General features: G+C 34.1%; 20 protein-coding genes and 1 pseudogene across 32 annotated transcripts; 12 read left to right on the top strand and 9 right to left on the bottom strand.

Moving 5' to 3' along the window:
- Nucleotides 1-11,923: 11,923 nt before the first annotated feature.
- Nucleotides 11,924-31,988, top strand: LOC130629479 (RNA cytidine acetyltransferase-like). Its single transcript, XM_057442695.1, has 28 exons — nt 11,924-13,776; nt 14,864-14,955; nt 16,363-16,534; nt 17,106-17,228; nt 17,678-17,739; nt 18,737-18,851; nt 19,582-19,689; nt 19,811-19,944; nt 20,551-20,644; nt 20,935-21,033; nt 21,567-21,703; nt 22,025-22,288; nt 22,821-22,917; nt 23,091-23,207; nt 23,601-23,777; nt 24,269-24,522; nt 24,617-24,665; nt 26,226-26,313; nt 26,491-26,601; nt 26,829-26,942; nt 27,430-27,485; nt 27,820-27,870; nt 28,219-28,287; nt 28,427-28,528; nt 29,869-29,942; nt 30,462-30,542; nt 30,941-30,974; nt 31,882-31,988. The coding sequence occupies exons 1-28, from the start codon at nt 13,669-13,671 to the stop codon at nt 31,948-31,950; spliced, it is 3,051 nt and encodes a 1,016-aa protein (XP_057298678.1). The 5' UTR covers nt 11,924-13,668; the 3' UTR covers nt 31,951-31,988.
- Nucleotides 31,989-33,440: 1,452 nt separating this feature from the next.
- Nucleotides 33,441-40,928, bottom strand: LOC130629480 (zinc finger protein 883-like). Its single transcript, XM_057442696.1, has 3 exons — nt 39,656-40,928; nt 35,426-36,498; nt 33,441-33,991 (listed from the first exon to the last, which is right to left on the bottom strand). The coding sequence occupies exons 1-3, from the start codon at nt 40,190-40,192 to the stop codon at nt 33,709-33,711; spliced, it is 1,893 nt and encodes a 630-aa protein (XP_057298679.1). The 5' UTR covers nt 40,193-40,928; the 3' UTR covers nt 33,441-33,708.
- A 195-nt stretch (nt 40,929-41,123) lies between these two features.
- On the bottom strand, nt 41,124-48,837 carry LOC130629482 (nucleolar protein 12-like). Of its 4 annotated transcripts, none has more exons than XM_057442699.1 (6): nt 48,733-48,837; nt 44,927-45,018; nt 44,444-44,567; nt 43,681-43,729; nt 43,201-43,328; nt 41,124-41,557 (listed from the first exon to the last, which is right to left on the bottom strand). In XM_057442699.1, the coding sequence occupies exons 2-6, from the start codon at nt 44,998-45,000 to the stop codon at nt 41,417-41,419; spliced, it is 516 nt and encodes a 171-aa protein (XP_057298682.1). In that variant the 5' UTR covers nt 45,001-45,018; nt 48,733-48,837; the 3' UTR covers nt 41,124-41,416. The 4 variants fall into 4 exon arrangements, with proteins under 4 accessions (XP_057298682.1, XP_057298684.1, XP_057298681.1 ...); XM_057442701.1 differs by having other exon boundaries at nt 44,444-44,549; nt 48,733-48,830; XM_057442698.1 differs by having other exon boundaries at nt 48,661-48,788.
- Nucleotides 48,838-49,857: 1,020 nt separating this feature from the next.
- LOC130629481 (ATP-dependent DNA helicase Q1-like) lies at nt 49,858-53,631 on the bottom strand (annotated as a pseudogene).
- Nucleotides 53,632-69,019: 15,388 nt separating this feature from the next.
- LOC130629474 (putative ankyrin repeat protein RF_0381) lies at nt 69,020-72,336 on the top strand. Its single transcript, XM_057442690.1, has one exon. It carries the CDS (start codon nt 69,663-69,665, stop codon nt 72,273-72,275), a length of 2,613 nt encoding a protein of 870 aa, XP_057298673.1. The 5' UTR covers nt 69,020-69,662; the 3' UTR covers nt 72,276-72,336.
- Nucleotides 72,337-72,920: 584 nt separating this feature from the next.
- On the bottom strand, nt 72,921-91,008 carry LOC130629473 (AP-3 complex subunit delta-1-like). 2 transcript variants are annotated; one of them, XM_057442688.1, is made up of 43 exons: nt 90,876-91,008; nt 90,696-90,791; nt 89,967-90,047; nt 89,806-89,886; nt 89,378-89,551; nt 88,562-88,625; nt 87,984-88,123; nt 87,681-87,754; nt 87,071-87,235; nt 86,836-86,885; nt 86,395-86,423; nt 85,717-85,765; nt 85,564-85,633; nt 84,927-85,151; nt 83,579-83,809; nt 83,364-83,502; nt 83,025-83,120; nt 82,885-82,936; nt 82,099-82,192; nt 81,501-81,605; nt 81,379-81,433; nt 81,185-81,250; nt 80,981-81,053; nt 80,828-80,875; nt 80,508-80,599; nt 80,068-80,126; nt 79,674-79,752; nt 79,083-79,130; nt 78,269-78,371; nt 78,073-78,152; nt 77,600-77,659; nt 77,377-77,439; nt 76,971-77,114; nt 76,696-76,743; nt 76,556-76,617; nt 76,399-76,474; nt 75,896-75,947; nt 75,562-75,650; nt 75,190-75,275; nt 75,048-75,105; nt 74,562-74,631; nt 73,928-74,010; nt 72,921-73,515 (listed from the first exon to the last, which is right to left on the bottom strand). In XM_057442688.1, exons 1-43 carry the CDS (start codon nt 90,933-90,935, stop codon nt 73,420-73,422), a joined length of 3,765 nt encoding a protein of 1,254 aa, XP_057298671.1. In that variant the 5' UTR covers nt 90,936-91,008; the 3' UTR covers nt 72,921-73,419. The 2 variants fall into 2 exon arrangements, with proteins under 2 accessions (XP_057298671.1, XP_057298672.1); XM_057442689.1 differs by lacking the exon at nt 87,071-87,235 and having other exon boundaries at nt 72,924-73,515.
- Nucleotides 91,009-91,318: 310 nt separating this feature from the next.
- Nucleotides 91,319-98,408, bottom strand: LOC130629477 (serine palmitoyltransferase 1-like). Its single transcript, XM_057442694.1, has 15 exons — nt 98,282-98,408; nt 97,760-97,870; nt 97,296-97,393; nt 96,969-97,062; nt 96,670-96,742; nt 95,860-95,992; nt 94,253-94,382; nt 94,016-94,105; nt 93,833-93,940; nt 93,659-93,754; nt 93,435-93,531; nt 93,293-93,347; nt 93,074-93,197; nt 92,684-92,757; nt 91,319-91,747 (listed from the first exon to the last, which is right to left on the bottom strand). Exons 1-15 carry the CDS (start codon nt 98,366-98,368, stop codon nt 91,657-91,659), a joined length of 1,461 nt encoding a protein of 486 aa, XP_057298677.1. The 5' UTR covers nt 98,369-98,408; the 3' UTR covers nt 91,319-91,656.
- A 4,939-nt stretch (nt 98,409-103,347) lies between these two features.
- Nucleotides 103,348-109,612, top strand: LOC130629475 (uncharacterized). Of its 2 annotated transcripts, XM_057442691.1 has the most exons (3): nt 103,348-103,499; nt 106,213-106,334; nt 107,165-109,612. In XM_057442691.1, exons 2-3 carry the CDS (start codon nt 106,286-106,288, stop codon nt 109,066-109,068), a joined length of 1,953 nt encoding a protein of 650 aa, XP_057298674.1. In that variant the 5' UTR covers nt 103,348-103,499; nt 106,213-106,285; the 3' UTR covers nt 109,069-109,612. The 2 variants fall into 2 exon arrangements, with proteins under 2 accessions (XP_057298674.1, XP_057298675.1); XM_057442692.1 differs by lacking the exon at nt 103,348-103,499 and having other exon boundaries at nt 106,211-106,334; nt 107,178-109,612.
- Nucleotides 109,613-109,738: 126 nt separating this feature from the next.
- LOC130629476 (5'-AMP-activated protein kinase catalytic subunit alpha-2-like) lies at nt 109,739-118,858 on the top strand. The gene is made up of 17 exons (XM_057442693.1): nt 109,739-109,867; nt 110,399-110,540; nt 110,714-110,807; nt 113,655-113,737; nt 113,970-114,031; nt 114,112-114,199; nt 114,297-114,366; nt 114,571-114,619; nt 114,872-114,977; nt 115,252-115,354; nt 115,785-115,899; nt 116,341-116,393; nt 116,518-116,536; nt 116,956-117,018; nt 117,216-117,286; nt 117,925-117,990; nt 118,070-118,858. Exons 1-17 carry the CDS (start codon nt 109,786-109,788, stop codon nt 118,292-118,294), a joined length of 1,491 nt encoding a protein of 496 aa, XP_057298676.1. The 5' UTR covers nt 109,739-109,785; the 3' UTR covers nt 118,295-118,858.
- Nucleotides 118,859-125,281: 6,423 nt separating this feature from the next.
- On the top strand, nt 125,282-130,124 carry LOC130629472 (uncharacterized). 2 transcript variants are annotated; one of them, XM_057442687.1, is made up of 3 exons: nt 125,478-125,516; nt 128,411-128,472; nt 129,441-130,124. In XM_057442687.1, the coding sequence occupies exon 3, from the start codon at nt 129,475-129,477 to the stop codon at nt 129,862-129,864; it is 390 nt and encodes a 129-aa protein (XP_057298670.1). In that variant the 5' UTR covers nt 125,478-125,516; nt 128,411-128,472; nt 129,441-129,474; the 3' UTR covers nt 129,865-130,124. The 2 variants fall into 2 exon arrangements, with proteins under 2 accessions (XP_057298669.1, XP_057298670.1); XM_057442686.1 differs by lacking the exon at nt 128,411-128,472 and having other exon boundaries at nt 125,282-125,516.
- A 1,323-nt stretch (nt 130,125-131,447) lies between these two features.
- On the bottom strand, nt 131,448-140,261 carry LOC130629471 (uncharacterized). Its single transcript, XM_057442685.1, has 4 exons — nt 140,040-140,261; nt 135,357-135,461; nt 134,269-134,388; nt 131,448-131,691 (listed from the first exon to the last, which is right to left on the bottom strand). The coding sequence occupies exons 1-4, from the start codon at nt 140,188-140,190 to the stop codon at nt 131,507-131,509; spliced, it is 561 nt and encodes a 186-aa protein (XP_057298668.1). The 5' UTR covers nt 140,191-140,261; the 3' UTR covers nt 131,448-131,506.
- Nucleotides 140,262-144,983: 4,722 nt separating this feature from the next.
- On the top strand, nt 144,984-148,045 carry LOC130629468 (ribosome biogenesis protein SPATA5-like). Its single transcript, XM_057442681.1, has one exon. The coding sequence runs from the start codon at nt 145,117-145,119 to the stop codon at nt 147,649-147,651; it is 2,535 nt and encodes an 844-aa protein (XP_057298664.1). The 5' UTR covers nt 144,984-145,116; the 3' UTR covers nt 147,652-148,045.
- Nucleotides 148,046-151,617: 3,572 nt separating this feature from the next.
- Nucleotides 151,618-176,682, bottom strand: LOC130629467 (uncharacterized). Of its 2 annotated transcripts, XM_057442679.1 has the most exons (14): nt 176,383-176,682; nt 176,109-176,193; nt 174,435-174,471; nt 164,106-164,411; nt 163,761-164,039; nt 163,328-163,354; nt 163,064-163,085; nt 162,718-162,974; nt 159,750-162,282; nt 159,102-159,368; nt 158,829-158,845; nt 152,566-153,047; nt 151,896-151,963; nt 151,618-151,767 (listed from the first exon to the last, which is right to left on the bottom strand). In XM_057442679.1, the coding sequence occupies exons 3-13, from the start codon at nt 174,442-174,444 to the stop codon at nt 151,949-151,951; spliced, it is 4,215 nt and encodes a 1,404-aa protein (XP_057298662.1). In that variant the 5' UTR covers nt 174,445-174,471; nt 176,109-176,193; nt 176,383-176,682; the 3' UTR covers nt 151,618-151,767; nt 151,896-151,948. The 2 variants fall into 2 exon arrangements, with proteins under 2 accessions (XP_057298662.1, XP_057298663.1); XM_057442680.1 differs by lacking the exons at nt 151,618-151,767; nt 151,896-151,963; nt 158,829-158,845 and having other exon boundaries at nt 152,907-153,047; nt 176,109-176,669.
- Nucleotides 176,683-187,142: 10,460 nt separating this feature from the next.
- On the bottom strand, nt 187,143-188,165 carry LOC130629775 (uncharacterized). Its single transcript, XM_057443113.1, has one exon. The coding sequence runs from the start codon at nt 188,163-188,165 to the stop codon at nt 187,143-187,145; it is 1,023 nt and encodes a 340-aa protein (XP_057299096.1).
- Nucleotides 188,166-209,960: 21,795 nt separating this feature from the next.
- Nucleotides 209,961-218,596, top strand: LOC130629469 (HMG box-containing protein 4-like). Of its 2 annotated transcripts, none has more exons than XM_057442683.1 (9): nt 209,961-210,121; nt 211,375-211,629; nt 212,013-212,246; nt 212,887-214,217; nt 215,038-215,104; nt 215,426-215,490; nt 215,634-215,879; nt 217,624-217,746; nt 218,197-218,596. In XM_057442683.1, exons 1-9 carry the CDS (start codon nt 210,001-210,003, stop codon nt 218,239-218,241), a joined length of 2,487 nt encoding a protein of 828 aa, XP_057298666.1. In that variant the 5' UTR covers nt 209,961-210,000; the 3' UTR covers nt 218,242-218,596. The 2 variants fall into 2 exon arrangements, with proteins under 2 accessions (XP_057298666.1, XP_057298665.1); XM_057442682.1 differs by having other exon boundaries at nt 212,010-212,246.
- A 140-nt stretch (nt 218,597-218,736) lies between these two features.
- Nucleotides 218,737-223,627, top strand: LOC130629470 (putative histone-lysine N-methyltransferase 1). The gene is made up of 4 exons (XM_057442684.1): nt 218,737-221,346; nt 221,530-221,643; nt 222,358-222,562; nt 223,098-223,627. The coding sequence occupies exons 1-4, from the start codon at nt 220,206-220,208 to the stop codon at nt 223,594-223,596; spliced, it is 1,959 nt and encodes a 652-aa protein (XP_057298667.1). The 5' UTR covers nt 218,737-220,205; the 3' UTR covers nt 223,597-223,627.
- Nucleotides 223,628-225,967: 2,340 nt separating this feature from the next.
- LOC130629466 (uncharacterized) lies at nt 225,968-230,412 on the top strand. Its single transcript, XM_057442678.1, has 3 exons — nt 225,968-226,789; nt 227,358-229,053; nt 229,651-230,412. Exons 1-2 carry the CDS (start codon nt 226,155-226,157, stop codon nt 227,650-227,652), a joined length of 930 nt encoding a protein of 309 aa, XP_057298661.1. The 5' UTR covers nt 225,968-226,154; the 3' UTR covers nt 227,653-229,053; nt 229,651-230,412.
- Nucleotides 230,413-231,641: 1,229 nt separating this feature from the next.
- LOC130629465 (angio-associated migratory cell protein-like) lies at nt 231,642-235,952 on the bottom strand. The gene is made up of 2 exons (XM_057442677.1): nt 235,756-235,952; nt 231,642-233,007 (listed from the first exon to the last, which is right to left on the bottom strand). The coding sequence occupies exons 1-2, from the start codon at nt 235,895-235,897 to the stop codon at nt 231,896-231,898; spliced, it is 1,254 nt and encodes a 417-aa protein (XP_057298660.1). The 5' UTR covers nt 235,898-235,952; the 3' UTR covers nt 231,642-231,895.
- Nucleotides 235,953-236,210: 258 nt separating this feature from the next.
- Nucleotides 236,211-265,055, top strand: LOC130629459 (5'-3' exonuclease PLD3-like). Of its 2 annotated transcripts, XM_057442669.1 has the most exons (8): nt 236,211-236,233; nt 260,226-260,345; nt 261,210-261,745; nt 261,932-262,143; nt 262,987-263,134; nt 263,540-263,735; nt 263,848-264,016; nt 264,415-265,055. In XM_057442669.1, the coding sequence occupies exons 2-8, from the start codon at nt 260,323-260,325 to the stop codon at nt 264,691-264,693; spliced, it is 1,563 nt and encodes a 520-aa protein (XP_057298652.1). In that variant the 5' UTR covers nt 236,211-236,233; nt 260,226-260,322; the 3' UTR covers nt 264,694-265,055. The 2 variants fall into 2 exon arrangements, with proteins under 2 accessions (XP_057298652.1, XP_057298653.1); XM_057442670.1 differs by lacking the exons at nt 236,211-236,233; nt 260,226-260,345 and adding an exon at nt 260,486-260,613.
- LOC130629464 (endoplasmic reticulum-Golgi intermediate compartment protein 1-like) lies at nt 240,652-248,062 on the top strand. 2 transcript variants are annotated; one of them, XM_057442674.1, is made up of 2 exons: nt 240,652-240,801; nt 246,554-248,061. In XM_057442674.1, the coding sequence occupies exon 2, from the start codon at nt 246,560-246,562 to the stop codon at nt 247,415-247,417; it is 858 nt and encodes a 285-aa protein (XP_057298657.1). In that variant the 5' UTR covers nt 240,652-240,801; nt 246,554-246,559; the 3' UTR covers nt 247,418-248,061. The 2 variants fall into 2 exon arrangements, with proteins under 2 accessions (XP_057298657.1, XP_057298658.1); XM_057442675.1 differs by having other exon boundaries at nt 240,655-240,774; nt 246,554-248,062.
- Nucleotides 265,056-269,342: 4,287 nt separating the features above from the next.
- LOC130629457 (uncharacterized) lies at nt 269,343-283,783 on the top strand. 3 transcript variants are annotated; one of them, XM_057442666.1, is made up of 23 exons: nt 269,343-269,907; nt 272,874-273,006; nt 273,623-273,824; nt 274,168-274,324; nt 274,445-274,626; nt 274,806-274,940; nt 275,104-275,251; nt 275,576-275,881; nt 276,002-276,283; nt 276,373-276,684; nt 276,779-276,807; nt 276,892-277,038; nt 277,115-277,209; nt 277,409-277,577; nt 277,870-278,088; nt 278,598-278,750; nt 279,067-279,194; nt 279,466-279,728; nt 279,877-279,943; nt 280,255-280,735; nt 280,932-281,146; nt 281,655-282,418; nt 282,674-283,783. In XM_057442666.1, the coding sequence occupies exons 1-23, from the start codon at nt 269,847-269,849 to the stop codon at nt 282,961-282,963; spliced, it is 4,938 nt and encodes a 1,645-aa protein (XP_057298649.1). In that variant the 5' UTR covers nt 269,343-269,846; the 3' UTR covers nt 282,964-283,783. The 3 variants fall into 3 exon arrangements, with proteins under 3 accessions (XP_057298649.1, XP_057298648.1, XP_057298650.1); XM_057442665.1 differs by having other exon boundaries at nt 269,344-269,907; nt 273,620-273,824; XM_057442667.1 differs by lacking the exon at nt 269,343-269,907 and adding an exon at nt 272,325-272,465 and having other exon boundaries at nt 273,620-273,824.
- Nucleotides 283,784-285,625: the final 1,842 nt, after the last annotated feature.

The following is a 285,625-nucleotide window of genomic DNA, read 5'->3' as shown; positions in this document are numbered from 1 at the left end:
ATTTATGCGTTTTTAACCAATTCGTCTCCAGGACTTTTACAATTAGTTAAATACTTTGCACTTTAGGCTTATGGTTGCTAAAGTATCACATTTTGAACTAGCACGAAATATGGTATTTGTGGTATTTTGCAGAATAAAATATATATAAAAAAGCAAGTTTATGTGCTTCCCACCTGTTCCTTTTTTTAAAGTCATTCTATGAAAAAATTACTTCTACCAAAGAGTTGTAGCCTGCTATTAGTACTAATTTTTGCGCCAAATAATATACGAGCCTACTGTTTTGCTCAGAACATTTTATGCTTTGCCACCTTAAGGTGGGAAATAAATGCGGAATTATTGTTTGCGGTATGTTTTGTATTTTTTGACAATAACTACGCCGTAAAACTACCCTGTACAGTTACCCAAATAAACAACCCCGTACAACTTTTTCTGTACTTTCCTTTTGTGGGGTACACGTAATTCACCCAATCAAACTCGTCCCCAGTGCCTTTTGCCTCTTTTTTTTTTTACTGAACGTCGCGCCGTTCAGTAAAAAAAAAAGAGACAAAAGACACTGGGGACGAGTTTGTCACTCAATCAAAAGACTTAATCACTTGTTGACGATTAAACATTTTTCTCTTTAAAAAAATAAGGTGGGAAATTCAAAAAAAAAAACAGTCTGCTGAAAAAAGCAAAAAATAGTAGTCTCTTGTTTCTAATTTAGTCACTTTTTACAAAAACGTTTTATCAACACAGTCACTTTTGTCGCCTTGATAGAGAATGTGTAGAAAACACAAGGGCGTTTTTTCCTGTGATGCAAAATAATATTGGGAAACGAAATGTCTTCATACGCTGGAAAGAGCATACCGTAGTAATAATGAGAAATCACAACCCAACACAGATCCTGTATTTGAATATAGTAATATGCACTGTCACTTAATGACATGAAAACAACAACTAAATGTAATAATACTGGAAGATCAGATGTTGTTCTCAGTAGTGACTCGGCATGCTACTATGCTCCATTTCAAATACAACAACAAAAAGATTGAAGGCTTTTCACATAGCATAATCTAATCTGTCGCTTAACGACCAGAAGGATAATAAAAAGTTTAAATTTATTTAGGTGCTAGTCCACAGCCCGTGTAATAATCCCACTTTATCCCCGTGATTTAACTCACACCAACCTTCATAGAACGTGTGCTGCAACACATCATACCCACAAAAATGTCATAATCGCAAATCAAACTTACCTTAGTAACCAACTATGTGTCCAGAAGGCGTTGCCACATTAGATGCGGATGGCTGAGATTTGACAGGAATCGCCGCATATAAGAAAATTTTAGGACTACAGTAAGACATTTACACGAAAACAAACTGCATAGTCAAAAGGTGAATTTTTTCGTGTCTCACATATTTTTAAGAGGGAGGGTGGCATTAACTTTCCCTTTGTTTGGAACAAGTATACACTTGATACGGAAATTTGATACTACATAAAATAGCTATAATTAGAACAAAATATTACATCATCAATCAAAATGGTAGCATAAAATGTAAACAAAAGCGGTCGCAACTGCTAGCTGGCTGGAACAAAACAACAACAATGAAGAATGAATGTTACACAAAGTATTTTAAGCTAGAGGTTGGATTTAGTCCTTCAGGAATCTCTATAGGCCTACGTTTCATGGATACCACAAAATACCACATATTCTTGTTTGCAATATCTGTAAATGCTAAAAACCTTGTAATTAAACTTCCCCCCACCCACCACGTAAACTCTTTTTTCTTGCCTATTATGTTTTACTGATAAATCAATTTTTAGTCTGGCAGTCCAATTAACATATTTAGCTCGTCCTAGACCCTTAAACAAAATGGCGGTTAAAAAGGAGAAACACAAAGCTAGCTAGTTTTTCTAAATTGTAGCATTAGTCAGGGAGCTAATGGTAGAAAACAGGACAGCATTGCATTTCTTGGAACCTTTCGAAAACTTTTGTTAACTGATATTTATTACCGTAAAGATTGTTGGCAAAGAGTTCCAAGTGAAATCTTCATAATTATTAAAGATAGAGATCATGTGTTTGCACGGCAACACCGTTCTCTTCCATTCAGCACATCCACAATTTGGAAAGCAGTCATCAGATCCAAAAATGACTTTATTGAATTTCCGCGCCCGAAGGCGTAGGAAATTCTTTAAAACCGTCGTTTTTTTCTTTCGGAGCATTTTTTGAGAAAAAATTGACCCTGGGATTTCACGTTGGTCCGTCACAGATGTTAACTTCGTACCCAAGCTCCTTAACTACTGGGAAGTCTAGTATTGACGCTTCAGGCCAAAATTGGTATTTGTTTTCGACAAAATTTGGCACAGTTAACAAAAAAAGTATGCTGAACATAATGGTGACATAATAATTTTGAGTTTTGTCACCTAAATGTTATTTTAGGCCAAAATTGGTCCAAAAATTAGAACTACTTTATTTTCAACAAAATTTGGAACAGTTAACAAATAAAGTATGCTGAACATGATGGTGACATCAAAATTTTGATTTCTTCTTACCTAAATTTCATTTCAGGCCAAAATTGGTGCAAAAATTAAAACTACTTTATTTTTAACAAAATTTGGCACAGTAAACAAATAAAGTATGCTGAACATGATGGTGACATCAAAATTTTGATTTCTTGTTACCTAAATGTCATTTTAGGCCAAAATTGGTCCAAAAGTTAAAACTACTTTATTTTTGACAAATTTTGGCACAATTAACAAAAAAAGTATGGTGAACATGATGGTGACATCAAAATTTTGATTTTTGTCACCTAAATACCATTTTAGACCAAAATTGATTCAAAAATTAAAGCCACTTCATTTTCGGCTAAATCTGGCACGGTTAACAAATAAAGTATGCTGAAAATGATGATGGTAAAAAAGTTTGATTTTTTGTCACCTAAATGTCATTTCAGGCCAAAATTTATCCAAAAATTAAAACTGCTTTATTTTCAACAAAAATTGACACAGTTAATAAAAAAGTATGCTGAAAATGATGGTTATATCAAAATTTTGATTTTTTGTCAACTAATGCCGTTAAGACCATAAACGTCTCAATCGCAAGACTTTCAAAAATGAATGATAGGCTGTATTTTTTGTTAGCAATTTCTTTTAAAATGTGAGTTTATTATGACACGTTTCGTTTTGTTTGCGTTTGTTGTAAGATATAATGTCACTGATGGGCTTTATCTTCAGAGGTTCATGCACCAAAACCCTTCGAATGTTTGGCACAATAACACAACGAATTAGCAGGTTTTCATCAAATATTTTGGTAGCGCGCGGAAATTCTTAGAGCCCCCAGGGCTTCTTGTATTTATTTTCGTTTGACGATGAAATACGAGCCAGTATTGTCCTCCACGAAAGAGACATTTTCGATTGATTTCTTTCAAAAGATCGATCTTTTCAATGCAGTGCTTTGTGAAAGCGGTGTGATTGTACTTTCTATACTCGGAACTTTGCCGACTATTTGCTTCAACATACCTAAAAAAATGAACAAAATGTATGTTATAGACGTAATATAAATGCAATGTTTAAGTGAAACATGGTAGAAAATCTGTAAGCAAAACACTTACTCTGCCACTAATAGACGTGTCTTTGTACTGGGACAGGAACTCATACTTTAAATCTTTGAATTAAATTTTTTCTCTCGGCGTCATTATTTGTCTTGACGGATATCTCCATTAAGCCTTCTCGAAAGTATCTCTAATAGAATTTGAATATTTTTTAACAAATGTGTGGCTTTTCACAATTGAATTGTCAAGAAAATGCCCTTCCCTTATGGCAGGAAAGCCAGGTTTTAGAAAACCATTGTGTAAATCATTTAGAGCTGTCATTTTTACATATATCGCTACATTGTAAGTCTTCCGCAGATTTCTTATACTCTTCAAGCGAGTTAGCTATTCTTTGCAATGTTGGTAGAACCATATCTTTCATAAAGCGCATTCCCTTTGAGCCAGTACAGAGCCATCGCTTCCAAGCTTGTTGGCGATGAAAATCACATAAAAACACTAGGCAATCTGAAAAAAGGTTTTTAAAAAGGATTTATTACTTGATTTGTAACTTACAAAAAAAAACAATATAAACTTTCCCCGAAACTTTCTTTTCTCTTCACAATTTTCGACCATGCAGCGTATTGACTTCCACGTATCATTCCAAATTTTTAAAACTTCTAAAGCTTCCGTGATTGCATCAACTTTTCATCCTGCATTGCGAAAAAGCCAGCAATCTGATAATCGACATTCGTCTTCAGGGCAATGAAGTATAGAGGGATCGAATACTTTGTTGTTTTTATAGGTAGCATCGAGCAAGCATATGTGATTACCATAACGCTTTAATAAAAGCCTTTGTGTAGAAGTTTAATGAACAAACAAGTCTTTGTTCATTTTTTAGTTCTCTTACCTAATAAAACAAAACAAAATTGAAAATGCTCTATTGCGTTTTAGATAAGTAAAAAAAAGTATCAAATAAAATATACCTGTATAAATTCATCTTCCACTTCTTCGCCACTTTCCGGTTGTAAGTCATTGTTCAGCTTTTCAAACTCTGTTTCAGCATCTTTTACTGTTTTTTCGTAACTACAAAAGAAGTTATCGCTCGGGTACTCTTTTTTCCATTCCTGAATTTTGATATCCAAATTTGCTTGATCGAGCGAAACGAAGTTTTACAGCTGCCTTGTACATATAATTACCTGCGTCTTTTATTGTTGAATGGAAACGGCGACTTGAACATGGTGGCATGGCTGTGTCTCAAAACATTTCATTTTTGACATAAATTTTGTCTTGACATCTCTCTTGCATTTCTTATTCCTACCAATTGAAGCATTTTATTAATGATTCTATCGTCGATAGTTCGACGGGAACCAACACACTAAAAAAGATTTTACAGTATTGATTCTACTCTTTAAAAAACTTATATAAATAAATTGCAAAAATTGCAGCCGTACCTTGCCTAGCAAGTGTCCAATATGCGAGCTTTTTTCAGGAAATCCAATCAAGACGCATCTTTCTGTCTGCAAAGTGTCTTTCTCTGTATTTTATATGTTTTTAAGTTTCTTTACGACGGTCTGATTTTGGCGATCAGTATTTTTGCCTGACTATCTGTAAGAATATTTACTTAAATTAGAAAGTCATCTTAAGTCATCGGACATTATTATCAATAATAAAGGTGTCACCTACCTTAAGGGAAGAAATGATTTGCTAAAGAAATTTGTGCGAAACTTTTTTTTGCGGAATTATTTTTTGCGGATTTTGGCCAAATCCGCAAAAATTTATTCCGTAGAAGTGAAGAAATTTTGGTCATCCGCAAAAATAAATTCCTCAAAACTTTGGAAATTTTTCATCCGCAAATATAAATTATTGTTACAGCTACTCGACTTCTGCAAAATTTATTCCGCAATATCTCTTTTGAGGACGCTATCCGCAAAAAAATTATTCCGCAAAATATGCCATTTTAGGGTCACACATCCGCAAAAATTAATTCCGCAAATAATTTCTTCCCTCAAGGTACTCTAATTTTTTTTGAATCTCGAATTACGATTTTTTGTTCATCTTTTTAGTAGTCTGAAAACAAAATCTTGGTTTCCCTAAATGTTTAAAAATTGATATGTCACCCTAAATACAATTGTTTAGTCTATATATGACATGTACAACATAGGTCATGGTAACAACAAAAACAAACAAAACAACATAGTTTGATATTTGATGGTTCAAGATCCAATAAGTTGTAGCCTAGAAAAATATTAAGACACAAATTACCAGATGATCAGAACTCTTTGTCTTTTTGTAAACTACAAAAATGGTATGTGTATCAAAAGTTAAAAGTGCTTGATTGCTACTCCTGCTTCCGGAATGGACGCTCTGTATTTTTAAAGTGTAAGAAGAAGAAGAGTAGTTAAATACTAAATAAGAGCGCAAGTCTATAAAGTTTCAAAAGAAATAGAAAAATTAAAAAGAAGGAAAGTAATAAAGCAAGAAAAATGCAAAAAATTACTGCTCGATTCGAAGCTGGAATAATACTGATATGAAATTACTGCTCGATTCGAAGCTGGAATAATTCAAACAAACACATAAAAACAAAAAAAAATTATGAAAAAATACCTTCAATTTTCAGTCCTATCCTAAAAAATTGGTGTCGCCGAAATAAAAACAAAAAGTTAACTTTTACAACACTACCAAATTATTTTAAGCTCGTGACACCATGTGCTACCATGTGCTACGCTCCTCTAGCTAGTAACATTATGGCACCAGTAATCAAAATATGTTTTCTGTGTACTAAATGGGAAACATATATATGTCATCTGTCTTCTATGTATATATATATAGAGAGTCTTCCAAACCAGCCGGAGCTTACATCCAGCTCGTTGCAATTTTGAAATACCCTGCCATGTGACCCACATTGGCCAATTAAAAATTTCCACTACGTCATTTTTGTGTGGTCTCAGATTGACCGATAATTGCCCTCCAAGAGAGGATAACCTTTACCTTTGTTGACTCAAATTTCTGGGAACGTGTGTAGTGCCTTCCCAGCATGGCGGATGCTTTTCTCTAACGTAAAAGAAAATTTAAAAAATTACTGGCACGGAAGTTGCTACAAATGTGGTTTTGCAAAAATAATAATTTTTTTTCGCAAACAGAGAAAAGAACTTTTCGCTGACATTGAAATCGCAGAAGGCACAAGCTTTTTAAATCAACATAACCTCAAAGACCCAAAACATCAAGCTCACCCTCTTTTCCTTGTGAACTTGGTGTTAAATAGGAATATATATATAAGACTAACCTGTAGGTTATCTTCGCAATAAATCTTTCCTGTGTATAACGCAACGCTAAATTAGTGTGATTGATTCAACTCAACACTACGGAACACCACTTTTACTAAACACAACGAATTACCAATGATACTGGTTCAACACAATTAAAACCCCACCACCAAGTGATTCTTATTAGTAAACGCTTAGATAGAAGATCAACACTTGGTTCTTTGTTTTCTTACACATATTCTTATTTCTCTAGAGTTTTTGGATTTTCAGGAAGCCCATTGCGGGGGATTTTCACGAAGCGAATTGAACGGCGAATTCGACGGCGAATTGTATCTCAGCATGCGCAGTTTTGTTTGTTTTGATTTTGCATCGAAATATTCGCTACGCTGAAAAGTAGAAACAGTTCCTACTTTTTAGCGGCTAAAAGTTTCGCTGCTATTTTTTGACCAATCAGAACGCGGTTAACTAATGTAAACAATGAATTTAGCGCCTTATTTATTTTGTCGTGAAAATTAAAAAGCGAATTCGCCATCGACTTCGCCGTTCAATTCGCTTCGTGAAAATCCCCCTTTAAGTGTTGCTCTCTTTTCTCTTTCTGCTCCTCGACTTCGTAAAGCGAATGTTGTAGATATGTCTATAATTATTATGGCATCCAAAGAAATCATGCAATGGAAATATAGTTGCTGTAATCGTAAACTAAATTCCAAGGGTGAGAAAACAAGACACGGTAGCAGATACTCAGAAAGACAAACAAATATGGAAGCAACACAAGAAAACAAAGAAGCTGTTACATTGACACCGAATCATTCCAATCAGGTGATGTGAAAAATCAAGAACCTATAAATCAGCTATTTGCATTGGGAAATATCTCTGGTTATAAGTTCATCATAGCTGTAAATGAAGCTTATTATAAAAACGTGTTTTGGAGAAGCAATTTATTTCTTTTACCATCAGGTGGCGCAGGAAAAAGGTTTATTCGTGAAATAACCAAACTCATAAATCATTGGTTAGATAAATCACCTGTGAAAGACATACCTTATTGGTATAAAATTTGGCGCGTACTAATTTTGGCGCACCCTACTTTCATTGCGATTTCGCGCGTACTAAATTTGGCGCACATACCATTTGCGCGTAATAATGGTATAAATTTTGGCGCATAGCAAGAAAGTTAGAATTTTTGTTAGCACTATACCAACTCTTGATACTAAGAAATTCAACAAATATAAACAGCTGTGCCTACGATTTAGCTGCTGCAGGAAGATTGACTGCGTTAAAGTCTCTCTGGAGTATCATCGAAAAAAGAGGACCATCATTTTGTTATTTCCCACAAGCAACAAAAACATGGTTGATTGTGAAGCCAAAATTAAAAAAAAAGGCGAAGTCAATATTCTAACAAACAAACGTTAAAATCATCACCGAAGGAAAAAAACACCTTGGTGCAGTTATTAGGGTCGATGCTAAATCATATTCATTAAGAACGTAGGTGTATATGACAGCATTCCTGAACGAAGGAGTGCAGTATATTTCCATCTTACAGCCAAGGGAAAATTAAATGTAACTGATGAAAACAAACAACACATATTATATCATGCTCTTGCATTTTAAGATTAAAAATATATGTTGTTGATTTTTTACATACTTAATACTTATTTTACAAACGAATTTGCTTACTTTTGCTGCGTTTAACTTACCGTACTATGTACTTGGTGGAACACTGTATACACTGCATACATTTTTCCTAACACTGCTTGGTTTCTTAAAGAGAAGTAATGGTTAGGGGCGATGGTAAGTACCCTTGCATTAAAATGTTTTCTTTCAAAATGTGCATTTTGAAAAAGACCAAATTAACCAATCAAAGCTGAAAAGAAATCTATTCATTAGAAGAGTTACGTGATAGAAAACAAAGAAAAAATTAAAACAAGAACGCAATTGTGGATGGTACAGTTGAGATGGAGATTGATGAAAAATGTTCATTCTAACAAAATGAATGGAAATGATCTTGAAATAACAGGCGTGGTTCCAAAAACAAGACCAAATTATAGATTTAACCCTATTCGGTCCGGGTTTTTTCGAACATACTATGACCGTGGGGGGGGGGGGGGGGGCGGATTCCGCCCCCCCCTCAATAACTTTTCAACTTGGCACACTTATGGTACGTCATAAAAGGAACAAAATGGCGCCAAAAAAATTTGCTTGCGTCAGCACATTTTCTGTGACGTCATCAAAAGCTTGAAAATTGTTAAAAATACCACTATCTGCTTAAAATATAATTACTTTTGTTCTACAGCGAATTTTTACATTCTGTTTGAAGTTTCTGAAAGCTAAATAAAAGTTATTTAACATATCTTCCGGTTTTTACATGGATCGGATGAAAAATTGCCAAAAATTGCCCGAAAATCCGTTTTTTCCGATTTTCGGGTAAAATCCGACAAAATCAGGAAATCGGATTAGTCACGTGTTCAAATTATTCCAAATGATTCTTCTTGATGAAACAAAGTTGTGTTGCAAGTTTCAAGTTCTAAGGATAATCCTAACAGGAGTTATTATATTTTCCCCATTATAAGGATTTCATAGAGATTTTTAGGGGTAGTTTCGAGTAATGGCCATTATCAAAGCCTCTGAAAGGTATGGGACCTAAAAAATTAGCATGCAGGTGTCTAATAGATAAATGTTGAAACTCAGTAAGTATCATAGCCATATAACAAAGCAATCAGGAGTTATTAAAAAAAACCGTCAGGGGGGGCGGAATCCGCCCCCCCCCGGACCGAATAGGGTTAACTCCAAGTTGGATTAGAATATGACAGACTTGATACTGAAGGGGAAAATGTTAAACAACGCAGTAATTAACTATATGCCCTATTGAACCTGCACAAACAATTCTTCATGATAGAAGAGTAGGAAGATATAGAGAAATTTAGACGCGAAGACATTAAAATTAAATCATCTTCCAAACTGGTCATCTTACATGGGGATTGTCACTGGATGACAGTCCGAATAAAAAACGACGTCGTTGAGATATACGATTCCTTATACAGTGACACAAATAACGTTGCGGATGTAATTTGTAAGCAAATTTGTTCGCTCGTGGAAAGTCACTCATCAACACTTCAATTATGTTTTTAACCGTGTCAAAATCGAAGCACACACGCTTTACCATTTCTTCTGTGGATGCAGGCATTAGTACCACCTAGTGTTTAAATGAAACAGATTTTTAAATGGAAGTTTTGTCTTTCAGTTATTGTGTCGAGATATTGCCTGTTTCGCCCTGTTTTAGCTTTTCTTTCGTCCAAAAAATACCGCATCAGTTCTCTGGAAGACAAGTCAGCCTTGCGAAAATGCGCTTCACTCAATCCATAAACGCGACCCTTGAAAAACATACGCGGTCAAAAAGGTGCTTGAAACAAAGCATATTATTCAGTTATTTGGTTAGGCCTCGATCAGCAAAATGTCATATGTCAAAATGTCAACGGGTAACCATGGCAACCAACCAATGAAATTTTTGACTTAATTTTATCGTACTGTCGCATACTATGATATCCTCATCAAGTATCTTCAGAAACCAACCAACCAATGAAATTTTTGACTTAATTTTGTCGTACTGTCGCATACTATGATATCCTCATCAAGTATCTTCAGAAAAGACAATCCTCTGCGATATAGTTTTTTTCTAGGGGAACCACCTTAAGAAAGCATTAGAGATGAACGAAAAGGAGAAAAAACGGGCATATAACAACCGTGAATTGCAGCACGAACAAGGAAGTTTCACATCATTGGTTTTCAATGCGCACGAAGGAAAAGCAAGAGAATGTCAGCCATTTTATCGAACGACTTGGTGAAATGATTTCGGAGAAAAGAAATGTTCGGATGTCAATAGCAAGCAACTGGATAAACGAAAACTATCGTTTGGTCTATGTAAATGCATAATAATGTGTATGCGAGGTTCTAGATCGTTGTCATCAACTAAAATCGATGTCACTCGGATATGATGCGTCTGAAAAAATTACGAACAATATGTAAAAAAAACATATATATACATATATAACTTTAATTTATGATATAGTTAATTTAATAAGATTCTGCTTAATGGTATGTAAGAAATTTTATAACGACATATTATTTAAGATTATTTGTGGGTACAAGGCGCGCACGCTAAAAAAAAATCCCTGGGAACAAGGGGGGATTTGTGTTTGTGTGCGAACGGTGTCGTGTAAAATAACTCGAAATTTTACTTTAAAACATGGAAAACTCGTGGGTTGTATAAAATGGCTGTCTGTCTTCTGTTTTCTGCTGCAGTTATTGTTACAGTAATTAGTTGTGGTGTGTATATAGGGGATAACGACATTTTTATAAATTCTGTAGCTTTACCATCCTTACCTAAAGACTACAAATTTTAAAGTATTCCTCCACAAGTGCTAGCCTAGCCCTAAGCTAGCTTAGCTCTAAACAACAAAGAAGCTAGCTAAAGCTATGTTAGCTATTTATATTCTAACTTAAATTTATCAAAGTACATTTATTAAATTTACGGGCTTAATTATGGAAGTTAGTCAGTCAGGGAAATCCTCTTAATTAAGCTGTACAGCTTAATTAAGATGTCAGCCTAATTAGGATGTATGATACAGTCTAATTAGCTAGGCGTTTTACAGCTAGTTAGCTAAGATGTACAAAACTTTGATCATCTAAAACACACATTTAACTAAATTTTAGCATCTATCTAACTGAATAAATCCAATAACACGGCATTTAATTAACTTTTTAAAAAAAAATTAATTTAACCACAAGTGGTTATAAACTGTTTTTATTGATACAGTTGAAGCTGGCGATTCATAATAAATGATTTTTGGAATACAGTTTTTAATAGTTAAATGCTTAAAGCATAGCCTTAAGTGGCGACATTAACTACGCTGTAGAAAATCAACTTTTAAAATTCGTTCGTTAATTTTTTTTATTTTACGCGAGTAAAGATCATAACTAGCGTGTGCGATGAATCTCACACATGAATAGCTGTTGCGCGTGTGCGGGCGTGTGCGCGAGCGATCGCACGCGTCTAATGGAATTCCCTGTGTATATGTTGGTGTAAATCAGGGTTCTGTACTTAGTCCGTTTTTTAGTGTTTGATTTGGTTCTCATAGCGAAATTAGTTGAAAAGTTTGGAAATGGAAGAAAAGACTAGAAGAGAAAGGGTTAGGAGTAAATGCAGCAAAATCTAGAGTTATGAATAGTAGCATTGAAGCCAATTGTGATCTTGTAGTTAGGTGTCTTTGTGAAGTTTACAGGAAAGGGGTTGGGAGTAACTTAATTTTTGGTACCTATTGCCTCTATCTCGTAGAACTTCAAAAACTTTAAAATAATGTATAGGACTATGTATTAGAAAGGTGATTCACCAATAATGAGTTTATTTTTTATCAATATAGTTCGGAATTTTCTTCTTAAGTATTTTCTTCTTATAGAATTATGTGCTTTGAAAGTATACATTTGAAGAGGTATAAGGGTGTAAAGTTTTTTTGATGACGTCAACAACCTGTCTGTTCCGAAACAGGTGGCTGAACCCAGCTTTTGGTAATTGGACTTTGATACGATTAATCATAGCCTACTTATTGCGAAGCTTCATGCCTATGGTTTTGCTAAAAGTGCTTTGCATTTCATTTATTCTTATCTTAGCAACCGTTTTCAACGAACCAGAATAAACTCTGTTGTTAGTACTTGGCGTCCTCTTCTTGTTGGAGTTCCTCAAGGATCTATATTAGGTGTTCCATTTTTTTAATATCTCTATCAATGATTTATTTTGCTTCGTCTCACTTTTACAAATTTGTAATTTTGCTGACGGTAATACTTTATATGCTTGCGGCAATACCCTAGATAAAGTTAAACCAATTTTACTCACAGATTTATCTTTATTTTCGTAAATTTAAATAAATATCAATATATTACGATGGGAAGTATCGACAATTTTATTTCTTTTGAAGGTCAGACTATTAAGTGGAGTTCGACAATTACATTGCTCCGTATTACGATTGATACAAAACTAAAATTTGCCGCACACATTAGAAACATTTGTTGTAAATCCAGTAGGAAGCTTAACGTTCTTCAGAGAATTTCTTCGTATATTTCTCCAAGAGAGAGGAAACTTCTTTTTAATACCTTTATTCTCAGTTCTCCTATTGTCCTTTGGTATGGATGTTTTGTGGATGCGTAGCTAATAATTGTATCAATCGTATACATGAACGTTGTCTACGCATAATTAATAATGATAGCATATCTAGTTTTGAGGGTCTTCTTAGTTTATCAAATAGTAGTTCCATCCACGTTATTAATTTAAGAAGTCTTATGAAAGAATTATATAAATTTTTAAACGGAATATCGCCTTGTTATATGTTTGAAATTTTTTGAATTAGGGAAAATAATTATAACTTACGTAATCTTAATCTGTGCTCGACTTACCGCACACTATCGTATGGTTTAAATAGTCTTGCTAATCATACAGGAATTTTATGGTTATCTGTCCCATCTTCCATAAAAAACTCTCCTTCGCTTTACAGTTTACGTCATTCCATACGGTCTTGGAAGGGTACTGATTGCTCATGCAAAGTATGTAACCCAGTGCTAAGATTTTGTTGAGCATTATTATGCGATTTTTTTTATTTTTTTTTTATTTTTTTATTTTTTTTATTTATTTTTTTGTTTGTTTTGTTTTTTATTCGATTTAAATTAGTTTTTTACTTTAAATAAGGAAATAAATAAAAAATTATCCTCTAGATTTGTCCCTAAATATTCTGTAGGCCAATCGATTCCAAACCTTATATCTGAGTGGATATCTCTTGGTCTTGAAAATTCAGTTGATAATTAAAACACACATTAGTGAATTGTATAATGTATATCATTGTAGTAGAAACATTTAAAAATGGTGCTTAAAAAGATTGACAACAGAATTCGTGTTGTTATTGAAAATGGTGTTCAACAAAAACATCGTAGCTTGTTTTTCGTTGTTGGTGACAAGTCTAAAGATCAGGTAAGAGCTTTATTTACTGACTGTATATGTACAAAAAGAAAATGTATATGTATGAATGTGATATGTGGCCTTGTGTTTTATTTGAATTTATTTTCGTATGTATGATGAAGTTCTTTGAGTCCTCCCTGTCGCAGAAATAAGAAAATAAATAAGGTTATTTTGGATTGAGCACAGCGAATTAGAAAATAAGTAGGGTATATGTGATATAATGATTTCAACTCCTACTTGTCATTTGTTTTAGTTGCCTTGCAAAGTTTTAAGCAGGCGTTCTGAACATTCCAAAACCAGAGTAAAGTATTGCGAAAGATTATAAACAAAAGTTGATAAGCCTGTGGAAATTCCACTTAGGGAGAGGAACAATAAAAAAAGATCCGACATATAAATACTAAGCCATGAACAATAAACTTGCCTGTATTGTGTTGAGCTTGAAATATTGATCAAGAAAATGTACAGGACCATGTGACGAACAGTTGAAGATATATTGGAATTTCTTGTAATGATCTAATGTTTTGATATATAGCTGATTTGTACATTCCTTAGGAAGAAAATAAAAGCTCCTCTGGAAACTTAGCCTGTTAGTATAAGAGATGTTCAAAGTATAAGATGTTCAAACTTTGACGTTTTAAAAATTGAAATTTTGTAGAATAGATAAGGGAACTAAACTTCATCTTATCAGTTTTAAAAAAATTTTGTAAATATTTTTTAACCTAGCAATTTTACAAAGAAAAAAAAAGAATCCTTACCCTGGTTTAATTTTTTTTCTATTAGAAACAGAACATGGAGATTTTCAGTGTAGGAAATGCATTTTTGTAACTGTGAAAAAAATGAGGGATATGCCCTGTCATTGTTTCTTGAAAGGTCTCAAAGGTAGTTCTAGATTATTTTGGTACAAATGTTTATGTCTGTCAGCTACGATTTAAAAATTTATCTTGCATCTTAAACTTTTCAAACCAATACATTTGCTCATGTTAGAAGGGGTCTAAAATATACTTTCTAAGTATAGACACAATTTTAAAAATTTTTCGATGCATCTGGTGTTAACTTCCGTAAAAAGTTTGATGTCACTAAATGTAATTATATTTTTTAGGTTGTAATTCTTCATCACATGCTGTCAAAAGCACAAGTAAGAGCACGCCCATCTGTATTGTGGTGTTATAAAAAAGAGTTGGGCTTTAGCAGGTAAATATTTGACAGTATCATTTTTTTTTAAAAGAGGATTTCCTTTTATTGGTTTGCAAGGAAAGGGTTTTTAAATTTAACACCTTGTGATTCCAGTGATCAAGAACGTCATTATAAAAAGCTTGCCTAAATGTGTTAAATATTTGATTACCAATAAATTGTTAGTATGTGTACATAAGTTGAATGCAATCAATTACATAGTAAAATAAGTAGAATGATTAAGTTTAATTGGGAGAGTGTGATATGCTGAAGAGGAAGAGGAAGGGAAACAGACACACTCCCAATACAGTTTTGCTTTTTTCAATACATCTTTAACACTAGCTCCTATAATTCGTATCTAATGTACCCCAGAAAAAAACATCTATCACTATGGTACTCCTGTGACCAATGTTGTGATACCTCCTGTTTTTCTTCTGCCTAACGCACAAATCTTCACAGACCTGATACAGACTTGGATGTCCTTATTCTCAGGATGTGAAGATGCTTATTTTTTGTAGACAGACTAATTAAATGCTTAAAAACCACACACCTGGACACCATAATTTGAGACACATCTAGTCTCTTCTTTGTTGACAAAACTGCTCATAGTGCACTAACCTATGTTCTTTCTACACCTGTTCTGTACTAACCAAACACTCTGAGAGAAATATGCAAATATTAATGCGAATGCGAATTAGTACTATGGTAAATTGATTCTATCACTGGACTAGAACCCTGTTGATCTTCAACTAAACCAATTCAAACTGTAAAGCTGAAGTAATTAAATATCAGTGGACACTTATACAAGACATATAACCAATGATAAATAAACCAATGCCAGGAGTATCAAAGGTGTTGCAAGTATCGTAAAGGAAAGCAGAAGAGAATCAAGAGCATTATGATTTTGTTGACTCAAGGTTAATTTAGTTTAGGTGTCCATACCGTTATGTAGTAAAGCCTACCTTGAGCAAATCTTTTTATTTCTTTTTTTTTGAGATTTTTAATTAGAATTTTTCATAATTATGCTAATTAATGCATGTTTGTTATACTAATAATCATTTATGCTAGCAACTGTTTCTCAGCATCTAATCGATGATGATGTCATAATTCCACATAATGAGCTAAGTTTTCAGGACCTATATATCCAAAACCAATCAAGATTTTCCAAAGTATTATTTCATTGTTTTATTGTTTATGGTAAGTATTTTTTAAAGTACAGTGTCTACTCTCATTTAAAAAAAACGGTTTAAAACTGTGGTCTTTATTTTTTTAGTTTATAAATGCAAGTGAGTTTTTTTTAAGAAGAATAAAATGCACCGCAAATTGTGCTTCAAAAGCTATCACATGAAACAGATAATCAATTTTCTTTGGCCGAAGCATTCCAATAATATAAATATAAATATTTTATTTATTTATTTATTTATTTAGTCACAGAAAGAAGCGTATGAAACAACTTCAAAAGAAAGTAAAAAGTGGTTCATTGGATGTAAAAAAGGACGATCCTTTTGAACTGTTCATTGCAGCGACAACGATTAGATATTGTTATTATGGTGAAACTCACAAAATACTTGGAAGTACATATGGAATGGTAATTTTGCAGGTAACACCTAGTTCCAGTTGTTTAGGTTAGAGTATACAAAAAAGTTTTTGTGAGGTAACTTGCTGCCAGCATGAAATTACCAAAGAATGTTTAAATCTTATCGTTAACCCTGGGGTTCGAAATAAGCAGGTTGCAATTTGCAATATGCGAATTAAAACGACTTCTTTAGGAATCATTCTACAAAAAAAATGTGAAATCTGTGTATTGTACTTTTTCACCGTTCGGTTGTATCACCTATTTCTAAAATGGTTATTGCAACAAAATAACCATTAACAAGGGATCAATGGCAAGTTGTCTACAGTGCTCTCAGACCAAAGCTGCAAAGAGAATTTCTTCTCCACAGTCAGAAATTTCTGCAAACTGACCTTATATTACTAATTCTGACACTAAGGCCCTAATTGTTATACTTTGTTTGATAAAATCATTGATAAAGTAAGTAAATTATTAGAAAGTTAAACCCAACTTTGTTTCTTTTTAGTTCAAATATGCAATCTTTTTGCCATGCTGTTGATGATTCTATGGAATTTTTTAAACATATTTATCACCTTGTATTTTTTTGTTATTGACGTAGGACTTTGAAGCATTAACTCCAAATTTGTTGGCCCGAACAATTGAAACAGTAGAGGGAGGTGGCATTGTTTGTGTACTCCTGCAAAGTATGACATCATTGAAAAAGTTATATACAATGAGCATGGTGAGGACCAGTTTATAAGTTGATGGGAATAGCATGATGTTTTTCTTTTCCATTTGTAAATTCATTTTTAAGCTTCCTAGTAAGAACGAAAGTCAAATTTGTTTATTCGCAACTTAATTTTTTTTTTTACTTTAATGTTCTTGGTGACCTCACTATAAGCACTAACAATTGAGTCTCACAGTCATCCCAGAAAGCTCTTATATTATGATTTGTTTTGCGTTAAAAGACTTGGAAAAGATTCTTTTTTTTTAAATATGAATTGAATACAAAAAATAAACTTAGCTCTGTAAAGTTCAATTTTTGGGGTTGTGATAAAGTCATCTGAAAATAATGACATCACTACAACTTCTTCTTTCTCAAATTAACAAAAATATAAAATGTAATGAGTGAAATACTAACATGTATCAATATGATTTTTCTAATATATCAATCTAAACTTATACTTATAGGATGTTCACACAAGATATCGAACAGAGGCACATCAAGAAGTTGTTGCACGGTTTAATGAAAGGTATGCTTTTAATAAAATCATGAATACTGAAAAAATTTTCATGAATGTCTCAACATTTATTAGCATAAAATACAAGTACAAATGTAAACATATTTACACATTTTGAATCAAAATGTCAAAAGGTCACTGTAAATTGCAGTCAAGTCTATGGTAAAATTAGGGCTAAAATTAAATTGGTCTCAAAAATCAACAGACTTCATTACACAAGTACAAATTTTCGTCGAAATAGTTTATGTCTGAATCTCAGTGAATTACTTGTCTGTTGTTAAAATAATATAAAAAAATCGATTGCAAGTAAAAACAAAGCAAACAAGCCAAAGTAGCTGGTGGACTTGGGTGCTGCAAACCACCAAAGTAGGGTTGATTAGCATAGCAATCAAAATATCTTTACAAATATATGCCTAAAGAGACATTGAAATGCTTTAAAATAACATTGTGTTCTCTTTGGTAACTCTTGACATGGAATAATTGACTGGCTACAGGATTAAAGAGACAGAACATTGGTTGGTCATATATCGAATCGGTCATAACGAGTTTATTTTTCGTTGTTGGTTGCTAAAATATGACCTAAAAAAATTAACGTAATAAAATATGTTGGTTTATTATATTTGTGTTACTGCAAGGTCTCTGCATTGTTATAAATAATGTATATATATTTGGTGTCAAATGTACTCAAGCATTAGGTTTACTCAAGCACTAAGTTTACTCAAACACTGAATTTATTTTTTAGTACGGGCCAGTGTGGTAAGCAAAGCTTGGTTATTAAACATCTACCTAATATTTGTTATTTATCTCTTTGGGTTGACTATTAAATGAATATACAAAACTTTTTTATATTTTAATACCCTGATATGTCTGTCAGTCTGTCACGCAAAACGGTGAAACCCGTAGCAGGATACACGAAATGCTGTAAATAAAGAAAGGGCAAACCTGTGGATGTGGCCACAGGTTATCAAATAGTTGTACATAACTATTATTCGACTGTACCTTGTTTTAGGTTTATTTTATCACTATCATCATGTCAGACATGTTTAGTAATTGACGACCAACTTCGCGTACTTCCCATATCTTCCCAATCACTTAATGTAACTGCATTAACACCAAAAACAAAAGTAAGTAGATAACATTTAACTTTTTTTTTTGTTCAAATTTTCTTTGCATACTTTATGGGAAGAAACTTTTGTGGTATCAAAATCACTTCATTTAAATTTTGAGAAATTTTGACTTTTTATATTTTGCAGGAGAAAATTTCTGTGGTTTTCTGATAATAAAAATACTAAATTTTGTTACTAAATTATTAGACTATATTTTTACTAAAAGTTTACAATGTGTTGTGTTTTTGTTCAAGTGCGTTTTAACAATTATAGGAAGTTAATTAACGTTTTTCTGCAATGACTTATTTTTTACCTAGACTCTATAAATATGAAATAAAAAGTAGGCAAATAAAAAATGCACCTGGTTTTATCCTGATTCGTTATGTCAAATACAACACCTAAGTAACTTCCTATAATTGTTAAAACGCACTTCAAAGAGTCATTGTGAAATATCATGTCTGGGTTCAACCATGTTCCCACTAAAAAAATGTACCTCCAGTTATAAAGTTGAGATAGGTCTGACACCTTGATGTTGGGTACTGTTAAGTGAGTATTAAGAAGGATCTAGCAGAAACATTGAAGTTTTAAATTTTATGTTATGGTTACCAAGTTCTTTGCTCAAATTGGGTTGTCTAAAGAAAATTCTTATTTTGTTTACGTTACAGTTTGATCATTTTACAGTTTTAACGTATAAACAAAAAATAACGCACAATAGATAGATTGGAATTTTTATTTTATTGTCTTCTAGGAAGAATTATTGACAAAGGAAGAAATAGAACTTAAAGAGTTAAAAGATTCTCTACAAGATACACAACCAGTGGGGTCCATTATCAATCAATGTAAAACACTTGACCAGGTACCCTTCCATAAAGAATGCTTGTTGCAGATTTGTCATACCAAATGTCCTAAAGGAAATTGATGTTTTAATATTTTCCATTTAAATTTTCAGTAATGTTTCTTATGATTTAACATTCTAGGCAAAAGCGGTTTTAAAATTCATTGAAGTAATATCCGAGAAAACACTTAGAAGCACAGTAGCGTTAACTGCTGCTCGTGGTCGTGGAAAATCTGCTGCCATTGGTCTGGCACTTGCATCTGCTGTTGCCTTTGGGTAATTTTGTTAATTATAAAGATTGTTTTCTCATTAAAAATGATTTTGTAAATCTCAAAAAATAGAATAATAAAATTTATACTCTAGAAATAGTATGTGTCACAGAAAAGTTTCTGCATAAGTAAAAATTTATGGTAATTTATTACAACTGCGCTGAGTTTAATAATTAATATAAAGAGCATATGAAATCTCAATCATTCCAATTATTCTTTATTTCAAAGGAAGAAAAATACAATCACACAGATGATTATTGTATTAAATAAAAATGCTAAACAAAAAAAGCTTACTAAACAAGTCTTGCTTGCGTGTGTGAAAGAATACAACCATTAGTTGTCCTAACAAAATGTGCAATGTCAACATATGATTTTTATTAAACAATTACTTTAACGTCCTCACCCACATTACTTGCCAAAAAAAATTCATGCTCATTAAGCTCATTAAGCATATTGTTATGTAGACTAGTTGTATTAGACCTTGACTCGACTCAATGTATTTTGTATTTATTTTAATGTAGCTGGAATACTTATTACTTTACTGAAATATGTGTCACGTTATTGCTAATAATAAAATTTTTTGTCTAAATTTCAGTACAATTTTATCTTTTAGGTATTCCAACATTTTTGTTACATCTCCAAGTCCAGAGAACTTGCAAACATTATTTGAATTTGTATTTAAAGGATTTGATGCACTTGATTATCAAGTAGGTGGAAAATTTTTGTTGTGGTTTTTTTTATAAGACTAGTCAGTGGCCCAAAGAAACATCAACAGTTTCGTCTGTCTGCATTACATGCGTCTCGCTACTTGCTGTATCATTTTGCATGACAGACGTTTACAGGTATTATAATATGGATAGTAAAATTTTAAAAGCTCAGAATTTTACACACTGACTTACAAAATCACCTTATAGATATTTCACCAACTAGGTTTTTACTTAAGATATTGGTAATTATTATACCTCTTAAATTGACTTAATTATCCCCTTTATTTCAGGAGCATGTAGATTATGAAATCATTCAGTCTACAAATCCAGATTTTAACAAGGCTGTTGTAAGAGTGAACATTTTTAGAGAACACAGACAAACAATACAGGTATCAACAACTTGATGGATGGCGATCCTTTAAAATAAAACCTAGACTTTTAAAGGTTAATTCCTGAAGTCCTATTTTTAAGAATATCTCTTTTTATGATTTTATGAGAATAATTTTTACAAGAGGTACTATTTATTTTATCACACAGATTTTATTTTAGTGAGTGATAAAAATAAGAACATTTTTTTTGTATTCGTAAAAGTGAATGTGAAAAGGAACGAAAGGGATAAATAGAACAAATAATTTCCATTTTATATTATTGCGTACATTTTAATACCGATAGTAAATACACTTTGCACAATTCTCACAAAATAAAATAATCTGATTGGCTAACTAATTTTCTACCTGTCATTTTTTCACAGAAATTAAGGAAAAAGTTAAAATCAATTCTACTTTTGCAATTACATGGTGTAAACCTTTAAGTACGCATGCTCAGAAGCTCTTTTGACTCTGTCCGTTTCTTTTTGCAAAAAAAAAAAAAAATAACTTCTTGAAGTAGAAAATAACCTTAAAAATTTTTGTTATGATTTCAGTATGTCTCACCCACAGATCATCATAAACTTGGTCAAGCAGAATTATTAGCAATTGACGAAGCCGCTGCCATTCCATTGCCTTACGTCAAAGAACTGCTTGGTCCATACCTTGTATTTATGTCGTCCACGATAAATGGGTATATGTAACTTTAGGATGATATATGTAAATATGTAAATTTTGACAAAGTCATAGTATTTTGTTTGCATGATGTAAAAGAAAAACCAATTTTGTTAAACCCTATCCATTACATCTTTTTTTATTAAAATCTTGGGTATGCTTTTAAAACTAAGCCTTATTATTTGTATTTAAAAGTAGTCTTAATCTAAATAAGCTTCAATGTGATGCTTTTAAAAGCATGAAGTCTTAAAACAAGTAATAATTCATTGTACCATGTGAAGTCCTTGTGTAAAAGTTAACGTATTTCTCACTGTTTTACATATGTTTACGTTTCTTGTAGTTACGAAGGGACAGGTCGATCATTGTCACTAAAATTAATCGAGCAACTTCGATCTCAAAGTGTGCCCTCTGCAAATAAAGAAAACTCTACAGAATCTATAAATAAAACATCTAGTCGGATTTTAGTGGAGTTATCTTTAAACGAATCTATCCGTTATGCAAATGGTGACCCTGTGGAAAAATGGCTGAATAATTTGCTTTGCTTAGATGCATCTGTTGTTCCAAGAATAAGTTCTGGCTGTCCTTTACCAGAAAAGTGTGATCTGTATCTTTTCATTGATATTTTTCAAATATGTTTTGAAGTATTACAGTGGTGTTACTAAACGATACATATATCTTAAAATTCAATTTTACAATCCCTAACACTTTCAACTATTCCTTTGTTATTACCGTAATGATCCGATTAGGCGCCCAGCATTTTGTTAAGCGCCCCCTTCGAATAAGCGCTCAATAAGCGCCCAGCACTTATTAAGTGCTCCCCTCAATTAAGTGCCCACCTGATAAAACGGGGCGCTTAATCGAAAACTACCTTGAGAAGCTGGGTGCTTATTTGAAAATTTTACTTTCTTATATTCAGAATAAAAAAACACATATTTAAACTAAACTTCATTTTGTTACATCTTTTGTTCAGTTTTATTTTTCAGTAAAAACAAAGCAAAATTGAAAATTACCGTTGTCTTTAATTTGTACATATATATACAGGTATATTTGCTTTATTATGACTTCAAAATAGATTTTTGTCTTCTCCCCCCCCCCCCTGTATACAGAATTATTTTTCCTTAATAGCTTTTTATAAGATATTACATAAATCGTGATACATTATTTTCTTACCATAAAGCATCAGAAATGTTTTTACAAAGAATTATGTCGCTGTACGTTGCTTCACATTATAAGGTATGACACGAATGTTCTGAATGATACTTTTCATGTAGAATGTCTTTCTTTTGTTATTATCCAAGGGCTGATAAGTACTTTAAATTAGTCAATTTGTCTGTAATAAATAAACTTGGATTCATGGTAGGAACTTATGATAGAAAAGCTGCTTTACTTTTTTGTTATCTGTTCAGAATACACCAAATGATTTACAGTTGATGTCTGATGCACCAGCTCATCATTTGTTTTGTTTACTTGGACCTGTCGAACCAACACAAACAACATTACCTGAAGTACTATGTGTGGTGCAAGTAAGTTTTAGAATTCTGATGTCGACGACTTGTGAAGTTCTCCTTATAACAACATTAAATTTTCTTCTATTTTAAAGAATTGCTAGGGAGTAGTATTCAGTCAGAAATCTTGTTATGATTGTCTTCAATTTCCAGAAAAACTTCTCTCAATCATAAATAAAAAACTATAATTTACCGGATCAGTTTTTAATTTTTCAACTTTTTGTTGCAAATAAAACATACAAATTTTATCAAATTATTGGCTGATACTTTCTTTTCTTTCCATGACAGTATGGACTCTATACTTAAAATAAAATCCGATATGAGAAATATTTTGAAATATGGCTGATTTTTTTCTATGACTTGGAGAAGCCTTTGAAAAGAAAGATGGAAGATATTTATTTGTTTTTACAGGTGTGTCTGGAAGGGGAGATATCAAAGGATACTATATTGAATAGCTTGTCACGTGGTAAGCGTGCTTCGGGGGATATGATTCCATGGACAATCAGTCAACAATATAACGACAGTGAATTCGGAAGTTTATCTGGTGGACGGATAGTTAGAATTGCAACACACCCAGATTTTCAAAAGGTATGCAAAAGAGTTTGTTTAAGATGTAAATAAATTTTAGAAAAAATTTAAAACATTGCTTTCTCTCTCTCTTTTCTTTCTTATAAATATTTTTGCAATATTTAATTTGAAATTACTAAGTTCAATTTTTAGAAAAAAGTGGCACCACCAGATCGTAATGTTGTTTCAAACAAACATTTAAGCTTATTATTTTCGTAATCTTGCTTAAAATTTCCAACCACACAGTTATATGACCATGCAACCCTGCTTTTCAATGTGTATATTAATTATGTCGTATTACATAAAATTATCTCATCCTACCACCAATTTGTTTTACTACTGTTAAAAAAAGAAACGGGGAAAATACTTTTTGTACTCTTTAAATCCAACCAAGTTGGCTATTTGTGCTTAAGTTGTTACATATATGTGTACAAGAAGCTGTTTAAAACACGGTTGTTTTCTTATTCGTTCTGTTTTTTGTTTAGCAATTTATTTGTCTATTTTTCTTTTAGATGGGATATGGTAAAAGAGCTCTTCAGCAACTCATCGATTACTACAGTGGAAATATACCTAACTTGCATGAAGATAGTGTACACAATGGAAAAATTGATGAAATTACTGATAATGACATTAAAGAGAATCTCATGGAGGAAGTTATTAAACCAAGAAAAAACCTACCACCATTGTTGCTAAAGTTGAGCGAACGTGCAGCAGAAAATTTAGATTATCTTGGTGTTTCTTATGGCTTGACGTCGAATTTACTAAAGTATGTTCATTTTTTCTATGTAACCTTTGTGTGTGCTTCTCTCAATCTTTTTTTGGAGTAAAAAATTCAATTTGATATTGTTTTTTATTTTCAGGTTTTGGAAGCATGCAGAATTTATACCTGTTTATTTACGTCAATCAGCGGTTAGCATACTTTATTTCTTTTAAAGATATATAAGAGAGATTGTTGACTTTTTATCAGTTTTGGTGTATTCAGGTTGGCCTTCATCATACGTAAAGTGAAGCAAATTTACTAAAAATAGGTCATTTTCAAATTTTCTGCTGAAAAAGAGAAAAATCATTCTATTTCAAAACAGTATTTAATAATATGTACCTTTAAGATAGCCGGTAGTTGTATGGCTCATGAATATAATTACTTCAAGCTACTTAATTATAGCTAGAAGTAAAAGGGGTAAGATCAGAAATGTTTTTTAAGTAAGGTCTAAAAGTTCGTAAATATAAAAAATCTCTTCTTTTTTGTTAGTATAAGTACATCTACACATTGGCTGCAAAGGTGATGGTTCAAGTGGGACTTGAACCCACAAACTCTTACTTCCCGGGCCTAATATATATCGCATATGCACCACTTGGTTTAATACAGGCTGATGATGCACTTTTTTTTATTATTAATGGACTAGTTTTTTAAATCATATGGAAGCAGCAGTTAATGAAGCATGACTTGCATGATAACATCTTACAATAAGGCTTGTGGCTATTTCTTAAGGAAAAGCGACCCATCTTTTTGCCTGTCAGAGAAACACATAGGGATATTATAGTAAAGTGTGAGTATATAAGACTAGTTGTAAGCCCTGTTTTATTTCCACAAACCGTCAAGGAGATATTAACTTGTTGACTGAGTTGACCTAGCTTTGGATACTTGGCAATGCCAGGGCCTTTGATCCAGACGTCAGTTATTTTTAATGGCTATTGACGCTGTTCCGTTTTATTCTGTTATGTGAAAACCAAGTCTCAATTGCCTGTAGTTAGCTTATCGTTGTTTCAGTCTAGCTATATAGCTCGTGGGAAAATGTACTTCATCAGGGAGGCGAACTGTTATGAAGATATATCTTGATGACGTCATTAATGACGGTCATCCCATTTAACTAAAAAATGACAAATTATTTACCCATTTATTTTATGGAGCTCATGTTTTTTCAATGGGCGATTATCGCAATATTTCAGTTTGAAGGTTTTGATTACGTCATCCAAAATTGTTGCCTCCGGAAAGGTGGGTTGTCCATGACCTTAGGGTGATTGCTTAATTGTGGTCCTTAGTTACACATACAGGAGATAATGTCGGTATTTTCCATCTATTTCTAACATATTTGGCTTTTGAAATATACAGCACATTGCACCGAGTTTAATTATCTTATAATTTCTTGACGTCAGTTTAACACATTGATGTTGTGACGTAATGTCAAGAAAATCGACAAAGCTTGTGCGGCTAGTTCAAAAGACCAATAAACATATCCACTTTCTGCCACAGCCAAAGGAATGTATTATTTTACTGTGATTAGTCTATGCTACATTATAGAACGTTTTCTAATAGGTAACAATACTGTTGATAATTCCCTGTTTAGTCTGTAATTTTATACTATTTATATTAAACATTTTTATTTAACAATTTAATATTTGTTTAAATCTTGAACTGCTGACTGTGTTTTGTTTTCTAATCCATCTTTTCGAATCTTTTAAATTTTCTAGAATGAATTAACTGGCGAACATTCGTGTATCATGCTACGAATTTTGAATAGTGATGTTACAGATGGATGGTTAAAAGAATATTGGCTAGGTATACCTTAATATATCACTACTGAAATAAAACACCATGCTTAAATGATCTTTTTAGAATAGTGAATTCATTCTTTCCGTATTGGAAGTTCGTTTTGCTTCTTTCATTCTGTTATATGTTTTAAATTTTTGTTATTTCAACTCTTTGATGTTTGCTTTACAATCTTTTTTTTTTTAGATTTTCGCAAAAGATTTATCTCATTGTTATCTTATCAGTTCAAAAAATTTTCATCTTCTCTTGGATTGAGTATGCTGCAAACAAAATTGAAAAATCTGGATTCTGTTCTTTGTAAGGTTATTCTGCTTGAATTTTATCAAGAAAAGTAGTATTTTGATATATCGATATAAATTGAAGTTACTTTTGTAAAATTTTATTATATAGTGTTGCTTGGAGCTTATTCTCCATTTGTAATATGCTATGTAAGAAACGCACAAAACTAGTCCTAACAGAAAATAAATTCTACCAAAGCGAAGTCATTAGAGTTTTTTAATTTTTTTTATTGTTTCTCAATGTAGCACTCACAAAAGAAGAGTTGAATTTTCTGTTCACAAATTACGATTTGAAACGACTGGACTTGTATTCGAAAAACATGGTTGATTATCATCTTATCATGGATTTGCTTCCAGAAGGTACTCTATTTTTTATCGTTAGCACCTTAAGAACTAATTTTTGCACATTGTTCGAAAAGATAACATCAACTTCTGATATTTTAATGTTATATATTTTTACTTAAAAGTTTACGTTTTCTCCTCCGTGAGTAACCAGGGGACGCCTGGACTAAATTTAGTGAAATTCGCCAAACTGAATGCATGACCCTATACATAAGTTTGATCAGCAAGTTTCTTAGTAGAATTTCTTTATGTATATGCCCAGTAATTGCTGCTGTCATCAAAATTTTAATATCAAATATACCTTATCTTTTCCATAGGGCTTGCAACTAGTCTGTTGTAACTTTTGGGAACTTTAAAGCAGATTTACCCTTTGCTATATTGAAAATAATATATTTGTAAAATGTCTGTTATACTTCAATTAGTAATCCATTAGTATGTAACTAAAAAATCTATACTGCAAGCGTGCAGATAAACTTTATGCTATTATGTTTATTATTTTATGTAGTTGCAAGGCAATATTTCCTCAAAAAATTGGACATTTCCTTATCCGCTGTGCAAACGGTATGTAACTTTCTATAAAGGAGTCCTGCAGCATTTTTTGCATTTAAGCATTTGAATGTTTTATCTAGTCAACAGTTTGCATTGTTTCTTCTTCTTGTTTTATTTGAAAATCGCAACTTCTTCAGTTTTAACTAACATCTTTGCTTTCCATGAACGATTCTCATTTCTAAAAGATTTTCTTCCTGCATCTTTATCACTGCCCAGTTGAAATAATTGTACTGAAAAGATAAGTAGGTAAAAAAGTGAAATATATATTAGATTATGGGACATCTGTGTTTTCTTGCTATGTATTTCCCCTTCAACAATTTGTCAATTTTTATTTTCTCGATGTTAGGCAATTCTTCTTGGAATTGGTTTACAAAGAAAATCAGTAGATGATTTACAGGTAAGTTATTACCAAAAGGTTTCTAGTAGTCATCTACAGTTTGTTGATGTCAAGTCTATGCAGCAACATACAAATATAAATAGTGCAGCATTTGCTAATTTTGTCTAGGTGTAAGGCAGTGAGAATGTCTTACACACTTCAGACATGGACAAATGAATGCTGGATAAAAATAAGAGGAGCGCTACCACTTGATATGTAGTTTTGTTTAATACAACAAAATTGGAAAAAAATGCAAATTAATTTTTAATAGGAAGAAGTGATTTTTTTGCACTGACTATAAGCTTTCGTTTCTTGCAGTATATTGAATGTACGTATATGTCAGTTTAACTTATGTCAATTTCTTTTCAGAAAGAATTGGATTTACCAAGCAGTCAAATACTTGGATTGTTCAACAAGATCTTACGCAAGTCAACACAGGTAGGCTTCCAGTTGTCAATCTGTTCATCAGCTAGATATATCATATTAAGATTGGTTACTTTACAGCTTTAAAATATTTTGTGTTTATGTGGAAACAATTTCTGTTATCATAGTTGAGTCGTTTTAAGTTATATTTTAGTTCTTAAATGGTCTTGTTGAAGCAGAGATTGAAAAATCCATTTTACCGGAACGATCAGTTGTCCACATGGAACCAACTCGACAGTCACTCAAACAAGAACTAGTACGTTACTTTCTTGTAATCGTTTTTTAAACTTTTAGGTACGAGAATCCTAAACTCGCAAAGTTTATCTAACTGGATAGCCAGAAAACTTTTATAAATTTCCTGAAATTTTGTTTATCAAAAAAAAGTCGCCACATTAAAGAGATGAAGCACAAAATTTATCTATAACTATATGTACGTTGTATAACCTTCTAAATACAATTTCAAAAAAACATAAAATAGAAAATATTGAAACTTCTTAGCACTGTGATGCTACGTAGACTAAAAATGTACTTTGCTATTAAAACAGCTTCTTCTCAAAGTCGGGTATAAAAAAATCGCGATTTTTTTTTTCTACGATTTCTTTTTCTAATTAAACAGTAGCGTAACGGTTTTTATTATGCCGTGGTGTCTGCTGGACCTTGAAAACCTTGAGTATCTGTCATTCTGTAAAGAAACAACCTTCAAAACCATGATATATGAATATATATGTCCATTAATGTTATGTTATGTTTCTTAGTTGGCACTGCCATTTTTAGAAATATTTTTATTACCTAATTGTGTAATTTGCTGGTATTTGTGTACTTCGAAACTTTAAAATATCGCATAAATTATTGTATAACACTTTGAAAAACAACGTCAAAAATCTTGTAAACCTTACAGCTTACCTCCCACGAAGAAAAACAAGTTGGTTCATATTAAAGAGCTTGAAAAATTGTGTACGAATCTTTTAATTTTTTTAAAAAAAATTTTATAATTATGATAATTAATGCGTGACGTCAATTATTTGATATAAATGACACGTTGTTTTAAGGGTTTATCAAGGTGATCACATAGGTGATGGAAATGTTTTACCTATCCAGTTCGGTATTTTCAGCATATTTACATGAATAATAGTATTTTAGATATCCTGGTTATTATTTATACCAGCAATTGTTTCTCACCATCTGGCTTATGATGTCATAATTTCGCATAATCAGCTCAACTTTTAAAGTTTTTATGTCGGAAACCAAAGATACCTAGAACATTTTTAAAAATCTTTTATATGAAACCTACTTGCTTTTCGCAGGGAAAAGATTTAATTTATTTTAAAAAATAATTTGTTAATAATTAAAAATTATACTATAACAAATGTTCTTTTTAATATTATGCCAACATCGGGTACATTATAATTTCCTGTTCAGTGTTCCAAATTTTATTTCAATCCAAGCACTCGATCGTTTTCTCTCGCATTATTGTGTGTGAGAAATCTTTTACACATCTAAATTACGTAACAATTTGGCAGACACCTTGCATGCGACTTACGTAACAATGTGTTATCTTCACTTGTATTTTGTTGTGTTTCTACTTTTGATGTATAGGCTGAAGTAGAAAAAGATTTTCAAGGAAAGAAAAAGAAAGAAATGGAAAAGCTAAAAAATATAGATTTATCACAGTAAGTGTAAACACGTTTGTATTTTAGAAGCTTAGAAATGGCTTTGACAATGTATTCGTCACGTTATTAGAACGCTTGTTTTATTGTGACATAAATTCTTCCTTCGTTGCTTTTGAGCGTAAAAAGTCTATACCAATAATAATATTGTGTGCCATTTTATAGCCGTGCTACAGGCATCAAAATGCGATATATAAAGGACGACCAGTCCCTATATTTTTTACCCGTATTTTATTCAAAATGGTAGCGATGCCTTCGGTGCGTACGGTCGAAGTTCTGTTTAATTATTTTTAATCCGTTACTTTTTGTTGATTCTTTAAACAAAATTTACCTTATGGCAAAAAATAAAACTGCGCATAAAAGGATTGCAGAATTAAAGATTGCTAATCTGATATTGTGTCAGAAAATTCCGGATGAAAAGAATCTTAAATTCTGCAATCTTTTCTTCCGCAATGTTGTCTTTTCCTCACGGTAACAAATTCTCGGGATAGCAAAGGAATATTTTGTTCAATTTTTGTTTAGGTATGAAATCACAGGATCCAACGAAGAATGGAGCACCACGTTGGGAAAAACTAAGAGTTTGAGTAATGTTAGTATACAAAGGTAGGAGAGTTGTTTTTTTAGAACAAAGCACAACTCCTTTTTGCTTCGGTAATGTTCAAAGATATTTTCATTTTCCCTTAATCCTGGAAACTTCAATTCCAGTGAGAGCAATGTACGCAGGGTTTATCTCAATTCTGAAGGATTTTGCCGAAAGACTTAGCGGTTTTGCAAAACACTGCCAGATTTAAAGGTGTATGCCTTATGATTACCTTTTAAATTTTCTCTACATAATACATGACATTTTTTCCTCGTCGCCTGCGAATTAAAAGCAATTCGCGGGCCTTTTTCATTCGCGAAATTTAATTTCGCGGGCCTTTTTCATTCGCGAAATTTAATTTCATAGCAATTTGCGACAATAAATAGTAGAAAGTTGATAGCGTCACATTTATTCTTTTCAGCACGGAAGAAAAAAGAAGCAAACGAAAGTCCACCGTACGTAGCTTTGTTTGTGATTTCTTGAACGACAATTATTACTAATATTATGTGTGCAGCAAAATAAGACTATGTTAGACCTTTGCCTAAAATTGTTGGTTATATAAGTAGGAAAGTTTGATTGAACAAGTTGGTAAAAGGGAATACATTGTCTTTTATGAAAAAGATGTGAATATAGTCAGATTGAATTCTTAGCTATACAACTGAGCTATTAAATGAAATTCTCGTGAGAATTAAATTTCGCGATTTCGCGAATTTTTGGTCTTTTCGCGACACGAAATTTAATTGTCACCCTTTACTTTCTCTGATGAATCTAATTGGGACTTAACTGTGATGTTAATGAAGGAAAAAAGTCTCCAAAACAATTTGATGAATAATCGTAAACTTGTACTGAAAACATCAATCATGCAAACTATGTAATAATGTTTGGCCATTCGCGAAAATAAATCCTCGTGAAATTTATTAAAATTATCTAATCACGAAACTAAACCACCTATAGATTTATAGACTTACCTTATTCGTACAAATTATCGCGCGTATTTTGTCTTTTTGTTCACCAATGGCCGCAATGTGCGTTTTTCGCGCATATTAATTTTCGCGCATCGCGCGTATTAATTTTTGCGCAACAGCAATATGAACGTGTTTTGCGCAAGTTCAAAATTTGACACAAATAACAAGGAAAAATAATAAATTTTAGCGGGTTGGACAAAAATATGGATATATTTCTTTTTGTTCCTAACAAATTATATGCTTAAATCAGGAAGGTATAAAGTACCCGATTCTTAAATTACACATGAAATCCCTTTTCACCATCCTGATTTGAAGTAGAGGTCCCGCTCGAATGTACTTTGCAGTAATATGTACGAATTTAAAATCAATAACATTAATCGCATTAATACATGTTTAGATTGTAACTGACGAAACTGAAAAACTGAAAAAGAAAAAGAAGAAAATAAAGAAGAAACATTCATTGTAATATATTTTTACTTGAAAAGACGAATGTTCTTATTAACACGTGTTGATTTATTATGAAGTGATAATAATCTTTGCAAAATTTCGATTCGCAAAAATTAGGTAGGCTATTTCAGTTCAGTAGGTTCTTCATAGTTCCCTGGATTTTTTCATCAAACTTTGTGTTGAACATCTTGTTATTTATAGTAGAAACCTCTAGCCAAGCACTTCAAATTTCAATTAAGCTCAGCTAGGCATCCTGGCTAAAAATCAGCTAGGTAACTGGATTTTCTACCATATTTGGCCTACAGAGTACATTACACAAAATTAAATCTTGGTTTTGTCTGCTGATCAGAGAAAGTGGAGGAAAACTGAAAGAAGCGTATACGCTTATTACCCGTTCTCTATTTGGAGAATTGATTATGAGTTTATCTTGTGTCTTGCAGGGAAAATAAATTGTCGATGAATAAGAAATGTCTGTTAATTAGCTCGACAGGTAATTAACGAGTAAAATAAATATATGTCTGTTGTCAACATCGTGATTCTCAATACACCTCTAATGAGTCTGTTGTCACAATCGTGAATCTCAATACACCTCTAATGATTGTTCGCCTCTTACTCAAACTTTGAAATAAGCAATGCCCTCTAATTAGCGCTATATATTGTTTTGTCTCGCTAAACATATTTTAGAGGAGTTGAGAAGAAACATTAATGTAGGCTACTGTTACTGTCATAGTATGCAAAAGAATTGTGATTAAGTTCTGTTCAAAACATTTGTGCATGTGCAATTTACTTTCCAACCCAACCTCGTCAAAACTTCATCAAAAAGGCAAAATGCCCTGGCAGCGAGGTTGTGCCGAATCATGCAAAGGCTGTAAAAAAGATTTTTAGAAAATGTTTCGCTGCGAAACAGTTGTTTTTTTGTTGTAATGATACTGTTTGTGAACTGTATGTCGAACATGTGCAATTTCAAACCTTGCGTTCTCACAAACAATCTTAGCTTTCTCCAACCTCGACCCCCGCTCTTTGTCTATAAAAAATCTGGAAAAAAGAACTTGCGATATCAAAGAATTATGAATAAAAAATTCGTAATCTGTAAGTCCGCTACCACGTTACTTTCTTTTAAGGTATTTTTGTTCTCTCTTGGACCATAATTTCTAATTTTGAGGTTGAGTTAGCGCATATTGTACTGTACTTTAATGTTTGAAAATTTCTTGACAGAGTGGACAATGAATCAGAACTGCAATCAAGGATGCCGTTATTGTCCATTATCATTCTCTCTGTTACTGAAACTTCATTTTCTTTATACAAGGGGACGTTATTCTAACATTCGTTAAAGTGAAAACAAATACTTAGACCTTGTTCACACATTGCGTATATAGAACGTCATCACGTCATCTCGTCCACAGAGTTGATTCAAGGTTGTAAACACGGCTTTAGTGTGAACATCGTTTTAATGTGAAGTAAACAAATGAAATTGCTGAAAATGATGTGCATTGAATATTAAACAATAAGTGAGACTTGTAAATTTGTTTGGCAACTAATTTCAGAAGTAAAAGTGAATGACGAATACTCTTAGTATCAATTATTTACAAACGCCATTAAGAAATAATAGAGAAAATTTCCCGTTCTTTCCAGCATCCTTCACGCATGCGCAGAAACAATAGATCTCAGATTTGTTTATTAAAGTCATTCTTTAGCAGCCATGGTAGTTGTGATTATCACGCATGCGCAGCTCCGTCTCATCTCCATCATAACTTTGATCAATCAAGGCAGTCTAGAATTAGTGTATTTTCTTATGGCGATTCAAATCGTAGATGAGAAGGAACCTCTTTCCACACACGTTACAACCATGTGGTTTCACACCTGTGTGTATTTTCTCATGTTTCCTTAGGTTAGACTTGCGGTTAAACTTCTTACCGCATTCTTCACACTCGAACGGTTTCTCACTAGTATGTGTGAGTAAATGTTGTCTCATATGATTCTTGTTTTTTAACACTTTATCACAGATAGGACATGTGCGATTCTCCAACTCGGAACATATGACAACCTCTTCTTGGATATTTCTAAAACAAAACAAATGTTGATAATATGATCTTCAATTAAACGTAATCATTGGTACTAATCCTTATAAGAAAGACTGGAACAACAGAGGCAATCAATCATTTGCCTCGATTAGCCCTAACCCTTTAATTCTCAGTTGTATGTAGAACGAGTATGTTGTATCATTATCAAAGAGTCAATCTATCTAACAATTTATATTTTATGTAATCACTAATTTAAGAGATATTACCCCTTAACAGGTTCTGGAAGAGATTATAACGGCAGTTCTAGCATGTTTAAATCAAATTCCTGCCTAACCAGACAACGGCCGGTGGGATCGAACCTATGAACTTTCGGGCGTGAGTCGAACGCTCTACCGACTGAGCTACCGATGCACAGATCCTCCAACTCCTTACAATTTCTTAATTTGTGCTGTAACTTGCGCTACATAACCTTAGACCGTTTAAGGTTTCGCAGGGTTAGAAAAGATTTGATTTTGTTTTTAGATTGCCTGTCACTATCCAGTGGAGGTCTTGGAAAGTATTGTATGTAGAGAAAGGATGTTGTGTGGGTAAAGTGAAGACGTAAGAAACAAGAAGAGCTTGTTTCTAATACCACCATAACGAGGCGAAGCTACCCTGACCTGGTGTTGACGATCGGTCATTCTTTTCTTCAACATCCTTTTTTCACATACGATACTTTGAATCCTTTATGGGAGCGTAGATACAGTCAATGGAAATACATTATGAGCGAACAACAGTGATGTTTCGTATCGAAATTTTGGGATGGGTTAAGAAAAAAATCGATTATGTAATAAATATAAATTTTGGCGTAATGAAGTACTGGCGGACTATTCCTTACGAAATATAGTTAATAAAAAATTCGTGAAATTTTACCAGAAATGTAATTTATTTATACTAATAAAAAATTCTTTTCCTAGCCCTTTTGTAAAGAGAAGAAATTTGACGAATTGAAAACTTTGTAAAATTTCACGTGAAAAGAAAAAAATAAATAAAGTAATATATTGTGTTAATTCAACAAAAATATTTTTTGGAAAGCATGAGCCGAAATCTACTGTTTGAAGCAACTCTCATTAAATTGTGAGATATATTTTCAGCCAATCAAATGCTAAGCGTTTGCATTAATTTTCGGAAATTTAGAAGCTTTAATATTTTGCGAGAATAAATTTTTACAAAATTCAGGAATTTTATATCTTGCGAGGAAAATCGTTCTCGATATTTTGATTTCTTTTATATTCTGTTAAAATAAAATTTAATTAAATATTTTTGCTAGATACGAGATCACATCACAGTGAAATTTTTAAACGCCTATACATAGCTATTAATAAGGAAAAGTTTGACAAAAACATTTTAAACGACAATTTTTTGATAATTCGCAAATTTATAGTAGGCATATAAAGAATATTTTTTTCACAAAACAAATGTTTTACTACTTACTCCGATTCCTCCGCAACAACGACGCCATCTTCATTCATTATCGCTCGACAAGCCGCCACGTCTTCTGTCATGAGTTGCATAGCTGCCGTTTCACATGTGTTCACTTCTACGGATGCGCGTTCGACACGTGGTGTTATGATCTCCTCTTGAATGGCTTGAACGAGGTGGATGCGTTGATGTTTTTTTAAATTCGAACGTCGATTAAAAGTCTTGCCGCACAAATTACACGAAAACGGATCTTCTCCGCCGTGTACAAATATATGCGCCTTCATTGTACTGTGATGCATAAACCCTTCTCCGCAGAGGTGACACTTATAAATTTTTTCGTCGTTATGTATTCGTAAATGTTTTTTCAAGTTTGATTTCCTGTTGAAAGATTTTCCACATTCATCGCACGTGTAAGGCTGCACCTCGCTGTGAGAGAGCTTATGAGACTTTAAAGTGCTGTGATGTACAAAACTATCACCACACACATCACAAATGTAACTCCTCTCCCCCGTGTGTGTCCGAAAATGTTGTTTAAGACGGCTAATCGAAACAAATGTTTTATCGCAGAAGGAACAAAACAGAAGGTTTTCACCCGTGTGTCGTTTCATATGATTGGTTAACAAGAAGCTATGTCGGAACTCTTCTCCACAGGTGTCACACTTGTGAGGTTTTTTATCAGTGTGAATTAATGCATGGCGTTGCAAATCAGCGCCGCGGTAGAAACGCTTCTCACACACACTACAGGTGAACTGTCGCCCTTTGTGAATAATCGAATGTGCAACCAATCCTTTCTTGCGCGCGAACGTTTTGTCGCACTCGTCGCAGCGAAATATTTTTCTACTCGAATCCTCTTCTAATTTTGAATCAGGAGTTTCTTCTTTCGCATGAGTTTGCATGTGACGTTTCAAGTCGTGCTTTTTTATAAAAGCCTTGTTACACTCTTCACATTTATGCGGTTTTTCTCCAGTGTGAATCATGAGATGTGCTTTCAGATGATGACGTTGCTTAAAGCTCTTGTGGCAAATATCGCATTCGAATTGTCTTTTATCTCTCTCGTGTCCAGGCTCTTTTTCTTCAGACTGAGGCTAAAAATTTAAAATAAATAAACTAAAAATTTAAATTTTTAAATAAAAATGTCTGATAACGTAGTGAAAATAACAGCTGAGATGGAGAGTTTGTAACATCAGCCGCAAAGTGCAGCAGATAGCTGAAGGAAATTAATTTTAATGAAGTCCTAATACGTCATGAGAATTGAATATTGCGAAGAAAACTATTTGAAGACTTTTTTTTCTCTTATTTTAAGCTACAAGTTCACATGCCATTTTAGGTGCGTTAGATATGTCAAAATAATTCAGACATATATAGTACTAAGTACCTATAGCAGATAAACTTATGCGAACTATGTAGCAATGTAACATTTTGCAGGAGGATAGAAAGAATGGTACAGTTGACTCCCTCTAATTCGAATCTCTATAATTCGAATATTTCTATAATTCGAACGAGTGCGCAGTCACCGTCAATTTTCTTTAACAAACTCTTCTAAAAAACTTTCTACAACTCCAACAGTTTTTCAGTCCCTTCAGCACGCTCCCTAATTCAAATTTTAGAGTGTAAACAGGGCTTTGACAAATTCAAATGTTTTTCTAAAATTAAAAAATTGTCATTCGAACGTATTTTTCAAAACGTTTATCTTTCTACGAAGTTACTGGTGGTGTGGAAGTGGAAGATAGCGAAGAAAAAGATGGACATTCTGATAGCGAAGGCCTAACAGCGAAGTCGATCAAATTACTATCGTATAAGATTACAGCTTTTTTACATCGTTTGGTGTCGACCTGAGAAAAGTACTTGGTGATGCAACTCGTATTGTTGAAAGAGACCGCCTCTCCAATGTAAAGCAATCAAATATGAAACCGTATTTCAAATAGAGTTTCTTCTTGTGTAAAAATAAAGATTGAAATTTTTTTTTAGATTTTGAAATTAACGTAATTTCTCTCTCTAATTCGAATTTATCAATCTCTGAAGCTGAAAGTTTGAATTACAGAGACTTCAGGGTTTTCACCGAAAATATGGTATCAAATTTCCTGACTTTCCCTGACTTTTTGAGGTCAAATTCGCTGACTTTCCCTGACTTTTTCAAGAATTCTACAGCCAAAGAGAAAAACAAATTAACTAAAACCGTTTAAACCGTATTTGTCGCAACATAACTTACTGAGCTTTAATTCATATACTACATAAAATGGTCAAGAGTATGTTAGTTCCACTGAATGACTAACAGAGCCTGTCAGCAAAGTTCTATCAGTGTAAGTCAAGTTAAAAGACAAAAAATGCTGTGACTTTCCCCAAAAATGGGTCAGATAAAATTCCCTGACTTTCCCTGATTTCCCTGACTCGGTGGAAGCCCCCCGGACTTTCTATAATTCAAATCTCTCTATAATTCGAACAAAAAAAATTTTCCGTGGGAATTCGAATCACGGAGAGTCAACTGTATTATATTTCAAATTTACTTCATACGTTAATCCGACATTGTCAAGTTGCCGACATGCGCTATATATGTCAGCATATATACAGCCTGTGCGGCATATATACAGCCTGTACGGCATATAAACAGCCTGCACAACATATATACAGCTCACACAGCATATATACAGCCTGCACGGCATATACACAGCTCGCACGGCATATATACAGCCCGCACGGCATATATACAGCTCGCACGGCATATATACAGCCCGCACGGCATATATACAGTCCGCAAAGCTTTTTTACAGCCTTGACAGTATATATACAGTCCGCACAGCATATATACAGCCCACACAGCATGTATATACACATTGCATTAATATCCGCCTAGCCAAACTAGGAGAAGAATTTTCGCAAATTTACTTAAAATTTCTGCGTTAATTCATTTTTGCGAAAATGACAAAAACTTAAGAAATTTGCAAAAATTAATTTCCTTGTTAAAGTACAAGGGTGGAGCACCGTTAAAATAATTCATATGATGGACTACTTTAGTTTTCAATAACAACAACTACATGTTGGCTTCCTGTGGAAATAAACCTGACGCATGATCCGACAACAGCCTGAAAAAGACAAGCTCTCTCTCTCTCAGAGAAAAAAAATCATAATTTTAACAGACAAAACTAAGTTAAAATGTAGATGTCTACATATATATCATCAAATCGAAACACCAAAAGACTCTGAAAAATTGGGATATGAGAAAAGTGGAACCTGATACCCTATGTGATACCCGAGACCCAATACACTGGCACCGATACCTGAGACCAGATACCCTGAATTTTTATTCATAATATTTTTTCGGCGATGTTTTATTTTAATAAAAATCCTAATTTTTTCTCATTAATTTCTTGTTTTCTCAACATAAAATATCAGAGATGATATGTTGGTTTATTCGAAGCAAGGCGTACCTTCCGTTAAAGGATTTGGCGATACATATGATGTGAAAAATGCTAAAAATGAAGAACAACCATTCACAGTTGGAATGAACAAGAAGAGAACATTCTAATTTGGTTTCGGTTTAAAAGTTTCGAGATATACACGCATACTGTCGGCATTGCATGCAAGTTAAATTTGGTCAAACCTTTTTGAAGCATAGCGAAAAAAATATGAGAAACTTAGTAGACTTTTCTAAAGAGAAAAACGCAGGAAAAAAGAAAACAAAGCGACTTGTAGAAGAAAAGGGCCAGCTAACGTCAAAAAGGTTCCAATTACCAATTTAATACCGTTATCGCAGCCTACTATTGTTTTAACGGCTTCACCGACTACTTCATATTCAACGCAATAGTATCTGCGCCTTCAATACAAACATCTTCAACAGTAGCATCAAGGCAACATATTCCACCTTCAACAACAGTGAATAAACCAGCACCAGCTGCGAGAACAGATAATGGTTATGTCTTGTTCCTTCTCAACTACACCCACGAAAATGTATCAACTTGGTATGGTTATAGAGAAAAAATTCAGTCAAAATTTTTTTGATGCTAGTTTCATTGTAGTTTCTAGCGATATAAAACTATTGTTGAGCCAGCACCATATTCGCATATTACGTGCAACAAATATTTCCGTGTAACGAAGAAACATGCATATAAAATGTGTTTTATTATTGTTTATATTAAAAAAATATATATTAAAAGAAAATATCAGGGTATTGGGTCTCAGGTATTGATGTCAGGGTATTGGGTATCGGGTCTCACTTTTCTCACATGCCTGAAAAATTCTATATACCTCTGATTCTTCAACCACGAGAGAGCTGGGGCATAAAAGTTCTAAAGTTACAGCTTCTGATGATCCGTCTTCTTTTGATAGATTTACTTCCACTAACAACACAGTCGTATTGTCTCCATCTTCTTGCTCTGCAGAATTCATCTCTCCATCGGCTTGCTCTGCATTATTTATCTCTCCATCGTCTTGCTCTGCAGAATTCATCTCTCCATCGCCTTGCTCTGCATCATTCACCTCTCCATTGTTTTGCTCTGCATTATTTAACTCTCCGTCGTCTTGTTCTTTATTACCCATCTCTACATCGTTTTGCTCCGAATTTTCGATCTCTCTATCTTTTTGGTAGACGGTGTTTATTTGAACATTTTTCTCAGTGTTCTGTTGTCCGCCTTGGTCACACTCAACATCATCCAAGTGTTCTTCAACTTTAAATTGATCTTCAGCAATCTGACCACTTCTTTCTTTCAGATCTTCATACCTTAGTACATCAGCTTTGCTCTCGTCTTGTAACGCTCCTCCTTCTCCTCCTTCGTTTGTTTTCATCTTTATTTGATAAACATGTTGTTTTAAACTTTTTGGCTAAACAAGTAATGTATAGATATTATTAATGTTCTAGTCGCTTACCCGTGGAAAAATCAATGGGGCCACCCGTCAGCAAATTATTAACTCTGTGTGGAACCTGGAATGAAGCTACAAGCAGCCATTTTGAACACACAGAATATGGCTATTATTAAAGAGATAGTCCATCTCCGTAGCAGGCCTTCCAGGTGCTAAACACAATACTTCATTTTTTAAAACACAATTTCCGTTAACAATTTAAATCTCTACCAATAAAAATTTGATATATATCCGAACATAAAATGAAGACTTAAAATAAAAGTTTATATCACAGTCAACTATCAAAAGTCATTAAACAGTATATTGTTGATAACTAAAACCAAATTTTGATTCATTTTACCATAAACTTTTTACCATAAAAATCTATGTTTCTTATAAAGAAGACCCCTTTTTCTTCTCCTACAATAAATTTACCAAACTTAAAGGGGCAACGGAACGGCTGTTGGTTTTCGATTTTAGTGAATTCCACGAAAGTCGAACTGATGGCGGCGAAAAACAAACTGGCTATTTTTCAGGCATGTATGTATTTTACAGACTCGAATTTAGAATTTTTATCTTCTCCAGCGTTGGTCATGTTCTCATCCAGAATGAGACTCGCTGAAATATTTCTTTGTGATATACTTTTCAAAAAAAATTATTGAACCAGCGAGCAAAGTGCACTGGTCTGTTCATTGCGCAAAACGCGTTTGCCGTATATTTAATATGTGAGCGGGATATACGGAATGTGAGTATTTTAACCGGTTTGTAGCCCCTTTAAGTCCTTGCTGGTCAATAAGTTGAACAGATATTTCATAAAAAAAATATCAGACATGAAACATCATTATTATTTTTTAAGTGATAAAAAAAACACAAGATACCAGGTAGCTAGTATTTACATACGAAAACGTAAACAAATGAGAAAATTACTCAATGTCAACCAAGAAAATGGAAAAGATATAAACAACAATGTCCTTTAAAAACTTTCCAAATAAATATTCTGCACAGTTGCAGCAGAAATTGATCAAACATTTTTGATTTGTGTTCATGACTTCTCAGTGCAACATTTTCAACACCAACGTGTTTTTAATTCTTGCTTCACAATCAAGCTGTTGATATCTTTATTTATCAAGTCTGGGTTTAAATCTATGACCCAAGATTTAAATCTACAACTCATTTTTTCTTCCTTCTAACTTTTCCACCTTTATATTTGTTTATCTTTCTCACTGGTTTTTCTTTGTGCATCTTTTTCACTGGTTTTTCTTTTTTCTTGACTTCTTTTAGCTTAGAACTTGCTGGTGTAACTTCATCATTCTAAAGATAATCACAGAAACATCAATCAATAAATTCAATGTTAAAATAAAAATAAAACAAACAAAGAGGGTCAGGGAACTTATAGCTAGTTCTACAATGTGTATATAACACATCATTCAACATTTAGGTTATTCCAGGAGCAGTATAAACAACAACAAACTAATATTTTTAAAAAAACACTGCACAAACAAAAACAATGCCCATTTCAAATACTAAAAAACTGCCGCTATACATGCCAAATAACCAAGTGGTCAAAGTTTTTTAAATTCATAATATTCAGGGATTTTAGAAGAAGGTTCGGAGGTTCTTAGGTGAAATTTAAGGAGAAAGCACTAAAAAAGGTATAAAAACTGTTCCATATTTTAGAAAGTTTTAAAGGAGGAATGAAGTTACTAATAATTAAGGATAATTAACTCCTATATATACGGAGGTGTGGCACTCGAGGGCTAAGATATGCTGATATAAGCAGCAAAAATCTGAAAATCGTAAGGCAGAGCCACATTTTTTCAAAATTACCAAGGGTTCCTCGACGTTGTCCATCATATTGGCTAGCGGTAAAACTTGTGAACGAGAAGCGTTGGAAGCTAAGGAATCGTGGCTTAGATCATTGGATTTACATGAATATGACATGACATTAGAATAAGGACGAAAAGTTACTGTGGAACATGGGTTTTAAACCTTAAAACTTTCCAGCGAGAAATTTGAAAACTAATAAATAACAAAATCGCAAAAGTTTATCTTTAAATTTTTTAATTTTTGTTAATGTGAAAGTAATCCACATGAAAAAGTTTCTGATGTTTTTTATGAAGAAATCTTCCATATTACCCATATGGGGTAACTTGATGAACAATGAATTTCCCCAGGAGGTGTTCTCAAACATGTGTAATATAGTTTTAAAAACTGTGATGTAATTTTCCTCCTAAGTTTTGACTTTTAACCCAGCTAAAAAGCCCAGTCTTGTCCTTTCATACTTTAGTCAGCTAGCTATAGTGAAAAAGTTTAATATTCAAACTTGTCCTATTTTACTGAGTATTAAGTAATAAATGCTAGTTTAATCCTAAATCTAGCAATAGGGTAGCTAAGCTACCTGTAAGAACAACATCAAACAACGTCGAGGCTGTTCTCTTTTGTAAACAAACCCAGTGGTATTATTGTAACAAGTACCAAATTTTATGTGTGCATTTCTTGCGCTTATGAGTGTAACAAAAGTGCCCTGTACGTAAATCCTAAAAATTTATGTCATTGGCTCACTCTTTACTAATGACACCACGTAACAAGTAAATCGTGCTTTACTATTATATATCAGAATTAATTGTCTGAATTAAGTCTTTTCTTGTTTCAATATCAAAAAAAACATGAACCTCATTTTTTTGTAATAATAAAAAGTTACTATTCAAAAATAAAATAAAATAACGAATGATCATTTTAGAAGAAATCAACATTTTAAGGTCTAATTTTAGGTTATTTGGGAGATTCTAGGACGTGTTTAGCACTGTAGAGTATATATACCCAAAGGAGCTATGAACGTGTAATTGAGAAAAAAAATTAAATCAGTTTCTGTTTTACGTATGAAGCTGCTTAGTTAAAATTCAAAACAGCACAAATAAACAAACAAACATCTTGTAAAAAATCCTAAAGTTAACCTTAGATTGTGCCATAATCAACCCTGTTTCCGCGAAATCAATATCTGTTTTTATCGTGACCTCGTGTGTACCAAAATCAACTTTCTCACATTGCTCGGATGTTGTGTTCATATTGTCGTATGGCATGTCTAAACAAAAAAGTGGAATGTATATATTTTAAAGAAAATTAGATCGGATTACAAAAAACACATTTTCCAGAAAAAATAATTTTAAGATTCTTGCACTCATAGAACTTGTAAGGCTTAATTTGTGGTTGCGTGACACTACATAAACTCGCAACTTTACCAAAAAAAACACAATGTTGTTTGATTTGAAAACAAACAAAAGGGTGGCTTTAGACAGTGAGATAAGCTTTCTAATCACTTTTTAGACAATCAATTTCTTAACATTTTTTCTCTTCAAGCTAGGATTTTTGTAAAAAATCATTGCGTGAAAATTTGTTCAGGAAGCATCCCCAATAAATTATATTAAAAATCTTACGAATTCCTTGTAAAATATCATTAATTTTATCTTGATTTGCTTTTCGCTTCTAAATAAATAAATAAGAAATTCACACTAGAAATAACCATATGACTGCAGTATCATACTTTCTATTTCAGAGTACTTGTGCCTGAAAATTTTGAAAAATTTGTGAGAATCAGGCCATTCGCAAAATGTTTCAACAATATGATGATTTGTAACTGAGTATTATTAAAAACTTTACATTTTGGAAGATTTTATTTTAACTAGTCGTCAACCCATGAAAAAATCCACAGGGTATTACATTTCATGTTTCCTGTAACAGACAGACAAACAGGTAGATGATGGCTATTATTATAGAGATGAATCAAGTTCAAAACTTTTTTGTAGGAATTTAATTTTGTGAATTCGAAAACGTGAAAGTACCAGTAAGTAAATAGTTGAATATAAAAATATAAAAATTTAAAAAAAATCCAAAGCATCAGATTGTGAATTTCACATGAATAGGCTAAATATTTTTAATGCAAACATAATTTTAGACAGCTAAGAAATAACAAAATAATGTTTGCATCCTGTATTAAATTTTTAAACTCACTTCATAACAACAAGATCTCTAGTACGTTATGAATCTATTTGCTTTAAATTTGTTTTTGTTTTAAATCATGATTAAGGTGAATTTAAGCATTTATCATACACTGTGTAGGTTTAAACAGGATGAGAAAAACATACTTTAGATGCGCTATGAAACTCAGCATATACAAAGATGAAAATAGAATTTGCTTACTTTGGTTCTTTCTTGTCTGATTTTGTTTTTCAGTTTTTTCTCGATTTCAGTTTGAGCTTTTTCTTTTCTTTGTTGCCGCCTCTTTCGAAAACCAGTTAAATATTCTCTTAAATAAAATACAAGCCTGATCTCACTTAACAGCCTTTCTAATTGCCAAGTACTGATGCTTGAAGCTGTGTTTACAAAAATTTTGCCAGGTTTTATTTAATATAGATGCATCACATATGGTTAAAAAGTGTTACTCTTATTTTTTGTTAAAAGCTGCTGCCTGTGTGTATGCGGTTGCAAACAAAGCATAAAATTCCACACAAAAAAAGCTTTTAGACAAGACAAAGGTACAGGTGAAATAGATTAAATGAAAAAAGCTGGTTAGCAAAATTTAACTATAAAACTTTAAAATATACAAACTAGATTTACTAAACATAGGTGGTGAAACCTTTTAATAAAGGCAATCCACTTTTAGGATGATAAATCATAACTTACTTCCGTGCACTGTCATCAAACGAAAGGATCAGTTTGTTGCGTTTCTTATGTCCAGGAGTAGGAACTTTTCCCATTTTATGTTTAATTTTAAACTAAAGAAAAAAAACATAAAACTATTTAGCATATTTAAATTGTAAGAACATGCATGGTAAATAGGTGTCTTAATGGAGATTTAAACTTTACTTAAAGAGTGGCGGTATAAAGGAGGAGATACAAGTTAAAACTTGGTCCTCACCTGGTGCTAAAGAGCAATAACAAACACTAACAGGTTGTAGTTAGTAAGCAATAAGCAGCACTGAAAAATGAGCATCTGCTTAAATAATAATAATAATAAATATTTAAAGAAGCCCAGAAAATCACAAAACCTATAGTTAGTGGATTGTTTCAGCTCAATAAAAAAAAAATTAAAAAGTTAAAAAGTGATCTCCATTAGAATTTGCCAAATACATTAGAGATGAAAGTCTAAAACGAAAGCAGACTTTCATCACAGGTCACTTGGTCTGGAAGATTATTCCACACTTTTTCCTATCAAAGTGAAATTCAAAAACAAATTTATTCATAAAAGACTTTACAATCAACATTCCTTTTGTAAAATTAAAAAATAAGCATAAAAGAGGAGAGTGTTATGACAAACACAAAGTCTAAAATTTTGGCACGATTGTATTGAGGAAATGTCAATGTGAGAATTGGCTAGATACCCTGCTAATTAAATAGTTACCCTGTTTTAAAGTAAATCTTATATGTGAATTATCTTTTTATAGTTCTTGGAAAGAATGGAGGAGGATAATTGGGTAAGAAAGTGTAGAGACTTGATAGTTCCTGGGGCAAAGCCCAGAGGCAGAACGAGAAAGACTTGGCAGAAGGTTATAAGGACAAACTTGATACAGAGGAAGTTAAGTTTAGATCGAACACAGTCTAGATCAGATTGGAAGAGGGTCATTAATATACCCCGTCCAACCCATGCTAGCATGAAAAATGGACGTTAAGCCGAGAATGATGAATGAATGATGATGATAGTTGGCTGAAAATTGATATTAAAAACAAAAAATGCAAGTTAGGGTTACTGTAAAGTTTTTTTTAAAGGTTTTTTTGCAAAAAATTCATGACATATAGAAAAAATAATTTATATTCCATGAAAATATTTGAAGGTGCTCAAGGAAATATGTGCAAAATGAGTTGAGCATATTTTTTGTAAACACTATGCATAATATGAAACTCCCGTATTAAAATATACATAATAATATTTTTTAGATAGTTTATACTTTGTAATATATGTATGAATAGTTACACAGAACAATAACATTGTGATAGCTTTTGTTTTTTTTGCCTCGCTAATAAACAATGACCCCACGCGATCGATTGTTTAATCACAATAGGTTGCAAGATCAATTTTAGCAATCTATTTTGCGCGAACTCTTTTGAAATTTTTAATTGCAGTAATTAAATATATCTCCACGAAGGATCGTGTGTCCCACGATTATTTTCGCGAGCTCCACCATTTTTATAGCCAGTATAATTTAATTTTTTTTCTTTTCAAAAAAGTCTTTCATTAAAGTTAATTTGTTTGTTTCAGGTATTTTTATGAAATGTCATTTGTCTGAAAAAGTTAAATTTGTATGCGGCGATAGAAATGCTTTTTTAGATTGCATTATAAAAGTTTAAAAACGAAAAGCGGTGATAGATATGTTTTTTTAAATCGCATTCTAAAAGTTTAAAAACGAAAAGCGGTGATAGAAATGTTTTTTAAGATCACATTTTAAAAGTTTATAAACGAAAAGCGACATTTAATAGTTGTGAACAATGCTTTTCATATGTTTCTTAAAGTAAATGCGCTGGAATCTTTTTAAGTAATTAAATCAACAATACATTCCCGCGCAATGTATTATAAAACTTCGCGTATGATTTTTATTATTTAATTACTTTATGCTAATACTTAAGGGAATAGCTTATCAATACATTTACACAATGCATCTATAAATATAATTGCTCCGATACTTCTTCAGGAGCGCATTGTTTTTTAACACGCAAATATAAACTCGCTAAACCTTTAAGGGATTTAATTATAACAAAAAACAAACGACTGCAAAGGTGTGATATTAGCGTGTACACGGTAGATTACATTCAGACTGTATTGTATATATAAATGTTGTCGTATAAAAAATCATTAAAAAAAGAGCATGCATATGAGATCTGAGGTCACAAAAATTTGAAGCCAGCTAATGTAGGTAATTGTCCTAACAAAAACGTAATCATCTTTTTAAAAAATAACAAACAAAATTATCTAACAAGTCGAAGTGAAAATCTGTGCATTTATACGGCTATGTGCCATGCTATTGGAAATCTTAATATTAAATTGGAATCATGTCGAAATATAGTTATAAAAGTAATCCTTTCCGTTTTTCGAGAAAGAGTAAAAAAAGTAGCACTTATAATTTAACCTCGCCTACTAAAAGAAGGTTATGAAGTATAAGTAAAGGGCCATGGTTTGATGATGTCGATGAAAATACACCTTCGATGAAGTTATCAGCAAGTCGGAATAAAATCTTTAAATGGGGAGAAAATAATTGCAGTGATGAAAGTTATTTTTCTGATACAGACAATGACTTCGACGATGACGGAGATATAACGGAAAGTAGTTCTTGGATAGTAAACATAAAACTGTTATCGGAATATGTAAGTTGTTTGTAGACAATGCTTTTTTAAAAGTAGAGGTTGAGGAGAAATCTAATTTTAGGGCGGGATTAGCAACAAAGCCGAGCTTCAACTGCTCAAATGAAAGTTGCATCACCCACATCGACAATGGCGGATTTTACACAACAGAAAAATCGGAAAAGGATTTCAATATTAATAGAAAAAGTGTGCTTGCAAGCAGAATCATAGGAAAAGGATGGAAAGGATTAGAAAAATTTTGCAGTGTCCTTGGTCTATCACAACCTGTCAGTAGGCCTCCGTTTTCAGAACACACAAAGTATATAGAGGAGAAAGCATTCAGTTTGATGCAGAAAAATATGAGAGAAGCAGCAAAAAGTGCCAAAGCTATTATAAATAATGACACAGAAACTCAAACTGTGAGAACTTCATTCGATGGATTGTGGAGCAGCAGAGGATGGTTAGCCAAGATGGGAATTATATCAGCAATAGCGGAAAATACTTCGCAGGTGGTAGATATTATTTTTAAGAGCAGCTCTTGTAGACAGTGCAAAGTCATGGATGGGAAGAAAAAAAGAGGTGAAGTAGACACATTGGCATATATACAGTGGTACATACAGCACGAACTTGATTGTTATTTCAACCAAGCCCTCAGGTATTTATCACAATGTATCTTTGTTTCACAGTAAAAAGGTTACCAGTCATTTTCATTGCTTCTTTTTAAAAAAATGGAATCTGAAGGGATATTGATGATGTTCAAACGATCCATGCAATTGAATGAAGTGCGATATCGACCTTTTATTGGGGATGGAGACAGCTCATCATATTCCGTATGGACCACTCTGTTTCATTGAAAAGGCTGAGTGCACTAATCATGTGACGATAAGAATGGATTGGGGTTTATGATCCTTGATAAATGACAACAAAGGTAATTCTTATCAAAACTCCATGCTTTTAGCGTACTTTTACTGATTCCATCAGGTTTTCAATAAAAAGAATACCATGGAATCTAGGAAATGAAAATATTGTGATTGTGTAATATAAGAAAACATGATGAACATTATGATTTCATATTTTCAACTTACCCCAACAAACCCATTTCTTTAAAGCTACTGTCCGATTAAAAATCAACTAACATTTTGACAAAAAATTCTTACTTGTAACAAATTTACATAAAAGACATAAATAATTATTTGTTTTCTTTCTTAACACCAACTGAACAACATCTCATTCTTGTTTACAAAAAAAGCATGCAGTCTCTCGCTTCGATTGTTTATATGGATGGTGGATGATAGGCACTAAAGCGAGGCTGAAATAATATGTCGCGTGTGACATATTTACCTGGAGCGCGCCGAAGTGACCAAAATGACATGGGCCAGGCTGATATTTTATTATATTTTTAAAAATTTTGGTAATTTTACCCTCTAAATTGTGAAAGACCATTTTTTATGAATTATTCATTTGGAATTAAAAAATCAAAGCCGAGAGATGTGTCTAAATCTTAAGGTAAACACACACTGTGCTAATTCTGTATGAACCAAAGTAAGAAGCAATCGTTAATAAAACTTGAAGTTCAATATGACTTAGGGTTGCATAATTGTTTCCAGCTACTCAAAAGCCAACCAATCAATAATTAAAAATTAGTTTCCTCTTTACTAGATGTCCCGCCACAGAGACATTAGACTCAGATCGCACATTCAACAGTCTTTTTCAGGAATATTTGAGTAAGTGTGCGATGATTCGCACGTGTAAATCAAGTAACGCGTGCGATGTAAACTGCACGTGCAAAGAATGTTACGAATACGACACGGGGTTATTTTTTGTTGCGCATTCATTTTGCAGTAGAAAAGTGGGGGACGTTATAAATTGTGAACCCCAAACACGATGATCAAGCGTCTACTGGTATGGCGACTTTCTGCATGACTATACTGTCATTTTTATATTTATTGTTTACTTTTCAGGTCATCACAAGCAAATAGGCAAAAATATCCTTTGTTTTAAGTTAAAAAAAAAACTCTATCCACGTGGCTTAAAACTTCAAAAAAATTTACACCGTACGTGGGTTTCGTTTTTACAGGCATAAGAAAAAATCCATTAAATTCGGACCTGAAGATTATCTACAATTAAATCCATGATAAAATGTCTATTCCGCCTGTAAGTGCAGTTTTGCAGACTTGATTCATCCGTGCTCCGTCGGCGTTCACCTCCGCATTAGTTAAGAACCGCATGGCTAGATTTTTTGTGTAAGACCTGGTTACCAACGACCAATAATTTCTGAGACCTAAAAGTGTCCGACCATGACGGAAATCTATCGGACGTTTTTGTCTGACGAGTCTCCAAAAATTCTTTCGAGGGCTGCCATCGCACGCTACAAAATGGATTTTAAATGTTGATTTTGAAAACTCAATATTTATTTTTCAGGCGTGCGATTAATCACAAACGATTTAGTCGCGTGCCAAGGAGTGCGTGTGGTGCGCTGTTGTGAATTGCACTAACAACAGTCGAAAATACCAGGATAAATGTTTTTTTCGCTGCCCAAGGATCAAAAAAAAAATCTTCTCTATAAGGAAAAATCAGAAGTCAGCGAAATATCTGAACGGTGGAAAGAAAATGATGTTAAGGAGGTGAGTGGGGGCTGGTAACTAGGTGGTGGTTCGAAATCTCTCTGTCATGGAGTGTCACCAAAGATGTCCACAGCGTACTCTTCAATAAAACCACTGCTCAAAATATATACTGAGTGATGTTAGGCCGTTCTGTACTGTACAGAATTTTCAGTACTGGTACAATTGGTAATAATTGTAGATCATAGGCATAAGGCTTAATCACCATGATCGAAAGAACATATCCTTTTTTTTATTTATTTTAAATTCAGCCCCAGTTATGACTTTTCTGAAACTTTGAGTGTCTAAAACTTACTAGACCAGGGAATAATGGTACTAATATATTGAATTTATAATTGTTTATTTTCGGGTGCCATATTTAACAAATTTGGGTAATGACATGTACCCAACAACCACGCTCAACCAACTATTTTTTACTTTGTATAAAACCGCTAAACTTATTTACCACCTGTCCAGTATTGAAATACATATCTCCCTAACCTACGCAGCTTATGTAAATATATATACTGGCTACAACTAGGTTGTCAGTTACATAAGTTGTCAGTCAGGTCAACCCTTCTGGTTGATACTACTGTTTCTTTTTTGTCTTGCTCTTCTCGCTGCCCACAGTCACCAGAAGAGCTAGCATCTTGTAGCTATACCACCAATGTTAATTTTAATACTTATTTTGTTGAAACATGGTCGTCACACCCTAGACAAACATAAAATATTTAGAAGTAGAAAATAGCCATAGCTAGCTACATTCAGGAGGGATCTGAACTTTTTTGCATAAGTTTCGGCCAGATTTTCAATAATTTAGCTAATGTTATACGCCCACAATCTGATGGCGTAATGAAACGCGATTTTCAACATGCGAAAATAGGTGTAACTGAAATGCCTGCATATTTTCTTTTATGAATTTTTTAACAGATTCTTTTCCCCATTACACGCCATTTTATATTCATGCAACCTCGTCCCCAGGACTATTTGCTTCTCAACGGCGCTGCGCTTTCTGATAGTTCTAGCGAAATAGCCCTGGACCAGGCTGGTCACCGTATCGCATCTGATTGGCCCACGGCGTTACCCTAATTATGCAACGCTTTTAGCTGGCGTCAGCAAAAATCCTAAAAGTGATACATAAACAAATATGGCACCGGAAGATGTAGCGTCGTTGTTGGTGGTGGTTTTAAATCCTTAAAAAGCATTATTTTTCCTTTTTAATCTCATTTCCTCAACCTTTTTTTAAAGATGTCTTAGAGCTAAAGTAAGAATTTCTTTCAAATATACGATATTTTTTGTTAAAAAGTAGTCGGTGTTGTTGCTAGCCAGCTAGGTAATGCATTCATAAATATGGCTCGAGGGAGAAGTGAAGTGTTGCAGGTGCTCTTCTTGTTAATCTCTCGTTGCAGAAGATGTTGCCATCTACGCCTAAAAAAGGTTATAAAGGTGGCAAAGGAGTGTGTCGAATTTGTGCTGAAGAAACATCAGCACATCACTTGACCAGAATTTTTTCAAAAAGTAGAAAGGAAAAATCCTTACATCACAAAATATTCAGAACATGTGGATTAAACGTTTCCGAGTTTAAACTTTTGCCTACAACAATTTGTTCAAAGTGTGACAGGTTTATCAATAAAATGTTTGACTTCCAGAATAATGTACAACAACAACAAATCCATTTACAACAGCAAACAACAGTAAAAAGATGTGCAGCTTTTTCACCAAACCAGCAGTCAAAACCAGAAAAAATCAACATTAAAAATGAAAATTATCCTGTCCAAAAAAACTGTTTCCAGTCAAAAAAATCTCTACAATTTACGCCTTTACTAAACATAACAAATGAAACAGACATAAAGTCAAACACAAAAATACTTCCTAAAGAACTTGGCAAAACAAAACAACCTCAAAACGACTTCATTACTGAAGATCAAGAAAAGAAAAGCATGATCTACAGATAAAATTGTGTTTTATTTACTCAATTTTAATGCAGCACAGATGGCATGAATTGTCCTTAATGCAAAGAATAAATACAGTACTTGTTATTGAAGGTGGCTGCAGCAAACAGGTAAAAAATACATGTTTATTGATTAAATAACATAAGTCGTACAAATCTTAAAAATCAGTTAAAAAATGTGACAAACAATACAAAAATTATTCTTATTCTAGAGTTTTCACGTCTTATTTCTTCTAAAATAGTTGTTTTCATCAACTTTGTTTGTGGTGAGTGATACTGATTAAAAAGTCGAGAAGATGGATGTTTTTTATGATCAACATATTGATCCTCACCCAAAATTCTTTCAAACAATCTGTATGCATAGGCACAATATTTTAACTTTAAATAAATAATTGTCATAGGGCAGTTTTGTTTTTTGTGCTTTAACTCTGTTGCGATAGGTACTAATATATCCTCATATCCTTTGCAATTACTCATTCTTATTTCTTTTTTTAAAAAAATGCTTTTACGATTTGGATTTGCAGTAACCACTTTGCAATTTTCTATTTTCAAAGCTTTTTTTAAATTACGTAATTTCGTTGGTGAAGCAGTTGCAGTCAAAGCTAACATGATACTGTGAGGGAAGAATGCTTGTAAAACTGATAAGTTTTGAAATTCTGTACGAAATTCTTCACCCCTAGATATAACATACAGTAATTCATCAATTTTTTAGCTTAACTGTATTATGGTGATAAATTTATATTATTCGATTATTATAGCTATACATATACATATATTTTGTTTGTGAAACTTTTTCAAATGGATATATAATATATATCAGTTTGTTTATATATATTTAGTAGCTATATTTAAGGCATATTATTTTTATAATAGCTATGTATGTAGATTTTTGTTATGTTATGTTATACAAAGAAAACTAGCTAGCTAGCTATACTCACCATAATTCCACACAATGCGCCTCGTCTATCACACAAGCCACAACATTTTCCTCATAAATTTTTGATCATAATATCTTCCTTCCCTGATCTGATAACAGTGACTCTGGATGTGCAAATAAAATTTTACAATGTTTTTTGAAATTTTAAAAACAGAATTTGATGCATCATTCAAATCTTCTTCAAACAAGGGTTCGTATCTCTGGCTATTAGCTTGGTCTTCGAGTTGTAAGAAACCACATTCAATGCCTACTTTACTTAAATTTACTAACTGATCTTGAATAATTGATGTTAAAGGAGAGACAACAAGTACAATATTGCCTGCCTTTCGTTCTGGAACAAAGTCGGGTAAAAGTTGATAAATTAACGATTTACCAAACCCAGTAGGCAAAACAGCTATAACGTGGTGTCCTTCTCCTAAATACTCAAAACATTGAACTTGTTTTGGTTTTAAAATAAACGAGGGCAACTTTTCATACTTTTCGAAAACATTATTCAGCCGCTTGAAAACGCGTACCACATCTTCCCAGCCCATCGCCAAAATCGTAAATATCCAGAATTTGCATAAATTAAAAATGAACCAGAATCTGGTTCATTTGATGCCCACGTGACCAGCCTGTGCCAGCGCCTTTTCGACGCCACGGTAAAAGGTGCTGGGGTCGAGCTTGATAATCATGTTATCCCAGTGGTAATCCGCCAATCCGAAAAATGCTGTAAATGAATCCAGGGGTCGTTTTTCGGCGGTGCTATGTATCCTCAGAAGGGGTGGGGGGAGGGGGTCGGTGCCACATTCTGGCAATCATTTTGTCGGCGTGCGTTTTATCAGGGTTCGGCAGGCGTTTCGGGGGAAGTTTTGGCGGCCCGGCAATGGTTTGTTGGCGCTGGTACGTGACGTCAGCGGTCATTTTAGTCATTGTTTTAGAGATAGGAAAATGTTCGTTCTAGCGCAGTCGACGACGACGACAAGGGAAATCCCCGAAATCCCGAAATCCGAAATCCCAATTCCGACAAATGCGAAACCAAGTCCGATTCCGATAAAATCCCACGCATGCGCAATAGCGACTAACGGGAATAATGCTGACATCAATAAAAATAGAGATTGCGCAAGCGAGTAGGGGAGAGTTCCTTACTCAAAATACGACCGCGCTAGAAATTTATTGATTGACATCAAAAATCTATACAATAAAGATAAATACACATACTGTGAAACAGTTACACGCTATCGCGAAAACCTGTGGGCTTACGGGCTATTCCAAGCTACGCAAAGCCGACCTTGTTGCTTTATTACAGGCACACCAAAGACCTGTTCCTGCTCCAGAATCAAGGTCACAAGCATTTACACCAAACTCGTCCCCAGCGCCTTTTGTTTCTTTTTTTTTTACTGAACGGCGAGACGTTCAGTAAAAAAAAGAGACAAAATGCGCTGGGGACGAGTTTGGCATTTACACCAGAGGTCCTGGATATATTCGAACGTCAAGAAATGATAAAAACCCGTCCTTTTAAGAGCAAGATTGAACCTCGACTCCCCATACCTGAAGTCATCAATGTCTTTGAACGCCAAGAGATGGCGAGGACACGTCCAGTAGTCAAGAGTAAGCTGCGAGAGTGGTCTGACTGGCTTGTGAACTATTTACCAGAGGGTATTAGAAAGTCGGTGCAAGGTATATATGCATCAGTAAAAAATCGCATCCTTGCTCTTTATGATAGGGCAAGAAATACTCTGATGGGTGAAGTCGAAGAAGAGGCAAGGGAGGATCATGCTGAAGACGAGCAGCAGCCGAACCAAGACTTCACTCCTCAGGAACATAAGCATGCTCACCATAGAACCTTCCGAAGTTTCCGCATCCCTGGCATAGACGGTACGGATGTCGATGGGTACTTGGGAATGGTGCGATCACACGTAAAAACCCTGGTTGAGAAGCAGGTTAAAGACATGGGGTCTGCTAAGGTGCAGTGCTTCCTCTGGATTTTATGGAAGAAGCTAGTGGAGGGTACTAACGAGTTTATCGAAGTTGATAAGGTCTTCCATAGCAACATGACACCGGTCTTTCAAGGTACCGTCGTAGACGAGGTGCTAGATACGATGTTTGCCCAAGTCAAAACGCATGTGGAGAACCCAGCGCTGCCGAAAAGTGGCTTCACGATCGGTCGAATCATGCATCTCGACGTGGACTTCCATAAGCTACGACTAACAAGGGGTTCCTCATATATCGAAGCACCCAAGTGGATAGCCACCCAAAAAGGCCATCACTAACCCCGCGAACAAGGACCAGGAGTGTTTCAAGTCGAGCATGATAGCTGCTCTGCATCATGAGGATATAACTAGCGATCCACAGAAAATCAGCAAGCTGAGACCATATGCGGAGCGCTATAACTGGCAGGGCATCGAGTTTCCCACAAGCATCAAGGATATCACCAAATTCGAGAAGAACAACACAGACATCGCGGTGAACGTCTTGTACGTGACGGGGAAGACTTTTAATATCCTGCGTCGATCTACACACAACGGACGCGAGAAACAGCTTAATCTGCTACTCCTCACGGAGGATTAAAAGAGTCATTATATAACCATCAAAAATCTCTCACGGCTCCTGGGTAGCGAGACATCAAAGAATCATGCAAAGATGCACTTCTGTATGAACTGCTTGCAATCCTTTCCAACAATCGAATCGAGAGACAAGCACTATACCTACTGCAGGGATAACGAAGCGGTCAAGATCACGATGACAAGCGAAAAGGAAAAGTGGTTCTACTACAAGGATGGTCAGCAGCACTACCCTTCGCCATCTATGCGGATATCGAATCCCTGCTCGTTCCAATGACGGAAGATAAGAGGGAGACCAAGACGAAAAAGCTGAACAAGCACGTACCATGTGGTTGGTGTACATATAGTACCTTCGCCTATGGTGATATATCATATCCCTTGCAGAGATACCGTGGTAAGGACTGTGTGAAGATGTTCGTTCAACACCTGGAGGATGAGGTAAAGCGGCTCTACGCTACCTTCCCACAGCATGACATGCTGCCCCTAACGGAGGTGTTACAAAGAGAGCACGAAGCGGCAAAGACATGTCACATCTGGATGAAATCATTTAACGATGATTCAAAGAACCGCAAAGTTCGAGACCACTGTCACTACACAGGTCTATACAGAGGTGCCGCGCACAACACCTGCAATCTCAAGTGCAAGATACCCGGCCACGTACCCGTGATCTTCCACAATCTTTGAGGGTACGACGCCCACTTGTTCATTCGAGAACTGGGGAGAAGTATGATACCCAGGACATTAGTTTCATCGCTGAATACACCGAAAAATGTATCTCCTTCAACGTGAAAATCACCGTACCCATTGCAGGCATGGGGTACGGTGATGGCGAAACGCACAAGAAGATCGAGATCAGGTTCATAGACAGCTGTGGATTCATGGCATCAAGCTTGGAGAAATTGGCAAAATTGTGCAAAATTCTCCGTTGGTATTTCGTCAAGGATGACATCTTTAAACTCATGCGCAGAAGAGGTGTATACCCATGTATGATGCATGAGCCATCCATGTATGAGTACATGGATGGCTGGCGACGATTCAAAGAGACTGAGCTACCTCCCAAGGAGGCCTTTTAGTTGAACATGAAGGGGGTCAGCGACGAAGACTACGAACACGCTCAAAAAGTCCGGAATGTCATCAATCCAAAGGGTGCTGAGGTCAACATGGGTGACTACCATGATATTTATATCGTCGCAGACGTCCTGCTATTGACTGACATCTTCCAGAGCTTTCGAAGTGTATGCCAGGAGAACCACAACCTCGATCCTGCCCATTTCTACAGCACACCCGGCTTAGCATGGAAAGCAGCACTCAAGTACACAGAAATCAAGCTGGAGCTCCTTACGGATCCCGATATGCTTCTGATGTTTGAAAAAGGTATTCGAGGTGGTATAACTCAAGCCGTACACAGGTATGCCAAAGCCAACAACAGGTACATGGGGGATCAATACGATCCAGAGGTTGAGTCGTCATACTTGCAGTACCCCGATGCCAACAATTTATATGGCTGGGCCATGCGTTAAAATCTACCCACGCATGGATTCAAATGGCTGTCGAATGTTGAGACATTTACAGAGAAGAGGATCAAGAAGCTCGTCGCGGACAACAAGCATGGATACATCTTGGAAGTTGATATCGATTATCTAAAGATCCTACATGAAAAGCACAATGAGCTACCTTTCCTACCGGACCGCAAGGTGGTTCACAGGGTCGAGAAACTAATACCAAACCTCGAACACAAGCGGAAGTACGTGGTACATATCAGAGCCCTTCATCAAGCTTTAAAGCATGGGCTCGAGCTTAAGAAGGTGTATAGAGTCATCCAGTTTAACCAGAAACCATGGCTGAGGGGTTATATCGACCACAACACGGGGCTTAGAACGGCCGCCGAGTTCGAGAAGGACTTTTATAAGGAGAACTTGAGGAACCATCACAACATCCAGTTGGTTACAAACGAAAAGAAGTACACAAAGCTCATCATGAAGCCCAATTTCAAAGATGGTAACTACTTCAGCAGCCACCTCATGGGTGTGGAAATGTGTAAAACAGAGGTAAAGATGAACAAACCGGTGTATATTGGTCAAGCCATCTTGGACAACTCGAAAATCGTGATGTACAACTTCCACTATGAATATATGCAGCCCAAATACGGTAACAAGTTGCGGATACCGATTCCTTCGTCTATCACATAAGAACGGAGGATTTTTACCGTGATATTGCCGATGATGTAGACATGTTTTGACACGAGTGCCTACAGCAAAGATGACAACAGACGTCTCCTCATCGGCAAAAACAAGAAGGTCGTGGGTCTAATGAAAAACGAGCTAAGCGAAAGGTGTAAAGAAGTGCGTCACGAAGAAATCCATCAGCTTTGAGGACTATCGGCGCTGTCTGGAGGATGGTATTGACATCTACAAAACCTGGGTCTGTATCCAAAACAAGGGGGCATCAAATCTACACGCAGGAAGTGAACAAGCTGGAGCTCGATAAGGTAGATGACAAACGGATAGTGCAACCAGGCCAGATATCAACGCTCGCCAGGGGCCATTATCGCTTAGCGGCTAAGGAGAGCTTGTAGCATGTCCAAGTTTTGTATAGAGCTACTGTACAAAACAACGTAAAAAATGGATGTAAAGTGCTGTTCACACTGTAATCGCTCTTTTACAATAAACAACTTCAAGATCGACAAACGTAACGGCCAACAAACATAAAGATGCATAAGATGCATTGATGGTGATAAAGCGTCAAAGGAACGAAACAAATGCCATCATCAAAAACGATATTGCCGCATATGCGATTTCGCCAGGTGTAAGTACCATCTAATTTTAAACAGGATTCACCGTGCTCTAACCCGCGATACCGAGATAGATCTGGAAGAGGACCCTATCATCAGGGACAGCATGGCTGACTTGGGGATCCTTGTGTATTGAGCTTTTGGAAAGCTCCTAGCACCTCTGCCTATTGCTGCGCATACTGTAAACCACTGCCAACTCTCCATGTCCAAGGTAGATGAAGAACAAAATGATGAAGAGCAACAAAACAATGGGCAACAGTCTATCGAAGATACACATGGACAATCGTGAAATAGTTGATAGATGAAACAATAAGGTCCTGTGTAAATGCAGAGTACGAGCACGGTATGCGGATAGGTGCGCTGTTTACGGAGACTGTTACGCACGCGGTCTAGTGATTTTGACACCAGCGGCTGATCGATTTCCACCACAAGCATGTAGTTTAATGAGGGCTCCACATATGAATAGGATAAAATATACCGGCAGGGAAGGCTTGAAGGCTAGCTAGAGTGAAGTGATTTTTGTAACTCTCTCAAATTACAATAAATGAGCCTTATTCAAAAAGAAGAGAGAGTAGATACAGTACCAGTAAAGCACCCCGGGAGAGTCACACAGGGTCACAAGTTGGCGGCACTGATGAAGAAGAGGAAGGAAGATCTGAAGCAACAAGAGGGTACAGTAAAATCTACGGTCAAAACCTCTTCTGGGGTGAGTTCTGTACAGTCAGGCAGTGTATACATTAGTGGAGGCTTTGTTGCTATACTCGCCTGTGTAGGAGGGGCATATTATATTTTTCGTAAAAAGTCCGCAGCGTCTCCGCAGCCCGCCGAAACACTGGAGCCATCGCCTGGCGGATCCGGAGGGAAACGTGCGCCTCAGCAAAAACCCACAACCCAGCCCGATACCGACTTTTTTCACATGCGATAATCAATAATATAAACATGAGTTCTAATGTGACCTCCAAAGAGAAAAAAATCATTGACATGCTCTATGAAACTGTCGTCGACCTGGGCTTTACCTTTGCATATGCCATGGTTGGCAAGAGGTTCCTCGGGATAACGAGCCCCAGTACCTGGCTAGATACCAGCGACGTTATGAAGATGGTGGCCTACTTCACGACCGGGCGGGGAAGTCGTGAGATGGCTGTAAGCAAAGGGTGGATTCCTGCCTCCATCGTGCCAAAACAAGGTTTGTGTTTGCCACTCTGGCAAACACAAATAAATGACTCTAGATATTGTAAATGACCCGCATACCGCAATTTTCACAGGACCTACAAGCTGCGGGAAAACGCAGAGGTTCCTGAATCTCCTTGATAATGAATACAGGTACCATTTCAACAATATAGTTATACTCTGCCCCACTATTCGGTGGAATAAGACCTATCTCGATAGACCAAGTCTGTGGCAAGATGAATACGTGTTCCTTATAGAGCCGGGTGATCAAATCTTGTACTGAATCGAGCAACTATCAAAGCTCCTAGCGGGAGAAGAGACGCTCTTCATCATTGATGACTTGATAAGCAATGAAAGTCAAAAGAAGCAGTTGTTTATGTGGTATCCCCACGAGAAGTCAGATATAAAGCTGGTGGATGAGGAAACCAACATGATCTTGGATTGGGAGAGCATCAAGACTCAGCTCAGGAAGTCGAAACATGCGTGCTTGTATGTGAGATTGGAATACCCTCGGATCTGGAAAATTTTGGAGTGACGCGGACATCAGTTGTACTCGGCGGGTACAACTGAAGTTGGAGCATTTTTGCCTTGACTTTCAACTAAATAAATATGACTTGTATCGAAAATCACAAGAGGAGTTTGAGGGAGAGATCCGGAAATTAGAGGTAAAAACTGAAAACTTGGAAGCGAGACATGAGGAAATCAATCGGTCGCTGTATAAGATGTGGCAGAGTGATAAAGACAACGACCGGATCGCTCTAATCGCCTTTGTCTTATCGCTGGCTATTGGTATGATCCACTATATGATGCGATATTAATACCCAGGTGTTCTAGCGTTATATGACTAAGTCACATGTTTTTGTAGCTCTTCTCGAGCAACAAAAATCACGAGCACCGTCCTCGCAACATGATCCCCGGATCCAAAAGCATAAGATAAAATGTCTTGTCTTGCCTTATTTAACGCTGTACCTGCTGTACCTGAGACAGCTTATTCGACGAGCACTCACAGTGAGTGATTTTTAAACGCGCTGACATTGGAAGATTCTTAGGTATTGGGAGAATTGGAGAGCCGTTTCGCGGTATCCCGACCATTTTACGTCATGAAGTGGGTGGTTATAGTAAGATCACCCGGTCTGGTATGCTAGGAGGAGGGAAAAATCCTCATGATGCTTTCGTTACATTAGAGGGTGCTCTGGAGATTGCTGCCAAATCAAGAAAGTCCAAAGCTTATGAAGTGGTTGGCTGGAAAAGGCGTGGAAAAGTTGCAGGATGAGGTCAGGGAGCAGCGTAAGATAGTCGAAGAAAGAGATATGGCCCTAGCACTGCTTAACGATGACCTTGAGGACAGGGATAGACAGCTTGTAGTGTTGAATGATGATCTTGAGGACAGGAATAGGCAGCTTGCAGCGCAGTGCCAAGAAAATGCGAGACTCCGTGAAAGGTATGTGCCACATGCCCAAGATCCTGGTATAAACAATGTTATTATGATTTATCGTAAACATACGACACAGGACGATGATGAGTACCATCACCTCCCATATTACTGCGCTCGCATACAGGGATGCGCTATACGTTCCAAAAGAAAATGGTTCAAAGAGAAATTTCCAAATTCCGAAGACATAATCCCAATAGCGTACATGCCTTTAACAAATTTGCAGATGAAGGACATGTGGCGCGATATATATGCCACTTCCGGCTTATCGACCTTATTCAAGACGAGTTATACGACTTAGGTGTTCCAGCGTTATATGATTAACTCACATGTTCTTGTTGCTCTTCTTGAGCAACAAAAACACGCCTAATGATGCTGCTTGACCACTTCAGTTGTATGTTAAAAGGAGTCAAATGTCAAAGAAAAAGATGGAAGCCTATGTACAGAGCCAACAATTTAAGAACCTTTACGATATTCGAGTGCCCGTGCTGCGATGCTGCATAAAGACAAGGTCTACTACCGGTTATCGTTCACAGTGTTTGGAAAATTTTAGATTTAAAAATAGACCATACTACGAGGGGTTTGTATATCCAGACGACGACGAGCTTCTAGACAGAGTATCATCGTGTGAAAAGCTGTGGGCAACAATTCCATGTGAGGAGAAAGATGAGGGGCTCGGGGTTGATATTGAAGACCGGGGTCTGTATATTGTTTCCGCTGAGGTGAACAAGTGGGGCATGCTCTGTTACGAGATCATCAAGGATAGACCGTTTTATACTTTTGTAAAATCTAGAAAAATTTAGATTGTTGGAACTCATGCTGTTAATTGTAAAAATAAGATAAATTCGATAAAAATTATTGATTGAAAATTTTGAGTGCATGATGGGAATTAAAAAACATTTTGAGCGTAAATTTTCCGATCTTGCGACTAATAAAATATTTATTTTTTTAGGCTAGAAAGAAGTAAATACCTAACGAAAGAATTTGTTTCGATTAGAAAAACGGCAACCCATATATTCCGCAGGTAAGGTACTTCGTAATTTTATAGTCATAAGACTATGGTAATTTGTATATTTGTGAGAGTGGAATTTTTCTGCATTTTTTTGACGTAGGTGTTCTTAAACAAAAATAATTTTATTCAGAATTTGTTTGAGTAATGTGATCTTTTCTTTTTAGACCAGAAAAGAATTCGTTATCACATTTTAATATTTTTTATAATATAATTTATAATTTCTTATTTATATGTACATAATTTTATATATATGAAAATATTTGTATCAAAAAGTATTGTAAATTTAATATATAGAAAAACCATTTTTGTTTAATTATTTTCGTCCTGTTCGATTGTGACGTGTTCCGTTCCATTTTTATTCACAAAAAGATGCATGGTCAAAGTCACGTGGTTTTACTGCGTTCACTCTGTCTCGCTTCAAACTTTCTCAAATATTTTTTTGCTAAAGTTGTAAAAATTATATGTGCTAAGAATATTTTAGGCGCAATTGTAACAAGTATACCGTAAAATGAGGTAATCATACTTGATTATAAGCGCACCAAAGTCTTATCACCGCTGATTAGGGCTGCGCTTAATTACGACATTTTTCAATATTTCAGTCATAATGTTAGTATTTATTATTAAAAAAATTATATATTTGTTATTTAAAAAAAAGATGTATTTATTATTTAACTAGAAATTAAAAAAAAGGTTGCGAAGCATTTCGCAAGTTGCAAGCAAAATTAAACTATCCAATACTTTGTCCCTAGCGCTTCTTGTTTCTTTGACGCTAACATCTTCCGAAATACATCAAAATTGAATATCATATAGAAGAACCCTGGGACGAGGTATGAAAATGAACGCTCTGCAGCATAATTCATTGCGCAAAAACAGTTTTTTTTTTGCGAATAGACTGCGCGAGTATTTGATGTGCGTGGAATATTCTTTTTCAAAATGCGCGAGAAAATTTGATTACGCGAAACTAACAAAAACGACTAACGCGTGTTAAAATTTTGTACCGCCTTTTCCCACAGAATGATAAAAGTAAAGAGCGCAATACAAAATTACACTTTTAGCAGTATTCCGAAAGATATGTAGTACATCGAGTTGTACAACCCGCAGAAGTTGGTCCTACCCAGTAAACACGAGACGTCTTAAACACGTCTTTAAAACGTCTTTTAAAGACCAGATGAGACGTCTCTAAGACGTCTCTGACCCGTCTAAAAGCGTAACGCCTAAAGACGTCTTTAAGAAACGTAAAAAAGACGTCTTTTTGCGACGTGTTAAAGACGTTTTAAAGACGTTTAAGAGACGTTCCCGTAGGTATCAAAACGTCTTAAGGACGTCCATATTTAGTCTGTTTCAAACGTTATACTGCCAAGGCAGGCCTGCTTCAAATAATTTTAGCCTATGCGTATTAGGATTTTAGTAATTTTAATTCTGATGGACGTGTGACAAACCAAAACAAAAAAAGGGTTAAAAAAACGACGATGTAGTATTTAATAGAAAATTTATATATCTATCATTTATATAAATAAACAGTTTAATAAGAATAAAATAATATCACATACAAGCTTTTTTATAAGCAACAACAACGAGAACAAATTCATTATATACTTTCGGAAACTTTTCTTGTTCTAAAAGATGAATGTTCAATGAGCAACAGATAAGCAACAATCAAGCATTTAAAACAGAATAACCTAAGATTCATTAAGCTAAACTGCTGTTTTGCTTATAAAAAAGCGTGCATTCAAAAAAATATACAGCGTAGCTAATACTAGAAATATTTAAAATTGTTGACCATAAACAATAACAGTTAGTATCTTTGAAGGTTGTCTTGAACAACAGCGTCATTTTATTTCGCAAATCAGTAACACTTTGGCCTGAGCCCTGCTTGTAAAATATGTCTGTCATATTGTGCACGTTGGATGATGTGTTTATTCTTTGAAGTTATATCCAAACAACCCTTTAATAAAATGCATTTCAGTCATTACACCAATATATAAAGTAGCTACTGCTTTTTTTTCAAGAACAAACTTTATAGGTCTAAAGCTTTAGAACATGTGTGACGTGCACTTGAAGCGGAATGAATAGCTAAAACTAAGCATTTAAAGTATTATTTTCCCAAGTATTAATGAAAGCTCCCCTTGAAAGACCAAAAATCACAAATGTTCCTGACCGAGAAAGTACAAAAAAGAATATCTAAGATACTTACTTTTAATCACCAAAATATTTTCTTCATTGTCCATTCATATCTCGGGTAAAAACAGCCTTTTGCTTTACCATTTACTTGTTGTTTTATGGAGCACATTATTCCTTTAACTTCAAAAGTAAACGTCAAATGTAACATTTGTTGAAATGGAACGATGTTCTTTACAAGTTTATTCTATGCGGTCTTTCGAACGCTGTTTTCATTGTAAAATGTATCCTTTTTTAGACAAATTTAATTCGAATTTTTGGCTACCTCTGTATAAGAAATTCTGAAATATCAAAAACGTTTATTTCTACGCCAATTATTGCAAATGGGCAAAGAAATAACGTAGTTATTTGTTTCTTGTGAAATTATCCTAACGAAAAGAAATGATGACATTCATTTCAAATGAGATTATACTTGTCTTACAGAGACCAAATGAAGACGTCTTTGAGACGTTTCTTTCGAACGAGATTTTACTGGTCTTACAGAGACCAAATAAAGACGTCTTTGAGACGTTTCTTTAGAACGAGATGTAACTGGTCTAACGGAGACCAAATAAAGACGTCTTTAAGACGTTTCTTTTGAACGAGATTTGACTCGTCTTATAAAGACGTCTTTAAGACGTCTTTTTCTGGTCGAAAGACGTCCGAACGAGCTAGAGACGAGAAAAGACGTCTTTAAGACGTCTTTGTGTTTGCTGGGTAACGTTAACGATTTCGTAAATGACCTCACAACAAAAACAGTATTTTTTTCACGTAAAAATACCGGCACTATATGCCACAGAATCTGCTGGAACGAATTTCGAAAACTCACGGGAAACAATTAAAACAAAAACAAACAAATCAAAACAGTTTTTTTAACTTTATCAAGATTTATTAAATAGCCTAAATTTTGGGCAGAAAAACAATAACGGTTTCGCCTTCTTTTCACCACACGCATTGGAAGATTACATCACTCACTCCCATTGTACACAATCTAAAAGAAAAAGAAAACATTTTCATATAGTGAAGCTTCCAGTGCCCCTAAGGGATGGCCAAGTCAATGGAATTGAAAGCGCTGTTTTTCATCTCATAAATAATTAAGGCTAATTCAGAAAAGTATAAAAGAAAAAACTAAACAATTTGGCAACTAATACTAATTTTATATGCAAAGTTCCAACCATACCAACGGTTTCCAAATCTGACAAAATCATTTTAAAAGTGTTTATTTTTTCAGAATTTGATTGATGCAAGGCCAAGGGAAATTAAATAAGTTTATTGTCCTAGACCCATTCAAAAACACATGCTTTTCATCATTCAGGTTTTTTTTCAACCAACACTAATGTAATCACCCAGAGGAAATTATAATGTCTCTTGTCTGTGTTTTAGAAGCTGAATACACAAATACAAAAATATTACAAGTGCTAACATTGGCAATCATATTTTGCAATCAGACCCTTTTAAAAAATATGCTGAATCATGTCAATTATTAAATTCAGCACTAATAGAAAGGCACCTTGGATAGTATTCTTTGTTGGATGAATAAATGACTGACAAATGGTTTATCGTGAATGAAATAGTAATTTTTACACAAATAATTTAAAAATAATGAACTTTTTTATGTGGGCTGTTCTTAATCACACATTGGTGGCGGTGGACAAGAAACTGTGATGTAATTTCTCTTGATCTATTATTCCTGAGAATATTCTAAAATAAGAGGGTGTCAATAAGCTGCAAACGGCCCCAAATATAAGGGCGAGTTCGGGGAACTTTTCGAATTAAATTAATGGTTGTCTTCCAAAACCACCCGCACTTTCCCGAACTTGCCTAAAGCATTTCCAAAATTCAATTCCTTGTAACATACCTTGTGGACGATAGTTGGAAAAAGATGCTTTAAGAGAAAGGAGTTAATAAAGTTTAAAAGTTATTTATCAAGTAAATTTTATCAAAAATCATCAAAAACAGTTCTTTTAGGAACTTTGCTACCACATAGTTTATTTTATGGTCTATGCTGGTTTTTTCGGGTGAATACTTAAATTTTTTTCTAAACGCTAAACTTGCCCAAAAACGCCTGCACGTTTTACGGCGTAAGCAGCTTATCAGCACCCTTGTTCAAAAATTACAATCAGTTTCGAAGATGCCCACGCCGTTTAGAGGACGTGTGCGGCTTGGGCATCCTTGGAGTTCTGTTTAATGACAGTTTTAATTTTTTAATGTCGTTTTAAACCTTGTTTTCAGGGAGGGTGTACGGACAACTAATTCCTATTGACAATTACATTGCTGTTGGTTTGATAGCAAAAGTGGATACTTTTTTAATTACTGTAACAGGTTACTTATATAATAAATAAAAAACTGTGATAAAAAACGGTTGGTCGGCTAAGAGGGTGCCGATAAGCCGCAAACGCCGCATATATACGGGCGAGTTCGGGCGACTTTTCAAATAAAATTGGCGGTTGTCCCCCGAAACCGTCCGCACTTTCCCGAGCTCGCCCGGAACATTCCCAAAATGCAATTCCTTGTAACAAACCATGCAGACGATAGTTGGGAAGAAGGCGCTAGAAGAGAAAGGAGTAAATAAAGTTTATATATAAGTTATTTATAAAGTAAACTTTATCAAAAACCATCAAAAACAGTTCTTTTAAGAACTTCGGTAATTTTTATAGTTTTTATGAATCATATTAGTGTCTGTTTTTTTTTGTTTTTCGGGCATTGTTCGGGCCTATGCGGGTTTTTTCGGGCGAATACTTGAATTTTTTTCAAAACCCCGAACTCGCCCGAAAATGCCCGCACTTTTTACGGCGTATGCGGCTTATTGGCACCCTTGTGTGGTCGGGTCACTCTAGCATCCAGAGCTATTTGTTTTGTCTGCGCCCTTGCTACAGGTTTTCCTATAATTAATTGATAATATTGTATTCTTACATCTTCTTAGAAACAATAAAATAAAACACAGCTCGGCGCGTTATAATTGTACAAATTACTTATAATTGTACAAATTACAATATTTCTTTAGAAAAGAAAGGAGCTTTCCAATGCAACTCAAATCTCCAGAAAAAGCACAGCAACAAAAAAGCTTAAAATACACAAGTAAAGTCGATTAGAGACAGGACTAGCAATAAATTTTTTCAAAAGAAGAAAACCGTTTTAATACTATTATTTTTCATTAAAATACAATTATAATAGTACTAAAAGTAAAATTGCAAATTAATTAATTATTTATACAGTAATTAGCTATAATACAAAGAAATAAGGCATATTTTAGGTCTGTAAAATATACGTGTCCTAAATGCCGACTACCGTTTCTTGTTCACGGCATATTCCTCTTCGTGTGTTCTAGTTCGGCGGACGTATAATCTGGACCAAAAGACGGGGGGGGGTCAAAATCAGGGGGTGGGGGGGGACGAGCCGTACTTATTGCATTTTTTACTAGACTTATACTTTAACCCCTCGGTCCAAACTTATTTGTTTTATTAGAAAAAAAGAATACCCTAGCTGTATGTGCAAAAATATCAGTCCGATTTCTTTACACTGATTTTATATGATTTTTTTTCTATCGAAATTTTGAGAATCTCAATAATTCTCTTCTCGCAAAGCTCAATTGCTTCGCAAAAAGAATGGATGGAAGAATAAATTGAATTTTTTTGCGCATGCATTAACCTCGTCCCCAGGACTACTTAGGTTAGCTTAGAATTCATGGTAGTTAAGTTTTTATTTGAAAAATCATCAATTTGCTCTGCGCGAGGTAATCGTTAAATCCACGCGTACGAAGTAGTGTCATGTTGGTTTACTCTTTCGTAGCGGCAGCGGTCGTGGGGCCATTTTCAACACGCTGGATTCGAATAATTGCAATTGCTCTATTCACTGGGTTAAAATATCTCTATTATTTAGTCGCGAAAACAAAAAGCTGTTATTGTGCTGCTCTTCTAATGTAAACTTCCGGAAGAAGACCATATTTTTTAGCTGTTGTTATTGAAGCGTGAGCCTTAGTTAAGATGGAGAACGAAGTTGTTGTTGCATTAATGAGTTTTCAATTTTTCTCAAGCAAAGATGAAATGACGTGAAAATCCTTTTTAAAATTCACAATTCTAGGATGACTTAAAAGGAACTATGTTAAATTGTTTTTATGTTACAATTTAGAGAGTTTTTCACGGGAAACTTTTGTCTTATTCAGCAAAACAAACGAACATAAGTAACAAAACCAATTTTTATTATAATGCATATATAGCTATGTATTTAAGAATTGCAGCTACCTTAAAGGGAAGAAAAGTTTGCGCAAGTAAAGATTGCAGAATTAAAGATTGTGAACTTATAGTGAAAAAAATCGCAAATTCCGAAACTAATGCTTGATGTCGTCAATGCAGTTATTTTAAAATTTCCGAATTAGCGAATATATTTCGAATGTGAAATTGAGAAGATTGAAAACATTGGATAGTTGAATTTCTTTAAACAACTACGACAGTGATTACTGCATTGTAAATGGTGTTCTTCGTAGAAGCAATGAGTTCCATTTTATTTTTATATCGTGAAATTTTGGGAAAAATTTACCTCGTTCGATTTTTGAAATTTTTAAAATCCCCCTCGTTTCAAATAAGGAGATTTCTAAAACTTTAAAAATCGAACAAAGTGAAATTATCCCGTTTTCCCCTCCTAAACATGTGATTACTAGGACAAATCGCGGAATTAAAGATTGCGAATCTGAGATTTTATCAAAAAATTCCGAATTGAAGCAATGATCCATGATTTTTTTTGATGAAATGCATTTCAATCTCATTCAAATCAAAAAAGCCATGATGGATGTCTTTTGAAATAAACTTTTGAATAATTATTCCTGCCCGACTAAACGCCCATGGTAAAATGTCTGAGGGCGTTAAATCGGTTATTTACATCTCTACATGATACGCTCCTCCGGTTACCATTATTACAACTTGTGCAGTATACAAGACACTTCTCTTTGTGGTGGACTAAACAAGAGATGCTGGGAACGAAGAAGCCTCAGTGTTTTTTAATACCACAAGAAAAAAATATAGAAACATGTGTTTTTTATCTTACAGTCGTAATAATTTTGAGGTTGTTCTGATATATAATCTTGAATGAAGTAAAATTTAAAATTTATAAAGTCATAGAAAATTAATTGAAAAAATTTTTTTATAAAAAATTAACCAAGGATTTAAATATAGAACACCATGGCAAAAATTATTTTAAGTATTCACTGGAACAAAACAAAACAAAAAGGATGAATGAATTGAAAGAAGGATATCAAACAAGAATATAGTGGAAGAAGAAGCAGATCCAACAGAATGTCAAAATAAAAAAGTCACTGAACATGATGTGTTGTTGAGTAAATGTTATACAAGCACTGAGAACTTCCACACTGTGTTGTTGTAAAAGAGATTTGGAAAAGCGCGCAAAATCATTTTAATTTGGTATTCTAGTGACGTATCCCGGAGGAAGAAACAAAGTTAAGTAAAATTGGAAGTTGTTTTCGGTTGTACTTCGAGAAAATATGAAACAAAGCAAAAGAAGTAAAAGATACAGAAAACAAATTGATGTGAAAGAAGATGATTATGAAGAAAATCACTCTCAAAATAACGCTGACCATGTGATGACAAAACACAGAGTGATTAGCCACTACCACAACCCGTCATTCAACCACCACCAGAACGCCAGAAGTGAAAGCAAGGACAACATAAATGCAAAGCGGCATTATTCCACCCAACAACCGCGCAGTCACCGTCATCACCATCACCATCATCATCATCTCAGAAAAGCAAGTACCCAGCATGATCATGCACACCATCACCATCATCACCGGTACGATGTAAATAACAACAACAACAACAACGACAACAACAACAACGACAACAACAATAACAACAACGATAATAATAAAAACAACAACATTCTCACCTCCAAGGCAACTGTCGAAGAAGCAAAGCCGAGTAAGCACGCGAAAAAAGTTCAAAAAGAAACGTTTCACCGCTCTGTAAAACAACCAAAACGCGAACAACACACGGTAAATTCACACAGGAGTCAACATGCGTCGTCGCAAGATGAAACACGCGGGGAACACATATCGCACTCGCCTGAAGAGCTATGTCAACCTCATGTTCAAGTTATTAGTTCAAGTCTAAGCAATATTAAGGAAATAAACATAGACAATAAAACAGACGAAACGAATAATGAACCGCACACAGAGCGAGTCAAATTACGAAAGAAACACGAGAAACGAAATACGCCGAGAAATAGCGATGGTAAAATTCGTAAAAGATTACCACCCCTTGCCTTTCCTGAATATAATATTTCAAGTGCGGAAAAACGTTTGTCTCTCCAAGAACCTAAAAGCGCGCGAACTAAGAAAGTTCATAGAAGTACAACACTGTATTGGGAAGAACTACCAAAGGGGCACACAAGTGCCGACAATATCATTTATGCTGTCGGAAAAGAAGCGCAAATACAAAGTCGATACACTGAAACAATTATTCACAGTGCTTCAACGAATGGCCAGTTAGATATCGTGAAGTTTTATGTCGAGAAAAACAAATATTTGAATGAACAAAATGGCTACCTAAACACTGCTTTACACTGCGCTACGTTCCATAAACATTTGGATATTATTGATGTGTTGTTAGAGAGTGAAGCAGAGATGAATTTACAAAATGTTGAAGGAGATACAGTGCTTCACCTCGCCGTCGATAAAGAACTAACAGAAGTTGTGAGGAGATTTCTTGAACGAGGTTGCAACGTGAATTTGCAAAATGAGAACGGAGAAACACCATTACACATTGCCGTCCACCGTAAAAATGTCGACGTCGTTAAGCTGTTACTTCAAAATGGCGCAGATATGACAATAACAAATCACCATGGTAACACAGCGCTTCATAGTTCTGTACATTTTTTTGCGTTGATGGAAACTATTAATACACTTGTGGACGCACTTACGAAACAAGAAAAGGAAAAACATGGATGCACTCACGACGAAGAATATAGTAGTACGCAAAATAAAGAAATTGATTTTTTTGATGAAACAGACGGCTGTCGGAATGCAAACTTAAATTTTCAAGTAGAAGACACTAACATGATAGAAAGACCTGTTTTGACAATAGAAGATGACAAAGAAATAGTGCATAAGCACAGTGGAGAACAACAAATCAAAAACAAGAATGAAGAAGAGCTGAATATGATAAACCTGACAAATGCGAGTGGAGACACTGTACTACACAGAGCAGCTAAGTACTGCACAAGTGAAATAATTGAAAGCATTCTTCAATCAGAACAGATTGATTTGTTGCAAAAGAATAAAAAAGGCAACACCGCTCTTCATTGTGCAGCTACGCTCCCTAACGTGGAAACTGTGAAACTGCTTGTAAATAGAGACAAACGTTTGCTCGATGTTACAAACGGGTTGGGTAACACAGCTTTGCATTGCGCGATTGAAAGAGGTCATGTTGAAACAGTTCAATTTTTGTTGGGTTCAGCAGCAAGAAGTGATATCAAAAACTATGCTGGTAACACAGCAGTTCATGCCGCTATTCTCAACGAGCAACACACAATACTTAATGTCCTTTTTCAACACGATGCTAGATTGGATGCAGCAAATTGTGAAAATGAATTACCAATACATACTGCATTCAAGAAAAGAAATGTTGATATATTTAAATGCGTACTCGGTAAAAGCAAAAATTATATCAACGACTTCTACAATCAAGACGGCACTTTACTTCACATGACGTTTAAGAATACTTTTACTGCCGATAAAAATGACGTCTTTCTTGAAATGTTGATTCATAATTTCGCTGACGTTAACATCCAAGACAACGACGGCAACACACCACTGCATCTGGCGATAAAAAAACGTCGAAAAAAAGCGAGCGAACTTCTTGTTATGGTTGATGGGGTAAATTTAGAAGTAAGAAACAACGAGGGACATACCGCTCTCCATCTTCTTGCGCAATTTAATGAAATAGATTTATTCAGTAAAATGAGGATAACAAAAAAAGAATTGGACGTTACCAACAACAACGGAGAGACAGCTTTGAACATTGCTATCAGACACAACTATAGTGATTTATCTATCTTGCTTTTAAAGATAGCCTGGGACCTAGATTTTAGTCTGTAGAAAGACTGACATATGTGTAAAATAATTATATCATCAGCTTTTTTAAACAAGAAAGAACATTCTGTTTAAACTACTCTGGTTTTGACACATGTTTCTTACAAGGTTCTTTTGCAACTTCGTCTCCAGCGCTCATCTACACCTATGATATTCCGACGGGACAGAGTCTTCCAATTGGAATATTACAGGCGTAGAAGAGTCCTAGGGACGGGGTTCGTTTTCTGCTTAGTTTTTACCAGTATCAAGGAGTATATAGTTCTGTCGTTTAGTTACTTTTCCAACCTCGATCTTTTGGCCATTAGCATAATGGCCAAAATAAGGATAAAACGCGTACCAATCAGATCGCGTCTAAGGCTATCTTATGGCCATTATACAGAATCGCAACTTTAAATAATATTCGCGAAATTTGATGCGCGGGAAAATAATCTGCATAACATAAAATAAATTTCTAGAATTCTACAGTTTCAAAACTTTTTTAGTTGGTCAGTAAAACACAGACCATTCATTGTTTTGACAAAAATTAGCTATGATTTGAAGGAAAAGTTTTCCACGATACGAAACCCGTTTGGCTATACAAAAAAGTAAAATCTTTAGATAGTTTTTGTTGATTGATGGCTAACCTGGAAAAAAAGTGATCATAGTGTACTGCAACGGATGATATATCATCTATTCTGTAAAATATCAATGTTGCGGTATTCTAATAATGGCGACAAGAGTTGTATACAAATGTTTATTTTAAATCCAAAATATTCGTTTACATTAATTCCGTTTGAAACTCGAAAAAAAAAACATCATCAAAGTCGTCAAGTTAGCAAGCACACAGAAAATATTTGTAAGCACAAGAAAGAAATAATTTTCATTTCGACCACGTGTTTGTGTGTATCGAGATTTGAAAATTTATTTAAACTTAAATAAAAATCGTGTCAACATTCAGCATTTATAAGCATCCACTATAAAAAATGTAAATATTTTAAGATATTTTTTGTTGATTGATGGCCAACCTGGAGAAAAAGATATTAACCCGAAACTAAATTAAACCCCGTTTTTCCACAAAACATTCACAGAATTATAATTTAACAAAGTAGATACTAATTTAGCAAAATAAAATTTTCACATTAAAAATAAATTGTGATGACGTCATCACCTTTCACAACGATTCCACGATCTCCTTCAGTTCTTTCAACACTGAAGACAACAGTTGGAAGTCTGTACTTTTCGCATCTACTGTAATAGCTGGATCGTTCTAAAAGAACAAGAAATGATTAAAAATCAACAACCTTACTTTAGCTTGGTTTAGTAACTAAATGTTCATATCTGCCACAAAGATAATAAATTATAACCTTCCTAGAAACAATGTTAGGATACCTGTTCTGCCAAAAGCCACCCAGATGGAAACACACGCTTTACCTTCCCCTGACCCTATCCTTTCCTTCTATACTAGTTGCCATCTTTAAGTATCACATTGATATCTACCATTTTTATTATCACAGTGACACCTACCATCTTTATTATTTGCCTGTTCTGTCAAAAGCCACTCAGATGGAAACACACGCTTTACCTTCCCCTGACCCTCTCCTTTCCTCCCATACTAGCTATGCTACCATTTTTATTATCACAGTGATACCTAGAATTTTTATTACCACAATGGTGCCTACCATTTTTTTAACCAGCAAGCAAACAGGATGTTGCAAGATAGTCATACCATATAAGGAAGCGCCGTGATCTATATGTTCAACCACTAAAACAAATATACGAATGTTAGAAACAGGGAAGCCTGGTAACTAGGTGTCTGCGTTACTCTACACACGATGAAGTCATTTAAGTGAAAAACACGTAGTGTTAAAAAACACAGTTCTACCAGACTGATTTGGTATAAAGTTTACTGAAAAAACGCTAGGCTGACTAGAGCGCAAATATTTTCGCAAATACACATTTCCGCGAATAACCAGCCCATATTAACTTTTCACGAATACATATTCAAAATGCTAAAAATCATTGCGTTAAGATATTCCGTCTTGTAGGGGAAAGACTAAAACCAATGTTTTTTAAGGCTCTGTGTGAATTCAGTTGTTTAGCAACAAAACACTTCAATACATCTCAGCAACAGTTAGGTCATACCTTGAAAGTGCACGCACAACTTATTATCTAATCCTAAAACCCTGATATCTTTTATTCAGAACAAAAACATATAGAGAATATGACATAAGAAAGAAATACGCTTCTCGCAACCTCAATTTTCCACTTTCTATTTGAGCTTAGAAATTATCAACTATAACTTCTTTCACTCACCAACTAAACGTAGTTTTGTGCATATATTTTTCACAATGTCTTGCAATTCTCTCTCTTCTGATAGTGGGATCTAATAACATACAGAATAAACTGTGAAAATAGTTAGGGCCATGATTATTATATTCTTTCGCCTCAGTTGTTCAAACTCTTACGCACTAGTCTTGATTAACAACTAAAGCGTTTTTTACAAAATAGTCGTTACCCGTTGGAAAATCCACAGGGTCGTCCGTCTTTAAATTACACGCTATTTCGTGTGCCCGTAGCACTACACTTTTCTTGCAGACAGACAAACAGACAAAATACAGCTATTATTATAGAGACTAGTCGGTAGCCCGTGAATAAATACACGGGTTCGCCCGTCCTTAAAATATCGCATTTCGTGTTTCCGTAACACGACTTTTTTCTCGCGCACAAACAGACCGACGGAATACGGGTATTATTAAAGAGACTTCACAATGAGTCACGTGTAAACAAGTCACGTGTTACCTTTAATGATTGTTTTTGCGTCAAATCACCACCAGCTAGCAATGAAGTAAATTCTTGACTAAACAAATTAAAATTACACTGTCTCAACAGATACTAAAAATTAGACATTTTTTAACACACAAAAGACACGTCCAAAACTTACGTTGAGATTGGCTGCGGAAGGATATATGCATGTACAGGAAATAAAATTTTAAAATCCAATTTTTCACTGGTACTACCATCAGATTCCTATAAAGACGGATACGCAAGTAAACTTCATATTTGACAAACAAAGCTCCCATGGAAAGAAGTATTGGAAAACTAAGAGCAAAGACTCGTGCGTCAGTTCTGATCTATCTTTCGCACTATCATGATCATTCAATGAACTTCCAAGTAGTAAAATTTTTGGAACATTTCTAAGCAATCCAGAAGATTGGGTACGAGTCCTTCGATACTTAATACTATTAGTATAGCTATGCACAAGATGCTGTAGTGAAACAACTCGTTTCCATACCCCCTAGAAAAGTGAACTCACCTTGACGATATAAGTAAGAGTTCCACGTAAATGCTGCGACATAACACAGCTCTCCACCGTAAAAGCAAATTGCCCCTCATTTGTCATCTCTAAGATAAAAAAAGGAGTATAAAGGATGGCCTAGTTATAACTCGAGTCGCGAACACTAACGGTAACAAATTATCCATTCGTATAGTTACTCTTATACTCGATCTCGTAGCATTTTGTCACAATGGAATTAACTTGCTAACTTCATGACAAATTAATGAAGCTATTTCTTTTAAAATTGAGATTTATTAAATCGTTTATTTTTTGTTTCATCCGCCCGTAAAATAAAAATAATAATTTGTTATACCTGGCAATAATTGAAAGGGGACAAGCACAGGATCGTGCGATGATGCACCTATCTAAAAAAAACAATACATGGGATACTACAACTTACAAATTTAGATTTGAATGATTAGTAGTGATAGAAATACCCCAAACATATTCGCCACTATATCTTGTTCGTCGCTAGTGCTCGGAAATCAATACTTCACAAGCACGGCGGCGATATTACTGGCAGACATACGGCATATAGAGAATTCAAAGATTTTTGGGTGTTTAAGTCAACAATTGTTTTTGTAGCACAGAGGCTAATTTTTTTTTACGATTGTACAATTCAGTAAGTATATTCAAGTACAGAGCCTACCATGCAAGTATATTCCTGCATGTGATTGAAATAGTTCTTATGTTGATCACACCAATTTGAAGACAAACGATAAGAATAAGCCGTCACAACTTAACAATACACAACACTACACGACACGACACGAATCGACACGACACGACATGACACGATATAAACATCTTACTAACCTGTCGTACTAATTTCATGCTGAGAGAATCCAAAACGTTAAATTCCAATTTCTGTATGTGATGTGATGTTAAATTTCTAAAATAAAAACTGTTATGCTACAACTGCTTATGCGAGCGTGGGCTAACTTACTTAAATATTATACACAGACTCACTTACTTAAATATAATTGATGCAACGACTTGCTTGCTTTGCATAGGATCCGGTCGAATTTCGTATAACTAGACAAAAACAGTACAGATTATGTAAGGAGTGCACAGATTAATTGGTTTCACTTTCCACAGTTCATTAATACTTACCATTTTGAGGTTTTTATCTTCACAGAGAATATCATAGTGTGACCACGGCTGTAAGAAAAAACAATTGCTGACGTCAACTTTAATCAGACTGGACTTTTTACAATACAGAGGAATATGGAACCTAAACGCGCTATTAGTATAGAGACCTTTCTCAGCGCTTCTGTAGAAGTATGACTGTCGTGTAAAGGCATTGAAGAGATTTTACAATTAGTATGTTGGGGCCGAGGAGGTATAAGTAGAGCATCACGTCCCTAAGTTCGTAAAAAAATGCTTACATCAGCTTTTTGTACATCATCGATATCTAACATCATTGCATCCACAGGAGGAGTGTCTTCAACAGGTTGCACTTCTTCGGGTTGTTTTTTAGTTTTCTTCTTCTTTTCCTTCGTACCTTTTTCTTTGCTTTTCTTTTTTGTTTTCTATAAATTAATAAATAAATAAAAGCGTAGTAATAATAACGGTAAACAAAATGTTACCTTGGGCGAGAAGTGAAAAAAAAGTTGACAAATAAGAAAGTCGGAGCACTACTTGATGGGAAGAAAACATGAACAAATAAAATTAATAAATATGATGAAAGAATAACTAAAATGAATGAATAAATAAATACCACGAATACATAAACGGATGGAAGGACGAATGAACGTACGGACGCGCGGACATTTAAGAAAACGTTATGATTACCTTTTCATTCTCTGTTTTAATTGGTTCTTTCGCAGGTACTTCTTTAATATCAGCAGCAGCAGACTACAAACAAAAACAAACGTAAGATATTTGCTACATTCACCGCATCTTATGTTATATGTTCTTTCCAGCAATAACAATAAGCCCACTGTAAATCGTCTAAGAACGGAAACATAAAAATTTGTCTGTAAACAAACACAGTACTATGGGGGAGTTTATGTACCTCCTCCTCTGGTGTTTCCTCTGGTGATTTTGCAGGTGATAGCCAAAAGTCCATATCATCCTAAAATATAAGTAAATATATCATTTTTATTCTCCTCTCCTAGCTGAAATAAATCATAACATATTTCAGGCTAGGAGAGATGAGCATGACAGTTAGAACAGGTGTCAAACTGTACGGAACATTTCAACATCATTGTGTTATTCTTTTCAGGCATTATCAGACATCCCTTCAATTATTTCGTATAAATCGCTATGCTAAGAGGTTTAGAAAGTGGGATCTATTTAATGTCTATTCAAATTTCTATCCTTCACTCATTCATTAGTAGTACGGCATCGAAATACTAGAAATATCGATACCGTGGAAGTTTTGTTAATGAGGTCGATGAACCGAGGTGATTTATAACAAAAATCAGATTTTTGGAGGCATGGGTTTGCGTGTTTAGCAAAGAAATGATCACGTGTAGATAGGCTTACATCTTTTTTGACTTCTTTTGTATATTCCGATGCTTGTGCAAGCAATGTGGCTTTCTTCTCTGCTTCGGTTTGGTCCTTCTCTACAATAAAAACACAAAGAATACAAGAGATATAACATTCGATAGTGTATAATACTGTATACCTGCTAGACATCATATAAAGCCCGGTTCACACGAAGTACTTAATTCATACAAACCTTTATTTCTTTTCTTTGTTTTCTTGTGCGTTTTTTCTTTCTTTGTTGTCGTTGTTGGTTTCTCCACATTTTCTACAGATTCACCACGTGATTTCGAACGTTTCTATAAAAATAATAACGGTTAATGTACAGAAGCAGATGTTCAGCGCAGTCACCAATCCGACGTTACAATTACACTCACAACATAATTGAGTATTATTAACCCTTAAGAAATGACAAAGTAATTGACGGTGCTCTGTTTTTTTCATTATGGCTCAAGTAAATTTAGTTTCGCAAAATCAGTTAGATTTCTATTTCTCTATACACATGTGAGAAGAGAGAAGAAGTAGAAACACCTGCAAATTGTTCAGCCAGGATAATTTTTCTCCCCACCAGAAAGTCAGAATAGATAAGTTGGGGAAAATTACGATTACGCAAACGATTTTTCTTTGGTCAGAATACTGATCGCGCTTTTTGATCAATATTTCGATATCCTGTTTTGAGCGCGAATAGCCTCCCTCTTTCGATCAAATATAATTAATTTTGTATTATTTAAGAGGGTAACATGTGACAACGCCGTATTTGTGCTCATTAGTTGATTGTAATTCGGGGTTTGCTATGAGGTGGATTTTTAGGGATTTGCTCTGACATTTGTTTGCGTCTAAGCTTTCGTATCAGATCAACTCATTTTATTAACCTCGAAGAAAACTTAGTTAACTAGGCTAGTGTTAAATGTGTACATGTTGTATATATATATATATATATATATATATATATATATATATATATATATATATATATATATATATAATAATATTTCATGATGATCACATACCTTTTTAGTTGTTTCTTTCTCTTCTTTTCCCTTTTTACTCTTCTTTTTCTAAAACAAGAAAGAAAAAAAAAACATTGATATTTAAAGCAAATAAATCAACTCAAAATTTATTTTTTCAAATTTAATTTTCGCTAATACAATTCTAATTTGCAATATTTCACGATTCTTCGAACTCATTCGCGAAAACTTATTCCTGTGAGAAAACTCTGGTATTGCAAGATTCGCAACAATATATAGCATTTGCTAATTCATGCGTCCGTAACACGACAATTCTTTCGCTCACAAACTGGTGACGGGTGTAATTAACAACGACATCTGTTTTCTTTTTACGTCCTATCGTTCTTACTTTTACACCACGAATAAAAAAACATTGATGTTTCAAGTAAATCAATCACCACACCATTTGTTAGCATCAAGTTCTTTTCAACACTTATAAAGTTCACTAAACATTCGCGGGCATGAAATTTCGCGTTTTCGTTCATTCATGCCTTCGGAAATTATAAATCAAGTTTTTTCGCCGCAAAAAAATCAAAAACGTGGAAATCTCAAAACTAACGATGTTCAGTAAAAAAAATGTATTTGAATGTTTACCTTGGGTTTCTCACTTTTTGTTTTCTCTTGCACGACACGATGTTGCTGCACCGGAATCATCTCGTGATCACCAAGTGGACTACAAGGAAAAAAAATGATCAGAAACACACTTGTGATCACTTAAGAATTATCTGTTATAATTTATCTGATTTTTTTCAAGTAAAAAAAAAATTAAGTAGAGAATATCTACACGTAAGACATTGTTTATATTTATACGCCATGCAGAAAAACTATATCGATGCGCAAACAGCATAACGTCAAACGTAGTGAAGAAGTTGCTTTTTTGCAGTTTACACTGTGTCTACAGAGAATTCAATCCTACTTATTCTTGCACAGTTTGTTAACAGGGTGCAAAGCAGCGCTTAATTAATTCCAAGTGTAAAAAGGGACTTACGTATCGAGGTCAACATTAAGCAAAGAATGAGGATCACCATTGTCGTTTTGTTCAGTTACCTGTGAAACAAAATGGCGATGAAACAAAACGCTGATGAAATTAGACGTACAGTAGTTGAGAAAAAAAACCAAAAAAACTTAAGATGAGGTTGGTCGCTGATAGTAAACTTTAGGAAGTTTTACAAGAACTTGGTAGGATTGAGGGTCAAACCCATTTAATATTAAAGAAATTTTTTGACAAAATTTAAGGAGTAAATGGACTGAGCCTTTTCTAGAACAATAACTGAGCCTTTCCTAGTACACTTACTGGATATTTTTTTTTGGAATTATGATAAAACATAACTGAAAGAAACTGCACACTTTTAGTAGGAATCAAGATTTTCAGGGGTCCCGTATTTGATGGTTACTTAGGAAATTATAAGTAGTAAATGAAAAACATACTGTAACATCTCCTCCTAAATCAACAACAGGTGCAACTTCGTACGCAGGCCCTGGCTCATCCTCGCTTTCACTTTCTTTTCGTCCTTTCTTCCCTGCAAAATGTAAGCAAAATAAAACTAAATCTGATGCTCTGGTCTCGATAACGAATTTAAGTAAAATTTGAAAATAAGACTATATGTTTAATGCAGTCGTAAATAAAATCTTTGTCAGCGAGTCCAACTTTACTACTTGCTGCAAGAAGGTTGTCAAATAAATAAATAAGAGAGAGAGATGAAGAAGTAGAATATACGAATATAAATAAATAGGGCAAAGGATCATACCTTTTTTTCCTTTCTTTTTCCCCTTCTTCTTTGTTGTTGTTGATTCATCTGGTGAAAATTAATAAACAACAAATATTATAAGGGTATTAGTAAAACAAACAAACAAACAAACAAACAAAAACAAACAAGAAAACGAACATTGAAAAGCCTTACAATCAAGTTTCAACGAAATAGACGTGTCCAATTCTTTGACAGGAATGTCATCAACATCAATATTATCCTTTTTCTACACAAAAAAAACAGTGATTTAGTCAGTGCCAGTTGTTTGGTAAGTAGACAAAAAAATAACTCGATAGATAACTTTATCTAAATACTAAATGCGTGTAACAAAACAAAACTTCAAACATGGCAGCTTACCTTTGGAGTGTCCATCTTTAAATAATGCGGATTGCTTTCCTGGAACATTCTTCGTATTTCTCTTTGCTATGGAAAACACATTACAAACTTTAAATATCACTGTTATAATTCCTACTTGGTTTCCAAATAAACGGTCTTCCTTAAATTAATGAATTATTCGTGATACAGATAAGAATTTATGGTATGTATCTCACCTTTTCTAGTTCGTCAGCATCTAGTTCAACATGTTTCTCACTACTCTGTTGGTAACTAAAACGTAGATTGAAACTTAAAGTTTAGTTGTGTGAGGGGTCAACCTCCATCTCACAGCACATACCTAGATGAATTGTTTTTCTCATCGGTGAAGAAGGGTTTTTCGTCTTCTTCATCACTTTCCTCGCTCTCAGATGGAGGCTCGTTTATCCATTTATCCAGATCAAGCCTAAAGAACAAATAATAATAATAAACGAGTGGAAAGGTTTAAGATATTCAACAGTAGAGAAAATTTACAAGTTGGCCATGCTTTACTTTAAGGTTTCAGGTTCGCGTCCCCACTACGGCGCAGTTTTAATGCAGTGTTGTTAGCCCATTTGGTGCGATCTACTGACCGCTAACGTGCGTGTGGCAGGCAAGCAAGTTAGAGCAATGCTATACGTATCTCTGGCTGTAATGTAAAATAGTTACATTCGGAGGGGAGGAAGAGACAACCGTTAGGATGGAATCCCCACGGACGTTAAAACTTCCCGTTATTTACTTACTTACTTACTTACTTACTTACTTAAATGTTGGTTACTAGGTAACGGTTAATGGTTACTAGGTAGCGGATACTAGGTTACGAAAAAGGATGCAGAAAAATTCTGAAAAGTTCTTCGAATTTCTTTGGCAGTTTGAGATAACACAAGTTAACTGCTCTTGTTACAAGTAAAATATTTTACCCTTCTGGTACAGGCACCTTCTTCTGTGCTGTCGGTGCGACTGGAAGTAACTCTTCGGCGAACAAAGCGCTAACATCTTGTGCACATCTCACACCTGCAAATAATAATGGCGTTATTGACAACTAAGTAGTCATGACAACATAACACACCCGCATCTTATTATTTTTTGCTTGAACGGTAAGTTAAAAGCCAAAATATAAATAATGCAGCAGTGTATTACTGGCCCCGTCCAAACCGAAAATTTTTTTTTAGAAATTTGTATACCTGTTGCCTTCATCGTATAGATCTTGACACGCTGATCAAGGAAATGTATAGGATTATGTACTTTTGACAAACGGTTGCAAAGATATTAAGGTTTGAAGGTTTTTTGATGACTTCATATCAACCCGTCCATTCCGAAGCGGATTTGAGGGCCCAGGTTTAGGAAACTTACCCAAATTGGTCCTAGGTGGTCCCTAGTTACCCACGCGGTAAAAAATCATTGACGTCACCACCTCGTTTCCAAGTTATTTGGCCTCAAAGTTTTTGGTGCACTGTAATGGCTTCATTAATTTAATATAGGATATTGACGTTAAAGTAGTGTTATTGACGTCGCGCCGTAACGTCAGAAAACTTAACATATTGGACATGCATTTTTCAGCAACATCGAAGGAAAATGTCGATATCCACTTTGCCTGTTACAAACAGACACAGTCTCTGTATTATTATAAGAGATCTTTCATATCTTTACATAATACAATGAAAAAATACACAAAGCTATAAGGAATAAACAAACACAGTCCATACCTTCCTTTTTCATTTTCATGACGAGTTTAATAAGTTGTAGAACACAGCAAGACTACGAAAAAAGAAAGATGAACAATGACAACACAAATAATAATCTGTAACCCAGCACAGAAAATTTATATTTACAAAGGTTTACTCACTCTGTCTTGAACTTCAAGATCTGAACTTTGAGTAAACACAGTTAATGATGTAATCAGTTTTTCACTTAAGTTAGTAACCTCTTCTTCATCTTCTCCCTAATAAATGAATGAATAAATAAATGAATGAATAGATAAATGAATGAATGAATGAATGAATGAATGAATGTAAAACAATCATTATGGTGTTCCTTATCATGCAATGAAAAAAATGACTATTACCGAAAAAGACTCGACTACAAAAGCTATATATACCCAAGGTAATATAACGAATAGGCTATCTACCAAAAGCTCTGAATCTTAGACAGAAGAAAAACAAACTAAATTTTGAGAATCACATACCTCTGTTTCTGATTTTGTGAGCACTCGAGAGAACATCTTCGCAATCGCTTGTACGTACACGCACTGTATGTGAGCGGGTAGTGATGTCACACGTGGATGGACAAGACAGTCAATAACACCATGAATATCAGAAATATGCCTAAAATAGAATTGAAGAAATAGAAAAGCAGCCACACAGAGTAAAGACAATGATAGAAACAAGTTTTTATGCTTACTCAGCAAACTCTCCAGCTACCCAAGCCGCTGCAAATAAAACTTCACACGAAGTGTTTTTATCTCTATTTCCTGTCAACAAAGATGTCTTTCCTAGCAATGACGCAAAAACTGGAACAGCATATTTTCGAATTGCTTTGACACGTATTGCGATATCCAACATTTGATTGGCGATGAGTTTACCATGCTTTGTACCTTCCACATTGCTCAGTTGGAGCAACACATCTATATACCTGCAGGAGAGAATCGGATGTTGTTTGTTGACAAATAATGTAAATTAAACAAAACAACACTCCCCTCTTACAGCGATTTAGACAAAAACATTCGAAAGTTTGCTACAATAACTTTGCTTTTTATATGGAAAACTTGACTAGTTTGGACAATTTGCAGGGAAATGACGGATTAATTCGAGGTTATCGAGAGGAAAAACATTCGAAACAGTCGCAAACAGAATGGTGTAGGTAAAAGCAACGAAACAATTGTAAAAGTATGGTAGCTAGCTATTTTTTTAAAAAACTTTGTTTGCGCAATGGTTTTACTAGCTAACAGTTTCCCTGAACGTTGATACACAAAAAAGATCGTGCATTTGGCACGGCTAAATGTAAGGTAACTGTTTATTATTTTACTTTTTAGGTGGTATAGATACCATATTTACATATTCAGTTGTTGGGTCTTAGAAAAAACAACGCGCATTTTCCACAGTTAAAAATATCTTAAAGTTAAAGCATTTAGTGTGCTTAGCAAGTATTTTAAGCGAAAAATCAATATCAATTGTTGGAAGTAAGAAAATAAACATTGAATATCCAAAAAATTAGAACAAAATATTGGGGAAACCCTAAAATGTGATGAAAACACATGGAATTCTGCATTCGAATGTAAACCTACCCCCTGACACTACGTATTGCGCAAAATGGTAGCTCAGGATGTCATCGCATTCTCTGTCTTCGCAAAATTTGAAAAAATAATTCCTTGCGAAAATTGAGTTATTCTGGAATAATGTAAGGCAATGTGAAGGTTTTGTACAGTCTTGTAGTTTTTTTTGTCAAAATTGTGAACTGGCTAGATTTTCAATCTTTTTTTAGATACAGATAAAACTTTTTTACGAATTAGAACTGAATACACAGCTAGTATTTTTTTATACATTTTCAGGAAGAATCACATAAAAACATTATACAATAATGTTTTTGAAATTTTAAGGTAACATTCATATTTTTTAAGGAGAAATGAAAAGAAATCAGTTTCTGTTTTCATTTTATTGTAACAAATTTGTTCTAACGTTGTTTTTAGTTCTTACTTTGGTAGAACGTTAGGCTGAGTAATCATGAGTGGAAAGATTTAATCTGGACCTACCATTCAAAATTCGTGATGAACTGATAATTTGATTGACTGCACACTTGAATGATTTTTGAGACAAGTTCGTCTCGATACGTTGTACCTTCAGTTTTCTCGATGTGTTGCATCAGTTTTTTCACGATATCAACCAAAGATTTCTTTGTGATCATGCCAGCAATTAAATCAAGCGCTCGGAATCGAATGGATTCGTCTTTGTCATCCAAACATCGCAATATTAAATCTCTGTAAGAAAAGAAGAATAAGGCTTATAGCTCTTTAATGTTTTAATTTAATGTTTAAGTTCAGGAAAAACTTGCAGGAAAAAAGCATCTTGAGTTTCCAGAAGGAATATCTAATGAGTTCACAATAGATAAGGGACTAAGTACTAATTTTTAAATGTAGTCAAATAAAATTTTTTCACCTCAAATATTTTTCTGAGAGAATAAAAGTTATCGAGTTATAAATACTGAAACTTGGTGAATAGTTTCTTTCCCAATCTATGTATAATTTTCAAGACGATGCAAAGATGTTCATTAAGATTTAGCAAATTCTTTTGCATAACAAACAGCAAATTCTAGAAATTTCCTGCACCACAGTCACCAAGTGCAAAAACATTTCAAACGCAAAATGAAAACACCAAAACACCAAAACTTACTTTTGACCAAGCACCAATTTCGGTTGACACTTTAATATTTTATTCAGCAAAAGCAAACCGAGATATTTCACTAGAAGAAATAAATAAAATAAAAGAATATAAATGTTATTGGGGAGTACAGAATGTATTTATGGAAAGAAAAACAAATCTTACAATTTTGGTCAGGATCCTCAATCAATAGCCGGAGTTTGGATGCACATAACTAAATAAAGGTGAAGTAGGTTATTAAGCAAGTTGATGTAAGAGTGCAAGACAATAAATACTTTGATACTTGATATCATCTGCACAATATGAAAAAACAATATCTCTATAATAATAACTGTATTTTGTCTGTCTGTCCGCAAGAAAAGTGTTGTGTAACGGGCAAACGAAATAGTGTGTAATTTAAAAATAGACCGCCCCGTGGATTTTTCAATTAATAATAGCCGTATTTTGTCTGTCTGTCCGCGAAAGACGCGTTCTGTTACGGAATTACAAAATGCAATATATAAAAAATGGGCGACTCCGTGGATATTTCCACGGGTGACCGACTAGTCTCTATAATAATAACCGTATTTTGTCTGTCTGTCCGCAAGAAAAGTGTTGTGTAACAGGCACACGAAATAATGTGTAATTTAATGGTTAACGGCTAGGGCTATATAAATTCATGTTAGAGTTCCACGAAAACTCGCAGTCAAGAGAGTTTTTTGAAGGCCAAGCAGTTTTTTTTTCAATATAGACACTTATTCAATGGTGAGAAAGAGAGGGATCCCATAATGGCATCCGTTGCTGTGGAATGGACCTTTTTGTTAATTAAAAACATCAATATGTGTTTTTTGTAAACATTCTTACCTGAATTGACTGTGGATGATCAGGAAGACCTGCAACAAACAATAAACATAATTTACCCAGGAATTGCATTTTGTAACATTATGTGCATATTCAAAAATTAATTAAAAAAATATTAAAGATATTATAATACTTGGTCTAACCGAACTGAAATAAATAGCTAGTTGACATTCACAAAAATGTGAAATATATTTTGTAGAAAGTTTGTAGACAGCTGCTGTTTGCAATTATCTTCAAATCCGAGCAACAAGTAATATCTTCTCCTTTCTAAGGTAGACTTAAAATGAGATTTAACAGATTTTTCATACTGGCTTGTACAAACTGCACATATGCCATAATTTTTTACACATGCTCAAGAGGTCTTTTTCAAATGAGTTGTGTTTATACGAAGGTTTTGAAATAGGGCTGCCTAAGAATGCTACTCGAGAATATGCAATAACATACCTGCAATAACTGTATTGATGCATTCGTACAATAATGACATGGCCGACGTACTAAAGAGAGTAGGGTATATTGTCGTAAAACACGAACGCTAAATTTGGGTCATTCAGTTAATGTTATTGTTTGCGTGTGAGTACAATGTGAGGTATACGTAAGGATGTAATGTATCTAACTTTTCATCTGGTTAAAATTTGAAGTTAATGTTAGTAGGTATGAAATATGTATTGTCTCCAACTACCTTATTCCTGAGTGACTGAATTTTACACCATCACTTTCAGACCTAAATCTACGTGTAGGTTGTTCGATGTCACCGTTAACTGTTTTAATTTGTGTGTCTAGTACTTTTTTAGCAGCCATTACGAAGTCTCGTTCACGTCGACAAGTCTTGATGTCTGAGCAAGATCTGTAAAAAGATTGATGTCAATTGAAAAGTATGTGTTTCGTCACTTTGTCTGTTGTTTTTATTTAGGCACTGTCGTGACAACAAGAACAAAATCAACAATGAACGGAGACTTCCAATTGGCTAGTTTACACAACTAAAAGACAATGAAAAAAATTCAGTTCCAATGAGTGAAACAAAAATGTTTGTACATCTTCTATCTGGTAACTTAAATATTAATATGATTGGCAGTTTAGATACATTGCAATGTCTACAAGCATGGAACAACTTGTTTTACAAGCATAATTCCTGTCAAGGTATCCAACATCACAAAGATGAGAATGACCCATGAAACCTTGTTTAGACCGGACTTAACTTGAAGCTTATAAGGCAGCATTGAAGAATGAGTTAAAAAAATTATTCTTGTTCTATCTTTTCCATAGCTGCTTTCAAAGTAAGTACAACCTACCTGTGTATAAGACTAGTAAGTGGTTCGAGTAATTTCTTCCCAAGTCGAGGTTCAAGAGGACATAAAGCACCAAACTATAAAAACAAAACTGTCTTTGCTACTAGTAATTTTTCACATAGTAGATAATAATAAGTTTTTTCTAACATGAACATTTTTAAATTTAGAAGAATTACTTTTTCTTAGGTTGGGATAATGCCATTTTATCCTTTTTCTGCAGGTTAAAATTATAAGCAAGAAAAGGAAGTTTTCAAGTGCTAAGTTTTTTTTAACGTTTACAATTAATCACTGAATCACAATGCATACCAATTTAATAATCTTTATCAACATCCAGTTATTGGAAGATGTGGTCATCAATTTGAAAAACAAAGGAGCAAGCGCAAGATAATTTTTCGGATTCTTTCGTGCTAATTCACATATAACATTGACTGCCGCACATTGTACACCTGGAAGCAGAACAAAAACAGAAAAAATAGAACTTTTAACATTGTGAAAACAAAATTAACACAAAGTAGTATCTTGAAATTTCCAGGGAAGAAATTTTCAGAAGAAGAAATTTATTGATATTCGTCCTAATTTGCGGAAATAAATTTAAATTAAAAATGCTCATTTACGAAAATGAATTGAAATTTTCCAAAAGGAATTTTCTGAAACTTATTTTTGAAAACGAAAAGACCTAATATATAAAAAACGTCATCTTATTTTCACAAATGTCCACATTTGCTGTTTAGAAGATTTTCTAAAAGCTTGATTCACAAAAAATTATTTCCTTAAGATATGCCATTCATTTTTTGCCCCCCAAAATTTGCGGATCCTTGATTCGTGAAAAATTTTCCCCGGAGTTATTCTTAAGAAGCAATTTTATTCTTAAAGTAAATATGTACCTGTATCTGGATCCTCTAGTCTTTCTTTTAAACGAGGAAAAGCAGGTCTTAAAGACTCTGGAAACTAAAAATAAACACATTATTGAGAGTTCAAATTAAAGGTTTGAAAATCTCATCTTGACTAACTATTTAAAATTTTTTTTTTCAACTTCATTAAAATTTTTCAAGAAGATGTCAATCGCTGCACCTTTTATCATTTTAAAATTGTAAATGCTTTTCTGGCCTGAATTTGAACATTAACCCTATTGTTTTGAACATACTATGACCTCAGTTAAAGTACGTTGTGAAAGGAATAAAATGACAGTGATAGATTTTTGCAATCAGTTTGAAATTTGTCCAAAATACCACAATCTGCTTATAAAATATAAATAACTTAGTTCTAGAACTTATTTTTACATTCTGTTTGAAGTCTCTTGTAGCCAAACAAAAGTTATTTAACACATTCTCCAGTTTTTAACGGGAAATCGGGTTAATCATGTCTCCAAACTTTACAGAATGATTCCCCTTGATCAAATATAGTTATGTTGTGAGTTTCCTAACAAAAGTTATTAAATTTTCCCGATTATAAGGATTTCATAGAAAACTTAAGGTAAAGTTTCGAGTAATAGCCAATATTTAAGGCTCTGAAAGGTAAGGGGCCAAAAAAATGGGCATGCATGTGTCTAATATATATATACATATGCATATGCATATGTATATGCATATACATATACATATACATATACATATACATATATATATATATATAAATTCAGTAAGTAAGACGAAAAAAGGTAATCCTGTTTTATGTATAATTTTAAAAATAGAAAGGCTTACGTTTAGAAAAATTTTATACATCAGCAAAACTGCTCGTTTCCTGATATATGGCTTTGACGATACCATCATACTCATGATGTCATTGGCCAAATCCCTAGCAAGGTCTGGCGAAACAAAACATGATAAACCAACCATGGCTGATCCTGCATCATATTGGTTCTGACTGTTCATGTCCTAAAAAATTCATACAATTTTATTTTATTTAAAATGACAACAAATTATTGTTGGATTGACTAAGTTAATTAGTGCTGGACTATTATCCTAGGCAATATGAAAGGGCAATTCGCATTAGTATCGACCAAAAAACAAGAAAGTACTTGAAATCTCCCAAAAGCTATATATTTAATTTATATAGTTCTTCATTGTTTGCACATCATTCCACATACTTGTAAACAATAGTAAATCCCACACAGACTTGCTATTATTACCTTTTTTATCAAATTTGTGGCCAACATAAGTACATCAAGCTCAGAGTGGAAACTTTGTGATGCTGCCATGTATGCTATTCGCTACAAAAATAAGAAAAAAAATTAAATCAGTAAAGAACTAATTCACTATTATTTTCCTCAATTTAAGAAATTTGATTTACCTTATGTGTAAACTTCGGTGAACTCATCACTTCAATGATATTAAATGCAGCCCATGAAATGTCATAACCCAACATTTGAATCTAAAACACAAAATGTAACAATGATTTATCATTTAATACTTTCTTATACCAGCATCTCTAAACAGATTTTTTTAGTGATTTACATGTATGCACACATAAACTGTACAAATTTATAATATGACCAAAGACAAGATAACTAATAGTTTACAGGCTATTTCGTGAAATTGTAGTGAATCGCACACCTAAATAATTCTGTGTGTGCAGTGAGCGTGCAACCTTTCCGTAATTTCACAGACATTAGAAAACAAATCAAATCAATGCTTAAACAAATCTGCACGTGTTGGGAAATGGTCTGGATTTACCATATTGACATATTATACAAAAAAAAAACACTGACTAAAGGTTGTTTTCCAATAAAGTGCTAAAAACTGCAGCTCCCAGCAGTTCGGGAGTTGCTCAATAAGTTCAATCTCTATTACACTAAAAAAAGTGGCGCATTAAAATTTTTATTGGTTGTTACAAAGGCTTAATTTGTTGTCACTTAAAATTACAGATGTTGTGGCCGAAAAAAAATCTAGATACGAAAATACAGAATACATACAGCAGCCTTGTTTGCCACATAGATAGTGAGTGTACTACTAAGTTTTGTCCTTTCCTATTATTACTGTTTAAACAACACTATTAAATTTTTATTTATTTTAAACTTACATAGGATAATTTTAAAACAGCAATGGCTTTTAAAGCCATGTTCTCTTGCCGAAGCTCGTTTTTTATCTCATCCAAACATTCTGCAATAAATTGTGGCTAAAAGGTAAAAAAATGATGTTAAAATTAAAAAACATATTGCGAGAATATGGAGCTTTGTATGTAAATAAAATATCCAAATACCTCTCTGCTTTTATTGTTTCGCAAACCACGAACAAGGTCATTTAGATTCTTCTCAAACATCTTCAAACAAACCAGCCACGAAACCAGCCAGGATTATCTTATTTATTCTGGTCTAGCAAAACAATTAAAAAAAGTTTCTAAACTTGCCATTGCAACATCTCAAGACTACGCACAAATTGTTTTAAATCAATTGAAGCAAGAACTAATCCTAAGTAAAAAGCTCAAAAGATTCAATCACCTAATTTTGTACACACACAAAAAAATGATGTTGTTTATAAGCAGCCTTTCTTATTCACATTGGCGAATACTATCTATAAAAACACCAAGATTTTATTTAGACTTTTTTATTCATCTTTGGGTAAACTCAAATGCTATAACGTAAACTTTAAAATAATTTGGAGCAAAAAAACTAAAAATCTGAAGAAGAGACAAAACAAAATATCTTTAAGTTAGAGTTCTATTTCTATTATGCCAAATGGACTGGATATACAGTATATATACACAATGATAAAGAACGAAAATATCATTTCAACAATATTCTAAATAATAATGAATGAGAAATACTGTGTTTTAAGGAACATCAAAAAACACAAAGAATGAAAATATAAAATCAGCAGAAGTAAATATCTACGCAACAATAAAAATAAACAAGAAATACAATAATAGAAAAAAATATGTCTATACAAAAATATTGCCACAATCTCGTCTTGACCATGTCTCAAAATGACAGTGATTAAATCAAAACATTGTAGAAGTTGTTTGTTCATAGTCAACTTGTATGTTACAGTGTCGAATAAGCAATTTCTTTCATGATTTTCGTACTAAATTTTATGTCATCTAACGTGAGGTTACTATTGATTGATACACGTATACTAAAAAAATATCAAAACATTTGTTATAAATAATAATAATTAATTTGAATAAAATATACAATTTATATCAACAATATGCATCAGTAGTTTGATTCAAATTTCGAATTTATGCATGCATTCCATATTGTATTCCAATGTTAATAGTAAAAGAAGGAAAATTGCAAAAGCAAACAAGTAAATTTATTTGGCCAATAATTTATATTCAATGAAATATACAATGTTTGTTAATTCTACTTATATTTTTACATAATAATACAGCAATTGTGTGTGCTTGTCCATGACTGGCAAAGAGGATGTGCTTGTTTCCCTTTGAAGTAGCCAAAAAAGCATGTTTTGATGTTACGGCACAAGTCAAACATTAGAAATCAATAAAATTTTAAAATTAGCAAAGCTATTGCATTGCACTTGGAAGTGTGAGGCCAGATAACATAGACATGGGTGGAAATCACTGATGTCATCTGTTATGTGGGTAACAAGGGACTACCTTAGACCAAAATTATACCAACTTTCAGATCAGTATTTATAAGTTCTACACAATGCTAAACTAATTGTAGGGAAAAAAATTGTATATTGACCGGTCATTAATGACATCATGAAAATGTTTTAAAATTATCTTTTCTATTGATCTTTTGTTTAAGTGGATTTTTGTGAGAGGTAATCAGCTAGTAATTAGTTAATACCATAAATAGAAAAGATCTTTAAATCAATGAAAATTAGGACTGGGAAAGTAAGTCTATTATCTTGACTTGTTTATTGTCGACAAAGACTAAACACACTGTTGTTACATACACTGCAGCAATAACATTATGAAGAACAAACAAGTGTTTGAATCAGAGTTTATCGAGGCAGATCATTGAAAGTTGTGAAATTCATTAGCCTAAGTTACATAAAATAACAATTTAAAAGGTTTAACAAACAAAGTTTAGGTATACTTACCTAGCTTTTGGTAGAAATAGTTCCTGAGAATTAAGATACCTTGAGACTGTTAATGCTATGCCTTGGTCAATACACTAAAAATGAAACAAATTGAAAAAATAAAGGATAGGTCACAAGTAGTTCATTATGTTGCTGCTCTATTGTAACAAAATGATACTAATAATTTATTTTCTTCTATTATGGTTCCTTTCTTTAGCTCCTCTTCTCTCTATTAGGCATTCCTTTCTTATCCAAGTTATTATTAAGTTATTTCCTTTTTACCCCTTGCCCCCCCCCCCACCCCCCCCCCCGCCCCCCCCCCCCCCCAAAAAAAAAAAATAGGTAATATTCATAGAAACACAATATTTTCTAAAGCATGCTACTAAAATGCATCAAAAATATAAAACAAACCTGGTCTACATATGAATCTAATTTATCTTCTTCTTCTTTTCTTGATAAACTTGCATAATTTTCATTTAACCTCAAATGAATAATTGGTGCAAATTCAACTCCTTCGATTGTGAAACCTTTAATCCTAAAATGTGTTAAAAAAACATCAACATCTGTTATGGCACCATTAAACACGCTTAACACATGGACAGAAATTCTTGCAGAAATAAGATATTATACCCCTCTAACTCTTTTCGGAACAGTTTTGAATTTGTGCGAAGTTTGTTAAACATACCTGGTGAATAAAAAATAATAAAGAATATCAACAAGTAGGAAACAATAAAAGACAAGTGTACAAGCAGGTTCCAAAAGATCTACTTACTATTATCGTCTTCCATGAGTTTCAGACCAGTTTCAACAGCAACTGATAATAATGGTGGAAGTGAAGCAGAAAAACAATATCCCTGGCCAGACAAACGCTATAATAAAAAGAACTTAAAAATTCACTTTGACGATTTGATGAAGCTAGTCCAATAAATAATTCTTTTAACCGTAAAAATGTTTTACATACTAACAAATAGGAAAATAATAATTTAACTTTATTACCTGGTGATCAACAACAAATGAGGTTCCCGCACAAAATCCACCCACCGAACCCAAAGAACATTCCAGCGAAGCTGATATTAAATCTATCTCGCTTAACTAAAAAAAAATTAGCAATAGACCTTAAACATATCATACAGGTACAAAGTGAAAACACTAACTTCAAGAAACACTTACAGGAATATTAAAATGCTCTGTTACTCCTCTACCATGCTCTCCTAATGTACCAAATGATATTGTTTCGTCGATAAACACACGTACTTTGTACTTATTCTTTAACTCAATCTAAAGAAAACAGATGCCGCCAATTTAAAAGCAATGCAAGATCTCCTCAAAAAATCAAACAAATTTTACACCTACCAGCTTAGGCAATGGTACAATATCTCCGTAATTTGTATAAATTCCTTCCACTACAAGAAAGCGACGGGTTACTTTTGCTTTCTTAGGATTCTAAAAAGAAGAAAGCACACATCTGATATGCACCATGTTATCACATCAAGCAAATAAAAAATAGAATGAGAAAAAAAAAGTTGCTTTGTAGGTAAAAAACTAACTTTAATCTAACAAGTGAGAAAATGAACTTTGTTAAATTTAAACCTTGATATCCTTCTCTTGTTGTTCCTTCATTTTTTTTTCCAAGTCATCCATATCGTTATGCTTAAACCAATACACTTTGCTTCTTGACGCTACGATTCCCTTTTGTATTGCAAAACTTACGCCGTCATCACTATAAAAATGTAGTAAACTTATTTCTTTTTCTATTTTTATCAATTGACCTATAATACACCATAGTAATTTACTTTAGTGTATATTGACTGACAATAGAACTGGTAAATTACAAAATTTAGTGAATCAATTACATCTGGTTGGATTTAGTTCTTATCTCCATCTCACTTCTTTCTATTGATCTCACCCTGCCATAAAATTTATATTTTTTCTTTTGCTTCCCTGTTACCTTGATCATTTAAATTTTGGTATATGGTAGTTTGGATGCTGATCAGCAGGTTATGCTAAATATGGTAAACACAACTAGCCTTGAAGACTAAGAAAATCTTGCAGCTAGGGAAAAAGCTTTTGACTTTAATGAAAAAGAGCATAAAACACACATACCTGTTGGCTATTAAATTTATTTGGGCAAGATGAGATTTTTCATCTTGCCAGAAAATAAACTATTCTCTAAATAATTCTTTAAAGGAGAACTAATAATTAATACCAAGTTGTGCTTGTTCACTTGTGAATATAAACTTTTATTTTTTATATTTGTGAGTTTTGGGTCTTGAAATATTTAGGTTAAAGGTCGCGGCAATGAAGTGTTTCTGTTCAGTAAATCACAAAATTGTGTGACGTAAGTCCACGAGGATGTAAACGAATTCTTTTTCAGTGAAGGAATGATGGAATGCACTACAGATAAACTGTGCCTTTTGTGATTGCCTGCAATAATTTTTATCATGTTTTGAAATAAATATCTTCTGCAAAATAAAAAAACTGTTTCACTGTTATAAATTTTAGACACAAGTTATCACTTAAAAATAAGAATTAGGTGTATTCGAATTTATTATGATTTGTTCCTTGTGTTACTTTTGTATTAATACATCTTGAAAGGCGACATGCTCTTCATTTAAATGATTATGTGCCATGAAGTGTACTGAAAGTAATTTTGAGAAACCAAACCAAAGCATCCTCTTCATTGCTCAAACATCCCGATAAATTTAAATCAATCTGGGAAGACAAAAAAGTGAGTGTTTTGTTCCGTAATGGTGGCCATGATGTATTTTTGGTGCTTTTTGCAGGACCAAATTTAGACAACAATTTGAAATTCAAACAATTTAAAAAAATATGCTATGTTGTTTTCATGATATAAGAATGTTTTTATTACTAAAAAACATGGGTAAATTTTTTTCATTAGTTCTCCTTTAAGACCTCATTTTGAGTGAAAAAGAAAACTATTTTACTTGCATCTTTGACTATGCTAAACAACATTGCATGAGAGTTGCGACAAAGCAGTTTTGTAAAGTAGTCATTTTTATCATGGCAGGGATAGTTTCAAAAATGCCTATATTGTTTACAAGTTGAAAAATTTAAAAACATCTAATAACGTAATACATAAATTTTCTATTGCCACAAATCTCAAGTTCTACTTTAAAAAAACTGCTTTAAACAAGTCTATACTTGGCCTAGATTTTTAAAATATAAAAAAAAATCACCAGAATATGACATCAGTTCTCTTAGAATATGCTGGAATAGCACTGGAAATAGTGGCAAAACCATATGAATACAAAATAGCTTCCTCTGTCTTCAAATACTTTGCAATTTTTTCTTCAAGATGTAAATGTACGTCTAGCGTAGAAAAGAGATAATTTAAGAACAAACATACATATTTTTTTAACGACAAATCATTTGATAGCCAAACTATAATATTTATGAGAAAACTTAATCTATCATGTTGCAATTAATTGCATTATTTTTTTATAAAAAATCTATAAACACACGTTTACGATAAAATTCTATTTGAAACCTTGCACGTATTTATTCAAATAAACACCCATAGCACTTATTTTTTTTGATTTGAAGAAGGGCACTGATTTGAGGGAGGTCATTAAATATATGTTTAAGGAGTTTTTATCTAAAATTACTTGACATTTATGACTAGGCCTGCACTTAATATCCACAAGGTTAATGCATAAAACACCCAAACACACTGTCATGGATTTCTATTAATTGCTTTCCATCAATTTAGTTTGGATACTGTTTTTTTCTCCTATATTTCCTAATCATTTTTGTAGTTAGAAATAGTTGTGAATTGTAATTATTTGTTCTCTATTTGTAAAATCTTTTTTCTCCATTTGCCTAAAAAAAATCTTATAATAGACGAAATTTATTCTCGGATGAGCTTTGTCATAGTATCTGACAACTCTAAAGCAATAACGGATTAAAGTAAAGTAAGTAAAATTACAGGTGTATTGTGCTTTTTTTACTTTTTTATTCGCTTAAACGAGTAAAAAAGAACCACTTACCTATCGTTCCATAAAACCCTCTTGGACCACATGTACCAACACCATATTTCTTTAATGTAACCACCGCTGCATCCTACATAATGTAATAAACAATGCTAATTTTTGCATGTTCGTTGTTTTTAGTTTTAGTTTTTTGCGAGAATGAAATTTTATGAATCAATAAGAAACTGGAAATTGGAATAGATTGGTCTTAAAGTGTAAACGATCATGTCAAAGATTGCAAATATGAGATATCATAAATCCTTAAAATCATATAATGGATGAGTCACCTAAGACTTTGAATTTTAATGTTTTTATACCTCTATTTCTTTATTACCAACAAAGCCAAGGAAATTTGTGGTGCATAAATTCAAACAATCTTTTCCATCTATGTTTATCCGATATGATGGTTTTCTAATAAACAATTTTAAAAAACTTTAGTGTCACCATGACATTAACTTGCATCAACATTACACCCACTGATGTTGGAAAAAAAACATAAAAACGAGAAGTCTGGCATTGACACTCTGAATGTTATGCTATAGTTAAAGCGCAAGACAAATCCTAAAGCACTTGTATTTAATGATACATATGAAGCCCTGATATCTGAAAATCCACAACTTTAATTTTTCTATATACACACTCACCCCTGAATGAGTTTCGGCTTTTTTATATATGCTGGCACCTTCTCATCAGCAGGTATAAGTGGCTCTGGCTCCCATTCCGCAATCAATTTGTCTTCCTCCTGTGAAATAACAAAGTTCTTAACCATACCCACCTTCAAGTGTTTTTCTAATTTTTTTAAGGTTTTTACAATGGTTTTCAAAACCAGTTTCAAACAAGATATATTTCTCATTATTTTAAAACTTTTCAGTTTTAGAACATTGTCCTTGAATAAGAATGCAATAACATCCAACTTGCAACATTCCAATATGCTGTATGCAGTTGGATAATTTGCCTAGAAACACATATGCTCAAAAAGGTATGTGTAGATAATTTAGAAATTTTGATTTTCACTGGAAATGTTTTTGACAGTGTATATCTCATTTTGTTAACAGAGAAAAAGAAGTTTAATGTTAACTATACACATATTCTTTAAACAATAACAAACCTCCTTCGACAACTCAAGCTTCGATTCACGAGGATTATAGCTATGTTTTGTCAACAACATGATAATCCATAACACCAATGATACTTCAAGTACAACATGAAAAAATGGCACCTAAAATAACAGTGCAACAAAAACCAAATAAAACATGGCTACCACACAAATAAAACTATAACTAAATATAGCCTCTTTCTTGTGTTTTCTAAGTGCATTGCAAAAATGTGTTAGGAAACTTTAGGACTGTTAAATGTTTTTATACAGTGTGTCCACATGGTTAATTAAATTTTCAATAATTTACAGGGGTAAATGACCCGCCAGATTAAAAACGAAGCTTACTTTGGAAAGTATCCTAGATCGTAAAATAATCAAGGACAAAGTTTCCAAGCTCAAAGGACTGCATTTGTGACAAAATTGCTAATAAGTTTTCATATAAAATAAATTAAAATAAATTAGAACTATATTCTTTTTGGCAACATTGATTTAAAAAGTTGAGGATAACATACTAAAAACATCCATAAAAATTACCTTGAGCGTTGATTCAACATAATTTACAATTTCTACCATCCATAATGAAAGAGACAAAATTGATTCTGATGTATTGGCTTCAGCCATTTTAAATATATTCTAAAAATAATTAGTGGTCATTGTACATTTGCATAAATTCCCGCCCTTCTTTTATCAATTTTCCTGAAAATGGCTGTGACCAGTACATTATGAAGTCACTACAGGAAGTTGAACACTTTGTGTAATCTTATTTGTCACTGTTTTCACAAATAATTTAACCTGCATCTATAAGAGACATTAATTATACAGTGGTGATGAAGAGGATTTAAGACTTGCAGATGTTAAAGTTATCGTGCAAACAAGAACTAAAAGAGCGTGATAAAAATTAAACTACAAATTAAATATTGTATGTAAACAAAACGCAAATTACTCAAAAACAGGATCTATACATTAACCCTTTCTGTTTTTCTAATGGTAATCAATTCTTAATGGTGCCCAAACTTGTCAACCAGGTATTTAATGATTATATGTCAAGAGAACACCTCAGTCAGCGCATCATAACATAGTTTTCTATGCTATGTGCCACAGAGACTTGGTTAAGTAGTGCTAAGTCATTTTTGGTCCTGGAAACATATATGCAGAAAAAATTAGGTCAACCAACCGAACAATAGATTTTTGCAAGAACTTTATTATTCTTATTTTGGTTAGTGCACATAAAGGGCAGCTAATGAGACACAAAAAATCGTACACAATTTTCAGTGTGGTATGTTTTGGTTTAGTGTTGTCAATAACAATAGACATTTTGGCACACTGGATCTAGAGACCCATGACCCATATTTCAAAGTTGTTACAATAATCGGGAATCTACAATGGCATTCAGCAATTTTGGTGTACTCTAGATTAACAGCCGAAATAAATTGCAAGAGTAACAAGTTTTTACATCAAAGAGCTAGATAAAATGTTAATCTTTATCAATTATCGGATTCATTTATCCTCTTTGCTTTCAAACGTCGCAGGGAATTTCCGATCAACTGCTGTGTAAATCAGCCTTTGTTGCACTAATCTAGATACGCCATTCATTAGCGCATCCAGGCTTCGGATGGTTATCTCTGGTTGACTCCCCTCAGGCCATTTTAAAGATTCCGCCCTGACATATTTCATAAAGTTTTGACTGAAAATATGCGAGCAAGTTTCGTAACATTTGCTTCTGAAAAGTATAAGAAATTGTTATTAAAACCTTATTTATCAAGTGCAGCTCATTATAAATGATTGCATAAAATATTTTAATTTATCATAAGGCCGTTGTTCAGACAAAATTATAAGTTCATTTTTGCAACATTATTTCGGCTATCGGAGACAAAATGATAGAGTCGCTAGCTCAGACGCTGAGTTCTTGTGTTTGGGGTTCAAGAGTTTAAACATAAAAAATAATAACACAGGTAAAAGTAAAGCTTGCAGATGGCTTTAAATTCCTGGCTGAGAACTTTGATGAAACTTGCTCTACGTATGTTTTCCACGTCATAGGAATAGCCTCTGAGCATTAAACAGGGGTTAAAGGGAACATAAGGTGTAAAATGATGTTGGACTTTTATTATAGAGCTTAAAAAGGTGATTAACAACAAATCAATCTTCACGCTTTTCTAATTTAAGCAGATAATCGAAACAGCAACAGGAATGACAGATAAATGTGAATCATTAATAGACTTGGTTTTTACAAATGCCCGTTTAACATTACAAAGCATGACGTTTACAGGATCAGCTTTAGTGATCATAATTTAATTGGTTTTAATCGAAAATAAAACAGAGTAAAAACGTACCCAGAGACGGTTTGCGACAGAAATTACAAAAATTATGACAATGCTAATTCTTCAGGCGCTTAATCAAATCTTGACTGAAAGTTTTCATAAACATGCCCCTTATGCTACAAAAAGGGCGAATACCAACATATGCCCATGGCTCACACATGAAGTTAAAAACGCCAACGAAATAAAGTTAATGTTTTAATCAAAAAGGGAAACAAACGTATAACACAAACCTACTAAAAGAAAACATAAACAATTCAACATTATTTTGGATAACACTGAAAAAGATTTTCCCGACAAGTCAAAACCGAAGCAAACAAATACGTTATTTCAAGTCGACGATGAACAAATCCCGACAAAAGAGCTATAGCTGAAGGGTTTGGTCGTTTCTTCTCCAATGTCACTACAAAGCTACTCAAAACTCTCCATCCTATCAAGAACTTTGTATGGAACAAACCACCAAGAGTATCAATTTGAACTACTCAAAAATTTTCATTTCGCTCTGTTACACCATCTGAAATCTGCAAATACTTGAAAAAATTAAACCATAAAAAGGCATCGGGCATTGACGATCTTCCACCAAATCTTCTAAAAGATGCACCAGACAAAATTTCGAAACCTGTAGCTTTTATTATCAATACATCATTGTCAACTGGCATCGCTCCAACAGGCTGGAAAATTTCAAAAATTACTCCACTTCACAAATCGGAATCAACTACCAGCCAATTTCCGTATTGCCATGTCTGTCCAAAATACTTGAACACGTTGCACATCACCAACTCTCAAACTATACTGAAAACAACTATTTGCTGTCAGTTTGGTCAACAGTCAGTTTGGTTTCCGCCGGCACAGATCAACGGAATTAGCATGTAACATCTTGGTTGATAATATTCGTAAAAACATGGACAATGGCTACCTAACAGGGTGACTTACATTGATTTAAGTAAGGAATTTTGACACGGTTAGTCATTCGTTCCTTCTATCCAAATTACCATCTTACGGAATAACTGGAAAGGAATTGATTTGGTTTGAAAACTATCTCTTTAACCGTAAGCAGTGCATATTCTACGACGGTCACCACTCTGGGGACTATCCAATCTTCAGAGGAGTTCCACAAGGATCAATTCTTGGACCAACGTTATTTTTATTTCACTTCGACAATATCGACACCTGCCTATGTCATTGTAGTATCCTCAAATACGCTGACAATACCGTTTTATACGTTCATGGGAAAGATTCTTAATCTATTCAAAAAATGTTGAATATTACCATGCCTGAAATCTATAATTGGCTGAGAAACAACGACTTGTCTCTAAACCTCAAAAAAGGCAAAACAGAAACAATGATATTCGAAACCCCAGCTCGTATTAAAAAGACTGCAACACTAAACATAATAGTCAACAGATCCAGTCTAAAGTAAACAACATCTTACAAGTAATTGGGAGTCAATCTTGATTTAACAATAACCTTAAACAAAGATTTTAACTCGAAATACAAAAAACTTAGTTCCTGATTATGACTGCTGTCAAAAGTACGTCCGAACTTGACTGTAGAAGCAGCCAAAATGATTTACACAAGTATTGTTGTTCCAGTGTTTTCCTATTGTGGACTGTGAACCTTAATATGTTGAGGACGTCAATAGAAACACTTGATCAAATACACAATGGTGCTGTTATAGTAATCACTGGGAACAAAAGTCAACAAGAAATCATCACTCTGATCATGACATCAATCAAACGTCACGCATGTAAAATTGTCAGACGATCAATTACAATGAAACTTCCATCGCCTATGGACAATTACTTAGAACTGATGTCACACTCCAAAACAACGAGAAATAATAAACACTCAATAAAGTTACCAAAGGTGAAAACTAAGAAAGCACAAAGTGGTTTTTTCTATCAAGATGCACATATTTACAATAGTTTGTCAAGAGACATTCGTTACGAAAATAACGAGAGTATGTTTTTAAAGAAATTAGATAATTTCAGCTTTTAACTCTTTAATTTTTTATCTCTAACTTCAACTAGTTTCAAATATGGTTTGGAAAATATATGGTATTATACTAATTTCTATCGTGTATTTTCTAACCCAAGCAGTGAAATGTTTTTAAACGATATTGCATAAATTTTTCAATACTTTGCAATCCATTTTTGGTCAATTTTAAGTTTACCCACTACATCATTTCTAAGTTTGATTTTGCATTTAAAATTATTATTTAGAAACCTATCCTGTATAAATATTTTATAAATGTAGAGTTAAAAATGTTTTCTGGTCGTTCACTTTGACGCGTTTTGAACATTTTACATAAATTTTAATATTTAGTTACCATAATTATACTCAATGCTAACTCATGATGCCATAATTTCGCATAATTAGCGCAGCTTTTCAGACAAATATCTCGAGAACGGATAAAGATTTTTCAAAAAAATATATATATAAAAAGATTTCTAGAGAACTTTCAAAGATCTTTCGTATGAGCTCAACTTGGTTTTTCGCGGGAGAATTTTAAATTAAATTATGCTGCATATATTATGTCTAATGTATATTGCTTAGTTGGGGATTCCTTGAGTATTTAATGCTCATTTTCAGCTATACAGACCCAATTAGGTTCCGTGCTCTACCAGACTACTCCATGCAACATCCAACGGCCCACATAGTGTGACATCTCCTCAATTTTTCTCACAGACCTTGGGTTATGGATGGTGTAACATTCACTTCGCCCCATATAAGTGTTTTACATTGAGCACTTCATTGAGAACAGAATGTTGAAGTTGAAGAAAGTGATAAGGATGGGTGTAAAGGGGTTTATCATGAATAGAAAAGAATGTTTTGCACAAATTGTCATTTCTCGAATTAAAATTGGGGAAATAATGAGCCTTTTACGCTTTTTACGTGGGTGCTAAAACCCAAGACAAGAAATAAGATATATTTTCCTTGGTCTAACATTTTGCACTGCTTCAATATGTCAAAAATTGTCAATATCTCTGGTTGGTCAGGGAACACCACTGCTAGAGATAATATTGACATTTTTGCAATCAAAGAAGTCATCATGATGGCAGCTCTCTCTCTCTATCTAGCTAACTTTATACCATGTCTTCCTGATTGCTCCTTCTAAGGAGCGAACATTTATGCTAAAGCTAGACTATTACACTTTCACTTTCATATATATATATATATATATATAAAGGCTTTACAATATTTACAAGCGATATTTTCAAGATCAGAAAAATGTCATTCACTTGTTCAATTCTGGGTGGCTCTTGGGCCATTTTGGATCGAATCCCGTGATCTGTGTAAAATGCGCACGAATTTGCATTGGTTCTCCAGTCTTGCCTGACTGGCTCAAGAAAAAAGGAACAGCAAAAACACAACTGTCTGGCATAATTTTGAAGAACAGCTATACTTTGTTTTATGTGCATCCACAGTCATGCAGGGTGGGTTTTGTAATATTGTACTCTTTTCTTGAGATTGGTAGCCATAGCAAAGATCTATCATTATTTAAAAGGGTTGCTGCGCAGGGATCGTGTCTTCGCAAGTGAAAAAAAAAAGGTTTTTTTATAGGGGTTTATAGGGATGTATATATACGTTATAATAAAGTTATAATAAAAAATCGTTAAAACACATTCGTTTTTAGCAAGGGAACTCATTTTTCAGCATGTTATAGGTTGAAAAGAAAATTTATTTTTCAATGAAAGGATTTTTGCATATAGCTATATAGCTAGTTATATAATATAAGGTGCATATAATTAGATTCAGATAGATCCGTAGATTAGTGGTTATAGCTCTCGTACTCTGTGCGGGAGACCGGGGTTCGATTCCTCTTGACGGCGATTCAACATGGGCGAGTGAATGTTACCATAGCCCCGGGTTAACCCAAGCCATGTGAGGGAAATTGGGAAGATGGCACACTGTGTGGGCCGTTGGATGTTGCCGGGAGTTGTCTAGTAGAGCGCGGGCTCTAATTGGGTCTGCGTAGCTCAAAATGAGCATTAAATACTCTAGGACTTTCCATCTACACCATAGCCCCTCCTGGAAATAATAGACAGGGTATATCCCTCGATATTTGTGAGGCTAGCCATGTAAAATATGCACATCTATCTATCTATCTATTTAAGGATGCCATGTGATCAACAACAAAATGTGTAAAAAGAAGTTTATTTTGTTTTATCCTGAAAATGTATATATAGATGAGTTGTGAATGTTTACAAAGTTCCGTATATGCGAGCACATCTTAACAGGCAATAAAAGAAGGACTACGTAAAGAAAATTCACAATTTTCTTTAATTTATAGATTTAAGATCTGAAAGGAGCTTAAGTATATATCATTTTCTCTTTTTAAGATCAACTGATTTCTTCGATTGTGCAGTCTGTTCTTATATTTCTTGCCTATGTGTATGTGTGTGCATGTCCATTTTTTTACACAAGACACAAAATCAAAACAACTACGTCGCGCTGCACCTCATCTATAGAACAAACAGATAAATAAAAAATGTTAGCTATTTAAAACGTCAGGTGGTGTCAGCGTTAGGTTGCTCTTGAATGTGTACAACTCACATAAGTTGCATGGGACTTGACAGTCTTTCTGTGCCACACAGGTGATTGAATTTTACACCACTGGTTTAAAATATTTTTCTGGATGTATGAACTAACATGTAGAAGAGTATTATCTCTGATCAAAAATTTTAATCAGGAAAAGTTTAAATGTTTATTTTTCAAGCAAGTCTGCTAGTTATTTGGCTGCGTGGCTGCATGTCCTAGTATCCTAGTGTTATGTAGATTGGCGTTTCCTATTCCTTTGTGCTTTTGTGTATATGAAGTTTAAAGTAATATATTTAAGTAAATATTGTAGAATAAATAAGAATTAAAATAAAGTTGCAGGCTTGATCAATAAAGCCTGATTCAAACTTGCTTGCATATGCGTTGTGAAGTACGCATGCACACTAACAGCTGCTTTAAGAGCAACGCATGAGTAAAGCAAGAAAAACGCAAGTCGCTCACACTTTTACAAAAACTTGAGTAATATGGATTTGTGAAGAAGCACTGATTTTGTTTACGTTAATTGTTTAAGTACCACTTAACAATTTTGCTTCTTCTGCTTACTTCCTCCCAAGCAAGTTTTTTCTTGTTTTTATCTTTGTATAAAACTTTTGTCTTGTTTATCATATAACACGGTATTTTTTAACTGCTTCACTTAATTTTTGCACTTTTTCAGTATCCAAAATTTTGATTTTATTCACTTCTCTCAGTTGCTCACATAGCGTTTTTGTGTTCACATTATAAAAATATGCCGCAGGAGTAAAGCAAGAACAACTCAACGAGGCAATATATTAAATTTTTTTGATATTCTTGCGTAGTTGTGTTGATCTTGCATCACTTACTTCATTCATGTTCACACAGTGCGCAAGATTGACGCAGTGTGAATCAGACTTGAGCCATGCAATACAAGATATTGCTTCTGCCTAAACTAGTTGGTGCTCACAACTTGCAATTTACATAAAACACAGAGCTTAAACTTATCAAGTCAACATTGTTTAAAAACCACCAAAATGAGGCTGTAAATTTCTTAAAAATGTCAAAAAAGATGTTCCGTAGTTTAACATGATCATAAGACATCTTAGCAGTTAGTTTGAAAACTACTAAAACAGGATAGTAATAAGAACATTACTGTATAGGCTCCAGATACAGTCTCAAATACACTTGCTTATAGTTGTTTAAGAATGAAAAATAGAATTCCACTCCAAAAAGAGTAACATGGTGGTGTATATAAATGAAGTCTAATAATAGCAGCAAATCAACAAATTTTAATTGCTTTGCGAGAACATTTTCGTTCAGACGTTTTGAAATTTGTTTGAGATTTGTTTCACATCCACTTTTACTTTGTTTCATTTTAAACCTCAGAGGCAAATGTTGCAAAGATGAGATTATAGACAATAAAGTATTTCTTTCAACTTTAATGCTGTATATTCTGCAAATTGCACTACCTTACCAGTGAAGTAGGAGTTATGACAGGTCTTTGACTTACGACTCAGGATGCCATGTCACATTTTGTTGCTAGTAAACAGTAAGGAAAAGAAAAATAAGATATATAACAAAATCATAGGTCGGCATATCTTGCACTTCTGCATAAATTTTTTTAACTTTCTATAGCAATCAGATCTTGTGTGGTAAAAGGTCATCATGATAGAATAGACAGGACAGAAATGATCTCTTTTGAATTGTAATGGCTCAGAAAATTGTTGTGTCATTTTTTATGCTGTTGCAGATCTTTGGTAAGTACCTTTCTGATTTGTTTATTATATGCTTACATATTGTTTTAATAAACTTATTAGTGACCTTAGTAATATGTTATGCAAAAGCTTTAGCGACAGGAAAAGCCTGTTTTTTTTTATAAACAGCCAGCCTCAAATTAGCAACAATATATATACTGTACTTTTACATTTGATATTGGTATGACAAGGAATTGTCACATGATGGTATGCCATAGAAAAGCAGGCAAACAAATAAAAACAAAAATGTGGTTGAATCCGACTGGTGCTTAAACTTTTGTAAATGCTCAAGAGGTGCATATAGACTGATAACCAGGTGGAATATCATAGCGATAACTCAATGTCAGGCACTAGGAGTTCAAAGTTAAAAACAACCTAGAGAAACAATGTCTACAAAGAAAAGTTCATTTGAGCTTACTTAGGCATAGAAATATTTGCAAGCAGAAACTTTTGCGAGTTTTCGCCTTTAATACACATAATTTTATGCACAAGAAATTTTTATAATAAGCGGTTTATAAGTTTATCGAATAATGCCATCCTCTTTTTTGTATATAACATAAATTTAGGCAAAAATTCATACTTGATTTATTTGCAAATGTTTGAATGTCTACAGCAATATGAAGGTTTTACTTTAAGCAAAAGTAAAAATATGGGTACTTCAAGCACCATGAAATCCATAACAGATTTTTAATGCTGCAGACAGACAATAATAAATTTAAAAAAAAAATTCTCTGATCTTAAACAACTTAATGTTGTAGTTTTAGTTTAAAAATAATAATATTTTTTGATATGTTTGAATCTTCCCGAAAAATACAAAAATGACTCATATTTAGACGTTTGTTGCAGAAGCATCTGGGTATCCTTGCATGACAGTGAAGACTGGCTTTTTTGTGGCAGTGCAGCACATCCTTGTAAAACATTACAGTATGCTATCAGAACTATTGCTAATAGAAATGACACAATCTTAATTGAGGGAGGAATTGAGTATCCTTTTATTTACCATTGCAACAGTACTATCTATGTCACAAAAAACGTATACATCAAAAAGCATCCACAAAGCAAAATGAAACCCATCATTACAACAAATGATTTTACTTACTCTGTATTTACGTTCACAAAAGAAACAACACACCGCCTCACATTGCAAGAATTAAAATTTGACAGTGCAACTGTTTTCAATTTTACAACATCTGGTGATGTGTTTATTAGCCATTCAATTTTCAATTTTTCCATTGGTCTAACAAGCAATTCTCAACTTGCGAATATATCGGCAGAATTTCGTCACTGTGTTTTTGAGGGGTTTAGTAATGGAGCAATGAACATATATATATTTTCACGTGTGACTTTAAACATAGTTAACACAACATTTATTGGCATTCCATTATACTCAAATTTATTGATTTCTTCCAATAAAATGGAATCAAGACTAGTTGTCAGAATCGAAAAATCTAAATTTTTGTTTTGTTTTCTACGGGTCATGCTAACAACACACAATATATATAGTTCACTGCTGATAAGAGATTCTGTTTTTAGCAACACCTCATCATTGAAGGTTCAACATGTAAATAACGTAACTGTTGTTGGTACAAACTTTACTGGTTGTATATATGCATTTTATCTGATCAATGTTGCACATGGAAGTATTTACAACTGTAATTTGATCAACACTAATGGCTTATCAACATGTTATATAGTAATGTCAAAAATCCACATTGAACGTTGCTTATTTCAAAACAACAATGCATCTGTAGATGTGGATGGAGGTGCTATTGCAGCAAATAGAAGTATAGTTTCAGTTGTTGCTTCCAAATTTGTTAAAAACACTGCACCCATCAACGGAGGGGCAATAAGTTTGTGTGACAGTATGTTTAATGCAACGAACTGTTATTTTAAAAATAACTTTGCGCCTTTAAATGGTGGAACAATTTACAATATAGGAAAGTCTACCCTTTCTTTATATCATACACAAATCCATGGATCATCAAAGTTATCACTCACAGGTACAGTTCTATATAGTCTCAGTGACACAGTTCTGCACAATGTGACAATAATTGCACCAAATGCTAATTCTCTCAGTCCACTGATTTATCTATATTGCCTGGATTATACAATATGTATTAAGATCCAATTGAAGTATTTATTTCAATGTCCAGTCAATTATAAAGCTATGTCAAACCGTGAAGTTAGTCAACGAGTTAACCCCATGTACAGTTTTTTCTTAGCCTATTGTATTCAATGCCCTAAAGGTTTATTTAGTACCAAGAGTGGATATCAATATTTGCATGCCACAAAACTTATAGATGTTGGGTTTGTATGTCCCAAATGCCCGAGTGGTGCTCTTTGTGATGGTGGAATTAAAAGTTCAGATAATTACTGGGGTTTTGTCAACAAAAAAGGAGAATATGCGTTTTTGCCATGTCCATTTTCTTATTGTTGTTTTACAACTAATCGTAAATGCTCATCTTACCAGACCTGTGCTTGGAACCGATATGGCGTTTTGTGTAGTAAATGCGAACATGGGTACACAGAGAACTTTTTGTCATCAAATTGCATTCCAAGTGGCAACTGCAAACCAGTTATTTTTTGGATCATTTTTACAGCGATTTCGTTTTTGTATGTTGTTGTGATGATGTACATTAAAGATGTGTTTTTACTGCTTGGAAGTATAGTCTCACCTAAAAAGACACGCCTGTTACAACCATCCCGCTCTCTAAGGTTACAGGTTAAGATTTTTTAACAATAATTATCGGGAAATGTTTCAGATTTAAAGTTGTGTGAGTACCTGTGTAGGAGAGAGAGAAACTATAAGGGAGCACAAAATGCATAATTTTAAAGTCTTTTCTTTTTTCAAACCATCTGATTTTAACTATCGAATTAATTTAAAGCACGAGACTTGTACGTACTAGCTGATATTTTTAATTTTAAGCTTCAACTTTTTTTTACAGTTTGAATAAATTTAACTTTATTGCATTAACAACCTGTGAAACAAGGTGTGTAGGTGTGGTGTTGGTACGGCAAAAGAGGGTAGGTACTGTCCAGATGTAATCCGTTTTTTTTTGTGGATATAGCAATTGTTGTAAATGTATATATGTATATTAGGAGGGAGAACAGTTTTTAATTGCAGTGAGTAAATAGTTTTTTATTTATTTTTGTAATATTTTTTTCATTAAAAGACGTTTAGTATTTTTATATAAAAGTGTTTTTATTATTTGTACTGAAATGTAATTTTAGTTTTGCTACGACTATTATTCAAAACAAATTGGCAATCTTAAATTTTTTTAGCTGTCCGTTGTTGTTAATCTAATTAAAATTTTGGCACTTGCATTTGTGAAATTTTCGTGAATATAATTAATAAATAAATAATAAATGAAATTTCTTCCTACTTTCCTAAATTCCTAAACCTTCCTAAATTTTTTATGATAACATAGAATAATAATAATAATAATAATAAGACATGGAAAAGAAACCACATTTAAAGATTGGGCATTATGTTCTTGGGGAAAATTTGGGAGCCGGAACCTTTGGAAAAGTGAAAGGTAAGAAATTTATAAATCTCATTGGTCAATAAATACCAGATCTGCGTTTTGTGAAATATTGAGTTGCAGTAACTTTGGGCAATTAGTTTACTTTCGATTTTATGATGGTCGTTACCATATATTGAATTTGCTAATCACAAAAGTTCTATCATTTTTGTAATAAAGACATGCGCTTACATAATACTTAAGCAATTTCTTTTAATTAATAGATGACTGTGAAAAAATATTTTTTGTTTATTCTGTGTAACAAAAGTTTCATTGCTAAGAATCTTTGCAAGGTCTTTCAACATTGCGTTTGTTTTATGTAACATATTGCATTAATTTTTACATAAATCATATAATACATTTTAATGATACGATTGATTCCAATGAGAAATAATTTAAAACATTTTTATTCTCAAAATACCAAAGTCTGTAAGCTTGACTTAACTTCACTTTAGCGTCAAAACTTTTTGAATAATTTGAGTGATGTAAAATCGACAAGTAGCTGTTTAGTTTTCCTTTCTGCGAAATAAAATGATTCTTTCTTAGTTGGAAGACATCACATCACTGGACACAAGGTAGCAATCAAAATATTAAATCGTCAAAAAATCAAAACATTGGAAGTTGTAGGTAAAATCAGACGGGAGATACAATACCTGAAGCTTTTTCGACATCCTCACATCATTAAATTGTAAGAATTATTTTTTTAATTTAGTTATGAATGTTTGCCTTATGTTTCATTCAACTTTCACATATTGCATTAGTTTTTTGTAGCTTGTTACAAAATAAGTATCTACTTCTTTTATGTCTGAGCATGCAACAGCAAAATTAATGTGAAATATAGTGACAAAATTATTTTGACAGGTATCAAGTGATTAGTACTCCGTCAGATATTTTCATGGTTATGGAGTTTGTAAGTGGTGGAGAACTCTTTGATTATATCTTAAAACATGGAAAGGTATGATTTACTTTGTTGTCATTGTCAGTGTTGTTATTTTTGTTGTTGTTGTTGTTGTTGTTGTTGTTGTTGTTGTTGTTACCGCAAGGCACTTAGCGGGACACAGGTATGTATTTTGAACACATAGCGGGACGCAGGTATGTATTTTAAACACATAGTGGGACGCATGGTTTAGGGAGGTTTGACCGTGTCCCGCTATGTGCCGGATTTTGACTACAGCAGACTTTGGTAAAATTGACATTTACTGGGACACAAAATTTTTGGTCATTTGTTGACCTAATTATGCATTACCTGTCTCCAAACGATCGGTAATCTTGTAAATATTAATTATATTGCAATTAAAATCGATGTAACCAATGATAAAATTTTTAACAACAGGGTCTGATAAATACGGGACATCTAATGTTATTGTCTTTTTAAGACTTAGCGGGATGCAATTTTTTTAGCGTTTTGGCATAATATTAGCAGCCTGAATATGATAAAATTATTGTGAGTGTTTTGCATACATATCTAAGATCTTTTACTGTTAAAACCGCGAAGATCTCACTTACGTCCATAGAGTTTAAACAAAACAATAACGCTAAAGTTAAATTGTCCCACTTGCATTCGAATCATTAAAGCCCTAGACACATGTCACGAGGTTGGAGTTATTAAGGGTTATTGAGAGAAATACTAAGGGGGACACTGATAATTAATCGAACCTCCATAATTGCATTATGGCGGTTCGAGTAATAGAGAGCTCTTAATTAGAGTTTTAGGAGAGGTTCAGTTATAGAAAGTCGAGTTATGAAGAGTGTACATTGGCTTACTTATGGCTTACTTATGCTACACAGGATTGTGACATTAAAAGTGTACCATTGTTACACACAGTATGTATCGTCCAAACCGTTTAATAATCAGAAATCCTCTAAATTTTATGCACAAGTAAGCTTGTTTTTTATTATTTTGGCATGGAATTTTCATCATTTTTATAAGCAATACTATTTTGGGCCAATTTTGGTCAACTTCAAAAACATTAAATTTTATTTACCACACTATGGAAAGTTAGTGGAAATGCTTACCTTGTTGTTTCTTTTTTGCGTTTTCAGCAGTCTTTTTGGCAATACAGTGGACTCCCTATAACTCAAACCCCTATAACTCGAATCTCTTCTTAACTCGAACGATTTCGCTGGCACAGTTGGAATTTCCTAATAAACTCTCATAAAAAACTCTCTATTACTCAAACTCCTATAAATCAAATCTCTCCTTAACTCAAACGTTTTTTTTTTTTTGCCCTTCGGGTATTTCCTCTCTATAACTCGAACGTCGCATCATGTATCTAGAACTTTATATGATACAAGCAGTTTTTTGCATTGTTTTGGCTCTGTAAACGTAAATAGAGTCTTAACTGATTCGAATGTTTCATCAAACAAAACGTAAACACCATTTTTTGGTATTGAAGTTTTACAGTCATGAAGTCTGTTGCTGGGACAAAATGTAAAGCAAAAAACAAGTCCTGCAAAATGAAATACAAAGCTTCAAAGGAGTTGGAGAAAAAAACTGCTCCAAAAGATGTTGCTGCCCAATTCGATGTACATAGCAGTACATTGTCAACATCGTCATCAAAACAAGTCAAGCCACAAAAATATGAGCAAGTGAACAAAGCAAATGGTTGCTTATGTTACAAATATTGTTTAAAAGTATGGTTGGGGAATCGAAATCGGTAAGTGAAGAGATGACAGAGCCATGGATGGAGACAACATTATCAACGATTCTCTCACAACACGCATTGGAAAATGTATTCAATGCAGATAAATTTGGCCTATTTTACGAGTGTTTGCCTAACAAACCCTGTAAAAGGAGAAAAATGTTCTAGGGGAAAACACAGTAAAGTTTGACTCACTGGTTTGGCTGCCGGAAATGCCTTTGGAGAGAGATTACCCATGTTTGTGGTTGGAAAGGCCGTCAAACCTCAATGTTTTAAAGGAATTAAAACCTTGCCTTGCCGATCTGGCGCTCAGAACAAAAGTTGGATGGAGGAGAACTCTTTGAGGACTGGGTACGTGAGCTTGATCGGAAGTTTTTTGTTGAAGCAGATTCGCTGTCAATCTTTAGCCTGGCTTGGTTTGAAAAATTCCAAACATTAGAAACGGAATAGCTTTGTCAATAATCATTCATTTTAACAAGTCTTGATCTGTGATTGGCTGTGTTATAAAATAAATAAATAATTTATGTCCCACATGTGTTCATAACACATAACCAACTTTGCAACAGGCATGTTTAAATGCCACTTAGCGAAACACAAAAAAATAGTAAATTTACAATTAAGCTATATAGTGTAACAACGCGTTTAAAAAGTACATAGCTTGCGGCAGGAAATTATAAAGGTTAACAACAACCAAAAAATTTGAAACGGTTGGAAAAATAGTGGGACGCGATACAACAACAAAATATGTCAACCATTACGGTATTAAACAGTGTTGTTCGTGATAGTTAGACACTGACATGAATCTCATTTGTTTACGTCAACCAGAAGACGTGTCCCCCTAAGTGACTTTTGCCCACGCCAGGTTTCATGTCCCGCTAAGTGCCTTGGGGCTTGTATTGTTGTTGTTGCTGCTGCTGTTGTATTTTTTTATTGTCAAATTTCTTTTTCATGCTTTTTAGGCCTTTTTCATATTTCTTCATTTTATTTCAGAATTATGTATCATGTGACAATTGATTTTTTAACACTTATCAAATCGTTTAGCAGTTGTCTAAAATTTTGATTAAATTTGTGGTTAAGCAATTCGTAATACCGAATACAAATTTTAATTTTGCTGTTGATCTAGATTTGTTGTTTTTCTTTCTAGTTGTTTTTCTTTCTAGCTATCAGAAAAAGATGCCCGTAGGTTCTTTCAACAAATTATATCAGGTGTGGATTATTGTCATCGACATATGATTGTTCACAGGTAAGTTTGCCTTGGACGTATCTAAAACATTAAGTGTGCGTTTAAAAACAAACTAGTCATAAACCCATTAAAAAATTACCTGTCGTAGACATATTCTTTCTTGATAATTCGTTGTTCGCCTGTTATAATAATTTTTTTTCGCAGGGAGTCTGAAACATAACTTTAATAGAGCCATTTTGACCACACAGACAAATTACTTCTCGTTTTGGTCAATAAACATTTGTTCTTGTAGAGATTTGAAGCCAGAAAATTTGCTGCTGGATTCACACAACAATGTAAAGATAGCTGATTTTGGTAAGTTTTAAAGAAGATCTCTCCAATTTTGGCTGAATACCAAAAGAGATATATTTAGCCCAAATTCTGTTTTTTTTTAGGACTGTCAAACATGATGCATGATGGTGAGTTTCTCAAAACGTCATGTGGATCACCAAATTATGCTGCACCTGAAGTTATAAAAGGAAGGTTTGTCTTGCCTATCGCTTGTTTATTTTCTTGTCATTTGTTTGTTCGTTCGTTCATTTGTTTGTTTGAAACTCCTGTATATTTCTATTTACTTTAGTTTATACGCTGGTCCAGAGGTTGATATTTGGAGTAGTGGTGTGATTTTATATGCATTGCTTTGTGGGACTGTAAGTAAATTGCTTTGTGGGACTTGTTGTGATTGTGTAGGGCATGTTAAGCTTCGTTAAATTGTGTTGCTTATGTGGGGTTGGCTCTAAGGTGTTAATATAGACACTTAGTATGTTCATATCACAATCTTGTTTTCTTATAATCAGGTCACTTGCTTAAAAAAGATTTTAAAAAAACATAACTTATTTTTGAATGTTTTTCAGCTTCCTTTTGATGATGATCACATCCCAACTTTGTTTAAAAAAATTAGATGTAAGTAGTATATATTTAGTATATATAGTATAGTATATTTAGTATATAATTATTTCGTCATCAATATCGTATTTATTTGACTCTTTTGGTTGCTGTGTTAGTAAAAGACTTTTTATTATTTTGAAAGTTCTCTTGTCAAAAAGATATGTCAGTTAAAGGTCTTACAGGGTCACACACACTGCTTTAAACCATATTAGTTGTAGCAGATAAAGGGCTCTTAGTTATTTACTTATTTATTTATTTTCATTTCAGCTGGAATATTTGCTATCCCTGGTCATTTATCAAGCCTGATAGCTGGTTTGTTAACAGCCATGTTACAAGTTGATCCTATTAAAAGAATAACTATTGAACAGATAAAGTTAGTCGGCCATTTTTGGTGGAGATATATCGTATATGCTCGCCAATACTATTGTGGTGTTTTGGTTACTTTGCATGAAATTTTACTTGTAGATGCTAGATGCTCCTTAGATATAAATGCAACCCTTCTACGATTCATCCTATGTTTTTTTTCGCAATATACCTTTTTTCTTTAAGTTTTATAGCAAAAGTTCGGGTGTATATCATCAAAGAAGGGTGAAGAATGATGTAACTTACTTCTTAAAAGAAATTTTGATTGGTTAAATTTTTTTTAGAGAACATGATTGGTTTAAAATTGACCTTCCATCTTACTTGTTTCCATCAACAGACAATGAAGGAAAACATTTAGATGATGAAGTTATTAATGAAATATGCGAGGTAATATTACTCTCTATGTGGAGAGTGATGCTTTGTAGCATTCTTTGAAACGCATTAATTTTTTTATTAAATGTAAGGCAGAGTTATACCATGAGTATTAAGTTTCTTACATACGTATTTTCGAGTTTGTTATTGCTCGAAATTTAGTGTGAAAATTTTGAGAAGCAAAAACTGACTCCTAAAAAGGCGTTTTATTAAAAGTTATTATAAGTTAAAATAAGTTGTGTTGTGTGTGGAACAGTACTTACACTTCTTCACTCTTCTTGTTGTCTTGTGGTATCATTTGTTGAAGATTACTTGGGGTCCCTTGCTTCTCTCTCTAAGATTTTTGTTACCCTGTTATCGATACTGTCAGGATTTTTTATAGCAAAAACATTGCGACAAAAAGGAACTGGTTTACAATTGAACTTTTGTTGTTGTTGTTGTTTAGAAATTTGGAGTGGAAGAAAGTGATGTTCGTTTGGAGTTACTTACTGGTGATCCTCACAACCAGCTAGTTGTAGCATATGATTTGATTTTGGATAACAGAAGAATAAACGCAGAAGGTATGGAAACTTTCATGTGGTGTGCTTATAGCAAAATTTTATGATTGTGTGGTTTTATCACAAAAGTGTAACCCATATACCTTGATTTTCGTTCCGTGTAAAATTGGAATGGGGAAATGTTTTTGTTGGTCATCTCTTCAGAAACCATCTTAGCTGATCACCTGAAACTTGTCTTAAAGCAACCGTGTTTGTTATGAAAATACTGACGTCATTAGGGACAGTAATGACTTGATGCCGAAAATTCGTTGTGAAGTCTTTTAAAAGTTCAGTCGTTAAGTCGTGAGAAGAACTGTGTGCCCCTCCAAACCCCTGAATAGCTTGTTGTAACACACGTCATAAAAATGACGTACAACGTCGTAAAAGTGACGTACAACGTTGTAAAAGTGACGTAATTATGTATTTCAATCTTGTTACTTTTGACACTTAATGTTTTCATCTTAGCTCGGATTGTTCATGGCTTTGTGAATCCGCCCCCTGTTTCACCTAGAGAAAATGTATGTATATATTTTTTTTATATCATAATAATTTATAAAATTACTATTTTTTAATCAGCTTGACTTTTACAGTCTTAAAAGCAAAAGCAGCAAAAAATTGAAAATGTGTTTTTTGTTTACTTAGGTTTCGTTTGGCAAGCCAGGTAACCTTTTTTCATGAAACGTCCAGTTTGTCTGTTGCAGATGTAAATAAGTCTTTCAGAAATATCTGTACATCCGGTGCAGAGCTATTAAAACGTGATGTGCTTTTGGTTTACATTGTAATACAGAAGATAAATTTCAAAACTGTAAATAAAATATTGTTCACGTCCAGTCTAGTGCGGTAAACAACTAATTAAAGTTATTTAAGTTCAAACAAAGATTATAAAACGCTTCAGAGCAAAACACGATTAGAAAAAGTGGATACCCAATTATGACGTTAGATCTCATTGAAAACTGAAATCTGGACTTCTCGTTTTGAAATTTTGTTGATGCGTTTACATTTATGTGCGTACCTTTAGAGGTGATATGTAATAATTCTAATTAAAATTTATTTTATTTCATAATCTTACTTTGTGTCTAGGTGCTGTAGGGAAGAAAAGATCTGGAACAATTCGTCATGGAAAGAAACCAAGATGGCATCTAGGTACAAAGATAATAGTTGGATGTCATACTCTAATTTGTTAATCCACCGTTGTAATACACTGTACATTTCTGGGTGTTTTTACTTGCCAACGAATATGAAAATTGACTTTTTCTCTCACTTGAATCACCCCAATTGCACTTGTTGATAATTTCAAAACTTCTTTTTCCGTGTCACTTCTTTTTGCTGTTCAATGTTAGGCATCAGATCTCAGAGTCGTCCACAAGACATCATGCATGAACTCTACCGTGCTATGAGCAAGTTGGGATTTGTAAGTACTCTATCACTTCTTCACGATGGTAAACAATCTAGGAAAGTCACGGAAAAAGGTCTTGGAAGGTCATAGTTTGAGGATTTTGTTTTTGCTAAGCTGTCCACACTATCTGAGTGCAAATTGAATATTGATTTGCACTTTTGTTTTCGTAGTAAATTTACATTTTTAGTCATAAAAATGTCAGGCCATTCAAAAATTATCTAGTACCCTGTTCTAAGTTAACATGATGAAACCATTGCATTGCATTGTTTTGTTTTGTTTGTTTTTCTTATTCTTGTGTTAACGTTTAAGAAGAAAGCCACACGGCTTGACATGAGATTTCAATTCGCAAATCCACCTCGTCAAAACGCCAGTCTCACTACTTTTGATATTTTTTTTCTTAAACCATTTTTAAATAAAGATGGAATCGTGTAATAGTTCATGTAAATTGTGGGAAATACATTTATTTTCATTGTTGTCAAAACCATTTTAAAGTCTATTAGCAAACCTTTTCTTGTTCAATTCTTTACGGGGTGAGTTCAAAAAGTTTCCAGAATTTGCGTTATCATACTCTGCATGATTCTCAACACGACTCGAACTTCATAGGAATCAATAGTCACTGTGTGTTTCACAAGTTTTGTTTTGTTTTATCGCAGGAGTGGAAGTGTGTTAACCAGTATTACGTGAGAGCACGAACTCTGAGTAAGAACAAGAAAGAATATGTAAGTTTGTTCACCTTGTTAGCTAGTCCTATCTCAGTCATAAGGTATAATTGTTCATAACTTTTATGGTCTCTCTTAGCTTAAAGTTGGTCTTCAGTTATACCAAGTTGACCAGAAAAGTTATTTGTTGGATTTTAAGAGTTTATCACCTGACATGGAGGAGAAGTATCACTCTTCTTCGGAGAGCTTATCATTAAATCGTCCGGATCCTTCTACATCTCAGGGTGTGAACGGGAGCGAAAGTCACCATGTGATGGAGTTTTTTGAAATTTGCTCAGAACTGATCGTGGCATTAGCCTGCTGAAAAAAAATTTATAATTTTTAATTTTACATCGAGAATTATCAAGTTGTTAAATAGTTGTGGTGATATGAAAACATCTTGTACTACCAGGAGCTGCTTGAATATGTATTATATGGATATATTAAATTTTTAATTTGTTTGTTCGTTTGTTTGTTTGTTTTATTATAATCCTTTTAAATTTGTTTTTTAAAAAATGAAAATTTATAAAAAAAAATGACAGTATGATATATTACCATGGTAACTTGTCGTATTTTAGGAAGTCTAATCTGATTGGCTATTTAGTTGTCAAATTCCGATAGTAAATTTCGTTATCTTTATTTACAGCGCCATGATAATAGCAGGAGAATATTTTCTAGTTTTGTGTGCCACTTGGTGTAAATTTTTCGCAGCAACGAGAGATTAAGAAACAAGAGGTGTATCCCATTTGTTTACATTCTGTCAAAATGCTGTTCATTTTATCCGCTTTTATTTTTTAGAATTAAAGTACGACCAAGTGCTGTTTTATGTTGTATTTGTTAAACTCTCTGTATATTGTGTATTGAAAAATAAAAACTAACATTTTTACAATCCTTGTTTTTATTGTCTCTTATAAAAAGAAATGTTAAAAGGTCTCACAGAATGAATAATTTTACAATTTTACAAACATTTTTGGCATAACTAAGAAATCTTTGCGTGTGTTCAGCAAGTTTGCGAAACCTGAAATGTTTTGTTGTCGGAAAATATTTTGCACGCAAATTTATAATTTTTGCTGATCCAAATTTTTTGAGCTGAATTTCTACTCATAACCAAAACGGAACAGAATAAAAAAATACTTTGAATTGATTGGCCCTTTGGCTAATTATTCTTTTGCAAAATTTAAGATGTATAAAAATTTTCGTTCTTGTCTTGAAGCAACCTAGTCCCCAGGGTATCTTGTATCTTCTGGCATCGGGACGCATGTTCATCTCGCCGTCCCAATATAAAAGAGACAACAAGCGCTGGAAACGAGGCTGGACTTGAAACTAAAATGACTTTAATTGGGATTGCAACGGAAAATTGAATCAACTAATCAAATTTAAACTATTGTCTATTCTTCAACGAACGTGATTACCAAAGTTAAATTTCTGCCAATTTAAATTTCGCAGAACTTCACTAAACAGGGAGGTAGATAATTTTATCAGTTTGTATTACACATAGTTTTTTCAACAACAACAACATTCTTCAACAGTGCGTGCAATGTAGAATTGGTCAATGATTCTGTTGTATGAATTGTCTGACTGTTTTCATGATAACTTGTTTACATAGAACACTTTATCTTCCCACAAAATCGAGATAAAAAAAGTAAGAAGGAAAAAACCTTCGTCAACAAATTACGCAGTTGACACCAAGTTAATTGAGACAGTAATTTAAAGACGGCTAATCAAGACGAAATTTCGAAAAGGTAGATAACAAAAAAAGCATACTTCAGTAAGTAAAAGATGTGGAGTGAATTATTTTTTTACGTTAGGCTAGCCCAACTTGCTAATTTAGTTCAACTTGCTAATTTAATACGTGAGGTTCTATGATTTCCTGTTTAGACGTTTAATTATGCATGCCGATGTACTGTTCTGATTGGTCTGAGACATTCAGAAAACAACAAACCACGCTAAAGAACTTCATTAAGCAGACAATGTATTGAACTCCGACCCAACACTTTATTCCTTTAAAGATAGATTTTCGCGATTTTGAGATTTTTGGTCTAGATCGCAAAAGTTAGGCCCCGCAAAAAAATTGATTTATTAAAAACGGAAAAGTTTGTGCTCGCTAAAAAATTGATTTATCATTCTCTTGCATTTTACACATTTTTTCGAAAAAGTGTAAAATATTTCATGGTTCGTTACACCTATTAAATTTGCAAAAGTTAATTCTCGAGAAAAATCCTAAATCGGCTAATTCGCAAATTCACGGAAGTTTCTACCAATTTTGCGAAACTTTATTCGGTGAAAGTTTCTATTTTTAAAGTAGTTGTTAGTTACTAATATATTATTTTACCCTGCCAACTGTCAAGCGCTCTTTGATATTTTTTCAAACAAATATGATTTTTAGAAAAGCCTACGTACGAAGTGGTTTGAATATTGGACTTGTTTTTGTTGACATAAATTTCAATTTCTTAACTTTAAATACGAATTTACTTTAACGCTTCATGCAATCCTGTTTTATAAGGGGATAAATCTCCACATCAATATTTTTCAATTTCATGTAAGAGTAACGGGAAGTTTTAACGTGCTTGGGGATTCCATCCTAATGGCCGACTGTAACTACGTTGCATTACCGCCAGAGATACGTATAACATTGCTCTAACTTGCTTTCCAGCTACACAAGTTGTTAGCGGTCATTAGATGGCACCAAATGGGCTGACAACCGTACATTTAAAGTGCGTCGGAAGGCGACTCGAACATGGAACCTTGTAAATTACAAGTCGAAAGCGCTACCACTACACCATCTCCACCTGTTATCTAGAGCACCAAGTACAAATGAAAATCTTTAATTCTAACTACGATATATTAACACGTTAAAATACCGATGTAGTCCACGCTCCTAAGTTCGAAAACTCGAGGTAGTAAGGGGTGAGAGGGAGCCGTTGTACAGCACAGATAGACTTTATGTAAAAGGAGTTCCCGACGAATTGTGTTTCTCAATCATATATATTTACTTGATTGTCCAATGTGAACAGATGTTATGGAAATTCGTTACTTTTTATCTCCGATATATCACCTAGGTTGATGTTACATCCATGACACATCGCATATCTCCGTCATATTTTTTCGCTAGACACTTAATCTTTTATTAAATCTTGTTGTCGTATAATCCTATCACAAAATATGCGGTTCGTTCTTGGTGATAAACTATATATCGGTATATTCATCTCAAGTCAAATCATAAGATTTCTTGTATCTTTCTGACAGAGAGACGCTAATCAAAAAAAATTGGTAGGGAGGCAATATTCTTTATCTTGAACGGCATTAATTTGACATTTCATTGTTCGTGATGATGTTTTCGTGTTGGTCGTTAATACTCAACAGCATCTTTTAACTACATTGAGACTTTAGTTTGTTGTACGACTCTGCTACCGTGGTTATATTCTTCACCAATTTAGGTGACTTCAGATGTTACGAAAAATCGCTTTGTTATATGGCTATGAAACTTACTGAGTTTCAATATTTATCTATTAGACACCTGCATGCCGAATTTTTAGGTCCCATACCTTTTAGAGGCTTTGATATTGGCCATTACTCGAAACTACCCCTAAAAATCTCTATGAAATCCTTATAATAGAGCAAATATAATAACTCCTGTTGGGATTATCCTTAGAAATTGAAACTTTCAACACAACTTTGTTTCATCAAGAAAAATCATTTTGCATAATTTAGACACGTGACTAATCCGATTTCCCGATTTTCTCGGGTTTTACCCGAAAATCGGAAAAAACGGATTTTCGGGAAATTTTTGGCAATTTTTTATCCGATCCATGTAAAGACCGGAAGATATATTAATCAACTTTTATTTAGCTTTCAGAAAATTCAAGCAGAATGTAAAAATTCGCTATAGAACAAAAGTAATTAAATTTTAAGCAGATAGTGGCATTTTTAACAAATCTCAAGCTTCTGATGACGTCACAGAAAATGTGCTGACGCAAGCAAAAATTTATTGCCGCCGTTTTGTTTCTTTTATGATATACTATAAGTATGCCAAGTTTGATTCAATTTGAACAACCCTATGAAAAGTTATTGCCCCCCGGTCATGGTATGTTCGAAAAACCCCGTACCGAATAGTGTTAAGGGAGCTAAAATCATGAAAACAAAATATCAACGTAAATTGAATACATGTTTAAAAAAAATCCAAGAAGTGAGAAGGAGAGCGGGTGCCCTAGCTAGGTTTGTAAAAACCAATAAGCTGTGCGAGATTATAAACAGGCTTTTTATGCTTTATTACCAAGAATATGAGACCTGGACGAAATTAGCTTAGGTAACAAAACACGTGATAAAAAATCTAGATTGTCGTATTTATTAATTGTGAAACAATTTACACGCAGCATTAGTGGAAATAGAATCCGTCCGTTAATCAGAAAGGCCTGCCCTATATTTTTTTTCTAATGACCATTGCAAAATTGTTCTAGATAAAAAGAGATGATAATGAAATTCTGGTTTTGTAGTACAACATGTTGTACTATTTCTAAATGTCTGAAATACGACAATAAAAATCTTAGTAAAAACACTGTTTTTTGTTACTTATTTATGTACAGAAATAATTTAAAAATCAGTGACATTGTTTGTTGCAAGTGTGTTCTAATTAGAAAGAAAAAAGTTTAAAAAATACCCATTTCCTATGCATTTCTGTTAATTGGATTGTCTATTAATTTTAAGGTGCGGAAGACAACAATAACGCAATCAAACGTAGTAAAAATGACTAGGTGATGATTCCATCCATGCGTTTTTATTCAAGCATTATATCATAGATCTAAGCTCGGGGGTTTATATAGAAAAATATGGCCCACATGAAGTTAAAAAAAAATTTAGGACAAACATACTTACTAAGTATGTTTCTGATATAAAAACATGAATTTTGTTTTTTTTTATACTAATTTTTTCTTCTTTTTTCATTTCTATATTCTTCGGTGCAATAAAGAATAGGAAAGTTTGGGATGGAGAATCGTTGAGAAACGAGTATGAAAGAGATTCGCCAGAATCATCGCGTAATAATTGTCCACAATTTAGGCTAATAAATTTTTACTGGATATCCTCTGCATCATCACGCCCACACACTCTATCACAGGTTCTTTTGTTATCTCTTTCACTTCTTGCCATGTAGATGAGGGTAAAAAGCTCTGAGATTGAGGGTGCTGTCCAACATCTGTTAATGAACAGCTGGAGGGATATTGATAAAGTAAACTAATTGGTTAAAAAATAACAAACAAACGATTGCTTAGCAACCTATGCAGGAAATAACAAACAAATTATTCGACGCCCGTTAATTGCATATACTTTCCAAAACATACATTAATTTGTAAATGTTCTTCTTCAACACAACTACAATAGTTTCTCTTTTTCAAGCCTTAACGCATGTTAGATATCTGTAACAGGCGGTAAATCTTGATTATTCTCGTGCCATTTCACAATTGTTTAAGGAAATAACTTTTACCACCCCACCAACCCACCCCTCGTAACGCATCGTAACAAATCTAGGACCACCAACTCTTTGTTACGTAATATTTCGAATCTTAAGACCTCATCTATTCATTTCCCATAGTACCAAAACATTTAGGTAACATATAATCAAACAAACTAGTGCTCTAGTATGAGAAAAAGATATAACAGGGTCATTTATTTAGCACACAAGATGACATTTCTGGTGCTTTTGTGTAAGTCCAGAGGTAAGAAAAAAAATCAAGATGTAGACCATACTCTCTAAAATAACTTAAAAGATTTGTAATACATTAAAAACTCTGTGTTAAATAACAAAAGAGCTCTGCCCGTCCGAGATTGGCAGAAAGAGAAAAAGAGCCCTGGTAACTAAGGTTATGTTCTGCCCATCTAATCAAAAACAACAACAGTAAAAAGTTGATACAGTTATATTGTTTTGTGATGATACGTATTATCTTTTTCCTCTTTCCGTTTGTTTTTTGATGTTGCCATAGATACAATTTGTTTGTGTCGTGTATATAATTAGTCATTTATTTTTACATATCGCGTAAAATTAAAACTGGTAAACTAATCAAATGCGTTTATATTTTTTCTAAACATTGATACAAGAACACCTACGAGGGTGCACCAATTTAAACAGTTTCAATAGTAATTTAATTAGCACCCAATAAGTATTCTCACTAAGAACTGTTTCTCAAATTTTCGAAACATATTATAAGCGCCCGGGTGCGCCCGAATCATATTATAAGCATCCGGGTGCACTCGAAACATATTATAAGCGCCCAGGTAGGTTTCAGATGATACGCTGGTTACGTCTAACACGCGGTTTCTATAAGCAGCAGCTTAAAAGCAACATAAAGCACATATTTTTTTTTCAAAAAAGGAAAAGGTTTGTTAGCAGTATTCCAGGCTGCGAGTGAATAAAAGTAATAAAAGATATGCTTGTTTAAAAAGTTATAAATGTTTCGTAACAGCCAAAAACCTCCAAAGTTTATATGAATAACGATTCTTGTGAAGTTCACTGTTGATGACGACGTTAATGATTACTGTGCGACTTGGTTATCCAAAGTTTTCTTTCCCTGCATACCGCGACTCAGTTATTCATGTTTTCATACCCAGCAGTTTGTGTTTAACTTTCCTTCATAAAGTTCATTGTATGTGTTATTAATACTAAATGAATAATAACAGAACCATCACAAACCAAAAAGGTGACGAAATAGTCCGTTATTTTTGATTATAGTGACTTACACGATAATCAAAAAAGGCAAGGAAAGAATTTTTCACACTCGTCGGTAACCCGTATATAAATCCACGCGTTTGCCCGTCCTTTTATTAACCGCATTGTTTGTGTACCGCTACTGCGGTTACCATTTTGGGTGACAGACAGACAGACGTATACGGGTATTGTAATATAGATTCTTTGACACTTTGCGTGGATGGAAAAAAGTATTCACACACAATAGTAACATTTAGGACGAAATGTACTCCTTAAAAAAACTAAGTAAGTTTATCTGAAAAACACAATGTTGATGAAGAAACATAATAGTTTTTGTTTGTGTAAGTTTCGGAGGTTATAATCTTTTTAATTCCTTCCTAAACCTACAACACACTTCTTAAACCGTTAATGCATTTTTAACTTCCAGTTAACTCATAATTTAAATTTAGTGTATGACATATGTGAACACACTCAGCAGAAAATAAAACACACTTAGTATAAGTCCTAACTATGTTCGCATTTAGGTTGTCTAATACTTATCTCACAGATAGCATCTCACAAATGTGTTGTCGTAAACAGACGCTGAAAGTAATTTATTTTTTGCAGATTTCAAAATCTCCATTTTTTATCATCACTTCCATCTTTACCATTTCAGGCTATCTTGCATGCATTCGTGGCTAACCTAAAGAGCCTGGTTATTAAATAAGTAGTTTGTGACGTCATACATTCTTTTCCTACGCGCATGACTGCTTTTTGCTAATCAGCAATCTAAGAGTTGCTTATAAAAGAAACATGTAGTGAGATTAAGTTAGTTCAAACGTTGATGAAAGAAAGATAGCTGTTGCAAGAGGTGAGCAAGCTTGTTTGGTTTTCTAAGATTTTTATTTTCTTAAATTATTTCTTTATATCTAAGAAAGAAATCGTTTTATGACTTAAAAACAACTGGAATTGCTGCAATTAAATAACTGATTTATATTGATAAGAAATATTACTTTTTTTACTCCTCTTTTCGAGGTACCTTTATTTTAATGTGAAGCAGTCTCATTTTCAGGGCTGTTAATTCTTGTGTACATCTGCCTTATATAACTTGACGTGACTAAAAAGTCAATTTTAGATTTCGAAAATTCTATTTTGGTGATATAGCAAATGTGACGGTAAACGATTCCATAATAATATCAAAGTTCTCATTTAAAAGGAGGTAGAAATTCACCTTGGACCCTGATTTGACGCAAACACTTTCAAATCAAAATTAAATCTTAATTTTTTTTTTACTCTTTACAAACACATGGAATAAAGACAGTTTAATCGGAGAGATTTCCTAAAAATGAATTCCTAAATCATGTGCCACACACAAAAGGAAGCTGTAAAAATATTATTTCGTCCTCATGCCACCAAATTAAAAGGGATTAACAATTCAATGAGACACGTGGGGTGTTTGACTGCATTTAGTTAAGTCAAGGCTCGTTTTCCGCTATAGCGCTCTAAACAAAACTTTAAAATTTTCCCATCAGCTGTATCTAAAAAAACTTTGAGAAATTATTTCAATATGTTAAATAAATACTAAACGTTAATTAATTATATTGATCCATGCTGACATTTTTAATATAGATGACAAAAAATGACAAAAATGACATGTCCTTTCATTTTTAAATACCATGCGAATTCAAATTGTTAGAATGGTGGACTTTATTAGATGGAGCAACTTTTTCTTGAAATGCAATCTCCGTCAACTTTATCGATTACTGATAAATGCGTACACAAGAGAATTTTTGTCTGTTTTCCACAGCTATTTAGGGGATACTATATGTTATACATAAAAACAAAAACTTCAGTGGTTCGTAGATTTAATTCATGTATATAATTGCGTTTCTAAATATAAAAATAAAAACGCTTTCGGGTTCGATCGAGCGCCATATTTATTTACATATTTGTTTACATACCTGTAGTCTCACTTGTACAGTTCTTTTTCGCATCCATTTTTATGGTTAGCTTTTACAGCGAATAAACATGGGATGCATCTCTACTGTTTTCTTCTTTGATGGATTTCTTAAACCTAATTTTTTTTTAATAAATTCGCTGTTCAAAAATAAAATTGTTTAGACCAGACGTAGAATCCAAAATTACAATTTGTTGTTATTCTTGCTGCTAAGCGGAAATCCTTCGACTTTATCACATGCTAAAAACCTGGGAACGAGGTTGTCACTATAATGTTAATAAAGTGTTCCAAGTTGTCTGCAAACCCAAACACACTATAGGTTGTCATTCAAACTATCTTCAGAGTCTTCTTGATGAAACATACGAAGCAAAGTTTTAAATGCAAATGAATCAACAGACTATAACCTATTAACTTATACAACCTTCCAAAGCAAAGATTAATTGTAAACTAGCACTTCCTGGTGTCTATGAAGTTTCTCACATTAATATTAATATGACGGCTTTTATTCCCGACAACCCTCATGACGACGGTATTCATTTCCGATGGTTTTCGTAGCAGAAATCGTCTGGCCCTGTTACATTTGACCTTTTTATGATATACCGACGTTCCTGCTTGGAAACTTGCAACGGACTTTTTTCACAAGGGTCCTTAGAATGAAACCCAAGACAGGAAATTATATAACTATATGAAACGAAATAAAACATCCTGAAAAATATTGATGATTTCACACCCAACCTAGTCCCCAGGGCATCCTGCATCTTCTCTGAGATCAGCTTGCTCGTATCGCCGTCCCAATGTCAGAAAAGGTACAAGATGTCCTGGGGACGAGGTTGATCTGGCTTTCTCCCTCTTCCCTTCAATACAATCATCCATGTTTTTATCAACTATCATTATCACTTATTAAGGGAATTTTTTAAAGTCGTTTTATTATTTTTGTTTATGATTCCACTTTGGCTTTTCTCTTCAGAGCTTCATACATGTCCTTTTATGGTTTTTACCAGTTCTCTGTCAGTTCATTTACTATCGTTTTAAGCTAAATAATAGTTTGATTCTAATTAAAAGCTGAAAACTAGAGGTGATTGCCCAGGATCTTCATTTCTCTGAATCTTTGGAGTTTCTTTCCTTCAAGGCTGAATTATTTACCACTTTCGACTACAGACTCATTTATGATAGGCGTTCTAATGGGTGTTTCCTCACCCTTGCCTTCATATTCATAAAGTCAGCGTTTGCTTGACACTGTATTGAAAACAAACTTGACAGCTAAAATCACAGGCGTGCGGAATCTCGTTTGTTGAAAAAATAAAAAGTTGATAAAAAATACTTTAAAATGATTAAAAAAAAACATTTAGCGCATGTAACGGAATATAGAACTTACGTGTATGCTATGCCACACAGTGTCACAGGACATGAGAATGCAACAAAACCATCACAGGAAGTCACGGTGGTGCATAGATGTCTGACGTCATATAGTTAAATCACAAAGTCAAATATTTGATGACATCAGCAGAAATATTTAACAAGTACAATATTTTAGGGTTTTTCAATTACCTCTTTAGCAGTTTTATAGCTCGTTATGACAAATTATTGTGTCAAAACAAATACGCGTCCAAAACATATTAAACCGTATTAAATCACTACCTGTCTTTTGTTATAACCCCCTGAAAGTAGGCTAATTGTGCTGAAAACAGGGGGATAGTATTTATGTCTGTTTCGTTTCCTAATTAAGCAAAACACTTATAAAACTTTAATTGCTATCATCAATCTTTCATTGTTGACACTTGTTGTTAATAAATACATCATTATCACAGATCTTTCTGACATTCCAAATTTTCAAACAGTGAAGCAAGTACGACTTGACCATCTGTAATAGGTAAGAGTCAATCAAATTAGAATTTAGTGGCTTACATACTTGTTTTGTCTTTATGTTATGGTGGATCCTTTTTTGTATCTCTATTTTTGGTTCCTTCTTAGAAGAGGGGACCTAACTTACGAGTAAGTTACCTTAAGATAGTACCCTGGTGTGGAATTATTATAAAACAACAACAGCGAATGTTGCTATGAATTGTTTTAATTTCCTAGCGGGATTTGGACATTAAACTTAACGCGGGTTATCTAAGATTGATAATATCTTAATCTCTTGATTTCTGACTTATCGTTTTGAAAATAGGAGAATAGTTTTAAGTAGAATAAATACATATTTACCATTTCTGACGAGTTTTTATTAAATTACAATTGACAACCCAGATATATATCATTCGTTTAGAATCCTAATCTCATAAGAAATGTGAAAAATTCATGCAATGTCCTTCTTGATTGTTCCTTACTGACTTAAGATATGAGATCGGATATGCTGAATGGTGAAAAAGTTAAAAAATATTGGTTTTGACAAGTAAAATTATTGCTTTTTGATATTTTTGTTTTCTTTTTAATTTTAAATTTTTGTAGTACTTTGAGAAGTTAATAAAAATAATAAAAATAGAAAACAAGAAAAGAAAAGAAGAAATTAAATTCTCCTTAAATTTTAAGGAACAAAAACTACCATAGATTTCATCTTATTTGTTAACTGTGTTTATCATTTTAACAATTCAAGGACAAAAAAATTGATCACGACAACATTAACTCGATTTTAATGAAGCATTTAATTAGCGGATACTTTAACGACGTTTGTAATTATTGTTAATAGAATGTTTACCTTGTCCGTCATGGTGGTACATTTCTGTCGTACCACTCCATTTAACCGCCCGGAAAGCAAAGTGGATTTACGTTGTCAGTTGTAAACACCGCACTGCTACTTTGTTAATATGGCAATAATTTAATTTGTTATACTTCGTTTTTTAGGTAATTTATTACTAAACGAGACTAACACAACGAGATGCCTTTAGCAGTTGCAGATGTTCTTCTACCGAAACAAGTATGCGATTCTTGTTATGCCTCGCTTACTCAAATATACAACGACATGTTCCAGTTAACACCTAAATCAAACCTAAAGAACGCCTTAACAAAGACAAACTCTAACGGTTTGGATGTAAACGTGTATGATGCATCTCAAGCGCACAGGCGCTCTAACAAACTTTTAAATTTGGGCTCATTTAGAAAGTCGATCCCGCAAGAGTCTGATGTAAAAGACACACGAAAATCAGATAAAAGAATAAGTAAAAAACAAAAAATCTACAAAAGTATTGAATCTATCCCTACTTGGGTTGAAAACGACTCCAAATCGAACATTGTTGGAACAAGTATCGAGTTTGTTACGAAATTCTAATATGACTGCATTATCAATTTCCACACGGTGCGGAAAACGGCGTGATTACCCGTCTGATTGTGACTGACCTGCATTGAATAATATTTTCACGTTACGCTCCTTGAGCTGCAGAATAACTTGAATAAAGAACTGGCTGGTCCAGAAACCTGATAAAGTTGTTTTATAAAACAGTAGTTGTATGGTGAAGTTTGTTCTAGCATTTGTAAATTGTACATATTTATATATATATTATTTATTATAAATCTTTGTTTATTAAACTTTGCATTATATTAATGAAAAAATAGATGTGAAAGTCAAAAAAAAATCTTTTTACTAAAATTATAAATCCGTGATTTTGTTCGACGGTTTTAATATATATATAAGTACCTTTTCGTGTTCTGGTTGCACGATTCCCATTAGAGAGAAATTAGAGAGCTGATTGCCGGGAAATAAAAGTTTTAAGAGGGAAAACCATGTTGTTAGAGAACTATGCAACGACCGCTTCGACTGTGGTTGCTGCTTAAACATGGAAATCTACATTAAAAATAAGAAATACTTTTTTAAAACCAGAGCGGGTGCTACCTCTTTGTCATTTGAATGATGAAATTAACCTTAGAGGAAAGAATCCTCCAAGAATCAACATTACAAGATGGCAGATATGAACCTATGTTATTGTTACTGGAAACACAAAGTCTGTTTGTTTTGGTTATATCAGAAGTAGTTTTTCTTAATGTAATTCTCCCAGACAGTAGTTTTCCGGTCACAACTTATCATGACAAATCAACATCGAACCCAGGACTTGTAACGTTTTCTAACACAAGTATGAAGCGCTGCATGCTATGTGTATGAGACTGCAAGATACATTGATTAACACGCAAACGAGACTACTAGAACGGCCGTTGCAATATTGGAATTTATTTTCGTGCGGCCCTTTGTTGAATCAGTGCTACAAACTGACGAAAATTTTGAGAACTAGAGCGGTCGTTGATTGATTACCTTTTTGTCACTATGAAACAGTAAATTCAGGTATTGAATATTAAACTGCGCAAAATGAAGTGACTTTAAAAATCCAACAACACAACAATGAGGATTCGAACCACCACTGCAGCAGACCGTTGCATCTAAGTGTAAACATTTATATGTGTAAATTAAACAACTGAATTGGGTGCTGTGAATGTTTTGTAGTTTTTTTAAACGAGATAGTTTTACAATTTTACAAACTACAAATGAAACCAAATATGCTTACAAAAGCAAAAGCACAAAAGTAAACCCTTAAATAAACAGGTTACTCCGTAGAATCTGAACCAGGCAAACGATAACTAAACAATTTTTAGGGGCATTTTACCTGAATAGCTAAATAATGTTTAGGGCGAATCGCAAAAGATTAATCGTATGTAAAAAAAAGTGTCATTCATTTTTTTTGTAGATTATTATTTACTTGATGATTTAAAATTTATTCTTCGCGCGAAAAAAAAATTGTCCAGCGAACACACGAAATAGCAAATGCGATATATGTGTATCGCTTTTGTCATAGACAGCGACTAGTGTAAAACGAATACTAACATTTGATAGGCTAAGATCTGTACAACATGCAAAACAATGTATTAACCAAACTAAGTATATTTATATATATATTTAAGCACATATTACGACACATCAAAATTTATAATCTTGTATGTGTAATCATATTCCCTTCCTCATCAAACAGTTTATATGTCTTCGGGGGAGGCTTACGTAAATATTTTAGACGATCAGGATATGGCTCTTTATAACCTTCAGTAAGTTTCGCAATACCCATCACTAAGCCTGTAAGTACACCGACTTGTAATCCAGTTGTTGGTCGGCCACCTAAAAAACAATTTATAGTGTAAACTAGCCTAATAGCTTACACTATAACAAATACCTAACGTAATAACAAAATATAGTGTAAGCTAGGCGTAAACACTCCAATAACAAATTCAGTAAACCCTTTAAAAGAACTTTTATTTTAAATATCATTGGAAGAAATGATGCGTGTTTTAGTTGAAGAATAATTTATGTTACGGAAATTTACATTTTCCTGTACATATGATAAAGAAGTTTCTCGTACCTCTTTAATAAACAAAAATTCTGAATAACCGAGCACTTAAAATGTTTGTAGCAACAAAATTAGTTACTGAAAACATTACAACGTCCTTCCTTCGCTACTACCTAATTACAACCCCAGCACAAACTAACAGCACTATTTTTACACACAATAAAAAGACGATACGGATATGGCATGTATTTGCGTTGGTTTGCTTATCATCTTAACGACGTCATAAAACCATAGCAACATGCCACCATAGCAACAGTCAGTACCGACCATCGCTACATCTTCGACGAAACTGGCTTAGGGGCTGTCCATATGGGAAATATTTGAAATATCGAGATCTTGGGTTGTTAACAAACTGTTAACAAAAGTTAGTTGCGTTCATACGAGAGAAAACTTTTTCCCGCCTACCGGGATCTAGGGTGCACATGATCGAGATCTCGGTAAGCGGGTAATGCATTTTCCCATATGAACAGAAGTTTTCTCAAATATTTCGTAACAAATTTATTAAGGTCTTCCCCCTATTTTTACTGTTTTAAAAGTTTTCGCGCCATTTTTGCCACATTTCAAGTTTTCTGTTAAGTTTTCGCGCCATTTTTTGTCACATTTCAAGTTTTCTGTTTTAAAAGTTTTCGCGCCATTTTTTACCACACTTCGAGTTTTCTGTTTCAAAAGTTTTCGTGCCATTTTTAATTTTTTTGAACACATAAACGAAACTGATATTCGTGAGAACAGTTCAAACAAACGCACAACATTCAAAAATGGACATTCCTAAACATTTCAACGTATGAGAAGTGAAGTATTTAAATATCCACAAACACAGCGAGTCGCTGTGACATCATAACTAGATAAAAACTGTATTTGAAAATATCCCTAAAACTGAAGTTTCACAGTGATTAGAAAATTCGCTTTGCAACCATAAGAACCGTGATTCTGTCCGCAGTATTGTTTTATCAACCTCCATCGTCATCACAGGGTATACACTTCTAAAACCGCTTCCTGCGAAATATACAATTACTTGTTCATAAAAGAATTTGTGCTCATTAAATTTATCTTTAAAACAAGCAACACAAAAAAGGAGGAGTTGAATCTCGAAATAGACGCTCAGTGACATTTTAGAGGAAGGCTTGTTATTGATAGTTACACAAGTTACGTGATTAAAATAAATACTCAAATACGGCTGGAGATAGCACCCACTGTGGGCGGCGCACGTGGTGGAACACTTCTGTTGTGAAAATTCAGTGTTTTTTACAAGGAACTAAACTAGATACTGAAATGAGGGACACTAATAAAATAGACTTTAATAACAAGTTGGTTTACTAAGGGAGTGACAATTTTATTAATTTTAAATTTCCAGTTTTTTGCACTTTAAATATTATTTTTTTCCTTTTTTTATATTTTGTTTAACCATGCAAGTTCATATTACTTAAAGAAATTTAAAAAAAATCAAGCATAATCTTTGACCGCAAATTAACCCTATTTTTTTTTTGTTCTTTCAGGTTAAGGAGGGCAGCATAAAGTCCTCACTGTCCCTAAATTATCAAAAGAATTACATTTATGGCCGAAAGCTTGGAACAAAGAAATAAATGAACATAATTACTTTAATGCTGTCGCTAGCATTTTTTTTGTGCGATGTCATAAGTAATTTTCAAAACTAGTCATTAGCCCGTGGAAAAATCCACGGGTTTGCCCGTCCTTTTTATACCGCATCACGTGCGTCTCGCTACTTGAGCAGCTAAGCTACCATTTTGCGTGACAGACAGATAGACAGACGTATACGGGTATTTAATATAGACTAGTCGTTAACCCCTGGAAAAATCCACGGGGTCGCCCGTTCTTTATATACCGCATTTCGTATGTCTCGCTACTTAAGGTGCCATCTTGCGCAGAAACAGAAGAGTTCACCCGTCGTTTTGATATCGCATTGCGTGCGGCTCGCTAATTGCGCAGCTAAGCTAACATTTTGCGTCACAGACAGACAGACAGACAGACAGACAGACAGACAGACAGACAGACAGACAGACAGACAGACAGACAGACAGACAGACAGACAGATAGACAGCTATTATTAAAGAGATTAAGTAAAAATACCCTTACCTATCCAAAGCAAATATTTTAATTATTTTACTATAGTGATTTTTTTTTACAAAAAAGTTTAATTACAGGCACATCCTAAAAAATCAAGTCAAAAAGTTTGTGGCCCCCCAAAAAGATGCCTGTCCTAAAAATATTCAATTTAGTTTCATAACAATTGAGCAGGTATTTCAAATGATGTAGGTTAAACAGCCTTCGGTTTTCAAGTTTCCTCTGTAATGTTTAATTCAATTACGTATATTCCAGACAGCGAATCTTACTTTTTAACGCAAAAACTGTTCCAGCAGCGAATCCACCCCACATCCAAGCCACTGGATCATTCTTCTTTCGGATAGCCTGTGCAATTGGAATACCTGCACCTAACAGAGCTCCATAAGCACCTACAAAAAATATAAACAATCAGTTCAGACCTTCGTAAATAATAGGACTGTCATATGTTCAATATTAGCAAATATGGAATAATATTTATTGAAGTAATATTCTAGAAAGTTTCTGACCAGGTGTAAGATTTGACAAAACCTGGAATTAAAACAACAACAACAAAAACAGATGTAAATAACTGCCAGCTTGATGACTAGAAAAGATAGATCTAAAAACAATAACATTATTATAAAATATTGTTTTCTATAGTTTTTCCCACTTTTACAACTTTCCATATTTTTTCCCACAAGAACATTTTATCATATTGCAGAGAAGCTACATTTGCGCATCACTAACACACTGCTTGGCAGTAAGGGAGACTCAACCGTGGTCCCTCAGGACTGGGAGCCGCAGACAAACGCATTACAGGTGCCAATGCTCATATCTGATAAAGTGTCATGGATACAACAACAATTCAAATTTAGGCTAACATATTAACCTTCTAAGCAGTAATATAAGACTTTACATGCTGGAAATACTTTAAACACACTGGTGACTGATATTGATATGAACAGCACTTTAAATAAAGTTTTGTTACTTATTAAGTTTTTCACACTTTGCTAGCGTAGAAAATAGTTGATATATAATTATATAATTATATGTAAACTTCATGAAATGAGATTTATTAAAACTAATCCATACAGTAACTATTAGTCTCAGGCACTACTGGAGAACATTGACCTCTGTCAATGCACTGCCTTGCAATATGAGAAAATACTTTAAATTTGTATAAATGAAGGTTTATCTCTACAAAAAAAATGGATATGCCAGGATAAACCTTTATCTATATATATTTTTTATGTCATTAACATTTTGTGGCTTGCAGTGTATTAGGCACTAGTAGCCCTGGTAACCGCGATTGGAATACCAATGCATAATATAACATTGCTTTTACTTTGTTGCACAAGAGTAAAATATGAGGCTTTACCTCCAAATACTGCAGCTTTTCCCATGTGTCGCAAAGCATATGTAATACCATTAACTTTTGATGCCGGTTCAAACATAGCTGCATAAGTACCACCAACTAAAACACCTGAAAATAAATAAATGAATAAATAAATGAATTAAGAAAAATAAATAAATAAATGAAAAAATGTTTTGTTACTGCTATTTGCTTAAAATAACATAAGAGGTCCAAAAGTTGTGCATAAAGTCAAGCAACTGTAGTGCAGAATAAAGGGGTGATCACTCACAAACAAAGGGGTGCTCACAAATCAATAGACATATTTCCACATCTATTTACATTTCATGAAGTATACATATAATACTGGATAACACGAAAATGGGACAGGCTAAAATTTTTAGCGAAGTAGTGCATATATAGTTTGTTGACTTGCAATATAATTTCTAGCAACTTATACTGGGCTAACTGGCTATGCCTCAAATGGTCAAATGCAACATCATCAATGAGGTTTTATTCACAAAGTTCTTTTTACAAAAACGCACCCTAGGGAGATTTAAACCAGCACAGAAAAATTGCATCTAAGTGTAATGCGCTAACCAACCAGGCTATTGCAACAAAACTGATTTGTGAATATTTATTATTTAACTAAAGTTGCTAAACCTTTATTTTTCTTGATCTTTGGTCTTTTGAGCTGGTGCGTTAATCAATATATAACATTTTTTTTTACCACTATTGAATTTATTTGAGCAGAGTAATTTCGATCTTTGTAGCGTAAATTTTTTTATCACAACACTCAAAGAGAAAAGACACATTATAAAGAAAGATGAAAAAATAAGTTTTTTGATAAGGTGAAGGGGGAGGGAATTTTTCTTTGCCTGTGAATTTTTGAGTGAAGCAGAACCAATGCAATTTCTTATCATAAAAAATAGGTGATTGAAAAGCGTCCAAAGTACTGTCAGGTTGCGTATTTGCCTATCTTAGCTTTTTTAAAATGCAGTAAAATTCCTGTGTGCAAAATAATAGAGGAATGACGATTCTATTGTACAGAAAACATAAACTACAATCTGGGCAGATTATAAGGAGCTTAAGGTTAACATGATGTTTGACTTATTGATTAATTTTACATTTTTTAAAACGCTCTTTTCGTTCTAAAGATATTCACAACTAAAACATTTTTAGATTTAATTATGCTGCATAAATTATGATATCATATTTAAGTAATAGCAAATTTTAGCATTTTTTGCCACCAGAATTGTAGACCTGTTAAGGTATTTGCATTCAAAATTTATAATTGTATAGATATCATAAAAATAAATTTATAACTTAATTTTTTTTTGCCAAAATCAAACAAACTTTATGTAACGTTAAAATTTTCTTCATGATGGATTACGCATACGGATTACGCATTTCAATGAAATGCGTAATCGAAAGACCGAATAATGTTTGTGTAGTCATAAGTTAGTAAAACGGGGGTATTAATATTGTATAAATAAAAATCATTCTTATGATTATGGTAGGTCATAAATGCGTTGCAGAAGCTACTGATTTATAAGTGGCTGTTTTGACAAAGCTGTTTTAGAAACTGCAACGTGGTCGATGGAGTTCAGAACAGGTTGTCCATGGGAGTTATAGTATGCAGATGATTTGGTTTTCATAGCAGAGTCAATGGAAGAATTAGTTGAAAAGTTTGAGAAGTGGAAGAAAGGACTAGAAGAGAAAGGGCTAAGGGTGAACACAGCAAAGTCTAAAGTCATGATTAGCAGCATTGCAGCCAAGTGTGATCTTGTAGTTGGAAAGTGCCTTGTGGAGTTTGCAGGAAAGGGGTTGGTAGTAACTCAATTTTTTGTCAGACTTGCAAGCATTGGGTACATAAGAAGTGCAGTAGTATTAGTGGAAGGTTAAGAGCTGACATACAGTTTGTATGCAAGCGTTGCAAAGGTGAGATTATAGAGAATGAAGTATTTCCAGCTTTAATGATGTACAACAGTGGCTCGTTAGAGATAGTTGAGAACTTCTGTTACTTAGGTGATATGTTGGGCAGTGAAGGGGGTGTTGGAAGAAGTGTTACTTGCAGGATAGGTTCTGCTTGGAAAAAGTTCAGAGAGTTACTTCCTTTGTTGACTATCAGAGTCCTGTCAATTGAGGTAAAAGGTAGGTTGTATGAGGCCTGTGTAAGAAGTGTTATGTTGTATGGTAGTGAGACATAAGCAGTGAAGCAGGAAGATCTTGACCGTTTAGAAAGGAATGATATGAGAATGGTTAGGTGGATGTGTAACGCCAGTCTGAAAGACAGAAAGAGTTCAGATGAGCTAAGAAGCAGGCTAAGTCTCCGTAGAATTAAAGATGTTGACCGAGAAAGACTTGGCAAGGATGATGGGGATGGTGATGATGATTTTGATGATGATGATATCCAGCTGTTTCCCTCGTTTTGCATTTTTTTAGCAACTGACAAGACTCACTTAAAATAAGCTTCAAAACGTAGAATAATTTAAGGCTACAGGTTAAGTAGCATACACTACTTTGGTTTTCCCAAATGTAAACTAAACCAAAGAATTATGAGAGAGATGCAGGTTCTGCATCTTGTTATTCTTGTTATTTTAACTGGCTGGCTTATTTCAAACAAACGTAAAATGTTTAAGGCATATTTTTATATTATTTCTTGTGGAGTTTGCAGGAAAGGGGTTGGTAGTAACTCAATTTTTTGTCAGACTTGCAAGATAAGAAGTGCAGTAGTATTAGTGGAAGGTTAAGAGCTGACATACAGTTTGTATGCAAGCGTTGCAAAGGTGAGATTATAGAGAATGAAGTATTTCCAGCTTTAATGATGTACAACAGTGGCTCGTTAGAGATAGTTGAGAACTTCTATTACTTAGGTGATATGTTGGGCAGTGAAGGGGGTGTTGGAAGAAGTGCTACTTGTAGCGTAGGTTCTGCTTGGAAAAAGTTCAGAGAGTTACTTCCTTTGTTGACTAGCAGAGCCCTGTCAACTGAGGTAAAAGGTAGGTTGTATGAGGCCTGTGTAAGAAGTGTTATGTTGTACGGTAGTGAGACATGGGCAGTGAAGCAGGAAGATCTTGACCGTTTAGAAAGGAATGATATGAGAATGGTTAGGTGGATGTGTAACGCCAGTCTGAGAGACAGAAAGAGTTCAGATGAGCTAAGAAGCAGGCTAAGTCTCCGTAGATGTTATCCAGATAAGAAGATTGAATTGGCTGGGGCACTTGGAAAGAATGGAGGAGGATAATTGGGTAAGAAATTGTAGAGACTTGATAGTTCCTGGGGCAAAGCCCAGAGGCAGACCGAGAAAGACTTGGCAGGAGGTTATAAGGATAGACTTGATACAGAGGAAGTTGAGTTTAGATCTAACACAGTCTAGATCAGACTGGAAGAGGGTCATTAATATACCCCGTCCAACCCATGCTAGCATGGAAAACGGACGTTAGGCCGAGAATGATGATGATGATTTCTCACTAGGAATTCTATTGTAACAGATTTTAACACCTTCTTACACTTTTATTATACACGTGTATAGCATTCTCACTTATTGTAGAACGCACATAATCGGGGAAGGCCGACTTATGTATGACAGTCAAATATTATTCAAGACTTATAGAACAAATATAATCGGGGCCCACCGCTTTTATATCATTCGTCACTTCTGACAAGCAAATAGCCCTGGTGGCAAAGTTGTTGTTGTTTCAAATGAAACGAAATTTTGTGGCAAATACTAAATTTTGGGATTCGCAAGTTTAATAACTTTTCACCAAACTTAATTCCTGCAAATATATAGAATAATTTAGGTTCTGTGAAATTTAGTTACTTCAAAGTATATTATGTTGAAATGTATTTACTACAAGAGTACTTTATACTAAGAATTACGTCAGGACTTTTTTCTTTCGCCATGTCTAGTTTTTAGGGGTGTTCTATCTTCCAGAAGAGGGTGGCGATAAGCTGCAAATGCCCGCATATATTCCGGCGAGTTCCGGCGACTTTTCGAATAAATTGGTGGTTGTCCCCCGAGCTCGCCCGCACTTTCCCGAGCTCGCCCGGAACATTCCTGAAATGCAATTGCTTGTAATAAACCTTGAGGACGATAGTTGGGAAGAAGGCGCTAGAACAAAAAGGAGTTAATAAAGTTTATATATAAGTTATTTATAAAGTAAACTTTGTCAAAACCCATCAAAAAAAGTTTTTTTAAGAACTTTGCTACCACATAGTAAGTTTAGTTTAATTTTTATAGTTTTTTTGAATCATATTACTGTCTGTTTTTTTGTTTTTGTTTTTTGGGCATTGTTCAGGCCTATGCAGGTTTTTTTGGGAGAATCGCCCGAAGCGCCCGCACTTTTTACGGTTTATGTGGCTTATCAGCACCCTGGTTCTTTCAGAGAATATTTTTAATTAACAAAAGTTCGAAGAAAATACCAATCACAGCCTGCCTGCCTGGCCGGCCATTATATCAGTGTTCCTAATAATACAGCTGTCCCGGTAACCGGGACAGCCGGATTATGTTCTGTTTACAACCGGTTGTAAACAGGCCGTTTTCGCAATCTGGGCAGAACATATACATGAAGAAAGTTTTTAAAACTTTTCCTTGTCCGGAATGGCAAAAAACCCTGTTAACCTATTAAAACCCTATTAAAGCAAAAACCCAGCAAGGGGGGTGAAAATGACCCATCATAACACAGTCAATAAACAAATTTTACGTACCAACAGCGGCACCTCTGATTCCAAAAGCAACACTCTTATCAAATGCTTTTTCTCCTGGATTTTCATCGAATTCGCGCAATAAAAGTGGACCAAACCGCTCGTGTTCATTTGGCGACCTAGCAGGCCCTACATCTCCCTCCATCCTATCCATGTTTAAAAGTTTAAAGTTTTTAAAAACTTTCTGACAACATCACAGCTTGTCTGCCATTAATGTACTTACAAGGTAAATTACCGACCATATTCTGACGCTGATAATATGTAAAAGAGGTGTTTAAATCTAGATTTGTATTTACTGACAAAATTTATTTTTAAAAATGTATTAACCTTTTATGTTTTTTAAATAATATAAGGCAAGACAAAAAAATCTGCATTAAAATCTCAAATTCTTGAATGTCCGTATTTTATAACGTACTGTGGTTCACTTTTTTAAAAAGCAAATTCGACCTAGGGCCGGGGCTTTATTTGTGACCATGCTCTTTTTCGTTCTTTTTAAATCGTAGCTGGCCGTGTGTGTTGTGTTCGGCAGCCCGAAATAATTATGGAGAAAGATCCCAAAGCTACCAAATTGGCTAAAGTAAGTAAACTTAGAATATAGCTGTTGTGTCCATTATTACATAAAATTTATATTTTGGTAAATTTTCCTTCCTTCCTTTTCACAGTTGAGTTAAAATAACATATCCTTATTATATCCAAATCAACAGTTAAGGAGTTGAGTCAAAAAGAGAAACAACTACCCATTTGGGAAACGGTTTCCTATTTGGAAAATTTGGGAAACTGTTACCCTAAATAGGCCAGAAATATGGCAATGGTTTCCCATTAAGGAAACCACCAAAATAAAAAGGAATCTGCGCATGAGCTGGTTAAAAAGCGCACTAAAAATTTTTAACCAATGCACCTTTACGATAACTAGGGAAAACTAACACTCCATCGCAGCTTATTTAGCGATTGGAGGAGGTAAGCACTTTTATAAGAGTTTATTAATGAGAAAACACGTTTTTTCGTGATAACTTTTCTTGCCGCGATTTGTTTTTAATGAAAAGTACACATAAGTTGTATATTATTATTATTAACGTTTCCTGAGAATTTAAAAGAAATTGATACGACAGAAGTTAAAAAACTGGAGAAAACATTCTTTCGTCTCTAACAAACTCTCATAAAAACACGATTTTTACCTCCTTTTTTCCGATTTTGTAAAACGATGGAGAGCCGTAGGAAAGCATGTACAATTAAATTATCAAAAAGGTGTATAGGAAGGGAATATTTTCCCGCAAATTTTCACCAAAGAAAAAAAAAATTATTGTAGCCTCTTTCCGCAATTCCCTAAAATGGTTCTGAAAATGGGTAACGGTTTCCCAAAAGGGAAACCCAAATTAAAATCAAAAAAAAAATAGTTTAGGAAACAGTTTCCTGTATGGGAAACCATTTCCCTATATGACATTGGAATTTGGGAAACCGTTTCCCTTTTAGTGTCATCTCCCGAACTGCTCAAGTTAACTGTGCATTTAGTTCCACCATACTTATCATTTCAAAACCAATTTAGAAGATAATACTTCAATATTAAAATTGAAAACGACTTTTCCTTCTTACCAAAAATACCCACTGTTGTGTGCTGGGAAACGTGTTTGTTGTTGTTTTCTGCAGTTTCGGTGCAGTAGCCTCTGCACAGATTTTCTTATAGCCATTCGGCGATTCGGTTTGACCTCATAACATTTTTTTTGGAGGTGAAAAAGTTTCCGTACTTCAAGTGAAGAGAGTGCGTAGCTAGACACATTTTGGAGTTTTAAGAACAATGTTAGGAAGTTTGAGCACATAGAATTTTTTTAAGCAAAATTTAGATAATAGCTAGGCATCATTTCCAGACAGATTTTTATTGTGGTTACCTTTTGTTAGCTAATTATTCTTCCATTTCCACATTTTTTAGCATTCTTTCCCCTACGAACTACAGTACAGTCCAGATGTAAGCGTACGCGTACGCTCAAGTTTCACACCTTTTTCTCGGAGGCGGTAGTTGTTTGTCTTTTGTTCTTATTAATTATCTTGCGAGTCTTGTAAGTCATTAACTTGCGCGTAATAAACAAAAGATTATTGAAGAAAAAATAACTTATTATAACTGCGCGTAACTATTGTTAAATAGTGTTAACATAACTATTCCCAATAGCATATTGCGTATGTTATCAACTCTATCAATGTGACACGAAGAGCCATTGTTTAATATTTTTTTAAATAAAAGTTTTGCGTAGAAACTAAATAAACTAGCGAGAAGGCATTGTTGGTTGCGCGGGTTAAATAAAACTTTTAAGCGATAGAAATTATTATATTTTAACAAAGATTGAAACTTTAATTTTGATAGAAAAGCTTTTTTGTATCGCATTTTAAAAGTTTAAAAACGAAAAACGGCAATTGAAATGTTTTTTTAGATCGCATTTTAAAAGTTTAAAAACGAAAAACGGCGATAGAAATGTTTTTTTTTTAGATCGCATTTTAAAAGTTTAAAAACAAAAAAACGGCAATAGAAATGTTTTTTTAGATCGCATTTTAAAAGTTTAAAAACGAAAAACGGCGATAGAAATGTTTTTTTAGATCGCATTTTGAAAGTTTAAAAACGAAAAACCGCTATAGAGAAGCTTTTTTAGATTGCATTTTAAAAGTTTAAAAACGAAAAACGGCGATAGAAATGTTTTTTTAGATCGCATTTTAAAAGTTTAAAAACGAAAAACGGCGATAGAAATGTTTTTTTAGATCGCATTTTAAAAGTTTAAAAACGAAAAACGGCGATAGAAATGTTTTTTTAGATCGCATTTTGAAAGTTTAAAAACAAAAAACCGCTATAGAGAAGCTTTTTTAGATTGCATTTTAAAAGTTTAAAAACGAAAAACGGCGATAGGTTTTTTTAGATCGCATTTTGAAAGTTTAAAAACGAAAAACTGCTATAGAAAAGCTTTTTTAGATCGCATTTTGAAAGTTAATAACGAAAAACCGCTATAGAAAAGCTTTTTTAGATCGCATTTTAAAAGTTTAATAACGAAGAGCATCGATAGAAATGATTTTTTAGAAAGTTAAAGAACGAAGAACGGCTTTTAAAAGTTTTGCATGTTAAAAAATATGTTTCGACGATAAAGAAATATTTCTAAAAGTTTTAAAAGTAGCATTAGTTTTTTTTAAAATATTTAGATCATTGGATTTGATGTTTTTTAAAAGAGCTTGTGTTTTTTAAATAAATCGAGATTAAAATCGCGTTACTATAATTAGTTTCGTTGTTAAAAAAAATAAAAATTCAATGGCCTTCGCGTTTAATTTATTCTCGCGCAGAGTATTGTTTTTAAACAATGTTTCTTGCTATGCTTTTGTTTTTAACACGAAGCAATTATTTTCGCGCAATTTGAAAGGAACTCGCTATCCTATTGTTTTTTTTAATGAAAGCAATTATTTTTGCAAGTTGAGCGTACGCGTACGCTTACATCTGGACTGTACTGTAGGTTTGTTTTCACCTTGCCAAATTTTAAAAATGGCGGATGTAGCATGTGATTCGCCAATTAAGCAAAATATCAATCATCATTACAGCAACAAAGCTGAACCAAATTGCCAAATACAGCATTGTCTTTTGAAACCACTACTTCGTGTATCACTATATATCAAAATAACTGGAAAAACGTGTATTATTTGCGCTTTGATTTTCATGCTATGCTCATTATCTTTAATCCAAGTACCGTCCTCAAGCTAGCTAACAAGAACAAATATTTTAGTAAAAGTCTTTGTAAAAATATTCAAAAGCCAATGCAAAATAAATGACGCTGCTTGTCTAAATTGCGAAATATTTCCAGCATTCTTACCTGCAAGTATCCCTTCTATTCTTGCAGTCGGAATGATCTTCTCCCTCCTTTGGGGTACAAAGTTGACTTTTTACAGTCAAACCTTCACAGTAGAAGCAGTATCTCAGGGAAGAGTCAAAAATCGATTTTTTTAAAAAAAACATTATTTCGACGTTCTATCTTCACCACCCTCTTCCCCCCTCCATAGCAGAAACGTTACACTAATTTTCGATATTTCCCAAATGCCAATATACCAATATTTTCCAGCATCTTTTGTGTTCCATATGTTTCGCTGTGCGAAGTGTAAGCCTCCATGCAACTAACTAACAACTAACTTTCTGTAAAAATAATCAACGCAAATGAGATGCGTTGATTATATTATGACGCAAACCAGACCGCAAGAATGGGAAAAACCCAATCTCCTTCCATAGGAACTTTTTTTTTTGGAAACATTAATGGCACATTAAAACATTAAAGCGTAGAGCAGATGTGTATCAATTAAAAGCGATATCTCCTGCACTCAATACATAGAGTTGCAGAAGTTGTGACCACACATACCTAATAAAATAAAAAAAAGTTCTTTATACGCAGCACAAAATAAATTCCCAAGTGATCCCTCTAAAAAAACAACTTTATATGGTTCTGCAAAAATAGACAGTTATTATACAAGGATAGACAGACCTTATCAATTACTCCAGAATCCAGGGTTACTTGTTTTTAGAAATTCTATTTTACTTTCAATTTCATCCAGCGAAATTGTTTCCAGGTAAAAATAATAATTGGAAACCTTAAATGTATAGGTTTAGCTATTCATTCCTATACCTGTGTAGATTTATTATCAGCTGAAGTCTATTCCATTTTCGTTTTATATAATGTATAAACCTGGATTACTATATCTAGCTAGGGTTTTATCTCAGTGCTAAACTTTAACACATTTCACCAACAAGAAAGTTGGAATTTCGGTTGTTACTATATAATTCCTAAATCTGGCCGTAAAATTTTGTTTTAAAGCACTTGTAAATTTTTGGTCTTAGAAATAACTTAGAATTGTTTTGTGTAGGTTACAAAAATTCTTGGAAGAACTGGCTCACAAGGACAGTGTACACAGGTAATTTTTTTTCTACAATCAATTTTTCCTTTTGCGTGCAAGTATGCTATGCTAAAAAGTAAAATTAAAAAGATGAGGCAAATTTTTCTATATTTTTGCTCACGTTTTACACAAAACTTTTGCTCCATCTTTTTAATTTTATTTTATCTAGCTTTAATTCATGTCACAACTTCCAATCATGAGTGCCAAGAAAAAGGAAAAAAGTGAATGGTCATTTTGTGGAGTATGTGATAGTCATTACCCAAGACTTGTTTTCAACAAACATTTAAAGCTTTGCTCAGAATCAAAGGAGTCTGTTAGCGAGACAAGCATAAATAGTTTTGTTTTTGTTGATTCTGGATTTGTAAGCAACTCCGTATTGCATGGTAAAACCAGGTGTTGTGAAAATGAAGAGTTTAAAGTACCAAGCAACAAAAACGATCTTGTCTTTCTACACCCTTCTACAATCAAGCTTTGTAACTTACAAGTAGCTTGCTCGGTTATGATATCATTTGGTTTGCACAAAACATATGGTACTGTCTGGCCTTTGTCTTCTATTCCTGTTGATGTTATTGGTGTCAAAAGCGTTAAGATAAAATCTCTACATGTTGCTGAAGGTGACTTTATAATGGTGCAAAAAAATGAATGCTTCTCTGTGGTTGCAAGGGAAGTTATTTTAAACCCCTTATGTGATAAGGGGTCAGAAAACTTTGACATGTTAGTGGACACATTGCTGCAGGAATTAGATGATACTATTATTGTTCACGATGATGTTATTCAATGTACATATTATGGTGAAGAAATGGAATTTAAAATTTTTGATGTAGTTCATGACTTAGATGTTTCACGAGAAAGCAAAAATAAAGAAGTTAAGAACCTTTGTGATGATCTTACTGGTTTGTCTATAACAAAAAGTAACCAAAATCAATCTATTGTGGCCAGCACACCAGTGAAAAATGGAAAAGAAAGTAAACAGGAATACTTTGTTAATAATTTTGTTTTATGTGCAATGTTTTCTGAAACAAAAATCAGTAAAATCGATATGCAAAATACAGCTGAAAAAACAAACACCGAGGTAGAATGCAGAAATGGCCTTGATAAAGTTGGTGGAATGGTGCAACAAAAGAAGTTATTGCAAGATTCAATCACAACTCCTTTTAAATTTCCATCTTTGTACAAGAGTGCTCATGTATCACCTTCAAATGGTATTATTTTATATGGACCAAGTGGTGTTGGTAAAACTTTCCTTGCTCACAGCTTTGCAAAAACTTTAACAAATGTGCATTGTAGTGTTATCAATGGACCTGAACTGACAAGCAAATACTTTGGTGAAACTGAAAAAAAACTTCGCACTATATTCAACAAAGCTGTAGTCTCAGCGCCATCTATTCTTATTATGGATGAATTTGATACCATCTGTCCTGTCCGTACAACATCCAGTAATGAGTCTGAAAAAAGAATAATATCTACCTTAGCATCGCTTATGGATAGTTTGGATCCCAATATTCCTTTTGTTGTAATTGCGATCACAAATAAATTGGATGCTATTGATTTAATGTTGCGAAGACCTGGAAGATTTGATTGTGAAATCGAGGTAGCCGTACCGAATGTAACTGAACGTTTAGATATACTGCACAAGTTGTTATGTGATTCTAAGCACAAGTTGTCTGACAAAGATTTCATTGAATTGTCGGAGATTACACATGGCTATGTTGGCGCTGACTTAGCAGCTTTGTGTAAAGAATCTGGAATGATGGCTCTCAATGAATTCTTGAAAAGCCACAAGATTGACAGCGATTTTATGTTTGGGTCTGATTTCTTTATTAGTTTGGCCAATTTTAAGACAGCTTTATGTAAGATCAGTCCAAGTGCTATGAAAGAATTGACTGTTGATATTCCGAAAGTTTATTGGACTGATGTTGGTGGACAAAATAATGTCAAGCAAAAGTTGAAAGAAGCTATTGAATGGCCTCTTAAACACCCAGAAGTTTTTAAGAGACTTGGTATTAGCCCGCCAAAGGGGCTGCTTATGTATGGTCCACCAGGATGTTCGAAAACACTTATGGCAAAAGCTCTTGCAACTGAGAGTGGGTTAAATTTTATTTCAATTAAGGGGCCTGAGATTTTTAATAAGTATCTTGGCGAGTCGGAACGGGCAATAAGAGATATATTTCATAAAGCTAGAGTAGCTGCCCCATCCATCGTGTTCTTTGATGAAATAGATGCAATCGGAGTTCAGCGTTCCGGTTCAGATAGTGGAAGTGGAAATGTAGCAGATCGTGTTCTTGCGCAGATATTAACAGAATTAGATGGTGTTGAATCCTTAAAAGGTGTTATTATCATTGCAGCTACAAACCGACCTGATATTATTGATTCTGCTTTGTTAAGACCAGGTCGGATTGACCGACTGATTCACGTACCGTTGCCAGATGAGCAAACACGCAAAGAAATTTTCGAAATTCAGTTTCGCACCATTCCAATTTCTGCAGATGTGTCTATTGATGGGTTGATAGAATTATCAAATGGATACTCGGGTGCAGAAATATGTTCTATGTGCAGAGAAGCTGCCATTTTTGCTTTACGTGAAGACTTTAACAGTTCTGACGTCAAGCAACATCATTTCGAATCTGTGTTTAATCAAATCAAACCAGCTACTAGCAAAAAAATGTTAAAATTTTATGACGAGTTTGCTTTGCAAACCACAGGCACATTTTAATGTTTTTACTTGAATCCACATTTTGTAATTTCTCACGTTTAGAGAATGTATTGAGTTTTCGATTGTGCTGCTTATATTCAAACTTATATGTTTAGCATAAATAAAAAGAGTAAAACTAGTACAAATTTTCATTTACTTTCATCTTAATCAATTTTCTCTTGCCTCTTTTTTTGTTCTTACGCTAGGAATGGAAGCACCAGGTATTAGTTTTAAACTCTGCCTCTGCCAACCACTGTGACTCTTTTTTTTCTCTTTCTCTTTATATTTGCCAGCTTATTTCGCATTTATGTATATTTTGTTAACTTTCTTTGATATTATGTTACTGGTTCATTTAATTTGCGATACAGGTTCGTGTAGAATTTCTTGACGATACTAATCGTAGCATCATCCGAAATGTAAAAGGACCAGTTCGGGAGGGAGATGTGTTGACCTTACTTGAAAGTGAACGAGAAGCTAGAAGATTAAGGTATTGTTTTTAGAATATTCTTTCATTTATAAGTGACGTGACATCTCATGCGCCAATTTAATTTTTGCCTGATTTGTAAACATAGATTTTTGCTGAATTCTTTATTCATTGATTCACAAAATTGTTTGTTGTCGCAAAAAAAATCTTCTTGCAAATTTCCCCTGTTATAAATCATCATATTAAAAAAGTGTGTTTTCTTTCTAAGCTTCTGTAACTGAGATGAAAGATTTTTCTTAGTTACGGGGGAGGGGTGTTTGCGAAAGTGTATTTTTACGATATATCTGAGTTCGGTCGATTCACTGAAAACGTCAGGGTTTTTTTCGGAAACACATAAGAATCTGTGTTTTTTGGATTATCAAGCACTTTTATTTGCAACCTTTTTTTGTCAGTAAATTCTTATAAAGAAAAACTTGCGTTGCGAGTGGTTAGATATTTTAGTACAGCTGTTGGTAAAATGTCGAAACAAATTTTGTAACCAAAAAATGTAAAAACCTTTTTTCTTGTGAAAGTATTTTCTACTTAACGTTTTTATATCAAGAGTTTGTGATGGTTTTATATTTTTTTTAGGTAACAATTGAAAGTGCGAAAGTATCAAAGAAAAATGTAAAAAAACTAGCAAAAAAGTGTCTTTTTCTTTAATATCCCATTAAAGTATCACTTCCAATTTAGGCCGGTTGCGCTTGCAGCGTTGTGTTCACCCAAATAACTAGCCTATCATCATAGTCTCATTTATCAGGGTGCTGACATTAGAAGAAGAGAAATAAATATTTGAACATGTCATGAAAACCAGGGGGGTTAATATAAAAAATGGGAAAGGAATAATTTTACCAGAACATTGCTAAAAATATTAGGGCGCTTAGTAAATTTTGCTGTTGCAGGGCTTAAAAATGAATGGAACAAGGCGCAGGTTAAACAGATGGAATGAGGTGAAAAGTTTTACACCGTTCACCGTGGAAGAAACTGACCACTTTCGGACTCTCAAGATTTTCTTCACATAAACTTCAAATAAAAGACAAGACTTCAATTCTTTAAAAATCAAATCAATTAAGTGTAAGAAATAAACAGGGTTTATAGCAAAAATCAGAGAATGGAAATGAGTGAGCATTGGGGAAAATCGAATAGAAATTTTTCCTCTGAGGAAAAAACGGAAATTCGGTGAGAGAAGGATAGCGTTAGTAACAAAACTGGAGGTTTTGATGGTTAGTTTCCAACCTCGTTCCTATGGCAGTTTGCTTCAGAATTTTATAGCAGCGATTAATAGCGTAGGGGTCACAAGACCCTGCGACCAAGTTTGCTTCTTGCTTTAATAAATTTAAAAAAGAAACATTTCTTGTATCGTCGTAAAACACCGTATTAAACGTTGGAGGTCACACTAAAGTATGAATATGAGTATTTTAAAAATCACAAATCGACAAATTTGAGGACGACTACTAATACACCAATTACGGCGCGGTCTGGAGACTGGGCGCGAAGAAGAGATGGGGAATTAATTAAGAGAGGAGCAAACAGTGTGAAGAGAAAATGTTTCATACGATATAAAACGATGGGGAAAACGCTATAAGCAAACTGTTATTTTCAAAACAAAATGCTCCTCGTTAATAGTGCTGTTATTAGTTGTACGAATAGCCAGTATAAAATTCAAAAGTGGAAAAAAGAATTCTGTGATATACAATGTGTAAGAAAAAGCCCTGGCGGACGGCGAGAAGAAATAGCCCTGGCACCGCAACGCCCACTATAATTTGGGGGCATTTTAATTTCTCTCGTTTAACCGCAATATTACTAGAGCTTTTAAAAGGATATCGAGGTCACAGAAAATCAATGCGCAAGTTACATCTTCGAGTAGACCTTCCATGCGTTATCTAGCTATGAAGAAACAAAACGTAACGATAAATATTTTGTTTTAAAGAATCAAATTTTCATTGAAAAAAAATAAATTTTTTAGTTTTAATTTCGTCGTCCGAGATTGTCAGAAAGAGAAAAAGAGCCCTAGGGACAAGGATGGGCGACCGGAACGTTTTTGTGCGGAGAAAAGCCAGCGAACGAAGCTCATTTGCCATTTAAGTTTTTTACTTACTGACGTATGCCAAAGAAGATTTTTTTTGCGTACTTGGTCTGAAGTGATTTTTCGCGAAAAGTACAAATCCAGATTGGGAATTGAACACGACGTTCAAAACTTCTTTTCTAACAGAAGAGAAGAAGAAAAACTAGAAATTAAAAAAAAAGTTGCGAAGCATTTCGCATGTTGCAAGCAAAATTGAAACCAGTCAGCACTTTGTCCCAGCTCTTCTTCTGGTTTCTCGTCGATATATATAACCAAAATCTTGCGGAAATACATCAAAACGAATATCGTGTAATATTGTGTAGAAGAGCCCTGGGGACGAGGTTCTAAAATGACCGCTTTTCAGAACAATTCGTTGCGCAAAAACAGCTATTCTGCGCAAATTTGGCTGCGCGAATATTTGATGTGCCGGTATATTTCTTTTTAAAGGGATCGAGAGTTTCATAACATCTTTTTACACAGACTTAAAAAAGTAAAGAACACCAATAATAATCAATGTCATTCCCAGGGCTTCTTTTTCGCTTTCCGATATGTGGCTGAGCGAAAGAAGTTTCGCGCCAGCACGCATATCAGAAAGTAAAAAGAAGCTCAGGGAACGAGATTGTAGTATTAATCACAATATTGTTAGTGCTGATCATCGTGAATCCAACATTTATAAATGTTTTGAGAGCCAATAAGCAATGTAAAATTATCATTTGTACAACCCGATAAAATGTGAGAAAATCTCGTCGTGAGGTTCACTTTTTCAACCGGAAGATAACACACGGAACTCAGATAATAACGGAGACTTTTGCGTTACCTCATATATTAAAGTCCTGTATCAGCTAAATATAGAAAAACTGAACAATGCTGCGACGAAAGGGTAAACCAACATATCACACTACTCCGTACGTGTTCATTTAATTATTTCCTTGCGCAGAGCGAGTCGATGATTTTGCAAAAAAAAAACTCAACTACCATGAATTCCATTTTTTTAAATAATAATAAATATATCATTTTTTTAAATAATAAATACTAACGATACATTATGACTGGGATACACTATTATTTTTTTCAATGATTTGCAATGCCCTATGAAGTTCATATAAACCTTGTATTTTAAGTGAAACAAAATCTTCATTTTCTTTCAATTTTATTGCTTTCGATATCTTTTTCTAAACGCGCTTATCTAAGGGTGCGCTTATAAACGCGAATAAAATTTTGATAAGGACTTGTTGCGCTAAACTACGGGTGCGCTTGTTTACGTCATTTTACGGTATACTTGTTACAATTGCGCCTAAAATATTCTTAGCACATATAATTTTTACAACTTTAGCAAAAAAATATTTGAGAAAGTTTAAAACCAGACAGAGTGAACGCAGTAAAACCACGTGACTTTGACCATGCATCTTTTTGTGAATGAAAATGAAACGAAACACCACACAATCGAACATGACGAAAATAATTCGAACAAAAATTGTTTTTCTATATATTAAATTTACAATACTTTTTGATACAAATATTTTCATATATATAAAATTATGTACATTATAAATAAGAAATTATAAACATATAAAAAATAATAAAATGTGATAACGAATTCTTTTCTGGTCTAAAAAGAAAAGATCACATTACTCAAACAAATCCTGAATAAAATTATTTTTGTTTAAGAACACCGCAGACAAGAAAAATGCAGAAAAATTCCACTCTCATAAATATACAAATTACGAAGTACCTTACCTGCGAAATGGATTGTCGTTTTTCCAATCGAAACAAATTCTTCCGTTAGATACTTACTTCTTTCTAGCCTAACAAAATAAATATTTTTATTAGTCTCAAATTCGGAAAATTTACGCTCAAAATGTTTTTTAATTCCCATCATGCAACGCACTCGAAATTTCCAATCAATAATTTTTATCGAATTTATCTTATTTTTACAATTAACAGCATGTTTTTCAGCAATCTAAATGTTGCTAGTTTTTACACAAAAGTATAAAACGGTCTGGGAACGAAATTGTATTTTTATTCCCTTGTAATAGCTATTCATAATATATTTGCATCTATTAGTTAAATAATCAAACCTAACAATAAAAAAATTATTAGCAACTAATTATAAATTGTTTATTATATTTCGCTGGCAAAAAAAATACATTAATATTGAATTACTTTATTTTTCAACAATAACTTTACATACGAATTACATTATTTCGTTTATTATTATTTAACATTTTTATTTATATCCATTTCGATTATTATCATCAATTCAAACAAAATAATTTAATATCATTAAAAAATAACATTCTTAACCTAAAACCTTTTTTAAAAATAAATATTCCTTTTTATTTTCAAATTAAAACTAATTACACATTTATTCTTCTTTCTAATTTATTAAATCAACTTAATAACTTACTTCGTATTTTTTTATTTTTCGTCTTATTATTTCCCGGTTTTGTTCATTCATCAATCCTCCAGCAACATCATAAGCTGTTCTTCCATATATATCTTTGATCATCACATCAATATTTTCATGACGCAACAAAACATCAACACATGAGATGTGACCATTATCTGCAGATTCATATAATGGTGTGAAGTTGTGAACATTTCCACGGTTGATGTTTGTTACATCATGTCGACATAACATATCTAATATTGTGTGACGACCACGATATGCAGCCAAATGATAACTGTTTTGTTTCCATCCATCTTCCGCCCAAACATCACTCCCATATGAGATGAGTATTTCCACCATTGATGTATTGTTGGTGAACAGTACTGTCCACATCAATGGTGTGTATTCATCTTCACCTCTCATGTGAACGATGTTCGGATGAATGGATAGTAATTTTTTCAGTTTCTCGATATCGTTAGATTTAATAATTTTCTTGATATCTAAAAATAAAATAATAAATGAATGAATTTATAAATTTATAAAAATATAACTCATGATAACAATATTAAAAAAGGATTTGTTTATTGTGAGAGACTAAAACATTATATAAACATGAAAATATTAAAAAAAGGATGTTAATATTATGATAAATATTCAGTATTAATTATAAAAATTTTAGAATATAAAAACAAACAAATTTAGGGTAATAATATTATTATGACGTCATCATATGCAGATCAAAGCGTAAAACAATTATTGTCTGAAATAAGAATACTTTGTCAACTTGAAAATATAAATAAGAAATTGTTAATATATTTAATTTTTAGACAAGTAAAACAAAAATATAAATACAAATAGACGGAACACAAAATTTAAAATATTAATAATGTGATGACGTCATCATGTATAGGATAATTCGCATTTGGAGACAATTTTTCAAAATATGTGTTTTGCCTATTTCATGCTGACATAAGCATGTTAGTTGAAAAAATAGATATGTTTAAAATGCTTTTGTTTTTAAAATGAAACAAAATAAAAAAACTTCGCGGGTTCAATATAGGAATCTACACTAACAGAAAATTTTGGGAGAAATATTTTAGCAAATTTGAAATAATCCAAAACTACCTACAGAAATGATTTTCTCAGTAGAAAAAAATATTTCTCACCTGGCACGTCTTGTTTATCACAGAATGTTCGATCAAATGAAAAATTTTTACTTAGCCAAGAAAGATATGCTTTTAAAAATAGAAAAATTGGATACAAAATATTCGATTTTGTCTGCATTCATTCCTCTGAGGCGACCGTGCGCGTCAAAGACATTTTTTAACACGCGATCTCAATTTTATGCTAATTGTCTGTATATCGACACAAATATATTTCCTGTTTTCAGAACCACTTCTGTTTTTTTAATTTTTGGTGCACAAGTTTTATAAGAACAATTTTATAAGAACACGAGCCTCAGATATTGACGAAAAATAGAGACAGAACAAGAATAGCCTGGACTCAATCATTTGTTTCAGACCCTAATTCTTAATTTGTTACGAAATAAGAACAATCTAGGTTACGAATTCTCTTAAAATTCTTTCTCCATTCACCGACAATTGTGTTTTCTTGCAATTTTCTCCCCTGCTAAAACTGCGAAATAATTGGCGCGATTATACATGAACGACATTATAAAGCTTCGTCAGCAACAAAACACTCATTTTTTTTTAATCTTTATAAACACAACTTTTCACGTGAAAATAATTTTGATGTATCATTTCATGGGTGTTGACACAGTATGGTTTAATTTAGGCCTGTTCCCAAATTCCTGGTTTTTAGCATGGTTTTCGTTTGGATGGTACTTCGCAACGAGATTTTTGTCTGATTTATTTACCATATCGCAACGGGAAAGAGCATTTTAATAGCTACAGGTTTTTTTTATAAGAAACCTGAAGGGCCTAGTTTCTTACTTGTTGGCTGAAATTCCACGTTTTTAGTTACAAATATTTTTGATTTAGTTTCTTAATTTTCCTAGCAAAATATGGATTTCTTATATCAAATAAATAGCTAGTTCTAAAAGTTTCTTTAATTTTTGGACTAGTTGGTTAAAAAATATAAAAAATATAACCTTTTTCCGTTTCTCAACAACACAATAGTGATGATTTTAACATCTTCAATTAATTGTAAGAATTAATTTGAAAAGTTTCTTAATATTTGAAAATTCTACATGTCGGTTTCTTATAAACATGTTTCTTATAAAAAAAACCGTGTAGCTCGTAATCTTGGTATTTTTAGAAAAAAAACTATGGCTATGAATGTTTTTTTAACTTCTTCGCTTGTTTATATAAAGTTTTAAAATTAACAATAAATTCACAACACATCCTTAAATCAATTCATTTCTTCATATTTAAAGCATCCTATGCTCTAGCATATAAATAAGCTGCGACTCAGAACTGTTTTGAAATGAGCTCTCCAACACAGTGACTATTTACTTAGGATGTATGTCAGAAATAGACGTTTTGGGAAAGATTGAAGTACTTAAAAATTTAGAAGCTTGATTTCATGATCTTGTTTAACAACGTACAGTTCTGTTTACAATACACAACAACTAATAATTTTATGCATCACTACACTGGTACCGTTTTTTGCTTAACTAGTCTCGGTAGTAACAAGGGCAACAAAAAAGGAGCTCATTTTACAGTTCCACCGACTTAAAAGCCGTAGGACTATTCGGGTACTATCTTTAAAATATTATGGAATAATTCTTTTGATGGCTGACAATTTAAATTCACGTCATTTCTTTTTACCGCCCGCCAAATTTAATTACTGCCATTATTAATTTTTACGTCAGCGGCCACTTTCCTAACTGACGGAATTTACATGCTTACATTTTAATGCAGTTTCCTAAATGAAGGCTATCGGCAGCCTATAAAAACGTTTGCTAATTTTCGTAGTAATTTAACATAGCAAAAACAAAATAATTCGATTTTCAAAAATTCGCAAAACAGTATACTCTTCACTTAACGGACACCGTCGGTGTATCACCAAAGTGTTCGCTAATTGGAAGTGTCCGCCTTTTCGAAGGTTTTACATTTTAAGCCGCAAATTAGAAAATAAAGCCGATTTTTGTATCACAAAGGAAAAATAACAAATGATATAATATTAACATAATGATAACGAATAAAACTTTCAATCTTTACAGATCTTTAAAGTCTCTCAAACAAATTTTAACAAATGATAGTCTCTTCAGTTCCTACTTTTTAAGAGGGTCCAGGAAAGGCGTCTTAGTGCATTTAAAGCTCCCATTTGAGCTACGAAAGTCGTGCAAGCACAGCAATCGCCCAACTAGACAACTGCCTAAGATATCAATCCTATTCTCATGCTGGGCGCTAAGCAGAAAGGGTAGATTCACACTTTTATGTCTCTGGCATCACTTGGCCGGGGTTTGAACCCAAGACCTACCGCACTGGAAGCGAACGCTCCACCATAAGACCACCAGTCGATGGATAAATGATCTAGACTCTCCTTAATGGAGGAAAGAGTTTCCTTTTCTTTCTATTGAGATCGTTTGGTTCTATAAGCTGGTCAAGCATTGTTAGCGTTGTGGCAATAGAAACTTCTTTCTTTTTAATCACAGAATTATCACCATCTTCGTCATCGTCAACAGATTAAATCTTATTTTTTGCTGATGACCCAATAACTCAGGATCTGCAACTTGGTGTGCACAAAAAATTTCTGGGTAAGCTTGTACAGGCCCTATATGTTTACTCACAAAATTTGATTGTAAACCGACATGCAGATCCTAAGCTATGGGATTGTCGTCAGTCAGCAGTCATACGACTTCATTGTGCATGCTTATGGAAAAAGCTCTCAAACATTTTCCGCTTAAGGGAATAATGGAGTCGTATGGACCCCTACCGTTAGTTACTTTCGGATTAGTTATTGTCGTGCTGAGCTAGTCCAATTTTAACTCTAAGATACGAGTGTGACTTCGGTAGACAAAACTAATATAATATATCTAGATATATATATCTATATTTAAATAATATTATTTAATTGAAGTTATTCCACTAATCTTACACTGGTTTAGCTTGCTAACATAAAAACATTCAAGTACAAAACGACGATCATAGTTAAAAATTGTGTAATATAAATATATCGTTTTTTTATCCTTGTCTATTAAATCTTTAAACTTTATTTTTTCTTAATACTTTAAGGTCAGAAACTTTCGCTGGAATAAAGTTTTGCGGTTTCGCGGTTTTCGAGCCCTTTCGCAAAAGTTTTTTCCCTCAAAATTTTTCAAAATGCCCCAATTGCGAGAGTTTTTTTCCTGCAAAATTTTTCAAAATGCCTCAATTGCGAAAGTTTTTTCCCGCAAAATTTTTCAAAATGCCTCAATTGCGAAAGTTTTTTCCCGCAAAATTTTTCAAAATGCCTCAATTGCGAAAGTTTTTTCCCGTAAAATTTTTAACAAACATTTATTTAATCCTGTCGTTTGAAATAACGAAATGTCTCGAGGAACAAATGACAAGCAGAAAAAAAAAACGTGAAAAGAAATTGATTAAAAAATAAAAAAAATAGATATATAAATCAAAAAGTTGTCTTTATTATTTTCTCTCCGCGAAAGTTTTTTCTCGCGAAATATCTGAAATTAGGCTATCCCCGAAACTTTCTTCCCGCGAAAGTTTCTGACCTTAAAGTTATAATATTTTTATAGTAAATCATATAAGCTTTCTAAAAATATATACCTTAACCCTATTCGGTCCGGGGGGGGGGAGTGGGGGGGCGGATTCCGCCCCCCCTGTCGGTTTTTTCTTAATAACTCCTGATTGCTTTGTGTTATATGGTTATGATACTTACTGAGTTTCAACATTTATCTATTAGACACTTGCATGCAAATTTTTTAGGTCCCATACCTTTCAGAGGCTTTGATATTGGCCATTACTCGAAACTACCCCTAAAAATCTCTATGAAATCCTTATAATGGAGAAAATAAAATAACTCCTGTTATGATTATCCTTAGAACTTGAAACTTGCAACACAACTTTGCTTCATTAAGAAGAAACATTTTGAAAAATTTGAACACGTGACTAATCCGATTTCCCGATTTTGTCGGATTTTACTCGAAAATCGGAAAAAACCGGTTTTTCGGGCAATTTTTTATCCGATATATGTAAAAACCGGAAGATATGTTAAATAACTTTTATTTAGCTTTCAGAAACTTCAAACAGAATGTAAAAATTCACTCTAGAACAAAAGTAATTATATTTTAAGCAGATAGTGGCATTTTTAACAATTTTTAAGCTTTTGATGACGTCACAGAAAATGTGCTGACGCAAGCAAAATTTTTTTGGCGCCATTTTGTTTCTTTTATGACGTACTATAAGTGTGCCAAGTTTGATTCAATTTGAACAACCCTATGAAAAGTTATTGAGGGGGGGGCGGAATCCGCCCCCCTCCCCCCCCAGTCATAGTATGTTCGCAAAAACCCCGGAGCGAATAGGGTTAATGTATCAAAGAATAAAGTTTTTGTGAATTAAAAGCATTTTAAATTAACACACCTTTTTTATATACTTACGCCGAAAAAGGTGATTAATACATCTAAAAAGAATTTGTTGCCTTAACTTGAGTTTATAAACCATAATTTGATATGTTTATGTGGAGAATTTAGGAGGGAATAGCTATCTAGCCAGGTCAAAATAGTTTAAAGTTTCATTAAGCAGAAAACTTGGTAACTGCTTGTGTAGAAAAATTAAAAATATCCATTATTTTTAAGGTTCCTTTTTGTTATCCTTTTCAGTTATATTGGCTATCCAATATAATATCAAGATTATTTAGGGTGTTGTTTATTGCCCTTGTTGCTTCTACAATTCTTTGTGTAAGTCACTAATGTCAAAAATCAACAGCTCGTTTTTAGCCCCTTACTTTATCAGTATTTTACTTATAAATCAGGACTTGTATTAACTCAAATATCGTTTCCTATGTAAGTGCTTCAAATAATATAATAAATACAAATAACTATATCAGGTAAAAATATTTATTATACTTCAATTAAAATTCTTTGTATCATACTTGCTTATTCGCTTACAATAAAAAAACCCAGGAAATTCATGTTAAAACCAGATAAAAGTAAGGATTGTACACATAAAATGTGGTAGTTATACCGAAAATTATATTACAAAAGTAACCTCTCAATGCAATAACAGAAAATAAAATATAATATTGCACTGTGTATCATGGTTACTTTCATATAAATGGCCGTAAGTTTTAATATAATGTTAAATATTAAATATCCTTACCTTTAAATGTTGGAGGCCTAAAAAAAAATATATATATATATTATATCTATATCTATATATCTATATCTACATCTATATATCTATATCTCTCTATATCTATATCTATATCTATATCTATATCTCTCTATATCTATATCTATATCTATATATCGATATCTATATATCTATATATCTCTATATATCTACATACAGATAGATATATCTATATCTATATCTATATATCTATATCTACATATCGATATCTATATATCTATATATCTAAATTAACCTTACCAGTTATGATGGTATGAAAAAATGCTGTCATCAGATTGACCCACTTGGTTATCCGCAACTACTGAAAATGTGCAAATTTCTCCTATACTGATGTCATCTACGATGAATGTGTTAGATGTAATACCACTTGCCAAAATTTCCCAATCGAAATAGTTGCTTTTCTTTTTAACTGTATATTTATCAGCACTATGCTGCCAACGTAATTCACATGATTTCTCTGACAAACAGAAGCAGGTTATCTTGTCAACCTTTTCGGGAGGATGAAGGCTAAAGTGAAATGAATAATTGATTAGACATGTTTCTATACAATACAAAATCCTAGTTTTTGAAGGGTTTGATATTTTGTAACACCTCAAATACTTTTTTAAGAAAATTTTAAAAATGCTCGCTAAAAATTTAGTAATAAAAACGGGAAATACCATTTTAGGCCAGATGGGTATTATCATTTCATATTCTTACACTCAAAAAAACCCCACTATATTATTTAGCCTAAATATTTTACTCAAGGAGCCGCACATCATAGTATACCTCTATGAAAGAGGTGGAAAAAACAACAACATTTGTTTAACGTGTTAAGGTTAAGATTTAAAACAACACAATAAAACACAGAAACATAATCAGGGCAATTAAACATTACCAACTGCTTACCATTTAAAAATTATCTCTTCCACATTTGCAGTTACAGGGGCTGCTTGAGGATGATCAATATGTTCAATGTTGTTTAATAATTCTTCAAACCTACGGGATCGTGTATTTATGTTGAAAGTTACTTTATCCACACTGTCTTTTGTGTATGGTTTTTCACTGTCCAATTCTTCAGAATGTGTAACAATATATTCAGTTAAATATTCACGTAAAAGTTCTTTGATAATGTGACCAGTTGATAAATACTTAGATAGGTGAATGTTCGATGTTGAAACAATGATCAGGTTTTGTGTAGCTCTAGACATCGATTCCAATGTTAAATGTTTTAATGTGCAGTCGTTGTTTTCAATTAGGCAGATGCACTCACTTGCTTCCATGCCACGACTACCCTCAGGCGTAGTGAGTATGTTGTAGCTTGAATATTGCAAAAGATCCGGGATTTCTTCATTGCTTTTTAAAAGTTTCCATTCAGTAGACTCGTCGTAATGAAAAAAATTCAAGTTTAATAGCTTCAGCAATCTGTAAAATATAGTCATTTGATGATATGTGTTATAAATAAATAAACGCTTAGTATTGTAATGCAAGCAAATGTCTTGAAGAACTAAAGCTAACATTGGAATGAACTCCTTTTCTTCTGTTTTCTTTTCTTCAGGGTGTATCAACAATGGTTTGGTACCTTTTATATTATGACCAATAAAAGCTGCTGAATTAAAATGAAAATTTGTTTCTGTTCTTACAACATCTGAAAGATGTTCATCTGGGATTGCCGTTGCAAGACGATCAATATCAATTAGAGCCTCAAAGTTGCTGTCTATATTTTTTTCTACAAAATCTCTGTAAGGCGTAGTAATCTCTTTTGGTTGTTGTTGCTTCAGTAATTGTTGCTGTGATTGATTTGCTTGTTGTTGCAATTTGTGGGGCTGTTGTACTGGTTGTTTTAAACTGGAAAATAACTTTTGTAGAATATTCCAAAATGTCCCAACGACGCTTGTATTAACCGTTTGCTGGGCTTCTTGCACAGGAAGTTTAATCACTGTTTTTCCTTTGCTTGCTAACTGTTCAAAAGCTCTTAAAAATTGAAAGATCGATTCAGATGTTCTCATCGCCCTTTCAAGCTTATATAACTTTAACCCTGTTTCCTCATATTTATATTTGTCATGCTTTGTGATTGTTTCATGCGAAACGAAGGATCTATGCTTTTCAATGGATTGTGGAAATACAACAATGTATGAGTGTTCTAACCTAGCTTCTGTTTCAAAGTATTTTTTCAGTGATAATGCTTCTTCAATTCCAAGCATCTCACCATTAAATTCGTCAAGTATAAAATGTAGTTGCTTACCAACATGTTTCTCAACTAACGACTTAAACAACTGTAAGGGTGTTGGAACCTTAGGCATTTCTATATCCTTCGCTAACTGGACAATATCCGTAACGATAACATCAACATTGCTCTTGTAATTAAATCTATTAGCATAATTGAAAACGTCTTGTTTTAGTAATGTTTTGTCATCCCAAATTACATAGAAAATGATGGAGTTTTCTTTACAGTATTCATAAGCAAGTTCTAAGTGAGATAACCCTAAAACAGTTTTGCCACTACCTAACGGACCAGTTATAATTTTCTTCTGACATTTGCTATACAAAATTCGAAGCTGCTGTATACTTAGTATCAGTGAACTTATTTGCTCGTGAATATTATCACTAAGTGAAGGAACAGTATAAAGTGCTTTACGTGTGGCCATAAAGCACATTATTTTGCTAACCATTGATATATATTGTTCTTTCGCGTCATCACGGCTGCTTTTCTTGTGTGCATTCTGTAGAAGGTTAGAAAAAAAGTCCAGAATCTTGCTTTCCTCAGATAGTGTTTTCTTACAGAGTAAGTTACAGTTTACACATATTTGAGTATCCTGGCTGACTTTAAAACTTGGTGCAGCTACAACATTAATTATGGTCCAATTACCATGTTTAAAACATTTTTTATTGATGATGGATAATTCCTTAAGGTCTGTCTCGCCTGCTTTGAACTCATCTTGTATATCAATTGCGTTGATTGTATCAGTGTATCTAATGTTTATCAATGTCTTGAGAAACACTAGTAGTATTCGGTTATCATTAGATATATTGCTTTTCAAGGGAAATTCTTCATTTAGATTCAAAAATTGGATATGATCCTTGCTATCATAATGTGTAAATATCGTAAAAAACTGGTATTTTAACTTTAGTATGACATCTTTCATTTTCTGTGCAAATACAGAAGATTTTTGGTTACAGATTGGAGGTGGGAACTGGAGTGGTTCCTCCATGCGCTTGCCATTGATGGTGAAATATTGATCAGAGTAATCTTTTTCATACTCTTCGTATGCTTTGGCTGACATTCTTTTCAGGCTGCCACCACATATAAATTCGATATCTGCTTCTTTTGTTTCCTTGTTTACAATAGACTCTATCTGCTTAGATATCAAACGACTGTTGTGAGTGATGACATTTAAATAATCGGTTGTCGGACATTTATGTATAGTTGCCAGTTCAATATCTAAATAAAATAAATATGCTTTTAGGAAAGGAATTGTCTGCGAAGAAAATATTGCAAAAATTTAAGCTTGTGAATAGCACCTTGAAGAATAATGGAATAAGAAGTATAAGAAATTTTATAATTGATTTGATTTACAGATTTTTTATTGAAAGGCTGAGTTATATATATATTTTTATATTATATTTTTTCGTTTAAGTTCGTTAAAGTTTATTCTACCAATAAAAATAATTTTGTTAGAGCTAACAAGAAAAGAAATAAAAAATGTCAAGGTTTAGGATTTTAAAACAATCATTCAGAAAAACGCAGCTTTCTTTCTAACGAACTTTAGTAACATGATGAGGAAATTCCTCGGAAACTTATGTGAGTAGTTTATTTAAGCAGCACAAATTGAGTATAAACACAATAAAAGATAATAAATGTAATAAAATAACTTACCATTGATCAAAACTTTTTGAGATTTTTTGTTTTCATGGATTAATAAAACTGATATTTTTTTTATATCTGCTTTGTTGTTGCAAATAATCAGAAATAATCTTCCTTCTTTTTCTTTGATAGTGAAATCTTCATCTAAACAAAGTTGCTTCCAATGTTCTGCAGTTGTTGCACTAACAACGCTGTGGACAGTTTCCACAGACCACTTTTTGTCAAATTGTATGACAAGATTTTTCCGATGGTCTTTGTACATTAAATAGCTAAAATGGAAAAATTATTTCGTTTTTAACATTAATGAAAATAGCATTTAAACTAATGAAAACTAAATTATGACTAAGAACATTTTTACCTTGGTACAGCTATTTCATGGTCTAAAATTAAAAATAAATGATACTTGTAAATAATTTGAAAATATTTCAAATGTAGAACATACAGAAGCCACAACAAACTAATATAGCAACTTAATAAACCTATCCTATATTTATTGACATTCTGCAAGGATATTTACGCTTTTACAAAAAAGGAAGAAACATCTAACGAATTCTTCTTTGTCACAAAATTTTATAAGTTTAAAACAGGCTTCTGGTAAACGGCAAGTCAAAGTAAGACTTACCATAATTGTCTTGCATATGCACACCACCTACAAAAAGAAAAATACATACGTCATTTGGCCGATATCACGATACAGACTTTTTATGACAAATAAAACTGTTGCATTGTTTATATGAAATTTAAATTAATGTGTCAACATAAAGCGACTATTTTTGTTATAAATTCATGCTATAGCTTTTGCCTGCCTCACGCGAGCATAATCACACAATCAATATGTTAACAAAATTATCACGTTATAAAATAGAAAGAAATAATAAAATTAATGACTCGTATCAAAATAGCTCATAAGGCATAGACTTAACTGACCTAAAAATGTCTTGATCAATGAGCAGACTCTCCTCCAGCATAACTTTAAAAATTATTAGACTCACATGTTAGAATATTAAAATTCTCAAAAGATGATGGAGAGCAATTGGAACATAAATATAGCCTACTTTCAATGTCAGTAACATGTTTTTCCATTTGTAAGAAAGTTAGAACTGATTTCAGACAATTCCAAGAAGGTGATTTCCTATCCCAGGTTTCCAACACACGTGCTATAACTCCTTCAATATTCCCCACATTGTTAGTATATATTTTGTTTACATCGTTGTAAGGAATCAAGAAATGTGCTAAGTAGCGTATGTCCCATGCTGATATCTCCTGTGCAAGGTACTGATATATTTTTTTTCTGTCTTTTGGTTTAAACGCAACTGAATGATAACCAACTTCCGCTAAAATGTAGACGAAATACTTAAAATTTGTCTGATTTATTTTAAATGAATGTTACAAATATTTACCTTCATTTTCGTGGAAGGGATGTTTTAAGTCTTCCTCTGTTATCTCATAAGACAGTCTTCCACATTTCACCAAACACTTATTGACTGTCACAACAACATCTTTGAAATGAAGATTTGTATTGTTGAACAACCATTCACAAATACAATCTAATACAGGATACTTAATCCAGGAGTTCGAAAATATGCTAGAAACCTTTTCTGAATCATAATCAAACAATGAATAACAAAATTCTTCTCCACGATCTGGTGCAACGTTTGTGTCTTGTATAAATTTTGTACATAAATTGTAGGCTAGTGCCAGTCGATCTGAAAAAAGACTTCATGTGTTAATAATCTGTGGAGTTTCATTGGAGTTGTGTTTTAATATTACTTCAGTTCGTTTACATGAGTTAAAATTTGTAATACTGAAAATATACATTCATTTGGAAAAAGATAATTGTTGTGTTAATAAGTATCATGTGGTAGATTGAATGCTGGTAAAATTTGTGCGTTTGAAGATTGCACTAACAATAGTAAGTCGTTATTTCAATCAATAACATTTGTATTTGCATTTGTTACAACAAGCAAAATACTGTACAGTCCAAATGTAAAGGGTCCATTACACGTAGTAAAGTTGTGAATAGCAAATACCACACAAATACTTCTGCAAGTACTTGTACAAGCAGTTGTGCAAGTTTTTATACTTGCACAAGTTTTGTCAATTTCAAATACGAAAAACAAATGCTTTTGCGCGTACATTTTATTTGAAGTTTACACTTTTCTTTGGCGTACATATTTTCTATAGCAAGCTAATTCTTCAAAATTATTCTACAGGGACAGTAGATTTTTTTAAATCATTTTAAAAAAATCAGAACTTGCACAAGTTGTTATACAAGCCCATGGATAATGGATAATAGCAGCAGCAATAACATACAAGTACTTGCACAAGCACTTGCAAATTTTAATAAGTGTAACAAACCCTTAACCTTCTGCGCACGTGCTATACAAACCTTTTCCTGCAAGTCGGAAGCCCTTTAATCTTTTGTTTATCATAATCATTTAATGATCTTTGCGAGAGCTATGTTGTGAGTGATTTAACAAATGCTTCGCGATAAAACAATACTGTAATTATTTTCTAATAACTGTGAGTTTCATTGTTAAAACTTTTTGAAAATAAAATCCCCTTAGGTATTAGCGCAAAGTAATAAAGTTTAATGATTATTTTAATAAAAATTTTATTATTGCTTTCTTGTCCTATAAAAAATCTATGTTCCACATGTGCAATTTTTTTGAACGGAGGAGGGTGTTACGGAAAGCATATTCTGCGATGTATTTTTTATATTTTTCCCTATAAAGCGGACTATTTAAGCAATAGTCAGCAGTTATATATTTAGCTAGCAAACGTATTTCACCATTAGCTATATATGATATATCATAATAATTATTACGGAGGAGGGTGTTATGACATATTCTGCAAAGTATTTTTTTCCCTTATAAAGCGGAGCGATAGTTCAGTGGCAGTACATTTTAGCTAGCAAACATATTTCACCATTATATAATATGTGATATATTATAATAATCATAAGGATGGATGGATTTAGACAATAACGTGCATCTTGTTTTAAGATCAGAGTCACGATTGCTTGTGCAAGTTATAGTGTGACATAAATAGATTATTTTAAAGCAACGTATTATAATACAGTAAAGTTTATTTTTTAATTGCCTTTGTTTACAAATTCTATAGACTTCGTGCTGAAAGTATTTTCAACATCGTCACATGCAGATTATTCAGACAATCTGCAGAATGTGTGTTTGGTTTAGCCTTTCTTCGTCTCAAAATAAATAATGAGTACATTGGTAGATATTATACGCAGAGCCAATTCATGTGCGAGATTATATGAGAAACTAGCCAAGGCGGTAAAAATTTTATTTATAAAGCGGGTTGACTGATTTTTAAAAGAATGTCTTAACCCTATTATACCTGAGCTTTTTTGGCCCTTTTAACCCTGGGGGGGGGAAAAGTGCCCGCGGGCCATAAATTCTGAACCACTGGTGCTCAAGTGATGAAACCTGGCTCAATTGGAGAATGTCTTAGTACAAACTCAATCCAGGTAAAAAAAGTAATTTGATGACGTCATAGGGATTAGAAATGACGTCAATTTGCTGGATCAATATTTCCTTCAAATCTGGTCAGGTTTTTGTCCCTAGTAACCATATACCATCGTAGCAACAGCTTGGTTACCTCTTAGTAACCAACACATGTAATAAATAATTATATACTGAATACAACATCTTATAACATTCTTACATGAATCTCAACGGTTTTCAAAATTCCAAAAAATTTACCCCGTCCAAAAAAAGCAATACCCCCAAAGTACAAAATTATTCCAAAAATTTTTTTTTTTTTATCAGAAGCAATAATAAAAGTTAGGAATAGTCACAAAATTTTAGCACTTAATCACATGTGTATCTAAAGTTAAACAAGGCTGCAGGCACTTAGTCCCCCCTAGGTACAATAGGGTAAGATCTAGTGCTCATAATGTTGTATTTTTTATAGTGTAGTTAACCCTTCCCGTCCCGTTCCCGGACTAGTCCGGGATATTGCTGCACTAAAATAATCCCGATCTCGGACAGGTCCGGGATTTCACTAGGACCACTTTGAACGGCCCTCACGGCCGCCCTGTATCTTTAAAACTAACAAGATCGATTTTTTTAACACTAGAATAATTTATCTCTCATTTGCGCTTGATCTGACGATTTTTAAATTCGGCTACCGTAAGTTATGCAGATTTGCTTTTAAAAATTAAAACAAAGATGGCGACTGGATTTAGAGCATGCTGTGGCTCTGGATCTTCGCCTTTTAGCAGCAGTAATGCATCATTTGGCTTCTCTATTAATGAATTAAACCTTGAAGAGGATAGCGATGAGGATGTAGTAGCAAGTGATGATCTAATTAACAGATTATTTGGCCGGAGTGATAGTGATGACGAAGATTTTTTTGGATTTTCTGATGGTGGGAAAGAATTTGTTGATGAAAGTTCAACTGATAATGATGAATTGGCAGAACCTAGTTCGAAGAAAGCTAGAAGGGAACCAAACCCTCATGGTTGGAACATGGGGCAATGGAAATCTGGTGACAAGAAGTTACAAAAGTTGCCCCATTTTGCTGCAAATCCTGGAATAAATGTCTGAGGATGAGGATGCCGACGAACTTTATTTTTTCAAACTGTTTATCACCAATGAAATTATTTATGATATAACTACTGAAACTAGTCGCCATGCTCATGAATTTCTTAAAAAAGCTGGTGATGGTCTTCCTTCCTCTTCAGACCTGGCTAGATGGCCAGTAAATGGAATCTCCACTGAAAAAAATGTCAAGGTTCTTGGCTTTGACTTTTTATTTCGGCATAGTAAAAAAGATTTAATAAAGTCTTATTGGTCAACAGACACTACTATTTTTACTCCATTTCCAAGAACTGTCATGTCAAAAATGGATGCTTTATCATAATTATAAAGATTTCATTGGTAAATATATTCAAATGATGTCTGAATAGAGAACTGAGAAACTGATAACGTTTTAGTATATACATTATGTTTTATATATCTCAAAATTATGTTTTATATATTTGATAAGAAGTTCCTCTTACATTCCTTTTATTTGCTGGTCTAAAGCACTAACTAAGCATAGGTTGTGGTCCATTGAGCACAATCTAAGCATGGCTAATAGACGGATTGGCAACTTTCCTTTTATATACTTACAATTCTTACTGAATTGTCTATTACCGGAGTCGAACCGGGACTTGATAATGCTTTATGACATTTTTTAAAAAAGGGAAATACCTTACATGCATTTTAAACATAGTATATGCTTTAAATTAGTTGTTAAGGTTTATTTTAGACTAATAAAATTTACGAAAAATGTGTTTTTTTGCTAAAAACGCCTGGGATCAGGGACATAATGTGTTAAAAAATGCCTGGGGCGGGAAGGGTTAAGGTTACTGTAAAGGAAAAAACTCAATTGATGAGTAGTCTCAGAAAAACCCTTATAATTTTCTCCATACTTTTATATCTGTTTAAAATTTTTTTGTTTCTGAATGCTTGATGAAAAACTTTTTTGATGGTGTTACTTTCGTGAGATGTTAATTTTCCAGAAAGAAAAATTTTTCACCGTACATTTTAAAATGGCTTCTTTTTTCGAGCGCGTGGTCGCAGACATCTCGCTTTCGCACCATAATATTCAGCATAAATTAAATTAAAAAAGGTTCCCGGTTTTTTTTTCTAATAATGTTGTTATAAAATTACTTGTAATTATACATAATCGTCATAATTCGCTAATCAGTAATTTATACAAAAAAATCCGGGAACCTTTTGTACATAATTTATTCAGCTTTCCATTACCGAAAATTTTAATGAGCCATAGGAAGCTTTCGGAAAAAGAGACCACAAACGTAAAGATGCGAAAATTTACTAACAAGATATTTGTTTTTAAAGATTTCTGTAGGTGTTATAAAAATGTGTGAACTGAGTATGCAGAGAGATGATATAGATATAAATTATGCATATCTTCATTTATTTTTTTGCAATGTTATGTTAATTGAATTTCTGCGCCCGAAGGCGCAGGAAACTCTTTAAAAACGTCATTTTTTCTTTTGGAGCGCTTTTTGAGAAAAAATTGACCCTGGGATTTCACGTTCCTCTGATTTTTTGTTATCAAAATTTCATTTTAAGCCAAAATTGGTACAAATACAAAGAATAAAAACTTGAGCGCTACAAAAGACACACGTAACTAGAAAACGTTTTTGTCGGTGATTGTATTGGAAATTGGTATGTTCTTTTATTTAATATAAAAATGTACAAAACGTTATTTGGTGTGTTAAGTACAAATAATAAAATGAGAAGAAATGAGAAACTTTGATCGCATTCACCAGCTAAAATGACATTTTAACAGTCGCAATATTTTAATATGGAAGTTCATTTCCTGGAGATCTCTTTTAAAAGAACTATCTGTGAAGTGCGCTAACCAAATATAAAAATTTGATTGCTTGATAGATCACCTGCAAGACGTATTTTGTTCAGCCATTTTTGTTTGAGTTCTTTCTTTTTCACAGACAGGATTCTGTGACAACTTACTTCTTCACACTTCTCTGATCGATTGGTACATCGAAACGCAAAACAACTAACCATTTTTTAAAGATTTAAACGTAAATTACATACAAAAAGCGATTTAATGTAAGCTATAGGTCTTAACATGAATGTTCTCTGTGCTCGCCTAAACTTTCTGCACGATGTGATGTCATTATTTATAACCAGGTCCAGTCCTAAATGAAATCGTACCTGTCTGTTTTTTTTATGAGAAAAAAATTGAAAGGTTAGTACAACAATTTTAAATAAGGAAAACAAGTGAAGTAAGTTTTTGTTGATTTCTTATGCTTTTCTGAGTACGTACAAAACAAAAAAGAAAAAGTGATTTTTACTAGAGTTCCCCTTCAAATTTCATTTTAGGCCAAAATCGGTTCAAAAATCAAAACTATACTTTATTTTCGACAAAATTTGGCACAGTTAACAAAAAAAGTATGCTGAACCTGATGGTGACATCAAATTTTTTATTTTTTGCCACCTAAACGTTTCTGGCCAAAATTGGTTAAAAATTAAAACTATTTTATTTTTGACAAAATTTTGCAAAAAGCACAAAAAAGTATGCTGAACATGATGGTGACATTAAAATTTTAATCTTTTGCCACCTTAAATGTTATTTTAGGCCAAAATTTGTCCAAAAATTAAAACTACTTTATTTTCGACAAAAACTGGCACAGTTAATAAAAATAATATGCTGAACATGATGGTGGCATCACAATTTTGATTTTTTGTCAACTAAATGCTGTTTAATACCATAAACGTTTCAATCGCAAGAGTTTCAACCATGAATGAAAGGCTATCTTTTTTGTTAGCAATTTCTTTTAAAATGTGAGCTTATTATGACACGTTTCGTTTTGTTTGCGTTTGTTGTAAGATATAATGTCCCTTGTGTGCTTTATCTTCAGAGCTTCATGCACCAAACCTCTTCAAACGTTTGGCACGATAACACAACGAATTAGCAGGTTGTCATCAAATATTTTGGTACTAAGCGGAAATTCTTAGAGCCCTGAGGGCTTTTTGTTCCTTGTTTGAAACACTTTTAGCTTCGAAAAAAACCAAAATTCATCAATTAATTTGTCAAGAAATGTTGGTTGACGCTTGTCGCTGACTGCGCACATTAAAAATGGTGGACAAAATATTTTTTTCAAAAATTCTTGGAACTCTCATAAAACGTTGTGAATAGCTAAAATTCAATGAACTCTGTGTAAATTACATACTTCGTGCTGTCCTTTAACCACCTCGTTAACAGTTCTTTATCCAGACTAGAGGATTGGAAATAATAGACCCAGGAAATTTCCATGTTAAAAAAATATGCCACCCTAATACGGCCACATACATTTTAAGTGGATTTTTTAATGCTTTAAACAATGTAAAGTTTCAGTTAAATAATAAATATTGTAATAAACAACATGTTGTTATTGTTTGCTTTGACATTGTTCCCTTTCCTATCTTTAATCGTGACAAAACAACCACATGGTTGTTCTCATAATAAAAATGGCCCCTGGGTGGGTCACAAACTGAGCTAGCATGGTTTAGTGGACTGGAGATGAATGCGAAGCATTTTGGGAGTGTTATCAGTTGGCATATAAGAATGCTTAACTCCCTCTATCACAGATTATACTATAATGACAACATTTGAGTGTCTATTAAGAAAATTAATTGGTGGCTGGTTTAGGGCAAAGTGGCAGCGAATGGGTGATTTTGGCTAAGTTGTTGTTTTCTCTGTTTACCCAGGACCAGACAATAGTTGTTTATCATAGCCGTTAACAAGTTTCGAAGGTAGATGTAAACACTGGCGGTATATGGGAGAACACTCTAGCTAAATTAGGTGCATTTTGGAAATTTATTCTGCAGACTTTGATTCTACTTTTTATTCCATTTTATTCTAAGTTTTCAACAGTGTAGAGTTTGATTGGGACGAGGATAATTTGTCTGATGATGATGTCGTAGAAGGGCCAGCTATGCAGATCAAGACAGAATGGGTAGTGGAGGCTATTAGGAAAATGAAGATTGGCAAGGCTGCAATAGTATCAGGTATTGTTGCAGAGATGGTAAAAGCATCTGGATATATTGGAGTTAAGCTTATTACAAGTCTTGCTAACCAGATTATAAAGGATGGTGCTATTCCGAGTGAGTGGCAGTCGAGTGTAATAGTGAATTGTTTCAAAGGCAAGGGTGATGCATTAGAAAGGGGTAACTATAGAGGTTTGAAGTTGGTTGACCAAGTAATGAAAGTTATTGAAAGACTGATTGATAAGTTACTTAGAGAAAGAATTGATATAGATAAGATGCAATTTGGTTTTGTTCCAGGGCGTGGCACTACAGATGCAATATTTTTACTCAGACAGCTTCAGAAAAGTATTTAGGAAAGAGAAAGAATCTCTATTTTGCCTTTGTAGATTTAGAGAAAGCTATTGATAGAGTGCCATGTAAAGTTATTTGGTGGGCTATGAGGAAATTAGGTGTGGATGAGTGGCTAGTTACGATGGTTCAGTCTATGTACAGCAATGCTAGAATTCGTGTCAGGATTAACGATTCACTTAGTGATGAATTTAGTGTAAATGCTGGTGTACATCAGGGTTCTGTACTTAGTCCTTTGTTGTTTATTCTAGTCTTAGAAGCGCTGTCGATGGAGTTCAGAACAGGTTGTCCATGGGAGTTATTGCATGCAGATGATTTGGTTCTCATAGCAGAGTCGATGGAAGAATTAGTTGAAAAGTTTGAGAAGTGGAAGAAAGGACTAGAAGAGAAAGGGCTGAAGGTAAACACAGCAAAGTCTAAAGTCATGATAAGTAGCATTGCAGCCAAGTGTGACCTTGTAGTTGGAAAGTGGCCTTGTGGAGTTTGCAGGAAAGGGGTTGGTAGTAACTCAATTTTTTGTCAGACTTGCAAGCATTGGGTACATAAGAAGTGCAGTAGTATTAGTGGAAGGTTAAGAGCTGGCATACAGTTTGTATGCAAGCGTTGCAAAGGTGAGATTATAGAGAATGAAGTATTTCCAGCTTTAATGATGTACAACAGTGGCTCGTTAGAGATAGTTAAGAACTTCTGTTACTTAGGTGATATGTTGGGCAGTGAAGGGGGTGTTGGATGAAGTGTTACTTGCAGGATAGGTTCTGCTTGGAAAAAGTTTAGAGAGTTACTTCCTTTATTGACTAGCAGAGTCCTGTCAATTGAGGTAAAAGGTAGGTTGTATGAGGCCTGTGTATGAAGTGTTATGTTGTACGGTAGTGAGACATGGGCAGTGAAGCAGGAAGATCTTGACCATTTAGAAAGGAATGATATGAGAATGGTTAGGTGGATGTGTAACGCCAGTCTGAGAGACAGAAAGAGTTCAGATGAGCTAAGAAGCAGGCTAAGTCTCCGTAGAATTAAAGATGTTATCCAGATAAGAAGATTAAATTGGCTGGGGCACTTGGAAAGAATGGAGGAGGATAATTGGGTAAGAAAGTGTAGAGACTTGATAGTTCCTGGGGCAAAGCCCAGAGGCAGACCGAGAAAGACTTGGCAGGAGGTTATAAGGACAGACTTGATAGAGAGGAAGTTGAGTTTAGATCTAACACAGTCTAGATCAGATTGGAAGAGGGTCATTAATATATCCCGTCCAACCCATGCTAGCATGGAAAACGGACGTTAAGCCGAGAATGATGATGATGATGATGATGAGTGTTGCTAATGATTTTTTGAAAAAAATTCAAATATTCGCTTGAAAAAACCCACATAGAACCCAAAAATGTCAGAACAAAAAAAAAAAAGATTCACCACAAAAACACTCAATGATTCACCACAAATTGTTTAAAAAAGTATAAAAATTAAAATGAACTAACATGTGGCAGTGAAGTGCTTAAAAGAATTGTTTTTGATGGTTTTTAATAAGATTTACTTGATAAATAACTTATACATAAACTTTATTAACTCCTTTCTCTTCAAGGGCATGCTTTCAACTGTTGTCCGCCATGGTGTTGCATTTCGGGAATGCTCCGGGCGAGTTTGGGCGTGTTTGGAAAAGTGCAGGCAGTTTCGGCGGACAACCGCCAATTTAAATCGAAAAGTATTGTTACTGATATTTTCTTATAGTAAAAGTTCTTTATATAAAGTGTTTTATTAATCAACATCAACGCTTTTGTGGAAATGGTCTATTATAAGGGGTAGCAGAAGTAATTGCATATAGAGGCTGATTAGTTGACAACCTTCTTATTTCAACTGACAGAAGGTCAGAATAGCATTCTGGCAGTTGTGAGTGTTTTCAAGCCATCCCACTTTCTTGCATAGGCAGATTTTAACCATGTTCTAATTGATTTATTAGGATTGGATTGTGTGTTCAAACTGACAGGTTTTCTTGTTGTTATTTATACAATAAGTTTCCCTGATCTTTTCAATTTCTCGGGTGTAATTATTTTCTCTAAAAGACAATAGTCTATTACGAAAGTAATTATTTATGCGAGTTGCGTGTACGCTGAATGTTACATTCGGACTGTACTGTAATAATCCAATTCTTAGAAAAGTTTGTAAATCCGTATTTTAGAACTGTTTTTATTTATTTTGCCTACGAATTAATTGTTATTTGGCCAGAAGAAAGAATTCTCAGAAAACTGTCACATTTAAGAGTCAATAGTTCTTCATTCTTAAACTTTTAAAACACAATCTAACAAAGCTTTTCTATCGCCGTTCTTAAATTTTTAAGTAAAGTGGGCAAAATCAATAGGTACTTAAATCTTTGCTAAATTTTATTTTCTTTTGTTGATCTCTTGACAACTGTAGCAATTAAATACAACAGTGGGAAACACGCAGTTCAGATGAGCTAATTAAAATTCGCGAACAAGACATAAACTCTATTGTTTTCAACATGCAAAAATAGCTCATGTTTTTAACAATAGGGTAAAAACAACAAAAGTTCTGCTTATGTGAAGGTGATAACTATGAAATACATGTAAAGTTGCATTCGAGCAGTACTGTAGGTCTAATAAAAAGTGAGAAATAACAACAAAAGATTGTCATTCTGCCGGACATGTTTTACTACGAGTAATCTTATGATATGAATAGGTTTTAAACTCGATTTTCAGTTTGATTAATACAAATTTATTGTGTTTTACTGTTGTTTAAATTTTAAAATCATTTTTACCTTATCTTACCTTATTTTTACCTAATTCCAGAACATTTATTTTCAGGGAAAAAATTCCTTTAAGAACATGCGAATATAAAAAAATCACTTACCATAATCCATTTCTGTGTTCCTGATTCTTTGCACTTCCTAAAAAAGTTTCACATAAAAATTAAAGACTGGTCATATATACAAGTTACTTTTGTTTTCAGCATTACAGTGCACTGTTAATGCTTAAAACAAAAGTAACTTGTTGCATTTCTTATTTTGTAATCTTGCAAACACTTGTGCTTATGTTTATTTGTTACGTACTCTTTTATAACAACAAATACACTAGTTACACCCGATTTTTTTATTTTTTTGGTTGTTTTAATGCAAAAAATTAATTTTCTAGTTGCATTGGAAGGATGTATTACTCATAGTTGGCAGTCAACACTCTATTTCTATTTTGCAAAACACACCAGGTTAAGACACAAGTAACTTAGTAAGCGCCGTGAACTGTGCCACACGATCATATGGAGCGCTTTAGTACAGGTATGCAGTAAGTCATAAATTAAGTGAACAGGACACACATTATATGTAGTGTTGCGGCTTTTACATATTTTTACAGAATAACTTTCCCGCAACGATAGCTGAAAGAAAAACAAAGTTTACAAACTGGTGTTACCCTGTCATAACAAAAAGGCTCGATAAACATTTTCTTATTTCGCAGAATAAGTTCCCAAGAAATTTCAAAAATTAATTGTCACAGTGTGTGGGCTAACCCCTTACTACATGCAAATTGTGCCCATATGTGTAATTGCCATTCCCAAAAAACAGTCCTTTGTTAACACCGGGTATAGCGCTTAGTACAGTTAAACAGAGCTAAAAAAGCGTAGAGGCGTAATACCCTTTTTTAAAAAAACAGCATCGCAACTTCAGTTTGAATAAAAACAGGGGAAACAGCCACATCCAGCTAAAAATATCACTGAGCCATTTTATTTTGTGAAATAAGTTTTCATGATAGTAATAAAAGGTGTACCTAACTGCATTTATAATTATTGATTAAGAATTTTGTTGTAGCCAAACTGGAATTGGTTACTTTCACTCTATTGCTATAGCTAAAGCATTAACTTCTTTAAAGAGATAGCTAGATAGCCATGCACCAGAATAAAATAAAATAATGTTGGCTAGGATAAAAACTCTTGTACCAACAGTTCATTGCTCACTCAAAAATATACTCTATTCGTTTTTTTACATTTCATTCACTAGAATCTATCTACTCAAACATTCTGTATAATAATTAATTATTGTTGTGTGTAGCCAAGGCTTGGTAAAGATATAATACCTGGACATACAACAGAACATTCTCTAACAAGCAGTCAAGTCATTTCAACGCCTGGACACACACACATGCCTAGAACCAAATTGGGCATGCGTTTTTCAGGTCTTAATCTCGTGAAATCCAATATCGTTCATGCAAAATTTATTTTTTACGACTCACACAGTTTGCTATCTCCCCAAATTTTGTCACATGTCCTGGGTTAACCAAAGACTGCTTTGAGATTCACACGCCCATATTGAATCTAAGCTATGGCGCCATAATAAACACTAAGCTACAGTGCCATAATGGTAATGTTTTTGTAGAAATGCAAGAAGGGAATATGATACTAACTATTGAGAACCACCTTGTTTTCTTCACAGCCAATAAACATTTACTGAAAGGAATGATCACACTCACATATGTGGTACGTATCAGTGCTTGAAATAAATAAATTTACGTTATTTAAAAATAGACAAGCTCTCACCTTTCATGTTCTTCTGTGTGTTGAAGCTAGCTAGCTATTTTACAGTAGCTTTTGCGTCTTTAGCTGTTTAAAAGGTATTTCAGTACTATGGTAAAGAAAAATTTCAAAATAGCTACACTATGCTACTTGTGTAAAAAAAGAGTCTGTCCTTGTGTAGGCTGGATTGAGAGTGAACTTTAAAACTTCGGGTGTTGTGTCAAGATTAAAATATTCACGCTAGTGGACTTATATGGCTTACTAACTTATTTTGTTTTACAATTATATTTCAGTTTACTTTTTTCGTCCTTCACCTTCGGCAGCACAGTTGACTGTAGCTACAAGTAAAGGGCGATCTTGATCACAAGACCTCTTCATGCCTCTCTCAGCCGTAAAGCACTCATCCACAATATAAATGTCTTTTTTATCTGGCTTGATGATAAAAAAGAAAAAAAATACACATAGGGATTATTTTAATATGAAAAGATATTTGTTGAAATATTTTCAGCATGGTAATTTTAGGTAGCCCATACAATCAACCTTGCCTTCACGGTCGTTCAATATATCCACCATGGGTGAGAGCCTCTAATCTAGGGAGTTGTTTGGAATGCAAACGTAACAGAATTGGCGTGGACCCAGGACCCATGGCCCATAAGGATCCAAGCGTCCTGGAAACTGGGAAGATGATTTATCCAAAATGCCATTCCGTGGTTTAAAATTTTAAAATGAACTTTTATTTAAATGCTTCGGCATTAAATATGGCTTCCTTTTGGACGCACTTATTACCCAGATCCCGATTTACCCAGATTTTATGGGTAGTTGAGCAGCAGCAACGTCATTAAACTGCTCCTGCTCCATTGGTACATCATAAATGACAGATGGATCGTATTCAGGGAACTCTTCAACCACATACGTCGCATGATTTTCTTCTTTTTTAGAGACAATGTTGATTATGGATGAAAACTTTTTTTCAGCAGCCAAACCGACTCTTTCCGAAAACGCCGATTTTTTTGGTTTTGGTTTTGGGAGAGGTTGGAATTTTTTTATTTAAATATGTTGATCCTATAACTTTTGGTCTTTCCCCAACCAAATTGTCTTCCTTGGGAGCATGAAATGATAGATCATTTAAAGCCTGGGTCAAGGTTTCATGAAGGTGGTCTAGTGCATCATTATCATACACTATGAATGACAAGCTCTTGATTTGGTTTAAATTTCTCTGCAAGACGAGACCTTGAACCTATTTGGAAAACATATTTTTCGAATAGAATCCAGTAAAACGGACTAGGTTTCGACATTATTAATGTCAATAAAATCGTTCTACATTTCGCTAACAACTTCATGATCCAAAATGAAAAATAAAGGATTTAAAGTGTATCGCGACGATAAAGATTTCCAGGATACATCTGCGACATTGCCACTAATGACGGATAGGATGTGCTTACAGGGCAACAAGGTTTTACGCGAATCCAAGCAAGTACATGACGGATAGTTGTTTTCGATCCAAACAAACCGTGTAGTTATCAGCCGAGACAGAACTTCGTACCAAAAGGTTTTTCTCCAACAATCACAAAAGGAGTTCCAGACCAAAGGATTTGTTGGGGTGACTCCTTGTTCTTGATATCTTTGAAGAGAATCTTGTGATTTTTCAAATAATTATCTAAAGGCTGAAATACACTATCATTTTTTAATGATCGTTTTCCAGTGATACATTCCAATGACATTAAAAATGACAAATTTTGGCGCAAATACACTATCATTAAAAACATGAAACTTGAGCATGTTTTCTTTGCAACATGGACTCTGAAGAAGAAATAGCAGCTGCTTTTGTTGTGTATATGTTATCAAAAAAGAGAGCTAAACATAGGAAAAGAGCAAAGAAATGTATGGGTGAAACCGTATAGGCGAAATAAACTTGGCATCTATAATACTCTCATGTATGAACTGCGTGTAGAGGAAATTGCAGAGTATACGCGATTTTTAAGAATGCCGCCGAATATTTTTGAAGAGTTCCTTACACAGAAATATATCCAAAGTGAGGGAGGCTTTCCACCAGAGAGATCTGACACCCCTAAATCTCATAGAAGTTGACATTGAGAAAAAAACAACGCATTTGCGAGACCCAATTCCTGCTAAAATCAAAGAAGCTGCAACTTTGAAGTTTTTCTCATGTGGGATAAATTACGCCGAATTACAGCATTTATTTCGCGTTCACAAAAGTACTTTGTCATCGTTCATCGCTGAAGTTTGCGAAGCTATTTACATGCGATTAAAAGAAAAATACCTCAAGGTAAATATATATTTCGTTCAGTAATTTATCAAACGTACTAAACTAACAGTCACACATTAATACCCTGCACTTTGTGAGCCCTCACTTTCTGGGTTGAGATCTGACAAACTTTCTCGACTCTGATAGAAAGAGAAATTAGTGAGGAGTAAAATAAATACACTGCGAAATTATTTCAGCGCAGAATTGAAGAAAGTAAACAACAGAAACAAAAGTGGAGCAGGACGAGATGATGTTTACGAAAGTAAATGGCCATACTTTTAGTCCTTGTTATTCCTACGTGACTCCATCTTCACAAGAAAAACAACTTCTTCGATGGTGGTTATAAATTTCAGACAAATTTTTCTTGCCATGGAACAGCACCGGTGGAGTTAAAGTACGCACAAATTTTATCCCTGATATCTTTCGCATCATTTCTGTAGTTGTTCAGATGAGATTACTCTCCGTACCCTCTTTCAGAACACCGCCCGTTCAATCTCCGATCCAAAGGAACTCTTTAACACATGCCACACAAAATTACCCACCCTTTGTGTCTCCGCCGTTATCGCCTGTTTTACAGAATATGTACCGACACCCAGTGAACATATATCAAAACACTTATCACAGTCGAGAAAGTTTGTCAGATCTCAACCCAGAAAGTGAATGCTGACAAAGTACAGGGTATTAATGTGTGACTGCTAGTTTAGTACGCTTGATAAATTACTGAACGAAATATATATTTACCTTGAGGTATTTTTCTTTTAATCGCATGTAAATAGCTTCGCAAACTTCAGCGATGAACTGTGACAAAGTACTTTTGTGAACGCGAAATAAATACTGTAATTCGACGTAATTGATCCCACATGAAAAAAACTTTAAAGTTGCAGCTTCTTTGACTTTAGCAGGAATTGGGTCTCGCAAATGCGTTGTTTTTTTCTCAATGTCAACTTCTATGAGATTTAGGAGCTCATCAAAAATATTCGGCAGCATTCTTAAAAATCGCGTATACTCTGCAATTTCCTCCACACGCAGTTCATACATGAGAGTATTGTAGATGCCAAGTTCATTTCGCCTATACGGCTTCACCCATACTTTTCTTTGCTTTTTTTCCTATGTTTAGCTCTCTTTTTTGATAACATATACACAACAAAAGCAGCTGCTATTTCTTCTTCAGAGTCCATGTTGCAAAGAAAACATGCTCAAGTTTCATGTTTTTAATGATAGTGTATTTGCGCCAAAATTTGTCATTTTTAATGTCATTGGAATGTATCACTGGAAAACGATCATTGAAAAATGATAGTGTATTTCAGCCTTAACACACACAAAGATTTTCTTTTTTAAAGAAGACTACTGCTTTTTGTTTCTCTTGGTCAAAAGATCAATCTTTTTTATTATAACTTAAAACTCACCAGCAACTCCGAATGATTTATCTTTTTGATAAACAGAGAAATGATAATGATTTTATCTCGAGATTTCTAACTGCTACGTCGACATCTTCCATGGAATATATATTTCTGTTTTTCTCTACAATCTACAAAGTATCCAGTGAAAAAAATTTTTCGATTTTGATTTATTTCTAGCTTTTATTTTTTCTTTATAATATCCAAGAATAATAAAAAAAAACTTTGACAACTTACCATCTGGATTTTTATTATTCGTTTTATTTATTTCGATTATTGAACGATGATTACATTTCGAAACGTGCGTGTGCATCTAGGCTTTTTCTGCGAACTCCTGTTAAATGCACACCCATTGCATTTCGGTATTACGCAACAATACGTCATATTTGAATGACGTAATTCTAATAATAATTTAAATTTAAAACCACGGAATCGCATTTTGGATTAAAGCATCTTCCGAACTGACACAATATCCCCCACACGACGAGCTTTAACGTTTGCGAAGAAAGGGCATAACTTTAACCAAATTAGGTCAACAACTTTTAAGTCGCTATATTTAATGGTTCCTAAAGTTCACAATTGTTTTACATTGGTTGATCAGTTGGTGAGTAACACTTTCGATATTTGACAAAAACTGGTTATAAATTGCAAAAAGGAAATTCCCAAATAATGCTGACATCATCAAAAATCGACGCATGCGCAATCGCACGCAATTGGAAATGGGGAATTTCCAAATAATGCTGACATCAACAAAAATCGACGCATGCGCAATTAAGTAGGGGATATTACCTACTCAAAGTTGAAGTCTAAAATCTGTATATAATAAAGGGATGAATTACTTCAGGAACGCTATCAGCAAATTATACGACACCGTGTCGGAACCAGTAGCATCAACTCGTGACGCTCTTGCCGATCAACTAGAGAGCATGCGGGATACCGTTGCTTTCTATTATAACAGGGCAAAGGAACAAATTTCGAGAGCAATATCGCTTCACGATGTGGTCGAAGTGGAGTCAAGGGAGGAAAGACGGAAATCGTATCAAGACATGGCGGTTCAACAAGAACCTTAATCAACCACTAGCCGTTGCTATCATGCAAATAATCACGCCTCGTATAGACATGAGAGTCAAGGTGTTCTACAGTTTCAGCTGAGAAATTCACCGAGGTGGTGGCGATGTGTCTGGCTACCACAAGACCAAGACCTCTAGGTCGCTATCAAGCATGGGGGAAATCGAAGCTTTCATGGAAAAATGCAAACCACTTCCAGACTTGGTTGCGAAATAAGAGGTGCATCTACGCCATGGACGGTGAAGATGCCAGAACGGACATCCTATGCTTTTGGAGATGCTTGGCTGTAAGAGAGAGGGCCGACGTAAAACGGGGAACAGAGTTTCTAACAATACCAGCCCTCAAACTAGCCCAAAAGTACTACAAGAACTCCAAGCTAAAGCGGGTAGGTACGTTCTACAAAGCTCGTTGACCCAAGACAAACTCCGAAAAGCCACCATGGAGACTCGTCTACGGTCAGAATCAATACAAAGAGGGTTTAGACACAATCAACCTTGGTATGCTGGATGGACACTGTTTCTATATCAAGACGACAATCATTTGCAAAGGAGAGAAGGTAAAGCACATGCCTAGCAAGTCGGAGAAGGTCTTTTACGACGAGAACTTTAGCTACTCGGCCATGTCAGAGCAAACGGGAAGACATATACACCATGCGCTTTGTGGGCACGGCGGAGAACGCGTGATTCGATACGGGAAAGACAATGAGTTCTACAGGGTAGACGGGTATGAACCTCAGACCATGACAGTCTACGAGTACCACGACTGCAAGTGGCACGGATGTCCCTGTCAACCGATTATAACCGCAGCGGACAAGACTCGTTACATCGCCACCAAGTCCAAGGAGGAAGGCATCCGAAAATTTGGCTACGGCGTCGTCACAGTCTGGGAGTGCGAGAACCTATCCCGAAGCGAGAGGTACTTCAAGAAGGACTTTCAACCCTATCCTCACTACATCGTGTTTGACTTTGAAGCTCTCCTAGCACCGCTAAACCAGCAGCAAACAACTGATCTAACATATCTTTCGGAGCATATCCCAATAAGTGTCGCTATTCACGATAGTCTCAATGAGGATCCAAAGCACGAGGATCCCAGGGTCTTGGTTAAGCAGTTCGTTAAGGAGCTGGAAAAAAGGCAGGCCCTCATCGTCGAAGAAGTCGAAAGGATGTACCCGAGGCCTGACGACTTTGACATGCTCCCCAAGAAGACTCAGGAATCTTGGGACGAGTGGGTGAACCAGGTGGCAGTGATCGGGTTTAACAGCGGGAAGTACGACATCAACCTGATCAAGCGGTACTTTGTCGAGCAAATTGCTGAAAGCGATAAAATCAACGTGGCAAAGAAGGACAACGACTACATGTTCCTTACGACTTCGAGGTTCAAATTTCTCGATATCAAGAACTTCCTTGCCCCTGGCCTGAGCCATGACAGCTGGTGCAAGTCTCTGGAATGTGGGCTTGAAAAGCTAGTGTTTCCTTACGAATGGGTGTCGAACTACGACAAACTGAACCATGAGGCATTCTATAGTAGTCTTGGTGGGAAAAACACGCTCTCTCCTGAAGAGTACGAGACATTCCGCGTAGAGTTTTTCAAGCGAGGCTGCGTCACTACGATGAACTGGTTACGGGAGTACAACCTTGCCGACGTGGAACCCTTTATTGAAGCGGTGAACAAGACGAGGCTGCAGTATCACGATGACGAGATAGACATTCTGAAAAATGCTGTTAGTGTACCAGGCGTGTCGATGCGCTATGTCTTGAACAAGTCTCTACGGTTGAACCCAAAGCTAGAGCTCTACGCTCCAGGGGAGCCTTGTAAGCACAAGTGTAAAGAAGACTGCTTTAACAAGACGTGCAAGGCCTGCAAAGCTGTTCAAAAAGCCTGCACAGAGTGCACGAGAAATGAGGCCTACGAGCTCTTGCGGACGGGCATGGTCGGTGTCCCCGCGATTGTCTTCTGTAGGTACCACGAGAGGGACGTGACGGGTATCAAATCTCGGCGTTGCGCAAATTGACATCGAGGTGCCCCAGGAGCTGTACGATAAATGCAGTGAGATGGCTCCGCTATTTGTGGTCAAGGAGATACCCGACGAGCAAATCCCCGAGCACATGCAAGAGTACTTGACAACTACGGGGCGCAAATTTCTGACACCTCAGTTGGTTGCTGCTCATATAACCAACCACACACAGCTCAAGGTGTCCAGAGAGGGTTCGGAGGAGGATGATGAAGGGGCAGAAAAGGAATCAAGGTCAAAGGTTTTGAAGTAGTTCTTGTATGCTGTGAGGTATACAAGAAAGGAGCGACTCTACTAGCCAACAGGTCATAACCAAGAAGCATCCCGGGCGTGTAGCACAGGGGCACAAGTTGGCGGCACTGATGAAGCAGAGGAAGGAACAACTGAAACAACAACATGGTACAGTACAATCCACCAGTTCTGGAGCAAGTTCTGGAACCTCTTCTGGTAGCAGTTCAGTAGCAAGTTCTGGTGCCAGTTCTGTACAGTCAAACGACGTATATCTGTATAGCGCTGGAGCTCTTGTTGTACTTGCTTGTGCGGCAGCAGTTGGGGTCTATATCTTCCGTAAGCAGCAGTGTGAAAAAGAGCAGCCTGTTTAAATTGGAGATCGGCGTGCGCCTCAGCAGCGTCAGCCTTCGCCCCGCACTGGCTTACGCAAAACTGTTCAACCTCAAATTGACATTTTTCGCATGCGTTAAACCCTTAATAAATGACTTCGAAGATAACGCCTCAGGAAAAAGAGACCATCGACATGCTCTATCAGACCGTGGTTGATCTAGGGTTTACTTTCGAATACGCCCTTGCGGGTAAGAAGCTCTTAGGGATACCACGGCCCTCTGCTAAAATGGACATGAACGATGTCATGAAGATGACTGCATAATTTGCCGCAGGAAGGGCAAGCCGTGAGATGGCTGTCAATAAGGAGTGGATTCCCGCTAGTATTGTACCGAAAAAGTAAACAGCGAAAATTTGTGTCTACCGTCACTAAGGTAGACACAAAAGGCCATGAATAAATGACTCTAGACGTAGTTAAGGATCTGCATACGACAGTCTTTACTGGACCGACAAGTTGTGGCAAGACGCAGCGTGTCCTGGATCTTCTCTAAAACAAGTATATACAGCACTACTGCAACATAGTCATACTGTGCCCAACTATCCAGTGGAACAGGACTTACCTCGAAAAATCCTCGCTGTGGGAAGATGACTACGTCTTCCTGATAGACACCAAGGATCAGCTCTTCGAATAGATAGGAAAACTATCGTCGCTGCTGGCGGGCGAAGAGAGGTTGCCTTTAGTGGGAGGCATCGTAGGCATAGCCTTTGGCTCCTGACGCAGGCTTATACAGCCTTGCCAAAGAACCTCCGTCAACAAAAGAAGCAGTTGTTCCTCTGGTACCCTTTGGAGCGTTCGGACATGAGGATGACGATAGGGAGACGAACCAGATAGGTGACTGGGAGGAGATCAAGACCCGGCTGAAAAATTCCAAGCATGCGTGTTTGTATGTGTGACTGGAGCATCCAATTCTCGAGTGATAAGTTCTGTCCCAAGCAACCTGGCTGGAATTATTAAATAAAAACTACAAGATGAAAAATATTACAATTGAGACCGCCATTTCAGATGCCTTCCAGCCCGTTTTAAACAAACCCGCAAGGCTTAGAAATAGCAACGGCAACCCCAACGATATCTTTATCTCTCTCGAAGGACTCAAGTGGATGAAAACCAATACAACAGGCCCTGAGATTCGAGGTAGACTGCGAGCACTTATTGATCACGCTTCGTCACGTTACATGGTGCCCTGAGAACAAAGTAATTACTAAGATGAACCTGTGGCTCACCTTAACTACCCGCAGCAAGGCGATACTCTCTTTGCCACACAATTTCAAAATCACGAGCACCGTACATGCAGACACGATCCCGGATCCAAAACTGTAAGATAAAATGTCTTGTTGGTTGAATTTAACAATACCAAGTTACATACCGTAACCATCAACGGTCGCCCCTGGACGCGTGCTAAAGAAGTAGTACAAGGCGCACTGGAGTACAAAAAAAGACACATCTAATACCATCCGCAACCACTGCATTTGTGAAAATTACGCTCACAAGTGGAAACTGAGCGGTTCACCCTTAGCGGGTGAACCGGTGAACTGGCCATCCGACTCTCAAAAATACGACCTCTACATCAATGAGGGTATGTATGAGCTGGTGTTTGGAAGTTAGCAGACCAAGTCAAGAAGGTTCAGGAAATACTGCTGCAAAACAATGTTCCCAAAAATCCGTGAGCAACTACAGCGTCAAGCCATCAAAGAAAAAAATATGGCCATTGCGTTCCTCGAAGATGAGATTGATGTTAAGAGTCAGGAAAATGCAAGGCTTGCTGAACGCTTTGTCCCTCACCGATACCCGTACGACAACGTACTCTGCGTTGTCGACAAAAACGATCCTCATGAGAGTGGAAAAATGGGAATGCACAGGTATTACATGATCAGGTGCCAGCATAGGCAGCTGAGCACACGAATAAATATTTTACGTGCAAGGTACCCAAATATGGTCTCAAAGCCAGAATGTGATGAACCAAATGCTGTGCATGCCTGGAACAGGTTTAGGAATGATATCCTTGGCACTGCGTTCTCTTGGTGTAACCATTTTACCCTGCCTGACGATGATACGCGGGAGTACTTCAAAGATCTGTTCGATATTGATATGGAGTAGGTGCGCACAACTTTTTGTGGTTACACAAAAACCACAAAAACCACAAAAACACGCGTGATAGATGCTGCTTGACCACTACGAAGAAGTCAAAAACCGACTGAGATATCAGAAAGAACAAAAAGCCCTGCGGCTTGAAGATTTCCGCTTTAATCAAACATGTTGGAAAGCAATTATATGCGTTGCGATCGAGGACAGTATTAATTTAAAAGTTTATAATGCCAAAAAAAAATAAAGAGGTTAAAAACACAAAGAAAAAAGTTGTTTGAAGTCGTCTGTAAAGATTTTATGTTCCATAGGTTGTTTTTTTCAAATCAGAGAGAGAGTTTAAGCCTGATTGCATCGTGATCACTGAAATAGACAGTTTTAAAGAAGGTCTCGACATTAAAAGTATTTAATACATTCTCACGGATATAGACATGGTCAATAAGTGAACCTGATATATGAGTTGGCGAGGTTACGACTTGTTTATATCCAGTAAGAAAATCAAGGAAATAGTTTTCATCGCTAAATGCATTCACATTAAAATCTCCGAGTATAATATCAACAGTTTCATTTCCCAAAAAATGTTGAATAAGGTATAATGACTCATCTTTATTGAGAGAATTTTTACGATATAGAAGCAAAACATTAATAGCGTTTTCGTGAAACGTTCTTTTTGTCATTCTAAAAAATATTGCACCAGGAATTTTTACAATATCAAACAATTCTATAGTTTCATTATGACCAACTAAAAGACTAGAAAATTTGTCCACATTGTTGTTTGGAATTAAAGTAAAGTAATCTAGTTTTGAGTCGAAATGTGAGTTCAATGGTATCTGCGTTTCCGTTAGGCATAATAAATCACTTTCCATGAGAACGCGGTCGGACCTAATATCGTTTTTATGCTTGTTGTAGGATCTTGTATTAAGCAAAGTGACCATAATAGAATTTTCGCTAATTACACCAGTTTCTTTTTGTGTCAATTTTGAATGTTCTCGCATGTAATTGTATTGCTCTGTTGCTCGTGTGTCTGACTTAATGGTTGACTTAGCAAATGTACCCGTTAGGTATAAACCGTCTAAACTTGTGACTCGACTTAATGCAACATATATTTGTCCTGAATGAAAGGCTCGTTGTTTTAATAAATCAAAACAGACAACAATTTTATCAAACGTTTTTCCTTGAACCTTGTGAACAGTACAGGCCCATGACAGCATTAATGGGAATTGCAGCCGTTTCATAGAAGGTGAAGATGGATTATGTTTGTTAAATTTGATTTCTTTCTCTACTCTATTAATTGGTACAACATTTTCTTGAATAGCATATGGATCTGTTCTCATAGCTTTAAGTCCAGTATATATGTCTTCCATTTTCAAATATATTCTTGTTACATTTCCTGAGCTATCGGTTTTCAACCGATGAACAGTACCTATCTGTCCGTTAATGAGTTTATCAGATACATCAATATTTGACGTCAACATGACTTTTGCATGAAGTTTTACCAGAAGGTTTCGCGCAAGTCCACCTGTTTCCATTTGAGTGCGAGAATTAAAATTTTGGACTAGTTGCACGGGTATATTTTCTGGAATTTTTTCAATAGCTTCGATATTTATTTCGTCCGATGTTATGCTATTAAGCATTTTTTGTTATGCTCAGAGGCGGGTTGATTTTCAGCAAATATATAAATTGCATTTTTGGGGTAATGTGGGTCATTTGGTGAAATAAATTTAGATTTTAGTAAATCTTCGTGTCGCGTTTCTAATTTTCCCACTCTGATATTGTTTAATAATTCAATCAAATGTTGATCACCACGCTGTCTCATAACTTCCGTTAGTTCAGCAATCTTAAAATGCTTCCAGCAATGTAAAAGATTTAACAATGCATCTTTGTATTCTGCGTAAACTGGCCTTGCTTGAATTGGTGGAAGTTGGTAAAAATCGCCACATGCTATAACAGATATTCCTGCAAATGGAATGTCATCTGCGCATCCAAATATTTCGCTTAGCCGTTGATGAATATGTAAAAGTAGCTTGTTTGAAACCATTGAGATTTCATCTATTACAATAACGCTTAGTTCTGAAAGCTTGTTTCGCAGCATACATTTCTTTTTATCACTTAACTTAGAAATGGTTTTAGTGAAATTTCTATCCGCTGGTATACCTAAGGCTGAATGTATTGTATTTCCCTCTATATTAATGGCAGCAATACCGGTTGGTGCTAAAATGAGAATTTTATCCTTTTCTAAGTTTCCTGCACGATAGGAAAGTGCTTTATTTAGCATGTCAGAAATTGTTGTTATTAAATGGGACTTTCCACAACCTGAACTTCCTGTTAGAAAAATGTGAATTGGCTTAATTTTATGGTGTGCGTTACATGCTAAACCTTTTACGTAAGTTCTAACCCAATCATTAAAAATTTGCCTTTGTGTTTTATTTAATGTTCGAATCTTTTCATGGAGTTCGTCGTCGGAAATTCCAGGCTCAGTAATAGATGAAAAAGTGTTTCCAAAAACTAGGATGTTTTCGGTTTTACTTCGAATTTCGTCAGTGTCATGGTTGCTTATATTACTAATCTCATCAGTAACATCGTCGTTTTCCTGTTCGGCGAAAGAATCAAGATTATTTACATTTGCGTGAAAATTTATCATTGCTTCTTCAACAAGTTCACCAAATGGTTCGCATATTCTTTTATTTGTATTTATAATTTCTAATAAACCGTTTTCCAATAATTTCTCTGTGTAAGTACTCGAGTTTTCACTTAACAATTCTGCTTCCTGGCGAAAAGGATAAAACATAAGGAGCAAATGATGTGCATATCCTTCTGGATTTTTGTCTCGACTAGGTACATGGTATCTTAGAACACATTTTTCTTTTCGCAAGTTCAACATTTCTTTTGATGACATCAGAGGTATAGTTTTTGGATAAGGAGATTCGACTTGAATCTCAGCTATTATTTCTTCAAGTACTTCTGGTTGACTGTCATTTTCTTCTTCTGGTTTCGGTTTTATTTTCATAGAGTAGCTTGACAAGAACTCAGCATAACACATTTGTTCCAACATGGGGTATCTACCTTTTTTAAATTCTAAATTTGGTCTATCCATGTATCTATCCAACATGTTTCGTTTAAAAATATCCGTACTCTCTGGTGGTAAACTTAAAATTTCTTCTTCGCTACGACATACCCTGTATCGCTTCTCAGGAATGTTACTATTTGCAAAAACTACAGCTGGAAATGTCTTTCGTAACCATATTTCTGGCATTATAGTAGCTACTGCTTCTTGAACTGACATTTCACGATGATTTCGATAAGCATTTGCAATTGATTTCATTTGTACAAATAACGAATCGCCAGTTTCTAGTGCTTGCGATGCAGATTTTTTCATTGCCTCTGAAGATTCATTTTCAACTTTTGACAAATAAGCACACATGTAAGAAACTGCTTTATAATAATCAAGAACAGGTTGAATGTCTATGTTAGCTTCCCATGCCTTCAAACCCTCAGTAAAATAATTATTGATAAAACAAGAATCTGGAAGCCTTCGGAAGTGAATTTGAAATCCAGGATCAGGTGAGATGCTTAGTGCGTTTTCATATTCTTTATTTGTTATGGCTAAACTTTGAAGGATTTGTTAAATTGTACCTGGTTGGTTATAATTCGGTTCGTCTGGATGAAGAATATTGTTGAATCTTGGATTCAAATTTAAATCTATGTAAGTTTTTACTTTTTCTAGTATAGCCTTTCTTTCTTTTAACCGTGTTTCTCTTTCTTTCTTTGAGATGTTATCAGGTAAAGGCTCAGCAACAATTGTACGGTCTGTAAAAAACTTACCGAAAGAGTATCGACAATTCTTGTTTTTATATTTACGACAAGATTTAGAATGAGAATGTGTTTGATATGTCGAAACTAGTTTGTAGAGATCTGGGTTGCTGTCTTTATTAGAAAGCTGACATTTAACTATGTTATTCACAAAGGCAATATATTCTTTTTTGTTATCGCTACGTAAAATTGGTGCATTGACAACCCATAATAAAAAGTGGATGTGTGGCTACCTCTAACCTGAAATTCAACTCTAATCGCGTAGTAGTTTACTTTACCTAATGGTCCGTTGACCACTATGGTTTTAAAAAACGTCTCAACTCTGTATTAAAAATGTCTTGCTAGAAGAACTGGATTACTGTTAAGAATCTCTGTTCTTTGATAATAATTTAGATTTTCGATTTCTTCTTCAGATATGTCATTACCTTTTAATTTAGTAATGATTTTAACCAGTTCATTCCATCTTAAGTCTGCACAGGACAAAAGTCATAAAAAATGTTGGAAGTCCTAGCTGTTTTACCATAGCCAAAACTTCAAAGAGAAATCGTTTCCAATATGCAGGAGTTCCTTTCAACGTGTTCATAAACGTGAAAGCGTCGTCACTGGCTATAAACGATTTAACTCTTTCTTTAAAATTCGCAGACATCATTCCTACTGTAAGACCATCCGCTTTAATTTTTTGCATAGCGATGTTTATGCGACTATTTAAATTAAGATGTTGAGTCACTGCATGAGCAAAGAATATATAGTCAGTATCAGAGGCAAACTTCTGTCTATAATTCAGTAATCTTTGGTTGAAAGACTTGGTCGGGGAAAGTGGTACTTGTCTTTTCGTGTGATATCCGAATTTACCTGTTGGAAATAGATAGGGGTGGGAAAGTTCTTCACAATGCTCATCAGAAATTATTGGTATGGGAAATTTGTTCTCTCCTGGAGCAATAACAATATTTCCATCATCAATTTGGTCATGTGGAATAGTTGGAACAAAAGACGTTTCTTGGCAAGGCAAGCGATACTCGTTTAACGGGTTTTCATTCTCTTCTTCGCTATTGTCCAGGAAATCTTCATTCTTGGTTTTTACATCACCGATATTATTATTTGTTGTCGATTTTATTGCAAAATCAACGTTCATTTCATTTTCACTTTTTCCAGTTTCATGTTCAGATGTTAAATTAATCCAGGAAGGTGGTATGTTTGTGAGGTTAATTTCAATATTTGAATAAAGAGGGTTAACCAGTTTCAGATAACAAAGAACTTCCCGAATAACATCTGGCCTTACCGATTCTAAATAAACGTTAGATTTGAAATTCAGTTTTTTCTTTAACGCAACTTGCACTACACCATTATTATCCATTCCTCTTGGTAAGACATTGCTTATTTCATCGGCTTTTATTGGAACATTACATATTGCACCTTTTATTTTAGGACACTGACCTTTAGGCATTATTGCAATTCGTTTAAATAAAATTCTTTTAGATATAATAATTTTTTCTAATCGTCGTAATGTGCTCATTGATTCTGGGAGATCAAACATTTGGAGATTATTAGATACAGCCTGGGAAGGAACTTTTCCTTTTGTAAGTTTTAAATGGCATGTTGCACATATGTATTCTTTGCCATCAAAACTTTGTACTCTGAAGCGAAAATGCTCTTCTGAAATGGCAGGATAATTGACGTGGCGAAAAAATTTAATTGACCGCCTATATAAAGAACGATTACATATGACACATATATAAAATGGCCCATCAGAATCAAGCAGATTGTTAACACGCTTACGTTTTGTTGCTTTACCTTCCACTACATGGTGTTTCTTTGCAGTTTTTTGTGCCTGTTGGCCCTGCTCAGTTTCCCGATATTTTCCTACGGACTCCCTTTGCTTCGCTTGGCCCTGTTCCGTTTTTTTGTATTTACTTTTCGACTCTCTTAGCTTGGATCGACCATTTACTGTATTTTGATATTTCCCTATAGACTCTTTTATCCTAGCGTGTCCCTTTTCTGTTTTTTGATATTTGCCTATCGACTTTTTCACCTTAGCTTGTCCCTGTTACGTTTTCCGATATTTGCTTATCGACTCGTTCAACTTAGCTTGGCCGTATTCCGTTTTCTGATATTTGCCTATTGAATTTTTTTGTATCACTCGGCCTCTCTCGGATTCACGGTACTTCCTGTGTTGTTCTAGTTTTCTTTTCCTGCGAATGTTAAGCATAATGTTACCAGTTATCTGTTCAGTTGTGAGTATTTTGAAATATTGAGTTTCAAGACACATTGCTTCGCCAGGGGTGACGTATATTTCGCGTATGTAGCTTTCAACATGTTGCAATGAATCAAATTTTAAAAGGACTGACGTACCCTGTTCTGTTATTTGTCCTAAACTAGTTCGGCTATGAGGATCAAATAAATAAATTTGCGGGTGGCCCCAAACTATAGCAAAACTAACACCGCTAATAATGCCCAGCATTCCTTGCCCTTTATCGGATTCAGATGAATTATGAAAAGTGCGTAATGAAGTGCTATCGTCTGTAATAATATGAGAAACATTTTCTAAACTTTGTATTTGTATGACCTCATTTTCAAGAACGAAACTATTTGGGAGCTCACTTGCGCTTAAGTACTGGTTTGTGTATCCTAGGTTTGTGTACCACTTTGTGCCTTCGAAGGATATGATCAAGATCACCTGGATTCCAAAAAGAAACTTTTTTAAGAGCCGACCAAACGATCGCAAACAGGGAATTACACATACATTGTGTACCAGTAAAAGATCCAAGGCCCCGATTAGTTTCAACATCACCAGAAAGTAAAAGTACCATACGGCGACAGCTTTTATATGCGAGGTTCATATTAGCGGTGGTAACGTGTGATCGAGAAAAAAAAATCTTAAAAGCTAGAGAAACCTCCGTTTTGTAATTTCACCAATAAATTCACTACTAAATTCACCGATAAGTTCACTATTAAGTTCACCGATAAGTAAATTCAAGTTCAAGGTTCAGTAAGTTCAATTAATTCTGAATATCTGAATGTTCTGAATAACTAGCTTTTATACTCTGTCGAGTTTCTTCTCGTTTATACTCTGCCGAGTCACGGTTGTCGAACCTAAAAAAAGAAAAGGAATTTCATTGTAATTTTTTGTTTCAATAGCACGGTATAAAAATTAACAAACTTATGTCTGCTAAGATACCAATACCTCACAAAATCAAGTTAAAAAGTATGTGACGCTAATTTTAATTGAAACATGCACTTAAAGCAGCTTACCTCACACTCCTAAATAAATTATAACCTGAAAATCGTTTATAAAATACTAGCTTTTAACCTGTTGTAATCCACAAGTTTGCTAGATTAGCTGGTTGTATACACGTTTTTTTTCCTATAAGAAAAGCGTTTTTGACCTGCTTCAATTTTACTAGCAAAATGCTTCTAGGCTGAAACTTTCTTACTTTTTATTCTTCTCTTTTCTTTGTTTTAAAACACTATTTTCGTTGAGAAAAAAAGACTTATTTTTAAAATATTTTTTTCAGGATGTAACTTCAGTAAAAAAATTGTGTTGTTTCTTGACCTGTAATTGAAAATACGCGGGGGTTTTTTCAATATAAGAAATTTTTAAAATCTTAAAATTGTTAAGACAATGCCCAGCCTTGGTATGACAGGATTCAATTCCTGGAGACCTTCATATTTACATTTTTATACAGTTATTTAATCACCATAATTTCAAAACAGCATATATCATGCTATATCGTTTATGTGTGGAAAAATCCATGGGGTCACCCGTCCTCAGACTTGATACAGAGGAAGTTGAGTTTAGATCTAACACAGTCTAGATCAGATTGGAAGAGGGTCATTAATATACCCCGTCCAACCCATGCTAGCATGGAAAACGGACGTTAAGCCGAGAATGATGATGATTTCGCTTGTGGTTTTACACAAGTCCCTTTTGGTCGACAAAAATACAAAATACGGCTAGTATCAATATAAAGACTAATCGTTTAACCCTGAAAAAATTCATGAGGTCGCCCGTCCTTTATATATCGCATTTCATTTTGTGCTTGATTTTACACAAGATGCTTTTGGCCGACAAACAGACAAGATATATACATATACATACGAAAGGGTGTCCAACGAACAGACAAAATATGACTATTATTAATATATACTAATCGTTTACCAATGGAAAAATTCACAGGGTTGCCCATCCTTAATGTATCGCATTACATTTCGTGTGGTTTTACACAAGACGCTTTTGGCAGACAAACAGACAAAATACGGACTGACAAACAAACAAAATATGGCTAACTAATAGTTTACCCATGGAGAAATCCGTACGGTCACCCTACTTTCATATATCGCATTTCATTGTATAAAAACCATACATTTACGTTAGGTATATACGTTAAGGGGCTTCGAAAAATTTTTGGGCCCTGTTAGCAGTATATTGCAGTTAGGATTTAGACGACCTCCCTCCCCCTCTTTAGCGGATTTCCGTCCGTGAAATACAGTGCACGGCGATATCCCACAAACAGGGCCCAAAAATTTTTTCAAAAGCCCCTTAACCAACGAGGGTGTCAATAAGCTGCATATGCCGTAAAAAGTGCAGGTGTTTTTGAGCAAGTTCGGTGTGTTGAAAAAAACCTTATGTATTTGCCTGACAAAAACCTGTATAGACCCGAATAATATATAATGATTCAGAAAATTAAAAAATAAACTTATATAATTTATGGTAGCGAAGTTCTAAAAAGAACTGTTTTCGATAGTTTTCAATAAGATTTACTTGATAAAAAACTGATATATTAACTTCTTTATGGACAAGTTCATAAATATCAGACACTGATTTGGAGATTGCAAAAAAGCAAAAAAGAAAAATTTCCTCATAATTTGTTTATAAATCCGCCTAGTTTGCTAAAATTTTGAGGGATGCTGCGTATGCTTGTTCTTCAAAAGCTAAGTTGGTCAAAATACTAAAAAAACCTGTTGTGGTACATAAAAAGTAACATTGTTAGTAATTTATCATTTCTTTGGTTATCCTTGTGTTTTCAATCTCCTTATCCTATTTAAAGCACTTTTTAATGGTATATTCACTAAAAAAAAATTTCAGGACACAAATTTATCAGAGTATTTGAACAATATACTGATAAATTTTTAACAAACGAAAATTATTAAAATGTCAGAATGATACTCATTTTCCATTAGATATAAATGTCCTGTATTTCGTAAAGAGCATTAAAATCATATTAAGTCTTATTTAATAATGCCTAAAAACGATTTTAGGGGTAATAAAATGATAAAATCTTAACAATTTACATAACCAAACTCTACTTTATTATTGCCCTTTTAAGTTTTTTTAGACTGTTATGTTAGACTCATTGAGTATTGAGTGCATAAATGGTTACTGCCACATATGGTTGAAAATGTTTACTATGTATGTTTACCATACTATGTTTACTATGTATGAATGAATTGGACAGGATTTGATAACAAAATAACTAGAAGTGCAGTATTTGCAAAGAAAAATATCCCGATTCAGATTTGTTAAGAAATTATCACATTTTTGCTCTACATGGGATATATATTCAGTATTGTTCCAGTTAACTGTATTTTCATATAAAATAAGTACAAAAAAAATAGTTATTTGTCTCTTTTTGTTTTGGGGTCACAAGCTGATAAAACCTAACAATTTTGCAGCTTTAAAGTGTTATATTTTATCAATTTTGTGTCCTGGAAATAAAAAATATGCAAAATTGCTCAGAAAGTTCCTAAAAACATCATAATCAAAGCAAAATACATAACTCATAAAAATAAGGAGTTTAGAGCATTTTTTATCAATTTCAAAATTCTGGGCTTGTTAATTTTTTATCAATTTATTGTTCCTGAAACAAACGATAATAACTATGTTAATATTTGCTGTTATGAAACAGGGATTTCATATTCAGGAACTTCTGACTATAATGCTAAGTCTAAAATCAAATTGTTTTTTTAACTTATTCTGCATAAACATTTTCTGATAAACTTAAAACAACTGATACCAATGTCCAAAAATCATCAAAATATGGTCTGATATTAATGAACTTGTCCTTATCTTCAAGCGCCTTCTTTCAACTATCGACTGCGTGAACGAGGGTGCCGACTCGCCGGAAACCATGGAGCTGTCGGTCGGCAATATAACAAAAACTTGAAATTTCGCCTGGAGAAACCAGAAATCAACCCGAAACAACATTTTTTAAACATTTATTGCCATGTATAATTTATTCTTTTAATATCGAGGAATGGTAGTGGAAGACTGTTTTTATAACATTTATTTCATAAATAGCTGTAATAAAATCCCACAAATAATAAACTGTAAGTACGACGACAAAATAGCACCTCCCTTCTTGTCATAAGAATTTAAGGAGCTTGCTCGCGTTGCATTTCGGGCCGTTTCGGACAGACCCAGGCTTTTAGGGCGGTTACAAACGAAAAAACCCCCAAAAAACGCCCGCGGCCGCCCTCGCATACACAGCGTTTTCGGTGAGTCGGAACTCTGCATGATGTTACAAGAAATTGCACTTCAGGAATGCTCCGGCCGAGTTCGTGAAAGTGTGAGTGGTTTTGGGCCAATTTAATTCGAAAAATTCCCAAATTCGTCTCTACCTATGCGGGCGTTTGCGGCTTATCAGCAACCTCTTCTAAACTCAGCAAAATTTTTGTTAGGATCTAGAGAGAAGCTCAAAATCTTAAATTTTTTCCCTTGGCACTAACTATGGCAGCACCTCACAGAAACTCTAAACTAAGTTCACGCAATCTCCCATTTTACAGGATTCCAGGGTTGGAAGGTATGTAATTAGCAAATGTGGTACATATATAGCTAGCTATACTTTATTTTTTCCCAGTCAGCATAAATGATGGCATGGGCATAACTTTGTAAAATACTTAAAGATTTATAAATTTAGCCTAAATACTTGAAATTCTATTCTTTGTTAAGTTAGAAAAATACTGTAGCTACAGGGAAGTTTTAAATTAAAATATTAATTACCTATAGTTCAGTTCAACACCACCAAAATTTAAAATTTCTTCAATGTTAGCTAGCTAGCTATTTGGAATGTTCTAGGTGATACCTAGCTCAACTTTTCGGTATGTTCGGTTGGTTCTGGAACGTTTAACAGACAGGAATTCAATATTATCTTTTTCGTCGTTTTTCTTAATGCAGATATAGCAGTTCTAGTCTTTCACCAGCAAGAAAATGGCTTTCTGGCTACCTAAAAAATTGCGACTTTGGGACGGGTCGTAAATGTTAATACTGTATTGTCATTGGTTGAAAACTATTAGCCTGTAAACCATGCAATAAACTGAAAAAGTACAGAGTATCTATACTAGGACTAACTACCCGCGGCTTCCAGGCTCTGTGCTGTCTCTATATATATATATATATATATATATATATATATATCTATCTTCCATCCGGCGATTTTAAAGATTCCGCCCCGCGTGGCGATGGCGGAAATCAAAAATATGGAAGCGTACGTACAGTGGCAACAACGTAGACAAATTTATCAATCAATGTACCTGTGCTGCGATGCTGCATCAAGGCGGAGTCTACTACCGGGTATTGTCCACAGTGTTTGAAAAATTTTAGATTTAAAATGGGGGAGTACTACAAGGGGTTTGAATATTCAGATGATGACGAGCTTCTAGGCAGAGTAGCATCAGGCGAAAAGCCGTGGACAACATTCGCAAGATGTGATATTGACCTGGAGCTAGAGGATGATATTGAACACCTGGGCCTAAATATTGTTGATGCGAGGGTGAACAAGTGGGGTATGCTCTGCTACGAGGTTATCAAGGACCCCAGATTAAAGCTCTCGGATCTAGCCAGCCAAATGTTATCAAGGGGATCCTCTATGGCTACCCATTCTATACCCTCCATCCTTATGATTATACGCGCCTTCATCCGATTGATGATGACTCCGACGACGATGAGGATGACTCTGGGGATGATTAAGACTTTTTTGTTGTTTGGTTAGGTAATAATATGAACCACAGGTTGATATTAACTATGATTATACAATGGCAACTGACTTGAGAAATTCACCACTCCCTGACATGCTCTGGAGGTGCTTTAGCATCTTCGGGATTAGTATCAACTCCTCTCACACAAAACGACGTTCAGGACCACCGTCAAGATAGTACAACAGACGACGACTACCTGTTACTATACGATCACTTCTATACGACCAAGCTCCATCAAGCATCAGTTGCACGTAGGGGGTTTTCTTCAGGATATTCTTGATTTGACACAAGCGGCACCTCCTCGAGTTTGATCGCCTTGCTTGGCTTCATACCGATCATAGCAGTCTTGGTATTGTTCAACCCCTCGACGATAGTGTTTTACCCAAGTGGTACTTTGTTCGTCAGTGACCAGCTCTTGTGCATCCTGGGGTTTGAGAAGCCTCTCCGCAAGTATCTTGTTGTACGATTCGACGAAGACCGTGAATGTATGGTGGTATTTAGTAGTTGTACGCTTAATTTCGACACGCTAACCTTGTTTCAAATCTAATTTACTATATGTATGCATTTTCCATCCGCATGTTTTAGCGAGGATATAAGTGTTAAACTACGGAGGTTACTTCTATTTATTGGGCTATATATCTTTTCTAATCTGGGAAGGATTTTTAATAACTGAAAACCTTACTTTTGGAAATATTTTAGCTTCTTTTGCAGCAAAAGCACAAAACTCCCTCTTTACCGCGAACAACACCGCAACCCTTGATATTACTTTGGCAAAAAATCTATCAAATTTTTCCTAACCAGAAAAGAAATCACAGATCCGCCCTTGAAGTATCAAATACCAAGGTCAGAAAAGATACAAGATGCCCTGGGGACGAGGTTGGGCAATCGGTTAATCTAAAGCATATTTTACAGACCTAAAACAAAACTCACACGCATACTAATTTAGCCATACTTTAGCCATATCAGTTTGTCTGAGCAAGGAGGTTAGTCTGACTTATTACAAACAAAAGAACGTGTTTTATAATAAGAAACATGACCATAAGAAACACCAGGCTCATATTACAGGTACCTTCAACTGTAACTTACTTTAAGGGCAGAAATTTTCGCGGGCAGAAATTTTCCCGAGGATAAAAAATCGCGAAATTTCGCGAAGTTAATTTTCGCGAATACTACTTCTGGAAGAATTTTTACAGAAAAAGCTTTCGCGAATTTTGCATAATCTTCATTTTTGGGAACAAAAACTTTAGCAAATGACAATGAATTTCAATGAAAAAAAAAAAGATTTTAAATCGAATACCTTTCCAATGAACAGTTGATAAAAATGGAGACACAGTTGGACTTGCCAAAAGAGATATCAAGAGTGACAAAATACTTTATGGATCGAGGTTTTACAATGCAATCTAAACTGACTTTAAATCATTACCGCCGCTCACCTTTAGTTCAAGGTGGACTTGAAATCATGTGTGAAGTCATGATAAATGCGCGGTTAACGATGCTTCAAACAAGACTGACAACACGCTACTTAGAATTGGTTCACAATGTATATACTGAACATGTAAAAGAAAAACTGATGGGGGAACTTATTATTAATTTTGTGATGACACTTCCTCTGTTAACTAGCATGCCCGCCACAACGTCGAAGAAAAACAAGAGAAAGAAAAAGTCAACTTCAGATCAAGATTCTGGAAATGGGAGTAGAGATATTCGTGAAATGTTTTTGAGCGGCAACAAAAAGAAGAGAGTCCAGCAAAAAATTGTATTGTTACCGAGTAATTCTTGACATAAGAAAACAATCAAATAAAAAATTCACCAAAATATTGTCTCACTCTTCTCTTCGGTTTTTGTCTTGAAATTTGAAATCTCTGATGATACGAAGATATTCAAACGCTTCCGTCACATTGAGTCGGGCTTTGGAGCCATTTTCAAAGTTAGAGTTTTAGAGCCATTTTTCAGGCTGATTATTTTCTCGTTGTGGTTCTATTATTTCTACCCTTGTCCTCGGAGCCCTCGTTATTTAACAGTTTTCGGCTTTTCGGGTTTTAAAAAGTTGTTTTTTCGCGAAAATAACTTTCGCGAATTTCAGTTTAAATTTCTTACCGGGCAGAAACTTTCGCGAAAAGGAACCAAAATCGCGAAAATCGCGAAAATTTCTGCCCGCTAAAATAAAGTATTAAAAATAATAATTGGATTCTGGTGTTTCTTATGGTCATGTTTCTTATTATAAAACACGTTCTTTTGTTTGCAATAGGTCAGACTAACCTCCTTGCTCAGACAAACTGATATGGCTAAAGTATGGCTAAATTAGTATGCGTGTGAGTTTTTCAGTCTGAGGAAATCCTGTTGTGCATTATTATTACTGCCAAATGCTGAATTTCTCGAATTTTTAATATTGTGACAAGGGTTATTTTCAAAATTTCGAATTTTTGGAACAAAATAAATAAATAACTTTGGGAAGAGTAATACTTTTCAGTGGAAACCAGTCGATTTATTAATTTTTTGTTTTAATAAGTTACAGTAAGTACTTTTAATATCAGCTGCTGTTTCTTATAATCATGTTTCTTATTATAAAACACGTTCTTTTGTTTACAATAAGTCACACAAACTTTTGTTTGCAAGTTATTATTAAAACCTTTAAAGCCTTGTGTGTGCATTTCTATGTGTAAAAACGATTGTTGTAGCCTGCAAAATTTCAGTGTGATTATGCTTGTAATATGGATGATGTTTTGAAATAATTTTGTCGTTTTCTTATGGTTGTTGTTTTTAGGTCATCTAGCTACATCTCGGAAGGCTTGAAGTTTAATGTATAGACAAGAATGTAATCAATTATGTGCGAGACGTGAATAAGACAAATAAATTATACTTTATACGAAGTTGTCATTATTTTTTTGTCAATTTTTGGATTTAAAAGATTAGATTAAAAATCATGTTATTATTTACTCGTAGCAAAATTGTATTTTGGCAAAATAAAAATTACGCTAGAGAATCATACGGTAGCCGAGAAGTGCATAAAAATAAACTCTTTTTCACTAAAAATAAACTTGACAACCATACACGAAAACGGGCTAAGCTCATATAGGTCTATCGAAGAAATTTATGTTTTCCTAGGTTTAAGTGGGAAACAGAAGAAGCAATTATAACAGAGCGCATCTATTTAGTGTTAGTAATTTATAAATGTTACATTCTCCCTTATTGGTTTGCATAACGAAGCAAAATTGAAAATGAGTTTTTTGCAGACTCGAAATCATCATGTTTACGAGGTAATGATAACTGGTGACAAACGTATTCGAAATAATTGGTGTATTCGTTATCAACTTCCTCACACCGGCTTTCATTGATGTAATCTGTATTGATGTTTAGATAGGCAAGATCAATTGGGAAGGATTGATCAGAAAATCCAATTGTCGCAAAGTAGAAAAGAGTATCGGACCTTCCATGGGCATCGCTGCTCTTTGACTTCCATAAATAGTGTCAGTTCCATTGGTTTCGAAATTTGAGAAGCTCTTTCCTGATAATATCCGAGAACCAGAACCATGCACACTTTTTTTCAATAAGGTCACCTGGATTGTATAATCCTTCATCAACCATATCCTTAAATAACCGTTTCATGTAATCCCCTTTTTGCACGCTGGAATTGGAATCAACAGGCCTCGATTCTCTGGTCGGAATGCGAGGATCCATACATAGATGTGAGACTTTTTATCTGGCTGTGCATCATTCAAATGACTTCTTCGGAAAAAAGATTGCGCAGCGGCCACAACACCATTTTCAGTATTCCAATTAGTTCGCACAACTCTTGGAATTATGGAAAAGGTTTTAACGCCATCTAAAAACAACTTCCCAACAACATTTGGGTTATTATTCGACCATTATTACCCAGGCTACTTGCAAGGAAAAACAACCAAAGATTTCTGATGAGTCAGATTTAAACATTTTTTTACGCATTCTCGGCCACCGTGTAGAATCAATACGCCGTTTTGGGACCTGTTCCCGCTCCACAAACCTTCATATTTGATTTTGAAAAGTAAGAAATGGTCCTTGGCAACCTCGTTCCCACGGCTTTTTGTCTCTCATTGGCGCTACGCGACCGATATTCAAAAAGAGACAATTTGATCTGGGATCGAGGTTGGGTCCTGGGGACGAGGTCGATATGGGCACCTTAACCCAGCGGCACACTGGGCACATGTGACGTACAGAGTGTGGTTTCTATACGGAGTAATACTCCGTATAGCTGCTATACGGAATTTGGTTTAGCTATACGGAGTCTGCCAACGAATGTTCTTAAAGTGGAAATATTGCAATATATGACTGTTTAAAACTATTTCCGAAAAAAATAAAAAATAATCACCACAAAGAACAAGTTAAAAAGACAAGCACGTCATTTTCCTAATTTTTATCCATCGTAAACATACGAGAAATATTGTAGTTATAAGAAGTGTGGGAACATTAGTTTGATTGCAAAAAAAAAAAAGGATTATGGCATACAGAGTGTGAGATACCGAGAGTATGTTATGCAGAATTCGCTATGTGGAGTATGCAGAATTTGCTATAAGGAGTATGCCATACGGAGTATGCTATACGGAGTATGCCATACGGACTGTGACATGCTTCATATACGAAGTATGCTATACGGAGTGTGACATGCTTACTATAATGAGAGTGACAGGCTTAGTATATGGAATGTGAGATGCTTAGTATACGGAGTGTGACATGCTTAGTATACGGAGTATGACATGCTTATATACGAAGTATGCTATATGGAGTGTGACAGGCTGAGTATACGGAGTGTGCCACGCTAAGTATGCGGAGTGTGACATGTTTGGTAGGAACAGAATTCGATGTATTGTTAATGAGTTAAAGTTTACAATGTCTGGTACACAATTTTAAAGTTACATAATAAAAAGTCATTGATTGTATCATTAGTTTTATTGCATATAGAAACATACAAAACAAAGTTATAAAGCTTAGAATGAATATATTGGAAGCCATAAAAATAAACTTCTTACAAAACGCAAATAGTAAACTACATCATACAGTTGGACTGCCGGTAAACTCGAACACCCGGTTAATTTGAACTTTTATTAGCTGGAACTGTTATCTACGGTAATTAGTACTCTGCATGCTTGTCTCATAGACGTTTTTCTTCTTACACAAATTATTTGCTTGTTTTAGGCACAATTTTCTAAACTGGAATAAATTTTTTTAAATTTTTAATAAGATTGCTTAGTTTAGTCTTCGACGCTCATGCTGCATTCGCTAATGTCTAGCCAAACCCGTCTCGGCATTATACTCTCAAAGCTTTCTGCGCCGCTCGCGGCTTTGAGATTTTTAAATATTTCCGTCTATACGGAGTAAACATGTCGCTATACGAAGTTATACTCCGTATACGCATGCCTATACGGAGCCGTACGCCGTATAGCTGCACACTCCGAATGGAACACACACACACGAGCCAGACTAGGACAGTATTTTGAGATTATGTGGCATGAACCCATAATGGTAGATTGACCGCCAAGAACCTTGAACGTTTAAAATGATGTGATGATGATAAGATATCTGCTCTCTGAGTTGTTATCAGAAAAGTCTAAAAAAGGCTGGAAAGGCTACAAAAAATATTATACTTTTGTATAGCTAACACTCAATGGACTAAAGGATTAAAATGTATGAACGCTTTTTTCAATAACGAAACATTTTTGTTGATCTAGCTAAAGAAAAGTTTTTTTTGAAAGTTAAAGATGTTATATCTGTTAAAGATGTTATATCTGTTAAAGATGTTATATCTGAACCTATATCTGAACTTATCAAAACACCTTTACGATAATTCGGGAAAACTGACACTCCATCGCAGCTTATTCTGCAATCTGAGGAGGTAAACATCACACTTTTATAAGAGTTAATTAAGGAGAAAACACGTTTTTTCATCTTAACTTTTCTTGCAGTGCTTTGTTTTTAATGAAAAGTACACATAAGTTGTATCTTATTATTATTAACGTTTCCTGAAAATTTGAAAGAAATTGATACGACAGAAGTTAAAAAAACTGGCAAAAACATCTTCGTCAACAAACTCTCCTAAAAAAACGTTTTTTACCTCCTTTTTTCCGATATTGTAAAGTGATAGAGAGCCATACGAACACATGTACAATTGAATTATTGTAAAGGTGTATTTATCCTTTTTGACTGGCTCTTATCCAGATAATGTAAAAGTTGCCAAAGTTATTCCAATTCACAAAAAGGAAACTAATCTACTATGTAACAATTACAGGGCTGTATCTTTGCTATCAAATCTTGGTAAAATCTATGATTTAATTTATCAAAGAGTTCATAATTTTTTTCTTAAACACAATTCGTTATTTTCACACCAGTTTGGATTTAGATGAAAGTATTCAACATCACATGCAATTATCAATATGATCCAAACTATAATGGATGTTCTTGATAAAGGCAATTATGGGTGTGGAATTTTTATTGATCTCCAGAAGGCTTTTTATACTGTTGACCACAAAATTGTCAAACCTCACATAAAAAAATCATTGCAGCTGATTGTGGGTTTGCAAAGCTCTATCACTTTTCAAATCCTGCCTGAGCAACCGCCACCAGTTTGTTAACATCTCAGGTTTCACCTCAAAATGGGCTATTGTCAGACGCGGTGTTCCACAAGGTTCTGTTTTAGGTCCTCTACTTTTTTTAATTTACATTAATGATTTAAACTGTGCTATTAAATTCTCTTGTGTTTATCACTTTGCTGATGACACTAATTTTTTACATTTTAAAAAATCAAAATAATTTTTTACATTTTAACATCATCATCATCGTCATTCTCTGCTTAATGTCCGTTTTCCATGCTAGCATGGGTTGGACGGGGTATATTAATGACCCTCTTCCAATCTGATCTAGACTGTGTTAGATCTAAACCCAACTTCCTCTGTATCAAGTCTGTCCTTATAACCTCCTGCCAAGTTTTTCTCGGTCTGCCTCTGGGCTTTGCCCCAGGAACTATCAAGTCTCTACACTTTCTTACCCAATTATCCTCCTCCATTCTTTCCAAGTGCCCCAGCCAATTCAATCTTCTTATCTGGATAACATCTTTAATTCTACAGAGACTTAGCCTGCTTCTTAGCTCATCTGAACTCTTTCTGTCTCTCAGACTGGCATTACACATCCACCTAACCATTCTCATATCATTCCTTTCTAAACGGTCAAGATCTTCCTGCTTCACTGCCCATGTCTCACTACCGTACAACATAACACTTCTTACACAGGCCTCATACAACTTACCTTTTACCTCAATTGACAGGACTCTGCTAGTCAACAAAGGAAGTAACTCTCTGAACTTTTTCCAAGCAGAACCTATCCTGCAAGTAACACTTCTACCAACACCCCCTTCACTGCCCAACATATCACCTAAGTAACAGAAGTTCTCAACTATCTCTAACGAGCCACTGTTGTACATCATTAAAGCTGGAAATACTTCATTCTCTATAATATCACCTTTGCAACGCTTGCATACAAACTGTATGTCAGCTCTTAACCTTCCACTAATACTACTGCACTTCTTATGTACCCAATGCTTGCAAGTCTGACAAAAAATTGAGTTACTACCAACCCCTTTCCTGCAAACTCCACAAGGCCACTTTCCAACTACAAGGTCACACTTGGCAGCAATGCTACTAATCATGACTTTGCTGTGTTTACCTTAAGCCCTTTCTCTTCTAGTCCTTTCTTCCACTTCTCAAACTTCTCAACTAATTCTTCCATAGACTCTGCTATGAGAACCAAATCATCTGCATACAATATCTCCCATGGACAACCTGTTCTGAACTCCATCAACAGCGCTTCTAAGACTAGAACAAACAACAAAGGACTAAGTACAGAACCCTGATGTACACCAACATTTACACTAAGTTCATCGCTAAGTGAATCGTTAATCCTAACACGACTTCTAGCATTGCTGTACATGGACTGTACCATCGTAACTAGCCACTCATCCACACCTAATTTTCTCATAGCCCACCAAATAACTTTACGTGGCACTCTATCAAAAGCTTTCTCTAAATCTACAAAGGCAAAATAGAGATTCTTTCTCTTTCCTAAATACTTTTCCTGAAGCTGTCTGAGTAAAAATATTGCATCTGTAGTGCCACGGCCTGGGACAAAACCAAATTGCATCTTATCTATAACAATTCTTTCTCTAAGTAACTTATCAATCACTCTTTCAATAACTTCCATTACTTGACCAACCAACTTCAAACCTCTATAGTTACCCCTTTCTAATGCATCACCCTTGCCCTTGAAACAATTCACTATTACACTTAACTGCCACTCACTCGGAATAGCACCATCCTTTATAATCTGGTCAGCAAGACTTGTAATAAGCTCAACTCCAATATATCCAGATGCTTTTACCATCTCTGCAACAATACCTGATACTCCTGCAGCCTTGCCAATCTTCAATTTTCTAATAGCCTCCACTACCCATTCTGTCTTGATCTGTATAGCTGGCCCTCCTACAACATCATCATCTGACAAATTATCCTCATCTCAATCAAACTCAGTGTTAAGCAACCTCTGATAATGATTCTTCCAAGCTACCCTTTTCTCCTCCTCTGTGCTAGCCAAAACACCTTCATCATTACGTATACACTTCTCACCTACAACATCTTGATTAATCTTCTTCATTTGCTTTGCTATCTTAAATACCTCATTGCGCTGGTCTTCCCTTCTTAACACATCTCTTAACACATCTGCAAATCTGTTTCTCTCTGCTTCTGATTTTGCCTTATACACTGCTGTACGAGCACGATGCTTAGCTTCTAAGTAAATATTTTTACTACTACCTGACTTCCACTCTTTCCAAAGTTCTCTCTTTTCCTTTATACACTGGTCAACCTCATTATTCCACCACCAGGTCTGTCTATATCTAGCTGGTCTTTTCGTCCACCCACAGGTATCATCAGAAGCTTCTAGAAGACAATTCTTCAAAGTAGTCCAAGTACTTTCAACATTGTCACTATCACATTAACCATTGTGGGATAACTGCTGAACTTTTGCACTAAATTGTCTTGCTACAATCTCTTCCTTTAGCTTCCAGACTTTTGGACGGGGCCTGTACTTTCACTTGGCTTCTTTAACACTCTTCAAGATAATATCACAAATTCCCCCGATATAACTTTCACGTCCTTCACCACTTTCCTGTCTAACTTTTTAACCAGGCAGTAATCTATCTGTGTCTTACAACCACCTGACTCCTATGTTATCAGCCTACTCTGTCTCTTACTGAATGATGTGTTGCAAACCACCATGTCCGTTGCCATTCCAAACTCAAGCAATCTCTCCCCTTCCTTATTTCTGCTCCCAAATCCATAGCCTCCATGCTCGCCTCTATAACCTTCAGATAACTTCCCAACGTGACCATTAAAGTCGCCGCCCACCATGACAAGTTCAGTGTCTCCAAACTTTGATGTGACTGCTATTAACTCATTATAAAACTTATTTTTATCTTCCTCACTGAGTCCACACTGTGGAGCATAAACTGACAGAAAAGTGACAATCCTATTACCTATCAAAAACGTTATCACTATAATACGACTATTAACACGCATAACATCTATTACTTTTTCTACCCACTTCTCTGCAACGAATATGCCAACTCCTCCATATCCATGACTTACCAATCCAAAAAAGCTTATACCTTGCCCTCCTACCTTCCACAAATCTCACTGAAGCTACTCTCCACCTGACTTTCTGAACACAACACATATCAACAGATCCACGTTCTAACATTTCAACTACTTCACCTGCTCTACCTCTCAGAGTACCAACATTTACACTAGCCATCCTCAACCTATTGTTATCTACCTTGTGATGTGATAGCTGGGTAACAGTCTGATGATGCTCACACCTGAAAACTGTCCTACCGTGCGCGACACCTTCACTCCTTAGAGTTCCAGCTCCGTTTACGCAGTTTGTCTGATCAACTATTCTTACGGCAATTAAAAAAGAGTTTTGTCATTGTTTTACAGCTGGATGCCCTTCCTAGCGCCAACCGTTCACAGACCGGACTGGGTGTTTTTTAAAGTGACACCATCACTGTGTGGCATTTCATGGGACTTCCACAATCGCCCCTTTAAACTAAGGTATGGTGGAGGACGTTCAACTCCTCTCTTGTCTCTTAAAGAGACCCTTTACCCTTATGAGAAACAAATCATTAAAATGTCTTAACAAAAAAGTAAATTTTGATTTGAAAATTCCTTTGGCACTGGCTTAATGCCAATAAAATTGCCTTAAATGCCACAAAAACGGAATACATTATTTTTAAACACCCCTCTAAGCCCATGGATCAGGAAATCCAACTTATAGGAGGTGATCAATTATTTCAAAGCAACTCTATTAAATACCTAGGAATACTTCTAAACTCTAACCTAACTTGGAAGCCGCAGATTGATACTGTAGCTTCCAAACTAAGAAGGGCTAATGGAATCATAGCCAAACTAAGACACTTGGTCCTGAAAGATGTTTTACTCTCTATCTACTATGCTCTTTTTTATTCTCATCTTAATTACTGCTCTATAATCTGGGGACAAGCAGTAAGCTCATTTATTAAGACGATTGTTACCTCGCAAAACTGTGCTATCCGCATTACTTTGCTTCTGCTGACCCTTTATTTACTCAACTAGGATTAATGAAATTTAATGATCTTATTCATTTTCAAAATGCTCTTTTAATCTTTCTGATGATAAATACGATGTTTGCATTTGCAGTTGACTTCTCCCATTCCCATAATACCAGAGCTAATGCTCGTAGACTCATTAAACTTGTTCGCACTAGTTGTTTTGGTACAAAGTCTATAGGTTATCAAGCCGTTCTGTCATGGTAATTTTGTCATGATAAATCCAAGTATAAAACTTCTTCACTTGACTGAAAATGACCTCAAATCTTACAATAACAACCTCTAACTTAACCAGTTATTTAAACATGCAGATATATTGACGTTTATTATTACGAACAGCCATTTTCTATTTGTCCTGTCAGGCCCCGTCCAATCCATGCTAGCATGGAAAACGGACGTTAAGCCGAGAATGATGATGATGATGATGATGAAAGCAAACCATATTTTTGCCTATTTTCTTGTGATGACCTGAAAAATAAACAATAAAATTTATGAAAATGATAGTATAGTCATGCATACTATTATTTTGGACATGTAGAAAAGGAAGTTAAGATTGAGAGAGTCGCTGTACGTAGACGCTCAACCATCGTGTTTGGGGTTCACGATTCAAAACGTCCCCCACTTTTCTACCGCAAAATAAGTGCGCAACAAAGATTAACCTCGGAACCTGTATCGCATGCGTAACATCCTTCGCATGTGCGTTTTACATTGCACACCTTACTTGATTTGCACAAGCGAATCATCGCATACCTACTCAAATATTCCTGAAAAAGACTGATAGGCCATGTAATTTTTTTTCCATTATTTTTTGAGTATCTATTGAAATATATGTTCTTTAATTGATTGATAAAAGAAAAAAATATCACACATTAAAACATTGTTGTTTTTTTTGCTGATTGTTTTTTAGTGTTTATGATCATGTGTATGAAGACTTCAATTTATTTAAAACTTATTATATATAGCTACATCATACATTTTTTTTCTATTATTGTAATTTTTTTCTTTTATGTTTTCTATCAATAGTTCCTCAACTTACAAAAAATGGTAGACAAGACAATGACCCTAAAATAAAATTCCAATTAGGATTTAAACAGCCCCTATTGAGAATTTCTTGATTACTGCACTGAAATAATTAATAAAACCTGCTGTTAAAATGAAAAAGAGTTAGTTAGGTTCTTTCGATTTTTTATTCCTTTACGTTTAAAATTGGGTGAAATGTTTATTTGTCTTAGGCCGTGATCACAATTATCTTTGGTTTGGGTCGCATGAACTTTTGAATCTAGCGGCGGACGGGCAGCCTGTGCGATGAATTTCTCTAAAAACAGCATAAATATAGCGTTTAAACGAACCCGATGCTTAGGGCTCCCTATTTCTTAGTGATAGCGAAGTAAATGAACTTATTTCAAAACAAAAGCAGAAACAATTTTTTGCAGGTACCATGTGGGAGCAGTGAACAAAACAAATAAAAATATATTGTTTCGTTTTGAATTCATTTATTATTATCAGTCAATCAAAAGATTTATTATACAAGTGGTCTAGTAACAAAGTTGTCCATGCGTGCCTGTATTCTAGAAGTCATTGATAGAACGAATTCCGCTAATAGCGCTTCCAAGTTGTTTGTAGGTAATGGTGGTGCGATCGGACTTGAGTTGGTCATTTTAAAAATAGTAAACAAATTATAAAATGGGAAGAGTTATCACAGAATATTCAATTTGATGTTGCTCACAAAGGGGCCAAGCAAATTTTATTTTAATATTTCCACTTCTTCGCCCCCAAATTTATCGGGGGTTTTAGTTTGAGAGTTGGGTCACGCGGGTGACCCGAACCAGGCATATTTGCGATTGTGGCCTTATTTTTCTAAAAATCTTAAAAAAAATAAATATTAAAATTAAATTATTAAATTAAAAAACTGTAAAAAATGTTCTCTTTCTAATAAACAAGAAGATATATGTATGTATTTACAAATTGTAAGCACAACTTTTACTCATATAGACAAAAGACGAAAAATGTTAACTAATTCCATCAACAACAAATGAGTGAAAAAAGTGCTACATCATCTAAATCTCATTTTTCCTATGAAGAGGGGCACAAGCGTGAAACACGAAAGAGTTATCAAGCTTACGTCCAGGAAATGACAGGATCCAACACTGAAGGTAAAGATAAATTATGTATGCCATTAATAAGGTAATTCCAAGACTGTTTTTTGTGAAACCTGCCTTGATAATATACCAAAATCACTGATAAACCTTTATGAGGAAGATGATATGCGAATTTGAAAATAAATAATGCTGTATATTTTTATTTGGTGTCAAGTCTTGAACTTTGCACCCGACTAACACAATACTATATGCTGCAACGTCAGAAACAGTATTTTTTGGTAAACTCATCAAAAATTTATGTCATGGGATACAGATTTTTTGTGACATTTATTTTGAAATCAAAATTAGAATTTGTGTAAAATTTTTATGGTACTGAAATTTATGGGGTTGGTCTTGATTTGGAAAATAATGATAATATAACTCTATAACGTAAGTCAGACATAATTTTATACTTTTGAACTCCTTTAAATTTAGTATGAATTTAAAAAAATGCTGAGCTGTAAAAATTCATATCAGAAAAAAATTGTGCATTAAATGAATTTGTATTGTCATATTTTTCATATTCTTGAAATTAATTCTTTGTTCATGGTAATTTGTTGTGATAAAACTAAAATGCGTGATGCGCTAATTTTGTAATCACAAAAATAGTTACGCGGTTAAAACAAAAGTTTAAATTTTTATGTGATTTATAACAAAAATTAGCTACTTAAAAATAGTTATAATACAAGTAAAAAACAACACAGAATATTATTGTACCACCCTCCTCCGTTGTTATTTTTTATTTTTTATTATTTCTTTTTGTTGTTGTTCCAACCATGCATTCTCGATAAAATTATATTTATTTCGCCGACCGACCAAAAGCTACTATTAACTTTACCCTTAAAAAAAATTGTGCATTAAATGAATTTGTATTGTCATATTTTTCATATTCTTGAAATTAATTCTTTGTTCATGGTAATTTGTTGTGATAAAACTAAAATGCGTGATGCGCTAATTTTGTAATCACAAAAATAGTTACGCGGTTAAAACAAAAGTTTAAATTTTTATGTGATTTATAACAAAAATTAGCTACTTAAAAATAGTTATAATACAAGTAAAAAACAACACAGAATATTATTGTACCACCCTCCTCCGTTGTTATTTTTTATTTTTTATTATTTCTTTTTGTTGTTGTTCCAACCATGCATTCTCGATAAAATTATATTTATTTCGCCGACCGACCAAAAGCTACTATTAACTTTACCCTTAGAACAACTAATTAAATTGGAGTCGCCTTTATACAAAACTTTATTTTCAATTTTTTTCAGAATCATCATCTGCAACTTGCGACGATGCTAGCGATGACAATAATGTGCGTCGATCGAGGCGAACACCAGTACCGAAAAGAAGTTTCAAGTTGATTGATGATTATGATCCAAAAGAGTCGGCTAAAAAAAAATCTGTGAAAGAGGGTAGAGGAAAAACAAACAAGAAGATAAAAGCTGCAGAAGAAACATCAGAAATAAAAGAGCAGCCAAGTGTTGAACTTAATTTAAATAAAATGGAGGCTGAAGATGATAATGGTGAAGAGATTTTGTTCTTTTTAAACCTCTGAGAATTCAGATTCTGCAAACTTAACTTCATTAAATTACAGCATGAACCTTGAACCTTGTGTGTCTTTTAAAAATAGCTCTTTTTAGAACGTTTTACAATTTTGAAGATTGAAAACAAAGTCCAATAAAAAAGTGAATTTTTTTTTAGTTTTAAATTCGGGAGAATTGAGCTTCCCTTTGGAGTAAATCAGGAATGTTGAATGTTTCTCCAAAATTAAGAAAATATTGGGATTTTTTTTTGACAATGTTTGTTGAGGAAAACAAAGTTTGTTGATGAAAGCAACGTTTGTTGACAATAACAACACTTGTTCATAAAAACAACGTTTGTTCATGACAGCATCTTATTTTAGAAGTTACGCCTAGAAAATCATCGCGAGCACCCAAACCAAAAAAGTTTCAAGACAGTATAGCTCCTCCTTGCATAAAAAAACCTCATTTACCAAAACAAGAAAATGCTGAGTTGGTGGATGAAAAACAAATAAGCAAATCCAGAAGAAGAAAATCAAAAGAAAACGCAGCGCACGTTGAATTTCTTTCTCCTGCTGAGTCAGCAAAATTAAAGAAGAGTAAAAAATCCACATCAGAAGGTAAAGTTTTCGTAAAATTTTTAAAATAGTGCATATAGGTTTTAAAATTAAAATTAAAATTAAGGTATACATTTTTCATATAAGAAAAAACTTTATACAAAATTGAGGCTGAAATACCAAAATGTTAAGAAAACCATAAAAAGTCACGACGCCTAAGTGTTTTTTATCAGTCCGTTGTTTTTTTTTATTGACAAATCAGGGCTAAAATTGATATCAAGGTGACAGCAAGTTTGAAAACTTGTTAGAAAAATTTTTGCTCAGCTGCTGACTATCTGAATACAAAATAAACATCGAAAAATTATGTTTTGGTCGTTGGATGGGCACTGATGTTTAATATTTATTTTTTACATGTTTTGTAAATGTTAGAAATGCAAATCAGTAAAGTAAAAAAAATATGATATGTGAATCAGAAAAAAAGGACGTCACATTGAAATCAGAGGTTTATTTGGAAATCTGGGCTTTGGCTTGGAACCCAGAAACTGATTTTTGTAAGGACCTGTTTAAAACTCCCATAATTATTTTTAATCTTCAAATTATCAAACCTAATCATTTTTGTGTGGAAGTCACATGAATCTTAAATGTTTTGGATATTTGTTTTGATTTCCAAAATGTTCAATTAAGTAAGTGGTTTGTACCATAGTTACTGAACCTCAATTATCACCAACAAAAACAAAAAGAACCAAAGGTGGCGAGATAAAATCTCCTGAAAAAGCAAAACCTGTTAAAAAGTCGAATAAACGTAAAAGAAGTGTAACAGATGACAAGAAGGGACTGCCATCTGAAGAGCTAGATACATCTCAAGAATCTTCACCAAAAAAACAGAAGAAAAAACCAATGTATGAGAGTTACGTCACAACAGGTAGTAAAAAATATGTAGAAGTGGAAAAAGAAGAAGAGGAACAAGGAGTGGAACAAGAAGACATTGTCAAAGACCTAAAGTCTCCGAGTAAAAAGAAGAAAAAGAAGAAGAAAAAGAGAGTTAAGGAGAAAGAAGAAGTAACAACATCACCTAAAAAAAAGACTACTACAACTCCTCCAAAGTTGATAGTCTCATTTAAAAAGAACATAACAGCTAGTGATAAAAAGAAACAAAAGACAAGCGTTTCCCGTGATGATGGCATCGAAAAAGCAGTGACTGAAAGTTCTATGGATGTTCAAATCCATCCGACGGATGCACCAGCCACTTCAGCAGACATAAATACCACTCCTACGTTGGAGACTCCAACCACTCCACTGGAGTGTGTAGAAGAAAAGTTACCTCATCAGAAAAAAAACAAGAAGAAAATCAAGAAGAAACTTGACAGTAAAAATCAGAAGGTGGTTGATGTTAAAACGTTTCTCGTGGAAGATGAGAATGTGGTGAAAGTGAAGAAGAAGAAGATTTATAAGAAGAGAGGCAGTAAAAAGATGTTGGTGAGAATCATAAAGAATCATTGCAATGCAAATGGTCAGATTGTGAAAACAGAAACTGTTCTCGTTGATAATGTTCCTGTTGAAGACAATGCAGGTAAAGTAGATGAAGTAAGCGAGACAAAAAATGATGTGCTAGAGACTTTAGATTTTCCGATCGAAGAAAATAACGATGTTGAGGTACCATGGTGTGACTATGATGAAAATGAGATGCAATCTGACATCAAAACAGAACCTATTGATCAGAAGGAGGCACCAACTGACGTGTCTGGAGAAGATGCTTCTAGGTTTGAGGCAGAAAAAACGAAAACAAAAAAGTCGGCATTAAAAAAATCTTCCAAGAAAGTGGTTTCCAAAAAAACATCTTTGAAAGCTCAAAAGAAAGCGTTGTCCCGCCCGGCTAACAAAAATGTCACTGTGGGTGGAAAAGTGGTGGGTAAGACAACCAAAGGGATGAAGAAGACTGGTGTGGCAGTGCTGGATAAGGTCGCGTCTCCAAAATCACCAACCAAAAAGACAGCTAGTGGTGGTGAAGTTAATGTTGCTTGTCATTCAGAACCGGTGAGTCGTTTTTTGCTGACGAAGTCAAATTTTATTCTTATTTATACAAATGGAACTTGTTTATATTACCTAACCATGTTAGTATAAATTCTATAAACAAAATCCTGCATAATTCGTAGTATCTGAAAAATCAAGAGGGAAATTTTTTTTCTTCCTAATTTTGATCACGAAATAGATGTTGATTTGTATTTTTTATCTTCCAATTCTCGCTTTCTATTCGTTGTTAATCATTACGGGGGTTCTCATCAAACTGTATAACTTTCAGGAATCTGACAGGTAATTCCATGTCGTTTTTCAATAAACTAGTCGTTAGCCCGTGGAAAAATCCACGGGTTCACCCGTCCTTTTTATACCGCATTGCGTGCGTCTCGCTACCTGCGCAGCTAAGCTTCCATTTTGCGTGACAGACAGACGGACGGACGGACGGACAGACAGACGTATACGGGTATTATAATATAGATACGGTCTTTGAAACATTATCTCTGTTTAACATCACGGAATCAGGTTTGAGGACTAATACACACTGTGTACTGAAAATTTTTAACAATTTATGCGTTAACTACGCTTAAGATTATTTTCAGCAAGAATTGAAGTAATTGGCTTGTACTTTTTATTGCATGGATTTGTGTACAACAGGCTGGGAGTAAAAAGATAAACAGGAGAACATTTGACTAGCTTTGATCTTTCTGTGCAGATGAATGGTGGTCAATAAACAATTTTTTATGACGTCACCGCTGTTACGACAAGAGGTGGCAACTGATCTGAACAGAATGTGTAAAAAGTATTATTTTAATGAACTAAATTTTAAATTTACTTTTAGAAAAACGCATACAATTTATTTTGTCGGAAATACAGACCTATTATCGTCCAACAACATCCAAAAGCAGGTAGCTATGATTCAATGTTTAAATTCAAATATTTAGTCATTTAAATTGATAATTGATGGATTTATTGGTGGCGTCTTCGTGAACGGTTATTTGAGAGTCGTTAGATCCGCTCAAAAAGATAATGAAAGATAATGCTTGATTGTATATCCGAATGCATATTTTTTTGATCTAGTATTAAAGACTGTTTTAGTTATGGTTAACAGTTGAAGAGTCACAGCTTTAGAATGTTAAACATCTATTGTTAATCTTCTGTCAATTGTAACACGATGTCATATAGTTCTAATTTAATATTGACAGATAAAGATGTACATGTTAATTTAGATTTTGCTGAGATCAGCAGAAGACTTGCTGCTCTTTGGAACACTGCATCCGTTGCTGAAAAGCAGGTATTTGTTGTTGATGTTGTTGTCAATGTTATTTTGAATGCGGTATTTTGTTGTTGTTGTTGTTGTTATTGTTTGTTGTTGTTGTTGTTGTTTATGTTATGTTGTCGGAATTCGATAGTACTATATTTTTTTAATATTTTTAGGAACACCGAGAAAGGTTTAACGAAATACAATCAAGTTCGCGCGCAAAAATGTACAAGCTAAACCGCACATCTCCTTCTTTATGGACTGAAACCGAGTTCAAGTACATTAAGAAAGCCATCAGCGAGAAAGAAGCCTTCTCCATTCCCACGTACAGTGTGCGAAGACTTCAACCTGTTGATTTTGCTGCTCATCTCCAACTATTGGGAGATTCACTCACGGTTATTGCGGGAGCGTTGGAACAACAGGTAAAATTATTTTCATCACCATCGAATATACAATGGCCCTTATGGTTCACTTCTCTTCCAATTTAAAAATACTTTTCTTCTATGATTCAAACAATTCTCTTCTGTATTTTAACACTTCTCTTCAGTGTTTTGACACTTGTCGTCTGCATGTGACCAGTGGTCAGTAAGAGAAGTATACTTGCTCTACGCGTTTATTACAAGCTCGTGAGCTTGTATTAAAACGCAAATGTGTCCTACAAGAATGGAAATTTTTGCCTCTCTGAGCACCGACACGGGAGTCGTCGTGTGTTCGAATCTCATCTTGGTAACTATTTTTACTTTTTTTTTCTTTTTTCTTTTTTAAAAAGATAAGAAAAGTGTTCAAAACACTTAACACAAAACAACTAACTAGTAAATAAAGGTGTTTCCACCAAACTTTTTAAAAGTGAATGTAGGCAGAATTAACTGAATTAATGAATTTCGCAAATTTTGGGGTTTGTGGGTTTGTGGTCTTTCTTCTTCCTGTCAGTCGGTTCACCCAAGACGGACCCATTGAAAATTAAAAGTTTGAGGAATTTTCCGTTCAGGAAGGTCTCACAAATCAATTTTGAAAAATAAGTGTGTAACAAATATTATTGCGTATCTAAATAGTAAAATATGTCGTGTCTAACTTTGTAACAAAAATCCCAATTTGATAGACAGCTTTTTGTAAACTTTATTCGCGAGGTTGTTTGCGTATATCATACGTCTTGTTTTTCTATTGTAGCAGGTCTAAATAAAACAATATCACGAATCAATTCAGCTCACTAGCAGAACAGTTGATCAACAGACACAGTAGATTGAAAATAAAATGGCTATCCTAAGACTCATGGTCAGGCTTGGAGTGTAGGTTAAAAACAATGGGTCTTTTGTTTAGAACAATAGAAAAATAAGAATAATAACAAGAAGAACTAGAATTTTTGATGAAAGTTTGGAAAAAGATAAAGGATAGTGTGTATTGAAAAAAAAATGCCTTAAACGGAATGCCACAACTTGTTCTTATCTTAGAATATATATATATGGTGCACTAACGTACACAAAAATTTTAAGAGAGTCTTTTATATGGCTGGAGCCGGTATGTCATTTATTCATAAACATGAGTTATCAAAAACCAGTTTAATCGATATTGCGGAATTGATTCTGGGATTTTGTAAGAGAGGTGTTTCACACTTTGGAAGAGACGTGCTTCAGGAAGAGAAAGTTTCGGAGGAAAGAAGAGAAAAAGTTTTGACAAAGAAGGGAAGTGACCATGGAGGCCATTGTGCATTTAGGTCATGAAAACGATTTTAAAATTAGTACATTACCTTTAAAATTCATCTTAACTGATCACATGTTGTTAAGTGCAAAGCCTAAAGAAGTCAAGCGTAATATTTATGTTCTGCAAGATTTAATTTCGGTATTTGCTATAACCAATAATTTAATGTTATTATTTACTTGAAAGAAAAATAATTTTCCTTTTTTTTTAAACAATTGTTTTAGAACAGATAATTTAGATTAGTTGCGGGGTGAAGTTTTTAAAAAAACTGTTCAGTGAAAACCAAGCTTAAGTTTTAAATTTTTAGCCTAATTAGTTGCTTAGGCGTTGACTTGAATTTCACCCAAAAAACGTAAATTTATTATAAAAGCTTTCACTCCCTGAAATCTAACGTAGAGAAACAGAGCTTGGTGCTTTATATTTCAATATAAAAATACGTTATGTTGATTGAATTTTTTGTTTTCTTATTAGTCCGCAATGACGGTACATGGAGCGATGTCGGTACTGTTGGATTCCATGTTGTGTGCTCTACCTCCCTTGCTCTTCCTTACGTCGTGTATACCAGAAATAGCTAGTGTGGATGAAGATCAACAGGTGTGTTTGTTCGTTTGAAAATTTGTCGTTTGTTTGAGTATTCGTTTGTTCGTTCCAATTTTCGTTTATTCGTTCGAATATTCGTTTATTCGTTCCAATATTTGTTTGTTTTACCGATTTGCCTGTCGTTCTTTCGTTCGTTCTTTCGTTCGTTCGTTCGTTCGTTCGTTCGTTCGTTCGTTCGTTCGTTCGTTCGTTCGTTCGTTCGTTCGTTCGTTCGTTCGTTGGGTCATTCTATTTGTTTGTTTTGCCAAATTACATGAGTTTGTGTTTGTTTCTTCATTTGTTTGCTGTTTAGTTTTGATTTTAGGAAGGTTTCTCTGTTCTTTTTTTATAATAAAATATTACGATGCCGACCATAGATCTATAAATAGGATGTGATTACTTAGAACTTTTATTTCATCTCTTGTTTGGTCAATTTTAATACATTGGTTTTATGTTCATATTTAGGCTCGTACGCTAGATAACATTGCATATATCTTACCCGGTCTATAACATCAACAAGCATTTCATCGCAGTGAGAACATATGCTCTCCATTGCATTGAAGAACACATGCTCTCCATCGCATTAACAACTGATGCTCTTCATCGCTGTGAGGAACAGATGCCCAATCCGTACTTAATTTCTCTGTATTTTAATATACTTCATTTAATGACTAGTCATGTCATGTGACATCTACGAAAGCGATTTTTTTTTACTTTGTTATCAAAGAAATAACTTCGTCAAAAACATGTACTCAGTGGTATGAAGAAAACAGAGATATTAGATTGTAGAAATGTATATATAATTTATCTCTCTACCTTTGTAAGATAGAATTATTTCAATAAAAAATTCGCCATTTGTGGGAAACAGTTTTTTTCTTTGAGGAATGATATAGATATTGATCAACCGAAATTGCTTAGCGGTTGTTTAATATCATTCAACTAATTTTCATAATTTATCTAAGAAAAGGGAAAAAAGAAAAGAGATCATATTGTTGGTAGAAGAATGTTCTTAAAAATAAACTGAAGTGTGCAATAAAGAAGTGTTTTGTAATTTTTTTTCTTGGACTTTTATTTCTTTTGTTTCGAAAGAATATCTCTTTTTATTTTTGCAATAAATCAATTTTTATATTTTCAAACCCGATTTAATTGCTTGTAAAAAAAATTCTGTGTCCACACAAGATGTCATTTTTCCTGTTGTTAAGCAGTTTGTTAGATCATGGTTAGTCATAAATGTTGTGCCTTGTCAAAAAGTGAGGATTTTTGCTGAGCAAGCGATAATTTGGACGGCGTGACTACTAAACATTTGGACTGGAAGGCTTATTAAAGTAGGCCACATTTACATTAAGAAGTATTTATTGTTTGCATAGACATGATGTAAAGCCTCTTTTACATTAGATCAAAATAAATAATTTATTCATCAGCTTTAATTACTTTTATAAGCTTGTGTGGATAGTATTAATTAATCTTTTTTAATTTTTTTTGTGTGTAATTGCATCTTTGATTGTGCGTGTAGGTGGAGTAAACTTTATTATGCAATTTCTACATGATATACAAGATGACGAACAGTGAATAACTACAAAGTAGATACATTTTTAACTTTGCTCTACTTATTTTTATATCTGCATTCATCTTCTTTTTGTTGTAGTTGTAAAGCAAACAAGAAATTTTCGCAGTGTGTACTGGCGCTTAGCCTGTTTATCTACCAGATGGCTAAAACTTTTTTTTTATCTATCAACATTCACTTTAAAAAGGAACGGGAATTTTTTTTCGTTCGTGGTCGTGCTGACATACGCAGTTAGGATTTTAAATTATGACTTTAAGATAATGCACGCATTTAAATAAAAAAATTTTATATTTTTGAAAATCGTTCGAAGAATAGTTTTTTTGTGTTTTGTTTTGTTTTATTTTCAGTTTTAGAGTAAAAGTTACGCAACGGGGATAATTTTTTTTTTAAATATATAACCAGGTTGGCCAGCAATCTGGAAAATTCAGAGACTTCAAAAAGTGCGCCAAAAACGCCAAAAAAAGTAAAACTATTTATAACTCAGCTTGTCTCCAGGCTACCGTATTTAGCGAATTTTTCAACAGTCAAGGAAAAAAAGTTAGGGGGATTTATTGTATAAAACTTAGCTGTCAAATATACCAGTGAAAGTATAACATAAAAAATGACTCAGCCGTCTTGGTTTTCTGTAGCACAATTTGCAATCGTCTTTAGGCGCATTTCTATAAAGATGAAATTTGATAAGGTGTGATTAACCTCTATACTTTTTCTTTGCTTTATTTATCAATATATATTTTCACACATATATTATTTACTTCTATCTATATTATAAATACACAGAAAATGATGTTTATAAGTTTGTGGTGAATGTAACATTATTGAAGTTATTTCAAAAACGTTTCTTCCGAGGTAACCATTTTGAATTTTCACGGTCTCTTCGTGAAACACGTAGTATACTGGACAGGTATACGAAATGGCGTTACCAAGGGAACTTGCATTCATTATTGATGGAATTATCAATCAGGATCATCACTTGCTTCAGTGGGAAGTGTTTGGTAACGCTGCAGATGATATACGAATTATGCTGACATGGCGAAAAATTAAACAATCAGAAGACAGTTCTGTTGACATGGTGAAACCAGAAGATGTTTTGGTGGCTTTGCATGAAACGGATGAAAATTGGAAGAGTATAAAAAGAAGTTTTAAAGTCGAAAACATAAAACGAATAGAAGATGAAAACACGAACGTTTCAAGTATTAAGGCGAAGGAGCATAAAGAAAGGAAAAAGAACCCCTTTCGAAAGTTACGAAAAAATGAAAAACTTAAAAGAAAAGGAAAATTACAACTTTCATTATCGATAGATGAAGTTGATCGTGAGAAGACAGTAGACAAACCGAACAACGAGCGACGACAATACCATGTCTTGCTTAATTTCAGCAATGATAAAAGTATGCGAAACTTTCAGAGCGACCACAGCAACAACAATGACGACGGCGATAGCAGCGACAGTAACAATAGCTACAACAAAAACGACAGAAACAACGACAACAACAGCAACGACAACAACAACAACGATGACAACAACAGCAACGACAACAACAACGGCAGCAGGACTTACAACAAAAATGATAGAAACAACGACAACAATAACATCAGTGACAACAATAACGTCAACAACAACAACAACAACGATAAGGACGACAATAGCGACAGTAACAACGACAACAACAACAACGACAACAGTGTTGACGATAAGCAGGAAAATAACGTCGCTAAGAACGATAAAAATTTCAATAATATAAGTCATTGCTTGAAACAACAAACTAAATGTAACACTAAAAACCATATCGTGAGCCTTTCTCAGATCAAGTCAAAAGAAACTGCAAAAAAAGTGTTGGAAGTGCAGCGAAATAAATTTAAAATGTCTATAGATCAAAATGTTCTCAGTGCGCTACAAATTCCAGATACATCATGTGATAACGAAAACACTTCTATAAAACCATGTGATATAAATGGGGTTTTTAATGGCCAGAAACTTTTACCTGCAGATAAATTTAAAAGTAGTAGCAACAATTCATCCGTACGAACGTTGTCGGAGAACAGTGGAGAGACGGGTAAACTTTCATATTTTTAACCTTTGTTTTTTTTATCTGTCGTAAGCATTCAAGGTTCGTTCACAAAACAGAAAATCCTAAGAGTTTTCATGGGGATCATGTTAAAGAAACGCGCCACGAACGTTTCTGCTGACGAAGCTTAACTAAAAACTTAAAATAACATGTTGCGTTTTTTCTTTTCAGGTGTGGAGAACTGCGTTGAGTGTAACTACAATGGCTTCTGTGACGATCAAACTCACAAAGAAGAGTATATGTCGACTTTGCTCGCAGATGCTGAGAAAAGTGATATGAATGAGGGTAAACTATGAAGCATTTTCGTTCCCAACCCCTTTTTATAGTACACAAATTAAAAAGATGTTGAATAGTAGCTTTATGTTCTTTATGTTAAAGATTTAGACCAACTCGTCCCCAGGCTCTGCTGACTTTTCTGCATTGCTTAACCTTCTTTATTCATTTCATCTTAAAACAGATTTGACGACGATAATAGTATTATTAAAACTTATTTTAATTATTTTAACGCAAGTGTAAATAGTGTCCTATTTGTCAGTTGTTTGAAAACGAAACGAGACGGGACACATCACAAACTATTTTGATTACTGTGATGTCCGAAAAGTTTGATATATGATTTCGTAAAAACGTTTTTCTTCTCAGCAATTGTAGAATGTATATACTTTATTCTGTAAGAATATGGTTTATAAAAATATCAGGCTGGGGTTTCAGGTTAAAAAACAATACGTCTATAGTTAAAAAAAGAGAAATAAGAAGAATAATAACCTTGGTTAAAATATTCTTATATTTATTTATTTTATATTCTTATAAAAAAGCGTGTATACAGGAGAAGAGCATGCATAATTATTTCCTTACTTCCCTCCCTCTCCCCTGCCAACCAGGGTAACTTTAGCACCTCTTCAAGGTTGATATCAATTATGAACAATCTCAGTACGAAAAGCCGTTCGAAAATTAATTAGGATCATTAAAATCTCACTTCTCCGCCGCCATTTTTCTTTATAGATTGCGTATGTAATGTTTGCACAGACGGTGGAGTTCATAATGGCTGCGTCTATCGAGAAATATCGCGCCTCAAACACCACTACAAGTTGTTCGATAAACGTAACTTGTGTTTTTGTAAAGTTTGCTTTCCATTCAAGTATCGCCAGATGTGTTTGCGGCAAGAGTTACGAGTGCTACGAAAGAAAGGAAAGAATCTTTACTACAGGTGCGTGCACACTATTGAAAGTGTGGAAATGGTAAACTTGCTAAGGCTACGTTTACACAATATGTTTAAGTTTGGTTACTTCTATAAGGAGTGACTTGAAGTCTTATTTAACGCCAAGTCGACGCATGGGAAGGAAACATTTAAATAGCACGCTCGTCTCCAGGGTTTGTTGCCTGATGTCGAAGCCGCTAGCGCTTTCTTCGCAGCTAGCTTCGATGTCAAAAAGCCAAGAGCCACTTGGTACGAGGTTGTGGTAAACTAATTGACATTCCTAATACAATCTGCATTCTTGAAAATTTATCCTATCTGACGACGTGTCATAAAATCTGAGAAATCAAAAAACCTGGGAACGAGATTAACTTGAATCGGTAAGCAGTTAGATCTTCGCAGTGGCAGTCACCTAACAAAAGTTAATAATATCTTTTTTCGGATAACTTACAGATGAACTAGAACAGACTAGAATGTACCTTTTCCACTTAATCAAAACCTCTTTTAAATTTTATAAAACAATTTTTTTTTTAATTTTAACTTTTAGATTAACATGTGATAGTGACGATGATGACACAGGATATCACCCTGGGCTTCGTTATGGTGATTCCCTGATTGATAATTACGACAGCGAATCCGATGGAGAAAAAAATCAAGCTAAAAGTGTCAATGATATCGAGTTAAAAATCACAAAAGAAGATAAAATAAGTTTTCGTAATTGTCTGGATTGTCAGTTTACTGGATTTTGTGAAGACATCCGACATAAGAAGTTGTACACGAGATTGCTTCGTCATGATGACGTCAACTTTGACGAGCTTGAAGAGCCCTGCGCTTGTTTAGTGTGTGTATTCAAAGGCGCTGCACATAGTGGCTGTGTGAGGCGGGAAATGAAGCGACTCCGATACGATTTGAAGTTATTCGATGAAAGAAATTTATGCGAGTGTGAAATTTGCGTTCCGTTTAAATATCGAACGATTTGTTTGAGACAAGAATTAAAGAAACTAAGAAGGAAGAGAAATATAAATTTATATCCAAAATTATATTAACATCTTTAGTTTAACACAAAAGTAAAAAATACCTTAGTGTTTTAAATTTAGTCCTTCAAATATGATAGCTACATAAATTGTTGCAGTCTTTGCCCATCTCGCAATAATGTCGCAAATCTCGCAATAATGTCACAAATCTCGCAATAATGTCGCAAATCTCGCAATAATGTCGCAAATCTTGCATTAATGTCACAAATTTCGCAATAATGTCGCAAATCTCGCAATAATGTCGCAAATCTCGCATTAATGTCACAAATTTCGCAATAATGTCGCAAATCTCGCAATAATGTCGCAAATCTCGTAATAACGTGTGTATATGTCAAAATTTTAAACAATGACGAACACCTCAACCTATATTAGTAAAATTATATAAAAGGTTATGATTAAGCCTAGAAATTTAAAATTCGCAATTGGATTTGGATCACAATAATTATCGCATGATACATAACGAATTCTTTTAATTTAGCGCGTCCTCTAATTAGCGCAGATAACCGATTTCCAAAAGTTGAACAATTTTTTCCCTCTAATTATTAGTGCGCGTCAGTTTTGGGAGTATTCGGCTTTCCTCTTATTTAGTCCGACAAAATTTTCTCTAATTGCTATAAGGGTTGACGTTTTCCAATCAGACAAAAATAAAATTGACCTTTTTTGACTTTTTATCGACGCATAAAAGAGAAAACATTACAAAAAAATGTTTCCCACGACATATCATCATCTTGAAGATCTTTTATAAATTCTCCATATCTTTTGTAAACATAGACTTTTTAGACTTTGTTTTCTGTTTGTTGTTGCAATACGACAGACATAAAAAATCGTTTTATCATTTCAATGTCGGATGGAATTTCTAACTTAGTGCGGTAATGATCAAATATAACTCTGATTATTATTATGGACTTGGGATGATGATATGACGGTAATTTATCTCCTCTAATTTTGAGTGGGGCATGCCCAATATAACTCTGTACTAAAAAGTAGAAGAATTACGGTAGTATATTCTTTAAATCACAAACAAAATTTCAATGGAACCTCTTAAAGCAGACACTTATGCGCTTTTTAGGGGTTTGATCCTCTCTCTTACAAGTTTTGGAATATCATTTTTCCGGTGTAACTGGTGGACGATTTAATGGAGGGGGAGATTCGGTGTGAAACAACCTTTTGCCTAGGTCTTGTAAGGTGTTTTTTATACTGGAACAGTCCATAAACAATTTGAAAAACTAACAAACACTGGAAACAAAGTTGGGTCTTAAAGGCCTTTGTAAAAAGAAGGTCATTGATTGGATAAAGAAAAGCTTAGGAAAGGAGGTTAAATGTATTTAATGGAACAGATTTTAACGGAGGAATATCAGCTGAAATATTTTAAAGATTGCGTGAAGTTGTAGTTAAAATGCTGCGCTGCTTCTGTAGTAAGCAATTTTATGCTGTTGTAGGGAGAATTCAAATCTTTTTGCATCGCCCAATCATGATGGGCGCCATTTTGTATCGCTTTCACTTCAAAGACTGTGACGTCGGCCCAAATTATCTCTGAGGTACTTAGTTAGGTAGTTATCAGGGAGAGTCAGTAAAACATTTTTGCAAACGAAAAAATTCTCCATTTTTAAAGCTACCATCTTTTGGTGGATTCTGTGCATTGTTTAATATCATAAAAATTTTACTCGTGCATTGAGGTTTGAAGCAATTACTAATATATTACTAATAGTAGTTACATATATGTTATAACCATCATTAAAAAAACATTACAAAAAGAAACAGTACTATTTTTAGTACCGTACCGGTTTTAACTTTTGCACCGTATCTTTGATTTAATGGTTCAAGTAGTTTTCTGTTAAATTGACTTAAGGTTCGGTGCCAATATAAATACCTAAAAAGAGGTTGAGACTGACAAATTCACTCGTACTTCATGAAGTTATAAACGTTGTAAACAACACGGCAGTCTAGTTCCCAATCTCTTTTATATTTTTCTCGTTTGCAAGGTAGATCACCTCCACGTTGTAAGTAACTCACATTTAAACTATCTAATCCCGAGTCCACTTTTTTTAATGGAGAGAACACGAAAACCCTTAAAAAAGGTTCGGTTGATAGCACTGCTGATGGATATTTTCCGAAAAGCTTTTGCCTATAATTTTAAGCAGTTTGTTTTTATTTATTCACCCAACTTTTATTTTTATTTCCATGTTAACAACAATATTCTTTTTTTTGAAGAGTAATGATCAAATAAGAAAAGACTGGGGCCGAGGTGGAAAAATATATTTCTAGAATTCTCAGTGCGAAATTTTTCTTTCCTAGAACAGCAAACCATGACTAGTTTTGTTTTGTTGAAAAATAAGCTTATTTTTCAACAAAACAAAACTCATTAAGTATTTACATTTCTTTACATACAGGTTAATTCCCGCCTGATTGAGACACAATTTAAAAGTATTTCTGTTATTTTTCAAAGAAAGTTAAAAACAGTGAAAAGGGAAAGAAGGAATGCATCCTTTACCCTGCTAGTTTACAAAAGGTTTAAGAAAGACTAGGGTTACTTGTTAAAAAAAGCACCTCATCACAGCTTATCTACCATTATGAATGAAGGAAGCGAACGGCTGCAGCATTTGCCATTTAGAAAATTACTTCTTTGTGACATATTTAAGAAATTTAATCGTGATGATTTTGTGAAACTTAAGAAAGTTATCGATACAAGACAGTTACTACCTGAAACATTCAACGTTGGTGTAGAAGATGACGACATAGCGAATAAATGTTGCGAATTTTTAGAATCAAGGAAATATGTAAAACCAGATGACGTCAGCGTTTTACATCTTTTACTTGCGCATGTTCGCAAACCACAACTAGTTAAAGCGGTCCGTAAATATGAACAAAATGTTTTACGACATGAAGATGTGACGTTACCCAAAGTTCGACGCAAGGACATTACCCAAAATGCATCGGATTTCAACACAGTTTTGAAAATTTTTGGTTTGCTATTAGGCTGTGTTCTTGTTTATATTGGACCCTCAGTAGCTGAAGCATTATTTATGGTCATAAGTGGTAGCTACATTTTAGAACTTTGTATAATTTTAGTTGTCATGACAACATATATGTATTACAATGATTTAAAAACTCACTATCATTATTTAAACTCAACACAAGGCTGTATACCAGGAAGTGAGATGTCTTTCAAATTTGTTACTTATGACTGTCAACACCCTCATGTCAAGTAAGTCCTCATTTCTAAGTTAACTTCCGGGCTGTACTTCGTTGACAAAGAGTTTATTGTTATTGCATTACTTTGTTGTCTTTTTGGCGCTTTATTAAACATTGTTGTGTCATTGGCACTTTATACCGTTATAATATATTTATTGCAAGTGGCGCATCGAGCCTTATGATATATGGCCTGCTAGTGCAGAGACACACCCGTGCGACCGCAAAAATAGCAGCCTGCGTGGTTGCTGTGTTACTTTTGCCGATGTAAACTAGCCACCACCGTCGATAACTCGTCCCTACGTAAGGACTGGTAGACTGGTAGATATAAAATCAGAATTATATCATAGATCTTCCGCATTTATTTTAGACAATTATTTTAAGCACCAGGCCTTCTTTTTTCCCTCTGTTACATTTCAAATTTAGGGAGTTGTTCAAAGCCCTAACATTATTATAGATAATGTATTCAAACAATTCTTCTTGCTTTAGAAATAACTGTTGAAAACATGACGATAGCACAGCGATCTTCTATGGTGTCCTCTATAATCCTCATAACTATTTTTCTGGTATTTTGTTGTTTTTAGAAACAATGTAGAATTTCCATTTTTTACACTACAGAAGAAATATCCGTATCTCTTGAAACATCCAGACGAACGAATGCGTTACTTTCTAAATACCAACCGTAGTGTAAATGGAGGCTTGCGTATCCTGGGAAGTTACCTTGATAAGACTCCATCCATACGAGGTGCTGAAGTTTTTGCCATGTCTCCTACTGCAGATAGTGTATGGTATTTTCATGAATGTTGGAAAGCTTGGATGGAATATGAAACTGCGGAAAGTATAACGTGGGAAAATGTGGAAAATAATGTTGAAACCTGACATTTTTACAACCTCTCTTCCAGACTCTAACTTTTTTTGCGCTTCTTAATAGAACTGTCAATAAGTAAAGCGTCCGTAAAAAACAAAAAGCACTGGGAACAAGGTTAAATTTATTAGAATAAAAAAGACTAAAAAAGTAAAGTAATTTTTTTAGCCGCTTATACTTGACTTAATGCCAAAAAGACAAGAATCCCTGGAAACGAGGTTGTGAATCAGTATAAAAATGTGTCCCTGTAAATTATATATATCAAAACGAAACTACCATTTTTCTGTTGTGTACATTTTCTATTATCCAACAGAAAACCCCAACCTCGTTCCCAGGGCAATTTTTTGCTTTTTTGATATCCGACACGTCGCGATAGAACGATCATTTCTTCTCGCCGTCCGAGATTGTCAGAAAGAGAAAGATGGGCCTGGGGATGAGCTTGAGAAAACCCTGAACCTCCATAATGTCTTATTAATTAATTCTACGAAAACATAATACTAAGAAAATGATGTTTTATGTTTCCCAAAGTTTCAGGGAAAAAATATTGTACAGTATTAATTACGCTGTAAAACTTTAAATTTAGTTTGAATCATCTTGGAGAAGGACGTGATGTTAAATAATTGTCAAGATTTTATTTCAGGTTCAAAATATTTTTTAGAAAAGCAATAAACAAAACGAACGTTAATTAATAACCGAATGTCAATAAACAGCAAACTGTATCGATAAACAACGAGTTTTCTCGATAAAAAACAAACTATATCGATAAACAGCAAACTACATCGAGAAGAGACTGTAACGTGAAACAACGAACTCCATCGATTAAGCCACAAGCTGCGCCTTACAATGAACGCATACAGACAACTCGTGTTTTCCTCTTTCAAACGCTTATCGCCCGAACAATATGCACGTATGCGAGTACACTTAAGAAAGGAAAACTTAATCCCGCAAGATTTCCTTAACTCGTCCACTCCAGCTTCAACGTTGTGTTTACATTTGGAATCTGTTGGTCTCGTTAATGAGCAAGATGTAAGGTTATACATTCAACTATTCCGTTTGGTTGATCGAGAAGATTTAGCTTACAACTTGATCCTTCATCAAAACCAGTTTTCCGCGTTTTCGAAATTTCGAAAGTGCATCTCATATGTGTTTGTATTCGGTAACCGGACAGTTAGTACAGTTATATACACTTTCTTATGCTTTGCAATATTAACTTTGCTATCGCCAACCGTTCAAATCATCTTCTGTTACAAAAAAACATGGCTAAGTGTTGTAGCTACCGTGGTCATATTTACCTACTACAATTACGAAGAGGTTCGTGATTACTTCCGATATTTAAGGTGCACATGCGGCTGTGTCCCTGAAAGTATTATGTCTTTTCAATTCACTGGAATGAACCTTGTGACATCAGATGTTGTGTGAGTATTACGCATTTTAGCGATCTTTTTTACAGTTTCTTCGTTGAAAACATAGAAAGCGTCTGTCAATAGTTTAAATTTCATAACATGGTGTTTTCTCAGGAGACCATTAACATCAACCTCGTTCCCAGCGCCTTTTGTATCTTTTCTATAACCAGGACGACGAGACGTCCCGATGTCAAAAAAGATACAAGATGCCCTGGGGACCAGGTTGCATCAACACATATATATATATATATATATATATATATATATATATATATATATATATATATATATATATATATATATATATATATATATATATATATATATATATCAAATCGGTTTTCGGGATTTAAGTAGTCACTATGAAGCAACTTTGTTCCAAGAGTCCATTTGGAGTCGGCATCATCTCACATAGGATTTGTTAAAGACAATCCTAAAGGCATTTTACTCAATCTCGCTCTAGAATTTCTTTTTTTTTCTCAAGTCCTAGAACCAGGGTGGCTTTTTTTATTTTAACATTACGGTCGCCGGCTAAGCCGTGACAAGCTTAACCCTGGAAACTAGGTTGTCACAGTAATATTAAAAGAAAGAAAATTTATTTTTCTTTAGAGATAACGTCGAGTTCACGTGGAAATCAATTCATGAAAAATTTCCACATGTTCTTAAACATCCTGATGAGATGCATTATTTCCTGAATACAAACCGTTGCATCCTGGGTGGTGTTAGGAGTTGCGCGACCTCCCGCAAACCTGCAGTGCGTGGTGCTGAAGTGTTCGCAATTACCCCGGACGCAAGTTCTGTGTGGTATTTTGATGACAAAAACAAAATCTGGAAACGCTACCAATCTGCTAAACGAATTCGCTGGAATAAAGTTAAAGTGTTCGAATATAATGAGATTTAAATCGTGTTTAAATCGTATGATGGACAAACTTGAATATGCGCAAGATGGCGGTCAAATATGAGTATATTAAAACAAGATACCGTGTTGACATTTCGCCGCACACAAATTTGGTGATTTGACATTAAAGTAAAAAAATTAACTTTCAAAAGACTGCATTAAATTTGTCACAACCGCGAAAATATGTTCCGCGAAATTCAATTTTGTATCCTTTCTTCCCGTAAAATCACAAAATCAATTCCCGATTGTAGAATATAATACTTCTGCCGTGTTAAGGCTGAAATACACGATCATTTAACTAATCGTTGAAAAAAGATCGTGTAGACAGGCCACAAATACGAGTCATTTCAAAAAATGATCATTCGTGTATTTCAGCCTTTAAAAAAGTCACGTGCTTGAAATTTTAAAGAGAATGATTTAATCCTTGTCATTTTTTCAACTGCCATATTAAAATAATAATTGAAATATATTACTGTTGGTTCCATAAACTCTGCTCTAACCCTCCATAAAATATATCAAAACAAGATGAAGAATTTGTGATGTCCTCCCCCAAAAGTAATTATAGAGGATATTTCGATAATTTAAGGAAATTATTTTCCCAAGATTATTTATATATTCGGGGAAATTAATTTTCGCGAATTTCGCAAAAAAAAGGATTCTGTTTTTAAGGGATCTGTATGTGGGAAACATAAAAATTTAGACCGCTTCAAAGTTAAAAAATAAATATATATCTATTATATATACCAAGTAAATCAAAAGGTAGAAAATTTCAAACAAGGAAAAAGTCCAAATTTCGGGAATTTCGCGAATAACGAGTTTCTTACCGTATAACCTCTAATTTAGTGCGCTCTCTAATTAGTGCGGATTGCCTATTTTTCGAAAATTGAACAATTTTTTACCCTCTATTTATTAATGCGGATGACTTTTAAGGAATTTTGAATCTTTTCTAATTTAGCGGTAATGATCAAAATTCCCTCTAATTATAGTGCGGATTGAAAAAATGAAATTACCAAATTTTCGTCTTTAACAGATCAGTTACCCGTTTTTTTTTTATCATACTAACATTATTACATATAAAGCTACAAAATAAAAGGATCGCCCTCGTTATCGCCTTCTAAATGTTTGTTGGCATTTCCCACACAACTTTTGTAAAATTTACCGTTGCTGACCTTTGATGTGTCGCTGGTTGTGACGCCACAAAAAATGTAAAAAAAAATAAAATGAGAAAAAAATAATTGAAAAATAATAAACGAATAAAAAGTTCAAGTATTTTTTTCACCTCTAATTTAATGAGGTTGTGACCTAGTTTTCCTCTAATTATTAGTGCGGTTTTGAAATGCTAAAACAAAGGTAATTTAGTCCCTCTTATTATTAGTGCGGCATGGCCAAATAATTATTTTTTCTGTGGCACTAAATTAGAGGTTTTACAGTACTACTTTCGCGAAATTGATGAATATTCGCGAAATTGATGAATATTCTCGAAATTAATGAATATTCGCGAAATTGATGAATATTCGCAAAAATGAATATTCGCAAAAATGAATTCCTTTCAAGGTAGATACAATAAAGATAAGATTTTCAGCCGCGTGAAGAGACCTCTAACTTTTGCAATATAATGGGGTGGCGATAACGCCCTGGTGCGATGAGATAGACGATTTATTCCGCCCCCGCAATATTATGCTATATTTTAAGTAAACTAAAGTTAACATGTTTGTTTCCTTTTCACGAAATTTTAGGGAATGTTCAACTTTCTCTCTTCACTATACAAACTTTATTTGTCGTATGAACAAGCACACCATTGCTGGTTATCACAAAAATCCACTGAACTTACTTTCGCGAATCAAAAAACGACCAAGTTTTCCAGTTAAAATATTTAACTTTATCAGCCTAACCCGGCGTTAAATAGATTTAAGAGTTTCCACACAATTTATTTATTTTAGTGAGTATGACCAGATATTATCTTTCAAATGCTCGTGCAGTTTGGTCATCACCTGCTGTTAAAATTAACTTTCCGTCAGTACTTAAACAAATATCTAAAATATTTTCTCGATGTCCAAAAAATTCTTTTATTAGTTCTCCAGTTCGTGTATTCCATTTTCTTATAACACCGTCTAAACAGGCCGTTATGATCACGTGTTCATCACATGATGGCCATAAAATACCATTTACACCAGAAGGGTGTTTACAATGTTGACGAATACGTTGTGTTGCTAAATCCCATACGATTAAACTTCCATTCAGCGAGCCAGATGCAATGTATTGTTCTGACGGAGCAAATGCGATACTCTCAATATTCATACCAGCTATTTCCAAATCATCCGACTGTCTAGGTACATCAGGTGTTGTGAGAGTACAAAGCAACTTCCCCGCAGGGCTGTTAAAAATCTTCACCGTACCTGCTTCAGTACCACATGCAACTAAATGCCCACCCTTTTGACTACTAACGCATAACACTGCATCATCCTCTACTTTGCTTTGAAAAACAGTAGTTGCATTTTTTAAATCCCATAATTTTAAACTACCATCATCATATCCTACAAGTATTTCTTTGCCACTATCTAGTAAGTGTCCTACAAGTGCTTTAGAGCCATGACCTTGATATATTTTGCAATCTCCACTTGGTACTTTCCACATGTACACATCTCCGTCCGTGGTACCAGCAAATAAGACATGTACTGTTGTGTGCCATACACACCACTCGATGTCCGAGCAATCAAAGTCCCACACTTTTTTCCCATCACTGACAGTTCTAACAATGACAGTTCCCGCCATATCTGCCGTCATGACATATTTTCCATCTGCACTGAATCCACAACTTATAACTGAATCTTTATGGGTATCACACTCAAATTTGATTTCTCCAGTCTCCACGTTCCATACATATCCTTTATCATCTTCCCCACCTGTCGCCACAACGTTAAGATCTTTGGGTGAGGAACTTATACAAAACACTGAGCCGTCGTGTTGTTGGAAAACCATTTTAGAATCATCAGGGATATATCCGTTCTCTTCTTCATCGTGCTCGGGTAGATCGTTGAAATCAAGCTCTTCGATACCCTCGTGTAAATCTAAATACGTAAATTCAAAATTCAGAAAAATATACTGTAAAAAAATAACTATATACAGAAATTTTAAGGATCCGAGGGTCTTGAAATTAATTAAACTCAGTCTCCACGTTTTTTTCAAATATAAGTTTATTCTGACAATCTTTCTACAACCTCTAGGATGAGCTCTTAATAATTTTGTCGGTATATAATATAGTATAGTAAAAATAAAAAAATTAAATAAAAAAGTATATAAACTCATTGATTCACTGTAATCTCAAATCACAAATTCAAATCGGCCGCTCACAAACTCCATCATGAACACAATTGAAATGTTAAAGATTTTAATACTAAAAGTATTACAGTACATTTAGCCATTACGAAATTCGATTTTGATATATACATTTGTAGTTTGGAAATTATAGACGGTTTATTCGCAGAAGTCCAGGTACCTGGTGGTTCAATTGTATACATTTCGCTGAAAAAATGTGGTAATACATCATTCTTTTCTTTGTTGGTTTTCGCATTTTTAGGTTTACAATTGTCACAGAGGTCTGGAATTTTAAATTTCGCAGTACGTTTACCGGTGACATACTTAACTTTTAGGATTTTTTGATATAGATTTTTTAAAATCTTTACCAATCTCCCTAGTTAAAGTTCTGAATTGATTGCTCACCCTTCTATATTCAAGATAAACTTTTCCATCTCTAAATACCTCTTCCACAATCTGTGTTTTTTCCCTCAAGATGGAAATGTCATTCTTATCTAACTTGATATTGAATTGTTTCTTCGTCTTGCAGCATCTAACCGGGATACATGTTTATTTAGCCTGGCTGAAGGTATTTTTTTTAAATTTCCCATTGTTTATTAACATCTTCACGGAGCGCTTTTATAGCTTCGTTGAAATTGAAGTTAAATAGCTTTTTCATATTTACATAATCGCCTTTGTTATACAGAGGAATTGGTATTAATTTTGTAAAATTTGTTACCTCCAATCTAAATAAAGTTTAAATTATTGATTGATCACTTTTCCCTAACAGAGAGAATAAATCAAGTCCTTGTTGTTTATGAGTACCAAATCAAGCAAGAATGTGAGTACCAAATCAAGCAAGAATGAATTGTTGGTTGCCCTTCCTCTTGTCAAAGGTTGTACAAGTTGTCTAAAATAACAATCTTTAATGCATTCCACAAACTGAAAGTTTAATCATCTTCTGATGTGTATCTGTTCTGTAATGCTTCCAGTTTACTTTAGGATAATTAAAATCTCCATTGATGAGTAAATAGCTGTACTTTGAACTAATATTTTAAGAAATTCATTGATTGAGTTGTTGATTTCAATACTACTATTGAGACTACAATACACACATGCAAATAACAGTATGATGTAATTATTAAGTATCACAGTTCTCAACATATGATTTATCGTGCAATGTTATTGTCCACTACCGGTAAGTCAACTAAATAATAATTGAGAGAATTCTTGTACATGATTATCACGCCCCTCTTCATTGAACAAATATTTTGTTTTCATAACATAGTTGCAGGAATTTAACTGGTATTCTGAAACAGTTAAAATTCGATTGAAATTTTTCAGTTTTACTTAAGATATAACTATAATATCAGGGTTTTGATACAATCTTGATTCCACTTCTTGTTTTTTTTCTTTTAGTGAATACATCTAAATTGGTACTCAAAGGTGGTATTAATTGTTTTTTCACAATTTTTTGATTCCAGGGTGGTCCTCTTACCAAAAATATAAGTTTTTGAGTTTTCATTGGTATTTTTCTTACATGCAAGGTTTTGGAGAAATTTTTCTTTGGTACGCTCATCAGTACACATGTCGTAAGAGACTGATATATTCTTGAAGACCTCAGGGCAGGCAGACTATCCAAGTTTATTGCAGTTTGATAACAAAATTGATTTTATTAAAACAGTTGAAAATGCTGCTTTCAGTGGTTTAGGTTTAACAGAACTTGCATTCTGGTCAACGCTATTAGAGTTTGTCCGTCTTCCTAATCTGAAACATTTGAAGTCAAGTATGTCTATACCACACATGAATAAGTACAATTTTTGTACAAGTGATTCGTCATGCTGTTTGGTTGCATTTTCATCCAAAGTTTGTGGCAAATTAAATATGATAAGGCTTTGTCATGATTCACATTATTATGAAATTCTTAATAATTTTGCATACCATAGATTAATTTGTTACTACACAAAACAGACTTGTGCTAAACTTATATTTGTGTTTTGTAGTTCCATGTCTCAGTAAGTTTTGAAAAACCTTATTTGATATGTAACTGTAACAAGATATTAACCACTCAAAAAAATGGTATATACTCATCAGCTATTGAGAATACTGGGTTACACCATACAATTCCGAGACTTTTTAAATTAAAAACTTGAAAGTAATGTTAATCCTTATTTTATGTAATCTAATTCTGTCATTCTAAGAATAGTGCTTCTCTAGTAAATTTTTATATCTAAGGCGCCACATAGAAATACTAGATTAGTCATGCTATACATTGATGTTTACGCCACAATATGTTACAAAGAAGACATGTACTAATTTCAAGGTGCTTTAAATATTATGGTGCTGCTTATTTTCAAGTTAATTTTAAACGAAATCTCCACAATTATTCATACATCCAAATTAGACTAAAATCAAATACATTATGGAAAGAATTTATAGTAGAGATTTTAGTTGTGAAAGAACTAGGAATAATTTTTACTTCAAGGTACCGCAAATTTATAATCAAAATACCTGCTGCGTACCTGGTTGTTCATCATTGTCGTTTAATGTCATTACTTCCACATCCTCCTCCTCCTCCTCCTCGTATACGCCCTCCTCATTATTGGGATCATATAGTATTTCTTCATTGGGATCATCATCACTGTTATGAGGAAATGGGGCCATTTCTATAGGTGTATATATATTTATATATAAAGAACCTGGAGACAAAAAAATTATAAATTAATAGAACAAATAGATCATTGGCCCATGAAATACTGGGGAGGCAAATATTTAAAGAAATTATATTAACTGGCGTAAGTCGTTTGCAATGCAACAAATAATAAACAAAGATTGGATGAAGTGGAATCGAATATCAAAAGAGTGGAATATCATCAAAGTGAGACTAAATAATTTTGATTTTGAAAAAACAAACTGTTGGAAGATCGTGCCGTCTTGCGCTTCTTCATGTATTCATTTCGGAAGAAGATTAGCTAGCTAGCTAGGTCCCTGAGTTTAAGTGGAAAGTACAACATCGTCAAAGCTACAGTGCAAGTGATCCAGTCCAGCTCAATCCAGATCCAGCACAAGCAAGTTGGACAAGCAAGTGGGAAAATCCAATGAATTGTTGGAACTGAACAGGGAAATACTATCAGTTGGATACCAAGGACCAGCCGCACATATTAATTTGGATAATTTTTATGTGCAGCCGAACAGGTACGTGGAATTTCTGCTTGTTTGATTCAATCATTTATCACCAAACTGTTTCTCCTTGATTGAAAATGTTGGAAAATGCAACCATAGAAACTGATTCAAACACTCCAGAAACCAATAGAACTCAAGATGAAATAGAGGATTTGGTGGCTCAACTCTGTCTCCACACAAACTCTCAAGACGTAGAATTTTGTTTGAGGAATTATCAACACGGAAAATCCCTTCAGCAACTAAGTAGAGAATTTTCAAAGTCGAACAAACCCATTTTATTGGAAACTGCTATATTTCTCAATATTCCGTAGCCATGTAACCAAGCCAGACCTCATTCATCTTATCATTTGCAGAATTCAAAACCTTTTACCAGGAGATCGCTCGCTCTGCAAACAGAGATACCGAACATCATTTGACGAAGTCCCTATTCTCAAATGTGCCGTTTGTGATCAGGGTGTTTTTAAGCAATGTTGGCTTCAATTAGTTAATTCTAGCCATGATAATATTTTGGAGGATATAGATGAAATGTCGCTTAAACAGCTTTATAATCCTTTGTCACTACCTGGTTTACTACATTTGTGACTATTGCGACAAATCAACCATTCCTCAAAATGTTGTCAAACAACCTAAAACTTAAGTGAAATGTAACAAAAAATCTAGTGTCTCAAATGAATGCAAATTTATTGGACCCTGAAATCTCCACAAGTGATCCTGAACCAAACACTGAGACTGAACTTACTACTACAAGCTCATTCCCACCACAACATCGCTATCTGTACCACTTCTTTTGTTAAGCAAAAATGTATGGCTGTGGTGAAATTCCCCAAATTTTAAAGCTCTCACTAATCACCCCTCATTTCAAAGGGGGAAAGAAATCTGATGCATCCAATTACCGCCCAGTAGCCTTGACATCTCATATTATCAAAATTTTCTAAAAAGTTGTCCGAAATCACATCACCTGCTACCTCGAAGAAAACAAGCTACTAAACGAAAAACCAACATGTCTAACTCAACTCTTAGACCATTTTGATGTGATACACTTTGTTGATGGAAAACTAAATTGTGAGGTTGCATACCTTGACCTTTCGAAAGCCTTTGACAAAGTGGACTTTACCATTGTCTTAAAAAAACTTGAAAAACTTGGAATCAAAGTAAAATTAATTAACTTTGTTGAAGCTTTCCTGACAAACCGCACCCAATCAGTCATTGTCAATGGAATGGAATCACATCCTGTTCCTGTTATTTCAGGTGTATTCCATAGTAGTGTGCTTGGACCACTTATCTTCATTATCCTTCATGGAAATATCAGTGACAGTATTGTACGGTCATTTGCTGATGATACAAAGGTTACAAAGAGCATCAACTCTCTCAGGGACATGGGCAAGTTGCAAAGTGACCTTCAGATAATTTATGAATGGGTAGTAGATGCAAACATGAAATTTAATGATTTAAAGTTTGAGGTCATGCGTTATGGCACGAACGACACCCTGAAAAATTGCCATCGTATCTTTCCCCCTCTGGATCCATCATCAAGAGTGTGAGGAACTGAAAGATCTTGGTGTCATATTATCCATCAACTGCTCCTTTCATTCCCACATATTGAAAGTAGTAAATGACAGTAAAAACACGATGTCTTGGATTTTAAGAACTTTTTATATTTGAACAATCATGGAACAGTTGGTACCAAATGTCAATATGAAAATCCAAAGCTATCATCATCCTCCGCATGGGCGGAAAGCAAAACTTCCGTGTGGTATATACAGTAGGGTGGCAGAGTTCAGTTTACCAATCCATGGAATAAAGCTCTTTAATATTCTCCCCAAATCCATCCGTAATATATATGGTTGCGCACTGGACCTCTTTAAAAACAGGCTTGATAAATATCTATTCCAGATAGCAGATAAACCACAGCTGGTAGGATACACCACATTAAGACGGGCTGATTCAAACTCCATTATACATACGCACACATTGGTGTAAACTGGATGTTCAATCCAATGGAGGACTGGCACACAACTGCTAATCCTGAAGACTTTCTTCGAAAGCCTACAAGAAGGTACAATAAGGTAGATTTTCCATTTCACTGAATTCAATATATGGTACATAAAGAAACATGAGTATAGAATTATGTATATATATAATGTAATACTATACATATATACCATAACACTTGGGTTAACCCGGGGCTATGGTAACATTCACTCGCCCATGTTGAATCGCTTTCAAGAGGAACCGAACCCCGGTCTCCCGCACATAGATAGATGTGCATATTTTACATGGCTAGCTTCACAAGTATCGAGGGATATACCCTGCCTATTATTTCCAGGAGGGGCCGTGGCATAGATGGAGAGTCCTAGAGTATTTAATGCTCATTTTGAGCTACGCAGACCCAATTAGGACCCGCGCTCTACTAGACAACTCCCGGCAACATCCAACGGCCAACACATGGAGCCATATCCCCAATTTCCCTCACATGGCTTGGGTTAACCCGGGGCTATGGTAACATTCACTCTCCCATGTTGAATCGCTGTCAAGAGGAATCGAACCCTGGTGTCCCGCACAGAGTACGAGAGCTATAACCACTAATCTATGGTGCCATACATATCATCAGGCCTATCAATAAGAAAAAACCATCCAATTCAACCACCTTTAAGGTTTAATAATGTAGTTTGCAGAAGTGATCTTAAACTATAGAAATAATAAAAAAATATCAAAAAAGTAAATCAACAATATCCCTTTACTCCTGTACACTGGAGCTGCTGCTTTGGTGTAAGGAAAAAATGTAGCATAGGTTACAGCAGTGTTCCGTCTTCGGCTGTTCAGCATTTTACAGTAGGCCTATCAATAAGGCGAGAGCTCTTGCTCACGCAACGGCTCACCCAATTCTAAGAAATAAGAAACAAGCTGAACCACTAATTGCTCCCCCAATTTCAAAAAAAAAGGTTTTTTTTGGCTAAGCAATATCAACTTATCTCATCATGGAAATCAATGTTCCCTTTTTTATTATTTACAGTAAAAAAGAACCAAGTTATACATTAAAGAATGGAATAGATAAAAGACTTTGTGATAAAATATGAGTTTGTAAACTTATTCTATTTATTCAGATTGCTTGCCCCGTTTAAATTATTGTAACCTTGGGGGAGCTATTTATCACTTGGGTGTTATTTTTTCATTCATAGGCCTGTTACAGCAAGCCATCATATATAGATCCCAGTGCTTTAAAATAGACGTACTCCAATTTTGTTATTTCCTGCTAAATTCTGTATGGAATAAATATTGCATTTGTCCATCCATTCATAATCACATATAGGTGCAAAGTGTTTCCATCTACATTAAGATCATTACAAATTCAAATATTTGTAGATATAAAAAAAATGTTTCATTGCATTCACATTGCCCAATGTTTTGAGAGAGATCTCAAAACAACGCAAACGTAAAATCTCATGTTTACTACATGACAAGGAATCATATTGTTATAAGAAATACTGGATCAGCAAACCAGGACATTTTCTGAATTAGTTTTTAAGCTGTTGTTTTCAATTTCTCAGTTTGAATGTCAGGTGGTACCGATTTCAGTTGAGGAAAAACACACATGTTCCAGGGTCAAACTCTCACAGAAAAAGCCTTGATTTAACAAGATCTACATGGATCTGAATTAAAATAAACCTAAATAGCAAAAACCCACTAAAACTACAAATGTCAGGTTTAAAGAAAACAAAGAATTTATTCAAATTTTAGTCTGTTTTTTAGCACAAAGGTATCATTACGACTTTATAATAAATATATGTCAATCAGAAGTTATATATCGATATACACCCGATAATAGTTTAAAGTCTAGAGAATGTATCTGTAGAAAGAAATGGGAGCTTCTGCATTTTTTGCCTACCACGGAAAAAACGTAAACATTGAAAAGACTATTCTAAAAAATACGAACCTATAATTGGTTTATTAGCAATTAGCCGCCGACTGGGAAAAATGATTTTAAAAATTTCAAAAATGCTTTTAGAGTTCAACCCTTGTATCTAGTTAAATTCTGGGGGTGTAGCTAGCTTGTAGATAAATAGAAAGGCATGTAACCATAGTGCCCAGATAATGTGGAAATTATACTAGCTAGATATTTAACTATGGAGTAAATAAGTTAAGACAAAATTCTCCATGCTTTTTGGACGAAGAAGTTCATGTAACATACTCACTAAATCAGTGGTCCGTAGAACTTGTAAATAAACGGCCCGCGTTATTGTAAAACATTCCAAAAATGCAATTCCACGTGGTGGTTAGAAGCTGGTGCCAGGCACTGCGAAGTTATATATGCCATCACTGACTGTGTCGACGTGCAGAATATTTATTTCAGGTTCAAGGTTGTCATATATAATTCTTCCATCAATGTATGTCAGCCATACTTATAATTAAATTATCTAGCTGTTTTGAAATAATGCTTTGTTTTAGCTAGCTACCATAAAGATGCTTTGTCTCTTTGACTAGCTGCTAGTTAGTTGGAATAACCTATTTCATTAAAAAAGAAATTCTTTATTATTAAGGCCCGAATAGACAGAACAATTTTGCAGATCAATTTTTAAAATAAAATATTGAACTAAAATGGATCTAAAATTGTTGTGCATATACTATAAACTCAACCAATAAGTAAGTAAGTAAGTAAACATTTATTTACCTAAGAAATGACAATTTACATTACTAAAAGAATAAATTAGCAATTAGGAAGGAGACTTTCCCGATAGCCAAGGCTAAACAATGGAGAAAGCCACCAAGAAAAATGTGAAATATTTTCATATGTCAGTAAATACTGTAAGTTTACAAAGATTAAAATGAAAAGCATTATTGATTATAATTAGTATAAATGAAAATTCAGTACCATATAGTCAAATAGAAAAAAGTAATGAGACAAAATAATGAAGAGGAAAGCTAGTTGATGTATTGACTCATGTAGAAACTTGTAGCTAGGGATTTGATTGTGCTTAATTTACAGTTTGTGAGGTTAGTATCAGGATAATTTCTTTGCAGATTGTTCCACTGTAATGTGGAGATTCTAGAAATGAAAAAGATCCAAACGTCGATGTGTTAACTGTTGGTTCAATAAGCAAACCAATTGTGTTACATCTAGTTTCATGAGAGTGTGAGATTCGATCAAATTTGAGTGAGGTAAGTGTGTCAGATGGGAGGTTAGAGTTTAGGAATTTGTGGATAAATTGAATGTTAAGGACTTTAACTAGGTCGAAGAATTTAAGAATTCCAAGTTCTGCAAATATAGGCAAAGATGGGGATCTTGGTTCACTGAAGGTGATCAGCCTAAGGGCAGCCTTTTGGAGGGTAAGTATTCTGTGGGCTACTGTGGTGTCTCGAGTGCCCCATACTTGGCAAGCATAGCTTAAGTGAGAACTAAAGATAGCATGGTAAATGTTTAGCAGGGATTTTAGGGGAACATAGTGACGAATTTTAGATAACATCCCATTGGCTCTTTGAAGTTTAGTAGCCACAGATGAGACATGATACTTCCAGGAAAGATGTTCATCAACATGAACACCCAGGTATTTCACACTTTTGCTAGGATAAATGCGCTTACCGCATAGAATCAAAAAAGGTAAAAATTCAAGCCTACGAGATTGGGATCTAAATACAAGAAACTCTGTTTTGCTGGAGTTCAGTGATATTTTGTTGGCATTAAGCCAACACACAAGGCGTTTAAGATCAGCATTCATCCCTCTACAAAGGGATTCTAGTGATTTTGAGAATTTCAGCAGATGAGTGTCGTCAGCAAAATGATAGGTCTCTGACGATTTGATACAATTATGCAGATCATTAATATACAACAAGAACAGCAGCGGACCAAGAACAGAGCCTTGAGGCACACCATGTAGAATGGCTTTAAGTTGAGATTTGAATTCACCGATTGAGACATACTGGAGACGACCAGTTAAATAAGACCTGAACCAATCATTTGCTTTTCCCCGAATACCATAGTGATTTAGCTTGGATAGAAGGATTTTGTGGTCAACAGTATCAAAAGCTTTTTGGAAGTCGACAAACACTCCACAGGCAAGCTCACCTTTGTCAAGGCAATGTCTAATGCGTTCAACTATAGTAAGCACAGCCTGTGATGTTGAATGCTGTTTTCTAAATCCAAACTGTTTGGGATATAGGATATCATGGTTGTTGAGAAAGCCTATGATTCTGTTGTACATAACCTTTTCATAGATTTTCTCAATGTTTGACAATAATGAGATTGGTCTGTAATTTGACACATCTATAGAAGAACCTTTGTTTTTGTAAACAGGCACCACTCTGGATGTTTTTAAAGATCTAGGAAAGATACCAGATTCAAACGAAAGATTGATCAAAATTGATATAGGTTTGGAAATATCATTTTCCAACAATTTTAGAATTTTGATTGGAATACTGTTTGGTCCAGAAGATTTTCCTGGAGAGATGTTGGCAATAATCCGGATGATTTCTTCTTGGGTAACAGGTGATAAGAAAATTGAGTCTGGGTTTGGGTTTTTGAGGTAGTCAGAGTACCTCTTGGATGTAGGTGGAATTTTGTTCCTAAAAGAATTTGCTATGGATGTAAAAAAGTCATTAAAACTATTGGCAATATCAATCTGGTTTGTCTCAAGTTTACCGTCAACCTGAATGGAGGTAGGAATATTAGATTTCGACGGTTTCGTAGAAATAATGCTATGAACACCCTCCCAAATTTTGTGCATGTTATTTGAAAAAAGGTTAAAGTAATTGGTATAATGGTTTGTTTTACTTTGTCTGCATAAGCTGACAATCATGTTTCGGTAGCGTTTGAAAAGTTGTCGGAACTCTGATTTAGAATCTGGATCTTTGGCTTTAGTGAATTTCCGAAAATAAAAATCACGTTTAGACATGGATTTTATGATGGCAGAAGTAATCCATGGTTTTTGTTGGGTTTTGATTTGCCTTTTGGTGAGCCTGCCTGTGGGAACGTGTCTGTCAACAAGCTTTTGAATTTTAGAATTAAAAATGTCAAAACAGCTGTTTGGGTCAATTGGTCCAGGACTATTAAACTCAACACCCCAGTCAATATCCAGTAATCTAAAATGAAATTATGTTCGTCAAATTTGGACCAGTTTTGGTATTGAATATTTTTTTCTGAGTTGTTAGTCAATTGGTCAGGTAATATAAAGAATTGAGGCAGGTGATCAGAGATCATGTGAATAAGGTTACCAGAGATTGATGGTTGACCAGTGACAGAGAAAAAAATATTATCAATTAATGTCTTGGAAGTCGCTGCTATTCTTGTTGGTAATAAGATCTGGGGAAGTATAAGGTGAGAGCCGAGTATATCAATGAAGGCAGAGAGTTCTGCATCTTCATTGAGTTTTAACAAATTTTTATTGAAATCCCCCAGTAGAAGGATTTGTTTCTTTTCAATGCTGACTTTATTGAGCAAGGGTTTTAAGAAATCACGATTAAAGGAATTTGTTGACATACAAGGATGTCGATAAATGCTACCAACAATTAAGTTGGTTGTGTTAGGCAAGATCATCTCTGCAAAACTTGATTCCAAGTATTTAGATTGGTACATAATGTCATCCAAGTCCGTACGAGGAATGAAATTATACTGGTCAGAAATATACAACAAGCTCCCTCCTGCTGAGGATTCAGTGGGGGTGGTTAAGCACTGGTAACCTTCTATATGGTAATTGAAAGTTGGTGGTGAGCCTTTGATAAAGCAGGTTTCAGTAATACCAATAAAAGAGAACTCATGTCTCAAAAGGGTCAAAAGGGTGTTAAATTCATCAAAGTGTTTAGCCATTGAGGCAATGTTAAGATGAAAATAAGAAGTCAAGTGTGCATAGTGTCAGTTCTTCTACAAAAGTGACTATAATATATACAAACTACAAACATATAAATTAAAATAAACAGTCTCTTACAAGCTTCTCTTACAAACAGTTCTTTCAATGGGATGAAGAAGCATGGCCTATATATAGGTAAAACGTCAAAACCAGTGGTCAGCAGTTCTTAGAAGTCAGCAGTAGGAGCTAATCAAAACAAATCAGCTGCAGTGCTGTGTGAGGACTTCATACTACCTGAATTTATACCCTCATAACATAACGCATACAAATTGAATGTCAGCTCTTAACCTTCCATTAATACTACTGCACTTCTTATGTACCCAATGCTTGCAAGTCTGAAAAAAATTGAGTTACTACCAACCCCTTTCCTGCAAACTCCACAAGGCCACTTTCCAACTACAAGGTCACACTTGGCAGCAATGCTACTAATCATGACTTTAGACTTTGCTGTGTTTACCTTTAGCCCTTTCTCTTCTAGTCCTTTCTTCCATTTCTCAAACTTTTCAACTAGTTCTTCCATCGACTCTGCTATGAGAACCAAATCATCTGCGTACAATAACTCCCATGGACAACCTGTTCTGAACTCCATCAACAGTGCTTCTAAGACTAAGACAGAATAAACAACAAAGGACTAAGTACAGAACCCTGATGTACACCAACATTTACACTAAATTCATCACTAAGTGAATCGTTAATCCTGACACGACTTCTAGCATTGCTGTACATTGTGGACTGTACCATCGTAACTAGCCACTCATCCACACCTAATTTTCTCATAGCCCACCAAATAACTTTACGTGGCACTCTATCAAAAGCTTTCTCTAAATCTACAAAGGCAAAATAGAGATTCTTTCCTTTTCCTCAATACTTTTCCTGAAGCTGTCTGAGTAAAATATTGCATCTGTAGTGCCACGCCCTGGAACAAAACCAAATTGCATCTTATCTATATCAATTCTTTCTCTAAGTAACTTATCAATCACTCTTTCAATAACTTTCATTACTTGATCAACCAACTTTCATTACTTGATCAACCAAATACAAAAATATTAAATCAATTTAAGAATTGACTAATTATTGACCTAAGATTTTTGTGTGTATTTTTTCAACGATATTCTGATAAAATATTTTTTGAAAATTGATCTACAAAATTGTTCCGTCTATTTGGGCCTTTGCAATAATGGTTATTTTGGTATTTTCTTATCCTGTCTATATAGTCTTCCTGTCACTTTAATATTAGACAAATGCTGAAAAGTTTTGGTAAATGCGCATGCATTCATGTATAAATTTTGGTAAAAAAATGTTTTAGAAAAAAAAATGTTTTTAAGTTTAATTTCGCATTGAGATTTGTGAGATGTGAGATTTAAAATTATTGAAGAGTTTGGTGGCATTTACTTGTCAATTTATACCATTTTTAACGGGTTTTCTGTCTGGGTAGTAGAATAAATTGTTCCATAATGCAGACTGTGAAAAGTGCAGCTGAGCATTTTTGATGTTGATAAACTCAACCTACACACCAAGTAATGCTGTTTTCCCATTTCTAGAAAGAATTTAAAAATGACAATTATCAGAATATTATTTCTAGGGTTGTAGATAAATGAGAATGCTAGTATACATTGATTTTTAAGAAAGAAAAACATTCTAAATTTTATCGGAATTAATTTTTGTGATAACGTTTTTGGCAAAAAATTTCGCAAAATTAATTTTAATGATTTGACATCAGCTTGCTAAATTGGCGAAAACTAATGTTCATGAGGTACAATGCTTTTTAGCTACAATGATTGTAATTCTTATTATTTATATGTTTGCTTGAAAGGTATGACTTTGGACAAGTCTAAAAACAATTTCTATTACTAGAAAAGCCAGCGTTTTAAATATGCTTAACTTAAAGTAGGTACGTCTTTTTTTCGTAAGAAAAAAGGTGGTACTATACTACTACTTATAGACAGCTAAATTCTCTTAAAAAGTTTGTAAAAATATAACATGTCAAAACCTAGTGCTAAATATTTTGGCTTTTTTTATTTTTAACATAATGCAACCATTAAAATTTACAATAAAGGTAAAAAGTTTGCGAGTAGAGGAATCCGATATATATCTCAGGAGATTACCCCTTCTCAAATAAGGATTTTCAGAATTTCCATAGGCGTAAACTTTGTCACCAACTACCGAAGTTTATGCAGTAGATAAATTTCCTGGAGCTTGTAATGTTGTGTATATGGACAGCAATTTTCTCATTAAATGCGTTATGTGGCTTTCCAGTTAGCGGAAATGTATGAAGAACTCTATTTTCTTGATATTTTAGGCAAAGATGCAGTTTGATATCAGACGTTTGGATGTTTATCGCAAAGTTCCAAAGGATTTGACGCAACCAACCTTCACTGGTGCGTGTGTTTCAATCGTCAGTATCCTCGTCATTATCTTTTTAATGACATCAGAACTATCAAGTTTTATGCAAACGGAAGTTGTAAGCGAAATGTTTGTCGACATTCCGTCAGCTGAACAGAAAATCGCAGTACGATTAAACGTTACCTTCCCGAGGTTAGATTGTGATTTTGTTGGTCTTGACATTCAGGACGATAAGGGTCGGCATGAAGTTGGTTTTCATGAAAACACGCATAAAATCTCCCTCAGTGATGGTGCAGGATGTCGTTTTGAAGGTTTGTTTTACATCAACCGTGTACCAGGAAATTTTCATCTCTCAACGCACAGCGCTGACCATCAGCCAGAGAACCCCGACATGTCGCATGTCTTAAATGGCCTTCAATTCGGCGACGTCATCGAAAGTAACGCAGCTTTTAATGCTTTGAAAGATTTTCAAATGCTGGAAGCAAACGGTCTTTCATCTCATGATTATATCATTAAAGTCGTGCCCACAATATACCAAAGATTGAACGGATCTACCCAAAACACTTTCCAGTACTCGTACGCTCATAAAGATTATTTTTCGTATGGACATCATGCCACCATCATGCCAGCTGTTTGGTTTCGCTATGACTTGAGTCCGATCACAATTAAGTATATAGAGAAACGAAAACCATTTTACCACTTCATCACAACGTTTTGCGCCATCATTGGCGGTACGTTTACTGTTGCGGGAATTGTGGATGGTCTGATATTCACGGCACACGAAGTGTTTAAAAAGGCAGAACTTGGAAAACTGTCGTGAACATGCACATTGAACTACAGAGGTTTGGTCAGTTTATTTTTGCGAATATTTTCTGCACCTTAGCATAACTAATTTTACCTCGTCATTTTCTACGACTTGAAAAAGAATGATTTAAAATTATTGTTTCGTAATTTTATGTGCCTAATAAAGATCTAATTTATATAGATGATATTACATTTTTAAAAGCTTTATTTATTATAAATATGATTTCCAACTAAGTTAGAATAACATTCTGATTTTATATATCGCTGTGAAGCATATCCGTACACGTTTTTTTTAAAAAACTGGATTGGAAGAACCTTCAGGCTGAGATTTGACCAAAAGTTATCATATTAAAAATATACTCGATCTGAATTTCTTTATAGGTTAAAAACAAAATAAAATCTTGGATGTCCTCCGAAATCTTAATAACAAGGTCACTCTAGATACACTGCAATACAAATATTTCCACTTTTTCTCCTTTTCCCTAATGTATGTCAATTTTACAATATTTATTTTAACAACAACTGTCCAAAAAATTAAATCATTTCGGAAAATACACAGATAAGAACGTTTAACGCTAAAAACATCAAGGCAATTTTTACTTTAAAATATATTTATTTATTTATATTCATAACATTTATTATTCTAAGAAAATATGTATAAGAAAATATATATAAGAAAATAATTCACAAAATTTCTCGTGTATTTTTCTGCTACACAAATAAAAGATTACCACTCCAAGCCTGATTGGTCCCACGATCATAACTTCTCTAATAAAATACAATTTGTAAAAGTAAAACCATCCCAGTTGTTTTTACCTGTCGCTTTTTTTTTTTGTCAAAGCAAAGTTTGGGGGTATTTGAAATCTACATGAAAAAACAGTGAAATATGTATTTTACAAAAACATTCTAAATCATTAAAACACACCACGTGAACTATATTGTGCATCTTTTTGCTTCAGCAATCAAGACTAAACGGCGTATATGCACATATTATGAGAGATTTTCATGGGTGCATACATAAATTAGGAATTTGTTTAATTTTTTCGTCGCCACGGTTTTGGAAAACTTCGATAATGTGTCTTTGTAATCACTGTTTCTTGAAAACCCGTTTTAACGTGATCATGCCCACAATCTGTCGAGTCTGAAATAAAATGGAGCAAATTGTTCACTTTTAAACCTCTTCGAAAAATATTTACATTAGTAACAATTTTGTCGGCGTTAAGTGACGCAAATTAGAGCTAAGAAAATTTATACCTAACGGAAATATTAGCGGACGAGTATTTTGGACAATCTTAATATAAAGTTGATGTTTTTTACCTTTCGCCAACTTTCAGGAAATAGACTACGAAAATTGATATTTGCAAATTTTTGTACAGAAATAAAATTGAATGGATGGATTTCTTTATGGTGGTGTCATCGCACCTGACTATACTATCACGTATCAAATAAAATTTAACAAAAATTAAAAATGGTTTAAATAAACCGTTACATCGAATTTTAAGTTCTGTCGAAATTTTGGGTTGATAAGAAACTGTAATGGTAACTGTTTTATGAACAGGATTTCCTGATCAAACACTTACTAGAATTAATTCATCTCCACAAATTTTCTTCTCGTTATAACACGCCGGCCGTCTTGTTCTGTTGCGTCAATAACCACACTGTCACCCTCCCAGATTACATCACCCCAACCTCGAACCCAGGGCCTGTAGCGTTTTTTGATATGAGGATGAAACGCGTACGATCATCCTCATATCAAAAAACGCTACAGGCCCTGGGTTCGAGGTTGACATCACCCTGAAAAAAGCATATATGCTGAAGATTGAAATCTTAAATTTTCGAGGGCCCAAACAGTGTAACTGAACAGCGGAGAAAGTTTATTTTCACTCGTTTTTTATTAAAAAATGTTTTAAAAAAGTTGTTTTTTTCATCGATTTTTCTTTCTTCTTGTTTTCTTTCCAGAATAAAAATAGTTATTCGAATGTGTCGGGATGTGCTTAAATCGCAGAGGATTTTTTCTGGAATTACTGTAAAACAAAAATAAACGAGAAAGATCGTAAGGGATAGCTACGTACCCATTTTTATTAACAACTCTCTGACATTTTCATTTAACTTTCGATGCGGCGATGACTTTTTAGGAACTTTTGTGGGAATTAACTTTCGCGGTTTGCGATTTTAAGTAAATGTTTTTTTACGCAGGAAGAAATTTCACTTTTTGTTTTCTTAATTTCTTCTTAATATCTTTTCTCAGAGTATGTAACCTGCAAATCTCTTCTAGTGAAGCAGAAAAATATCAAGTTGTAAAATTTTTTACGTTTTATAAATTTATTACCTTATTTTTAATAAATACATCATACGTGTAAATATAAAGTACACTGGTTTTTCATGCAAGATTAGGGAGGAAGATTCTTCGTACCCCTATCACCAAAAAAATGAGCTTCAGTGCGCACAACTTCTTATTTCCCTCACATTGCTGACATTTTTGACATTTTTGAACTGTTTTAGGTCGAAATATGAGTCATTGCAAACTTGATTACACTGAAAATGTGAATTTTAAGAAAAGCTGTGTTATAAGCTACAAAAATTTTGAATTATTGTTATATAGTCATTCCAATAAGCGAACAACCTCGTTACCAGGACTTCTTATAATTAAACGTAGAAAGCCCTGGGACAACGTTAATAAACGCGTAACCCCGTAAACAATAACAATTAATTTTAATTCTGTAAGAACACATCTAAAATTCACCAATTTTGTTCCCAGAGCTTCTTTACGCTTTCTGGATATGCATGCTGGGCGCGAACAGAGAGCGAAAATGAAGCACTGTGGACGAGATTTTCATTGTGAACAAGTTTTCATTTACCGCTGAAATCGACAGGCATTACGCTCTCAAAAATAGTGGAGTGTGGCTAGCATTATTTCAAACTCTGTGATGGAGATTTCTCGTGCGTGACTGGGTCATCGAGGCTGAAATACTGTTTTGGTCATTGAAAAGCCATAAATCCAATTCCTTGAAAGCCCATCTCCCTTTTCTGCATTTTTGAATTTATTTTTCTCGTGTTGAGATTCCAAATGGACAGAATACGATGCTATATACATATATACGTTTTTAAGGTTTTTAAGTTGATTGTTATTCTTATTATTTTGCTTGCTTTTAAATCTGTTACAAACGTTTCTGCGTTTTTTCTTTCTGGAAGGTAGCTAAGGTTAACACTGATCATAAAAGGTGTGGTTCTGGAAGGATTAAAAGAGATTTTTTGTGTGTTGCACCTGCCAAAGCTAGCTGGCTACAACAGTTAGCTAGGGTCCACAAAAAACAAAATCCCCTACTAAAGCGTGCAAAACATCTCAATATCAGATCCTGGTTTACTTGCTTTACATTTTCTTAATCATTTTCAACAACAATGGCCAACATATTTGAATTTAGCACCGAAATCTTTGCAAAGATGCAAATTTTCAAGTTTATTCATTAAATACAACTGCCTCTCTTTAGTAGCCAAACTTTTGACGTGTTATGAGAAATTGACCACACAAATCAACTATAGTAATAATAATAATAATAATAATGTTTGCCAACTGCAACCTTGAATCTCAGGAGACTATCTAATTTTCTGATATCATCTTGCAAACTATTCCAAAGCTTTGGAGATGAATATATATATATATATATATATATATATATATATATATATATATATATATATATATATATATATATATATATATATATATATATATATATATATATATATATATATATATATATATATATATATATATATATATATATATATATATATATATATATATATATATATATATATATATATATATATATATATATATATATATATATATATATATATATATATATATATATATATATATATATATATATATATATATATATATATATATATATATATATATATATATATATATATATATATTTAGAAGCATTGAGAACTTTCTGTTTACGCAATATTTATGCATACGGTGTAGGACATCAGCAAGACAAAAAGCACCAGAAAGAAGGTTGAAATATATGATATATATAGCATTTCGTCATTTTTTTATTATTATAAGTTTCTTTTCGTTATTGTAAAAATGTCTTTGAAATTGCAAATTATGGTAGAGATCCATTCAAAACTTCAAGAAAAAAAAGGAAGAATAAACAACGAAAACTTGAATCAGAGAAACAAAATGTGCTAAAGGAATTGGATAAAGGATCTTGGTATGATCAAGATAAATTACTGCAAGGACAGGGGATCCAAGTTAATTTTGAAAAGGAAAACAATGCTTCTGCCAGTCAAAGCAAAATTGGAAGTTATGAATTCAGCTCGTCTGATGAAGAAGAAAAATCAGAAAGTGAAATCGAGGTTATGGATTGATGATAAACAATTTTCCAAGGCTGTTCATCATTGTATAATATCAATTGAAGCCTTGCTGTTTTTTCTCTGCGATGTTTTATTTACTTTGGCATTTTTATGTTCTTATTAACTTATTCTCACAAAACAAAAATGAGAGTTGAATAAAATCATTTTCTCGATTCTTACATTTCCTGTTTTTGAACATTTATATCCATATTTCACCCTCAAACCCCCTGACGTGAGAAAAAATATTATCATATCAGAAATAAATGCTTTGAGAATTCCTTATTTCGCTTTATTATGATGGGGGCATTTTTATGCAGAAAGTTGAGAAAACACACACACAATTTAAATTCAGACTATGATGAACATGTGGACATATTTTTTTTTTCTGAAAACTTGTATACTTTTGTGACTAATCCCTTTACAGTTGGCCACACCTAATTGTTAAGACTTTTGACTATATTTTAAATCTTTTACAACATTTTCATTTTTTTTCTGTCATTTTGTATCTACAACAAACTTTTGTTTATATACTTTTATAATGTTTTTTTAGAAGGAAAGTTGACAAAATGCTTTATGCAGAAGAGGTGTAATTTACCATACCAATACCTTAAATAATTTTAAACACCTTTTTTAAAGATGAGTTATTCGGATTTACCATGTCAGTGAACAATAATATAAATATATATGGCGTGACAAGAGCATTCATAAGTTTATTAACCACACTTCTGATATGACTTTTCCAACTCAGGTTGCTATCAAAGATAACACCCAGGTAACTTAACCTTCTTTCTTGAGGCAAATTCAATGCCATCATATAATATAGTGATGTTTGTGCATGATTTAAGTTTTGTTTTATTTCCAAAGTAGATCACTTCAGTATTTACTTACTTACTTTGAAGTAGATTTTGTGAGAGCTTCATGCATCCAACTCAGTGAGTCCAATTCTTATCATGTCAATGATGCTGTTCGTGTTGGCCTTTTGAAATTGAACATAATTTGGTATCAGTGGCTCATCAGGAACAGTAGAAAGAAAGCAATTCAGCTTTAGATATGAAACAGTCTATGCTGCAATCAGACAGGTTGCGTATGGCCTTTAATAGACCATTAAACAATCGTACTCTTAGATCAGCCAAGCCTGCGTAACAAATCTTATAAAATGGCCCTTTCTTCACTGCAGGAACAACACTTTTTTGACCGAAATGATCATTAGTGTACCACTTGATGCCTACTTTCACAGTTTCCTAACCAAATTTGGTACTATGTTTTCCAGATGTAAATTATGATGTTCTCTTTTTCTCTCCAGAAAATACAGATTTAATCTTTTTAGTGCATCCCAGTACGAAAAACCTTGATTCCAAGGATTTTCCTAGTAAAGGTTTTTTTGCACCATTTCTATGTCTTGTATTGTCCTTTCATTAGTGGAGACTGGGAACAATAGTCAAGGTGGGGAATAACTAATGATTTCCAAAGAGTCTTAACATCACGTTTTTTCTCTGCTCTCGAATGTTTGTAATATCCATCCAGTTATCCTGTTTGCCTTTGATATAAGGTTTGAGATATACTTATTAAATTTGCAATCATTCGACATTATGCAATCATTTGACATTATAACTCCTAAGTTCTTCACAGTGATTTTTTTGTTAATCATTTCTGACGTGTTACTTAGATATACAGAGAGTGGTTTCAAAGAATAATTCTTTCCATTATGTAGGTGCTCGAACTTACACCCATTGAGTTTCATATTATTTTCATTTGTCCACTTACAATTTATATTTAAATCACTTTGGAGTTTAAAGGCGTCGATGAAATAGATAGATAGATCTATCTATCTATCTATTTACACCATTGATGTAAACATATTATATTCTGTCTTTAAGGAATGATTTAATTCATTTTACCAGTTTGTCATTTATACCAAATTGCTTCAGTTTACCAACTAAGATGGAGTGGTCCACTTTGTCAAATGCCTTGCTAAAATCTAAGTAAATTGTATCTACATTTGAACCGCTTTCAAGAAAGAATAGGATTGTATCATAATGGGTCAGTAGCTGTGATAAACAGGAGGGACCTTCTCTAAAACCATGTTGTGAGTTGTTTAAAAGATTGTATATACTGTACAAGATGATCAACATCTTCTTTTTTATGACTTTTTCAAATATTTTATATATGTGAAGTCAAGACAACTGGTCGATAGTTGCCCACTTCTCCTTGGTCACCTCCTTTGAAGATGGGTGCAATGTTTTCAGTTCTCAAAAGCAGGATGTTACACCTGTTGCCATAGCATTCTTACAATTTTTAAGAAATATAGCAGGGACACCATCTGGGCCAGAAGCTGAATTCGCAGATAGAGTGTTAATTGCTTCAATTATATCATCAGTGGGAAGTGCAACATCTGTCATTACAGGAATGGTACAAGTTAAATCAATAGCATCAGTGCTGTTGAATTATGTTGCTTACTAAATACATTCACGTATTGTTGTTGCAAGAGGTCAGCCATTTCTTTGCAATCATTAGTGAACTTCTGTTTACTTTTGTTGAATAATGGACCTACTCAAGACCTTGTTTTACTATGTTTTGGTGCATAGGAATAAAAATATTTCGGATTTGTTTTAATGGAAGAAATTGCTTTCTTTTCTAGAGATTATCTGCTTTCTTTATATGACTGTTGCAGATAAAGTTCAATGTTGACTAATTGTTCTTTTATTTATTTCACTTGTTTGCATTTAAAAGTTTTGGACAGCTGCTTTACGACGCTGCCACATTAGTACACGGCGATCTCTTGGTATGTAGTGTTTATCTTGTTTCCTTGTAAACACTTTTCTTTTAGGAGCTAGTTCAGACAGAAGTAAAATTTTATCTATAATATTTTGTAGTTGTTGTTTGGGGTTCTTATCTTTCAACATCATGTCCCAGGCAACAGAATTAGTTTGTTGTTAATATTTTCCCAGTCTATAGACTCATCAAAGTAATTGAATAAATAAAACTGTTACCTCATTATTTTTTAACAGAATGATTAAGTCGTAATGAGTTGTCACTTCAATGAAACTATGGTGGGATACAGATGGTGAGGAAGGTATGCATTTATAACTGTGAATAAGTTCCTTGTTATTTGTTATAAGCAGATCAATCACATTGCAACGGTTGTGCGTAGGCTTATGAATGCATTGCACAAGTTGGAATTCATTTAAAAAATTCATAAAATCTAATGACATTTCTTTATCTTCATTTGACTTGGAAGAAATCATATGGGTTTCCCAGTTTATGTTTGGCAAATTGATGTCACCACAAAGAAACACATCTGGGAATTTGCCACTAAAGCTATTAAGAGTATTACTTAAATCATTAATCATCGTTTTAAACTCTTTCGAACCTGATGGGTGACCATGCATTGCATCATCAGGTTGTCGATACAATACTGCTATCAGTGAGTTACTGTGTTCGGAATACAAAACAAGAAGTTTGTTTACACCATTACTCTATTCATGTGTCACTTTAATGTCCTCTTGCATGTAAACTGCAACTCTTCCGCTTGATCGACCTCTTTTATACTTTTTAAGGTTCCTATCGCATCTGAAGAGTTTATATCTAAGTGATCCTATAACTGGGTATTTGTAAGTGCTATAAAGAGTTTGTTCTTCTCTTAAGGGTGAAGGGTCTCCTTAAGAGACAAGAGAGGAGTTGAACGTCCTCCACCATACCTTAGTTTAAAGGGGCGATTGTGGAAGTCCCATGAAATGCCACATAGTGATGGTGTCACTTTAAAAAACACCCAGTCCGGTCTGTGAACGGTTGGCGCTAGGAAGGGCATCCAGCTGTAAAACAATGCCAAAACTCAAACAAAGAATAGTTAATCAGACAAACTGCGTAAACGGGGCTGGAACTCTAAGGAGTGAAGGTGTCACGCACGGTAGGACAAATGTCAGATGTGAGCATCGTCAGACCGTTACCCAGCTATCACATCACAAGGTAGATAACACTAGGTTGAGGATGATTAGTGTAAATGTTGGTACTCTGAGAGGTAGAGCAGGTGAAGTAGTTGAAATGTTAGAACGTAGATCTGTTGATATGTGTTGTGTTCAGGAAGTTAGGTGGAGAGGAGCTTCAGTGAGATTTGTGGAAGGTAGGAGGGCAAGGTATAAGCTTTTTTGGATTGGTAATAGTAATGGATATGAAGGAGTTGGCATATTCGTTGCAGAGAAGTGGGTAGAAAAAGTAATAGATGTTATGCGTGTTAATAGTCGTATTATAGTGATAAAGTTTTTGATAGGTAATAGGATTGTCACTTTTCTGTCAGTTTATGCTCCACAGTGTGGACTCAGTGAGGAAGATAAAGATAAGTTTTATGATGAGTTAATAGCAGTCACATCAAAGTTTGGAGACACTGAACTTGTCATGGTGGGCGGCGACTTTAATGGTCATGTTGGGAAGTCATCTGAAGGTTATAGAGGTGTGCATGGAGGCTATGGATTTGGGAGCAGAAATAAGGAAGGGGAGAGATTGCTTGAGTTTGGAATGGCAACGGACATGGTGGTTTGCAACACATCATTCAGTAAGAGACAGAGTAGGCTGATAACATAGGAGTCAGGTGGTTGTAAGACACAGATAGATTACTTTTTGGTTAGAAAGTCAGACAAGAAAGTGGTGAAGGACGTAAAAGTTATATCGGGGGAAGAGTGTGTTTCCCAGCATAGGTTGCTGGTTTGTGATATTATCTTGAAGAGTGTCAAAGAAGCCAAGGGAAAGTACAGGCCCCGTCGAAAAGTCTGGAAGCTGAAGGAAGAGATTGTAGCAAGACAATTTAGTGCAAAAGTTCAGCAGTTAGCCTACAATAGTCAATGTGATAGTGACAATGTTGAAAGTACTTGGACTACTTTGAAGAATTGTCTTCTAGAAGCTTCTGATGATACCTGTGGGTGGACGAAAGGACCAGCTAGACATAGACAGACCTGGTGGTGGAATAATGAGGTTGACCAGTGTATAAAGCAAAAGAGGAAACTTTGGAAAGAGTGGAAGTCAGGTGGTAGTAAAAATATTTACTTAGAAGCTAAGTGTCGCGCTCGTACAGCAGTGTATAAGGCAAAATCAGAAGCAGAGAGAAACAGATTTGCAGATGTGTTAAGAAGGGAAGACCAGCGCAATGAGGTATTCAAGATAGCAAAGCAAATGAAGAAGACTAATCAAGATATTGTAGGTGAGAAGTGTATACGTAATGATGAAGGTGTTTTGGCTAGCACAGAGGAGGAGAAAAGGGTAGCTTGGAAGAATCATTATCAGAGGTTGCTTAACACTGAGTTTGATTGGGAGGAGGATAATTTGTCTGATGATGATGTCGTAGAAGGGCCAGCTATGCAGATCAAGACAGAATGGGTAGTGGAGGCTATTAGGAAATTGAAGATTGGCAAGGCTGCAGGAGTATCAGGTATTGTTGCAGAGATAGTAAAAGCATCTGGATATATTGGAGTTGAGCTTATTACAAGTCTTGCTAACCAGATTATAAAGGATGGTGCTATTCCGAGTGAGTGGCAGTCGAGTGTAATAGTGAATTGTTTCAAGGGCAAGGGTGATGCATTAGAAAGGGGCAACTATAGAGGTTTGAAGTTGGTTGATCAAGTAATGAAAGTTATTGAAAGAGTGATTGATAAGTTACTTAGAGAAAGAATTGATATAGATAAGATGCAATTTGGTTTTGTTCAAGGGCGTGGCACTACAGATGCAATATTTTTACTCAGACAGCTTCAGGAAAAGTATTTAGGAAAGAGAAAGAATCTCTATTTTGCCTTTGTAGATTTAGAGAAAGCTTTTGATAGAGTGCCACGTAAAGTTATTTGGTGGGCTATGAGAAAATTAGGTGTGGATGAGTGGCTAGTTACGATGGTTCAGTCTATGTACAGCAATGCTAGAAGTCGTGTCAGGATTAACGATTCACTTAGTGATGAATTTAGTGTAAATGTTGGTGTACATCAGGGTTCTGTACTTAGTCCTTTGTTGTTTATTCTAGTCTTAGAAGCGCTGTCGATGGAGTTCAGAACAGGTTGTCCATGGGAGTTATTGTATGCAGATGATTTGGTTCTCATAGCAGAGTCGATGGAAGAATTAGTTGAAAAGTTTGAGAAGTGGAAGAAAGGACTAGAAGAGAAAGGGCTGAAGGTAAACACAGCAAAGTCTAAAGTCATGATAAGTAGCATTGCAGCCAAGTGTGACCTTGTAGTTGGAAAGTGGCCTTGTGGAGTTTGCAGGAAAGGGGTTGGTAGTAACTCAATTTTTTGTCAGACTTGCAAGCATTGGGTACATAAGAAGTGGAAGGTTAAGAGCTGGCATACAGTTTGTATGCAAGCGTTGCAAAGGTGAGATTATAGAGAATGAAGTATTTCCAGCTTTAATGATGTACAACAGTGGCTCGTTAGAGATAGTTAAGAACTTCTGTTACTTAGGTGATATGTTGGGCAGTGAAGGGGGTGTTGGAAGAAGTGTTACTTGCAGGATAGGTTCTGCTTGGAAAAAGTTTAGAGAGTTACTTCCTTTATTGACTAGCAGAGTCCTGTCAATTGAGGTAAAAGGTAGGTTGTATGAGGCCTGTGTAAGAAGTGTTAAGTTGTACGGTAGTGAGACATTGGCAGTGAAGCAGGAAGATCTTGACCGTTTAGAAAGGAATGATATGAGAATGGTTAGGTGGATGTGTAATGCCAGTCTGAGAGACAGAAAGAGTTCAGATGAGCTAAGAAGCAGGCTAAGTCTCCGTAGAATTAAAGATGTTATCCAGATAAGAAGATTGAATTGGCTGGGGCACTTGGAAAGAATGGAGGAGGATAATTGGGTAAGAAAGTGTAGAGACTTGATAGTTCCTGGGGCAACGCCCAGAGGCAGACCGAGAAAGACTTGGCAGGAGGTTATAAGGACAGACTTGATAGAGAGGAAGTTGAGTTTAGATCTAACACAGTCTAGATCAGATTGGAAGAGGGTCATTAATATACCCCGTCCAACCCATGCTAGCATGGAAAACGGACGTTAAGCCGAGAATGATGAATGATGAATGATGATTTCAATACATCTTGTATTAAAGGAACAGAAGTATATTCAATATGAAGAAATAGTTTGAAGTAGTCTTTGTTGGTTTGCTGGATTTCAACTGTTCATTACCATCTGATCTCGTATTCTAAATTTGAGGCATTGGTTGATGCATTGGTACCTGTCATGGATGTCTGAACCTTTGTGGCTGTTGCAATGGGGCATGAACTAAGGACTTAAACAGGATTTTGTAGACAAATTACTATGGGGGGTGATTTTAGATTGATGATCTTTTTTACACACACTGAATTAGGTTACTTGTCTCATACACATTGTAGCTGCTGATTCATCTCCACATCACCGCTCTTATCAGTTTTTTCCTGATTTTTGATTGCTCATTAAATAAAGGTATGCAATTGATTTTATTCTCACTGTTCTGCCTCATGTTTGTTTACAACAACCTGCCATTTTTAAATTTCTAACTCTCACCTGAAATCATGTGACTATGCCTATTGTTTTATTGTAGCATACTTGATGCTGACTTCAGCATTCTAAGACTGCCATATATGATCCCATATAAAATATTAGATCATTATTAAACTTCCAAGCCTTGCTGATGTCAAGATATCATAGTAGCATGCTAGGCAGTAATGCAAAAAAGTTAAATTTGGTGTGACTTTTTTGACTGGTAAAGGAATCAAAAATCAACTTTACTTTGACTTTTATGCACCAGGGTGTTATCCTTATTTTGTCTGTTTGATGGACAATTTCCAATTGAAAACACTAGTTCACTTTCCCAATAAAGGAATAATCTATTTTTCTAATGGGTTTATAATTTATTTGTATTATGTTGTTATCAAAAACGACAGACTAGTTTTTTATCATCCATTATTATATCTTGTCCAAGTTTGCTAGAGGTATATTGTATACTATATTTGAAATATAATATAATTGAAAACATGGGTAACATGGGTAGTTTGGGGTAGTATATACAAGACTTTCACTCTCTTTTAATTTTTAACTTCTTTTGGAGGTTCATGAGTCCCATGAGTCTTTTTGATTCAGTGCTGAATATATAAATATAATATAAAGTATATTTAAAGCTGAAAAATCTTTAAATTTATGTTACTTGGTGACCATGGTGATTGATTGCTGACAGTTGCATGATCAGATTTTATTTTCCACAGGATTTAGATGGGTTGTTGTTTTTTTCATAACAAAAACGGGAATTATTTTAACTATGGCTGACAGTATTGTATAATTATAATTACATGCATTTATAAGTGATGATTAATGATACTCACGATCATTTATTTTCACTCTTTTTTTTTAATTCCAGACAAAATCTAGGAGAGCACTGGAAGTTAATTTACACTTGTATTCAACTGCAGGTTTAGATTGTTACTACAGATTGTTGTGTTAAATGATTTTTTGCTTTGTTTTACAGTAAATATGTACAAATAAAAATATTCAATGTATTAATAAACTGCAGATTAGATAAAGGTGGAGACGAAAAAGTCCACCGAAAAAGACCCCTTAGTCAGCATGGACACACACACGGGAGAGAAGTATGCTCTTTTGTTAACGTTATATGTATATTATTTTTTATTTTTCGTTTTTTTTTAATAATAAATTCAAATAAGATTTTAAAACAAACATATAACAAATATTTATTTCAAACCGCACTAGAGTGTTTTTGTGTTTGCACTACAAATCATAACTTTTGAGTTTCGTATTTCATATGTAACAAGTCATATGACAACTCTTATATCTAACCTTTCTGGTTTGCAATTTGTACTAACAATATTATTAGTGTTTTTTTAAATAGTCATACAGGTAATTTTTGAATATATATTTTTTCCATATATATATACTGTTGTTTTTTTGTGTACAAATATATTATATAATTTAGGTGAAAAAATCATTTTTTGTTGTAAAGTTTAAAAAGTTACAGCACAATCACAAAGTTTAATGCAAAAAATCACAGGTTTTTTATTGTCATCAGAAATTCATGAAGTAAACCTTCACTCTTTTTGTCTTTTTTCTTTTGTTTTGTTTTTCATTTTTCTAACATTATTTGGGGGCAAACTAAAAATGTGATAGTAGAAATTTAGACATAAATCTTAAAACGTAAAATCTCCTGGGATAAGTCTTGAAAAACACATGGCTAATATTCCTTAATATGTTTAGACCAGACTATATAATCTTTGCCCTAAATAACAAAATATTTACTAATTTTGAAGTTTACGTTTAATCCTTTTCAGGATTTTAATAACAAAGACTATACAAATGCTTATTGTGTGATATACTTTTTTTGTAGTCAATGCAATAGGGCATGTTATTTTTGTAATTGAGAATAATTTTCGGCACAATTCAAGTTTATTAAGAAAAAATTTAACAGCATATAATCATGTTTGTATATTACATTATAGAGTGCATTTGAAGAGCAACGGGACATTCAACAACGTGATGTCAACTCCCACCAAGCACACCCTTGACACACCTAGTCACAATCAACCAGAAGATGTCACCATTCAAGATACATTGACACAAAATGTCATGAAAAAACGCATGAGACGAAAACGCAACAAATGGACATTGATTGTGACCTTTTTATCTCTTGTGCTTATCATAATCTTCATCACAATCGCGTATTTAATCTCTAAAGGTCTTTTAGAAAGCGATAAAAAGGATAAAAATGCGGGTGTAAAGAGCTGTGATAGCACTGCTAAGTGCAATGTATCAATTATAGAAACCAGGCCGTCTGTGTTAAAGTATCCATCTGGTTCTCCTAAACATGTGGAGACTTCGAAATTCTGGACAAGTTTAATTGATAGGGCAGAGAGTACAATTGATATTTTATCGTTTTACTGGACCATGAATGGTACTGATGTAGAAGGTGGACCGTATCCACAAGCACAAGTTGGTGAAGACATTTTAACTGCTCTTCAAAATGCAGCATTGAAAGGTGCGTATTAAAAAAGTCTGTACTTTGCATCAAAAATTGACACCATGTTGAGATATGTGAAAATATTTGTTATGTATTTCCATGTTATGTCTCATCTGTTACTTTTGTGACTTAAAATTTATTAGTCAATTTTTTTGTGAGTGTGTGCTCTATTTTTACCTTCCATTTTTTAATTTTCTTTTTCAGGCATTAAGATTCGAATAGTTCAAACGTACCCCAGTTCATCCTACCCTCAGAATGACACGCAACAACTTGCAAAGTATGAAAATATCGATGTAAGATCACTTAATATGGAACGATTGATGAACGCAGGTATCGTCCATACCAAGGTGTGGATTACAGACAAAAAGCACATGTATGTCGGAAGTGCAAACCTTGACTGGAGGTCATTAACAGAGGTACCATTCATAAAATATATATTTTGTTAGGTATTAATCAAGAAGACATTACTGCTGGAGGTCTAAAACTTTAACCTTAATAGGCTTACAAATTCATTGTCAGAGATCCGGATATATTTTAGAAACATATTTATAACATACTTATAGATATAGATACTCTCAACGTCTGAGTCTGGCTCTATCGATTTTAAGAAAATATTTGTTAAACTTAAAAGTTGAGCCTGAACTCAAAAACTGTGTTTCTTTTACAAGAAACGTAAATATTTTTGTTTTAGGACTTAATGTTTTTAGTTGCCTTTCTTTGATTCTGTACATTAAATTTGGAGTTAATCCATCAATGTGTACTATTTTTTTATGGATAAATCCAAACATCTCCATTTCAGTATAATCAACGCCACCACTTAAAAATTTCTAAAGTTTTAATATACATTTTTTATAAGAAAGATTTTTATAAGAAAATGAGCCTCGCAAACCTCAAAATCTCAATTTTACGAAAATCCCCAACCTTAGCGCTTTAAGATCACCAACCATTTACATTTAAATTACCATAATTTCAAAACACAACACTATTAAGTTCCTTTTTTTTCTAGTCAAATATACATCCTAACAAAATGATATCCTAAAAATAACAAAAGAAGTCTTTTTATGTCTCAAATGAAATACATACTTACTAAAAAATTTTATTTACAGCTTTCGATAAAATATCTAATAAAATAAAGAAAAAATTTAAGAAAATTTTAGCATATATTAAACGGTTTTCTTATAAAAAGAAATGTAGCTACTGTTAAAAGTTAGGATTTTGAGATTCCTTTCTATTTTCTTCTATGATGTCATTTTCTTCAGGTTAAAGAGCTTGGAGCAGCGTTGACTGACTGCGCATGCGCTGGGGAAGACTTGCAAAAAATCTTTGAAGTGAACTGGCAGCTAGCTGTTGATGATTCTAAGATTCCGCCAATATGGCCGATACAATACAGAACAGAGTATGGGAAAGGTATTGGACAATGAGTTGTGTAAAATGCGACTGTGTGCAGCTGGGAAATAACATTTTACCTTTTACTCGTTTTTATCATAAGCAAGTGAAAATTCAAAATCAGGCTGGTAGATGCTTATGTGAAAAGCACAATCCGGCTTATAGTACTCTTACACGTTATGCATATTGCGGGGAAAATGAAAACTTGAACGTTGCCTTAGGATAAGATAAAATAGTCGCAAGTCTTTCGTAATAAATGGAATTAAAAAAATCTCTGTTTAATTAACTTACCCGTAACACAAAAATAAACATGCGTCAGAAATCACTATGGCTAGCATATGCTTATAAAATTTCCCTTGGTAAGCCTGAATATGCTTACAAGCGCTATGCTTATAAAAACATGTAACAGCCATCCCATTTTTATAGATTCACCGATGACTATCCAAGTCGCCGACAGTTCTCCTGCCAGTACATATTTCTCTACGTCACCGCCGCCATTTTGTGCCGGCCAACGAACGACTGATATTGATGCCATACTTGACGTCATCAAAAAAGCGCAATCTTACATTCATATCGCAGTGATGGATTACTATGCAGCTATAATATATACTTATCCAAAAAAGTAGGTAGCTAAAAACAATTCGTTACATGTTATTGTCACACTCTCCTAATTATTGTTCGTCAGATGGACACAATCTAGGAAACGGGTATATGTCGAATTTTTCTTGGTTTAGATACTGGCCAGTGATTGATGATGCATTGCGCGAAGCTGTCTACACTCGTGGTATAAATGTGAAGATATTGACAAGTCACTGGAGTCACACAAACAAACAACAATTTGCTTTTTTACAATCCTTAGTGGAACTTGGAAAAATGGAATATATAAAAGGCTCGCTACAGGTGGTAAGTGTGACCATGAAATTTTCATGTATGTTTTCAGGGAGTACGTTCTCCTTTTTATATATTTTACGCAATCCATAACATCCAGACTACGTCCTCTGAGCTTTACTTGAAATTTCGACCTTTTTCTGAAGCACTAGCTAGCTTGGCTAAATAAAAGGTTAGAAAATAGCCAAATCAGTTTCAACCGGCTTTGTTTACTAGTATAGAAAGAAGTACCTTAGGAATAAAGAAAGTTAGGAAAAAATCAAATCAAATCACTTTTTACCGATTTAATGTTAGAATGCCGGCAGATTTCCAGATGACAAATGATCTTAGATCTTTTTTTTTCTTTCAATAAAATACTTCACTTGAAGTATTTTACTAATGAGGTAATCGATTTGTTTTTTTATCTATTTCAGAAAATGTTTAGCATGCCTGATACCAGCATTCCATTTGCACGAGTAAACCACAACAAATACATGGTGACAGATAATGCAGCATTTATCAGTACCTCTAACTGGTCAGGAGATTATTTTATCTCCACCGGTGGAGTGAGTATCGTCGTCAACCAAACAGCGTCAACAAACGCAGGTGTTACAGCCACTGTACAAGAACAATTGGAAGCTGTCTTCGAACGTGATTGGTCGTCGCAATATGCGCATGAAATGGCGTTCTTTAATAATACTAAAACACAGTGACGTTCTTGTCAGAAGTGACACCCGTCATGCATTGCAGCTCGTGTTTTTGTCTTTTAACTATGTCCCGTATTGCGTTTATAAAAGAAAATATTTGTGAAGAATTGCAAGTGTTTAGAAACTGTTGCCTGCAATTGGACATATTCGGTTTACGTTGCGTTTATAAGCCATATTTCAAACCAACCTCTGAGAAGTCAGCAACTTTGTTTCCAAGACTTCTTTGTAATATATTTTCAAATTTATTTCTTACTAATTATTAGAAATTTCGCATTTAAAGTTTATATTTATTCGAAAAACAAATTGTAAAAACAGAAAATTTTCAACAAAAATTCTTAAAGTTTAATTACATCCGTATGTTCATATAATACTATTCGGGTTTTATTTTTTTGTGTATGACAAGGGGGGACTACTACAGACTAGTAGCCTTCTCCTGGAAATTAATTTTCGAAGTCTATTTTTTTAGTTTAGGTCATTTTTTACACATCTGAGCATGAAAGCTCCTTCGGGGTTTTCATTTCTTCCGCCACCAAAGATGGAGTCTTTCTTAAATACCCTGATTAAGAGTTGTATCCGTTCTAAAACATTTAACCAGGACCTTCAAATTGCCATCTTAAAAAAACCAATCAGACTGTTTCGTTCTTCGTGTCTTTAATAGTAACGAAAATACTTTTAGGCCCTAACCGCGCGAAAATATTTTTGTTTTCACAAAAAGATCAATACACAAAATTAACCTTGTAAAAAGCAAAGATAGGTCAATCATCGGAATTATATTCCCGCGAAAGCTTTACCTGAACTAATCTAGTATCGAGGTTGTTTTAACGGTTCGTGTTGATGAATTGAAAATGACAGTTAACCTTTATACTATGATGTCATAAACACGAATAATCGTAGACATGTCATTTTCCCCTATTTTTTATTCTTATCCACAGCACGAATAAAAGTTTGTTTTTGTTAGTGTAAATCGGGTTTCCCTCTGTTAATAAGCGATTGTCATTGTATATATAGGCGTAACACGTTATATTTATAACAACAGTAGAATCTCGTGTAGTCGTACCCAGGGTACCTCGGACATTTGCTTGTTGACGATCCTGGTGAAGCCAAGATAGTTTGCTTTTAAATCGAATCCAGGATATCTCGGACATTCGATAAATCATACCATTTTTCTCCGTTTTCTTAACAAATATTTAATTCCAGTTTCTTTAGATCTTATGCTACCCAAAAAACCTGCTTTGTTTCCTACACAAAAGTGCACTAGCCCATTGTTCTTAAAATGAAATTAAAACAACTACGTCACGCGAAAAGTTATCTAATGTAAAAGAAGCATGAAAAGGAAACTGATTTCCCAAGCGTCATTAAGAGATTTCCAAATACATCTTCTTTGTTTTCTCTTATGCATCACAACAAACAAAGAAGAAGTTTCAATCTGTCTGAGGTTCAAAAAGAGCTAAAGATTTGGTGTTAAATATTTTTTTCCCAGACTATAGTATAGAGGGAAACTTTTAACATTGAAAATTTTTCTTGTCGTTGTTCTCAACAAATATTTGACCAACCTCGTTCTCAGGGTTTTTTCTTTTCTAAAACCTACGAGGTATCTCGTTATAAAAGAAAACAACGAGCTACTTGGTTAGTCTCTTATTTTTGAAAATTTAACCACCAACTGACAAAAACAGAAACAAAAAAACCGCGCATACTTTATGTGCACTGTCAGCATTTTCCACTTTTTTTTTCTTAAGAGACTGTGAGACACAAGATATGTAAATAGAACTATTTCTAGCTTTTATTTAATAGAAAGAAAAGTTTGAATTTGAGCAATGACTGTAGGTTATATATTCTCATGCGTCAGTGTCACGCACGGGCTGGTGTTATACGCGTATTTACATCTTTTAAATAGGAAACAAACCATCTATGTATGCTTGCTCAGATTTGATAACTATTCTGAAACACGTTCTTTAGCTTATTGCACACAAAACAGTAATAAAAGAATCCTTATTCCCATATACTTCTGCGTTTTTTCTTATATGTATCTCTTTCTCTAAGTTAACATTAAAACACCATTACCTTGCTTGCAGAAACATAACATATTCATAACATTGAAACACTCCACCTATTCAGCTGATTCAATATGACGGAATTGTTAGTCCGAATTCAGGAACCAATGCCTTGTCGGTAAAAATTGACTTAACTTTGTGTTGGTGACACAATAAGAATATTTACCGAGCGTTTTTTTTTTCACAATCAGTTCTTTTGGAAACAATTAACGCAATTTTTTGTCAGCGCTTGCGCGCTTATATTAAAAAAGCAAATGAAACGAGCCTTAACGCGCAGGTGAATGTTGATATGTCTCATTTGCAACAAGGCATACCAGTAAATTTATTATGCATTTTATTTATTGTTGCCTCTTTTATTCCCGCCTTTACAAATGAAATTAACAAGAAATTGACGTGATCAATCGGGGGTGATTTCGCGACTATTAAAGGTGAGAAAAAAATTTATGATTCTATGGCGAAGGTTAGAGTCTCGTATTCTTATAGAACTTTACAGTAAAAAAACTTGTACTGATATCTTTGTTGTCTTGTGTATCTACTTGGCGTCGAATCTTTTATCATCAAAATGTATAATAAAGGATTGATAGAGAGTGCAACCGAAAGCTACAATCAAATAAATTTTTTAATCCGTTAATAGCTATTTAAAAATTGTCTCTTTTGCTTAAATATTGACTTAAGTGGATTATTTTCTTATTTTTTCTTTTTCTTTTTACCTGCAAATAATTAAAACAAACATTTTCGTGCATTTGTTTTAATTATTAACTTATTCTGATTATCGGGATAATTACAAACTATTCATCTTTCTTATATTTGTGGGTACAAAAGATTTCTTGATAATGATTTAATAAAAGGAATCAAAATTTTAAAAAGTTGCTTACAATAAATATTTATCGAGGAGAATCAACAATAGCAAAATAGACTGTTCAGTACAAAAGATTTGCAAAAAGAATAAAAAAAATAAATTAAGAATTTCAATTTGTGAAAGTTTGTTTCAAGAATTGAAGTTTTAATACGGAACATTGTGCCTTTCTGCCAACATAATCACCAACATCTCCAATTCCGAAATGTAAATCACAAACCACCTCAAAACCACTCAAAACTAGCGAAAACCACTCAAAACCTGCAGAAAACCATACAAAACCAGCACAAACCACTTAAAACCTACAGAAAACCGTTCAAGCAGAAACAATTAAACTAAGTTAAAAATAGTGAGAATATAGCTGGCTATACGTAGAGAGTGTATACTAAAACCAAACTTGTTCATTAGTATGGTGGTGTGCCACCAGTGAAACACCTGGTTAGCCATTCTCCCCTTCCCCCTCCCCGATAACATGCGGTGCATTGAAACATGCAAATTGTAAGGCCGTCGAATCGATTCCTAAAGTGTAGTGGAGAATTTATATAACTAAAATTCCAGATCGTCGGTTGCCGTTGTTGTTGTTGTAATTCAATATTTGTTTCTAGAAAAGGTTGTCGTTTGCCACATTTTTAATAAAGTCGGAGTATAACATTCTCGTCCCCTTTGAGATTAAAACCTACTTTCAAGTTAGCTCAAAGAGCTCTGGGGTCGAGAATGGACGTATAAAACATTTTTGTCTAGCAACTATATCACGAAAAGTATATACAAAAACTGTTGCCACGGAAATAAGACTGTTACCACAAAAGAGAAGACTGTTACTACAAAAAAAAGACTGATACCTCAAAAAAGAAGACTGGTACCACAAAAAAGAAGACTGATACCTTAAAAAAGAAGACTGATACCACAAAAAGAAGACTGATACCACAAAAGGCAGTTGAAATTTGGTAAAAGACACTTGTATTGATACGCAGCGGGAATATTGAAGCAGATACGGCGCAAACATGGTCAAACAAAATAGCGGGTTTACTAAAAAGGCGGGAATATTAGAGCAAATACGACACATCCCTCAGACAAAAAATTCAGACGTTTTTTATATAAAAACGTGAAAATCCTCCTCATAACAATGTTCCTATTTGTCAACTTGCGTATATTATATTTATCTGGCAAATTTCTGGATTCAGAGAATATGTCTTTACTTTGCAAAGTGGAAATATATTTCATGTCATAGTTGTTTTCCTGAAATATATTAATTTCTCTGTAAACTTTTAAAAACTTTATTTTTTTCATTTCTTATCTGAAACATGATTTTATTTATTTTATTTTAAGTGCACCCAGTGAATAATTAACATTAAAGAAAGTTATATATAAATTTTATGAGGCTAATAGTTATCACCAGAGGAACCAAAACAGTAATTAACTTCCTTTTCTGCTCCAAAGAAGTGGAAAAATGAACCTCTTTGTCATTTTGCTAACTGCTAACAGACGGCACAAAAAGACAATTTGCAAGTTTTTTTTACAATTTTCTATTATCGCTTAAACAACGTTGTTAGTTTTAATTCATTCATATTCCAGATAAAACCACTTTAATCACCAGTATATGTGACTGCATCAAGCATGGCGACGTTTCTTTGAAATATACCACCAAAAACTCCCATGTGAATTAGCATGACAGAGCAAGTAGACGATTTACACGGTTCGGCACCCACCGAAAATTAAAACACTTTTAACATTTAAACAACAAAGGATATCATTTTGAGAATTTTGATCGCAGAAGAAACTTTTATCGCGTTAAGTGTCAAAAAAACCCGCCAAAACGATAACATGTTCGGATTTTCACAGTAAACCGTGCGGCGATAACGTAAAAACAAAAAAAACAACAGACAGGCTGAACATACAATACATTGTCTTCTATTATTCGAAAGTTTTTAAGACAAAGGCAATAACAATAATCGAAGAGCAGAAGGACAATAGAAACATATTTAAAAAACAATAGACGATATGTTTATCTTAGACATTCGAAATTATTTTCATGGTATTTACATTTTGACTCAAATTTATTATTATTTGTAATGTGTTTTTATTTGAACTTTGCCAACATATTTTTATTGTAATAGTTGAGGAGGGTAAACAACGTTCTCCTGTGACGAAAGTATATTGATTAAAAACCTTTCACGAAGGTTGAAACAGCGCGTCAGTAAGAAGAAAAGAAAGTTTAACGCAGAAAAGTTATGGGAGTTTAAACTGTTGAAATTATGGAGATAAATACATACATGATTGTGACCATAATACTATTGGGAATTGCTGACGAATCTCGTAAGTCTATTTTGTTCATTTTAATATTCCTTTTGAAAAAAATTAATTGAAGTTCTAATATTATTTCTTTTCCAAATAAAGTTTGTCGATTTTAGTGTACTTTTATTTCACTGTACCTCTCCGCTACATGTTGGAAATTTTAACGTGTGTAACACGAGACTTATTGAATAATGCGATATCGTTTTAAATGGTTTACTGTTACGAAAAACGTTAAAATTAAACCTTAGTTCTTGAATTAAATTCAACCTTAAAGTTTAATTTTAGCTTTTAAAACGTTAGCCTTTAACGCTGCTAAATGATTACACTGATTGTGATTCTATAGTCAGAAATGGGTGTTTATTATGTGACGAAGATACAAAACAACTTCCTGAGTGAATTTCCAATGACTAAATAATCTTTATTTATTTTTATAAGCTCTAAAATGTCAATTAAGATTTCTTTTTTTACCTTTAAGATCTTTCAACACTGTATGAATTTTGTTGATGTTGCACGTGTAGCTACAGCGTTAGATATTTACATGAAAAATGTGTCTGTGTGTACAGAGCTTTGATCACAATACTCACGATACACATACTTCAAAAGACGTCCAAGTTAAACATTCATATTACTGTGGAAAGTTTATCATTTCTTGAACATGATAAATTACTAGGCGACGTTTCGGGAGATCCTTCTCTCATTATCAGGCAAGGTAAATTATGTGATTTGCCCGACGATGGGAGAAGGATCTCTCAAAACGTCGCCTACTAAACTATCATGTTCAAGAAATGATAAACTTTCCACATTAATATGAATACTGAACAGACAAACCGAAATAATATCTTCAATAAACATTCTATATGAAGCTCTCAGACTCCCAGTAGAAAAGCGCTAAAGTGACTATGGCGCCTCTCGAAACGCGAAAACAGTCAGACGTTCGATCTTACATTTCATCTCGAAACAAAAAAACATTCAAATAATTAGTCGAATTGTTTTGTATATACTGTAACTACACGTTACTTGAAAAATTTAAGAACGCAAGGGCTATCCCATTTGCTACTTCAACTTTGCAGTCTGCGCAACAATAATTACAGTGCTGCACCGTTGAAATATGTTCATTCATTTAGCTTAGGTGTGATTCAATCGGAAATTGAATGCAATTAACATTGAATCTATTTTTGACGCCATTTGGAAATGTATATCACGAATCAAATAGTGGTAAACTTTTTTGTTTTAATCCTGCTCTCTTTTTTCATATATGTTAATGGTGTTTTTTTCACAATTTTCACAACAACTGGCGCGTCAACTCTCACGCCAGCACAAATTGCATTCATGTTTGAAGTACGTCCTTCATTCGCAATAAAAGTACATTTTTCATATATGACCACACAGACTATTTTTGTTTATAAACATTTAAAAAACTGCTGACGTTTGCGGTTATTGTCTGTTATATTTTAAACAGGGTTTTTTTTAAAAAAGAGCCGTAGGAAAAAAAAGCAAAAATTCAACACAGGTTCATAATCTTTCAAACCTTTTTATAGACAATTTCTTTGCACGAGTCACCTCATTATATAAGCTGTTAAATTCAACGCAGTTATCATAACCACTTTATTAAGTGACATATAGTTATGAGTACGACATGAAGGATTAACACCTCTGTTGTGGGTAGAAAAAGCTGGGGAATATTTTTCATCATTTTTATCCCTTGTAAAACCGCAATTTCCGGGTACCAAATTATTAACTAACAAATGTTCTCTTGAAAATTACAATTTAACGAAGTTGGTTTAAAGACCAGTGTGTCACCGGATTTACAAAATGACATAACGGCTAGAAAACCCAGCATCACATCGCAGAAGTGTTTATTTTTCTTACATCGGCTTAAATTTCCTTGTGTTCCCTGTTATGATAGTTTAAAAATCCGAATGACTTTAAGGACACGAATGATTTAGTCGTAGTTGAATAATCCTATGTCGAGTTCTAGCCGCCTCAGTGGGGAGGTATTGTTTTACAAACGACAATTTTCAAGTTAGTCCTCAGGGCTTGTTAGATTATTCATATATCTAGACGAAAAGTGCTGGGGACGAGGTTGCACTTTCTTGCTACTTCATCATCATCATTCTCGGCTTAGTGTCTGTGCTAGCATGGGTTGGACGGGGTATATTATTGATCCTCTTCCAATCTGATCTAGACTTGGGATAATCGTGGAACTCTGTTTAACTATCTTCGCGAAAATAAAAAAATTTTTTAAATGTTTTCTGGTTTGTATTTTTCCTATGATTCGGATGCTTTTGAAAAAATAAGTCAGTAGTCTTTTTTTAAATCCTATTTTTAAACAAAACCCCCGTTTTCAGCAGGAGATAAGGACCGCGGCCTTGATAAAAAATATTTCGTGCGTTTTGTTACACCAGCATAATAACCATTTTGTACAAAATCGAAAGTGAAAAGAAAAATTTGTACGTTAAGCCAGGCTAGAGGCAGATTTTTTTGAATTATACGTATATATATATATAGCTAGAATATTAAAATGTTTGGATTTATGTAGAATGGCATACATTATAGCTAGTGGGCACAGCCAAGAGCTAGTAAGTCACCACATACCTTCGCTGCTCAAATTTTTTTTTTAGTTATTTCTGTCTTTTAACTTAATAGCTAGCCTGTTTGAAAATATAAGTTTATAGCTTACTTTTATTTTATGATTTCGTCATAAAACATGAATGTCATGAATGCGTTGACTAGAGTGTTTGACTCTCATGATACACACTTTTTGTGCATTTGCGTTTTGCAAAGGTGTTTATTTAGAAGATGAAGTTTTGTGTTTTTATGTATTAGGTTGGGTTTCTTTTTCTGTGTATGATACTGCATTGTGATTAATGGGAAACTATGATGTCATTTTAAATGATCATGTTCAACTTTCTGAGCTGTAAATAGAAAAGCTGTATATAATTAATTTGCATATATATAACTAACAAAAAGCATTTGCTTCTTTCTAGAATGTGCATGTGATGGTGCATTGGGTATTGCGTTCACTACACCAAAAGAATCTCAAGTGCCAGATACTCAACTATCAGCATCGACATCGCAAGATTTAATGAAAATTATTTATGGGCGTTTAAATTACATACGGTAAAAATATATCTTTATATTTTTACTTTGTTTGATTCGGCACTTATATATACTAGCTAGTATAGGAGATTTTCGTAAAACTAAAACATATAAGGACAGACAATTTTTCTAGAAGCGTACACAAATCAACGTTTTCTTATTTTTCTGAATGCTTTACCAAATTATTAAAATTAGAAAAAGGTGAACCTTATTAATCACGATTTATATAATAGTTTTCTTATAAATTTATATACATGGGGTACCCCATGTTTTGGTGTTTGGGGTAGTAATTTGTTTATGTATATATATATACTCTCCTTTGCTGTTGACCAGTTCTGCAGATGGTTCAGTTGAAAATTCAATATATAATGTATATTTACAAAATACATGCTTTGAATATCAGAATTAGCTACCCCAAATACTACCCCAATTGGGGTACCCCAATATATGGACGCATATATGGACGTTGTTAACATTTGCAACACATTTGCTTAACATTTAGTAGGTTTTTGTTTTTGTTTTTGAACTTCAATATGTCAAAAAATCTAAACAACATTGTGTAAAGGGTTGAACAGCAGGATCTATAAAAGATGTGTAGGTATGATAGAGTTGTTTAATTTTTTGGATTATCTAGTAGAGGAAAAGAATTTGGAGTTTGGTGTGCGACTGAACATGACAAAAATCCTTGGTATCAGATTGAATTTAAGAAAATGACATCCGTAAACAAAATTGAATTGGGAATGAGCCCATTTGTTGGATATTATGTGGAAACATTTATGATAAAACATAGTTATGATGGTATAACATGGCACAATGTTTCAACAGATGGTAAAGTTAAGGTATACATGCTTTGAGTTTTTTTACTGCTATTTTAGAAGCACTGATAAGGCATAAAGCACAAAAGGTTTTACAGTGTTACTATAATTTGATTAACCTCTTTTGAAGCAAAAATCAGATAAAATATCTTCAATAGTTTACAAATGTTTGTTTTCTTGCGTTTGTGCTTCATATTTTGAGCTGCCATTTTTTTATTTTTTGGTGACAGGCAATGTTAGTCAATCAAAATGTTTATATTATCCAAATTCTTTGGCAACAACAATAAAATATAAAGTACTACTAAATTCAAGAGGTCATTTATTTACCTTGGACAAGGTTTTATTATATATTTTTATTTACTTGAAGGTCTACAATGGTTTTGAGCCGACCAGTGACAAATATTCAACAATAGTAAACAACTTGGAAACAGATGTTTTGGGACGCTATTTTCGAATTTATCCTCTTTCATGTTATGATACGTGCTGCTTAACAACTGAACTTTACGGTTGCTTTGCTGGAAAGGGTAATCATTGTTTTGTATCATATTGTTGTTAAAAAATACGTAGCATAAATCTTGTTAAATTTTCCTGAAACTAAAATCCTTTTTTCGGTTATATAAAACATTGATATCATTTATTCGTAGATTGCGATAAACCTATTGGAATTTCCAATCCCAATGTGATAACAAACGATAGTTTTGCTGCGTCCTCCTCATACATGCATCATCAACCTTCAGATGGAAGATTGAATAATATGAACATCAGCCCTCCAAGTCATTGGGGTGCTTGGTGCGCCAATGAAAATGACCTGACACCTTGGTTACAAGTGCGTGTTTATTCTGTTGTTGTTAAGATAATTTGGCTATGTTGTTTGTTTTGTTTTTGTGTTACAATTATTTTCCCGCTTCCTTGTTGTTGCTGTTGTTATTGTTGTTATTGTTTTTGCTTTCATAATATTGTGGCAGTTAATATTCAGTATTAGTTTGTAATTTAAAATGTGTTTAGATTGGTTTTACTTATCCGCGAGAAATATTAAAAATAGCAACACAAGGTCATCCATACACCAACATGAATGCATGGGTGAAAAAATACAAGTTGAACTACAGTACTGATGGGAACACATGGCAGGAATACAACAAGGTGTTTATTTTTTTTATGGTGAAGAGAATCTTGTCAGACCAGTTATAAATATCTAGCAACTGCTTCTTTCTTTTAATAAATAATCTGCTAGAAGCAACCACATCTTTGTATGATAATATTAACCATCCAAATGCCTAACATCTCCTGCTTGTTTTTATTGCAGGTTTTTATTGGAAATGTTGATGGAAAATCAATCTCAACACAAACATTTGCCAAACCATTTACTGTTCAGTATATTCGTATACGACCTTTATCATGGCAGAGTCTTCCATGCCTAAGAGTGGAAATTTATGAGTGTGTTCCACAACCTGGTGAGTGATTTTTTATTACTTTTTTTGGAAACAATATCAAATTTAATCAATTGCTCCAAAATTTTCTTAAATTATAAAAATTACAATTGCTGAACAATTTCGTTGAGGCGAGTAAATGTTAAATTACAATGTTTAAAAAAATAAATGCTTTGAAAATAAACAATTCACCTTTACAAACTTTCTCAGGTAAGCAATGAGTTTTTTCTTGTAAGTAAATATAGTTTCGACCGTATAGCAATTGTTTATAAAAGACAGGTTTATTTATTATGGTGTCTTATTCATTTTTTTGCGCTTAAAAAAATAATTTCACTTATATCTTATTAGAATTTGTACCAAAGCTTGTAATTGGATTAAAAGACACGACAATTGCACGTGGGGAAGAGTTCAACTTGAAGTGTGCTTTTACTGGGCACCCTGGGATAACTCTGGTATGGCATTTGAATGGTGTGTTTTTACCAACAGATTCTCGCATAAGCACTGCGCAAAGCTATACAAACAGAACAATGACTGCAACATTGCAATTCAAACGAATAAAAGGTGAAGAACATGGTGCAGTGTTTACATGTTTAGCTTGGTATCCTCACTTAAATGATCTTCAATCCTCTTCAACAGCTGTCATAAATGTGTTAGGTATGATTATCATTAATCTTTTCTTGACACCATAATGGGACTTTTTTAATATAATGTAAATTTTATATAAACAATGCTTTTCATTGTGCTTTTGTTATTGCATATTATATATATTTTTAGCACCTATACCAAATGTTAAAATCAGAAACATTTCTTCAACATCATCAGAATTCATCATTAGTTTCACTGGACCACTAACGAAGGATGTTGAGGGTTATACAATACGACTCACATCAAAAAAGGAAAAGCTTCAACTATCTATTCCATTCAGTAATGTTAGTTATTTTGACATGGTTGATTTGCATCCATATAGGAATTATTCTGTTGAAGTTGCAATGCTGTACACAGAAGATGAAGTGGGGGACTTTTATTCAAGAAGAAAATTCACCACCCTAGAAGATCGTAAGTTGACTTTTTTTGCAGAGAATTGTTCTTTATTATAAAAAACGAAAGTGAATGGAAAGTTTAACATGAAACGCTTTGTATTTTAGGCCCATCTGGGACACCTCTAGATTTACATGTTACAAAAATTGCTCACGACACATTGCATTGTTTTTGGTCATTACCTGATGAAGACAAAAGAAATGGGATCATTACACATTATGAAGTCAGATATTTCAAGTCTGTCAAACAAAATAAAGCTGTAGAAAAAGTAGTGATTAAGTACAAGCTTACAAATTTCACTTCAGCTACCTTATATCATCTCGAAGCAGGAGCAAATTATGAAGTTTCGGTGCGTGCATTCACAAAAATAGGTGAGGGACCGTTCAATCATCCACCAACATTGATATTTACTGGCAAAGGTAAGACAACATTCTGTTAACGTTAATGCAAAAATATTTTCAAAGTACAATATATGACAAAACATTTTTAACAAACTTTTTTTTTCTTTTGCAGCAACGGAAGAGTTAAACTCTATAAAAGAGGTTTGTTGGTTTACTTTTTTATTTTATTTTTGTAAAAATTTGAGCTATTTTGTTTAATCTTTCAGCTTGTTTATCTATTCACAGATGGTGATTACAGAAGGCAATGCCGCAGCTGTTGGCAACCGCTTAAAAAATATCACAGCCGATCCAAACTTTTTAAATAAACATGATGTCGTTCTCACCATCGATATTTTAGAAAAAGTTGTTGATGTTCAAAATAGCAGTGAACTGGTAAGAATATCTTGTTAAACTTGTCATCTATTCTTATGCATGTGTTCTGAAAGTTACAATTTTTTTCTTTCTACAGCTTGGGGAATCTCTTGTAGAAGCAGTTAGTAATGTCTTGAAAGCTAATAAGACTGTTCTTGCAGAAAGTGAGATCACAAATCGAACTGGAACAAGGTATGGTAATTTGATAAATGTAAACATTCAGGTTTGCGTTGATGCACGTATTCTAACATGGAAGAGAATAAATTCGAAAATAGTGTCCCAAAACATATATTTCCAAGTTGTTTACTATTGTTGAATATTCTTCTCTAAAATTAAATTCAAAGTCCCCTTTATAGAATGTAAGCCAGTAATTTCCTTTGTATTATTACAGGTATGTGCAGATGTTGGAGAAGTGGTTAGCAAATGTTAAGCCTGAGGAAAAGAAACTTGTAGAAAATTCAGAAAATGTTATTGTCAAAAAAATATTCCTCCACAAGTATAAACTGGAAGAAGGCGTCAAATTTTCGCAAGGATCCGGAACTATCACTATTCCGGTTGAGGTGGGTTAAAACTTAGATAGTTTAAGAAGATAGTTTAACCAAAAAACCCAATTGTGCCCAAAAAAACTCTAAATGTTGGTCCAAAAAATTTATTTTTATTAGTTCTATAAAAGGTTGCTTTATCATTTAAAAGTGTATCATACTTCGCAGGTCCTTTTGCTAGTAATAATTTTCCGAATTTTCCATTTTTCAAATGTTGTGTAAAAAAAAAGTGTAAAAAAAAATGTGAGAATACAATACACAAAAGTAAACTTTAACTTCACCCTAATAATGATGATCTTCATTATTTTAGGCGTTACCTAAAAACCAAACCGACGAATCTATATACTTTGTTTACTATAAAACAAACAAATTTTTCACTGAGAAGAAACGTTCGGAAGAACTGTGTGTAAATGGCTACACTGTTATTAAAGAAAGAGTGTACACTCCAGTTATATCCAGTGAAATTGTTGGTCAGAAAACGAAGAATCTTTCGGAACCTGTTATTTTGAAGTTCAAAGCAAACGAAACTGTAAGTTGTGATTTAACCTGCTACTAACACACATAAGAGTTAAACTAATATTTTTCTTCGCATAAATTTTTTTAAAAAAGTTTTTTAATTGGTATTTGGTGCTTGCAGGCTAAACGAAACATTGTTTCCCCTATTGTCAATCCAGTAACCCTTAGATATGAGCCCGTCAAATGCAGACCTGAAGCTGGCAACAGTTTAATCATTCTATTGATCTAGTAAGCACGAACTATCTCCGCTGGCTGCTCTTCTTTAAGCCAATCAGTATTTAAGTACTGGTCATACTCACTTTATTGAAATTCTGAGCAGTTCATAAAACTTGTTAGTAAAAATTCAGAAATTTAAAACTTAAAAAAAAGAAAGTGGCTAAATTTTTTGTCGTCTCTAAATTAGATTAATTATTTTTAAAACACTGTTAGCCCATTTCTAAACTAGCATGAGACTTCTTATTACTTGTAGATAACTGCTCTTTTTTTGCATTGAATTTTACATAGACATTGATTAAATTTCAGGCCGATTTGTCAGAATCAGCTTGCGTGTATTGGGATTTCCAAGCAGATGGTGACAAGGGAGGATGGTCAAGTGAAGGATGTACACTAGAGAGTGTTGTCAATCAAACTATAACGTGTCATTGTACACATCTTACCAACTTTGCTGCTATGATGGTAATTGCCAATTTTGTTTATTTGTTTCTAGAAGAAAGTCTTTATATGAGACAACAACTACTGGATAAAAACATTCGTTTTTAATTTAATATGTTATTATGCCCCATTATCTCATGTTTTCTTCCATAGACTCTTTTTTGTATCATTCTTTGAAGTACAATATAGTATTTTTATAGGATATCTATGCTATGCTATGCCTGATTATCTCACTTTTTCTTATTACTGACTGTAGAGGTTTAGCCCAAATCTCTCATGTTTTCTTCCATAGACTCTTATTTGTATCATTTTTTGAAGTACAAATATAATATTTTTATAGGATATCTATGCTCCCACCAGTAGGATATGTGGCAGATCACAAGAAATTCTAACATACATTAGTATTACTGGTTCATTTCTATCATTGATTGGACTTTTCCTCACTTTCATCACTTACCTTTTATTTGGGTACGTTTTTTTAATTACCTATGTCTTTTTTTTAAGGTACGTTTTTTTAATTAACTAACTCTTTCGGGGTATGTTCTTTCTTAAAGCAAGGATCTCTTTTAGCGTACGCTTTTAATCACTTATTACTTATTCAAGCATATTTTTAAATTTTTATTCAAAAAGAAATTGAAGTTTTTGATTTTCGCATATGGTTAGTAAGAGGAAAATTACTACGAATCAGGCCAGCCATCTAAACTAGATACACGTATAATAATTATCTCTTACTTTATAGACGCCTTTTAAAAGAAATGGCAGCCAAAGTTTTGATTCAACTTTGCGTTGCTTTATTTGTTGTTATTGTTGCTTTCATCACTGGATTTGAACAAACTGGAAACCATTATGTTTGTAAGAGTGTTGCCGTGGTAATTCATTATTTCACTCTTGTTGCGTTCATGTGGATGTTAATGGAGGCTGGTTTTATGTACCATGCTTTCGTGAGGGTGTGGCCACCACGCGAAGGAGGAGATATTGTTAAATCTTCAGTTGTTGCTTGGGGTGAGTGTACACAGGAATATTTTTGTGTATTTTTTTTACTGTGAAATACTGTGATATGTTCCAGTTAGAGTGGATTTAAAAACACAAATATCTGTGATGTTATTTTCAAATTGATGTGTGTGTTTATGTTTGTTCTGTTTTATCGCAGGAATTCCCTTCTTCATCGTCTTGATCACATTTTTGACGAGTATGGACAAGTATGGCGGCAACCATTAGTATGTGTTTTTAATTTGCTTTGTTTTCTTTCTTTTGGAGTTTGTACATTTTGCTTTGAATATTGTCGACCATGGGTATGGTTATTTCACTTCAGTATTTCAGTAAAAATGGTAGCAGTTTGCGCGACTTTGCTTGTTAATATACTGTAGTTTATACACCATTTTCTGGCTAGAGAAAAATGGTAGCATTGGACCGAAGGAAGACAATACCGTTTGATCAACAGAGAACAACAGCGTGTCACTAGAAAAATTTGTAACATTTGTACCCAATTAAAAACAACAAATTGTTTACAGTTCTCTTTCTCTTTTAGTTGTCACGTGACTGGAATTCCGTTGTACGCAGGATATCTGGCTCCCATTGGTCTTATTATTTGCATCAATTTCATCATTTTTGTTTTCATTATGCACAGACTCAGCACCAGGCCTAATGCGAATACTGACCAATCAACTATCAGGATTGCTTTTGTTCGATTGAGACGCGCGTTTGGAATTATGATCTTGATGGGTTTAACATGGGCATTTGGATTTGGGTCGGCGATTAAAGGTGCCAGATTAGAGTTTAGTTACCTTTTCGCCATATTCAACGGACTTCAAGGATTCGCCATATTTGGATTTTATTGTATAGCGCAAAAAAACGCGCGAAAAGCATGGTATAGATTTTTCGTATGCGATACAAGAAGTGATTTGAAAAGAAACACTGATTCCTACTACGAGCGTAGAAGGTTATCATCTGCAACTAGTAACCGAACAAACACTTTACAGTTCAATCGAATGGGATCTAGTGCATCCAGTGTGAGTGTGTTTGTTACTTTATGATGAGTTTTATTTTTTATTTTTTAATCCTTTGTTTATTTCTTTTTACTTCTCACTGTTCTAAAAGATTTATTTTATCCACTTCTTCCATTCTTTTCACTTATATTTTGTATTTTCATTTCTATTTTTATCAATTTTATTTATTTTTATTATTTTTTATTTCTTATTTACTTAGGTCTACCAAACACCTAGCAGATGCAACACTGTAGTGTATAACACAAGTGACATCTCTGTCATGAACACCATTGACGAAGCTGATTCTCCAATCAACTCTTATGACAATGACACTTCCCCTCTTACCGAATGTTTGAATAATCAAGAAAAACTTATTGATCTCGATGAAATGGATGGAGAAGAAAGTAGTGCAGAGGATGAAGTTTTGAATATAAAGTGAGTCTTGTGTTGTTGTTGTTTTTTTGAAAGTTCCTGTAACGTATGCAATAACCTGAAACCAGTAAGGTTGGCACTACTTTTGTGCACTGGGTGACCACACCCCTAAAATCTCCTTAGATTTTTTTAGAAAAATGGAATTTTCTAAATAATCTGAAATCTGAACAAACAATAATGTTTATCTTGAGGCACACAATTTTCAAGTAGTTATTTTTCATTATCACATTTATAAAAATACATACTTGCTCGTCCATTTTGTTCTAAAATTTTGTCAAAATGTTTTAAAATGTCGACTGTTTTTTATACTTTTCTTACACGTTTTTTTGTTATTGTTTTGACATATATTTTGACCCGAAAACCTCCTCTAAAATTCATGAGGTTGGAAAATTTAAAATGTGTTTCCAGCCTTGGTAATCCTTCCATTTATATTAATATTTTCTTTTCAGTTTTTACCATTAAAATGCGTCATGGTTTTTCTTACGTTTTTAACTGTCTGTACTTTTCATAGGTTGCGAAAAGACGAGCATCGCAGATCGAAACCAGACTTAAAGCAATACAGTTCATATCGTGCTTTAAGTGGGGCTACTTCTGTAGATATGTTAAACTTGGCTCAAGCACCCTCTCTGCGGAGCTTACATAAAGATTGCTCTCACAGGAAATCTGCTGAGTATTTGTGTAAGAAAGTGCAGAAACCATCAGAGAATCGGAAATCGATGATTGAACACATACAAACACCATCTCCGAACCACGCTAAATTACGCTCTGTGAAATCACTCGAATATGTGATCGATCGTGAAGAACAGGCAATTCCAATGACTGATGTCTCAACGGTTGATTTGATCGGTTACCGTAATATTAACTCGAATGAGTATTTAACAGACCGCAACACACTAAGCTCAAACGACGCAACTGTTGTACCGCAAAGCAATGCACCAAAACAACCTGACTTGTTATCCTCGCCTGATAATGGAACCTTAAAAAGTGACGCCGCTACAATGACAGATATTCCAAATAAAGATGCGCAGCTTAGGCCGCCATTATATAACTTTAAGGGGCCCGATGATTTGGGCCGTTCACAGGAACACGTTATGCAGTGGTTGCACGATTGTGAGGATGATATAAAGGACACTGATAGTGATTACTCGAGCAGCTATTATAAAACATCTCGATCATCTAGCATGACTGATCTTGCCTCGCCTACCCGGAAACTGAGTTCTATCACTGATAAAGATACTTTTAATATGAAAAAGGATAAAGAAAAACAATTATTGAGTAAGAATTGGAATTAGATATTTAATTTGTTCTTTGTCGAAAAATTTAAAGGTTAAAAAAGGTTCGCTTTTTTTTGTTCTGCGCAAAAAAAGTTCTGAAGAAACAACTCAAAAAAGATGATATCGAAGTCAACATTTTCTTATATAGAGCTTGGTGTCAATACAATAAAGTTAAAAAAAATACTTTATAGAACATATTATCGAAGAATTTTCTTTCTTTTTTTTCTTCATTGAATAAAAGTTTTTTTTTTTTTAGATAACATGGTTATGGGTCACTTAAAAAGTAATAACAACAATACGGAAAACAGAAAGAAAAAACATTCAAAACATTCATCTGTAAATAGTATAGAAGACGAGCCCAGTGAGTTTAGTGAAAATGGCTACTCCGCTTCTGAGGAAGACATTTTTGATATCGGACATCATAACAATCACAAACCAAAATCGAGAAGAAAAAGATCGAGACAAAAAAGTTCAAGTAGTGTAATGAAACTAGGGAATCAGTATATGACGTTAGATGAACCTAGTGCGCATGTTTCATATGTATAACACGCATGCGTGGAAAGTCTATTCAATGTTGCCAAAGTTCAAAGAAGTTTTTATTTAAATTCATATAACCTTATAAACGCTGTAGCAAAACGAGGCTGGTTACCTCGTTTTAAACTGGTTTTTAATTACGTTTTTATCTCGTCTGTTTGACCACGGACATTGTGTTAATTGTTTGTGTTATTGTATATTTATTTCTATTTTAAACTTCTTTAGTTACTTTTAAAGTTTTAAACTTTTAAAACTTTTAAAGCGCGTTAATTCTTTTTAGTCGCCATGGTTATAACAAAAACAGAGGCACATGTTTGGAAATTTTTTCGGGAGAGCTTTTATTTTGTATTATAATTTTTATTTTTTGTAGCAAATAATTTTCTTTTTCGTATTATTTTTGTTATTTTTATGGTTCTGGATGCTTTTAAGCACGATTTTATTGTCCGTGATCAGGTGTTTTTCACTCAAACCAGGCTGCATAAAAAGGTTAGAAATTATCTCATCTAAGTCAGGTCATTAAATTGAGTTTATTTTTCAAGAACTTTTAAATTATTGTTTGATAACGTCGCATTTTCGCTGAGCTACAAGACTTCTTTTGCTCGATTTTTGCATAAAATATTTTTGCTCGATATATCAAACTCTAGTTTTTTTATTTTTTAAATCTCGTTATATAGTTGTTGTTATTGAATTTTACTTATTTATCGTAAACAAACTGTTTAAAATACATTTTAAGTATTTAAACCTTAGACTTATTGCATGGACCACAAAGAGTATTGTGTAGACCAAAAAGGGAGGAATTTTGATATTTAACAGAATACCATTTTAGCAATTGGATTTTCTTTTGTGAGTTAAGCCTACTTTCCATTAAAGCGTTTATGAGTGTGCAGCAACCTCGTCTCCAGGTCTTGTTAGGTATTTTATATCTTATGAAGCCTAACAAGTCCTAGGAACGTAGTTGGACTGCACAGCTATCGGCGTGCAACCTCGTTCCCAGCGCCTGTCGTCTCTTTTCTATAACCAGGACGCGCTGTTCGATGTTAGAAAAGATACAAGATGACCTGGAGACGAGGTTGATCAGCGTGTATATTTTGGTGCTCAAAATGTTAAATTATTTTAAAGATGGTAGCATATTTTTTATTTGTGGGTTGTACAAAACGTTTCCAGGTTAACTCGTCTTAACTTCCAAAGCCGCCAAAGTGTGGGCGTTGCAGTCAGAAAGAATTTTACTACGCATGCGCAAACATTTGGTGCTTTAAGCAAGAGAATTTTAATTGCAGCTAGAAATACTGACAACTTAGCCTCGGCTGCCATATTTAAATTTATGACATCAAAGTTCAATACATGTTTTTACGCATAACACTTACAATACATTGAAGCTAAGATAGTGGAATTTTATAAAGTATCTGCCCAGCCTTAACGAATCCTTGATAACGGTTTTGTGCTATGTTATCGTAAAATATATAAAATGGTTGAAATTGCGCTAATTTGGAAAATCAATCATGTAGGAATTAATAATACTCAATATATAATTTTTTTTTTCCAGGTCAACTAAAATTCTACTGGACTATTATAAGAAAAAATCCGGGAAATTTAAACGAAATATTAATATATTTTCTTACAAAACAAACAAATACAAAAGTTGGATTATCACAGATAATTTTTTCTTTATTAGAATTTATTTTTCTTTATAAGAAAAGTGGGAGGGACAAGTGAAAAGAAATTCTTTTCCTTGTACGAAACAAAAAAGATATTGTTTGAGTTTTTTTGTTTTTTTTGGAAATTTAATTAACAATAGGAGAAATACGAATGGTAAGGGAAATATATCGAAATAGTGTCGAATACTTACTCCTTACGTCTCGTGTAACCATCTACTAATGAAGTGCCGAAGAAAGAAAAAGACTTGCCTTGCAGGTTTGAGAACTTCCTTTCCAGCGGTTCGTGTTTTTTTGATATTGAGGCCTGCGGTATAGAAACTATCTATAAGCTCTAGCAGCTTTAACATCAGGTAACAAACCCGTGTTGACGAGGGTGATTTGACTTTGTTTTAACTTGGCGCCAAAAGTAATGTTTGAGAGATTACTATCAATCACAGGGCTGGTGCAAATACTGAAATTTTGTTATAAAGGTTTGATTGCATTCGAATTCCCAGAATTCTCCTCCTAGTTCCCAGGGTTTGTTGCCTATGTCAAAGCCTCTAGCGCTTACCTGACGGCTAAACAAATTTTTGCCGCCGGCCTCTATGTCAAAAAGGCAAAAGCCTCTGGAGACGAGGTTGTAAAATCCTTTGAAAAAAAACCTCGATCGCAACACTGGAAAATTTTATTGTTATTTCTTAAGACAATTTTTTTTATTTGAATGATGTTAATTTAATGCGCGAAAATTTCGGGGTAAATTAAATTTCGGTGTGTTTTGGTCAAAATTACCTTTTTATGGTTTAAAGCAAATAGGTGTATTTCGGGTAAAAATAAAGAGAAAAAAAGTGAAGATAGCTAGCAACTTCGTCCCCAGGGTCTTGTGGCCCCTGAGCCGTTACTACGGACTCAACAACAAGACAAAGTGCCCTGGGAACGAGGCTGAACTGTTCGCCTGAAAATAATAATTTACCCACTAGATAGAATAGCAACGTCAGCTTTTGTCACACTGTGGGTTTTGTGAATGTATGGCTCATTTTTAC

This window comes from Hydractinia symbiolongicarpus, chromosome 2, assembly GCF_029227915.1.
Source record: "Hydractinia symbiolongicarpus strain clone_291-10 chromosome 2, HSymV2.1, whole genome shotgun sequence".
Lineage (NCBI taxonomy): Eukaryota > Metazoa > Cnidaria > Hydrozoa > Anthoathecata > Hydractiniidae > Hydractinia > Hydractinia symbiolongicarpus.
Note: the sequence above shows the minus strand (reverse complement) of the source record. Positions and strands in the feature narration are given on the sequence as shown.

What these genes read in the sequence shown, in the direction of transcription:
- LOC130629477 (XM_057442694.1), bottom strand. Translation starts at nt 98,368, where the DNA reads ATGGCTGAAGCCAATACATCAGAATCAATTTTGTCTCTTTCATTATGG. An exon ending in CATTTGTTGTTGATCACCAG is followed by an intron (nt 93,532 to 93,658) that starts GTAATAAAGTTA and finishes TTTTTATTATAG; the next exon opens with CGTTTGTCTGGCCAGGGATA. An exon ending in TTCCGAAAAGAGTTAGAGGG is followed by an intron (nt 93,198 to 93,292) that starts GTATAATATCTT and finishes AACACATTTTAG; the next exon opens with GATTAAAGGTTTCACAATCG.
- LOC130629470 (XM_057442684.1), top strand. Translation starts at nt 220,206, where the DNA reads ATGGCGTTACCAAGGGAACTTGCATTCATTATTGATGGAATTATCAAT. An exon ending in GAAAAGTGATATGAATGAGG is followed by an intron (nt 221,644 to 222,357) that starts GTAAACTATGAA and finishes TTTTCTTTATAG; the next exon opens with ATTGCGTATGTAATGTTTGC. An exon ending in GGAAAGAATCTTTACTACAG is followed by an intron (nt 222,563 to 223,097) that starts GTGCGTGCACAC and finishes TTTAACTTTTAG; the next exon opens with ATTAACATGTGATAGTGACG.
- LOC130629482 (XM_057442699.1), bottom strand. Translation starts at nt 45,000, where the DNA reads ATGGGAAAAGTTCCTACTCCTGGACATAAGAAACGCAACAAACTGATC. An exon ending in TTTGATGACAGTGCACGGAA is followed by an intron (nt 44,568 to 44,926) that starts GTAAGTTATGAT and finishes AAGTGAGATCAG; the next exon opens with GCTTGTATTTTATTTAAGAG. An exon ending in TGATATTTTACAAGGAATTC is followed by an intron (nt 43,329 to 43,680) that starts GTAAGATTTTTA and finishes TTTTTTGTTTAG; the next exon opens with ACATGCCATACGACAATATG.
- LOC130629472 (XM_057442686.1), top strand. Translation starts at nt 129,475, where the DNA reads ATGCCTTTAGCAGTTGCAGATGTTCTTCTACCGAAACAAGTATGCGAT.
- LOC130629459 (XM_057442669.1), top strand. Translation starts at nt 260,323, where the DNA reads ATGGACACACACACGGGAGAGAA. An exon ending in ACTGGAGGTCATTAACAGAG is followed by an intron (nt 262,144 to 262,986) that starts GTACCATTCATA and finishes CATTTTCTTCAG; the next exon opens with GTTAAAGAGCTTGGAGCAGC. An exon ending in CAGAACAGAGTATGGGAAAG is followed by an intron (nt 263,135 to 263,539) that starts GTATTGGACAAT and finishes CCATTTTTATAG; the next exon opens with ATTCACCGATGACTATCCAA.
- LOC130629468 (XM_057442681.1), top strand. Translation starts at nt 145,117, where the DNA reads ATGTCACAACTTCCAATCATGAGTGCCAAGAAAAAGGAAAAAAGTGAA.
- LOC130629474 (XM_057442690.1), top strand. Translation starts at nt 69,663, where the DNA reads ATGAAACAAAGCAAAAGAAGTAAAAGATACAGAAAACAAATTGATGTG.
- LOC130629466 (XM_057442678.1), top strand. Translation starts at nt 226,155, where the DNA reads ATGAATGAAGGAAGCGAACGGCTGCAGCATTTGCCATTTAGAAAATTA. An exon ending in TGTCAACACCCTCATGTCAA is followed by an intron (nt 226,790 to 227,357) that starts GTAAGTCCTCAT and finishes TGTTGTTTTTAG; the next exon opens with AAACAATGTAGAATTTCCAT.
- LOC130629457 (XM_057442665.1), top strand. Translation starts at nt 269,847, where the DNA reads ATGGAGATAAATACATACATGATTGTGACCATAATACTATTGGGAATT. An exon ending in AAGTATGGCGGCAACCATTA is followed by an intron (nt 279,944 to 280,254) that starts GTATGTGTTTTT and finishes TTTCTCTTTTAG; the next exon opens with TTGTCACGTGACTGGAATTC. An exon ending in GATGAAGTTTTGAATATAAA is followed by an intron (nt 281,147 to 281,654) that starts GTGAGTCTTGTG and finishes TACTTTTCATAG; the next exon opens with GTTGCGAAAAGACGAGCATC.
- LOC130629464 (XM_057442675.1), top strand. Translation starts at nt 246,560, where the DNA reads ATGCAGTTTGATATCAGACGTTTGGATGTTTATCGCAAAGTTCCAAAG.
- LOC130629473 (XM_057442688.1), bottom strand. Translation starts at nt 90,935, where the DNA reads ATGTTTGAGAAGAATCTAAATGACCTTGTTCGTGGTTTGCGAAACAAT. An exon ending in GTTGCATCAATTATATTTAA is followed by an intron (nt 76,475 to 76,555) that starts GTAAGTGAGTCT and finishes TTTTTATTTTAG; the next exon opens with AAATTTAACATCACATCACA. An exon ending in GCATGAAATTAGTACGACAG is followed by an intron (nt 75,948 to 76,398) that starts GTTAGTAAGATG and finishes TGTTTTTTTTAG; the next exon opens with ATAGGTGCATCATCGCACGA.
- LOC130629775 (XM_057443113.1), bottom strand. Translation starts at nt 188,165, where the DNA reads ATGATAAATTTTCACGCAAATGTAAATAATCTTGATTCTTTCGCCGAA.
- LOC130629471 (XM_057442685.1), bottom strand. Translation starts at nt 140,190, where the DNA reads ATGGATAGGATGGAGGGAGATGTAGGGCCTGCTAGGTCGCCAAATGAA. An exon ending in AAAAGCTGCAGTATTTGGAG is followed by an intron (nt 134,389 to 135,356) that starts GTAAAGCCTCAT and finishes TATTTTTTGTAG; the next exon opens with GTGCTTATGGAGCTCTGTTA. An exon ending in AACAGTTTTTGCGTTAAAAA is followed by an intron (nt 131,692 to 134,268) that starts GTAAGATTCGCT and finishes ATTGTTTTTTAG; the next exon opens with GTGGCCGACCAACAACTGGA.
- LOC130629480 (XM_057442696.1), bottom strand. Translation starts at nt 40,192, where the DNA reads ATGAAAACAAACGAAGGAGGAGAAGGAGGAGCGTTACAAGACGAGAGC. An exon ending in TCGTGGTTGAAGAATCAGAG is followed by an intron (nt 36,499 to 39,655) that starts GTATATAGAATT and finishes TTAAATTTTTAG; the next exon opens with CCTCAGTCTGAAGAAAAAGA. An exon ending in GTTGTTGCGGAGGAATCGGA is followed by an intron (nt 33,992 to 35,425) that starts GTAAGTAGTAAA and finishes GTTTTGTTTTAG; the next exon opens with AAATATCCAAGAAGAGGTTG.
- LOC130629476 (XM_057442693.1), top strand. Translation starts at nt 109,786, where the DNA reads ATGGAAAAGAAACCACATTTAAAGATTGGGCATTATGTTCTTGGGGAA. An exon ending in CCTGAAGTTATAAAAGGAAG is followed by an intron (nt 114,200 to 114,296) that starts GTTTGTCTTGCC and finishes TATTTACTTTAG; the next exon opens with TTTATACGCTGGTCCAGAGG. An exon ending in ATAACTATTGAACAGATAAA is followed by an intron (nt 114,978 to 115,251) that starts GTTAGTCGGCCA and finishes AATTTTTTTTAG; the next exon opens with AGAACATGATTGGTTTAAAA.
- LOC130629479 (XM_057442695.1), top strand. Translation starts at nt 13,669, where the DNA reads ATGGTGCTTAAAAAGATTGACAACAGAATTCGTGTTGTTATTGAAAAT. An exon ending in AATGTAAAACACTTGACCAG is followed by an intron (nt 19,690 to 19,810) that starts GTACCCTTCCAT and finishes TTAACATTCTAG; the next exon opens with GCAAAAGCGGTTTTAAAATT. An exon ending in TTACCAGAAAAGTGTGATCT is followed by an intron (nt 22,289 to 22,820) that starts GTATCTTTTCAT and finishes GCTTTTTATAAG; the next exon opens with ATATTACATAAATCGTGATA.
- LOC130629469 (XM_057442682.1), top strand. Translation starts at nt 210,001, where the DNA reads ATGAGTGAAAAAAGTGCTACATCATCTAAATCTCATTTTTCCTATGAA. An exon ending in TAAAAAATCCACATCAGAAG is followed by an intron (nt 212,247 to 212,886) that starts GTAAAGTTTTCG and finishes TTTGTACCATAG; the next exon opens with TTACTGAACCTCAATTATCA. An exon ending in CGGGAGCGTTGGAACAACAG is followed by an intron (nt 215,880 to 217,623) that starts GTAAAATTATTT and finishes TTTTCTTATTAG; the next exon opens with TCCGCAATGACGGTACATGG.
- LOC130629465 (XM_057442677.1), bottom strand. Translation starts at nt 235,897, where the DNA reads ATGGCCCCATTTCCTCATAACAGTGATGATGATCCCAATGAAGAAATA. An exon ending in CGACAATGATGAACAACCAG is followed by an intron (nt 233,008 to 235,755) that starts GTACGCAGCAGG and finishes TTACGTATTTAG; the next exon opens with ATTTACACGAGGGTATCGAA.
- LOC130629475 (XM_057442691.1), top strand. Translation starts at nt 106,286, where the DNA reads ATGGCTCAGAAAATTGTTGTGTCATTTTTTATGCTGTTGCAGATCTTT. An exon ending in TATGCTGTTGCAGATCTTTG is followed by an intron (nt 106,335 to 107,164) that starts GTAAGTACCTTT and finishes ACTCATATTTAG; the next exon opens with ACGTTTGTTGCAGAAGCATC.
- LOC130629467 (XM_057442679.1), bottom strand. An exon ending in TCAAAAAGTTTTGATCAATG is followed by an intron (nt 162,283 to 162,717) that starts GTAAGTTATTTT and finishes TATTTTATTTAG; the next exon opens with ATATTGAACTGGCAACTATA. An exon ending in GAAGAGATAATTTTTAAATG is followed by an intron (nt 159,369 to 159,749) that starts GTAAGCAGTTGG and finishes ATTTCACTTTAG; the next exon opens with CCTTCATCCTCCCGAAAAGG.